Source organism: Dreissena polymorpha, chromosome 5 (genome assembly GCF_020536995.1).
Source record: "Dreissena polymorpha isolate Duluth1 chromosome 5, UMN_Dpol_1.0, whole genome shotgun sequence".
Taxonomy (NCBI): Eukaryota; Metazoa; Mollusca; class Bivalvia; order Myida; family Dreissenidae; genus Dreissena; species Dreissena polymorpha.
In genome coordinates this window covers 11,727,535-11,975,935 of record NC_068359.1, presented here as the reverse complement: position 1 = coordinate 11,975,935, position 248,401 = coordinate 11,727,535, and the positions used below count along the sequence as shown (strand labels likewise).

The 248,401-nt window shown below is 35.9% G+C and overlaps 7 protein-coding genes across 22 annotated transcripts; 3 read left to right on the top strand and 4 right to left on the bottom strand.

The window, feature by feature from the left end:
- Window positions 1–5,734: 5,734 nt before the first annotated feature.
- On the bottom strand, window positions 5,735–25,315 carry LOC127882229 (myeloid leukemia factor 1-like). Of its 3 annotated transcripts, none has more exons than XM_052430758.1 (7): window positions 25,115–25,315; window positions 21,678–21,888; window positions 17,888–18,028; window positions 13,658–13,817; window positions 12,022–12,181; window positions 8,125–8,273; window positions 5,735–7,767 (listed from the first exon to the last, which is right to left on the bottom strand). In XM_052430758.1, the coding sequence occupies exons 2-6, from the start codon at window positions 21,702–21,704 to the stop codon at window positions 8,135–8,137; spliced, it is 627 nt and encodes a 208-aa protein (XP_052286718.1). In that variant the 5' UTR covers window positions 21,705–21,888; window positions 25,115–25,315; the 3' UTR covers window positions 5,735–7,767; window positions 8,125–8,134. The 3 variants fall into 3 exon arrangements, with proteins under 3 accessions (XP_052286718.1, XP_052286719.1, XP_052286720.1); XM_052430759.1 differs by having other exon boundaries at window positions 21,678–21,879; XM_052430760.1 differs by lacking the exon at window positions 25,115–25,315 and adding an exon at window positions 24,841–24,887 and having other exon boundaries at window positions 21,678–21,879.
- A 12,839-nt stretch (window positions 25,316–38,154) lies between these two features.
- Window positions 38,155–104,972, bottom strand: LOC127882216 (zinc finger protein castor homolog 1-like). Of its 2 annotated transcripts, none has more exons than XM_052430726.1 (12): window positions 104,886–104,972; window positions 82,891–84,321; window positions 69,222–69,354; window positions 68,254–68,341; window positions 66,895–67,062; window positions 65,023–65,239; window positions 64,042–64,179; window positions 59,117–59,797; window positions 58,470–58,638; window positions 43,508–43,630; window positions 42,999–43,116; window positions 38,155–42,497 (listed from the first exon to the last, which is right to left on the bottom strand). In XM_052430726.1, exons 2-12 carry the CDS (start codon window positions 84,158–84,160, stop codon window positions 40,119–40,121), a joined length of 5,484 nt encoding a protein of 1,827 aa, XP_052286686.1. In that variant the 5' UTR covers window positions 84,161–84,321; window positions 104,886–104,972; the 3' UTR covers window positions 38,155–40,118. The 2 variants fall into 2 exon arrangements, with proteins under 2 accessions (XP_052286686.1, XP_052286687.1); XM_052430727.1 differs by lacking the exon at window positions 104,886–104,972 and adding an exon at window positions 104,605–104,753.
- LOC127882225 (leucine-rich repeat-containing protein 23-like) lies at window positions 104,943–134,618 on the top strand. Of its 13 annotated transcripts, none has more exons than XM_052430745.1 (11): window positions 104,943–105,009; window positions 105,160–105,389; window positions 107,531–107,643; window positions 108,316–108,569; window positions 109,524–109,654; window positions 110,469–110,605; window positions 117,122–117,198; window positions 121,446–121,600; window positions 126,067–126,145; window positions 128,528–128,572; window positions 134,274–134,618. In XM_052430745.1, the coding sequence occupies exons 2-11, from the start codon at window positions 105,234–105,236 to the stop codon at window positions 134,288–134,290; spliced, it is 1,164 nt and encodes a 387-aa protein (XP_052286705.1). In that variant the 5' UTR covers window positions 104,943–105,009; window positions 105,160–105,233; the 3' UTR covers window positions 134,291–134,618. The 13 variants fall into 13 exon arrangements, with proteins under 13 accessions (XP_052286705.1, XP_052286707.1, XP_052286706.1 ...); XM_052430747.1 differs by lacking the exon at window positions 104,943–105,009 and adding an exon at window positions 130,001–130,056 and having other exon boundaries at window positions 105,037–105,389; XM_052430746.1 differs by lacking the exon at window positions 104,943–105,009 and adding an exon at window positions 129,998–130,056 and having other exon boundaries at window positions 105,037–105,389.
- A 2,883-nt stretch (window positions 134,619–137,501) lies between these two features.
- LOC127882224 (integrator complex subunit 11-like) lies at window positions 137,502–169,559 on the bottom strand. Its single transcript, XM_052430743.1, has 16 exons — window positions 169,478–169,559; window positions 169,009–169,082; window positions 164,192–164,303; window positions 162,160–162,276; window positions 161,191–161,289; window positions 159,910–160,083; window positions 158,883–159,002; window positions 156,398–156,504; window positions 152,381–152,492; window positions 150,533–150,622; window positions 149,436–149,598; window positions 148,559–148,669; window positions 145,108–145,172; window positions 144,518–144,657; window positions 139,137–139,260; window positions 137,502–138,059 (listed from the first exon to the last, which is right to left on the bottom strand). The coding sequence occupies exons 1-16, from the start codon at window positions 169,514–169,516 to the stop codon at window positions 137,994–137,996; spliced, it is 1,713 nt and encodes a 570-aa protein (XP_052286703.1). The 5' UTR covers window positions 169,517–169,559; the 3' UTR covers window positions 137,502–137,993.
- Window positions 169,560–174,999: 5,440 nt separating this feature from the next.
- On the top strand, window positions 175,000–182,039 carry LOC127882234 (ceramide-1-phosphate transfer protein-like). The gene is made up of 2 exons (XM_052430764.1): window positions 175,000–175,121; window positions 181,426–182,039. The coding sequence occupies exons 1-2, from the start codon at window positions 175,000–175,002 to the stop codon at window positions 181,934–181,936; spliced, it is 633 nt and encodes a 210-aa protein (XP_052286724.1). The 3' UTR covers window positions 181,937–182,039.
- A 27,088-nt stretch (window positions 182,040–209,127) lies between these two features.
- LOC127880737 (protein LZIC-like) lies at window positions 209,128–218,755 on the bottom strand. The gene is made up of 5 exons (XM_052428106.1): window positions 218,655–218,755; window positions 216,491–216,626; window positions 214,807–214,905; window positions 210,130–210,307; window positions 209,128–209,186 (listed from the first exon to the last, which is right to left on the bottom strand). Exons 1-5 carry the CDS (start codon window positions 218,753–218,755, stop codon window positions 209,128–209,130), a joined length of 573 nt encoding a protein of 190 aa, XP_052284066.1.
- A 7,053-nt stretch (window positions 218,756–225,808) lies between these two features.
- On the top strand, window positions 225,809–228,202 carry LOC127881426 (prestalk protein-like). Its single transcript, XM_052429305.1, has 4 exons — window positions 225,809–225,835; window positions 226,202–227,054; window positions 227,109–227,756; window positions 227,802–228,202. Exons 1-4 carry the CDS (start codon window positions 225,809–225,811, stop codon window positions 228,200–228,202), a joined length of 1,929 nt encoding a protein of 642 aa, XP_052285265.1.
- The last annotated feature ends 20,199 nt before the right edge of the window (window positions 228,203–248,401 follow it).

The window sequence follows — 248,401 nt, the reverse complement described above, 5'->3', positions numbered from 1 at the left end:
TGCTGTCTGTGTACGGTGAACTCTGCAGTCAATGTACGGTGGACACTGCAGTCAATGTACGGTAGCCACTGCTGTCTGTGTACGGTGGACACTGCAGTCAATGTACGGTGGACACTGCAGTCAATGTACGGTAGCCACTGCTGTCTGTGTACGGTGGACACTGCAGTCAATGTACGGTGGACACTGCAGTCAATGTACGGTAGACACTGCAGTCAATGTACGGTAAACAATGCAGTCGATGTACGGTAGCCCCTGCTGTCGGTGTACGGTGGACACTGCAGTAAATGTACGGTGGACACTGCAGTCAATGTACGGTAGACACTACAGTCAATGTACGGTAGACACTGCAGTCAATGTACGGTAAACAATGCAGTCGATGTACGGTAGCCACTGCTGTCGGTGTACGGTGGACACTGCAGTAAATGTACGGTTGACACTGCAGTCAATGTACGGTAGCCACTGCTGTTGGTGTACGGTGGACACTGCAGTAAATGTACGGTTGACACTGCAGTCAATGTACGGTAGACACTGCAGTCAATGAACGGTAGACACTGCAGTCAATGTACGGTAAACAATGCAGTCGATGTACGGTTGACTCTGCAGTCAATGTACGGTAGACAATGCAGTCGATGTACGGTTGACACTGCAGTCAATGTACGGTTGACACTGCAGTCAATGAATGATTGACAATGCAGTCAATGTACGGTTGCCACTGTAGTCAATGAACGGTTGACACTGCAGTCAATGTACGGTTGACACTGCTGTCGGTGTACGGTAGACACTGCTTTCGGTGAACGATTGACACAGCGGTCAATGTACGGTTGGCACTGCAGTCAATGTACGATTGATACTGCAGTCGATGTACGGTAGACACTGCAGTCGGTGTACTGTAGACACTGCAGTCAATGAACGGTAGACACTGCTGTCGGTGTACGTTAGACACTGCAGTCAATGTACGGTAGACACTGCTGTCAATGTACGGTTGACACTGCAGTCAATATACGGTTGACACTGCAGTCAATCTACGGTTGACACTGCAGTCAATGTACGGTTGACACTGCAGTCAATGTACGGTTAACACTGCAGTCTATGTACGGTTGACACTGCAGTCAATGTACGGTTGACACTGCAGTCAATGTACGGTTGACACTGCATACAATGTACGGTAGACACTGCTGTCGGTGTACGGTAGACAATGCTTTCGGTGAACGGTTGACACTGCTGTTGGTGTACGGTGGACACAGAAGTCGGTTAAAGGTTGACACTGCAGTCAATTTGCGGTAGACACTGACGTCGTTGTACGGTGGTTGATTGACACTGCTGTCGGTGAACGGTTGACAATGCTGTTGGCGTACGGTAGACACTGCAGTCAATGTACGGTTGACACTGCAGTCAATGTAGCGTTGACACTGCAGTCAATGTACGGTAGACACTGCTGTCGGTGTACGGTAGACACTGCAGTCAATGTACGGTTGACACTGCTTTCGATGAACGGTTGACACTGCTGTCGGTGAACGGTTGACACTGCAGTCAATGTACGGTTAACACTGCTGTCGGTGAACGGTTGACACTGCAGTCAATGTACGGTTGACACTGTTGTCAATCCACGGTTGACACTGCAGTCAATGTACGGTTGACACTGCTGTCAATGAACGGTTGACACTGCAGTCAATATACAGTTGACACTGATGTCAATGTACGATTGACACTGCAGTCAATGTATGGTTGACAATGCAGTCAATGTACGGTTGACACTGTAGTCAATGAACGGTTGACACTGCAGTCAATGTACGGTTGACACTGCTGTCGGTGTACGGTAGACACTGCTTTCGGTGAACGATTGACACAGCGGTCAATGTACGGTTGGCACTGCAGTCAATGTACGATTGATACTGCAGTCGATGTACGGTAGACACTGCAGTCGGTGTACTGTAGACACTGCAGTCAATGAACGGTAGACACTGCTGTCGGTGTACGTTAGACACTGCAGTCAATGTACGGTAGACACTGCTGTCAATGTACGGTTGACACTGCAGTCAATATACGGTTGACACTGCAGTCAATCTACGGTTGACACTGCAGTCAATGTACGGTTGACACTGCAGTCAATGTACGGTTAACACTGCAGTCTATGTACGGTTGACACTGCAGTCAATGTACGGTTGACACTGCAGTCAATGTACGGTTGACACTGCATACAATGTACGGTAGACACTGCTGTCGGTGTACGGTAGACAATGCTTTCGGTGAACGGTTGACACTGCTGTTGGTGTACGGTGGACACAGAAGTCGGTTAAAGGTTGACACTGCAGTCAATTTACGGTAGACACTGACGTCGTTGTACGGTGTTTGATTGACACTGCTGTCGGTGAACGGTTGACAATGCTGTTGGCGTACGGTAGACACTGCAGTCAATGTACGGTTGACACTGCAGTCAATGTAGCGTTGACACTGCAGTCAATGTACGGTAGACACTGCTGTCGGTGTACGGTAGACACTGCAGTCAATGTACGGTTGACACTGCTTTCGATGAACGGTTGACACTGCTGTCGGTGAACGGTTGACACTGCAGTCAATGTACGGTTAACACTGCTGTCGGTGAACGGTTGACACTGCAGTCAATGTACGGTTGACACTGTTGTCAATCCACGGTTGACACTGCAGTCAATGTACGGTAGACACTGCTGTCAATGAACGGTTGACACTGCAGTCAATATACAGTTGACACTGATGTCAATGTACGATTGACACTGCAGTCAATGTACGGTTGACACTGCAGTCAATGTACGGTAGACACTGCGTTCAGTGTACGGTGGACAATTCTTTCGGTGAACGGTTGACACTGCTGTCGGTGTACGGTAGACTCTGCAGACAATGTACAGTATACACTGCAGTCGGTGTACGGTAGACACTGCCGTCAATGTACGGTTGACACTGCAGTCGCTATACGATAGACACTTCTGTCGGTGCACGGTAGACACTGCAGTCATAAACGGTAGACACTGCTGTCGGTGTACGGTAGACACTTCTGTCAGTGTACGGTTGACACTTCTGTTGGTGTACGGTAGACACTGCAGTCAATGTATGGTAGGCACTGCAGTCGGTGTATGGTATACACTGCAGTCAATGTACGGTTGACACTGCTGTCGGTGAACTGTATACACTGCAGTCGGTAAACAGTTGACACTGCTGTCGGTGTTCGGTAGACACAGCTGTCGGCTTATGGTAGACACTGCAGTCAATGTGCGGTTGACACTGCTGACGGTGTTCGGTAGAAACTGCTGTCGGTGTACGGTAGACACTGTTGTCGGTGTACGGTAGACACTGCTGTCGGTGTACGGTCTACACTGCTGTCGGTGAACAGTTGACACTGCTGTCGGTTTACGGTAGACACTTCTGTGTGTGTACGGTAGACACTGCTGTCGGTGTACGTTAGACACTGCTGTCAATGGACGGTGGAAACTGCAGTCAATATACGGTAGACACTGCTGTCGGTGTACGGTAGACACTGATGTAGGTGCACGGTTGACACTGCGGTCACTGTATGTTTGACACTGCAGTCGGTGCAGTTGCTGTACGGTAGACAATATATTCGGTTTACATTAGACACGGCATTGTTACGTAAAATCTATCCGGATTTTGAAGGATTCATAGTAACTTACTTTTTTTTTGTTATGCACATCCGTGATATTTATTCACAAACCTTAATGTTCATACACTGTAAATGTCATAAAAAAGAAGACTTTAAATCATATAACATAAACATTATATTTAAATCGATCGAAGGTGTGTAAAGCAAATAAGGATATGATCAAACTATAACTCGGTTCCAGCAATCTCTCTGCGCAGAGATCAACCGTTTTACACAGTCTTCTTATCTTTCTTACTATTTTTACGAATGCAAACATCTTGGCGTGTTACTTAATTCTGGGGAATTGGCGGTTTGAACTGCGCCAGTATGACAATATGGTGGTCCTTGTCAATGGAGTTCGATCTTTCATAGACATACAGTTTCATTTGTAAATTAAAGGGTCTACATTTTCTGGAACAAGTTCCTTTATTATTTCCACTTAATTATGAATAAATACCCGTGGATACGGTTACTTTTTAAAAGCTGAATAATTATATATACTTATCAAATGAAGTTTTTCAAAATAGAATATTGACAACAATCTAAATGTCTGTTAAATTTTGTTATTATTTTGGGCTAATATAAGACGTCTAATGTGAATGATCACGCAATTTAAAGGGTGCCGATTCGATGTAATGAAAACGCTTTAATTTTGTTAACACACGTATCACTAATACAAATAAAAATTTAAACATTTATTAAACAGTCAAGTTTTCAATTAAGTTGCTGGCCTCCTTTGTTACATCAGATGCTTTTTAATGACAGTTAGACAGAACCTCTAGAAGAATTCCTTAAAACGAGAGGGCCATAGCCCCTAAAGCTCTCACAAGGAACTCAACTTTCCTGGGCACGTGCTGTTCACAAGGTTTCACAATGCAAGTATAAGGAAAACTTCCCACCAGCAGGCCGCCGTTTTTTGAACAAACCACAATTATGTTTCAAACCCAGCCCAGTTATAAACATTTGAAATGTTCTGAGCAAGTTTCGGAGGGATGGGTAACAAAGAGTGGCTTCTTGTGTATTCAAATGGTTTTACTACAGCTACAACAGGAAAACTAAGTGCCGTCTATGTTTTGAGAAATCATGAACCATACATCACTCGTCGGAGAAAGAATTAGATAAAAAAATGCAGATCAAGTTTTATAAAGATTGTGCAAATAAATGTTACTTCTATAGTCTCCACAAGCTTTAACTTTACTTTGACCAATTGCCCTAGTGTTTTCCCCTACAAGACCCAGCTTCAATCTCATCCCAGATATGATTGGGAAACATGTTCTCAAATCTCTCTCAATGTTCCCAGATTCGTGAAGATTGGGACATAAACGAGGCCTCTAGAACGTTCACAAGCCTTTTCTTAAATTTTACAAAGTTAACTTGTTTTTTTAATCCACTTGCCCACGTTTCGAACTCAGCCGAGATATTATTGGGACAAATGTTCTGAGCAAGTTTAATCAAGATTGGGCAATACATGTTAACAACGTTTCAGTATGGTCATATAAGGCAAACTGTCAGCACCCTTGAAGGCATTAGATCAATGGACCAGAATAATTGTTTAACTCGACTGAGATATCATAAGAACACATATTCTGAGCAATGTTCCTAAAGATTGGGCAATAAATATGACCTCTAAACAGTTCATTAGGTCTTTTCTTTAGCCTTGTAAGTAAAAACTGCCCCACTCCACGGAAACAAAGTTGTTCAACGGACCGGAACCTTTTCCAAACTCGGCCCATATATGATAAGAGATTTATGTTATGTTTAAGATTTATTATGATGGAGCATACAATGCATGTTGTAAAATGCTCAATAGCTTTACTTGAAGTTGACCTTGTGACCTAGTTATTCTCCCCACGTGACCCAGTATTGAATTCGGCCGAGATATCATTGGGGCAAATGTTCTGACCAAGTTTCATGAAGATTGGACCATGAATGCGGCCGTTGCAGTGCTCACAAAGCATGACAAACAAAAGATGGTCACAAAATCTCGCGTTGAGCACGTTGTGGTTAGTTAGGATAAAAACATACCTGCAGCAGCACGCAATAAGCTACATCCATGTTATAATTTATTTTAATTTTATTTGTACAAAGACATATACAGTATACAGTTAAGAGTACATGAAAGTGTACAAACAAGTGCAGATCACACTATATCAAAACCATTACAGAGAAATATCAAGCAGTCAACAATAAAGTTGCAAGCCATATTTTCTGATACAGTTTAAATTTATTCGACATATGCGAAAAGCATGTAGAACTAATTTTACGTCATATATATAGAAGTTCTGGTGATTTACAATATAAACTTCGGACATTTAGGCAAAGTTAAGGAAGTTATGCCAAACTAGGCCAGATTTTGGCTTGATATTAAAGATTTCCGAAATAATATATATATTGTCATTTACAAAATTTAATTAAATACCCATTTTATAAAGAATATATTATAAGTTGCAAATCACAATGTCTAATGTTTATATAGGGAAACAATTATACGTTACACGTTTATGTTCCACACGAAAAAGCAAAAACACATTAATAACTCAATAGGCAAATGTACATACTGTTTATATTTATACATATATTTCTGTTGCATTTAGAAGAATTTTTTATCCTAAAAATATATTTATGCGTACGTAAATTACTTGTATAAAAACTTTGCCGAATTGTGACGGATTTCAAGTGATATTATGCTAAAAAGTGTTTTTATAATGAGCTTTAATAAATCGGAATATTTACCTAAACATAATATACAATAACATATTGTACAGCCCTGTTTATATAAAATATGCATTAAGTGTATAACGCTTTGGCCAAAATGAAATTTGAATCAAATTGCTGCAAAATATTTGTCCATATTGCTTAGCAGAAGTTATGAAAGTTTCGGTAGAAAATAGTGACAAAATTGTTGGTTGAAATAACAAAAATATGGTACAATAAGTCTAGACCACAACAACTTACAGAGAATAAAACTAGAAATTTAAAGCCTTCAAATATTCTGTCAATGCAGTAAAAAGGGACCTAATCCGAGATCAGCATGAACAGGTAAACAAAAAATATACCCACACCTCCCATTTTAATGCTATTACTGTTTTATTTTTGCATATTAAAGATACAGTAAAAAATGATCATACAAACACAATAACGGATTATCACAATACCATCCTCTGATTCTTTGAGATATCCTTATAATCAAGACTCAAAAACCAAACTGATCAACAATCAAAATATGGCAAAATATGGCTTGCAAATATAACTATAACAAGATCAACATAAAACAAGATATGATTAAACAAAAAAAATATATTGAAAAAAGAATGAGATAAACACAAAGTACCGGAAAACAACTAACAAAACATAGTGCTCTGTTGACAAGATGGAACTTTGCACAATTTCATTAAGTCCAGTGTAACGAACCCCATTTCACTATATGCCTCTCGTATAAAGATTCTGGTTCATAATCAACTACATGTATGATACAAACATAAAATGAATTCAAACACAGATATCACAGTTTTTAACAGGAATTGTCTTTTTCTGCACAGACTGTAGACACTGAAGATGTTTACACTTGAAATTGAATATCATAGTTAATTTTATAAGTCCCCATTAAAATTATGAACATAGGATTAATACACGTGAAAAAATATGTCCCATCAGTATATACCAGTACCAGTAAACAAATCAAGTGTAGTACAGAACTGTGCTAGAAGCATAACAACTAACAAAACAACTAATATTTTAATATAAATTCACAACCTGGTATATAACATAAACAACAATATTGATTAGCAAACAGTACTAACAATTGAATTACAACACATTTCACCAAACAATAACGCAATTAATACAACTCCAAATATATTTGAAGTTTTAAAGTTTACACATTATCCAAGCCAAAACAAACCCTTGGTTACTAAAAACAGAAATTATTTAGACAACTATGCTGAACATTTTATATTATGCTTTAAGTATTAAAAAAAATAACAATTAATAAAAACTCCAAACATACTTGAAGTTAACAACACATTATAGAAAAATAAAAATAAAAAGATTAGTAAAGAAAACCAAAAGTTGTTAATTTTTTCTGTGTTTTACAGTCCATAATTGTCATCGCTGCCAGTGTAGCCATATCATAAAACCTGTAAAACAAACATATAAAAATTAAATCTAAATATGAAACCAACATATATACGGCACATATAAGGGATAACATTTCTTTAAATTAACAATGAAAAATACATATTAAAATTATTGAAACAATAATAATACTTTATTTCTTCAATATTGCAATGATCCAGTCAAACAATCAGTGTGTATCCAATGACGAGCCATGAGTTAGGGTTCCTATATGCTTCACTTATCATTTTAAAATATAACATTTGCATTAATTCAGAAGACGCCAAGTATTGATTATCCAAGAAGATATTTACATGGCCACATAGATATATAAAGATAAAAGGGGCCAGACATTCACTAAAGACTCCAGCTATGCCTACCTGTGGCTGTTTAGCTCCTCTCACGGCCCTGAGAGCGTCCCCAGTGCTCTGACCCCCTCGCCTCACTTCCTGTTGGGGACCTGGCATCATTTCCTATTGGGGCCCTAGGGGCAGGGAGAGCCAGTTGTTTCTCTCCACCACGTTCTCGTCTAAAGAATACAAAGGGGCAGTGGTCTGGTAAAACAGGGCTTAATGCACGTGTGTAAAGTGTCGTCCCTGATGAGTCTGTGCAGTCTACAGTGTGTAAAGTGTCGTCCCTGATGAGTCTGTGCAGTCTACAGTGTGTAAAGTGTCGTCCCTGATGAGTCTGTGCAGTCTACAGTGTGTAAAGTGTCATCCCTGATGAGTCTGTGCAGTCTACAGTGTGTAAAGTGTCGTCCCTGATGAGTCTGTGCAGTCTACAGTGTGTAAAGTGTCGTCCCTGATGAGTCTGTGCAGTCTACAGTGTGTAAAGTGTCGTCCCTGATGAGTCTGTGCAGTCTACAGTGTGTAAAGTGTCATCTCTGATGAGTCTGTGCAGTCTACAGTGTGTAAAGTGTCGTCCCTGATGAGTCTGTGCAGTCTACAGTGTGTAAAGTGTCGTCCCTGATGAGTCTGTGCAGTCTACAGTGTGTAAAGTGTCGTCCCTGATGAGTCTGTGCAGTCTACAGTGTGTAAAGTGTTATCCCTGATGAGTCTGTGCAGTCTACAGTGTGTAAAGTGTCGTCCCTGATGAGTCTGTGCAGTCTACAGTGTGTAAAGTGTCGTCCCTGATGAGTCTGTGCAGTCTACAGTGTGTAAAGTGTTGTCCCTGATGAGTCTGTGCAGTCTACACAGGCTAATCAGGGATGACACTTTACACTTTTATTAGTTTTTTGTTTAAAAGATGTCTCTTCTTAGCAAAAAACCAATTTAGGGGGAAAGTGTCGTCCATTATTAGCCTGTCAAGACTGCAAAAGGTAATCTGGGAGGACACTCAAAACACAGGCATAAAGCCTTCCCCACTCATAAGCAAAGTGAAAATGGCTATGTGCAAACAGCATATAACCAGAACAGCCTGTGAGTAACTTGCAGTCTGTTCAGGTTTTATTACATTTGCTGCTCATCAGTATCTAAGAGTTGGAAATGAAGCCTTTAAAACTTAATTCTAGTAAGAAAGGTCTGTAATTACATAAACTTTCTAAGGGACTAAAAATGCGTCAAAATACGTATCTTAAAGGGAAAAGGTTATGCCAGGTTGACCCACATAGCCACTCAAATACAATCTGATCACAAAATGGAATTCTTCACAAAAGTGATAAGGAAAACCCAGACGATGCATGTAGTAATATATAGCAACATCTGAGTTGAAAAAGGGGAATGATTTTGTAATATCAAATAAGGATGACAAAATTTGCACAAGCAAAACTTCATATAAGGAAAATGCCTGCAACCAGGAATGTTGTCTGGTGAACAGTTAAGTGAAACAAGTTTTGTGGAATAGTTTGTGTCTACTACCAGACAGACAAACAGAGAGACCGATATGTAACTTTAAAATTAGGATAATTAAAATTGCACAAGCACAACTTAATATGCCAAGCAATAAAAGTCCCCTACCTCACATGAAGTAGTAATATAATTGGCTCCCTTTGTTTTAAAGGGACGTAATTCTTTTAAGTTTGCCTTGTAGATGGTAATAAAAATCCCCATTTTCAGCAATATTTCTAGTTTATTTGTTGCCATAGCAACAAGAATTCTTGATGTAGGAACAAAATGAAATAACATGCATAATCTCCATATTGCCAACTGTCCATGTCTCACGTTTCATGAAAAACTATGAAGAACTTTTATCTTAGGATCCAGAAAAGTGTGACAGACTGACTGACAGACACACAGACTCTCGGGCACACAAAGCGCAAACCATAAGTCCCCTCCGGTTTCAACGGTAGGGGACTAAAAAAGGAATGCAAGCTTAAATGATGAACATTGAAAAGTTAAACAGAACTACTGAGGGCAAGTTTGCGTCTTGATGGCAATAACTCAAATCATTCTTTAACTAGAGCTTTGTCACAGACGTGATGTATACCCCCTCATGCAGCATTGACACAGACTATTTTGCATGCTGTCCAATGATTGTGAACAAACGTACAGAGTAATTTTAAAATCTCACAATGAATGACAAAGTAATGGCCCGGACAAGATCATTTATGGCCATTTTTGAACTTTGAACTCAAAGTGTGACCTTGACCTTGGAGATATCGACGTAATTCTTTCGCATGACACACCGTCCAATGATTGTAAACAAATGTACAGAGTAATTTAAAAATCTCACAATGAATGACATAGTTATGGCCAGGACAAGATCATTTATGGCCATTTTTGACCTTTGAACTAAAAGTGTGACTTTGATGTTGCAGATATCGATGTAATTCTTTAGTATGACACACCTTGCAATGACGGTGAACAAATGTGCCAGATGGTTTTAAAATCTCACAATGAACGACATAGTTATGGCTCGGACAAGCTCATTTATGGCCATTTTTAAACTTTGAACTCAAAGTGTGACCTTGACCTTGGAGATATTGACGTAATTCTTTCACACGACACACCGTCCAATGATGGTGAACAAATGTGCCAAATGATTTTAAAATCTCACAATGAACTACATAGTTATTGCCAGGAAAAGCTCATTTATGGCCATTTTTGAACTTTGAACTCTAAGTGTGACCTTGACCTTGGAGATATCCACGTTATTCTTTTGCGCAACACACCGTCCAATGATAGTTAACAAATGTGCCGAATTATTTTAAATTCTAACAATAAAAGACATAGTTATGGCCCGGACAAGCTCCTTTTTGGCCATTTTTGACCTTTGAACTCAAAGTGTGACCTTGATCTTGGAGATATCAACATAATTTTTTCGCGTGACACACCGTCCCATGATGGTGAACAAATGTGCCAAATAATTTTAAAGTCTCAAAATAAACAACAAAATTCTGGCCTGGACAAGCATTTGACCTTTGAACTCAAAGTTTGACCTTGGAGATATCCACGTAATTCTTTCGTGTGACACACCGTCCAATGATAGTGAACAAATGTACCGGGTCATCTTAAAATCTAACGATAAATGACTTAGTTATGGTCTGGACAAACTTTCGGTTAAAAATGCACAAAGTGACCCCTTGACCTAGTTTTGGCCCGGCATGACCCATATTAAAACTTGACCTAGACATCATCTAGATACAACTTCTGATCAAGTTTGGTGAAGATCGGTTGAAATTTTTCGGGACAGACAGACCGACAGACAGACAAAGTGACTCCTATATAGCACCCATTACTAGTAATGGGGGTATAATTATTGCACGGAAACCATCTCTCAGAATGGCAACCTTAACCTCACCCATTGGAAATGCAATTCTAAGTGAGATTTAAATATCTCATTTCATTTCAGTACAGTTGCTTGATTTGTGAAAGAGAACGTAAGCACAAACAATATTTTATTTCAAATTATTGCAAGCTTGACCTCATCTATGCCCACAGACAGGCGTATTTTAAGGTAAATATATGCATTCCCACATGCAATTCCAAGTGAGGTCTTGATTTATAGTAAGTACACATGAATATAAATTTCTATTCAATAAGGACATCTTAATTCAATCTTGATTTCTTTAGCGAAAACGACAATTTTTCCATGCAGCCTAAAAATGACATGTCCCAATTTAATAACACATGTTGCAAGAAATATTCAGGGGAAGTCAAATCCTAAAAATGAGAACCCAAAGATGAAAAGTTGAAGGTCCCCTTCTGCCTCCCCCCATTTGCATAATCATTGTTTCTTTGGCAATATGCAACTCAGTGTGGAACTACAATTCATGACTATGAAACATGTGGCACTTATTAACCATCTACTGCCTTCTAGCCATTTTTAATTTCCCTCACCTGTCACTCTGACGCCTGTCCCTATCCGATGGATACTCATCTTCATATCTGCGGTCCCTGATCTCTCTCAGGTTACCTCCCCTGCGCTCAACGTCCTCCAGACCCTTGAAGGCGGTGCGTGTTTTGTTGCGCCATTCCTGATCAAATGCCTCTGCATCCTCTGTATTAAAAAAATAAATACAAAATTGTCATTGCAATCGTGCACTACAGATTGAGATAAGAGCTATCTAAATGAATGTCTTGACAGATTCCGGTCTTCATTATCAGGCTTGAAATTTGCTGATTCCAAATTTAATGTTCAACATCAATTAAAATATAAGCATTTAAACAAGCTAATGCATTGAATTGATATCCCCCGCCAGATAAATTGTGTTTATGGGTGGGAGCAAATCCCTTCATATACAGTAAACAATCCTCTGTAATCCTAAAAAAATGGGTTATTCATTGCAATTCTCCTCATTAATATCTGTACACCAATGAAGTTTCATGTTGAAATCTTGAATAATATCTGAGATATAGCCCTGAATATTTACATCATGCAAACAGCAAAGAAAAATAACTCTCATTTAAAAAGTTGTAGGGTTATGGTTCTTGTGCATGGCACATCTTCTCATCCATCTCTAAACACCAATGAAATTTCATGCTGAAATCTTTATCATCTGAGATATAGCCCTGAAAAGTTACATTATACAAAAAACAAAGGGCAATAACTCTTAGAAAGTGTAGGGTTATGGTTCTTATGCATGACACTTCTCGTTATTGATATCTATACACCCATGAAATTTCATGTTGATATCTTATATAGTTTCCGAGATAAAGTCCTGAAAAGTGTGTGCCAGACGGATGGACAGACAATGCCAATTCTATATCCCTGCGCCTTTGGAGGACGATACAAAAAAATGGGGATAAATAAATTTTATTTAGAATGCACATCTCACAATGGGATAAGATGAGCAGCGTTTTGTGAAAACTGGGCTTTATACAAGTGCTTAGTGTCATCCAAGATTAGCCTGTGCAAAGCGCAGAGGGAAAAATCAGGGACAGCACTTTCTGCCTAAACCGAATTTTCATTTACAAGAGAAATCCTTTAAAGGGACCTTTTCATGTTTTGGTAAATTGACTAAATTATACAAAAAGATACAGTTTCGCAAATTTTCGTAGCTATTATGATATTTGAGAGGAAACATTTACAATGAACATTTACCATGCGCTAAAATATCCATTATATGCATCTTTTGACGATTTAAAAAAACATCAAAATTATAAAACGTTGCAACAAAATTGAATAATTTGGAGGGCTCTGTTGTTGTCACTATATTGTGTGACTCTACGAGTATTGCTTATATGAAGTATAAAATAAAGCAGTCACAGTATGAGCACAGATGGCAAAGTGGTCTAAGCGATAGACTTTTACTCCAGGGGTTAGTGGTTCAAGCCCAGTTGAGGGTTACTTTTATTTCTATCTTTAATTGTATTCTTGTTTTTTGTTAGAGCTTTTTAGATCCAATGTTTACATTATCAATATAAAGCATTTAATGACAAACTTGTGTAAAGTGTCATTTCTGATGAGCCTTTGCCAGAACGTGGCTCGAAGAACGTTAAAAAGTATTCTAACATGCTAGAACTGCATGCCTACTTTCATCAAGGTTATGGTAGTTCTGCAGTTCCTCTGTGCGTCCAGACCGCGTGTTCCGGTGTTTCTCCACCTCATGACCTCGATCGTGGATGTGGTGACCGATGGACATCTTCTCCAGCTCACGCTCTGAGTCACGCAGGGACTTTCTTGTTTCACGAACCTGGAATAAAGGACTTAAATTATGTTCCAACAAAATGAAATGTAGCAATATTTTTCTATTTTTGCAAGATACCTGTTTGTTTGTTTTCATCAAAAAGTGTTGAGATTATGAAGGAATATGTACTTCTTATAAAGCCAATTTGGAGCAAAAATTTGGCCCCATTCCCAGTTCAAAAGTTGTTTTTTTTCACTTGTAATGGCATTAAAAGTTGTTCACAATGTACAATTCATTTCGAGAAGTTGGAGGCATTTTTGGATAAAATTTCAAAGAAATGGTACAAGCAAAATGCTTATTAACAGTACCTTACACTGAAGAAAACAAGCCAACTTGAGTAAATCATAATAATTTTATACATTTAATGTAATTGATTATCAAAAAAGTGCTTTCTTTCTGTAAAACAAAAAGAGACAATGTCAAGGAAAAGAACATCTTCAAATATTACTGAAAAGAATACATTGGAACACTATTGATGGTTTTCTATTGATTTCCGCAACAGTTTATTTTATTTATGACTAGAACAATTACAACCCTTTTACCGTAGTAACAAAGTTAAGGGAAAACATAGGTCTAGGTAGACTCACACACCAAAAATAAGGTAAGTATATCAAAGACTTATGGAAAAAAATCTGGAAAGGTGTTGATTTTAAGTCTGTAAGTCATGTAGATAGATTCACACACCAAAATCAGGTAACAAGGGCTGTTTGTAAAGCATGCATGCCCCCCTATATGGGTTATAAGTTGTAGTAGCAGCCATTGTGTGAATACGTTTTTTGTCACTGTGAACAACGGTGGTGGTGGTGGTGGTGGTGGTGGTGGAGGAGGAGGAGGAGGAGGAGGAGGAGGAGGAGGAGGAGGAGGAGGAGGAGGAGGAGAAGGAGGAGGAGGAGGAGGAGGAGGAGGAGGAGGAGTAGTAGTAGTAGTAGTAGTAGTAGTAGTAGTAGTAGTAGTAGTAGTAGTAGTAGTAGTAGTAGTAGTAGTAGTAGTAGCAGTAGTAGTAGTAGTAGCATTACAATAACAAACATACTTTAGAATGATCAAATGGGAAAAGGTAACCTAGCACTGGCAGTAAATATGGGGCTCATTTACAGGTCAGATTTGGAATCTCTGCTGTAAAATGAGATTATAAATGAATTTAAGGGAGGCAAATGCTGTAATAAAAAGAACATGCATAAACGGTAGTTGTTTCCCTTGTTTGAACCATGCTAAATCCTTAAAATGCCTATTTCCAGTAACTGTGAACTTCACCTGTGACCTTGACCTTTTTACCTAGTGACCTCAAAATCAATAGGGGTCATCTGCGAGTCATGATCAATGTACCTATGAAGTTTCATGATCCTAGCCCAAAGCGTTCTAGAGTTATCATCCGGAAACCACCTGGTGGACGTACCGACCGACCGACCAACATGAGCAAAGCAATTTACCCCCTCTTCTTCGAAGGGGGGCATAAATATCTTGATACCTCTATGAAAAAAGTATGTTAAAACTGTTCTTCTATAGTTAAAATTGATTTCAAGGCTCCCTAATTTGGTCAGAAAATCAATGGACCGAAACAAACTCAAACTTGATCTGTAGGTTATCCAAGTGGACTCACATGTGAAAAATCCGGTAAATATCTAAAACCATTAAAGAAAGAAGAGATGTGTTTGTCAGAAATACAATGCCCACTACTGCGCCGCTTTGATTTGTTTTTCATGTGGCAGGTACAGATAATTATCTCCCTTTCAATCTTACTACTTCCCTTGGATTTGTTTTTTACCTTTGGCCTTGAAGGATGACTTGATCTTGACATTTCACCACTCAAAATGTGCAGATCCATGAGATACACATGCATGCCAAATATCAAGTTTCTATCTTCAATATTGCAAGAGTTATCACACAACTTTAATCAAGGTTAATAGTTTTGGGACAGAATGACAGACAGGCCAAAAACATTATACCCCCGATCATTCGATCCGGGCCGGGATAAAAAACCTCAGACTGAAAGACAGACTGCTATATGCCATAGAAGCGTAATACAAAAATTTGCTGAACATGATGACATACCGGTAAATAAATTTTCAACTTAGACACGCATGCCATGACTAATCAGTACTTCTGAGTTTGAAGCGAGAAAAGCTTCCAATTTTTTTTTAGCATACACGTTCTTCATATACTGTTCAGATAATTTTTTTAGATGTATACTATCAGGTTTTATGATGTTTGCTGCTCATCAGTATCTAAGGTTTAGAGATGAACCCTTTACAACTTGAATCCCTTAAGAAAAGTCTTAAATTTAATTTGGAATCCCTTGAGAAAAGTCTTAAATTTAAACAGGTCAAAGCAGTGTTTGACACTAACTAATCTGAGTAAGGAGTCCAAGGACTCCTAACTTCTGAAATTTAAGAGTCCGGACGGATTTCAAGGAGTCCAACAATTAAGACACTTTGTAATATCATATTTTCAGATAATAACACATCTCAATCCATGAAATGTTAAATTTGTATTGTATATTTGTTCCAGATCGAAGTTATAAGTGACTGCTGTTCAATATTTGTTATATTACATTGTAAAATATTTAACCAGTTATATTTTAGTTAATAATTTACTAAATTATTGTAAGATTTCAACTTATACTGTTTTCTATTATGCATTATGATTGCTTCTTTAACCTCGACATTAGGGTTAAAAACAATCTCGGAGCCTTCTGTTTTGTAAGTGTCATAGTTAATAAATCACATCGTAAGGGTGTAACAACCCTATATTTCTGATTGCTTTATATATATTCTTTATAATATTTTTCCAAGAACGTGGAAATTGGGAAACGCAATATAATTCTAATTTAAGAAATAATTTGTGTACGTTATAGTTTGTTGTCGAATAACCCACGGCTGGAAGTTTTGATGCGTAGGGATTAAATCACGCGTGCAAAGCATGAGTGATTTGATACCACGCATCCAAACTTAGGCAACAAACTATAATGTGCACGGATTATTTCGTTTCAAACACGGTTTTTACTTAAGATTTATACAATGTATCTTATTTTCCTTGTGTACTATTTTATGTTAATATCCGCCCATAAAAAATAACTTTCGGTTCTTCTGTCGATCAGATCCACGATTTTCATTCATAAAATACCGGATTATTACGCTGGTGGAAAATGTATCGGCAGGTTTTGTTTAGTTACAGCGCGTGCTTTCAGTGTATAAGCTCCGCCCATAATTATTGCAGAATAACCCACAGACGATTTTTTATTTGTTCATATGAAATTTGGCACGTGCCGGTTAGAATTTAATTTCATCATTGGGTTTTTACACCATGAAAACATGTTTTGACAATAGTTTGCCTGCAAAGTACAATTTCCACGAGGATTACTGTACACCTTGTTGCCATCATTAGTCTCTTAAGTAACTTGCCACTATTTTATCGCGGAGGAGTACACGGTAGGAACCGATAATTGTAGCTGGTTTAACAATGTCTTCTAACTGCAATAAACCACTGAAATCATCGATTGATAGTGACACGAGTCATTCACGCTCAAATGATTCAATGCTGGTCCCATTTTCAGTACCTTGGGGCCATTAAACAATCCTTGTGTAAAAATTTTCGGGTATTAAGATGATTTTTTTTTATAGGAAAGTGAAAAACTGTTTGGCGAAGCTAGATTAGTACAGCGAAAATATCTGTGGAAAAAACCCCAGCCACGATCGTTTCCTAGTTTGCATGTTCCACTATAACTACACGCACGGACAGTGACTGGGAACCAAAATACCGGTTATTTAAATAAATAATTTCGGATTTTTTTGTTTTTGTCCATGTGTTCTAGCAGAATGAATTGTGGCACATTTTTCGGATCCACACAAGTTCGATCATTCTGATCGTGCGAAACCAATAAGGACATCAACTGATCATATTTTTCAAATTCAAAGATGATTTTAAAGGAGTCCGACGGACTCCCTTAACGCAAAAACAAGGAGTCCGAGTCTCATTTTAAGGAGTCTTGGACCCCCGGACTCCCGTTAGTGTCGAACACTGGTCAAAGTGTGTATCTGAAGCTGGTAAAGGATTACTATTGCAACAAGCAGCAAACATACCCCTCCTGGTCCAGCTTTGGTTGCTGTTGAAGCCTGGAACACCTTTGGAGGTCCCTGGCCGTCGTTCCTGTAAGACATGAAGGAAGCCTGGTGGAAGGCTGCCCCGTTTGCACCATTGCCAGCTCTTTGGACCGCCTCAGACTGGATAATAAACACCGTAATTTTACCATACTTGAACTGAGGTTATAAAACACAAAGGTCCTAAATTTAAAACTTAAAATACTGCCCTATAATACTGAACGGACTGGACTATAAATATTGAATGATAACATGCAGTTTATGTAGTGAAAGTCATACTTTGCGACTGCATCGTGTGGACTTGTCGTAGAATGTATGAAAATAAGTCACGTGCAAGTGAAAAAAGGTACATAAAATGAGGTTTCTCACATGACACATTTATGTTATTCCAGTCATAGCATGCAATTAATATACCATAGCATGACAAACTTTACAGTAGACATGGAAGAAAATCTATTTCCATACGTACAATTTATTATTTAAGAATGTGTAGATTATATTAACAAGAAGGCCATGATGGCCCTGAATCGCTCACCTGACTAACCTTGCTACATCAACTGAAATTCTATCAGACCCATATAAATCCCAAGCAGGATCTCATCAATTAATACATTCTGACAAAATTTCATTAAGACGTGATGAAAACTGTGACCTCTTTCATCTACACAAGGTTTTACTAGCATTGGCCTGGTGACCAATTTTGTCCCCAGACGATCCATATACGATCCAAAATCAGATATTATCAAGATAAATTATAGCAACCCCAGTTGTTAAATTTAAAAATTTGCCATACATTAGTTTTATTAATTAAGCTAGATATATATTTCAAAAAGCTTTCCAAAACAGTTTGAAATGTTAAAATATCACCACCGGAAGAGAAGTTACGACAATTTTTGTCATGGAAATTTTGTTGATTTATTGGAAAATATTGGTACTTATTACTACATAGTTAATGCCTTAAATCGCGGCACCGTCACCTTATTTTATTACAGAAAAATTGTCATAACTTTTGTTCTAAAGAAGATAGAGAGTTCAAATTTGGCAGGTATATGTATTTTTTCATGCTCTTTTTATTTCTTTACTTAGTTTTTGCATAGTATGAACTATAATGAAAATAATGACACATAAATATCACAAAAAATATATTTTTATTTTCGACTTTTTTTTGTCAAATAAAGACATCACAAACAAAACAACACAACATGTCAATAATGTAAACATTCAATGTAGTTGTTACAAGACCATTTGATAGTGCAAAATCAGGTTTTAATTTGCTAATGTTCTCATTCTGCAGATCAAACTTGGTTATGTTCTGCTGTTCACAGAATGGTCCGGGGAACTCGGCCATTGAGTAATATCCTCAGCTGATCCTGAAAAGAACAATGAAATTGTGCTAAATTATAGTTTTAGTTTTTCAATGTTTAATGTCATATAAATATAAAATAGAACAATTTGTTAAAAATAAAATCCTTCAATGTTAAGCATAATTTGTCTCAATCCTAACCCACAAATTATTAGTTACAAATACTTTGAACATAATAAACACTGTAATCATTACCGATTCTGAATGTATTAAAAAAAACACACAATTAAATTCAACTGTAACAAGACATTATTCATTATTTAAAATAACGATTAACGTTGTTTGTTTTTAATAATTTCTACAACAAATTAAACTAAAAAGACAAATAAATGAGATCAAAAACACAATGCCAGTCAATGGTACAAACGTACTGAGTTCTATATGAACAAAATAAATGAAGTATTTCATATGCATTAAACATTACAATTATTGGTCATTTGACATTTAATATATACTTAGAAACACATTAAAGTACTTCAGTTGTGTTTATTTGCATCTGGTTTTACGTATATTGCAACATAAATGCAATAAATAGAGGCATTTTGATAGCAGACTGTTAAAACTCGGTACGAATTTCCACACGACCAATCTGAATGAAATTTGATCGTCTGTCTTGTAATGAATAAAGGGAAATCAACATACAAAATAACATAATTAAAAAAAAAAAAAACTTACCATTTGATTGCTATCGTTTTTCTAGGCTTATATAAAGTAATTGTTGAAGAAATCACGGTTATCGATCACGCTCACAGCTTAATCAAATTTTCCTGCCGCTATTTCGACCTTGACTAGTTGAAAATTTCCAAACACGTACTTTTTAATGATAAATGCGACATACTTAATATCGTTTCCGCTTTATAATTCTGGTACCAAAAGAAAGATCAGAGCTTATATTTTGTGATTTTCTATGCGAAATAAAAGAAATAACATTATATTTTGAAGAAACTATCATAGACTTTTGCACTTCATGTCGTCCCGTAGAATTAACATAGCACAATTTTGCAAATATAATTGCAAACGTTTTTAATTGGTGAACATAAATATATCAACATCATTAATATTCAAATGACCTTGTCAGGTCGCAAATGTTTTATAAACAACCGGGTGTCAGCGCAGGTACTCGAAAATGCAGTAAACAAAGAAAATGAGACACAGACGTTGTACTTGAATCCAATATAGATTGTTGAGCAGCGAATATAAACTAAATACTATTAAAATTTATATCATATTAAAGAGAATTTATTTTTCTTTCAATGTGCATTTATATTATTTTGATTTTATTTAAGATATTTTATAAAAAAATAAGTTGTCATGGAACCACTATGCAGATTAGCTGATTTTCTTTGATCTTCCACTGATAAGATCTTCTGGGGTTGCTGAAAACATTCTGACCATATTTCATTAAGATCAGATGAAAACTATGACCTCTATTGACTACACAAAGTTTTTCTATGATTTGACCTAGTGACCTAGTTTTTGACCCCAGATGACCAAATACAATCCTTACCCAGGTTTCATCACGATTAACATTCTGGCCAAATTGTATTAAGTTTGGATGAAACTATGACCTCTACTGTCTACACAAGGTTTTTCTATAATTTGACCTAGTGACCTAGTTTTTGACCCCAGATGACCCAAATACAATCCCAACCCAGATTTCAACAAGATAAACATTCTGACCAAATTTCATAAAGATTGGATGAAAACTGTGACCTCTATTGTCTACACAAGGTTTTTCTATTATTTGACCTAGTGACCTAGTTTTTGACTCCAGATGACCCACATACAATCCCAACCCAGATTTCATCAAGATAAACATTCTTACCAAATTTCATACGGATTAGATGAAAACTGTAACCTCTGTTGTCTACACAAGGTTTTTCTATTATTTGACCTAGTGACCTAGTTTTTGACTCCAGATGACCCAAATACACTCCCAACCAAGATTTCATTAAGATAAACATTCTGACCAAATTTCATAAAGATTGGATGAAAACTGTGACCTCTACTGTCTACACAAATTGTTGACAGACGCACACACACGCCCACACACACGCACGCACAACGGACGCCGGACATCACAGGGTCACATAAGCTCACCATGTCACTTTGTGACAGGTGATCTAAAAAACAAGATGTGTTTGTGAAACACTATGTCTCCCATATATTTGACCTTGAACGATCACATTGACCTTTAACCACTCAAAATGTGCAGTTCCATGAGATACACATGCATGCCAAATATCAAGTTGCTATCTTCAATATTGCAAAAGTTTTGGCAAATGTTAAAGTTTGACGCAAACCAACAAACAGACAGGGCAAAAACAATATGTGCCCCAGTATAGACTGGGGGACATAAAAAACAATCATAGGCTGAGTGACAGTATGAAATAATGTAAATGAACATACAAAGCCTCTGTTCATATCTTCCATCATTTTTTAAACGTTTCCAAAAATGTTCCCGAATCCAAAGTCACTGAAAGGGGTGAGTTCATTAGACGCCCCAGCGGCCCCTCTGTCCCTGCCACCACGACGTCCTCCGCCATCTTCCAGGGCACCAAGACCCCTGAAAGGGCTCTGGAACATGTCTTCCATCTGCCTCAGGTGATCCCTGTGATCGCTGTGGGAGAGATTATATATACCAGCCTTACTCTGCACAACAAGACTTTAATGCACGTGCGCAGTTTTGTCCTAGATAAGCCTATGCAATCTGCAAAGAATAAACAAGGAGGACACTTTCCTTTTTTATTTATATTTTTTTCACAGGTCAGGGCCCTCAATCTATCAAATCTGCTGCTGAATTTTGGCGACAGTCCCCCAACTGAAAAGTATACTTTTTTCCCCTTTTCCCCCTAAAAAAAAAAAAAAAAATTATTTTTTATTATTATTTTTTTAATAGAAAGATGTGTCTCATGATTATTATATCTCAATTCTATTTCAATTTAATCTTTTCAAACATACTAAATTATGAAAAATGCAATGAATATAGTGCAAACCCGTACAAATGAAATAATGAGAGAGTAAGTAAAAAATTCATCCAAAAAGGGAAACGGCGCGAAAATTCCCACTCCTAAGGGCTGCGGACCCATTCCCCCAAAGTAGTGTGAGGGCCCTGGAGGTACTTGATACATTTTTTTGGTCCTTATATATATATATATATATAATAATGTAATAATAACCTTATTATATATATAAGACCAATTTTTTTTTTAAGGTACCTGTGTATTTTAAAGGGAGTCACTTTTTTGCAAAAATCCTGTTAAAGCATGAAGTGTCATTCTTGATAAGCATGTGTGGACTGGACAGAATAATCTGGAATGACACTTGCATGCAAATGTGAAAACCGACTTTAAAAAGGCCTTTATAGGTACCGTTCTTAAATGTTCTGCCTTAAAAAAATATTCTTACTTAACCTGTCTATATTACCCAATCATTAAGAAGGAGATCCCAGATATATGGAAGGCAGCCACAGAGTCAGCGATATCAAAGCAGGGAGGCAGGTATATAGCATGCAACTACTGCCCAGTGTCTGTCACTTGTACATCCTGCAACATGCTGGAGCACATCACATTCAGCAATGTCATGGGACACCTGGACAGAAACAACATCCTCAAGGACTGCCAATTGGGTTTAAGAAGGCAGCGGAGATGCGAAACAAAACTCCTAACCTTGTCAGATGAACTACTGTATTCCATCGGCAAAGGTAAAACAACACGACTTAGCCATCCTTGACTTCAGTAAAGCATTTGACAAGGTCCCCCACTAGTGTCTGTTTACAAAACTTCACCACTAGTATGGTATACTAGGCCAAACGTTGGAATGTATCCAAGCCTTGCTGACCGATAGAACGCTGAGAGCTGTGGAAGATGGAGCAATTTCTGATCCTTCCCCAGTAGTTAGTGAATTGCCTTAAGGGAGTGTGCTTGGACCGATCCTCTTTCTTGTCTTCATTAATGACCTTCCTGTTAAAGTTTCATCCAAGACAAGACTTTTTGCAGACAACTGTGTGGTCTACAGACAAACAGACTCTGAGCAACAGGAAGACCTCTATAGGTTGTGGCAATGGGAGAGGCTCTGGAAAATGTCTTTCTACCTTAAGAAGTGCAGCATCCTGCGAGCATGTAGAAGACAATCACCAATACTGAACAACTACACCCTAAAATGGCTTACACTCACAAGTGAAGAAACATCAAAGTACTTTCGGGTGGAACTGAAGAAGGACAAGCCTCACATCCAGAATATAATAAGGAAAGGGAACAGTACACTTGGATTCCTCCGCAAGAATCTAAGGATAGGAAACGGTATGTAAAAAGTGCTGCCTACTTTTCCCTTGTTCGTCCATATCTGGAATATTGTAGCATGGTCTGGAACACATACAAGATAGACCAGATTTACGACCTGGAGATGGTCCAGAGAAGGGCAGCCAGGTATGTGACAAACCACTACCATAACACCAGCAGCGTCACATCCATGCTGGAACACCTGCAGTGGGAAACCCTAGTCACAAAGGACCAAGGCCCAGATGACGATGATCTACAAGATTTACAATGACGTTACAGATATCTCAGCAACGAAAAACCTATCCCCTGGCTCAAGCAGGACCCAGTCAAACCATTCCATCAAGTTCATGCCTATCTGTACATTCACATCCTACTACAGGCATAGCTTTTCCCCCGGAAATATACATACCTGGAACAGCCTCCATCGCCAAATCCCTTGACTTGGTATCTTTCAGGCAGGGGCTAGCACCTTTAAATTAAGCTTCTAATCAAGTCGTCAGCTCCAGCTACAAAGTCACTCCCAATGACCCTTCATGGCTGTGCCGGTTGAGGTTCAATCCTTTTGGCGGCGACCACAGCCAGAGAGGCATGGAGAGGGATCAAATGAAGCTGGGGACGCATCTTTACTGTCCTTCTGACTTGCAAACTCTTCTCTCTATACTATTTTCTCACTCTTTACTTTATCTTCTCACCACATATCATGTAATTGTCAAGCTTGACGGCATATGTGAAATGGAGTTTTAAATAGGCCTTTATACATGTACATACCTTTCTTTTAATCTTTAGGCTTAAATGTTCCCCCTTACAAAATATTCTAACTTTACCTGTCTGTATTCTTCAATCATTTAGAAAATGATGGATTTCCAACAGTTGACATATTTGTATATTAATTGTCATACCTTGGTTTTCAAATCTTCAACAACATTTATCATTAAATGTGTAAACAAAATTATATAATTTAAATTTTATAAACAAAAACATATAAACTTATTTACTTTCAACAAAAGAAACCATATGTAAAACATTCACACTCTGCTATTTTCAATAATTTTGTCTGAGCATTGACACGCATCTATTTGAATGTTTGATCTAAGGTTTGAAGGAAACATAGATATACCCCAATGCACCTGGTATATTTTGGATTCTAAATTATGTAAGCAGTTCAATTTTGCTGTTCCATAAACGGCATAAGATGGAAATTGCAAATTATCTAACTTAAGAATTAGACGCTGACATGTGTAAAGAATACTGCAACAAATTTATGGAAATGAGAAGTGTTTGTTTGTACCCACATGTCCTTAATTTGGTGGTTGTATTCTACTTTCTTTTTCTATAAGAGAAATAGGTCATATGTATCATTGTAATTGTTACATTTTATTTCATAAATTACTGAATGAATGGGTATTCGCAATAGCTGCATGCATCCCTTCCAATAATTTTGTTTCAATGAACATATCAAATCAAATTAAAAACATGTCACTGCAATACCTTGAACAAGGAGTATGATACGTGAAAATAGAATATTGAGTAATAATTATGGATCAAAACAAGTTAAAATCAACTTACGCAAAAAACGGGTCCTCATCAAATTGCCTAAACATGGACCTTCCAGCCATTCACAACTTTAACTTTTTGTTGACACGGTAAATAATTGCCGAGTTTAAGCAAAAGCTTATGTGAAATTACCAGGAAGAACGTTAATTCGGACAAAGTTTCACGAAAGTTCTATGTAAACAAAATCCTGGGAAACCAACTGATCCGTTAAATGCCGATTTATTAAATCGACCAATCAAAATAGCAGAATATTTCCGCAAGATTCCGTAAACTGTACAATCAAATAATCGTTTGTTGTAAAACTTGCGTCATAAAACGGTCACATACGATCAAATTAAATTATACAAGGGACCTATTCTTTTGGGAGAATAGAAATCTTACACATTATGTCATAATTGAATGCTAGTTCTCAAACCAGTATATATACAAACTGACTCAGAAAAATATTAAAATCCTTGATGGGGTTCGAGTTTCGGAATTTCTTTTTCCTAAGTATGCAAAATGTAAAAGTTAAGCTGAACCAGCAAGGGAGAAAACGGTCCTTCACATATTATCACAAGGAACCAATCGCCATATTGTGTGTCACAAACCAAAAAACACAAATGTACATACCAAACAGTAAACATGAACAATATATGGTTCTGTCGCGTTTAAACTGTCATTGTAAAAGCTCTGGGCGTTAAAACTGGTTTTAAAAAGCCCCAAACCTAACACTTGGCCCAGAATTATTTATTGAAGATTTAAGCCAAACCTTTTGACCGGTTGATTTTAAATCTATGGAGCGATGTGATAAGATTATCCCTTATACAGCTGCAAGTATGTTGCCCAATTTCTAAACCGCGCCGTACCCCATCCATGTTTGAAATTCTTCCACGAATCGAGGCCTCATTGATATCTGCAGATATCTTGACCACCTCGGCTTTTAAAGTTCGGTTACAATTTAACCTAACACATGAACGCTGAAAATGTCAGAATGAGAGGGCCAGACGAACCTAGAGCCTCCAAGGCAATACGCTCTATGTAAAGATCGTGTCAGAATTTAAACTACCTCTTAGAGCCCGGCGGTAAACATTTTCCTTAAAAATTACAAAACAATATTTTAATTTAAGCATCATTATTTTCCATTAACGCATTAACGTGTGATTGATTGTATTAAAACGGCGACTACATATAAAGCACGTCCTTTCTCAATCTGTGCATAAGCCTTAGGATACATCTCAAAGTTTTATTTTTGATAATAATTCAATTAGCGGTAGTTTGATGGATAAGCTCTACAATATACAGCACGATATTGCTTTCTCTCATGCAGTGTAACATCAAAGCGCTGAAGGCACTGAAGATGTTCGCTATTGCATAATTTAACACGCAATTCATTTTTCAAAATCAATCGCAAGTTTGAAATGAACACACGCCATTCAACTTTATAAAGTGTGTGTCATAGCGCACGGGTCGAGTTTTGTGTGCACTTTTTATCATCCTTATTATTTCATAGAAATAACTTGGACAAAATAAAAACAACATGCTTTTTGGACGTTCTGAAAGCATAGAAATTATGATGAAAATGGTAATGAGACCTTAATATAAAGAAAATTTGCAGTCACCATCATATTAAAAGAATATTTTTTCTAATATCAAATAACTATCTCACCAAGAATATAAATTCATAATGAAAATTCCGTGTACAAAACTTTTGATTTTTGACACCATATACAAATTCAAAATATACAATTATCTTCGTATCTTATATATGGAGGAATAAAAGTATATAAACATTGCTGTTTATGCTTTACTTGTTACCCGAGCAGTTCACACGGTGTCAACAACGCTGACATAAACATAGTTATGGAGCACTAATGCGCTTTTAGGCATAGCTGTTTTACTCAGTTTTCATCTTAGTGACTTTTACATAACGTCAACAGACACGCATGAATATTTTCGAATATTTAATAAGCTGATTCGAGATACAACCTCTGAATTTTTGCTACATCACTGCGTATGTGCTCAATTCAAAGGATGTAGCACTGTTCAGTGTAAGGAATTCCGGACTACTCTCTGTATGCTCAAACGACACAAAGTGTGGCCCTGTTACAATTACGCGTTACAATCCATCTCGCAGAATTTCACTTTCACCTCCAAGATGAGAAAACAATCATAAGCGAAATAGTATAGTGTCAATATAAGAGAAAATCGTTTAATTATCACACCACAATGTTTGCCGTACTTGGTCAGCACGTCTGGAAATCATTCCTTAATGTGTGGATAGGCTGCCATTATTAACAAGTTTGCTATTTTGAATTCAATTTTGTATCAAAAAGCATTGTTCTTAAATGTGGCATTTTCAATTTGCAATGAGATTTGTAATGACCCTCGTCATGCGAAAATGGGTCTTATTCCATATGCACCCATCATATAAATAGCCCACTCAGCTATCTCTCCTTCTGGTAATGAGAAACATAACATATTGAGTGATTTTAATAGCGAACAGCATCGCCTATGGCCTGACTGCGCAAAAGCACATGTTGGGTTTAACAAACGCTTGCCGAAACGCATAAGACCCATTTTCGCATGACGGCGCTATTGACGTGTGATTTTAATGTGTCGAAAGAAAACTGCGTTTAAATCAAATATCAACATACGATATATTTCGATAGCGAAGAAAGATACTCATAACAAGGCATATGAGGACACATATGAAGTGCACTCCCGTAGTATATTTTTTATCCACTCACACTAATGTGTGGTTTGACAATGCTAACACACATTTCATGCGGTGAATATGCAACTTACAAGTGAAAAACACAACACAATAGTTTAACTTTTGTTTAATTGTATTTATTTATTAAGAAAAGTAAATTGCAAACTTTATTTCAAAGTCAGCGTATACGCCGACTACATTTTAAAAAGGTATTTATTGTTATAAATATATTTAATATAATATATTTAGTTGTTTTCGGTTTTAGCGATTATAAAGCATTTTCGAGGTTGCCGATAGTATGCCTGTAGTAATTGATGAACTCATATCCAACTGTCTATGTATTGAGAACTGGGAATATAAACAAGCTAAACCTTCTACTAACCTTCTACTATTGCGTTGCTAGCACCCGTAAATACAAAAGATCGCCGCTATCTGTTGAGAACCATAGAACGTTTTCCAGAAATACCCGCTGTAGTGGCATGAACGAGGTTAAGAAACAGGTCATTCGTATTATTATTTTGAATTGTTTGTTATATTCGGGTTTATCGATTATGAAACATTTATTTGTTTTTGTCTATCGTATCGCTGAAGTTATTGTTGAACTTATGTTCAACGTTTTATAAATTGAGAATATAAATAAGCGTTAACTTTTTCCCGAATCTATAAAAGGGGCCTTTTTACAGAATTGGGCATATTTTGAAGTTTGTCATTAAATGCTTTATATTGATAAATGTAAACATCGGATCATTAAAGCTCCAGTAAAAAATCAAGAATAAAATTAAAAAAAGGTTAAAAAAGTAGCCGGTATTAGGGCTCGAACCAGTGACCCCCGGAGTCCTGGAGTTAGTCTGAAGTAAAAACGCATTAGCCCTCTTGGCTATTCCGCCGGATATTTTATACCTTATAAAAGCAATCTTCGTAGTTTCGTAAATTTAAACGAAAACAACAGAACTCTCCAAATTATTCAATCGTTTCGCGTTGCAACGCTTTATAATTTTTAGGTTTTCAAATCGTCAAAAGATACATATAATGGCTTTATTGGACTATGGTAAATATTCAGTAGTACTATTTCCTCACAAATATCATAACTAAAACGAAAATTTGCGAATCTGAAACAACTTTTTTCAATTTTGTCAATTTACCAAACCGTGAACTGATCCCTTTAATAGCCTCAATTTACGATTGACCTGTACTACGTCATTGAGGTGTATGTGAGAGCGTAACCTATTGCGTTGTTATCGCCCGTGGACTTTCCTTTGTTTATCGACAGGCGCATCTATTAATAGCCTCATATTATGAATGGACTGAGCAAAAATACTACGTCATGAAGACGCTGCAGAAATTGGACTATTTTATTTATTCATAAACAATCTCCTCCGCGACACGTACAATACGATCATTGTTTATTGATTCTTTTCTATAAAAGCACCGTTCGAAACTATTGCATTTAACACGATATTAATATCATGTTTCCATTTGTGAATGAATATAATTGGAGAACTCAAACCTCTTGCATAAATTGACATGACGCCTTATCAGTGATCGCTCCGCCCACTTAATCACGTGGCTCAGCGGGAAGAAAACCTAGACAAGCTAACACCAAAATGGCTTCTTTGCCTATAGACTGCATATAGATTTACGCGATTTTCCGGATGATTTTATGGACTTGTTTAACACCATATTACACTTGTAAAGGGGTTGATGCCATTTAGTTATTCTGCAAATGCAAAAAATATACGATTTAAGAGAACATCAGCTATTTATAACGGGTAAATCGGTACATTAAACACGCTCTCAAACGCTTGCGCGCTTACCGAAATCGAACCCGTTATTACGTGTAATGGTGGTATTTGCAATAAATTAACACTTCACCGGTATTTACCCGTGTTATTAACAAAATTATTACCGAAACATTCCCCCCTACCCGTGTATTTGACACGAAATAGCGCTTTATAACTGGGAATTCGGTGAAGTTTTACGCGCTTTCTGACGCCGGGTGGGTACCTCAATCCCACATGTTATTGCGTTTAAAAGTGATATTAATCATATTAAACATTGCTTATGGGACATTTATCAATCACTTTAATTTAAAGCGCAAAAACAACACAGTAAGTTTGGACATTGTCTGATATAAAATTAGCGTTGTACGAAATGGAATACGGTCAGGCTATTATAAATTAATAAGGCTACCAATATCAGACGCTCGCGCAGGTACCGACTTCCCCGCAGTTACCGCATTTATTGGTTAACTAATATCAGTAATAATAACTCTTTTACAATAGCATTTATCGATACGTCTTTATCAAAATAATAACAAAATGGTTTTCACTTGTTTCTGACACACACAGAAACGCGATTTTTAACGAGGATTTCGTAAAGTTTCACAAATTGGGTACCAAAATTCTCAATCATTTTACATGCACACGTGACATAATACATACTTAATAATGCTTAGTTATTGCTTATATGACATTTCAAGTTTGTGAAATAAATTAATGTTCTATAAAGGGGATCTCGGTAATTCTTGAAGCTTCCACTCGCTCTTGTCAAGACCGCATTGCCGCGTTGGAAATGGTATAAATTGAATTCATCTAACTTATCTTTCTGGATACCAAATGTCAGAGTTGCATTAACCATTTTTACACCGTGTTTGCCATATTTCATTTCCGTTTTTTAATCCGAACAAAATAAACGAAACTCGTTTAAAAAATGAGATCTATGCATTCGAGCTCCTAGTGTGGATTAAAAGCGTTTATTGGTGACACCACATGAGTGCAAATGTGTAGATACCGTTAATAAGATAATATATTACATGTCACCTGCAAATAACATGTATGATGTCAATCAAGTGCATTACTATCAGAGTAATAAAACACAGCATGAATTAGGCTTCATGCTGGGTTTTATTTCTATTTAAGTAATGCAGATGAACCCCGCTTCTGACCTAGTAACTGACAAAACTATTTTAAAAAAAGTGAAATATTATTTGATAATCAGATCGATAACATTAACTATTTAAATCTGCTAGTATATCCGATAAAAATATATTATAATTGTCTTTGACAGTGTTGACGTTCAGTCGTTCGTGGTGACGATCGCATGTATTTATACATCTCTTACACTTCTCAAGATCTCTTTTCGGCTTTGGAAACGATATAAATTAAATGTCACCAACTAATTTTTCAGGATATCGATTGTCCGAGTTACATAATCCCCATTGACACCGTTTAACTATTTTTAATCGTTTTTTTAAAGAGGAAAACAAAAGAAACTCGTTGGAATAAAAATGTACCTAAACATGTAGCTTGTCTAGAAAATGGCGGACAGGTCGTTGTTAACGAGTGCGCCCGATTAATCGATCGCTGATTGGTGGATCAATTCTAGTGGGCGGAGCGATCATAGATAAGGCGTCATGTCAATTATACAACTCTTTCTCGCGCGGATACGCGTAGTAAGCGGGTATTGGGCTCCTAGTAGCAAAGGCGTATCGACCTGAATTTGAGACTAACCACCTTAGACGGTCGCTTAGCGACCATCTAAAAACGGAAAAGTGCCAAAGGTGCGAAGATAATTGTAACTGTCCAGTGAAAATAGTAGCGATCGGCTGTGAGCAACATAGGGGGATATCAAAAGGGACTGTGTGGTAGGTGTTACAATTTGCAGGCACTTACCGGTAATTGCAAGAGTACTTTTTTCACGCGGGATCATGTTATTATCTATAGGAACTTGCAGTACTACACATATTTGGTCGTTTCACTCACACAATCATCCTATTTCTTAATTAAGTCACTTGTGGAATATTGGCAATAAAATGTCTAAAGCAAAATGGACCTTATTTCACGAAAGGCTCAATCATCATCATCATCATCCTCATCGTCATCATCAATCCCTTTACTGGTTTGGCCATTGGGGGGAATGTGGGACGACGATACAGACATATTCCTTTAGGCAGGTCTGTTGTGTGCTGCTGAGAGTAAATTATCCATAGGAAAGGATGTCCATGACAGAGATTCGTACCTGGTGACTTGTCCCAACAAAGCCTGCTAATCGCGTATACTTACATGTACCCGGGGTACATATGTTAGTAGTACCCGAAACGACAATGACCAATCGAGTGTCACTTGTCTCACACGTGTGCTTGACTGTAATTGAACGTTGCTGAATGTTTGCGGCCACCGCAGGTTTGTCGAGAAATTGTTTATTTCGAAGATCCTAACCCTGCACATTATCATGAATCAATTTAAAAATAAAAAGTAAAAAAAAGGCGAGATAAACATCTATAAAGTCATGAAACGGTCGACGCGAAAATAAAATAGGAATGGTATCTTTATTGGTTACACAAAAAAATCAAATGCCTGAGTGTAGTGCGTCTGCGCGCGCGTTTGTGAATGTTGACATTTGTGCAAGGAAAAAACTCGAACAAAAAAAGAACATCAGTTACATCATATTAACTTCCCTTGGCATTTGAACAAATCAACAACACAGAGTTCACTTAACTCTGTTTATTTCATTCTGACAATCATTGATAAAAATTGACCCCATCCTTGACAATTACTGACTTCAAGCTTGACAAAAATTGACCACAAACTGGACAATAATTGACCTCAAACTTGACAATAAATGACCACAAACTTGACAAAAATTGACCACAAACTTGACAATAATTTACCTAAACTTAACAATTATTGACCCCAATTTGAAAAAATTTACCACAAAATTGACAAAAATTGACCAATACCTTGACAATCATGGACTTCAAACTTGACATGCATTGATACCAAAGTGGACAATAATTGACCCCAAACATGACAATAATTGACCACAAACTTTACAATAATTGACAGCAAACGTGACAATAATTGACCTCAAACTTGACAATAAATGACCACAAACTTGACAAAAATTGACCATAAACTTGACAATAATTGACCCAAACTTAACAATTATTGACCCCAATTTGAAAAAAATGACCACAAAATTGACAAAAATTGACCAATACCTTGACAATCATGGACTTCAAACTTGACATGCATTGATACCAAAGTGGACAATAATTGACCCCAAACATGACAATAATTGACCACAAACTTTACAATAATTGACAGCAAACATGACAATAATTGACCCCAAACTTGACATTAATTGACCACAAACTTCACAATAAGTGACAATAAACTTCATTTTTTATGACCATTGTAACAAAAGACTATGCCTTTCAGCACCATCTAATGCCATCATCTCTTTTTAAACAATCATCGTTAAACATCACACAAAAAAACCAACAACATCTTAGTGACCAACCATTATATTCATACTCTAAAAAATAAGCCATCAACATCACCATCACTATTGTGTTCATGCCTATGAGCAGATATCTGCCCAAGGACCGAAAATTTACACATTACAGTGGAAGTGACTCTTTTCATCGAAGTAGGGACAACCTGTCACTCGACAATCCTCTGCCAGCAACCCCTAATCAAAACCCTGCCCCACTAAATTTTTTTAATTCGTGAATGTGAAAAGAACCCATGAATGATGAAATTGCTGGCTACTATCTTGTTACCGTTGGGCCTATTGGGCATGTCATGCATGTGATAGGCATAAAATATTCAGTGCAGATATGTTCACGCAGTCTCAACCCATGCATAACAAATGAGTGACTATTGTTTTCAAATGTTTAGTAAATCTGCAGTAGTGCAGCTATACCCATGGGGGTTGCAAACCATAAAATAACTAATTAGTGAGCATTGCTAGTTAATCAATTTTCACTCAATAGATAGGTAGGTTTCAAAAAATTATGCAAAGTTAGACATAAACTTATCATGATAACTTATACATATAATCAAGCTCATATGACCTGCCTATGTTAACCCTTTGCATGCTGGGAAATTTGTTGTCTGCTAAAATGTCGTCTGCTGAATTTGTAAAATAAGCATTTTCTTCATTTTTTTTCCAAAGAATACTATCAGAATAGCAAACAGTTTGGATCCAGATGAGACGTCACGTTCTGTGGCGTCTCATCTCGATCCAAACTGTTTGCAAAGGCCTTTAAAATTCGGTTCCCGCACTGAAAGGTTTAACAGCATTTGTTGCCAGATTTCTCTGATGCGCCATTTATACCATAATGTGCGCCTGTGCCTGCATGTGTGCAAGTGTGTGTGCCAGGGATGAGGACTCTACTATAAGAAGAACATCTGTAACATCAAAGTTACTTACTTCAGCATAAGAAAAAACAAATCAGTGTCCACTTAAATCTGTTTATTTCAATCTTGAATGAGTAAATTACTGGCAAAACAGTCAGGAAAAATAACACTGCATACAATTGAGTCGTGTTCTGAGAAAACTGGGCAAAATGCATGTGCGTAAAGTGTCGTTCCAGATTAGCCTGTGCAGTCCACATAGGCTAATCAGGGAAGACACGATCCGCCTAAATTGGATTTTTGCTAAGATGAGACTTCATTTAAACGAAAAATTTCATAAAAGCGGAAAGTGTTGTCCCTGATAAGCCTGTGCAGACTGCACAGGCTAATCTGAGACGACACTTTACGCACATGCATTAAGCCCTGTTTTCTCAGAATACTACATACAATTGTAATATGATACATGTAATTTTTCCACATGCACATAATTATGCGTTCAATGTCAGAATCAATTAAGATTCTACAATACACAGGCATACACTATACAAATACCTTTTGAAGATTTTTTTTCTCGCAAAAACACTTAAGCCCTGGCCAGGCTGGCCATATTTGTTAATTTCAATATGCAAGTTTAATATAAACAATATACAATAAAGAAAACATTTAATTATTACCTTACAATTCTTCATCGTAAAAATAAGTTGATCATTGTAAGTGATCCTGTTGTCATTATTATCTTGAACTTATTATAATTACTCTTATTGTTATTATTATAATGATGATTTCATTATTAACATTATCACTTGCTTGATCTTTAAACCAATATTGCCAAGTTTGATCGGCTGCATTAACACACAAAAATCCACACATACCAAATAAATATTGACTTCTGTTCACAAATGGCATTAATCAACAATTGACATTTACACTTACTTTGATTCGGAAAGAAAAAAAGCATCATGATAAAATGATAAAAATGTGGTTGGAAGAGAATGGTGTATATTTAATTTGCAGTCCAATATACACGCAATCAGGCATTGTTTAAATTGTATACATGCATAATTTTGCATACGTCTCTCGCATAACTTACAATAAAATTAACTTAAACATCATCTCATAACAAAACTGGTGCAAGATTATATAATGTTAATTTCTCGTACACAAAGAATCATACAGACACATTTGAAATTATGTCATAAAATGGTAAAGTTTGGTTTCCTCTAAAAAAAATCAAACTTAAAGAAAATGCAAGATTAATTCAATAAAATACCAAGGCAACACCATTACAAAATGAACAAGTTTATTCATTATACATGAAATTCAATATTGATAAACTAATAAAAATGACTTAGGCACACAATACTTGTTTTTCGTTGATTAATGGGACGGTTGTGGAATAAACAATTGAAAATACCTTTTTCAACATATATACCATGTTTGTATTTTTAGAAAAATACCTTATTTCACATAAATATACATGTATATACATTATATTATCCACATCTGTGGATGCAAGCAAAATATATTGAGACATGTAATTATCCAACACAATCACACACTAAAAACTAAGAAAAACAAAATATGTATTATAATTCTATATAACAAAATAGAATAAATAATAATAATAAGCTTAAATATAAGGACTAGTTGGTCACTATATCACATGAATGGTGCATAAAACAGGGTCAACATTATGCATGGCGCATATAATGGCAAAATACTGCATAAATGCGATTATTGCTACTTTATAAAACTGTCTTTTTCTATTGTTGACATATATAGATTTGGTAAATTTCAATTTACTTAAACTATTACTAATATTTCTAATATCACTTTTGTTTGACTCTGGTTCAAGGAATGTCAATTACATGGTGGAATCTGTTTGTAAAATAAAATTTAAAATAAACATTCAATGCCAAAATACAGGAATGTAAAAAACATCATGTTTAAATGTTAAGGGAAAACACCTGATATTAAAACTATTATAAGTATCTCCAAACAATTCACATCAATGTGAATCACTTTTCATGTTAAGCATATAATAAACAGTCTTAAAGAGTCTTTCTGATAATAAGAAAATCTAAATACAGGTGCATAAATATTTAAAGTTTATTATTATCATTCGTAATGTCCATATGACATATACTACATGTAAGACTGTTGTTAAAATATGCGCAAACTTAATGATTTCTTAGTTACTTAGTTACAAACGGCAATATCACATTGTGTAAATATAAATAAATATACTGGAGCAAAATTCGAATGACTAGTCACCAAGGTTTGAGAAAGGCTCCTCTGGGTGGCAAAAGAGGGGCTGAAGTTGTGCATGTACATCTCACAAGTGTTAATAATACATATACATGATGTTTTTATTCAGGACGTAATAGATGGACAAGCTTTTTTAGCCAGTACAAAGAAAGATATCCACAATATTTACATAAATATATAAATTTTCAAATCACTACAGCAACTGGGTTATACATTTTATTTTGGTTTTAATTTGTAAAGTTTATAAACAATATTAATTCTGGAGCTTATTGGTGTTATCAAACTTTACCAGGCCCCTTGAATTTCCTTTTAATTGGTCAATACAGATACAAGATACCGTATTTTACCATGTATAACGCGCTACCATGTATAACGCGCATGCGATTTTTTAAAGCCAAAATGGAGAAAAAAAAGAATTCAAGACCAAAAACCCGAAAATTTGGCCGAAAATGGCCGCCATTTTTATATTGCGCAATCATTTAATCTGAGTTTTTCGGGCGCTTAATTTTTTGTTTTAAAGTAGGGAGCGTTTTTACGATCAGGAGCATGGGTTGCATAGCACTATATTTTTTGATAATTTTTAAGATTATTCTCTCGTGAACACCGATATGTCCTTATTGCTGCGCACTGCGCGTGTTTTTTCAAGACCCCTGCGCGTTAAATTCGAACCACCATTACCTATTACTCACATTTGAACAGTGTAACATTTTCATTACCTGCCGCTCACAACATCGTATGACATCTTCTTCTGCAGACCCGCAACATCGCAATGTCCAATTTTACGCAAATCGTCCGTGGATCCCATTTTATTTTTCATCGACTTAAATATTTCCCCATTAAGAGATGCTCCCCATTAAATCCAGTTTGACCCGGTATTTCGCGCCTTCACTGCGTCTAGTTGATATTATAGTGAGACAAACAATACACCCGAACGCTCAATTCCATACAGTTGGCGTTATTGGCGTAAAGCCATTTGACAAATATCATTTGTTTGTCTCTATTGAAAGAAAATAAAACGAGTCTATATCTCTATTGTTGGTTTGTAACCTACGTAGTATACTCGCACAGTAGCATATTTATGCAGAGATCGGAAAATGATTGATAAACGTATTCGTCGTTTCAATGCTTAGGGCCGAGTAATTTCGGCAAATCGGAACTCAACCTACGTAATACACTTGCTCAATTAACCGTTGAACTCCACCTCCGTTCTCTTCAAAAGGTTCGAAGGCGGAGCTTTGCACGTGCTATTATTTAATTTGACGATTGCCATTGAGGAACAAACACACATTTGGTTCGGCATGTTGATTGCTAGACAAAGGAAGCCAATTTTGTCGGCGAGAAACTTGTCGCTTTATTGCTTCAGACAGGAAGCGGCTTTCCTTTGATGACGTCAAACTGTCAATTCACATAGAGTGCAAATTTTCGGAATTGCTAACATTAAACTTTGGATTAAATTATCAAAATAAAGCAAAAGCGAAGTTGAAAAATATGATTGAAATAATTAGCCTCAGTTCAAATAAGACGTTTTGCGTTGTAAATCAACGAGTTTTCATGACAACAAAAACTTTAACAAACAATACCGCGACGCACGGGGATCGATATAGCTCGATTTTTTTAATGAACAATCAATGAAGAAGTGTGAAAACACCAACAAAGACATTTTTTTCATCTTTTAATTTTTGTCAAAACTGTTACTACCCCGTTCATTCCTAACCTTTCCCGCTATATGTTGTTTCGACAACGGCCCCTTCAGTCTATAACATTATAGGGTGTAGTTTTCTGCAATAACAAAAATGGCGGCAATTGTGAAGATTTACGATTACGAAATGGATTTTTTGCAATTTAGCAACCAGGAAAGCGTTGTGTCAATGTATTACGCGCACTGAATTTTTATTTTGAAATTTGAAGGTAAAAAACCGCGCGCTATGCATGGTAAAATACGGTAATGTTTCCTTTAATAAGAAAAGATGAATCAGTACCCATAGATTTTTCAAATAATTTAGAGATAACATGTCTGAGAACAAAACAAAACAACACATATTAAAATAAATAATTTCATAACTAAGCTAAATTAATGATATCACTTTTTGTGCATTTTTTCATTGGTTAAAGTTTAAGTGTTTGTAACACTTTACAACATCTTCATACAATATATTCATAATAAACATTTAATAGCACACACAAAAATAACTATTTTGTAATACAAAGTGGAATGTTTTGTATGAGATAACATCTGCATAATTTGCATAATTTGTAATAAACATATCATGATAATATGTATGTTTTACAACAATATACATTTATATTTACAAAAGGTGCAGAAGTCTGATAAAACATGTTCTGCCACAAATAATGTGACCTGTCTGAATTTCTTATGAAAATATGGTCTAGGCCTCTTGCATTTCTATGTACATGTATATCATTTTTATAACACACACTTGAGTGTCAACAGTATTCTACGAAACATGTTATTCTTGTTTATGCTCAAGTTAAAACAACAGTTATTGTCATCGTACAATGGAATGTAAACAATTCATGAAATGTCTTTTGAGATGTTGCAGTTTTCGGAATGTGAAGTATTTTAAATTAAACAACAAAACAATCGTTTAACATTAAAATATACATCTATGCATGATAATTTTCCCCAATGACACACAATTTATACAAATACACAGAATATTTTCAGCTAATCTAACCAAACATTCGTAATTCTGAGTACATGGAAACAAGCATTTTTTTATTTAAGAAACATTCCACAATTTTTTTATTTACACAGTAAATAAAAGTACACACTGATGTGGAGTGTCCTTATGTGTGACTCAACAATGATATGATTTAAGTTTGTGTACAGAAAAATCAGCCATTAGCATGTTAGCTTTGAAAATGACTAAAATGGGATATGAAAAGTCCATACTGATCTCGTTTCAGCAGTTCTTGGAATACACAAACATCAACGAAAATGATAAACTCAGCAGTGATATAACAAACACAGCAGCACTTTATATTTATCACAAAGTATAGAATTAAACCCCAAATGGTATATCTACTAAACATTTGTTTGTAAGTGTGTGTGCGTGTAAAAATATGCATTTACGTTACATTTTAGATCTCAACATTTGAGACAAACGATACATGGAACCATACATGTAACAATATTGATTCTTTATCACTCAATTTTTATAAAATCTTTTCTATTGTTTATTATGCACACAATTAGACACAATAAGTGAAAATATATTTACTTTTGAATATTTATAATAACAATGTTTCGATGAACAAAGCAGATTAAGAAAAAGAACATATTCGCCAAAGAATTTGTTAAAACAATTTGGAAAAAAATGACTACATATTAAAAAAACAAATCTTAATGATAAACATCAATGTGCAATGTTAGAACAGCAAAGTTGTGAAACAATGTGGAATTAAGTTTGAACTGAACATAATCCATCATTAAAAGAATTGTGTTTACAAATATTTGCAACATAAATCTTACACAAACTACCCACAACGCCCTGGTTGGGTTTATTGTTTTACTGCAAGATTTTCCTACAGAAAGACTTGACAGTCAACACTTCTAGCACATTAATCATAACTATTTCATCATTATCCATAAACTATTTCAACATTTACTATCAACTTTTGCTTCATTTGTCATGAATTTCATACTGACTAAACTTTTTCATCATCATAGCTGGTGCACATCACAATCATTGAAGCCAAACTTGACAATGATTGACCCCAATCTTTAAAATAATTTACCACAAACTTGACAATCATTGACGCTAAACTTCATTTTTAATCCCCTTCATAACAATAGACCATGCCTTTCAGAATCTTCTAATGACATCTTCTGCATTATAACAATCATCATACAACACCATCTAAAATATAAACATCACAATCACAAACACAATTAACCATCAACATCACCATCATTTGTGTGCCGGTGCCTATGAGCGGACATCTGTGTAGGCCCGAGAACCGGCAATTTACAGGTTGCAAGCTTACAGTGGAAGTGACTCTGTTTACCCAAGTAGGGACAACCAGTCACCTGACAATCCTCCGCCTGTGAGCACTTATCGAAACCCTGCCCAATAATCTTGTCCGCCTTGGCATGCTGCTTTCGATGTGTGAGGACCTTGCTGGAGTCAGTACAGCAATAGTTGCATCGTTTGCAGTGGAAGTGCGACATCTTCAGTTTGTGCTCGCACTCTGCGATCTCGCAGTCCTGATTGATCCTGAACTGTTGCAGCTCTCCCCCGGTGATACTGTCGATACGCTCGTGACGCAGCGTGTGCTGAATGAGTCGCGACCGGTCGCTGAACCCGTAGCCGCAGTCCTCGCGAATGCAGTGGAAATGTGTCACGCTGTGCTTGTATGCGCACTTTGGATACTTGCATTCTTCATTGTAGCGCCACCTTGAGTAACCGTCTGGTATCGAGTCATCACGCATAGATCTTGGGCCGGTAGGAACTACTTTGTTGCTTTCCGTGGCTGCATGCTGCGGTCTAGGTGTTGTTTTCTGTCCATTTTTAGATGCAGTCTGTGGTCTTGGTTTATCTAGACTCAGGTCATCACTGTTTATAAAGTCTTCATGCTTGGTTCTTGTTATTTTTCTACCTGACCTACTGGATTTATCATTTTCTTTTTCAATTGTTTCCCCCTGTGAGTCATCGATTTCGCTTCCTGTATCAATTTTCAGGGACGTTTCATCATAATCATCATCTTCACCATTCAATTCATCGTCTGACCCCATCTTACTCTGTCCCTGAGCTTTGAATATCATCTGTGAAAACATAGACGGATTGAGATTAAGTGATGACGACTTCACATCATCAGCATCCTCATCATCTGTATCTTTTGTTTCCATGTTTGCATCAGAAAGACATTTGGCTTCCTGTGAATCCATATCAACAGTGTTGCTAGGCACAGAGTGCTTTGACATTGGGGCTAATTGGGACTGAGATGAGAGGTTTGCAGGTTTAGGAGCTATGGGTGTGTGCTCAGTTATATCGCGATTTAATTTAATTCCGTGCTTTCCTACATGCGACCGCAACCTAGCTGGGTCTGAAAATGCCTGGTCGCATTCAGAGCAGTGATAATGGTCTTTTTTCTTCAATTTGCAGAAAGGTCTACCGCAAATCTGAGACAGCCCATAGTGCATTTTAGCCCTCAGTTCATTCCAGCTTGGCTGAGGAATTTGGTTCATTCCACCAGGCTTGAGCAAGACATTCAGTAAAACATTCTTTCTAATGGCTTCAATACTGTTTAAATCTATTGACATTCCATCCAAAGTGAATAATGAGTTGGGAAACCCAGGAAAAGTTTGATTTGCAGTCAATGGCAACGACTGAACAGCGCTTAAGGGAGCAGTGCCCTTTACTAGACTTGTTTCCATAGCCACGGAAGAGGAAGCTATCGCCATAGCAACCAGGTTTTGAGGAGTTGGAAGAATGACAGATTCCTGTGTCAGCCTTGGTATTTGGTTCCCAGACTGAGAGATGAACGTGGTTCTGTTGGATGTCCCGGATAGACCGGCAACAGGCATGAGGGAGGACAGCAACGGCTTCATACTGGACAGAGAAGCTTGAAGATGATTGGCTACGAGGCTGGGCTGAGTGACAGAAGCTCTAGAAGGGGACCTTTGCGAGTCAATACCCTCAATTGACGAACTCCGAGCGCCGAGATGCTTCTTCTCGTGTTGACTCATGGTGCTGTGACGAATGAAGGAGTAGTCGCATTTAGGACGCGTGCAGTGAAAGTGACGATTCGTCTGGTTGTTTGGACAGTGGAATCTGCGACAGCTTACAGATCTATCGAAGAATTCATAGCCTTCAAGAATGTTCACGAAACTATGGAAGTCTTTGGCGTGCAAATTAAGAACGTCGACTCGATCGGTGATAGTATTGCAGCGCGGTCTAGCACAGTGGTAGTGTAGTTTACCGATAAAGATGCACTTATCGTCCGGGCACGGATCTTCTGGGGAGAACACCCGGAAACCATTAAGGACTTTCATGTCTCCAGGACTTTCTACAGACTGGGTAATCTGAGATTGTTGTATCTCTTCATCAGTGAGTTCAACTTTCGGGATTTTCGGAAGTTCTATCTTGGGGTATTTTGGCGGTCTCCCTCGACGACGTATAGTGTTGTCATCGAAGATGTTGCCCAGCTTTGTGGAACCGCCCCGATTGTAGGACTTTCCGGCTGACGTTCGGGAATATTCATGTATTCGGTAGTGCTCAAGACGGCCAAACGTGGGTCCAATATAAGGTATAACGTGACTACATCCCGTCTGAAACACAAAGTGAGAACTGATGCCTTACTGTTTGTCTGTAACCCTTTTCCCGCTAAGATACCCATTTTTACTTGTTTGAAGTCTTTTAGAAAATCAAATTAAATTAAAGGCATTTCTTACCAAATTTAAAGCCTTCATTTCCAACCCTAAGATACTGATGAGAAGCAAACAGCATACAACCTGAAAGACTGTGAGTTACTCGCAGACTGTTCTGTTTTAATGCTGATTGCATACATGTAGTCATGTACACTTTACATTTCAGCGGGAAAGGGTTAATATATGAACATTAAAAACATGAAAAACTTGAATTGTCTCCTATATTAATGCTCGGTTTACTAGATGCATGTGTTTCATGCGTTTAAGTATAACATTACAGAATTATTGTGGGATATTTCTTTCCCTTCTTGACAGATTAAAATATTATAGCAAAAAGGTAATGAAGGTAAGTTAAATTGTAAGGCAAAATGTTGGCAATACAATTCAGGAAAGTGAACTTACCCATATACAATGAAAGTGCTTCTCCTTTTCACTATACTGACACTTCTCTGGGCAAGGGACAGCACTCTCATACGTCTGGTAGGCGATCGGAGTTATCCTGTCCTGGAGTTCATGAAACCTGGAAAACACAACATTTTGGTATAATTTTTGAGTATTTTTTAGTTTGATTACAATACATTTGCTTGATGTTTCAAGTGTACCAATACTATTTGCAATAAAGTAATATTCTGACTTCACACTAATAAATAGTTACAGTAATATGCAAATGAAATGTAGAACTAACTTTTCAATTCTTATAATTTCAACACGAATAGGATGTAAGCAGTAATTTCAACCCTCTAAAAGTTTGAATGGACTTCTTTGCTTTGGCAGTACTTTTCTGTGTGGTGTTTATTTGGTAATGGTACATCAATAACTTTGTTCTTTGAAGAGTATAATTTGACTAACAATTTCTCGGCCAAATTCATTAAACTTTGTTATGCACTGCCCTTCTAAGAACCTCAATGTACCTAGCGTGTTCTCGAACTCCGTCCTTGGACTTAAACAGTACGAGACAGCCCTCGATCTTGCAGTGGTAATGATCCTTGTATAAGTATTGACAGCGCGGATTGCAGGGGTCATTAGCAGTGTACCTGGAATTTGAAGGATTGAAAAACAGGGCTTAACTCATTCCATACTACAGCCTTATCTCTAGGCAGCCCCTATCAGTAGTAGCCTTATCTACCCCTAGCTAATCAGGACCCTCATCAGCTCTGAATGCCTGACAGATTATCTGATTATGATTGACAGATTGTAGGACATAAGCCCCCCAGGACAAAACCCCCCCAATGAAAAAATGAACATTTGGACAATTGCCCCCCAGTAGTAATAACAGGTAGGATATAAGCCCCCCAGTGCTTATTTTGCATCTGGATATTTGCCCCCCAGTGCTTATTTTAGGAGTGGACATTTGCCCCCCAGTGCTAATATCATATGTTGTTTCCATTAGACTAGTATATCTCTGTATTTGGATTCAGTATTATTTCATATCTCATAAATATATAATCATAGAAACTTGGATCATTATAATTCGAAATAAAAAAGGTCCAGAAACTCACTTTAATTGCTTAATCTTAGGTAAAACAAACATCTTAAAGAATTTGAATTGTTTTTTAATTAATCAATCAAAAGGATTATCAGCTTGTTAGTGGTGTTGCATGTGGCTTTGATCATATACTAGTTAATGAAAATTAAAGGCTTCTGTATTTAATCAATCAAAAGGATTAAAAGGTGGTGATAATTGGACATGATTATCTGCTCAATCAAGTAATGTCGTTTAAAATTAGGCACTGGGGGCAAATGTCCACTTCTAAAATAAGCACTGGGGGGCAAATGTCCAGATGCAAAATAAGCACTGGGGGGCTTATATCCTACCTGTCATTTCTTCTGGGGGGCAATTGTCCAAATGTTCATTTTTTCATTGGGGGGGTTTTGTCCTGGGGGGCTTATGTCAGGATCCCTTCTGATTATTGTTACTTTTAGTGGTGTGAAATGGTATATAGCGTTTTTAAGTATTGTTACTTTGTTGACGGTTTATGTGACAGATGTTTTATTATTATATTTCCAATTTAAAAATGAATAAAGTAATATATGAACATTTGGAAATCTTGCATAACTTATCAAATAAAAAAACATTGAATTATATCCAAATAATTTATCCAATACCATTATTATCTATGTATACACTTTTTACAAAAAGAAACTGTTATAATAAATTAAAACAATCTTTAAAAATTATTTTAAAATTAAACAAAATTATTAATTAAATGACATATAAACAATAATAAGATATTGCTAATAATAAAAATAAACATCAATAAGCACAGTTATGTTTCAATTGCAAGTAATTTTATGAAAAAAATTAATAAAATATGAGAACATCTTAATATGCTTATATTAAAACTTATTTAAAATGTAGAATAAAATAAAATACAAAAATAGAATACAAATAGCTATAAAAAAAAACACATGAGTTACTTAATTTATATATTTTTATAAAAAAAAATCACAGATTTTGACCAGAAATGGTAAAACAAAATAATTTTCCAAGTTAAAAAAGTATTTGTTACAAGAATGTTCTTAGGTTGAAAAACTTCCTGCAAATAAATAGCTGTTTCTTTAAATGCCAATTTGAACAGATGTATTTTTAAGTCATTAGGCATTATGAGCTACATCTAAGTTGTTGTATATTTACGACGCTAGAAATTCACACTGTAGATCATTGGACGCATATATACGACGCTAGGAACTCCACTGTAGATTATTTGGACGCATATATACAACGCTAGGAATTCCACTGTAGATAATTTGGACGCATATATACAATGCTAGGAATTCCACTGTAGATTATTTGGACTCATATATACAACGCTAGGAATTCCACTGTAGATTATTTGGACGCATATATACAATGCTAGGAATTCCACTGTAGATTATTTGGACGCATATATACGACACTAGGGCTGAATGAGTTAAAGCATGGCTAATCAGGGACAACGCTTTCTGTTTTGATTGAATTTTTCTTTTAAAGATAGTCTCTTTTTTACCAAAAATCAAAATAGCGAATTTGAGCTTGTCACAGAAGAGATGAGTAGATTAATACACCCACCCCCTATCTGACTCTCTGAAGCCGCATGTCTTAAAATAAGGGAAATTGTAATAATTATAAAATGAAAATTCAAAGATAAACAAGGGCTGTTTGTAAAACATGCATGCCCCCCATTTGGGCTGTTCGTTGTAGTGGCAGCCATTGTGTGAATACGTTTTTTGTCACTGTGACCTTGACCTTTGAACTAGTGACCTGAAAATCAATAGGGGTCATCTGTGAGTCACGATCAATGTACCTATGAAGTGTCATGATCCTAGGCAAAAGCGTTCTTGAGTTATCATCCGAAAATCATTTTACTATTTCGGGTCACCGTGACCTTGACCTTTGACCTTGTGACCTCAAAATCAATAGGGGTCATCTGCAAGTCATGATCAATCTACCTGTGAAGTTTCATGATCCTAGGCATATGCGTTCTTGAGTTATCATCCGTTAACCATTTTACTATTTCGGGTCACCGTGACCTTGACCTTTGACCTAGTGACCTCAAAATCAATAGGGGTCATCTGCGAGTCATGATCAATCTACCCATGAAGTTTCATGATCCTAGGCGTATGCATTCTTGAGTTATCATCCGGATACCATTTTACTATTTCAGGTCACCGTGACCTTGACCTTTGACCTAGTGACCTGAAAATCAATAGGGGTCATCTGCGAGTCATGATCAATGTACCCATGAAGTTTCATGATCCTAGGCGTATGCGTTCTTGAGTTATCATTCAAAAACCATTTTACTATTTCGGGTCACCGTGACCTTGACCTTTGACCTAGTGACCTAAAAATCAATAGGGGTCATCTGCGAGTCATGATCAATGTACCTATGAAGTTTCATGATCCTAGGCCTAAGCGTTCTTGAGTTATCGTCTGACAACCACCTGGTGGACGGACCGACAGACCGACCGACTTGAGCAAAGCAATATCAAGTTGCCTGAACCACGTGACTTTTTCTGCTATGTGTGGGACACCCGATAGTAAACAAACCATCGCTTCAGGTAACGTTTTTGATAATTTCTTTATTTGTTCAAAACTGTTTCCAAAAAAATAAAGACGAGTGCCCAGTCATTGTCGAATTACACAACTTTGTTAAGTTTGGGCAATATTAATTTAGTATTTTTTCCAAAAAGTGCAACCGCGTGATTGAAAACACGCGAAATGAAATGCTATGTGTGGTATTTTTTTCATACATTCAACAAAAAACGTTCATTATAATATTGTCGAATATGTAAAAAATAGGGCGGTAATTCTTCATAGAGAAGCTACATACATTGTATGTTTGCGCAAATACATCTGATTCGGAGTGTGTTTATAGAAATTTAATAATGCTATGTGTGGGACACATTTTTAAAATGCTATGTGTGGTATACAAGAATTTGCTCGTCAGTTCTGCAGCTTTATTTTACTTAAAAGGATTTTTATTTCCAATTATTATTACTTATGACAAGACAATGTGCAGCGCACAATATGCTCGACGAGATTTACATCAAAATTTAATTTCAAAGTTCATTAAGTTTGCGAGTATTATTCCACAATGGTACTCAGCTTCGCCCCGGCCCGCCCCCCCCCCCCCCTCCCCCTTACACACACAAACAACAATACGACCCAAAAATTATAAATCTTTAATTCAAAATAAACAGCTGAGAATAGCAACTATCATTAAAATGCGTCCCCCTTTTTGAAGACTAAGCTAATTTGATGGGACATACTCCGAATACACAACTCACATAGTTCAGCCTCGGGCGCGGAGGGACCTTATGAACAACGAAATACACAAGTTTTCCAGAGCACAATCAAAGGTCGCGGTGGTGTAGTGGTGTCTGCCTAGCGATTAGGAGATCGTTGGTTCAATCCCTGCTTGAGAGGCGTTCTATAGTTCTATAGACACCTAGTACTGGTTAATCACAGGAAATTATTTTGAGAGTGTGCAAAAAATGTAAGGCTTTCTATGCAAACGACCTGAATTTTAAAGGTTTAAGTCAAATATATTGTAAAACAAATAATTTTATATGATTTCAACTTGTAAAGTTATTGTGATTATTTTTTTAATCGATTTTATTTCATTTGCAATATTACGAAATCGGGATAGTGCCATCTTTAATATCGCCCTTCTTTTTTTCTTCTGTTTTCACGACACATGAAGCGATACATGATATTTTGCGCGACACAAGAAGCGACACGCGATATTTTTGCGCAATACACGAAGCGGCGCGCGAGTATGTACACCGAAATATCGCCATTGCGTAGGTAGCCCAAAAGGCGATATATCGTGGTAAATATCGCATGTCGCTTCGTGTATCGCGCAAAATATCCTGTGTCGCTTCGTGTATCGCGCAAAATATCGTGTGTCGCTTGAGTATCGCGCAAAATATCGTGTCTCGCGTTCAAAGGGCGACATACGAAACACGAAGCGACACATGATATTTTGCGCGACACACAAAGCGATACACGATATTTTATTATTCAAATACACCATCACCAATTTTATCCAAATCTCGTGTATCGCGTTGTTATGTCAGACCGCGTCACACGAAGCGATACTCGATATTTTGCGCGATACACGAAGCGTCACACAATATTTGTTCTGTTCAAATATCGCTGTAATAATATCGTCTGTCGACTCTCGCGTTTTTTAAACGGTGTTACAATAATTTTTAACCATTTATTATCAATATGGCTGATGCACATGCTTGATGACGTAAAAATATCCCCTTTTTGTCTCACCTGATTTTTTGGAAACGCGATACACGAAGCGACACACGATATTTTGCGTGATAGACGAAGCGACACGCAATATTTACTATGATATATCGCTTTGGGCTACCTACACAAGGGCGATATTTTGTGGTACATTTTTGCGCATTGCTTCGTGTATTGCAAAAAATATCGTGTTCGCTTTATGTGCCGCGCAAAATATCGTGAATCGCTTCTTGTGTCGTGTGTCGCTCTTGATGAAAATAGGGCGAGGATATAGATGACACTATCCGGATTCCGTACAATATTGATAATTATGCGTTTATATAGGCACATCGATGTCATTCTATTAATACAAGGTCCATACAAAAACAATCAGGGTACCGTTTTGCTAAGCTCCTTTCTCTAGACCAACGCGCATATTTTAAATTCAGTGCATGTTCTTACATATATCAAATCATTGATACATTTTTATTTAAATAGTGAGTTCATAACATAATATTTCATTCTAAGTATCTACTTATTTTTGACCATGTAAAAGAAATCAAATTCAATGAATTAAAAATGTATGCATTAGTCTAAGAATTGCGCAAGTAGTTTAGTTAAACGGTACCCGGTTTGCCAGATTCACTTATTGACATTGATTTAATCGTTATGAGAAAAATAGTCAGTGCAAAAATGTTCAGTGAAATTTTATTTTAGCAATATGCTGCATTAATTCAAAAAACCAATTTTTGTAATTCTTAGTTATGTTTTTTTGATTGATGTATTTAATATTGCATAAGCCGTCGTTGTACCGCTTAATAGTACTATAAATATTTTACAGTGACAACATAGAATGAGAAGTAGACGTTCTTCAACTCTGACCCTCAATGCGAATAGTCGGCGTTGAAAACGATTGAAAAAAGTGAAGCCAATAATTCCATTTTCAATATGTGAAGAAATTTTGCGCGGGGATGATGTTCGTGCTAGAAGATTAACAAGATTAACAACCCCAAAATCTGTGTTGTTAAAGCGCAAAGGACCCAGATCTCCGTTTCTGTCCTTGACCAGTCCACGAAGATATATTTCCAGTCCATTCAAACAATCGCCACTGGCCAAGAAAAGTAGAAAGTCTCTCTTTAGCGACCATGTTGCAAAGAACGATACAAGGGGAACGTTGAATATGAATGCGCCGATAATTCTGATATCAACGTTCTTTGGGCCGCTGCTGTGCATTCACTGAAAACAAAAGGTTATGATAATACGCTATTGAATTTTTTGCGATTGGTTGGTCTAAATAAGTTTCCACTGAATAATGTGGCCCTGGCATTGTTCGCGGATGCTGTTAATTGGTTTTCATGCGAAAGAACAAATGAAATGCGCTATTCGAAGGAAAGTAAGATGTTTTGGAAGCTGGGTTACAGACTTTTTGGAGGAAGGTTTTTACACTTCATGGGTGGTAATAAAAATCAAGGACAAATTGTGTTGGGATCAGGATCAAGTGGAAATCTAAATCCATTGGTATCAGATATAAATTTTGCTGTGCCACACGAGAATGTCCTTCCTTCTTTCGATCCATACAATTTAAACCATGTGTCAAAAGTTTTGTCTCCAGGAGTTCTGCATGGAATGATTTATACCTTAGGTAAAAATCTTGTGGGCACGTCGTGTTGCTTAACATTTGATGGAAAAAAACTTAAGCAAGGACCAACACCTTCCAGTGGCGACGTGGACTTGTTAGGATTCGAACCTAGATCCAGTCTTGAAAAAAAGCGACAAAGTTTAAAGGATGCAAAACAACCTTTCCAAACCCTTAAAGATACATTGAATGTGACTGAAAATGAAGACATTCATGACCTGAATCATGATGACACTGAATGTCTCAAGAAGCAATTGGAGTGTGCCTTGAAAACTGTATCAATCCATATTCTTGAAGTACTGGATCTGAAAAAAAAGAAAGAATACGCCAAACAGAAACTTATCGAAAGGTGCGGGGAGCCAGATTGGAAAAACAGCCGATACATTATGGCAATAAGCTGCATGATTGCTTATATTTATGACATTGATGAATATATCACCTTAGCCAAAGAGGTTCTAAATGAGATAATACATTGCATTGCCTGCATAAACGGGTCTGTTGAACATATGATTAAAGGGTCCAAAGCAAATTTGTATACCTGCAGTAATTTTTGTGAATTAAAAACCAACGGTGACAACACAAGGCACATAAGGCAGAGAACAGATGAATGGCATGAGCGAAGAAGAAAGGCCAAGGTAACTGGGAGCACCCTTTTTGAAGCTATTGGACTTGATGGCACAAAGAAGCAACAAACGTACTTTGATCAATTGTGTTGTGGTTTGGAATCGATGCTGTCAGCAAAAGTATCTGAATTTATGGAGTAGGGCACCAAAAACGAACCAAATGCAATGGTCACTTTAACGGGTAAAGTTCTCCCTACGATGTTCCCAAATTTGATTTGTTGCGAAGAAGGTTTTGTAGAGATAGGCAAAACGAAAGATAATAACCCATTTATGGTTGTATCTCCAGACGGAAGTATTCGCAGGGATACGACATTAGAGAGAACTGAACTATCTGTGGAACTGAAATGTCCAGTAATGGACATTCATAAAACTATCCCAACGAGATATTACTTGCAGTGCCAAGCTGAAATTATGGCCCTTGGTGTTGATTCACTTGTTTACCTGTGCTGGAAACCCGACTTTAGTAGTGTTTTTGTCGTACAACGAGATGACACTGTATTTGCAAGTGCTTATGGTTTTGCTGAAAAGTTCTATAAAAGCGAGACACCGATGCGTGTTAAATCCGTTAAACAAGACGTTAAACAATTGAAACAAGACATTGTCAAGACGTGTGGGGATGATACTAAAGTATGTTTAGTTGGTTTATTTCCGTCTCTTGAACACGACGAAAATATGATAAATCAGTTTGAAAGCCAATCATTTTCCAAGGCAAGAGTAGAATTAATGCTGAATCAAATCATAAAGGCTATTGAACGAAAATTCGAACTTTTTCGAGAGAAGGCAACCGAAGCCGTTGTTTTCTTGTGTAGTACACTTGACAGATCAATAAACACAAAATCTGTAACTGCTCCTGTCTGCTGGCTCACGAAGGGATATTCCTTGGATTCGAATACTATGAGGCGAATAGCGGAACACGTTTTGAACGTGTGCCACGACGCCGAAATACATACACCTGCAATTTCATTTGACGGACAATGGCATCTTTTAGCGGTGCGAGATGCAAATAACAAACCACTTAAAAAATTACAACTTCAGAAAGATATTTGGAAGGAGATAGAGGGCAAAAAGAAACAGGATGTATTAGCTGAATTAAAAGTTCTCAACAAACAACCAGATTGGGAAATACTCAAAAATGACCATGGTGATATAATCAGCATTGACGCATTCAGGAAAGTAAAAATCCCTTTGCCTAAAATTTCTGAAAGGGTAATCCGCCAAAGAATAATAGAAAACGAGCGCATTTAACAAAAATCCAAAAGGGATGACAAAGATGACAAGGCAGAACGGAAAATAGATGACGTTAGCCATACCGTTGACCAAGAAAATGACTTTGAAACTGTTGTCAACCTTACTTCTGGAGATCATGTACATCCCGAAAATACTACCACTGATGATCAGGCAACGATGCTTTCATTCAAGGGAAGTACACCAGAAACGACGACTATTGGACAAACAGAAGCGTCGATATTGCTGAATATGCTCAAGACAGATCAGAATAGTAACAAGAAAAGAGACTGGGATAATAAAAGTCCAGAAGACGTCGAAGAAATTGTGAAATCATCAGATAAAGTTCAACATTTGCGAGATGTTGATTTAAAGGTTATTGCTCGATATCTGAAGAAAAAAGGACATAAAGGGATCAGAGAAAGCGATAATAAAACGAATAAACTGGCAGCTATATATAAAGCGCTACGTTTGGAAGTGAACACAACCATACGAGAGAAATGCAGCGTACTCAAGAGAGACAATAAAACAAGCGTCAAGCCTTGAAAAGAATTCGCATTCATCGCATTATCGAAACTGAGGAAGTTTGATTTGAACATTATATATGCGGAATATGTATGGCCAGAAAGACTATCGACGTGGACACAAAATGCATACAAGACCAACACATGTCTCTATGAAGACATAGAAACTAACGGCGAACCCGATCATGCTGCACAAAACGTTTCATATGTTCATGGGGAAACCATAAATGACGACCATGATGATTACACCGAAGGGAAAACTTACAGTGAATATAAAAATCGAACACATCAAGAAGATTTAATGGATTTCTTCTATCTGCCTGCATATAGCGCACGAAGGCGACAATATGAAGTAAGCTGCATCGATTCTAGTCACCTTCTAACTAGAATGCGCCGAAAATGTTGCAAAGGCGGGTTAGATGGCTGTTCAAACACCGCCTGGTTGACAGTTGCCAAATCTGGTAGAACAAATTTGTCAGTCGCAATGACCGAGTGCATTATTGATCCAATGTCTGTGCCAACTGCTGTCACACATTTTAGTGAATCGGTTGAACTGGAATTGATTCGAAATGGATATGTTCGTGAAGCAGAGCTATGTAGGGATATTCGACAATGGTGGAAATCCGAAGATGACCCTGGAATATCAGCAAGAAATAGAATTCTAATGAGACTGCCAATGCGTAGAAGGTTATTACGCAACTTGAATTTAGGTCAGTTCCCTCCACCGGGAATGTTTGTGGCCGGTTGGCCTAATCAACTTTTGGAAGCAATTATTTCCAACATCGATGCAAAGACGTTTTTGTATGACTTGTGCAAAAAACATTCATACAACAGCAGGGCTTTTTCAAGTTTGGTTGGAGAAACGTTTTTCTCGGAGTTGACCCTGTATGACAGACGAGGACAGGGGACAGTATCTTGTGATGAGTTTCAGTCCTTTATTGGAACTGCGTCAGAAAAACTCCACATGCGTCTCGACAAAGACAGGTATTTTTAAAATTTCATATTTACTTAATAAAACCATATCTTCATGCTACACTGCTACAATTGCTACTCAATCACAAACGCTGCAACCTAAACTACCGTATATTTTAAACTTCTCCTATCATACTATTTTAACTACTTCTACGCTGCCGTTTAAACTTCATCTACCCTGCTATTTAATTAACTTCTACCCTACAATTTAAACTACCTCTTCCCTACCATTTAAACTACTTCTGCAACTCGATTTAAACAACTAATACCACACCATTTAAACTACTTCTACGCTACCTTTTAACTACATATACCCTAGCATTTAAACTACCTCTACACTGCCATGTAACCTACTATTTTGACCACTTCTTCAAAACAACCATTTACAATAATACATCAACAATATAACATATTGATGATGACGATGATGAATATTATTTTATTGTAGAAATTTTGTCTACAAGACCTGCAGAAAGACTGTTTATAAGCTCTTAGATGAAAAGGATTTCGTTGAAGTTGAAAATGAAGGTATCCCGGATGAGATATCAGTGAGGTATATAATGATTTATACTCACACTGCATTTCTGCTTAAACAATGTCTGTTTGTGAAGTGTATGCGGGTGTGCGGGTGTGTGTGAGCGCGCGTATGTCTGTGCATTTTACTTTTCTTTGTCACACGTTGAGTAGTATATTTATAGTAGCCGATCAAATTTCAGAGATCATTTCTTCGACACGGAAGCCCGTAAAAGGGTCAAAGGGCGAGGCAAAGAGGAACGTGTCTCTACAGATCGCAATGCTGTCTTGCGCGGGTCTCTTGGAGTGACTCCAAGAGACCCGCCCAAGACAGCATTGCGATCTGTAGAGACAGTCCGTTGGGAACGGTCAAGGCGGAATGATAGTAAACTTTTGCCCACAACAAGACTTGGGCTTGACATTTAAATAAGTGTTTCCCCATACGTTTGTGCGTTTTGGTGGAAGCAAGAAGGAAGACAACTATATATCTTCAAATCCAAAACAATTTAATAATGTATATTATTTCAGTAAAATAAATCACAGTTACAATCACAAAAGCGACCATCACTTATCGCGTAAAAGATATGTTTGATCTAAACCAAAAAATAAAAGGCATTATCAGCCAATATACCCCCTTGTTTGTTTAACTTGCTACCGTGCAATTATAAACATTGTGCTCATGTTCACTATTAAATAATGTTAAACAAAATTTGAACTTTACAAATACATTGATTGAAAATACGCAAAATGCTTTTAAATATTAGTCTGTTCCTTCTGTATTATAGCATGTAGATTTCAAAACGTTAGAACTTCAGATCTAGTTCTCACAAAACATACCAGTTTTATATGGATGATAAGTTAATACAGAGGTCTATTTACATTGAAGAATTCTAACAAATGCAATAAACGTAAAAATTTACATTATGGTAAATATAATCTCTTTATATATAATCACAGTTTGATAATGACTTGTATAATCACAAAAAAATCAACTCCATCAAAACCATTGATGTCTAAACGTAAATTATTGTATAAACAAGTGTCAGTAAAAATAAACACGCAACTTAAAGTTCACCCGCATATGATAGAATGACACAGTGGATATTTATTTTCCGAACAAATCGATGTCAAGGTCTCTTGTATTAATTTTGTAAAATGTTTGATTACATTTTTTTCGAGGCAGCCAAATGTGTACCCTTCAATCAACATTACAAACTTTAATGAATTACTAAGACTTTCGCGATTCCTGATAATATATATTTTACGCTTTGTTGTTATTAATAGAGCCTTGTTCTGAGAAAACTGGGCTTAAGGCATGTGCGTAAAGTGTCATCCCATATTAGCCTGTGCAGTCCGACACTTTCCGCCTAAACTAGATTTTCGGTAAGGAGGGACTTCCTTGAAACTAAAAATACCATTAAAGCGGAAAGTGTCGTCCCTGATTAGCCTGTGCGGACTGCACAGGCTAATCTAAGACGACACTTTACGCACATTCATTATGCCCAGTTTTCTCAGAACAAGGCTCAATATATGACATTTAGGATCTTTTGAAGGACGATGAGTATTTGGATTTTTAAGTACAACAGTCATTTAAACCCAAAAGATTAATTTGTTCGGATCATAAAAACCTTTGTGAAATGCACTTTTTTTATTTAATTACATCGTTTTTGATGCCGGCACAGGCTGCTTATATGCTTGTAGTGCTTGCCGCACTTGTTGCAAAGATTGTCCTTTTGATTGGAATGCGTGGCCATGTGCTCTCGCAAGCATGCGTCGTCTCTTAATTGTTTATTGCAAATGCTGCAAGTAACGTAGCCTTTTCGTGTCTCTGTTTTTTCATGTGCCCTTAGAAGGTACTTGTCTGCAAACGCCTTTCCACACATAGAGCAAACATAATTCTTTGGCCCATCATGTGCGCTGGCTCTATGTCGGCGAAGGTGGTAGGCATCCTAAAAACCGGCGAATAAAACTACTTATGTCTTTATTTGTTTAAAATCATGTACTTTCGAACAAGAAGAGTAAATGACCGACAGAGCTTAACGTACATTATATGGAAATGCAATTTGTTATTTATAAAATATTTTTATCGCGATCATTTAAACTAACGCGTATGTCATGCGTAATATATAAGATAGCTCAATAGGATTTACATACGAATACATGATTTTCCATAAAAAGTGTTATTGATCCTATTGTCTATAAATTTAAATAATGCTGTATTATCTATTTATGCTTATTTAATAACTATCGTTACGGTCTAATATGTTTACACATTCCTGCTAAAAATCACGCAACCAGCAGTTCAATAACACTTTTTATTTGTGTAACAATTATATTCACATGACACCTTGCACAAACAATCCTTACGATTTTGTGTATGAAACAAGTGCATTAGTTTGCATTAACAATTCAGTGAAAATTCTACATTTTGTAACACTGAATTCTATAAAAACTCACAACAAAAGGTTTTCCGCAACAGAAATATTTCCCCGTGCGTGCGTGGATTGCTTTGTGTTTTAAGATTCCCGACTTCGTTTTCACCTCCTTCCCACACTGCTCGCAAACAAATGGCATTCTACAAGTAAGCAAAATATGAACATAAATTATCGACAATCATGATAATTTGGAGTAACATGAACGTCGTGATAATCATATTTTAAGCGCGCAAAACAGTACCAACAATGTTTTATTGACCAACTTTTTCTTTTAGACACACTTAAAATATTATTGACGTTTATGTCAATCTTTCGATTTTCTAGTTTAATTTGTATACCACACATAGCATTTTAAAAATGTGTCCCACACATAGCATCTTTACATTTTAATAAACACAATTCGAATCGGATGTATTTGCGCAAAACTACAATGTATGTAGCTTCTCTACGAAGAATTACAATGTCCGCCCTATTTTTTAAACCTTCGATAATATTATCATGAACGTTTTGGTTGATTGAATAAAAAATATACCACACATAGCATTTCACTTCGTGCGTTTTTAAACACGCGGTTGCACTTTTTGGAAAAAATACTTAATTAATATTGCCCAAACTTAACAAAGTTGTGTAATTCGACAATGACTGGGCACTCGTCTTTGTTTTTTTGGAAACGGTTTTGAATTAATAAAGAAATTATCAAAAACGTTACCTGAAGCGATTGTTTGTTTACTATCGGGTGTCCCACACATAGCCGAAAAAGTCACGTGGTTCAGGCAACTTGATATTGCTTTGCTCTGTTATGTCGGTCGGTCACTCGGTCCGTCCACCAGGTGGTTGTCAGACGATAACTCAAGAACACTTAGGCCTAGGATCATGAAACTTCATAGGTACATTGATCATGACTCGCAGATGACCCCTATTGATTTTGAGGTCACTAGGTCAAAGGTCAAGGTCACGGTGACCCGAAATAGTAAAATGGTTTTTGAATGATAACTCAAGAACGCATACGCCTAGGATCATGAATCTTCATGGGTAGATTGATCATGACTCGCAGATGACCCCTATTGATTTTGAGGTCACTAGGTCAAAGGTCAAGGTCACGGTGACCCGAAATAGTAAAATGGTTTTCAGATGATAACTCAAGAACGCATATGCCTAGGATCATGAAACTTCACAGGTAGATTGATCATGACTCGCAGATGACCCCTATTGATTTTGAGGTCACAAGGTCAAAGGTCAAGGTCACGGTGACCCGAAATAGTAAAATGATTTTCGGATGATAACTCAAGAACGCATATGCCTAGGATCATGACACTTCATAGGTACATTGATCGTGACTCACAGATGACCCCTATTGATTTTCAGGTCACTAGGTCAAAGGTCAATCTTTCGATTTTCTAGTTTAATTTGTATACCACACATAGCATTTTAAAAATGTGTCCCACACATAGCATTATTAAATTTCTATAAACACACTCCGAATCAGATGTATTGCGCAAACATACAATGTATGTAGCTTCTCTATGAAGAATTACCGCCCTATTTTTTAAATCTTCGACAATATTATAATGAACGTTTTTTGTTGAATGTATGAAAAAAATACCACACATAGCTTTTCATTTCGCGTGTTTTCAATCACGCGGTTGCACTTTTTGGAAAAAATACTAAATTAATATTGCCCAAACTTAACAAAGTTGTGTAATTCGACAATGACTGGGCACTCGTCTTTGTTTTTTTGGAAACGGTTTTGAATTAATAAAGAAATTATCAAAAACGTTACCTGAAGCGATGGTTTGTTTACTATCGGGTGTCCCACACATAGCCGAAAAAGTCACGTGGTTCAGGAACCTTGAATATACCCCCTCTTCTTCGAAGGGGGGCATAAAAAGTGGCTTAACTTGAGATTAATCTTAGTTTATATCCTTATGCATTGAATAAACATTGATCTACATGAATGAAACATGTTACATGACAAAACTGGGTAAAACGCATTAATATTGTTCATGGTTACCTTATTTGAATGTTAACACAAAACAGGACAATGTCTTATCTGACAAAACTGAGTAAAACACACTATTTTGTTAATGGTTACATCATTGAATTGTTACACAAAATGGGACAATGTCTTACCTGACAAAAATGAGTAAAACGCATTAATATTGTTCATGGTTACATCAGTAGAACATTAACACAAAACAGGACAACAAAAAACAAGACAATGTCTCACCTAACTAGGTAGGTTTTCCAGGAGTCATCTTTCTCCCTTCTCTCAGTGTACACTGATTTTGGTGGCTGCAGGGCAATCGAGGCCCCTGCGTGGGTGGAAGGCACAGTAAGCAGGGTACCAGGATTCATAGCCATCAGGGAACCACCCCCTGGAGGGTTACTTAACATACCTGTCACATAATACACAAGATATATTGAAAACAATATTGTTAATTAATGTTAATTTTACATACCAATCAACACATAAGATTAAGTTGTCCATTCAATCAATGTATTATATATTGCTAATAGTTATTCGATTACAGTTTGGCTCATTGTTTATTTTACTGTTTAATAACAGAGGGCAAGTATCAGATACAGGTAAATGCCTGTCGAAACCAATAAAATAAATTGGTCTGACTAAATTAACGTGGACAACAGAGACCTAAATTTGTCCAGGTTTTGTATATATGTAGCTTAAAAACAAGGGGCAAACAGCCCAGGAGAGAACAGGACTTTTCTTATTACAAGTGTAGTTCAATATGTTGGTTCGTTGTTTTTATAGCATATTTACTGGACTTTAGAATATTTACTGGACTTAAGAATTTTAATTAATGAACAGTTTTTCAAGTAGTGTGCATCATTATTCCAACGCATTACGCTACATACCGGAAGAGGTCGCCTTCTCTGGGGTCATGGGCTTGAAAAGCTGGTCCGGTGTAGGGCTTGCAACAGACGCGCCAAGATGCAGACTGGTGGTAGCACTCTGCGAGACAGCTACAGACGCTGTTGGTGGCAATGATGACAATGACGTCAAACCAGTCTTTATATCGCCAAGTTTTGGAATAGGCAAATTCAGCGAACTGCTGAGACTGAGGTTTTCAGCTTCCATATTGGCCAGATGTCTTCTCTCCAGGAAACTATAGTCCCTAGAATCCTCGTTATTGCTTGTGTCATCACCGTCCATAGACTCAGACCGAGGCAACTTTGCTTGCCAGATTTTATCCCCGGGAGTTGATCTCCCGCTAGGCGTCGACGGAGCTGACATTTCCACGTCTGATCCAGACTCATGCCTTCGTCTCTTCAGCTCAAGAGGCTCAGACTGATCTAGCTCCAGCTGACGCTTCATCCCACTGCTGCCACCAAAACCGGCGGGTGTTACCGGACTGCTGTTCACACTGCTGGCAGAGGAGTTGCCCATGTCTGACATGGACAGGTTAGACAGGGGCGTCTGTGGGCCCAGGGAGCCGTGGTGACGGTATTTCTTGTACGCGCTCTCAAAGTCACGCTTCTCATGCTTGCGCTTGTGTGAGTAGAGCTGGGCAGTGGAGTGTAGAACATAGTCACAGCCTGGAATACAGGGAGACTGTTATCAATTAAAGAAATCAATGCACAGCACTCTTGGGAAAACAGCATTAAATGCATGTGAAGTATCAGCTCAGATGAGCCTGTGCAGTTTGCGTAGGATAATCAGTGACAACACTTTCACCTAAAGTAGATTCCACTAAGAACAGACTTCCTTGAAACAAAAAATGGCATAAAAGAATAATTTCATCCCTGATTAGCCTGCCCAGACTGCACATAATAATCTGAAGCAACACATGGATGCACAAAGATTAAGGGACAACACTTTCCCCAAGACTTCCTTTAAAAAAAAAATCCATCAAGCAAAAGGGGTCATCTGATTGCACAGGCTAATCTGGGATGGATCTTTACACACAGGCTAATCTGGAAGGGATCTTTACACACAGGCTAATCTGGGATGGATCTTTACACACAGGCTAATCTGGAAGGGATCTTTACACACAGGCTAATCTGGAAGGGATCTTTACACACAGGCTAATCTGGAAGGGATCTTCACACACAAGCTAATCTGGAAGGGATCTTTACACACAGGCTAATCTGGAAGGGATCTTTACACACAGGCTAATCTGGAAGGGATCTTTACTAACATTTATTAAGCGTTATTTTCCCAGAGCGAGGCTGATACTCAAAATTTTCCTTATCAAGCCTAATGTGAGCATATGATGTCACTTACTAGGCCTAGTGCAGTGTATATGATGTCACTTACCAGGCCCAATAGTGTATTTGATGTCACTTACCAAGCCTAATGTAGGACATATCGATGGTCACAATTCAAAATGCCGAACCTACATTTTTTGGCCTTCGCAATTTTGATACTGTGCAAAGCGGAAAAATCAATGCGCATATACCCCCACAATAACGAATTAGTTAACCAATCGCAACAGCTCAAAAAAGTCATGTGATGTAATGACGAACCGCAATTGGTTGAAGTCAAAAGGACGAAGCTGCAAAAAATGTAACTTCGGCATTTTGCGCGCTAATTAATACATAAAGTATCAATATAGCCATGTATTTTTAAGGTAAATTGACGAAACGTAAACTTTTGCTGATAGAATAATTCAATGATGTACATTGTATAGCATTAATGAACGCAAAAAGAGATCAAATTAGTATAAAATGTCGAGGCCTTAACTTAGTTACTTGTGGCCACAACTCATAGCTTGTTCCTACAACTTATTAAGTTGACGTCTCAACATAATAAGTTGTTCCTTCAACTTAATAACTTCTGGCCGCAAGTTACTAAGCTGAGACCACAACTTAATTAGTTGTGGAAACAACTTAACCAATCAGATAGGCCGTTTCATCTTTACCGTTTTTTCACTGTTAGTACCCTTATAATCGAACTATTGTGTGTTCGGGTTTAAGCGCCGGTTTGAGCACTATCCCTGTAAGCTATGGATCCCGGGATTGAACCCCTGTCTGAGCACTTGCCTTGTTAGCGACTGGGTTCAGGGTTTCATCCGCGGTCTGAGCACTAGCAACGTAAGCGTCGGATCCCGGTTTCGAGTCCCGAAGCATTCGCTTCATAAAAGAGTGGTCCATGGTTTCTGGATTCTAACCCTGGGCCCTTCTCGTAAAGGGCGATAGCTCTGACCGGGGCTTGATCCCGGAAACCATCGCTTACGAGGCGAGTGCTAGATGCCTTAGTTTTCGACGGTCCCTGGGTTCGAATCACGGTAAGAGAACTAGTCTTTAAAGCTAATTTGGAGTTTTCGACGGTCCTGGAGTCCGAATCACTGTACGAGTACTAGCCATGAAAGAAGCTTTGGGTCTCTAGATCGAGCCTCGGTTTGAGGACTTACCCTATAAGCGAAGGCTTGAATTCCGATGTGCGAACAGTGTCGGGTCCCGGAATCGAGCCCCAGTCTGAGTACTAGCCCTGAAAGCTATGGAACCCGGGTTCAAGCCTGTGTCTTACCACTTGCCCAGTAAGGGAAGGATCCCGGTTGCGACCCTCAGTCTGAGCGTTGGCACCGAAAGCTACGGGTTCTCACAGGAACTCGAACCAAACAGCCGTCGCTAACATACCATACTGAGCACTCGCCTTCTAAGCGACCGGTTGCCGAAATAAGCACTAGCTTCGTAAGCAACATTTCCTGGTTTCGAGTCCCGGAATGAGAGCTCGCCTCGCAAGCTATGGGTGTTCGGGTTCGAGCGCCGGTCTGAGCGCTATCCATGTAAGCTATAAATCCCGCTTATTTTGAAGAACATATTGATGTGTGCTTGGTTGTTTGGGTCTGGCGCTAAGACTAAGACTTAGATCAGGATCCGTTCGCTTAAATGGTAAGTACTTCAACCGGGATTTGAGCCCGGGGCCCATAGCATACAGGGTGAGTGCTCAGGCAGGGCCTCCTAATCGGGACCCGTTACGTAGGGTGCGAATGCTCAGACTGGGGTCCCATTAGCTAACAGGGCAAGTCCTTAGACTGGGGCTAAAACCCAAAGAACCATCGTTTTAAAAAAGAGCTATCAGGCCTTGATTCGAAACCGGAATCCGTCGCTTATGTGGCTAGTTTTCACACCAGGGTTCGAAACCTGAACCCAGTCGCTAACTTAGCGATTGCTCAGATAGGGGCTCAAATCTGGAATCAATGGCTTACATGGCAAGTGCTCAGACAGGGCTCGAACTGCGGATCTATAACTAACAGAGAGATAGTGCTCAGACCGGCGCTCGAACCCGAGTACCTAGTAGTATAAGAGGTACTAATTGTGATAAAACGGTAAAGATGAAACGGCCAATCTTATTGGTTAAACTTAAAGTAGTGACCGTAACTTAGTTAGTTGGTCCCACAGATTATTTAGTTGAGGCAACAACTAATAAGTTGTGGAACCAAGTTATGAAGTTGTCGCCACAAGTTTCTAAGCTGAAGCCTCAACTTAATAAGTTGTTCCCGCAAGTTATTAAGTTGAAGTAATAACTTAAATGAACAAATTACTAAGTTGAGGCCACAACTTAAAAAGTTTTGGGAACAAGTTATGAAATTGTAGTAGCCACACGTTACTAAGCTGAGGCCTCAATTTAATAAGTTGTGGGGACAACGTACTTAGTTGTTTCCACAAGTTATTAAGTTGAAGCCACAACTTATGAAGTTGTTCCCACAATTCTATAAGTTATTCCCACAAGTTACTATGTTGAGGCCACAATATAAATCAAGAATTGCGGTTGTCACCTCTGTGCCACCGTGTAAAACAGAAAAAAAACACGCATTGCTTTTCTATATATAATGGAAAACAGTGGAATATATCATTCTATTGAAACAAAATCCATTACAATAAGCTGTCCAATTTGCCGAAGTATCACATAAATGCAAGTCTAAATGACGAAGATACATTTTACAGCAGATTTATTAACTTAACGTCAAAATAATTTCATACGAACATGCTCCATCATGAGACACTTTCAAAAATGTTAAAAATAATATTTATTTGATTTTGTGTAAGAAATGTTTAACAAAAATACGTCTCCTGAAAACTTGCGTTTTTGTAGGTTCGGTATTTTAAATTGTGACCATCGATATGATGTCACTTACTAGGCCTAGTGCAGTGTATATGATGTCACTTACCATCCCCAATGCATTGTACATGATGTCACTTACCAGGCCTTATGCAATCAATATGATGTCACTTACCAGGCCTAATGCAGTGTATATCTTGTCACTTACTGGGCCTTATGGAGTATATATGATGTCACTTACAGGGCCTTAAGCAGTGTATATGATGTCACTTACACGGCCTTAGGCAGTGTATATGATGTCACTCACCAGGCCTAATACAGTGCATATGATGCCATTTACAGGGCCTTATGCAGTTTATTTGATGTCACTTACCAGGCCCAATAGTGTATTTGATGTCACTTACCAGGCCTTAGGCAGTGCATATGATGACTCTTACCGCGCCCAATGCCATGCATTTGATGTCGCTTACAGGCCAAAGGCAGTGTATGTCACTTACCAGGCCTAATGCAGTGAATATGATTTCCCTTTGTATATGATGTCACTTACCGGGCCTAATGCAGTGTTCATGATGTCACTTACTGGGCCTAATGCAGTGTTTATGATGTCACTTACCAGGCCTAATGCAGTGTATATGATGTTACTAATGGGGCCTAATGCAGTGTATATGATGTCACTTACCAGGCCTAATGCAGTATATATGTCACTAACTGGGCCTAATGCAGAGTTTATGATGTCACTTACTGGGCCTAATGCAGTGTTTATGATGTCACTTACCAGGCCTAATGCAGTGTATATGGTTGCTGAGTTTGGAGTAGCGACAGCTGGTGTACATGCAGTGCTCATACTTCATGAACTTCTTGAAGCCGTCCCTACCCAGCACCTCGTCCTTTTGGTGGTAGCTCTTGTGCTTCTCTGCAAACACCAACGGCACGTAAACATGAGAACATGCAATGAGTGATATAGAAAAAGAAATGGAGGAAGGTGGCTGGGTTGGATTGGGGGCTTTGGGGGTTGGGGGGCCTCTTTTTGATGAGGTATACAAATATATGAACCTAGCTCTGGGAAAACAAGGCTAAATGCACGTTTGTAAAGTGTTGTCCCAGATTGCAGTCCACACAGGTGAATCAGGTTGCAGTCCACACAGGGGAATCAGGTTGCAGTCCACACAGGTGAATCAGGTTGCAGTCCACACAGGTGAATCAGGTTGCAGTCCACACAGGTGAATCAGATTAATCAGGTTGACACTTTCTGCTTAAATGGTATTATTCATTTACAGGTAGTCTCTTCTCTTCTTAGCAAAAATTTATTTAAGGTAAAAGTGTGTCCATCATTAGCATGTGCTAACTGCACACACTAATCTGGGATGACACTTAACGCACATGCATAAAGGCACGTTTTGTTATAGTGGGACTCATACGTTTGCTTCACACAATTCACCAACAATATTTTGGTAGGTACATAAGGATTTCTTTGTTAATTGTTGTTGTCAGTTTCAGTAAATGGTCAAGAGCAAGCTTCTAAAAACTGAATGAATATTTAAACATATAAAAAAATGTCATGAATTTCTGTTGAAGTGAATACTATACAAAAACATCACTTATTTCACCAATAAATGTTTAATAGCAAACTGTACCACTTTGTGATGGAAAGTGTAATATTGTTTGCCAAAACTTAACTGTGATTCTTTTCTTAAATTAAAACTTTATATTAACAATAAAGTTCATTAAGACTTAAAATAATAGTGTTACATCTCACCCATATCAGCCTTGTTTTTGAATGTGAACTTGCAGTCAGGCCTCAGGCAGTGAAAGTGGGTTGTTCGTTGTCCGTAGAAAGAGCACGAAGGCGTCCCACAGTCCTCAGTGGCGCGGAACCTTTGGAAACCCTCTGACATTATCGCAGAGTCCTTGCGGTGATAGTTTGCATGCATCTGAACATCCGAGGTGCTAATGTACACCTTGTCACAACCCGCCTGAAAGAATGGAAGAATAAGGCAATGATAACGATCTGGAATTTTTTGTCATAACCAAGTATTCCTTAACAAACAGTCCCGACATATTCTGTGTTTGGGGAATAATTTTCATAAGATCCAGACTAACTAATGCCTTAATTCTGTACAATGTCAAAGAATCTTTTATGAAAAAGAGAAAGGGCTGTCAGAGTTTTTAGCACATACACTGATATTGTTCTCAAGGGACAAAGTAGTTCTTAATCTCAAGGGACAAAGTGGTTCTTGTTCTCAAGAGATAAAGTAGTTCTTGTTGTCAAGGGACAAAGTAGTTCTTGTTCTCAAGGGACAAAGTGGTTCTTGTTCTAAAGGGATAAAGTAGTTCTTGTTCTCAAGGGACAAAGTAGTTCTTGTTCTCAGGGGACAAAGTAGTTCTTGTTCTCAGGGGACAAAGTTGTTCTTGTTCTCAAGGGACAAAATAGTTGTTGTTCTCAAGGGACAAAGTGGTTCTTGTTCTCAAGGGACACAGTAGTTCTTGTTCTCAAGGGACAAAGTAGTTCTTGTTCTCAAGGGACAAAGTAGTTCTTGTTCAAATGGGACAAAGAAGTTCTTGTTCTCCAGTGACAAAGTAGTTTTTGTTCTATAGGGACGAAGTAGTTCCTGTTCTCAAGGGACAAAGTAATTCTTGTTCTCAAGGGAAAGAAGTAGTTCTTGTTCTCAAGGGACAACGTAGTTCTTGTTCTCAAGGGACAAAGTAGTTTTTGTTCTCAAAGGACAAAGAAGTTCTTGTTCTCAAGGGGCAAAGTAATTAATTTTCTCAAGGAACAAAGTATAGTTCTTGTTCTCAAGGGACAAAGTAATTCTTCTCAAGGGACAAGGTAGTTACTAAGTAAAGGTACATTATTAAATATTAAGAAATATTGGTCATTAGCATGTGATTAATTAATACTGAAATATCGCATACATGAATAAATAATATTAATGTTATTAAAAAAATATCAGCAACTGATAATGAACTTATTGAAAGACTTTCATTAGCTGTGTTCAACAATTTCTTAACAGAATCAAATAAGGTTATAAATTCCATTATTGGATTACTTCCCTTTATATGGAGAGAATGCATACTTCATGTCGAAGTATTAACAAGGGAAATAATCCATGCTGACAATGTCCACATTCCAACATGCATGCAAGCAACAGTTTTGGGTCTTTTTAACAGACACTTAAACAAAGAAGTATCAAGGCACACAAACTTCCATTTGATTATATATATGCATGTACACAGCTTATCCGAGGGACAACACTTTCTGCCTTAACTGGTGTTTTGTTTACAAGAGACTTTTTTTAAACAAAAATATTTATTTAAAGCGCTATGTGTCGTCCCTGATTAGCCTGTTCCCACTGCACAGGCTAATCTGGGACAAAACTTTTCACACATGGATAAAGCCACATTTTATAAGAATGATACTCAACTAAACCTCAAACCCCTTGATTTGCATGTACCTGCAGACAATGGTAGCACCGCTACTAGCTACCAAGTAAATGCGCACGTATTTGAAAGGGAAAACGAGGTGCCTACATTTGTGCTTACCTGCAGACAATGGCAATAAAGTTACTTGCTACCAAACAAATGCTCAAGTATAAGAAAAGGAAAACAAGGTGCCTACATGTGTGCATACCTGCAGGCAATGGTAGTGCGTCTGCTTGCTGTTGTGAGTGCACTGGCCAAACTTCTTGGAGCAGTTGTCCATGGGGGAGAAGCGCAAGAAGCCATGCTGGAGGGACTCCTCACGTTTACGGTGCCACTTGTAGTGACGGACCATCTCCTCCTTCTTAGCAAACACCTGCTAGCAGCAACAAGACAATTTGTATGCTGGGAAATTTGTCGTCTGCTAAAATGGCATCTGCTGAATTTCTGAATTTCTAAAATTAGCATTTTCTTCATTTTTTTTCAAAGAATACTATCAGAAAAGCAAACAGTTTTGATCCAGATGAGACACCACATACTGCGGCGTCTCATCTGGATCAAAACTGTTTGCAAAGGCCTTAAAATTCGGTTCCAGCACTGAAAGAGTTAAACAGTGTGAGAATCATACAAGGTTATATATGCCATTATTGGTTTACATTTCTTTATATGGAGATAAAATGCATACTTCATGTTGAAATATTAACAGGAGAGATAACTCGATCTCAAAATGTCCTATGCTTGCAAGATACAGTTTTAGGTCCTTATAACAGAAACTGAGAAGAAAAATGGCTAAGGCACACAAACTCACGAATAATGTGAAAAATGCCTGTTTAGTTGCGAATTGATTTGCATGATGTTATCCGTGCAACTGTGCGTTTTGTAAAGGTTAATCTAGGGGAGAAAAACAAGCCACCAACAAGAAATTTGAAATTCTATGATATCAATTTTTTTACCTTTTTGCAAACCTCTGGGGATCTCAATAAGAAGAATAATCATGAGATACTCTTTGGTTGCAAGCCAATTTGGTTAGAGGTCTCAACAGAACTTGAGATGTTTATTATGGGTACAACGGTTTTCATCAGAGCATGCAACCAATCCAAAACCAGGAGCATGAACAATTATATGAAAACCAAATGTTTCTAATTAAGTGCAAAACATTTTTGCTGCCTAAGGACCCAAATGGTATAAGCCTCCATCGTGAAAAACAAGCCTTGTGGGTTAAGTTTCTAACCAAATTAGCCCGTACATTCTACAGAGGCTACACTTTGCGCTTTTAAATAATTTTTCTCGTAAAAATAGTTTCTTGGAGTGTCGTCCCAGATTAGCTTGTGCAAACTGCATAGGCTTATCTGGGATGACACTTTAGGCACATGCATTAAGCCCAGTTTTTCCAAAACAATTCTTATATAATCATGGTATGTCAGTAATGACACATGGCTGGAGTCAAAATGTAATACATCTTTCAATGCTTCATCATACAGCAAACTCTACAGGAATCATTTGGTGCTTAAGGGAACGAAAACTTTGAAACTCAAGAATAATAAAATAACTTTGCAAAGTCCCTCAGTACCTGGAAGGAGCAGTCGATGCAGTGGTAATGTTCCCGGTACCCAAGTTCCTTGCAGTGGGAACCACCGCACTCGATCCCGCTGTTATACCTGAAACACACGATAATCCTTTACCACTCAGATAGCATTTTGACCTGTTTCTAGTCCTTTCAAAAATTGAATTGAATTCAAGAACTTTCTTAAAAGATTCAAGTTTTAAAGGCTTTATTTCCAACACTACGATACTGATGAGCAGCAAAAAGCATAAAACCTGAACAGACTGCGAGTTACTAATGCAGGCTGTTCTGGTTTTATGGTGGTTGCATTTAGTTATTTTCACTTTGCTTCCGAGCAAGTAAGGGTTAACTGGGTTGTCCAGTTGACGATTCTGCAGTTGTAATTTGGACCTCAGTAACAATTGGAATGGTACTTTTTGGATAGATTAGATTTGCATTTAGAAGGGACTTCCTTAAAACGAAAAATACCATAACAGCTGAGAGGATATAGGGTCATCTGGGACAACAATTCACTCACATGCATTAATCACAGTTTTCTCAGAACGAGGCTTATTAGTGTTACAGTTGATATTATTAATAATTTTGAAGATTTTGAACGTGTCACGTTGGTTTGTACTCCCGGATTAGTGGGGTCTTCAAGAATATAACAATTCCAGGGTGATTCTATTGTAAACCACAACAATGGGCCCAAGAAAGAATAACAAATTGTCCTATTGGTGCAAACAGGTACCATGTACTTTCCATGTCACATGGTACCTTTTTGCACCAAGGGGCGAAATATTCTTGAAATGCCTACAAATTACTGTGAATTTAAATCTTACTTAAACATTTTTTAAATATGATTTTTACAATCTTTCTTTAGAAATATTTGAAAGGGCAGAAGCAATATCGCTATGATCATTAAATAGATATACGTGGATGACAATTACTTCATTACTATTTTATTATTTATGATGTTCACCACACATATGTACCTTTTAAGGTACTTTGAGTAGTTGGGTAGGGCCGGTGATATCTGGCCCCCCACATTTGGTGTCCCAGGGGTCTTGCTGTAAACAGCGTTGATGAAGGACGAACTAGTGGTAAAGCGGTCATTCTGCAACTTTCCTGGAAAAGACAACCAATAAGGCATAATGACGTATGAGCCTTGATCTGAGAAAACTGGGCTTAATGCATGTGCGTAAGTGTTGTCCCAGAATAGCCCATGCAGTATGCTTAGGCTAATCAGGGAGGACACTTTCCGCTTTTATGGAATTTTTGCTTTAAAGGGTCTCTTCTTAACAAAAATCCAGTCCAGGAAAGTGTGATTCCAGATTAGCCTGTTCAGACTACACAGACTAATTTGAGCCAACACTTTACCCACATGCATGTCGCTCACTTTTCCGAGAGACCAGATCATAATGCAAAGCCCTACTTCATGTTTAGTTCTGTAGATTTTACTCCTACAAAGTCATGTTCCTGTGTTTCCATTTAAGTGTATAACAATGACCAATTTTGATCTCATACAAAATATTATTTGATTATTAAAAGAGCCATTAAATATTTAATTTTGAAACAATCCTAACATATTTAAAGGCATGGTGGATAGAGTAACCTGTATATTGCCTTACTTTTCGGTAAAATTTATTTTCATATTTATCATCATATACATAAGTGCAAAACAAAAATTATTTGCAAAATTTTAAACAACTATGCACCCAGTGCCTTCCTTGACGCAGCATACATATATTTTGACCTTTTACAGCAGTCCTATTTCTTTAACAATTTCCACTGTTACAAGTATTGAAGACAAAAGACATGAAATTCCTTGATTCATGTCAAATAAATGACTTCAGAAATATTCCCTGAACTTGAAAGCAAAAAACCTGTTTATATATCATTGAACATTTCTGCCATGCTTGGACGCAAAATATTTAGAATATATGACAATACTCTGCAAATACTTTTAAAGTCAAGTTAAACATGCAAGTCACAGTAATTTGACTTGCAAACACACAAATTTGAAAATAAACATTTAAAGAGACTTGTTTTCGAGTGATATTTGATCTAATGTTATCATGCTTGAGCATATTGACTTATGAACTGATACAAAAAGACACATATCCATAGGGCAAATATGTATTTTTATAACCCAATGTCATGGTACTTGGAGCTTTTGACCCTTTACCGCTTAGATACATATTTTAATTTAATTTAATTCATTTAAAGACCTTTCTGACTAGATTCAAGTTTTTAAGGCTTCATTTCCAACCCTTAGAAACTGAAGAGCAGCAAACAGCATAAAACCTGAACAGTCTAGTTAGTCACTTGCAGGCTGTTCTGGTTTTAAGCTGTTTGCACATACCCATTTTCACTTTGCTTTTGAGTGGGAAAAGGTTCAAATATCATTTATAATTTAAGATTGAAGATTTACTGTTTCAAATGCTTTGGTTCGTTGCAGACAATAAAAAAAAATTACAGCTTTAATCTGACAATTACCGGTTTTACAATACAAGCATATATTTCAGTGCTCCAGCTAGATCTAAATCGAAGGGCGCCGCACCCTGCCCTCCCGAAACCTCCGCCCTGCCCCCCCCCCGAACCCCCGCCCTGCCCCCCCTCTAAAAAAAACAACAACAAAAAACATATGATAATTCATCAATCTCTTATTTCATTGTAATTATTTTAATCCTCATTGTAGACATTATATTTGAATGGTTTAATAATAATGGGAATAATACAATTATTTATAATATATAAATTAACATGCAATAGGAAGCATTCCAGAAACACCCGCGCGCTCGAACGTGCCCTTTTCACAATATACTGCGCGTCGAAAGTGCCCTTTTGACAAAAAAGCCCCCCTGCCCTGTTCAAATCCTAGCTGGAGCACTGTATTTTTACAACTGATTTTAAATTAAATTTGTTGAATGTGATCACCACAAATCACTGTTTAATAAATATAAAGAATATTTGGTTTAAACCTATTTATTTAAGCTCGATTGCATAGAAAGCCTTAAGGCTTAATTGAAATGCTCTTGAGTCTATATCCTGGGACTCGAACCAGTTCTAGGTTTCTATGGGGGAAATCTAAAGAACGCTCCCACAATGGGGATCAAACCCGTGATGTCCCAATTGCTAGGCGGACACCATATTCACTACACCACTGCGACTCAAAAGAATTTTTGTTTCTTTTACCTCAAAAGGTCAATGCTAACCTACTTTTAGAGCCTCTGCAGATTTTAACAATTTCAAAATTCTATTTACTGTAAATCCTTATAATAAAGTCAGATTATATCAGATACCACCACAACTATCAACATTAAGCAATAAGCAATCGAATAAAATCGCTCAAATATTCTATATTGCTATTGCCAAAAAAGTATAAAATATCAAGATAATTTATCTGCAAAACAATATTGGCAGACTTTTTGCCTAGATACTTGTTCATGATCAAGTACAAAGTTTATCAAATAATTTATTTCTGGCTATATTTATAAAAATGTCGAACAAATAAATCAATGCTTTAAAATCAGTGCTGAATGTACACCTCAAACTATTTTGGAAATTCTCCAAATGAGAGAAAACGTAAACCAACAAAATATATTGACATTTGAATGGACAAAAGCCGAGTTTTATGATAATATTGTACAGTTTTTGTACAGTTTTGAGCATAAAATCAGGTCTTAAGAAGATTTACATAAAACTTGAGATTTTATAGTTAACAGTCAAATCCTATACTACAACCATAAAGAGGTATTGATTTTGGTAGATTAAAATATATGAACACTTCACAAAAATGATATAAGCTCTTTGTTCAGGGATTTTGAAGACATTTTCCTTCAGAAGACGAAACTGAATTAAATGTTGACAAAATTCAATGTTTGAAGTTGTCCAGGCACAAACATAAAAGACATAATAAAGAGAACACAAAACATAAATTTTTTTTTTTCTAAAACAGACACCATCTTTATCCAAACGCATTAAGCCCCGTTTTCCCAGAGCTTCGCTACATTTAATGTTTTTTGGTGGATATGGTTTTAAAAGTACAAAAGTCAGAATCAAAACCGTAACATCTAGGCAACTTATCTTTTCCACTCAATCAAAATGCCAAGAATAGGCTTTCAATGTCATGCATTTATATGAATAATTACAAGAAATAAAATGACCCATACGTTAATTTACCAGAAACTTCAAACCCCAATAAATTGTAACATTACTGGAAATTTATGTGCATATTAATTTTGTATTTTTTAATTAATTTGATTTCTTAGTATAAATTTTCTAAGTTTGACAGATGATTCAGAGTTGATTGGCAGTAAATTGACTAGAAAATGTAAGAATAAAGGTTAAATTTTAACATTTAGAATTATGCGGAAATGTTCATGAATTTGATTTAGACTCTTTAGTTGATGATGCAGGGATAAAATAAAATAAATAACCTTGTTACAAGATTTCAGTGTAATATTTACATTTGTACTAAAAAAATATATTGATGAATTGCTCTATCTCTTGAAATTAGAATAATACAATGATGGATGCCAATTTACTGATTTATGAAAACGATACAGTTAATACAATGCGTCTTTATGAAGATATTATTATGGTTAAATGAAGCTTTTGTGTGTTTGATTAGTTTGGTTTTTTGCTCTTTTAAACAATATTTCAGTAATATCGCAGCAATCATTTGACCAACATACACTTGTCCTGCGATAGCTGGGTAACGTGAGTATTAAGAGCACATAATTATTGAACGAAGTATTACATGCACATATTTTAACCAAGTATTAAGTGCACATATTCTAACCAAGTATTAAGTGCACATATTTTAACCAAGTATTAAGTGAACATATTTTAACCAAGTATTAAGTGCACATATTTTAACCAAGTATTAAGTGCACATATTTTAACCAAGTATTACATGCACATATTTTAACCAAGTATTAAGTGCACATATTTTAACCAAGTATTAAGTGCACATATTTTAACCAAGTATTAAGTGCACATATTTTATCCAAGTATTAAGTGAACATACTTTAACCAAGTATTAAGTGAACATATTTTAACCAAGTATTCATGCACAATTTCTAACCAAGTATTAAGTGCACATATTCTAACCAAGTATTAAGTGCACATATTCTAACCAAGTATTAAGTGCACATATTTTAACCAAGTATTAAGTGAACATATTTTAACCAAGTATTAAGTGAACATATTTTAACCAAGTATTAAGTGCACATATTTTAACCAAGTATTAAGTGCACATATTCTAACCAAGTATTAAGTGCACATATTTTAACCAAGTATTTAGTGCACATACTTTAACCAAGTATTAAGTGCACATACTTTAACCAAGTATTAAGTGAACATATTCTAACCAAGTATTTAGTGCACATATTTTAACCAAGTATTAAGTGCACATATTTTAACCAAGTATTAAGTGCACATACTTGAACCAAGTATTAAGTGCACATACTTTAACCAAGTATTAAGTGCACATATTCTAACCAAGTATTAAGTGCACATATTTTAACCAAGTTTTAAGTGCACATATTTTAACCAAGTATTAAGTGCACATATTTTAACCAAGTATTAAGTGCACATACTTGAACCAAGTATTAAGTGCACATATTTTAACCAAGTATTAAGTGCACATATTTTAACCAAGTATTAAGTGAACATATTTTAACCAAGTATTAAGTGCACATATTCTAACCAAGTATTAAGTGCACATATTCTAACCAAGTATTAAGTGCACATATTTTAACCAAGTATTAAGTGCACATATTTTAACCAAGTATTAAGTGCACATATTTTAACCAAGTATTATGTGCACATACTTATGCCAGTCACTGACAACTGTCCTACTTAAATCTGAGGTAGGGGAAACATGGCCGTAGAAAGGATTTCATGAGCAATCTGCATGCAATCTTTGTTGCTGGGCTAGAGATTGAACCGAGATCCTCTGATTTGTAATACAGCGCTCTTCCAACTGGCCCATCCAGTCGGAAATAATACATAGTTGTTGCAGTTGTTGCTGTATGAGTACACAACAATGCAGTTAGCTGAAGCAGTAGAGACAGCAAGAAAAGTATATTTCTGTTTCAACTGCTCCTACTTCTGCTGCCGCTGCTGCTGCTGCTGCCGCTGCTGCTGCTGCTGCCGCTGCTGCTGCTTACATTATATACAGCAGAAGAAGTGTCATCCCAGGTTAGCCTTACAGCTACTGACATATGATAAATATATAGCATTAGAAAAAGTAGCAGCAACTTCTACTGTGGCTGACCCTGCTGCTAGTGTCATTTGATATACATAGTTGTCATTAAGTAGTATCAGCAGGTCAATAAATATCTGCAGCAGCAATTGTATAAGTACTAGTATTAAAAGCAGCAACATTAGCTACAGCAACAGCAGTTGTAGTAGAAGTTATATTTTAAATATTCAATATTATTTAAGTTAGTAATTAAATATATGCATAGAAATTAGCGGCACTTGATCATTATTAACAACTCAACTAACAATTGTAGGATCTTTTACAGAAATTTTATTGACATAAATTTCATTTGAAGTATTCATTACAAACACCCAAACATCAAACGCTGGCCAAACAGTGCATGTTATTCACTCAGAAAACATAATACGGGAAATGTTCCCCGTAGATTTCTAACAAAAGCAAAAAATAAAACATGGGGAAAGTGTTGTTCGTAAAGCGAAATAAATTATAATTTTATTACAAAATGTGGACTTTTGACTGTTTACGATTCAGATGAAAGAAGCAACTGTCTTGTATTTCGTGTACTGGGAGTGATTTATTTTCATATACGCAAACTTTTGAACAAGTTTTGTACAACATGGAAATATCATGTTCTCAAAGACGTTTTGTGATTTGTAAATGCAAAATAATTAAATTGCTATTAAATAATTATGCTTCACTTAATTAACAATATTGATATATTTATAACATAGCTAATGTGTCTTGTAAAGGAGTAACGGAGTTTTGACAAATGATTTTACTGCAAAAATGAACAATACATGTATATAATACAATGATTTGAATTTTAATGACAACAAAAATAGCTTTATTGCAAACTTTTAGTAAGAACTTATTTTACTTATATTACAAAGGTGAGACCGCTTTTAGGTGCATATCAACAGCAACACGCAAACAACTTTAATTTAGTATATTGCAGTATTATGATAACTCCATAGTAATCACAAAATGCTGGCCCCTCATGAGGCAAGATCATTAGTCCACTTACTTCGAAGTTGAGAAAACTACTAAAATTTTATAAAATTCTACAGTTTTTTAACCATCCAGTAAAAACCTGACGATCAAGCACATTTACAATACCAGTTCACAAACTCCTTTACAAAAATATGGTACAATATTACAACTGATGTAAGATCCTAGCAGTGTGATTTTTCATCATTTTGGGAAAAGGGCCAGGGCCCTTTGGATAGGGAAAAATCATGTTGATTTGACTAAAATCTGGAAATATTTGATGTTGTTTTTTGCTTACAAATACTTTAAAAACCAAAATAAAAGTATTTTCAATATTATATTTACACAGGTTCAACTTATAGACCTTAATAGGGAAACAAATTCAATGTTGCAATTTATTTAAAAAAATTATTATTATTATTTTGTGGAATTTTAGTCAGTCATTTGGGACATATTCACACTTTTTGAGATTGGAAATGGGTTCAAATTTCAGCCAAAAATTTTCCCCAAAAAATAAGTATAAATTAAATAAAAACCCACTAGATAACACTTCACCTAATATAACTACTAAGATGACAATGTTCCTGTAATAACAAAAGATCTTCCACCTTTTAATTTACCAGACAACCATGCACCTTTGATAATTCAATGTCATCCTGAACCTTCAACACTTACAGTTCTATACCCAGGTTATGGGACTGCTTTCCCATTGATTGGGGCAGGTATTTTACTGCCAGGATCACCTATTCCCAATAATGCTGATTGACAGTTACCACGGAAACGGGACAAATTCGTTACCGTAAAGCGATCAAAGGCTCGTCTTTAATAATCATGGGGCAATTTATCAGGGAAAACTATTGACAATCACAACTGTTGAGAAACAGGTTTATTTCAATAAATGTTATAGACAGCAAATGAAGCGTGGCTTAAACATTGTTCAGATAATATTTCATCAATTAAGGAGCGAAATAGAAAATATCCTTTTCAATTAGAAACAGTCAATAAGGCTTATAGAACTGGTATGATTGACTTGTGATCAGGCAAAGAAGGGGGATATCAACTTCTTGTGGGACCCTGCTAAAGTAGACGAACATTGTGGACTGTTCAAGTTAATCAAATGACTTGTTATATAAAGTTGTATTATATAAATATTTTGCCATCATCATCATCATCATCATCATCATCACTATTACTATCCCTATCCCTATTATCATCATCATCATCATCATCATCATTATCATCATCATCATCATCATCATCATCATCATCATCATCATCATCATCATCATCATCAGCATCATCATCAACACTTTAATCATCATCAACATCATCATCACCACTATCACCATCATCACCACCACCATCATCATCATCATCATCGTCATCATCATCATCATCATCATCATCATCATCATCATGATTGTCATCATAATCCATCAATGTATTAAAATGTACAAAAAAATATATCTGACCCAAATACAACCATAAGTTTTAATAAATAATGTACCTATTACTACTGAAACTGCTTGCAAATAAAGACTATTATTGCTGTAATTGATCTATCTATATCACCCTAGCAACCAGAGCAGGTTGCTTATACCCAGCGGTCATGTTCAAAGATTCAAAATAAAATATTGACAGAGAAACAATTCAGGTACATTGATCCACCAAAATGCACTGAACTGAAATAATTATCAATAAAACTTTATTCTGGGACGCTACTGTAACCATAGCAGCTACGGATGGAACACCAAGTTTCTTTGAAACTCTTGTTAATAATTTATATATGGATCACAAAAATGGGATATCTAAACACGATAATCAATGTTCTCTTATGGACTGTTTTTCAGTGAGATTTCATTTATTATAATCATAATCAATGTTAATTGATTGCTGATAATTTTAAGCTAGCTTGTGAGTCTTTAAAATTTTGTTTTAATATTATGACAGCTATGGGTTTAACTCTAAGACCAATTAAATCTTTAGGATAGAAAGAAATTAATTACTTTTCAATTAAAGGAATTCTCTTCTTAGCAAAAAATCCAGTTTAGGCATAAAGTGTTGTGCCTGATTAGCCTGTGTGTACAGCACAGGCTAAACTGGGATGACACTTTATGCACAAGCATTAAGCCCCCTATTCCCACAGCAAGTTATGTCCACCTCATCCTCGTTAGACAACGCAGTGAGTGGGGGCAATATTTACTGTACTCCTCAACTGCTAATGATAATTATATAATAGACTATGAAAATGATCAAAATTTGTGATCACTTCATAAGGCAGAAAAGCAGTGTAATAGCATGTGATAAAGTGGATTGTACTTATGAAATGTTTGAAGATGACTATTATTATAACAAACAAAAAACAAAACACACCTATTTTACGTAATATTCAAACTGAAACTTATGCAAAAGTATTAAACTAATTGTAAAAAACAATTGCCAAGTGTTCTGAATTGGCCAATAAAAAGAGAAATTAAATCATCTCATTAATTCTGTTAACGTAAATTATTTTGATGTCACATAACAATATGCCACAATAAAGTAGCAACTTAGTCTTTTTTTTTCTTTTTAAAGGCAGATCAATCATTAATAAGATTCCATCATCTATCGCTATAGCATTTATTTAATAAATATTCAACAAGACCCACTTTCCACTGTCTCTCAATGTTTGGTAAATCTTAATTAATTCTGCAGCATGTCTGTTCAAATGGTTTTGGCCAAAATTAGTGAAGCTGAATTAAAAATTGACGTCCTATCAGCAAATTTTCTTTGTTCTAAATTATGCTCTTCTTTATACGTATAGACAAAGACATATAAAAATCTACACCGAGGACTTGATTGCTTGCCCATTTATATGCAAATTCGAACTCGAAATTCATGAAAACATCCCGAAAAGTTTATATTTACTGTAACCGTGCCTAACTCTTGTTTTGTTGGCTTGTTTTTATTTATTTACTTTGTTCAGACAACACGTTTAAACATGAAAGTCACAGCAATTTCACTTAGGCCTATATATATCATACAATTTTTCCAAAGAAAATCTAGAACTGAATAAATTTGTGATTAAAAAACAAATAGACTATCAAAACTTTGTATTAGAAAAACATTCTGTCAATTAAAACCAGTAATACTAATTTAAGATGGAATTTAACAACCTTTTTCATTTTAAACATAGTATATCTATTTATTATTATACATATTTTATTACAAACTTTGCGCCTTTAACTTTAACTTTTTTATCAGGGCCATAGTGAAGAACACAAATCAAATATTGTAAACACCATTGACTGTTGTACAGGATGAATTTGACATGAGAGATTAATTAAATTTCGAAAAACAATAAATGATTCTTTTTGCAACCACTGGGCAAGACATATGCACAGCAGAATTGTTGCTTCCCTTCAGTTGTAAGGGGCTACATTCAAACACATCATAATTTTATCTGAAAATATATGCACTTGCCTCAGCTGCATTATTGAAAGGGCAACATTTTATAACTCTATATTCATTCTATAATATCCCTTTAGGAACAATGAAGTTATTTACATTGATGATAATCAATTAACATTAAAGGGGCCTTTTCACGTTTGGGTAAATTGACAAAATTGAAAAAAGTTGTTCCAGATTTGCAAAATTTCGTTTTAGTTATGATATTTGTGAGGAAACAGTAATTCTGAACATTTACCATGCTCTTAAATAGCCATTATATGCATCTTTTTATGATTTAAAAACCTGAAAATTATAAAGCGTTGCAACGCGAAACGAACTAATAATTTGGAGAGTTCTGTAGTTGTCGTTATATTTTGTGAATCTACAAAGATTTCTTATATAAAGTATAAAATACTTCCCACGTTGTATACGGATGGATAGCTGAGTGGTCTAAGTCGTAGACTTTTTACTCCAGGACTCCAGGGGTCAGTGGTTCGAGCCATGCTGAGAGTTACCTTTTTTTTCTTTTTAATTTTTTTTTTTTCTTGGTTCTTGGTTTTTACTGGAGCTTTTAAGATGCAATGTTTACATTTATCAATATAAAGCATTTAATGACAAACTTCAAAACATGCCAAAATCTGTGAAAAGGCCCCTTTAAGCCTGTGAATATCATAATTTTGCCTGTACAGAATCAAGAAAGAATTTCAAGAAGTTCTCCATTCAAATTTTCACAATTTCAAGAAGTTCGCGACTAAAATTTTCAAAATTTTAGAAAGTTCGCGACTCATTTTTTCAAAATTTTGAACAGTTCGCAGGGGTTCTGAAATATGCTGTCCGAGTTGTCAATTTACCCTTCCGGGCAAGCAGTTTTTGAAAGCTAGCTTGTCCGGGGACAAGTAAAATTTCCGTGGTAAAATTTGTTTCGAGAAAGAAACTTCAATATTTTTCGAAAATAAAAAAACGAAGTTTATATAAATAGCTTATGATTAATCTGCGGACTAGCACACTTTTTTAACTGGAGGTATGTTATTTTCCGATAATAATTATTTAATGTGGTAAACCAGTCCACGAGTATATATAGCAACAGCCAATCACGCATAAGAAAACAATTTTAATCAGGGACCTATGTCCCTGTTTTAATAGAGAAACCAGCACACATGTGTATAGCAACAGCCAATCACGCATAAGAATTTTAAGATAACACTTTTCGTACATTGCAAATGGCCGCATACATGTTCTAACTACCTGCATTCGAATTTTATATAATAAAACCACTTCAACGTCTTGCCATGACACTAATCAGACCAATGATAAAATCAGTTCGGCGTCGAAAAAGAAGAGAAAAACCAAGTATGAATAGATAAACACACGACGCCAAGCGGAAACGAGAATTTTTTGAGCTTTGGCTTATTGATTTTCCTTGGCTTGAAACGTTGCCGATGTGTGTAAATGTAAACTTCGTAAGGAGTTTCCTTTATTAGCGGATAATTATATACTTATAATTAACGGAGATTATTTTTTTTTAATTGTATAGTCATGTTGAGATTATTAAATATCCGAGATGGTACATGTATCATGTTAGTCGAACTTGTTGACGCTCTCAAATATTAAGCTACTTTTTATATCGGTAATATTTGGAGTTCCAAAGAATTTAGTCCACATAAAAAGTATCTCAAATTCTTTGCGCGTCTTATAAATAAGACTAGTATCATGTGTGACTTAAACGTGATCTTATTATATGCACATCTTGCTTGTATTTTTTGTTCAATTTTCTAGTTAACTATGTTTATAATTTAAAATAGAAGTTAACAAAAGTGTATGCTTGTATTATTTGCTTAATTAGTAATGACCTTTTCCTTTATCTATCTTAAAAGTAGGGACAAGTACTTCTTTGGTACGGACAAGTGAATTTGTGGGTCCAACTTGTCCATGGACAATTCGACTCTTAAAATATTTCAGAACCCCTGGTTCGCGATACATTTTTTCACAAAATGGGGGGACCAAGGCCGCTTCACAAAAACAGAAAAAAAGGCCTTGTGTTGAAATGACTAAAATGACTGCACCATGGCCGCAGATTTGACTTTGAGCAGCGCTCTTAAACATGGTACAATGTTTGTGCGTAAAGTGGTGTCACAAATTACCCTGTGCAGTCCGTACAGGCTAATCAGACACACGATAAATTAATGGAAATTTTTGCTTGTGCAGACTGCACAGGCTAATCTGGGACTACATACTATGTACATGCATTAAGCCCTGTTTTCCCAGAAGGTGGTTCATATCTCCTTTAGTTTAACCCTTTGCATGCTGGGAAATATGTCGTCTGCTAACATGTTGTCTGCTGAATTTCTAAAATTAGCATTTTCTTATATATTTTTTTTAAAGAATACTATCAGAATAGCAAACAGTTTGGATCCTGATGAGACGCCAGGATCTGTGGCGTCTCATCTGGATTCAAACTGTTTGCAAAGGCTTTCAAAATTCGGTTCCAGCGCTTAAAGGGTTAAACCTATTTATTTTAGCTCAATTGCATGGAAAGCCTAAGGCCTAATGAAACACTCTCGATACCATTTCTTGGGCCTACATGTATAACCAGTACTTGGTTTCTTTAGGCTCTAGAGAACGCTCCCCGATTGGGGATCAAACCTGTGACCACTGGATCGCAAGGCGAACACCATATCAATTACGCCACTGTGAACTTTGTCTCTCCATATAAGACTGAGTAACTTACAATTGCAAACCATAACAGGAAGAAAATTTATATGTACGCCTAAATTTATAATCCTCTTAAACATGTTCAAACCATGTTGAGTTTGCAAAAAAATGTCAATATCAAAATCATTCTTTATAATCTGTTTTATTGATCAATTTTAGAATTTTTGCCAAGTTTTCGACCAGAGCATTAAAGAAAGATTTCTGCTCAAACCATTGAAATTGTTGTAAATACGACTGGGTTTTATTAAAAGATTAAATATATTATGCACACACTAAGGCTCAGTTTGTTTATGTATTTCTATAGAAACAGCCCATAGACAAGTATGCATTACTTAACAGTTGATCAGTTCAAATAGAATATTCAATATCCTGACAAGCCATGTGAACAAAATATATACTGCAAAAGACAACGTATGGAAAAATGATATTTTAACAAATTTGGCAAAATGTCTTATCAAGTCAACAATGTCATTATAATGTATTTATAGCAAAATAAAAGCCAATATGACAAAAATATTGTATGACAGAAAAAAATCTGATAACCACGGGTTAGTTAACATGAGGGTATTATATTAAATTATTGCTAACTATTGCAAAGCTTTTTTATTGATTTAAGCCTAAATCAATAATTAACACATTTGAATTAAAAGTTCTAATTGAATGAGCTTGTCTATACAATCATAAAAATGTAAACAGTAAACCTTGCGTTTTTTTATGTAGATTATTGTAAAAATGTGAGTAAAAATTTCATTATTTACTCACATTAGCCCAAAACTGAAGTATGTTAGAACCTGGAATGTGTCCCAACTCTCAAACCTAATTTGGCAATCAATGAAAATTATTTATGAAAGTTTGAACTGATGTTAAATTATAGCTGTGATTCCAGCTGTTTATTTTTTTACTGTTAGACATGGAATTGTGTGGTCTTGTTCTGCTGGGAAAACCAATGTCTGGCATGAAATCCCACCTGTACCGTCTGGTGACCACAAACCAAATAAAATAGTTCAGAGTGGGCATTGAGCCCGGGTCATCAAGGTGAGAAGTGCGTTTACCAACCACTGCGCAAACTGCAACATTTTCCTTTCATAATTTTCTTTGGGAAATCTTTTATAACTTTTTTGGTCGAATCCAAAATATATTGAAGCATTTCTTATTGGAGACTAGCATTTGGACAAAAAAATTGATTCTCTCAAGACAGTCAAAATAACTGAAAAAATACGTACTTGGCTGGGTTTTCTGGTTACAGGATCCTAGCCTTACATATTAAGCTCTCAGTGATCTTACGTAGATGTTCAGCTTACCTCCTCTACCGGAAGTTGAAGGCCCGGAAGACTTCACATAGTTGGCATAGATGCCCTTCACAGGTGTGGTCATGTTGTCATGTGATTCATCATCTTCGCTGCTCATGGGCTGATTCTGAGAGTATGCCACACCCTCTGATTTCGCTAACCCAAGAGAGTGCACGTTACTGGGGGAGCCCTGGGAATATGGTGGAATGTGCTTGAGACTTTTGAGAGGGATGTATTTCCCGGAATCCACAGCCCCTGGCCTCCCGTAATACATTGAGATCAATTCGTTCATCGTATTCTCTGCAAAGTCCTTAAGATGCAATGATGGGTCTGCCAAAGAGGATGTGTTAAGACTGGAAGTGGAAGAGCTAAGTGACGGGATACTTGGAGATGAAGATGGATTTTGTTTTTCTTTGTTTTGAACAAATTTTTTATCTGGTTTAAAGAAGTCTTCCTCATCTTCAATATCATCATCAGAGTCTGTAAAGTCTTCATCCTCTGTCATCACTTCTTTTTTGTCATTTTGAACCACACTAGGCTTGTTTCTGTTCAGACTGAGATCTAAAGGAATGGAAAGTTGATCGGACGACTCTTTCCTAGACTTTTCTGACTCTTTTGACTGTGTCGAGATTGTGGAGGATTTCGATTGGTTTAGCTCCAGCGAGTTGCGATCGTTGTATAGCGACCTACTTAAGGATTCTTGTCCTGAACCACTTAGATTATGATCACTTTCTTCTTCAGGAGGAAAATCAGTGTTCAGGTTATTGATTTCATATTCTTCCAGTTCGTCTTTCTCATCTTTTTCATCATAAAAGTCTTTCACCTGGCTTATGCTTCTTGGCACTGCAGATTTTCTCTTTCTCTTATTAGAACCTGCTTTAGACTCATTCTCTGTTGGATTAGAACGGTCAACAGAGGTTTTGTCATCTGAGGTCTTTTCATTATTCTCAGGAGCGTCTGTTAAATCCTTCTCATCATTATCAACAGAGTTTTCTCTAATAGATTTTTTAGTGTTACAACTAAAATCTAATGCAATTTCACCGTTTTCAATCAAAGATTCTGGTGAAGTGTTAAGGTCTTTCTTTCCAACTACATTGTTATTAATGTTACTGAATTCCTGATTTAGAATGGAGTTGCTTGGTACACTGGAGTTGTTAGAGACATTTGTTACAGGCAATGTCCAAAGTTCAGTGTCTTCAGCAGCCTTTGGAACTGTGTTCAACTTCAATTTTGCGCAGATGGCATCTAGTTTTCCTAAGCGTTTCTTAAATTTATGTGCCATTTTGTTGAAATTCGGCTTTTGTGCTAAATTGTTACAATCTCTGACATCTGATCAAGGATTGGTTCCCTTGGCTAATGAGTTAGTTCCCTTGTCCCTAGACGCCATTGGCAGGCAACTGCAGGTATTTTAGCTGTATATAACCTGCAGGCAGTTGATGTTTCCTGAAAAACATAAACCAAAAAGACCACATGAGAATTTGAGCCTCACTCTGGGAAAAAGGGGCTTAATGCATGAGCGAAAGGTTGTCCCAGTTTCGCCTGCTTTGTCTGCACCAGTCTCATTCAGGTAAAACTGGGCTTAATGCATGTGCATAGGGTGTTGTCCCTGATTGGCCTGTGCAGTCAGCATGGGCTTATCAGGGAGGACACTATCTGCTTTGACGGAATCGTTTCTGTAAAGGAAGTCTCTTGTAAATAAAAAAAGTTTTAGCGGAGAGTGTTGTCCTTGATTAGCCTGTGCCTACCACACTTTTAACACATGAATTACCCCCAGTATTCCCAGAACAATGCTTATTTAATAATGTTTGTATACTATTACTAGACATTGCCTCTACCCTACCTAGTAGGACCTTCTATAATGTCCTTTATGTCTCATAAGTCCACAGAATGATTGTGTGCAGGTGTTTTTCTTATAAAACTCCTTGTGAATAACTAAAAATTGGACAACAATAAATATTGTACATTTTTATAGAAATTCACATAGTTTTTGCCTAATTTGAAATGATAATTATTAGAACATCAAGTTTAAAGCCTTCAATCTGTGATGTATGAGATTTGGAAACTGTGTATAATAATTGAAAAAAAATCTGAAAATGTTTAATGCTGAAATTCTGCATGGTTGCTAGATCTGACATTTCTGAAATCTGAATTCTGACTTAATTTGACATTTCAAAAGTTTACTGGTATTCTCAAAACTGAGACAAGAATAACAAAATAAACACCTAAAAACAGCAAACATTTTCCAAAATGACTCCCCTCCTCCCCTTAAACTATAAATGAAAAAAAAACTGCCAAATCAATAATGCAAATTTATAAAATATAGTAGAAACTTTTACTTTTTTTTCAGAAGGCAATATGATATTTTGATTCTCTAAATGGGCCTTGCTCTGCGAAAATGGGGCTTATTGCATGTGCGTTAAGTGTCATCCCAATTATTAATCAGGGAAGACACTTTCCGCTTTTATTATATTTTTCATTTAAAGAAAGTCTGTTCTTATCAACAATCCAGTTTAGGTGGAAAGTGTTATCCCTGATTAGCCTGTGCTGACTGCACAGGCTGATCTCGGACAACACTTTACGCACATGCATTAAACCCCTTTTTCACAAATCAAGGCTCAACTATTACTTTGATAAAATAACTTCATAATATGACTCCTAATTACTTCTCAAACAAGTCAATCTGTAAAAGCGGGTATTTCATTCCCTAAAAATATTTATGTATTTTAAAAAGAAGTAAAACATTTAAAACTTATACAAATATTTATATACAAAAAAATAGCAACACCCTACTAAAGGCAAAAAATAACAACATTTTTACCTGATTTTTTTTTTAATAAATAATAATTGCATTAGACATTTAAACTTCCTCATAAGCACTTGAAAGTAGATAAAAACAACATGTGTCTACATACTTAAATAATGTTCCTTGAAAGCATAATTCACCATTTAATACTGGTTGCCTCTCAAAAAACAATTCTTATCAGCCATTAACAATTTTATGCTTTTTCATCAAAGAAGATTGGACAAAGAAAATTTGTTAAAACATCAAATAAACATTATGTAAAATTAGCCGAAAATGACATCTTTATTAGTCATGATGTGCTTAATAAATGTTGTAACAATATTTTTTACCTTTGAAATTTTGGTTGTTAATATATTTTACAAGACCATGTCAAAGTATCAGCATGGATGAATACAGACACGGTACAATCAATGATGATTTTAACCAAGGAAGATGAACAAAAAGGCAATTAAATCACGTAAACCTGTCGAAGTGCCTAATGTAGACTGTCTTGAGAGGATGAGAGGTCCCACAAATTATAGAGAAAAGTATGTTTCATACAAAACATGTATAAATTATAAGTCATTCCTTGTGACAAAATTTATGGCCAAACTTTAACAATACAAATAATGGTGTTTTTCTTGGTTTTTTTCAAATAATACTGTTATTGCTTAAGAATGTACTGATAAATTAATTTTTCATTAATTTATGAAAAACAATGTCATGAAAGAAAAATGTATAAAAGTACAATATTTAATGAAAAAGTCATTGAAATTAAATTCTTCTTAAAATAAACAATACTATCTTTTATGACTAATGTCCCTAAATTAATCATATCCATCTATTATATCAAGTATTGTAGTTTTACGCTGCAAAGTTCACCAATGAGAATCAAGAAATATGTTATCACCTGAAAAAAAGATAATGTTTATCATACAATGCTGGAGCGTGCCCTCTCTTGTTAGAAATCATTTGCTAAAAATCTTACAACTAATATTCAGAGATTTGCAAGCTAATCTAGACCATCAGTAAACAATACTTCAAAATGATTGGACAATAATTGGAAAGTTGAATAACAGAGATAATAGCGCAAATATTGTATTTCTGTGTCAGAAACTAACACATTAATTAAGATACTTTATTTTGTTCTCTTAGTCTTAGTATATGTTCTGTTTAAAAAAAATCTTTTTCAATGTTGAGCCCCTTGATTGTATATTTTCAAATAATTTTTGAATCTGGACAATAACAAAAATTAGAAAGATTCAAAATAATATATGTTACAATCATATGGAATATATTCTACAATTATTTTAATCCTATTTTATACAACATAAACATGTAGGTTTAAAACAAATCATCATCATCATCATCAGCAGCAGCAGCAGCAACAGCACAATAATTTTAAAATGGACTACTACCACAATCATTATTACATCCAACACTTTTGTCATCAGCATTATTAAAAAAAGATATCATCAACAACCACAATAAAAATGAAATGAATTAATGATGCTTAAAGAAAATAAAATAAACATACAAAATAGCATTAAATGTAAAACAATAAAAACTACAAAGAATGCTAACAGTTAAAAAAATAAAATAATAGAAAGTACTGTAGTAAATACCAATTAATTGGAAAGCCATCATACATCTTAAAAAACGCTCCAAGTTATTATTGCCACAAACTTAAACAACTCATGAAACACCACTTTCCTGACCTGTCACCCCAGAACACTTCTAGCATGGGACAGTCTGGGAACCGAGTCAAGACGTTACACCTTTACCTGGGAAAATTGGGTGGTGTTACTATGACAACTAGGGCAAGATTCCATGAAAAGCATGCATAAATAATACCCTGTTGCTATAACAATTGGTTAGGGCTGAACGGAATGAACAATGAAATTACCAGAAATCAATCCTTGCAGCCTATATTGGCCAGCCAGCCCAGATCAGTTTTATGTACAAAACTTTAAAACTCTAAATCAAGGCTTTGATACTTATTGGGAAAAGTTGTATTTAAGCAAAAATTCAATATCTACGGCAAATGATCACAAATAAAAGCTGCAATCGTTGCTGTGGTTAATGTAAAGGACAATTGGTAGAATATTGAACTGAGCCAATTAATAATGAAAAGGACTACAAGTTGAGCAAAAATATTTAAATAGATTGAGAAATACTCATAGTGAATTATCATTATCAGCAGCAACACTATTTTAGTTCTCTTATCATCATTAACATCATCATCATCATCATCATCATCATCATCATCATCATCATCATCATCATCATCATCATCATCATCATCATCATCATCATCCATCATCATCATCCATCATCATCCATCATCATCATCACCACCACCACCACCACCACCACCACCACCATAACCATTATCATCATCACCACCACCAGCACCACCAGCACCACCACCACCATCATCATCATCACCACCACCACCACCACCACCACCACCACCACCACCACCACCACCGTCATCATCATCATCATCATCATCATCATCATCATCATCTCCATTATAAAAACAGTATCATTGTAAAAAATTATAAACATCATCATCATGAAACAAATTTACACAATTAACAATTACAGCAAGTACTTCCATAACAGCAGCTGAGTATTGATAGTCACTTATCATCACATAATAATCAGCACAACATTATCATGACAATCATCATAACAACAGCAGGCAAAGCACAATTTAAATGTCACATGGGACATCGATAAAACAAGAAACTCATAAACAGTTTGCAACATAAAGGAGAATATTCAAGATATAAATAAAATGAGCAGTGTCATTTGCCATATAAGGCCAACATACCTCCTGACCAGTCTGCGCAATTGCACACTTAAGGCAGGAGCTTACCCGTCTGCAAACGAGACTATAAACCCTTCATAACTTTATAGCAGACAGGGAAGCTCCACACCAGATTGCGCAGTTGGCCAAGCTGGGCTGGAGCTACGCTGGTCATAATGGCATTAGACCCATTTTTGCATGATGCAGCTTAAATGACACAATCTATGTAAAGTATTACTAAATGCATAAAAATAAATGTGAATTTAACTGTGCGTCATAAAACATGTTATAAGTATATGTTAAAATGTCTCATGATATAAAAACTTAAAACCAGAACATTCTATTGTCACTAGAAAAACTACAAAAAATCTATAAGTTGACCAACTTACACATACTTGCATTGTCCTGTCACTCGAACAACTTAACATTTAAAATAGCTTAAATCACTTAAAACAAAATTGCCAAAGCAAAATTCATGTTACTTCTACCAACTACAAAATTCAACTCACAAACTCACGTTCCAAATGCAGCCCGAATATAATGCAAACATGGACAAAATTGTTTTACCACTTGTTATTTACAAGCCTACCTAAATCTTTGTTTTATGCTTGAGGTTGCTAGTAGATACCACTTGTAATATTTTAACAGATCACACTGTTTTACATATATTATAAATCACCAGTAGATATTGAATAGGGTTTAAATGGAACTGAAAATATTTAAAGTTGATATTTACCAATAAATCGAAGGTGTTATAACTTAAACCGCATTGGATTGATTTTTCTTTCAAAATCTTCAAAAATGGCTTTAAATTTAATTCTGTTTTTGTCCTTAACTGATATTTAGGCTTAAATACAGTATGCCTATTTGGTTAAAAGCATCATTTTTTGTAAGACTCATTTAGAGTTTTATTAGATCAGACATAACCACAGTGATTCAATAGTGGATAAAGAGGTAAATTAGTGTATCAATGTTATGAGGATGAAACCTGACCATCTTGATTATGGCATGATAAACTCACAACTACACAGTTCATGAACTTTTTTAGTTAACCCTTTACCACTTAGATACCTATTTTTATATGCATTTTTATTTCCTTAGAAAGTTAAATTTAATTAAAGACCTTTCTTACTGGATTCAAGTTTCAAAGGCTTCATTTCCAACCCTACTGATGAGCAGCAAACAGCATAAAACCTGAACGAAATCACAGGCTGTTCTGGTTTTATGCTGTTTGCCATTTTCACTTTGCTTTTGAGTGGGAAGGGACTAAATTAAATGCACAATATATTCATCAACAATTCGTGAATAGGAATAAGAAGTTAAAAATCTCAAATAGTTTATGAACTGTTCATTAACTCCAAAAATGGTTTACAAACCATAATACAAACCATTTTTAAATTTCATGAACAGTTCATCAACTCAATTAAACCCTTACCCAAGGGTTGTTTTGACACATGCTAAAATAATTCATGCTTTTTTTACAGATTTTAAATGCTTTTTAGCAATATGATAATCTTTAAAGTAAGTGTGTGCGTTTTTTAGGAGATAATATTTTTCTCTATTTTATGAAACTCTCATATAAAGTGAGTTATGACTTGTATATTAAGCCAGATGTGATTCTCACAACTTATAATTTTTGAGTTTTAAGAAATTAAAACAACCTACTTATGAATCATATCCAAATTTTTATGGTAAATTTGAACATGTGAATTCACAAAATGGACAAATACCTGTATGTTTCCAACAGAAAATGCAAAAGTTTCAAACTCGCTCCAATAATATTGATCCTAATGTCACCATTTTGATGGTAATTTTGGAATTGTCAGTTTCAAAACACACCAATTGTAACAAAATATTTTATAGCTAAATATAATATAAACATCTTGCATATGAACACAAATTTAATTCCCGTTTTGTCATAAATTACCAATCTTAAGGGCCCTGCCACCAATATCCCAAAGGTAAAAATCAAACAATGAATAGGCATAAACTTCTTTGAGAAAAAAGTCCTTTTCATAAAGATATTGTTTTTTAAATATAGCCCTTGTTAAAATATTTGTATCATAATACAATGACTGTGCATGGTAATTACTTCTTATAATGAATACATAACTGACAAGACCAAATATATTTAATAAACACTCTAAAGGAATTAATTAATTACTTACAATTTACACAGAAGACTTTTGTGGAATATGAAACTTCTCCAGAATACTTTAAATCAACCACAGAATAATAGATTTAAAAAATACCACTTCTAGGTATCTACACTTATTATTTTTTGTCTTTGTACACTAATAGCTTAAACCTCTTTATAAAGGTTAATGATCGGTACCCATTGCAAAATTAAAATACACTATTTTGTTTAAAATCATGAGCTGTAAAGCTTGGCAAATAAAATCAGACAGAAAACAAGGTAATCTTGTAATAAACGGAATATTTCAATATATCGAACAGTTAATCTCCGATTGAAATTTTAGCTGAAAAAGACTTGTTGAATTAAGTTTAAACACTTGTGGTATTATGGTTTGTTGCAATAGATCATGAGATGTTTGTCACAGAAATTGGTTTAATCAATTAGTAATAATTACAGCAAAAAATGATTAAAAAGGAAGTGTTCATGGATTAGGGAATTGACTTTGTTTCTGACTTGCCACAAATTACTTTTACTTTAAAGGAAAGATGAAAAAAAAAAGAAGCAAAATATAACTACACATATAAAGATATGCTTTAACCTTTTGCAAATATAAAGGACATTCGTTACATTTAAGGACATACTAAAATATTTATTTACCCTTGGAATACTTTGTTACCTTTATGATGTTTTCTTTAAGATTGTTTGACTATTTATATGAAGTAACAAGAGAGGTATTTGTCAGAAACACAATGCCCCCTATTGTGCCGCTTTGAAATATTTTTTTGACCTTTGACCTTGAAGGATGACCTTGTCCTTTCACCACTCAAAATGTGCAGCTCCATGAGATACACATGCATGCCAAATATCAAGTTGCTATCATCAATATTGCAAAAGTTATGAGCAAGGTTAAAGTTTTGGGACACACAATGAGTGACTGACTGACACAGTGACAGACAGACAGGCCAAAAACAATATACACCTGATCTTTTGATCCGGGGGCATAAAAATACAGCAACACTTACTGAATAAGGCACAATGGCCAAGTTGAAATGGTTTTAGAGTGGTGACCAAAAAATCCAGGTTTGAATTGAATTCCCATGATTACAATTTTTTTTGGTTCTTTTTGTCTTGCTTTTTATACGCCCGTATAAAATACGGGACGTATTATGTGAAACCCCTTGGCGGGCGGCGGGCGGGCGGCGGGCGGGCGGCGGGCGGCGGGCGGCGGGCGGAAGGCATCACTTTGTCCGGACTCTAATTCAAATTGTATTCATCCGATCTTCACCAAACTTGGTCAGCAGTTGCATCTAGTTGATATCTAGGCCAAGTTCGAATATGGGTCATGCCGGGTCAAAAACTAGGTCATAGGGTCAATAAGTGCATTTTCAAAGGGGCCACTTTGTCCGGACTCTATTTCAAATTGTATTCATCCGATCTTCACCAAACTTGGTCAGAAGTTGCATCTAGTTGATATCTAGGCCAAGTTCGAATATGGGTCATGCCGGGTCAAAAACTAGGTCATAGGGTCAATAAGTGCATTTTCAAAGGGGCCACTTTGTCCGGACTCTATTTCAAATTGTATTCATCCGATCTTCACCAAACTTGGTCAGCAGTTGCATCTAGTTGATATCTAGGCCAAGTTCGAATATGGGTCATGCCGGGTCAAAAACTAGGTCATAGGGTCAATAAGTGCATTTTCAAAGGGGCCACTTTGTCCGGACTCTATTTCAAATTGTATTCATCCGATCTTCACCAAACTTGGTCAGCAGTTGCATCTAGTTGATATCTAGGCCAAGTTCGAATATGGGTCATGCCGGGTCAAAAACTAGGTCATAGGGTCAATAAGTGCATTTTCAAAGGGGCCACTTTGTCCGGACTCTATTTCAAATTGTATTCATCCGATCTTCACCAAACTTGGTCAGCAGTTGCATCTAGTTGATATATAGGCCAAGTTCGAATATGGGTCATGCCGGGTCAAAAACTAGGTCATAGGGTCAATTAGTGCATTTTCAACGGCGCCACTTTGTCCGGACTCTAATTCAAATTGTATTCATCCGATCTTCACCAAATTTGGTCAGAAGTTGTGTCTAGATGATATGTAGGTCAAGTTCAAATATGGGTCATGCCGGGTCAAAAACTAGGTCACGAGGTTACTTAGTGCATTTCAAGCATTTAGCATGGTGTCCGCTCTCTAATTGAAGTAGTTTTCATCTGATCTTCACCTAATTTGGTCAGAAGTTGTGTCTAGATGATATGTAGGTCAAGTTCGAACATGGGTCATGCCGGGTCAAAAACGAGGTCACATAGTGCATTTCAAGCATTAAGCATGTTGTCCGCTCTTTAATTGAAGTAGTTTTCATCTGATCTTCACCAAATTTAGTCAGATGTTACATCTAAGTGATATCTAGGTCAAGTTCAAATATGGGTCATGCCGGGTCAATAACTAGGTCTTGAGGACACTTTCAAGCATTGAGCATGGTGTCCAAAACCTTCGAACGGGCGTATCTTGTGACAGTTTGGCACTCTTGTTAAATATTATTTTACTTAAGGTTTTAAGTCATAATAAGGCAGCCAACAATGTGACATGGCAATAGTGAACTGTACAAGCAATTAAATGCTACACATGGATTGTTTCCTATGTGGACAACCTCTTTTTTTCATGCATGTTTTGCACGAGTTTAATAAGACCATAACTATAATATCCGTAGTGAGGTATGATCGAATCAACTGAAATTGTTTCTTATACAAAAACTTAAATTTTTTAGTAGTAAAGGTACTTCAATATATGTTTCGTGTTCTGAGAAAACAGGGCTTAATGCATCATCATTGCATAAAGTGTCATCCCAGATTAGCCTGTGCAGTTCGTTGTTTAAAGGAAAATTACACGAAAATCCAGTTAAAGCGAAAAGTGTCATCTCTGATAAGCCTGTGCAGACTGCACAGGCTAATCTGGGACGACACTTCACACACATGCATTATGCCCAGTTTTCTAAGAACGCGACTCATATTCATGTATTAAAGTCAGTGCCTGGTTCATATTGGTGATGTATACATTTTATTTTTATTCAATACAGTCATTACATAAAAGCATTATACTTCAAAATAAGTCAAAATCTGTGTCTTAGCCCCTTAAAAAATATATTTAAATTATGCTTTGTTTTGGATCATACATCTACCTGTCTTCTTTTTTTTTGGGGGGGGGGGGACTTTTATCTGATTACATTTCATAACTCATAATCCACATATTGCATGCTTATCCAATATACAATTACAAGTGATTTCCCGAGTAACAATATACTTCCTGATGATCAGAAGATTTGTAATACATTTAAGATTTTAATATCACTTTGAAGTAGGGACAATTTTCATTCGATTCCTTAACAATTTTATAAGTTCAATCAGCCAATTTTTGCATTGCCCATGGATCTGTTAATGGCACCAATATTGTTGAATAGGTGAAACCAATCAACTGTATTGAATTCATTGAAATTAAACTTTGCATGAAATCATTATTTTAGAACTATAAGACCCCGGAAAAGTTTTAATAATTACTGAAAACGTCATTGCAAAAGCAAAATTGATGATCATAAGTTAAAGATTACAATTTCATTAATTTAATACAAAATTTACATTTTTCAAGCATTGTGTATGAATCAATTGAATTATACCATTTTTACAATCTGCTATTGTTTTAATTGGGAAATTAATACACTTTTATTTGTCAGTCAGGCGAAAATTATGATGAATCACAAGGCTTTTGTTCAAATTTGAAATAAATCTGTCAATTTCAGACAAAACGGGAATGATAGAGTAGCTTTATTTAAATGCTTATAGAATTTTTACTGATAAATTTATTATTCGAGATATTACTCATGTCATTAGAAAAAGAAGTTATGTTATTTTTCAATCGTTTAATGAATTTCTGAATATAAATATAAACTGGCGGAAATTGAATTCAAATAATAAAAAATGTGAAATCTTAACAAATGTTAATTATGGCAACTCATCAAATATTTTAAGATGCATATTATTTTTTGTTTATTCAAATGAATTTCATAAATTAATTATGAAAGAGCTGGTCGCATTTCACACTTGATTTATAGTAATTATTTTTACCCTATCAATTATTCATCAAAGCTTGATCGAACAAATCTTTTGTTTTACCATATTTAGGGTAATGTCAACCTCACGCAAACCTTTTTTGCTGTCAGGAGCTCTATCATTTTACTCAAAGTTTCTACCTATTTGTTGAAAGGGACATTTTAAGACATCTGGAATCTATAATGGCAATGTTGAAGCTGCAGACTTGATTCTACCAAACTTTGGTAAAAAGAAAATCAATTTACCCGCTATCAATAAAATCCCATGTTTTACCTGGGACATTTAATTATTTATTCAAATATTGATGATAACCCTTGCAGTAATTGTTGCTCGGGCAACCCAGATAACTATTGTCCCTATCAGTTACTACGGAAACTGAACATTGAATAACCAGAGCTGAAACTCTCAGTTTCCTGCCCATAATTAAAGCCCTTATACTTGTGAAGTATTTGCAACATGCTGTCTAACACGTTAATACTTTTAGTCTGAACCATGATAAAATTATATTTCTCCCTTTAAAGCTGTTATACCAAAGCATATGAATGTTCTTTTTTTCTTTGTGCGTGTTAATTTTGCTAATGTTTTGTTCGTACAATCTAACTATATCAGAATACATTTCTCTTTAAATGACCATGTTTATTTACTATAATATTGTTGTTTTTTTAGTTTTGACACATTTGCAGTCCCTCAGAAAGTTAAATTTATTTAAATTCTTACAAGATTCAAATTTTAAAGGCTTCATTTCCAACCTTAACTTATGACAAGCAGCAAACAGCATAAACCTGAACAGACTGCATGTAACTCGCAGGCTGTTATGGTTTTATGCTGTTTGCACATAGCCATTTTCACTTTTCCTCTGAGTGGGAAAGGGTTAACGTCCAGAGGCCCATCTAATCATACAACCTATTAACTTTGTAAACAATACAAATTTTTTACCAGAGCACCGCATAACGGGTGCCACGCTCGGCTGCGGGTGCAGTTTTGAATAAATGAAAGCTTGTCAGAGTATTTTTTTTAGAGGTCACAGTGACCTTGACCTTTGACCTAGTGACCCAAAAAATGGTGTGACAATTAGAACTCGTCAAGGTGCAGCTTCATACGAAGTTTCAAAGTTGTAGGTAGAAGCACTTTGATTTTAGAGCCAATGTTCAAAACCTTAACAAACACGGACACGGACGGCGGACACGACAAGCTGGCTATGACAATACCTCGATTTTTCTCCAAAAACAGCCAAGCTAAAAATCATAAACAATCTTCACCTAAATCTCTGCTTAGTCCTTTCAAGTATTTGAATTTTTTAATTCCTTGCAACCTTTTACATGACCATCATTTAATAAATATTGTAAATAAATATCCTTCTTATTTTTTCTGAAAACTACACAATTCAATCGTTACTTAAACTTGTCTTAAAAGCCTTCTCACACATAGGCGAAAGTCTCCAGACGCCAACTTGCATGTACTGGCGAATAAGACTTCAGCAAAATTCGTTCTCATTAGTATACGTACGTTGCACATTGTTGGTGGTGTTCGTATGGATGCGTTTGTGAGCTTTTGCGTCCGTTGCGATTAGTTCTGTTCATCGACAAAATTTTAAACATGTTGAAAAATTGTTGGCGAATAAAAGTTTCGTTTATCGTTCGTTAAAATATGTTTCAATATGTTAGCCGATCGGAAAGTCTTCGCATACCTCGTCAACTGGCGTAATAGGTCGCAGCTCTCAGCTAATTTCCATATTGTGATTACTTGATTTGCATATCAAGCGAAAGAGGACAATCCGAAAACGAATCTTTGCGATAGCTTGCGAACGTTTGCGAACTATAGCAAGGATTTGCGTATTGTTGCAAATTGAATACGATGCATTTAAGCGATTTATAACAATAAGTTAACGTTCAGAAAACGAACGGGATACGGTTGTATACAAAACAATCCGAAGGGTAACTACGATAAGCGAATCCATGCGAATCCATCCGAATAATAGCGCTCCTAATTGTTTTAGAAGTTGGTGAAGACATATGCCTATATTTCATATATAAAATGTTGAAGGTATCATTATTTCTTCGTCAAAATGGAAGATATACCGCGCCTGAAACTGCAGTATGTTGCTGCATGGCCAATCAAGAAGAAGTCCAGCAACATCTAAACATACACCGGTTTCTCAGAGGCAGACTAAGGTGGAGAAGAGGAGCCAAAGCACGTAATATCTGGAGAAGACCATGGCTGCATCCCGGGAGACGGAGCCAATTTTGCATCTATGATCAGCTCATGGTTGAGCTCAGAAGAGAAGATCCTGGAACATTTAAGAAATTCCTCTGCATGCCTACTGAAATGTACGATGACATTTTGGGAAGGGTTGGTCATCCCCTCTTGAAGCAACACAATCAGCACAGGGACCCCTTGGATCCAGGGCTTAAGTTAGCTGCCACACTACTCAGACATGCGGTATTCCTAGCGGGTCGCTGAGAATACCATCTATGTAGTGGTCAGAGACGTGTGTCATGCTATATGTGAAGAATATGTTGATGAGGTTATGACAGCCCCCTCCCAACCTGAGGAATGGAGACAACTGGCTGATGGTTTCCTCAAGAATTGGAAGTTTCCAAATTGCATTGCTGCTATTGATGGCAAGCACATAACTATTAGAAAGCCTGCCAGCTCTGGTTCCTTATATTATAATTATAAGGAATTCTTCAATATCATCTTACTGGCCATTGTCGACTCGGACTACAAGTTTGTATGGTGTGATCTGGGTGGTGAGTATGAGTCTACATAAATGTAACTGCATTATTTTGTAATTACATAAATTATATACATTTAGTGCTGTTTTCAATGTACAGTTGTATACTGACAATTTCTTATCCTTTTGTTTTTTTCAGGATATGGTTCAAGTGGAGATGCAACGATTTATAATGAATCAGAATTCCTGGAGATGGCGCAGGATGGTTCCATTGGATTCCAAGACCCACAGCCATTTCCAAATGACACCGTCGACATGCCCTATTTCTGCATCTGTTGTTGCTTAAGTTTCCGTGGCTCTACAGCAACAGCCTTCCTCGCTCTAGATCCTCTTACTTTCCCTCTTCCCATAGGCGGCATACTTTTGACTTACAGAATCAGTAGTCACAGCAATACTGTGGAGTCGGAAAAAAGTTATTCTATATCAAAACGCCCGGATGGAGAAACACCGTTTCGGAAATATTCGGCGGAATGTGCAAGTATGCGCAAGGATGCGCTTACATTCTTATCTTAACGCTCTAAATAGCTCCTGATCGCTAACCGAAAGAACGAATATCATTTGCGCGACCTAACGCTTTGTAGCGAATTGCAGTAAATGTTTGTCACACTTCGTAAATCATTCGCACCAAATAGTTCCTCTACGTTCACCTTTCTTTAAAATTACACAATGCAACAAATTTTCCAAAAATTTTGGCAAGAATTCGCTAGAATTCATAAATTTACCCTTTACACCAGGCTTCGTCATATGGATTCGTCTATATGTGACGAGGCCTTTAGATCTTTGATACTTCTTGGCCCAAGGGCTGATGAACAGTATTCACAAAATATTTCTTTAATATGCTTATATTGTTCATGAACAATTTTAATACTTGTTAACTCAATTCACCTATGAGTTATATGAAACACATCCCTTATAATTGGCAAAATATTTCAATACAAAAATCTCTTTAACAATTTTGTTATTCCACCTTATAGTAGTTCTGTCACAAATGATTCCCTATACATGTATATTTAAGCATTAAGATAGAAATCAACATTTAATCTGACGTTTGCAGTAACACTCTGCGACCATTTCATTTACGAACACTTTATTTTCATATTTTATTTCTAATAAATGAATCCAAAATATAAATTCTTGCCAATCAGAATAATTTTTCAATAATGAGATAATAAAAATATCAAAATTTATATAAACATTTGTTGAGCAGAATTTATCAATTACAGATAGTGCCCCAACAGCTTTAAAAGCTAAAACAATGTAAAGTGAAAACATAAATTCATTCCTAATAGCCTGAACTGTGACAATGCCATTTTAAGTTACAGGCCTATACAAGTGCAAATACAATAAGCAAAATCAGAATCAAGAAAATCATTTCATTTTACTAGATCCAAATTAACAGCAGTTGAACTAATTAAAAAAATTAATTTCATATAATGTGCAAAAAAAATATCATTACTAATTTAAATTACCTTTTGAACCGGTGTAAAAACCACAGAAATACATGCAAATCTCTTTATGAAATATGATAATACAGTTGCTCAATATCTACCATAATTGTTAAACTACTTAAACTGTAAATTTAACCTGATATTTAAACTATACCCCTTCAAATGTTGCATGTACACATTACAGATTTGAAAAGATCATATATACAGTTTGTTCATACAATTTAAAGATAAAATTAAATTGTTATCTACAAAAATTGACCTTTAATAACAAATTTACCAAGTTACTTACAAATCTCAAATCGGGACATTCCGCAAATAAATAGTGTTTAAACTATCTGGAGTTGGTCCAAATGTTGTAAAGAAGGTTAAACAGAAAATAGATTAATTGTAGAAAAAACAAAAACCATTTAGGACTGGTGTTAACGCTTTTGCCAAGACAAACTTAATGTTAAATTTAAGAAAACCCAATATTTGGCTATGTCAAAACCTGCTTCAGTTGCTAGGTACATAAATAAGCCTCAGAAGTAAAGTTAATATTGCGAGTCTCTACTTGTCAAGACTGCAAGCCCATAAGTATTGAAGTATCCGTAGCAACCCTATACCTCAACAGTCCCGGGCCGTTAAATCAATAATCTTTTATTGAGATCAGCCTGTAAAAATATACTTATCCATAGATTATTGAGCTTTATACTTATTGTGTTGAATTTATTGACAAACTTACAAATGTTGATCTCCAAATAAAATCTTGAATGATTTTTCGTGTTAGAATAAGAATTTTAAACCTAATCAAACTGCTTAAGCGGTCATATGGTCTAGGGATTAGGTGTAGGGTTTTAACATCCTTGAATTTGCAAATGCAAGAAAATATAGAAATCTTTAACTCCTCAAACCACAATGCACAAACAAAAAGTTTGTTACATTTTTTAAATTCAAATGCACAAACTCTGGAAACTATCAGGCAATATCAAAGTTTACTAATGGAGTGTCACAATTTTGAATGCTTAAAGGGGCATATTCACGTTTAAGATGATATTTTATTTTCATAAATTACACTGCCTTTTAAAAGTATGTATACGTGTTTTAATCATGTCACTGTTGCTTAAATCATGTAAAAATAATAAACAATCATAAATATGTTTATTTTTATTATTATAATTTGAATCAATATAGACGATTGTCCAAACTTTTAGCGTCCAAGAAAATGTGTATTTGTATTTAAAAATCGGTAAGAATGCACTATGGAAAACAGTACTTGGGTGTATTGATTTAAGGATTCAACTACCACTTGCCCAGAGGGCATTAGTTACTTTGAGCATCAACTTGCCTCCTGAGCAAAAAGGTTACTCCAAAATTCAATCTGTCTAAATGAGCTGTTCTTTGTGAAAAGGTTTTTTTATGCATAGGCCTAAAGTGTCATCCCACTGATCAGCCTTAGCCATCGGCACAGGCTAATCAAGGACAACACTTTCTCTTTAAACTGGATTTTTGCTAACAAAAATACACGAAAAAAACCATAAAAGCAAAAAGTGTCGTCCCTGAATAGCCTGTGCAGACTGCAAAGGCTAATCTGGGACGACACTTTTTGCACATGCATTAAATCCCTTTTTCACAGAGCACTGTCCATATATATTTGTTAAAAGCATGCATCACATGATGTTTTACAGGAAACAAGTGCATATAACAAGCTATATTATTTTTTAATGAATTTTTTTTATGAAATATGGTCAACTTGTTCAATTTTTCTGACAATCAGCTCCAAAACTTTGAATCCAAAGTTACAGTTTAGAAAAATAATAATTATAAATAATAACAACAAACTGCTTTAACATGCTTTAAATGATCTTTATATTCTATTTTTGTCCAACTATTTTTTGCTTTCAAAATGGAGCTTTTAAAAACTCACAGTCAATAGAGTAACCTTTTATTCTTCACCCATCATTGTTTTACAACATGAGGTTGGTCTGTGAGATTCCTGACTCGGATGTCACATTTTTTGGCTGTCTAAATATTGGGAAAACATTTGTACTGGGATTGTAAAATTAGGAACTTGGGAAAATATAATGTTTTTAGCATATTTAAAATATTACATTATTATATTTCAAAATACAAATACCAATGTTAAACTGCAAACATTTTCAAAATATAAAAGTAAAATTTTATGTATCTCCTTACTCAAGTAAATAATAATGTTTTGAGCCAATTCATTTGTTATCTGCCATTTTTGGGAAATGTATGTAGATTTTGGGGAAAATCGTTATTTTTTGCCATTGGGAAACAGCCCAATATCGAAGGTGATTTTTAGCAAAAAAACACTGACACAGCCACAATGTTTAACACATTTCCATTTTAATATTTATTTGGAAAAGAGAATGCAAATAATAACACTTAATCAGTTTACATATAACTGATAAAAGATGATATTACCACAATGGAGATAATTAACAAATGCAATAAAAGATACCATAGTTATTTCACTATGATAAATGACTTGCTAAATGGCCTAAAAAATTTCAAAATTCACATGCCCAAATTTTTTTGAACCAGTTATGAGCAATTAGACGTCCTCTTAAGTTAACTCCCCAAAAGGGATTTTGTATAGGCACGAGTTCAAATCCTACTTGAAGTATGTACCGAAAAAATATTTGTTGGCAATATTTATTTTCATACATTTTCTGAACTATTTTATCCATATAATATCTTTACTTAAAAATATCTGCCTTTATTTTATGCTTTCCGGTGGTTTATAGAGAAATATCAGTGAATTAAGACTGATAATTTCACTGTTTCAAACAGTGAAAATTATCAGTGAAAATTATCGATAATTTTCACTGTTTACTGTGAAATGACGTCATTTTTTTACGAAATGACGTCATTATTCCAGCGAAATTCTTTCGTTAAACTTTTTAACAATGTATATATAGAGAATACTAGGTCGGTGCCGAATAAAGCAAAGTTTATTTTGCGAGGCTTAGAAAATCTGAACCACGAGCCTTGGCGAGTGGTTCAGATTTTCGTGCCGAGCAAGATAAACTTTGCTTTATTCGGCACCGACCTAGTATTCAATTTATCCCATCAATTTTCTTAGTCGTAAATTATTTCTTTAAAAATAGTTAAGGAAAATCGAACTAGACGGAAAATCCCAAAGATATTTTAAGCAAACATTGTTTCATTTTTTTAATCGTGTCGAGCCTATTACATTACAAAAAGATCAGTGACTAACCTGTTTTTCTGTTTATCATACCTCTACGTCCCCGATTTTTAAGAAATAATGAAAAAAGACACTTAACAACTGCATCTTTAGCGTGAAACAACATGCATTGTGTCGTATGACGTGTTAATAATGACGTCACAAGTACGCTTACTTAATATTTATAAATAATGTTAATTTGCTTTTTGAGTTGCATTATGTGTTAAAAATATATTACATCTTGGTATCAAAATGTTTGTTTTGTTGAATCTGATTCGATTTTACTAAAAATGATAGCTTTATAGTTGATTCCGAGTAATATGAACATTCTTCGCCGCGCGTGACAGCTATATTTCAGCACTGCTGAAATACAGGTAAATTTATTCCACAGTGGTTTATTTCGACAATGCACGTCTGATGATGGGATAAAAACTGTTAAAAAGGCATAAAATAAAAAGAAAATTTGTTGGATTTGGTGGATTATCGATTTTAATTCACTCGTGATCATAGAAAAAATATATTTTCTATGATCACTTGTGAATAAAAATTGATAATCAACTGAATCCAACAAATATCCTCTATTTAATCAGCAAATACGCATTGTTTTAACAATATCCGAATTTAGGGGGAAATACCGTTGAAACATCCCATTAATTAAGAATTTTAATTTCTTAAAGAGGTATATCAATGATATAAATGATGTTCAATAACCAACCAAACGCTTAAATGACACCTTAACTCTATGAGGTTTAGTAATAAACATCCTTTCTTTGAGTTTGTTGAATGTTTTTCCTTATTTTATCAAAAATGGAAATGTAACTTTATTAAGTTGGTCAACCAGACAACATTTTAGTATCATGCAAAAAACTTAACTGTAAACAAATAATAGTTCTCTGACATGGCAGATTTTTAAAATTGAAAATGTGTATTGCTTTCAATTGCTACATATATAAATATGTAATTCCTTTTTGGTCTTAAAATTCTTAAGGGCCCCACTTCCTTTTTCCTTTAATGTGTAAAAAAAATGATTAATAGGTTGAAGTATTGTTGAAAAATACAATTCTGAACCAGCCTGAATGAAATGTTTATGCACAAAAGCCCAGTGTTTGTAGGAGAATCACGTGTTTCATGTGAGCTGCGCTGTGAGAAAAGGGGGTTTATTGCATGTGTGTAAAGTGTCGTTCCAGATTAGCCTGTGCAGTCTGCACAGGCTAATCAGGGACGACACTTTCCACCTAAACCTGATTTTTGCTAACAAGAGACTTTCTTTAAACGAAAAATATCATTTAAGCGGAAAGTGTCGTCCCTGACTGCGGACTGCACAGGCTAATCTGGGACACTTTACGCACATGCATTAAACCCCCTTTTCACAGAGCACAGCCCATATGTATTATTAAACTTATGATTTATACTAGCTAAGCAACTCTTATTGTGTTAAGCTTAACTCAAATCGTATAGAAATCCAAACAAATCTTTATGCAAATAAGATAGTAAACAATGACAGTATTAAAGACCAGAGTTAAGCCATAATATATTAAAAGAGTTATAGCCATTTGTCCAACTTTCTGTTCAGGAGTATAGGTCCATTATTATATAAGGACTTATGTAAGGACTGAGAAAAATGAGAAGAAGTGCAGAGTACAATAACAAAAATATTAGCAGAGTTATAGCCCTTTGTTTAATTTTCTTTACGCCCATAACTATTGAAGAACTTAAAATGAAAATTCGTATTCAAGATTAATTAACAAAATCTTGTTTTAAAATTGAATTTTAACATAACTTTTATTGTTATGTACATGCTTTTTATAGTAATTATCAGATTTGAAACCTTTCTAAGGAGAAAAATAAAGCAAAGAAAACACTATGAATTGAGTATTTTTAACACAAAATTGTACATGCAAGCCGTACAACAACTTAACACAAATACCATCACAAAACAATTGCTCTCATAATTTCATCATTTTTTTTTATTAACCAACAAATAAGAAACTGTGATGAAACTTAATTGAGTGTTTTAATGGAAATTAGTATATCTTATTCAAATTCAGTTTTAGCTGTTGAAAATAAGTGCTCTAAATGAAATTGAGTTTCTGGCGATAGACATAAGGAATCAGTTACACAAATTTACATTTTTCTACACAAATGAATGAATGAATGAATGATTAGAATGAATTAATAAAAAAATAGGAAATACATAAATAAAAAATAAATAAATGAATTAAGGAATGAAGGAAGGAAGGAATGAATGTATGAATGAATGAAAGAATGAATGAATAAAATAATATTTTTGTAATTAATTAATAAATGTCTACTTGTACTTCATATATATTATTTTGGACCATGTAATGTAAAATTGCACAAAACTTGAAGCAACACAAAAGAAAAGGTCAATATAGGATGAATACAGACTTTACATTGTGACCTGCAGAAAGTCATTCTTATCAATAGACAGATAAATTTATGTACAATACAGCAGTATCTTACAACAAAAGTTTACCATTATTTACATTAAATTAACTTACAATCTTTTATTTTAGTCCATGTCTCCATTTAACATTTCCTTTCAAAATAAGTTCAAAAATGATTACATTAGGTTACCATGTAAACAAGTTGTTGCAAGTCCCCCTAATAATGTTGAAACTTGCACGAATAGCAGCAATAAACATTTACAACACGCCCACTTTTGCAGACGATTTTTTTAGTCAGAATCTTTATGACAACTAAAACCGAAGTAACTGCGACGAAAAACAAAATCTTTTATGTACATTTTTAACAAAATTTCAAAAATATTGACATTCTTTACCTTCATTCCATTGCCTGAAAGTCATATCACGTTCTAAACTTTGTCACAGAACTTACAGTAACTTTTGTAACAGGTGCCCGTTTCAAAGCGAGAAAAAGCGAGAACACGTAAAACTCGAAATTGTGTAAATATTTGATAGAAATCATTGTTTACATCGCTTTAAACGGGCGTTTTTTGTTAATTGTTAAGTCTATGAAGCGTATATTGTATTAAAACAACCATATCAGTTTTATTTACTGAAATAAACATGTAGAATTTATTTCTGTCTCCCTAGCAACCGTCCGCCATATTTTGTAATCAACTGGTTGTGTACATCTCGCGTACAGCACACAGCATTCGGTTTTCATCATGTCTGACGCTGAAGGAGAGGATGTAATGGAGGAAACAGAAGCCGAAGAAGCTGAGGAACCCCCAACTGGTGGCGAGGAGGCAGAGGAAGCGGTTGGAGAGGAGGAAGGGGAGGAAGAACAGCAGGAAGAACAAGAGCCAGAAGAGGAAGAAGAGGTGGGTGGGGTAATGTGATAGCATAATAACAACATTGGGGTTTTCATGTTTACTTACGTGTGCTGATGTATGTGCATGTGCATGATTTTCTATTGTATTAAAAGAATTATATGGTGTGCTTCTACTCCTGTGAATTTGGTTAAGATTATTTAAACTATTGATGCATTCTTTGACCTAAAATTGATCACGAAAAGGGTCAAGCCAGTTGTGACTATAATTTCTTAAAGGGATCTTTTCACGGTTTGGTAATTTGACAAAATTGAAAAAAAGTTGTTTCAGATTTGCAAATTTTCGTTTTAGTTATGATATTTGTGAGGAAACAGTATTACTGAACATTCACCATAGTCCAATATAGCCATTAGCTATATGTATCTTTTGACGATTTGAAAACCTAAAAATGATAAAGCGTTGCAACGCGAAACGATTGAATAATTTGGAGAGTACTGTTGTTGTCCTTTAAATTTACGAAACTACGAAGATTGCTTATATAAGGTATAAAATACTTAACCTGTGTCTACCCAGCGGAATAGTCGAGAGGGCTTATGGGCATACATGCCATAATTTTTCAGACCAATTCCGGGACATAGAGTTAAATTGTCCGGGACTTTTGGGCGATTTTCCGGGACATGTATAAAATGTAGCTATATTTATAGACATATGCATTTTTGGTACTTTTTTTTGTTTCGCATCATTAATTGCAAAAGTTCGAAAGCCTATCCGAAATACACTTGATCTATTAACCTCAAATTAAACATTACTACTTCCGTTACTAGATACAAGCCGCGTGTTTTCAGTGTAAGCGTTCTAAACATAGATGGTGACGTCGCTGCGTTATTGTTATTAAGACCGGTGTGTAACGCGTAGTTGTTGATACGCCTTGATTCATTTATAACATTTATATAATAAAAAATACAACAATACAGTACCGTGAGATCGTCAAATCAAATCCATTCACAATACATACAACCAATCACAATAAAACAAATACAACAAAACAGTACCAGTAGATCGTCAACTTAAAATCCGGACAGTCACACATTAGTTACACACTTGTTTCGCTGCTACACACATTTCACTCGTGATCTTAGTGTCGAATGACGTAGTAGATTAAAGTCAATTAACAACCACATTAAACAATGCCGCCTTTTTGGTTTGACCGCGAACGTAAGACAATCGATATGATAACATGACCCCATGTTAATTGATCGATTTTGACACGTAGCGTAGTCTGCCTATTCGGGTAGGCATTGTCATGGAGACGCTGCAGATATACACAGATTCGAGGTGCAGTGAAGCCGAAGATAAGGTACATGTATATATGGATTTTGTAAATTCCGGGACATTTGACAGATTTCCGGGACAGCGGGACGAGTTCTTCATTTCCGGGACTGTCCCAGACAATCCGGACGTATGGCATGTATGCTTATGCGTTTTTACTTCAGACTAACTCCAGGACTCCGGGGGTCACTGGTTCGAGCCCTAGTACCGGCTACTTTTTTTTCCTTTTTTAAATTTTATTCTTGATATTTTACTGGAGCTTTTAAGATCCAATGTTTACATTTATCAATATAAAGCATTTAATGACAAACTTCAAAATATGCCAAAATCTGTGAAAAGGCCCCTTTAAAATCTAATACAAAAGTCTGACTGTATGTGACACACTTATCAATTCAGGAAAAGTTCCAAAGTTTCTTTAATTTTATGTTACATGTGATTGATATAAGTCATTTAAAAATAATAATTCGCCCTAGGTGTTTCAGATATTGAAAAAAAGTACAGAAATGTATTTAATTTGATGCTAATTTGTATAGCTGACATATATGTTTGATTGTTTTTTTACAGGGTACCGCAGTAAATCAAATATATTGTCAACAATACCAGTTTGAAATTTTATGAACTGACTTCATTATCTTCACACATAATGAAAAGAGCACTCATAAAAATATGAATTCTATGGTAACCTGTACATTCAAGTCGATAATATACCTTAGTGTCCTACAAATTTATGTCTTTTGTGAGTAAATATGGCTTTATCGCCTAAATAGCAAGTTAATTTATGCGTGACTATTCATATTGTGAAATGTATCCATATATCTGTCTATGCATAGAATCATTGAAATGTTTTATTTTCATATTTAAAGAAGTTACCAGAAGTACCACTTACTGAAGAAATGATGCCAGAATGTTTATCATTGCTGTGTAAAACAGGAGATGGTCTGGCTCACGCATATGTAAAGATTGACATCAAGGAAAGGTAAAAAATAAGATGCATAATTATTTTAAACGAAGTCAAATTGAAATATTGGTTTTTATGAAGTAATGTTGGTAGTCGTCTGACAATTCATCTGTTGAGCAAATCTTAAGTTTCACACAGTAATAAGATTCAAATTTAGGCAGATTATGCCAGAATTTTTATATGTTTGCTTAACACCAAGAAGATTGTAAAGGTCTGCATGCATGCAAATGAGAATCTGATCATGTTGGTTCACAATTGACGGATGCAGACATCAAGCGCATGTGTTTATAACAAAAACTGGTGTTGTGATGTTTGTTATTATGCACCCGAAGGAGGGCATATAGTGATCAGACTGCCCGTCCGTCTGTCCATCACACTTTGTGTTAAGGTTTCGAAAAATGCTCATAACTTCTATGTCGCTTCAGATAGCAATTACATATATGGCATGCATGTGTATATGGACAAGGCCTTTCCATATGCACACAAATTTTGACTCCTGTGACATTGACCTTGAACTTAGGGTCCGCATTTAGGTTTCGAAATCTGCGTTTAGGTTTCAAAAAAAGCTTATAACTTCTATCAAGCATTTATAGGGGGCATAAGTCATCATATGGCGACAGCTCTTGTTTTTGTTTTGAACTTTAAAGTGAAACCCATAGTCTATAACTAGCCCATACCTTCCTTTGCCAGAGAACTCACTAACATCAGTCTCCTCAAGTCTTTCATCCACCTCCGCTACGTGGACGTGAGCAAGAACAAGCTGAAAGATATCTCGCCGCTGAGCGCACTAACACACATGCTGACCTTGAAAGCAGATGAGAACCTTCTGACTAGTGCACGATTAGAGGAGATGCCGTTCCTACAGGTGGCCTCGTTCAACAGCAATAAAATCACAAGCACTGAGGGTGTCAATCATCCCATGTTGGAGCATCTGTCCATAAATAGTCAGTACTTTAAGTTGCATACGATATTTTTAATTCCCCTACAGACAAGGTTTGGGATTGAGGCAGGATAAATATGAAAAGCTTGTTGGTTTAATTGTTTGTTGTTTTTAATCATTTAACAATGATAACATAGGAAAAACTACACATTTACAAAGTAGTTTCGGTACACATGTAAATATAATAAAATATTTGGGCAAGTTTTAGATTTGAATTAAACACTCGAGTTGTCAGAGTTATGATTCCTTTTTGACAAAACAATTTTTTCTTAGGGCAACTCAAGAAAGAATTCAGATATTCAAATAATTTATGTTACACATAAGCTATATGATAAAATACATGTTCAGTTCAATTTTGGTGTGTTATTATTCCTTTGTTAGAACCTCTTTTAGGGCTTTTCCCGATCATTTATGGAATATGACCAATGCTGTGAACTTGGGAATTTTAAGCATCAATTTACTCTAAATTGAGATAACAAATTAATAGTTTGATGTATAAAATTTGAACTATTGGTGATACAACTTACGTAAAACATTAAATTCCAAACATGAATATGCCAGTAAAAGGGATATTTAAACTTAAAAACTCTTAATGTCTACAGCAATCATCTCTATTATAAGTTAACATCATAAATTCAAACAATCTATTGGGCATATTTGGATTAGCATAGGGGAACCAGATACTTTTTTCCATGGGTAATATGACCCAATAATATTTTTGGAACTGTTGTAATAGAGTTATGAACATTGTAAATTCCTTGAAGGAGCAGTGCTGTTTGTAAGTGTTTGTAATACATTCATGAATTTGATGAACTGAACAAATTATAGTCATATTTGACATGTCATTTCATGTCTGGTACAATCGGTAACAAACTGCATTAATATTTTGTGCTATTTTGACTTGATTAAAAATGCGAAAGACACTGTGCATGCAATGCTTGACTGTTTTCTTTTTCAGACAATGAAATCACTAAAATTACTGGCCTTGATACTCAGAAGTTGAGTCGGTTACACACGCTCGAATTGCGAGGAAATAAATTGACCACCACAGACGGCATTGTTCTTCCAAATTTGAAAAATCTTTTCCTAGTAAGTATTTGTTTGTAATTTTTTAAAGGAAGTTTTAAAAACAAATGGGGTTTTTGACCTTGCAGTTTCACAGAAGAAACTTTCTGGTTCTACCCAGGAAGCATACATAAGAGTGGCTCTATAGGTTAAGATAATAAGTTGAAACTAAATAGAAAGATTTTGTGAATTAGTCCTGTAAACATTTTACATGCAAATTTATTCATTTGTTAAATTAACAGTGGTTTAAGTTAAGAAACTTTTTTCTTCGAAAGCATATGCGTTGCAGCGAAGGCTAAATTTTGAAAAACTAGTACATGCCTTATGTGGCAATTGGTCATGACATTATTTCCATGACAAGCCTACCTCTGATTCAGCAGGGCTGTTGTTTAGCTACTGACATAAGAAAAGGGCAAGTAGGTTAATAATTATTGTATATCCCCTCTTCCTGCGCACATCAAAAAAACAACCCCATTTCTTATTCTAAACAAGCTATAATAAATCAGTTTCAATTACTGAAAAACATTTGAGGCCCCCTCTGGTAAAATGGGGCTTATTGCGTGTGCGTTAAGTGTCATTCCAGATGAGCTTGTAAAGTCCGCACAGGCTAATCAAGGATGCCATTTTCCACCTGAACAAGATTTTCCCTAAGAAAAAACTTTCTTTAAGCGAAAGAAACCGTAAAAGCGGAAAGTGCCGTACCTGGTAAGCCTTTGCGTCCCTACACAGGTTAATCTGGGACTCCACTCTACGTGCATGCATTTAGCCCCATTTTCCCACAGCAGGGCTAATGTAGTAACCAACCGCCTTTAACTCCTGGATTATGGTCGATTGCCAGGCAGCCAACATGATCAAGCATCTGGAAGGCATGCAGCATCTGACGGGCGTCCAGACCATCCACCTCAGGGAGAACCAGCTCTCACAGCTGGACGGCTTCCGAGAGGAGAACAAGATGCTGCAGTACATTAACATGAGGTAAACTTGCCGGCTCTTCTTCTATGAACGTTTTGGATCTCACAGTGTTTTGTTTGATTGGTAAAAATGTTGGCCCAAAATTCGGCCCTTTTTTCAATGTAAATTTCCAACTTTGCCCCTATTCATGAACAAGTTTGTGACATGACTACATGAGGGTACCCAAGACACTTTGACTAAATGCTTTCTTAATCTCAAACCCACAATTTTTGTTCTATTTGAATGCTTGTTTAACTTTGTTTGTCATTGGTTGGATGTTAAAATGTTCAGAATAAGATTAAACTTAAGATGGTTTACTGTTATGGGGCCCAGGCTTGTATTTGTGATCAGCAGTCACTGTTTCTCTGATGTTTGAACTCTCAACACTCCTAAAAGAACAGTCCATTTTCTCTGTATTTGAGAAATGCCATTCAAATTCAGGCTGCAGTGAGTTCTCAGGGCTTGAAATTAACACTCGCACACTCGCAAAATGCGAGTGAAAAATACTGATTGCAAGTTAAGTTTTAAGCCACTAGTATTTTTTGTGAGTAAAGAAATAGTGAAAAGAAACGAGTAATAATTCTAATTGCGCTTAACGTCGTGAACGCTAAACCTTAGGTCAATTTAAAGAACACCCGAATACTTGTATGTAGACAGGTATACTTATAGTACAGATACGCGGATGGTATTGCAGTGCTCCAGCTAGGATTTGAAAAGGGCAGGGGGGCTTTTTTGTCAAAAGGGCACTTTCGACGCGCAGTATTTTGTCTAAAGGGCACTTTCGACGCGCAGTATTTTGTCAAAAGGGCACGTACGAGCGCGCGTGTGTTTCTAGAATGCTTCCTATTGCATGTGAATTTATATGTTATAAATAATTGTATTATTCCCATTATTATTAAGCCATTCAAATATAATGTCTACAATGAGGATTAAAGTAATTACAATGTTAAAAGAGATTTATGAATAATCATATGATAAAAAAATTTTTTTTTTTTTTTTAGAGGGGGGGGGGGGGGGGGGGGGGGTGGGGGAAGGGGGCAGGACGGAGGTTTGTGGGGGGGGGGGGGCAGGGCGGAGGTTCGTGAGGGCAGGGCGCGGCGCCCTTCGATTTAGGCCTAGCTGGAGCACTGGTTTTGGTACAAATTATGTGAAACAGTCGACTATTCAAACGTGTTCATTGAACTGGAACAGACATGGCGTCGAAGCAAACATTAACTTGTTTCTTTTTTCCCACAGACTGAAATAACAATACGAAAGATAAAGCAAACTTAACAGTTGAGTTAGAAAAAAAAACGGAAATTAAATCCTTCTACAAAAACAGTAAAAAGGTGGGAAAAAAATTAATATAAAACTAAAACTTGATGTCGATGAAGATGATCATGTCAATCAACCTGATGTTGGCCCGTATGGTTCAAGGAACTGATATTTTTGTATGATTGCAGAAATAAAATGTGTATGTTAAGTACTTTTTATTTTGTTTTAATAGTACTAAACTAATGTCCAAACTTGCTTTTTTATGTTTCCAGCAAAATTTGTGAGAAAGTTTTTGATTTTGCGAGTTGGAATTAAAGCTGCTCGCAATTTTTTGCAAGTAGAAAAAAAAGTTAACCCATTTATGCCTAGCGTCCTGAAAAAAGGACATTGCAAACAGCGTAAACTCAGATGAGACGCCGCATGATGCGGCGTCTCATCTGGGTCTACGCTGTTTGCTTAAAGGAATTTCTGTAAGAATTGTTCTAAATATAGAAATAATTATACTAGATATCCCTAATTCTGGAAATAAATTGATCCAACTTAGAAGGATGGGAGAGTCCACTAGGCATAAATGGGTTAAATTTGAGCCCTGAGTTCTTATTGGTAGTTGAAAGCTCATAAACAACAAAAATAATTGTCTGTACTTCATATAAAGAAGTGTTCATATGGTCATAATTAACAGACAACAATAACATGCTTTTGATAGTTTTTCTGTGACTTGTGATTGCTTTGCTGTTTACAATATAGAAACTGTTAAATGTAATAAAGTTTTCATAAAATCTTAGGTGATTTTACAATTTCCATTTTCAGTTAAAAGCCAATTTCCTTTTTGAACTTCGCTTGTTGCTGTTGACCCTTTCAAGATCTCTTTCACAAAAGGATATTGTTTTTTATTGTTATCATCAGTTTTTCACATCATCTTAACAAAATAATCTACATTTGCCAGCTTTCATATCAAGTGCTTGCATTCAATTTATTTCCTTTTTTTCAACAAAAATCTAGATTTCGAGTTCATACTATTTGGACCATTTCCGGACCCTTATGCTCATACTAATGCTTTTAGGTTGTTTATCTCCATTTCTCCATATTTATAAGTGCTGATTTATCAAGTGTTGAAAAGCAAAGTTTAACAACATTAAAGAGTCTAAATGAATGACTCAGACATCTTGTTTCAGATTTGAGTAGGGTAATACTCTATAAATGTAAGGTGTCTTTGCACTCTTCTTTTCATGGTCACAAAAACAGTTTAAAAAATGTATTTCTTTAGTAGGGGCTTGAGGGAGGGAGGGGTCCACTTGTTATATAATAATACACATTTGAATGTTTATTTGCTGAAGTCTTTTAGCTGTAAATAAAAATGAACCAAGCTCTGGAAAAACTGTGCTGACTGCACATGGGTAAAATATCCTTAGGCTAATCAGGAATGATGCTTTCCGCGTTTATGAATTTTTTCCTTTAAAGGAATTCTCTTTTAGATTTCTCCCTGATTAGCCTGTGAGGACACTTAACCCTTTGCATGATGGGAAATTTGTCGTCTGCTAAAATGTTGTCTGCTAAATTTCTAAAATTAGCATTTTCTTTGATTTTTTTCAAAGAATACTATCAGAATAGCAAACAGTTTGGATCCTGATGAGACGCCACGTTCTGTGGCGTCTCATCTGGATCCAAACTGTTTGCACAGGCCTTCAAAATTCGGTTCCCGCACTGAAAGAGTTAATCCATTTATGCCTAGCGTCTACAACACCGCATGATGCGGCGTCTCATCAGGGTCTGCTTAAAGGAATTTCTGTAAGAAATATTCTAAATATAGAAATAAATATACTAGACATCACTAATTTTGGAAATAAATTGATCGTATTAAGGATGGGAGAGTCCACTAGGCCTAAATGGGTTAACATGCATGCATTAAGCCCTGCTTTCACAGACCACTGCCCAAGTGTATACATGTAATATCTTGTTAACACATCTTTCTTATAGTGGCCTTGTAGCAAAAATTTGTGACAAAAGCTGTTAGTCTGTCTACGTTTTTATTGGTCCTTAATCTGAAGATAAGTGTGTCTATTTATACTTTAACTGATTTATTATCCAAACTCTAGCTTTTTTTATGACACTATATTTAGTTGAAATTAATTTGATAGTAGGATTCCTCTAGGAAAAAATCAACAAAAATATATGCACATAGGCTTAAATATTTACGTGTCTCGACTTGTTGTTTAATTTTCATTGAGGTATGCAATTTTAATGGGCGTAGATTTGAATCCCACTAAAAGCATGTTTCAAATAAGTTTTTAGCAATAAATAATTTTTTTTCCAGAAATATTACATCAATATAACATTGTAAGTTGATAAATAAATTCTTAAACAGAGGAAATAGGGATTATTATAATAAACGTCTGTATTTATTGGAAATAATAATACTTGATATTCCCCTTTGACCCTTTACCTTGTTAGATACGTATTTTTACACATTTGTAGTCCCTTAAAAAGTTATATTTAATTTAAGACCTTTCTTACTAGATTCAAGTTTTTAAGGCTTCATCTCCAAACCTTAGATACTGATGAGCAGCAAACATCATTAAACCTGAACAGAATGTTACTCGCAGGCTGTTCTGGTTTTATGCTGTTTGCACATAGCCATTTCCACTTTGGCTCTGAGTGGGAAAAGGTTAAATGTTTTAGTAAGGCAAAGCTGCTTTGTTTGGATGTCGTGGGGAAATACATTTGAGGAAAGGGTAATTTTACTCCACAATGGTCTGTGAACAGTGGGATATGTTGCAGCTTACTGCAACAAAATCTTTTCACAATAAATATGAAATGGTGTCTCAACTGTGAAGTGTGGAAAAGATCTTTTACATGTTTTTACTTTACATGAAACATATATTTGTGAAATCATGCAAAACGTTAAGATTCAGCCTGATTTCCCCTGGAATATTATTAAATAAATAAGTAGAAAATTGCTGATAGTGTTATACCTGTTTAAGCTGCGTTCTAGGAAAACTGGGCTTAATGCATGTTTGGAAAGTATCATCCCAGATGAGCCTGTGTGGTTTGCAAACCAGACATGTTAATCAAGAATGACACTTTTTGCTTTTATGGAAATTTTGGTTAAGGGTACGTCTCTTCTCACAGTAAATCCAGATCAGATGGAGAGTGTTGTCATTGATTAGCATGTGCAGACAACACAGGCTAATTTTAGAAGACACTGTCTGCTCATGCTTTAACAATTGTTTAACTAGAGGGAAGCTCAAATACAAATAATAAATATAGGATCTGGCACGAGTTGTCATATAATACCATATTTTATAAAACGAGTTCAGGAATTGTGTTAGTGAGCGAGCTTTTGGCGAGCTTTTGTTTTTTATGATCACGAGTGCATTAAAATCGATATTCCATCGAATCCAACAAATTTTCTTTTTATTTTATGCCTTTTTTAACAGTTTATATACATTGTTAAAGAGTTTAACTAAAGAATTTCGCTGGGATAATGACGTCATTTCGTCAAAGAAATGACATCATTTCACAGTAAACAGTGAAAATTATCGATAATTTTCACTGATAATTTTCATTGTTTGAACAGTGAAATTATCAGTTTTAATTCACTGATATTTCCCTATAAACCTCCGGAAAGCATAAAATAAATGCTTTTAAATGAGCAAATTACATAAATATTTACAAAAACATAATGATAAATCCGGAATGTTGTTTACATTATGTGACGTCATTTGACGTTACAACGTCATTTCAGCAAAATAAAAAAAATGCGATAGGTCAATAAACGAACACTAAGCCAATGAAAACGCTTAAAAATGTTGTATTACACATGTGTAATATAAAAAAATATGTAATGGTTGTATTACATGGGGAAACAGGGTATAGCATGTGATATAGAGAATAACAGGTTACTGTCCCATCGTTGTGTAATATATCAGGCGAGGCTTAGAATAATATAACAGCTAAATTCTTCACATCTTAGATTGAAAGAGTGGCTATTGGCAAGTTTTAATGGAAGAGAATGACAAAGAGAAAACTGCCTTTTGTACACACAGAGGCTTGTTTGAGTTTAACAAAATGCCTTTCGGACTCTCCAATGCTCCTAAAGTGTAATCATAATGATTGTGACCATGAGGACAAAATGAAAAACAAACAAGTGAAAAGTGTTTTAAAACAGTTTATTAGCTTTATTGAAGTTCGTGAGTTAACAGTTCTATATGAAAACCAATAGAAAATTACAATAAAACACATTTGTTACTGATTTATTGCAGTTTTTTAATAAATTGCAGGGCAATTACATATTTCAGCAGGGCAAGTGAAAATTCTTAGCTACTTGCCCTGCAGGGCAAGTTGCTGAAAACAATTTTGTTGACCCCTGTTGTAGATGAAAAAGAATCACAAATATTTAAAAGTCTTTCTTTGACAGTCCTTCAATAATGTAACTATAGAAACAACCACCTTGAACAAACAACCACCTTGAAAGTTAAATATGTTTGTTCAAGGATAACAACATCATAGAATCTGACATGAACATGAAACACCTCTAAGGTAGTAACTTAAAACAGAAATTTATCCTATTACCAGATGAAAATCAATAGTATAACAACGATAGTATAAACTTTAGCTTTATATTATCGCTATTTTTAGATCAGATTTGGGTTTTTCCAAAATTGCAGAATATGTATTTGTCAACTACTGAAAGATAAAATCGTCAAAAAAAGCGATATTTGATAAGTATTAATGGAAAAAGGAAGGAAATAATAGGATAAATAATATATTATGTGAGTTTTGGATAAAGATCAAGTTTATCATGCTCGGCTCAGCAAGCCTGCACTACATCGGTTCTAAGTCTCGCATGATAAACTTGATCATTATCCAAAACTCACATCATTTTGACTATGTCTGTTTTTTAAATGTGGAATGAGTGGGTCTCAAAGGCAATAGCATTCTATAAACTTAATCTTATATGAATTAATACAGGCCAAAACAAAAGTATCAACAATGTGGGAAAATGGGGTTTAATGCATGAATGTCAATTGTCGTCCAAGATTAACCTGTTCAGTCTGCATAGGTTAATCAGGGACAACACTTTTTGCTTTTATGTAAAAAAATATCATTTTTAGGAAGTCTCTTCTAAATTAAAATTCCTTTTCAGGCGAAAGTGTTTCCGTGAGTAGCCTGCGTGGACTGCACCTGCAGCTAATCTGGGACGAAACTTTAAGCACTTGCATTAAATCCCATTTTCCCAAAGCGAGGCTCAACACATATGGTTGACTGTATTTTCAATATTTTCAGGGGCAACAATGTGACAGACGTGAAGGAGATAAAGAAGTTGGCAGTGGTCCCCATGTTAAGAGCTCTAGTCTTATCAGGTAAGTGATGTCTTAGACAAACATTGGGCCTTGTTCTTGGAAATCTTGGCTTAACTCTTCCAGTGCTGGAACCAAATTTTTAAGGCCTTTGCAAACAGTTTGGATCCAGATGAGACGCCACAGAACGTGGCGTCTCATCAGGATCCAAACTGTTTGCTATTCTGATAGTATTTTTTGAAAAAAATGGAAGAAAATGCGAATTATAGAAATTCAGCTGACCACATTTTAACAGACGACAAATTTCCCAGCATGCAAAGGGTTAACCCTTTACCACTTACCCTAGATACGTATGTTGATGCATTTGTAGTCCCGTAGAAAGTTACATTTAATTAAATACATTTCTTACTATATTTAAGTTTAAATGGCTTCAGTTCCAAGCCTTAGACACTGATGAGCAGCAAACAGCATAAAACTTGCACAGACTGCGAGTTACTCGCATGCTGTTCTGGTTTTATGCTGTTTGCAATGATAGCCATTTTCACTTTGCTTCTGAGTGGAAATGGTTAATGCATGTGTGTAAAGCGTCATCCCTGACAAGCCTGTGCAGCGTACACAGGCTTATCACAGTCTAATCAGGGACGACACTTCCGGTCAAATCTGTGTGTTTTGCTCAGATGAGACTTGCTTCGAATGAGAAATACCAGCAGAAAGTGTCATCCCTGATTAGCTATCGGGAACTGCAACAATATACAACCCTTCACGACTGACCGACAACCGTAAATAACCGACAGACACCTCCTCTTCCGCTCCAGACAAATGCACAACAATCACATACCACACACTATACACAACCATACACAGATCACCACCAAGGAACCCAGAACACACGGGCGTGGCGCTCTCATACGCGCCACCCGTAATGAGTGGGGGTGTGAGAGCGATACGTGTGTGTGTTCCGGGTCTTACGTACCGGGTGGTGTTGGGATGTGGGTCGCGTTGAGTGTCTTGTACATTAGTAATGTGCGGGACACTCGGCGGGATCCGCACCTCATCACCACCTTTAGGTAGATAGCACATTAAGGTCTCATTGGCCAACGTGCAACAAACTCTTTTAAAAATTTAAGTATTTGGCGAATACCCGGGAAGCCGGGGTAAATTTGACCTACTTTGGCTCTAAAATTAATCTTTTTCCCCTGAGAGGTCACAGGGGCAGGTCGGGCTACCGTAACCTCGTGAAGAGGCCAGTAGGACCTGTAAATAAACTCTGAAACACACACACACACACCCTGATTAGCTATTGCAGTCTGCACAAGCTAATCTAGTGGGACAATACTTTACGCTCATGCATAAAGCCCTGTTTTCATAGAGTGTTACGTCATAGATGAATCCACTTTTACTGTCAAAAGATATCCAAAAGGCTGATTGAATTAATTTAGATTCATTTATTTTTGTTGACATGAAATTTCCTGGATTCATAAAATCTGGCATTTTTGTTTTATCTTAAAAGTTTTGAATTTTTTATAATGTCTGGTATATGACTTCTGACTTGAACATTTGTTGGACATTTTGTGAAAAAAGTGTCCAAAAAATAATATTGGTTGCTCTGTTTTTAATAAAGAACATCTAAATTAACCCTTTTATGCCTACCATCTAGAAAAAAGGCCTTGGCAAACAGCGTGGACACAGATGAGACGCCGCATGATGCGGCGTCTCATCAGGGTCTGCGCTGTTTGCTTAAATGAATTTATGTAAGAAATATTCTAAATATAGAAATAAAAATACTAGACATCCCTAATGTTGGAAATAAATTGATGCAATTTAGAAGGATGGGAGAGTTCACTAGGCATAAATGGGTTAATGCACTGGTAGATAGATCCTCCTTTTATTCATGTATTAGGGTGAGACGGATTGGACTATTGGATTGGATAACAATGTTAGTTGTGCATCTAATCTTTTACAACAGAAAATTAGGGTTTAACACAGCGATTTTTTTCCTTCTTTATAAAGTACCGGTAAACGGCACTTTCCCAATTCTGAGAAAAGTACAAATTTTCCAATTGCTGGCCAAAAAATTCCCATTTTTTTTTTTTTTTTTTTTTTTTTGAAAATGCAACATTTTGTTTGTTTCCCTGTGCAGCTCTATGGTTTGAACCTAGGTAAATATAATATTTACAGCTTGAAAACACTTAGTTATCAATTTTAAAGTATTTGGGAGCATAAAATCAAATACACCAATATCCCAATTTGAGGGTTTCACGACTCGATTTTTCCCAATTTGAGGGTTTTCACGACTCAATTTTTCCCAATTGGACCAGTACGGTTACTTTTTCCAATAGGACAAAAAAAATCGCTGTAACATCAGCAAAATATAACCAGTATTTATAATTGCATATTATGAACTGTTATAGATTAGAGAACCCAGGGGTTTTTTTTAGAAAAAGGGGAAGACGCTGGACGCTGGGTAAAAGGGGAAAATCGAGCGCGAAAGAGACACATTTGAGGAAAAAATAAAAACTGTTCATTTCAATGTCTATAACTCGCCTACAGACTTCAGGGTTTTTTTAAGAAAAAGAGGCATGTCTCTGACCTTTTTGTTCTTAAACACATGAACAAGTATGATATTAAAGTCAAAGTCCTAAATAAAGTTGCAGGGGTAGATCTAATAATGGGAAATGTTTTCAACTGGGGCCGGGGAACAATTTCAATATTGTGATTTCAATTTCATGATGAATGGGTTGACGATCTAGATCTGCTACAGTATTGGAAGGGAAAGGTGCGGCAGCTGCCGATTGTCTACTTTCACTTTCACAATAATCCGACAGTATTAATCGATGTTGATTACATGTACCTCCGAATCCTGCTGGGTTTCAACGGTTTTTTGATGATTCATTCTTAAAAAATGCGTCAATGCAATTAATATTTTCCTAGTCGGAACGTTTTATTTTGTTTGTGTATGAACGCCAATTGTGAGACTTTTTTCTGTTTTAACGTTTATATCTTGGCTTTCACATAACCCGGATGAAAATTTGACTGGTTTCCGGTAATTAATTGACGAAACACCCTTCTCGCGCAAGACCGGAATCCAGTAAAATAGTCACATGATTAATACGATAAGTTGCCCGGTTTCCATGACGTAATTTAAGAGCTATATATAGAATCACTGGGATTCCCAGATTTGAGTGTTTGCCGGGAGAAAGAGAGAGAGAGCGAGATCGTTGTACATGGTACAAATTGGATAAGTGTCGACTTCCCAAAAGAAAAAAAACATTTCTTTGAGGGTAAAATATTATATTTTGGTGAAAAATTATATTTTTGGAGGGGAAATGGTAGTTTTAGGGGAAAAATTCTGGTAGGGGAAGACGCTGAATATCGGCGTCACTTTCTTAGTAAAAAAAACCCCTGGAACCATAGAGAATGATCTTGTATTCTTGTGCAGAAAGTATATAGATGAAGGGGTAGCCTATCTACCAGTGAATATCAGATCATATGCACTTGCCCCCTGGTCATAATTGAATAATGTACAACAGTCATGTAATATTTCATGTTATTATACCTCATTTTTATTCACAATGCTAAACTCCCATAGGCCATCTTGACATAGAAATACTGTCAGACCCAGCGGGAAAAAATTTACTGTCAAAAAATACTGTCGCCTGCTAAAAAAATACTGTCGCCCGCAACCTTAGCAATCACATACAGAATGGTAAAAAATAATACTGTCCCATTCACGCATGCGCAGTACGCAGTTTTGCATTTCCGTTGTACACAGACGACCAAATTTGTCAATCATTGCTGAAATTAAATACAATTATTGAATATTAAAATTGTTCATGGTTCATATAAATTTGTCATGTTTGAATAGTTTTTTCGGTATCATAAAATAAATATTACATGTCTGACAGGGTGACAGTAAATTTTTCAACTTTCGTTAAAATACTGTCAACCTCGGCTTTGCCTTGGTTGACAGTATTTCCTCAAATTGACAAATTTACTGTCAATCTGTCAGACATGTAATATTTTTATAATATGATCCTTGTTCTAGGAAAACTGGACTTAATGCATGTGCTTGAAGTATTGTTCAGATTAGCCTCTGAAGTATGCACAGGCTAACCAGGTATAACACTTTCTGCTTTTACGGTATTTTTTTGTGAAAAGAAAGTCCCTTCTAGCAAAGATTAAATAAAGGCGGAAAGTGTCATCCCTGATTAGCGTTTGTGTTCTGCACAGGCTAGTTTGGGACGGCACGTGACGCACATGCACTTAGCCCAGTATTCCCAGAACCATGCTCATTAGATGATATACAACAGAGAACCCAGCGGCGGAAGAAGATGACTATCGCGTGGAGGTCCTTATAGCGCTTCGTAAACTTGAGCGTCTCGACAAGGCAGAGTACACAGAGGATGAAAGGAATGATGCTGAAGAGATGGCTGAGGCAAGAAAACTAGAGGAGGCGAATGCAGAGGTGGGTGGTGAACTTTGTTACAGTAACTGTTGAGTTTTGGGTGTTGTGAGACACTGTGTGGGAACTTTGTCACCATAAGCTAAAATGTTGTGTTGGATTTATTTGATTGGGAAGGGGAGTTTTATGTTGTATTTTAATACCCCTACGGAGTGGGCGGCATTTAGCGATGCACTTGTCTGTCAGTGTGTCCCTTAGCTTGTATTTGGAACTTCTATTTAAATATTGGGTGGATCTCACTGAAACACAAACAGTTTAATGACCTAAAGGACTGTGTAGATGATTATAAAATAGATACAATTTTGAGCTGCAATAAGTTAGGCAGAATTGGGGCCCTTCATCCGTTTTACCACTATACAATATATAGTTCCTAAATTGTGTGTGTTCATCGCCTATTACTGCTAGGTGGACTTTACTGACACTTTCACGGCTGAATGTGTAGATGATTGTCATGGAAGGCATTGACTCCTACTATTTTTGACTCTTTGTTTTTCTGTCCACTTTAGAATTAATATATTGTGGATAAGTCAGTGTGTCGAAGAATTCGTTTTGGGGACATCCATGTCAGTGACACCTTTTTGCTTATATTGTCAAATGGAATTGGGAACCGAATTTTAATAAATGTATGACAGAATCATGAAACATTTGTAAGATTTCTAGCTCAACTACATAGAATATAATAGCTAATTTTAATTTGAAAAAAAAATCTTAAAAAAGATTCTTAATATTGTTAATAAAAAGTGGTACATAATGTTAATAACATAACTGAGCATACAATCTAGCCTTTCTTGGCACTTAAGTCCCTTATATACTGATTTGTATTCATTTTTTTTACTTTTTTATGTAATTCTTACTGACATTAAAACTTGCTGTCCACAAATGTTAGAAATTATTTGGAAAAATGTTACTCAAAGCAGCATACTATGTAAAGGGAAACTACTCTTAAATCAGAAATAACTGCTTCTAACTTTACCATTGCCAATTTTGTAAACTAATCAACTATAAGAATTTAAGTCACAGTGGTATTAATTCACCTGTTGCTGTGGAGTGTACTCTTGATAAAAAAATTGTTGTAAAACCTTTTTGTTTACAAATCTTTTCTCATATTTTGTTATGGATTCTACAATTATTGTGCACATAATGTGTCTGATCGCGCAATATGCACCAATGATTTATTTATTTCTATTTATGACAATTTTAAAAGTATATTACCACAATTGTATTTTGCTATAATATAAGGCATTTTTTTATGATCCTTGTACAATAAGGCAACATATGCTTTTTGGAGGAAATGGCTACTCTTAAAAAGTTTAATGCTTGATTGAGGAAAATAAAATAAAGAACACAAGAAATCCAATTAACTGTCAATTGGCTTTGTTAATGTAAAAGCCAGCATGCACCATTTATTTCTGATGTGTAACTCCCTTGTACACAGAGCTCCAGATAAGAGGCGTATCTGCGTATTTACGCATTGAAAAAATAAAAAAACGCATTAAAAATCATCCCATTACATAACAAAACGCAATACAAATCTTGGTACGTATTTTAATTTACATCGATTTAAGTGCTTAACCGGTTTAACCAATACTCCAGTTGAGTTTTTAGTGTAAGTTAACCTTTGAATAAAAAGTAAGTCAATCAAAATAAGCTTGTAATTTTTAGCATAGGTGCAACGCACCTATGCTTTAGGTATATATGACATTGCGAAAACCCACATCAAATGGTTGACCATTATGAAGCCTTACCTGATAAAAAATCAGACGAAATATCTATTTAATTAAGTATATGGTAATTCTTACAATTTTTTTTTGAAATGTTTTTCTAACGTTTTCTTCCAAGACTATTGCTGACACTGTTTTTAGTGAATTTTTCTAAGACTGTTTTACGTGAAAAAACCTTCTAAGAAACTAAAACAAATTTCGTTCGTAAAATAATTCTGTTCTTGTTGATAGTGACCTCACACCTAATTTCTATTTCCTTTGTTTACTGTTCTGTGTCTGTGAGAGGTCAAATGTTTACATAACTGAATTCATAAGGCCCTGGTTTAAGAATATGTAACATTTCATCGGTTAATTATAAATAGAAATTAAAACATATTCTCAGCAGGAAGTGGGGCATAAAGCACTTTTATTCTTTGAAAATGTGTAAAAAATGGCGTAGTACGATGAATGTTTTCTGATTTATGACATGGATTCTGACCTGCCTATGGAATTGATGAATTAGAGTTTGAAAGTAATAGAGATGTGTTAATTGAAGTTAAAATGATTTACTTTGAGCCAGAAAATAACGTTACGAGTAGAGCTAACGGTTTAAATGTGGCATCGGATTTAATGGATTCGCGCGAATTCTGGACGAGTGTTGTGTCTGTAAAATATTTAATGGAAAGCTGTAAATGTATCAAGTCGGAAAGAAAACGGATGGTTGCATAATGGTATGCGTGAAATAATGTAATTCTACGTATTTATTTTCATAGTTATGTCATTTGTAACCATTTACATTTGTTGCTATTTGGAATTCCCGTTTCTCAAAATAGAACATTTCGGTAACAAGGGGGGCCACTCGTGATGTCAGCAATCGTTAAGGTTACAATATACTAAATAATCGAGTCATGAAGGGCTGTTCTCTCCTTACAAATCATCATATTTTCCTCGAAGGCATGTTATACACTTTAGACTGTTGTTCTGGTTTTATCATTTGGAGATATTGATAGGGTAAGCATAGGTGTTCACTACTAAATCCCTGAAATAGGATAAAGTTGGAGATTAAAGTAAAAAATGGCACTGCAAAAGGTTACAATCCACTAGAAAACGGCCGAAAAAAGGCGCAAAAACAGTCGATTTTGATTTGAGTCGAATTCTTTTTTGGTTGAACATGACATATCTTTTTTATTGCTTAAATCGATTCAGCTAAGAATGCCCGTCAAGAAAAGGTATGGTTATGGGGGTCTCTATGTGCAAAATGTTGTATTTATTTTCGCTCAAAGTTGTCGCTTTTACATCGAAACATATAAGGAAACTATTTAGTATATTTTGACCTAAACATTTACTTCAGCAGCAACTTCCCTGTATCTTGCAACTATGCTTTCAGCGCCATCGGCGCTCTCGTTTTAAATTGCGGCCCGTAATGTTTGTGGATCAAAAAAGGCGCGCTTTAAGCGACCAGCGGCTCCTGCGGGAATATTTTTAAAGAAATTCTGTTCATATCTTCATTTTAAATTCATTCTGTTTGCATTTAATGATATAAATAACAAGTAATAATATTTCTAGATTAAACACGCATTTTACTTTGTCAGTTTTCTATAGAAATGGAAAATACCCCTTAATATTCCTATATACTCTTTATGGCTGAAACAAAGGAGTAAAATACGCTTTAACAATAATATCTGGGGGTGAAATACCCTTTAGACTAAATCCTTATCTGGAGCTCTGCTTGTACAGCATGCAGTCTTAAGATTGCTATTGTTTTGAGGCCTACACTTGCTATAATATCTCTTGTATTATGTATTAAACCCAGACGTCCTGCCTAAAGACATTTGTCCCAGACACTGCATGGTTCCTACATTATTGTGACATTCCAGGCCTTTGTTCCTAAATTATTTTAAAATCCTGGCAAGTTGTTTTGTCAATACATGTATTAAAAAAATCCTGCAGTGTAAAAATAGTGTTACACAGGACGTCAATCTGATGTCAATCAATGGCCACCTTTGTCATAAATAGTTTAGGAACTCAAGTCTGTGGGAACCAATGTCCAGATACTATTTGATATTGTAACACTGTTGTTTGGTTGTTACTGCATCACTCATATAGATCAGATTAAGTGAAGCAGTTTTGTGTGTATCAAACCCAGATGTCTGAATAATAGTTTTGAATGAGGCTTTTAAGTAAAATTGTTATCAATGTCTGTGAACCATGATGCACTTACTCACTTACCTCAGCAGATAAATCACTCCAAATTAAATTTGTCTTTAAGTGCTTTCTTCTGGTAAAACTGAATAGGATCCTTCATTGTCCCTATTGAAACTTAGTGGTGAACAGTCATTGTTTTCGTCTTAATCTGCTTTTTTCTAAGGCTTGCTCCACAAAAACCATTCAGCTGTGCTCTGGGAAAATGGGGCTAAATGCATGTGCGTTATTAAGGGTCCTCCCAGATTAGCCAGTGTAGTATGCACAGACTAAGCAGAGATGACACCTCCCACTTTTAAGTTATGTTTCTTTTAAAACAAGTTTAGGCAAAAAGTGTCACCCCTGATTAGCCTGTACTGACTGCACAGGCTAATTTGGGATGACACTTTACGCACATGCATGAAGCCCAGTTTTTCAAAGGGAGGCTAATATTTGTTCAGAATATATCACTTTGAAGTATGTGTTTGCAGAAATCAATTTATAATAGTGGTAGAAAGGGTTTGTTTTTAAAGTTTATCACGTCAATTCGTCTTTTTATGTTATTTCATTTTGTATTGTTGTTATTAGCTTAGAGATTTAGCAGCTGTGCATGTGGGGCCTACAAGATATCATATAACTTTTCGCGATGATGATGAGTTGGAAAATGGTGAGGTTATTCGACCCCTGTAATCAAAATTGCTTTCCAATATTTGCACTTAGCCATGAATGTGCATCCTTTGGCTTTACTGGAACCACTTTGGGTTAGTTAGAGCCTCTTTTGGTTCAATTGCTGCTTGTTAAGGTACAGGGGCCATTCTTATTAAATGTTTTAGGATAGTTTTATATTATGCTACAATTTTTTAAGATATCAGTTATTAAATAATTTTTAGTTATTCTATGCATTTTATTATTTGGTATTTTTTTACATGTCTTATTTTAGATTTTAAACATCTTCTACCTAAATCTGCAAAAAATCAATCACATTAAAAATTTGCCTTTAAGATATTTAATAAGACTAAGGCCTGATATGGAAGTTGTTGATATTTGCTAAAGAAAAAGATGCTTTAACTTCAACAAATTTAGGCAATTACGCGGATTGTAATTACAAACTTTGATTTTTTAGCATTTACCTTCATAATACCCTTTATTCAATAAAGAAGACACAACAGACAGTTACTTCAACAAAGAAACAAAACTGGTATTCATGATCTATCATTCATTTACTGTCCATTCCATTTAAAATTGCTCATTTCTTCAGCAGATATCAAACATATGTTGCATGAATATTGCTACATTGTATGGTTATGATATAGGGTTTATACATAAGTGTTAAGTATTGGCCAGTCATTATAATTGTCCATGAACATCCGGGGCTTGGACACCATTGCATGTGCTATGCATGTTACACATGAACTTGTCTATGTTTTGCTTAACCGTGATGAAATGGAGCCGACAAAATGCTCACACAAATTCCCTTAAAGCTGGAAAATCCTGTGTTATCATACTATATGTACAAATTTAGCAAGGTAAAATATTTTTCAGTATGGTTTTACCATTTTGCAGCCTAATTGGCAAAACATATATACCCTTGTGTGCTTTTAAAGTTGCCATTCATTACGGTAAAGCATTGTACAGATAAATCAACCCTTGTTTTACACGTTTCATTTACCTGGATATTTATATGTGTGTGACAGTGTATATTGCATGCTTCTCCTTGAAACCAGATTTGTTAGGAAATTAGCAATACCCTTGTCAGTGATGGAAACTAACTTCAAATGGTTGGTTGCCAAAATGGACAAACGTATGAAGTATGGTGGTTGCCCTGCCCAACAGTAAGAAGCCCGAGACCAATTAAGTCATATTTAAATAAATCTTTAGAAATCTTAGGTACTGTTAAGTGCTTTGATTGGTTAAATCTTTGAAAATTAGTTCTGTATGCAGTAAATTGGTTTAGCAGAAAGAGGTACATGCTGAATTGTGTTAATTTCGCTTTCTTTAAAAAGCTAGTTGCCTTATTGGACTAGCAAATTTTAAAGTTGACTTGCCCTGATATAAATTAATTTGTCTCGGCAAATGGGCTACCACTTATTTCAATGGCTGCTTAAGATTATAATCTTTAGATTAACTTATTTTTAATTTATTGTTTTTATTTGTCTGATTTGATTTTTTTTGTTTTATTTATTAAATTTTATTTGTGTTTAATCCCCGCACTGTGACTTCTATACGCCCGTGAAAAAAAATCGGGTTTTGTTTTATTTGCACATTTCTCAAAATTGTGTTCTTTATATTTGGCAGCCAGTTGTAGAATGATATGCTTTCTATAGTTTGATTTTGATCAGTCCCCCTTCACATGTTGATGCTATGCAATTGTACTTAGAGCCAAAATAAGTTGGTCATGTTTGTGGAAAAAGTACACACTTGCACTTGTTTATGTCGAGTCATTTGTGTATTTTCATGTACTTCTCACGTACTGTGCACATATTGACCTGAACAGAAAAGATCAAACACTAGCCTCTATTTATTGACAATAAGCAAAGTTATTTACCTCTAATTTGTGTATTTGTAATACATAATACTTATGTTTCCTGTATGTTGCTGAACATTGTATAGGCTTATGGTCCCTTAAATGCTACTTGTTTATGTCTGCATGTTATTTCTATGTTGTTTGCCCCAAATATTATTTTACAAAGGAGGATTAGATGCAAGAGGGAAGTCACCTATCCCAGAAAAATAAATCTTCAAATAACAATACATTCTATACAGGCCGTTTTCTTGGAAAACCTGGCTTTATAATGTGCATGGTTTCTTTCCAGATAAGCCTGTGCAGTCTGCACACGTGAATCAGGGATGACACTTTTTGCCCAAACTGGATTTTCGCTAAGAAGAGAATTCCTTTACACGAAAAATACCATAAGAGTTGAATGTGTCTTCCCTGATAAGCCTATATAATGAGGACTTGCCATGCTAATCTGGGAGGAAATGTAACTTACATGCATTAAGCCCAGTTTTTCCAGAACACTGCTTATATAACTATGTTGTTTTTTCTTAGCCGGAGGATGCTCAGATAGTTTCCATCAGCCAGGCCGGACAGCAAGTATGAGCGATACGCTTATCTCTCCACTTCTCATTACACAGTTATCTTAACAAGACCTCTAATACAGCTTTCCAGAAATCTTTCAACTAAGAAATAATACATGTCTCATGACTAAGCCCACAACAGTGCTATATAACACATATACGGTATGGTGTAATGTATTTTATCCTATCATTACAATCAAATCAACAAATCGGTAATGTAAAAACACATTTTATAAACTCTTTTTTTTTCTATCGCTATTTTTTTAATGTTTTTAATGTTAATGTTTTGTCATCTAAGTGCAGTAAACATAAATTAGATTGCTGAACTCGGAAACATTTTTTTTAAACAGATTTTTATGCCGTTTACATGATCCATGAGGATAGAATAAAACAATAAATAAAATATTATGTGCATGAGTATTGGATAAAGAGTTTAATTATGCTATGCATAAAAGAACAAGGGCTTAGCAAGCCTCGTGCTCATCTATTTCAAGCATCGTTCTCAAATACAGACCTTTTGTTGTCTACATATTAAGTTAATTGTGCAGTGACCCATGCACAAAATACTTTGAAACAATTGCATAAAGTTCCCTGTTACTTAAGGATTGTTGTTGTTTAAAAAAATCTGAATGCTGAGATGCTGGTGGTAATTTAGTTATTTTATCTTTATGGGTAGATGTTTGCTTATCATTTTTTGTACCTGTGCATTTTTTTATAGATGTGACCAGATGCCTCAACAGCATTTTTTAAAATTAAAATTTCAGTTTTTATATTTTAAAATAAGAAGTTTAGACTGTGACTTAAATGTTCCAAATGTTAGATATTAAGCTGCCAAAATATTCATTGCTGAAAGCAAAATGCTTTTGAAAAAATAAATAAATAATCAAAAGCATTTTTTTTTAACACGTTCTCATTAATACTAATGATTGGTAACATATTAAGGTGTAATCTTGTATAACTTTGTCTATATATATATATATATATATATATATATATATATATATATATATACTCATTTAGATGTATACTATGTCTTCGAGCAATAATATTGTAAAAAGTTTTGCTTGTATCAAATTTTTAGCATCTTGCTCATCAATAATATTAATACAAATACATTTGAAATATTAGAAAATTATAAAATGACATCTACCATTTTTCTAAGTCTTTTAATGCTTATCAAATCAAACGTTTTTCATGTTCACATGCTTTGCATATAAAAATGATAATACCGTTCATACTTAACTGTTTAATATGTTGTTCTTTTGTTTTTGTGAAAATTAAAATACAACATATGTTTGAACTGCCCTTAGTATGGGCCCTGAACTAAACCCTGGTTATTCAAACAACTCCTTTCTCTTAGGAGTCTATGTCTATAACTCTTTCATCTCCTTTTTCTGAGCGGGATACCGTTTGTGATTCTAACATGTCTTTTATCCCACAGCAGGAAAATGAAGAACCTACGCCGGAAGACTAACCCCTGTGTTAACCAGCATGTTGCATGTAAGGCTGGTATTAGGGACCCTGTAGATTGACCTTTGAGGACCTTTGAGGAAGTTACCCATGTTTGGGCGTTAGTTTTCCGTAGCTTTAACTCGGTGACTGAGGGCTTCTAACATCTGTGTTTTCTTTGCTGTTCTAATGTATAATACTTTCCGTTTTTAGCTATGAGTGATGTTGAAGTGTTATGCATCAAGTGAACTTAAACTTTGTAAGTCCAATAAGAAACAATATAAATGCATCCCACATTAGCATTTTCAAGTAGCAAATAATTATCAGATAAGACTAGATGCAATATAATAGTAGAGCAAAATAACATTAAACAATCTTACATTAGTTCACAAGTTATAAGTTTTTTCTGTAAACTGATTCAGGCTGTCTACTGATTCCTATATTTTTATAAATTTCATATCTTTTAGATTGAAATCTTATATTTTGAAATGCCTCCTTATAACGTTGTGCTCAGGTGACCTAAAAAGTATTCTCTATTTTGAACATAGAATTGTATTAACATGCAGCGTTGGGCAGTATTGGACACTAGTGTGACAGCCTCTAGTTATAATTTACATAGAATTATATATTATCACTTAATGGATGCAACATGATTAAGTACATATATTTCACTGCTAGAGTTGAGAAGCAAGATTCAAAGTCCTTGTAGATAACCAAGACAGTATTATCCACTTTAGAGCACAGTTACAACTCCTGCCCCATGTAAGTAAACTTCACAAACCTTGCAGTGTGGAGTATAAAAACAATGTTCCATAGACTTACTATTACGCGCTACTAGGGCGACTATCGTACTTTTGTACAATTGGTGTGCATTTGGTCCACTGCGTCGTCTCACAAAGGTTAAGCCTAAAATTTGTCATCTAATTGAGCCACACTCTGGGACAAGCGGGCAAAATGTATGGGTGTAAAGTGTTGTTCCAGAGAGCCTGTGCAGTCCACATAGGGCAAAATGTATGGGTGTAAAGTGTTGTTCCAGAGAGCCTGTGCAGTCCGCATGGGGCAAAATGTATGGGTGTAAAGTGTTGTTCCAGACAGCCTGTGCAGTCCGCATGGGGCAAAATGTATATGTGTAAAGTGTTGTTCCAGAGAGCCTGTGCAGTCCGCATGGGGCAAAATGTATGGGTGTAAAGTGTTGTTCCAGAGAGCCTGTGCAGTCCGCATGGGGTAAAATGTATGGGTGTCAAGTGTTGTTCCAGAGAGCCTGTGCAGTCCGCATGGGGCAAAATGTATGGGTGTAAAGTGTTGTTCCAGAGAGCCTGTGCAGTCTGCATGGGGCAAAATGTATGGGTTAAAGTGTTGTTCCAGAGAGCCTGTGCAGTCCGCATGGGGCAAAATGTATGGGTGTAAAGTGTTGTTCCAGAGAACCTGTGCAGTCCGCATGGGGCAAAATGTATGGGTGTAAAGTGTTGTTCCAGAGAGCCTGTGCAGTCCGCATGGGGCAAAATGTATGGGTGTAAAGTGTTGTTCCAGAGAGCCTGTGCAGTCCGCATGGGGCAAATTGTATGGGTGTAAAGTGTTGTTCCAGAGAGCCTGTGCAGTCCGCATGGGGAAAAATGTATGGGTGTAAAGTGTTGTTCCAGAGAGCCTGTGCAGTCCGCATGGGGTAAAATGTATGGGTGTCAAGTGTTGTTCCAGAAAGCCTGTGCAGTCCGCATGGGGCAAAATGTATGGGTGTAAAGTGTTGTTCCAGAGAGCCTGTGCAGTCCGCATGGGGCAAAATGTATGGGTTAAAGTGTTGTTCCAGAGAGCCTGTGCAGTCCGCATGGGGCAAAATGTATGGGTGTAAAGTGTTGTTCCAGAGAGCCTGTGCAGTCCGCATGGGGCAATATGTATGGGTGTAAAGTGTTGTTCCAGAGAGCCTGTGCAGTCTGCATGGGGCAAAATGTATGGATGTAAAGTGTTGTTCCAGTGAGCCTGTGCAGTCCGCATGGGGCAAAATGTATGTGTGTAAAGTGTTGTTCTAGAGAGCCTGTGCAGTCCGCATGGTGCAAAATGTATGGGTGTAAAGTGTTGTTCCAGAGAGCCTGTGCAGTCCGCATGGGGCAAAATGTATGGGTGTAAAGTGTTGTTCCAAAGAGCCCGTGCAGTCCGCATTGGGCAAAACGTATGGGTGTAAAGTGTTGTTCCAGAGAGCCCGTGCAGTCCGCATGGGGCAAAATGTATGGGTGTAAAGTGTTGTTCCAGAGAGCCTGTGCAGTCCGCATGGGGCAAAATGTATGGGTGTAAAGTGTTGTTCCAGAGAGCCTGTGCAGTCCGCATGGGGCAAAATGTATGGGTGTAAAGTGTTGTTCCAGAGAGCCTGTGCAGTCCGCATGGGGCAAAATGTATGGGTGTAAAGTGTTGTTCCAGAAAGCCTGTGCAGTCTGCATGGGGCAAAATGTATGTGTGTTAAGTGTTGTTCCAGAAAGCCTGTGCAGTCAGCAAAATGTATGTGTGTAAAGTGTTGTCCCAGAGAGCTTGTGCAGTCAGCACAGGCTATCAGGGACAACAGGGTTAATGGATATTGGTTAAGAACAGACTTCCTTTAAATGAACAAATCCTGTATTTAAGGTAAAAAGTATCTTCCCTGTATAACCTAAGTAGACAGCACAGGCTTATCATGACAACCCTTTTTACATATTAATTGATATTGGTTTAGGATAGACATTCTTTAATGAACAAATCCATTAAGGTTAAAAGTATCGTCCCTGATTAACCGAAGCAGACAGCACAGGCTAATCAGGGACAACACTTTTTACATAATGGATATTTGTTTAGATCAGACTTCCTTTAAATGAACAAATCCATTAAGGTAAAAAGTATTGTCCCTGATTATTATAATCTAAGCAGACAGCGCAGGCCAAACTGGGACGACACTTAACGTTAATGCATTAAGCCCAGTTTTCCCACAGCCTGGCTTAATTGTTTTTTTATCAGATACATGTGTGTCATCTAAAATTCATGTAACTCAATAAATGTCTTTCCAGCACTCAGAATTGGCTCTGAAGCCTAATATTTATATAAATACAATATGAAATGTATTGAGAAATTTTAGTCCCAACACTTTGCAATAACCATTTAGTATTAAATTACTTGTGTCTTTCATTTGAAATCTTAGAAATATCAGAATCTTATAATTGTATATAAAAATTGATTCCAAACATTTGTGAGGGTATTTTCAAATAATTATGTAAAAATACATTATATCCTTGAAAAAATGTAACGATTTTAGCACTACATATATCTTAATCAATAGACGGTAAAATACTTCATTAACATTTGTTTGCTTGGAATGATTTCACATAGATTCAGGTGCATGCACAAAAACACTTGCCTTGCTTATTTCCACAGCTTATTTAACTTTAGACTATGTTTAATATTCATAAACATGCCATCTACTTAACAGTTTCAGAAAAAAATGTTTTCTTGAAAACACAGTTATATTAATAACTTAAGACAATTAAAAATATAAAATATTAATTCAGGCATGTGTTTTCATGTTAACAGAGTAATGGAACATTATATATTGTATACAAATAAATATTTTCTCATGGCAGCACTTTTTCTTTACATCTGGGTTGATTTTCAAAAGTTTTTTACCAACATGATTTTTTAACATGAATGAAATCGGGGTTTTCTGATGTTGTTATTAAGATATACACATGTATCTGAAGTTAATTTACAAGGCATAGAAAAAAAACTTGTACAATGCATGTTGTATTTAATTGTTGTAATGTAACAAACTGTTGTTCTTGAAGCATAAAAATGAAAATGAAACATCTTCTTTGTGCTTGTAACATGGTGTTGGGTTCACTTTGTTTCACAAACAACACTCCGAATTGACAGGAAGCCGGTCTTGATAATATTTATTTATTGTTATATTTTCTTTTTTCTTCATTGGTAATTTCAGTAAAATATAAGTGCATTTACATCACTTGAGAAATCACAACACCTACAGTGTACTATGAACTTTAGTTATTACAATTCCAAAAGTTATTAAAAACTTAAGCTATCAATATATATTATTTGTTCCAGGATGTTTAATGCTTTTATTTATTTCATCAGCAAAGCATATAGTAGAAGTATTAACATGACTATAATGTTGGCAATGTGTGAATGTTGTAATGATTAACAGTTTGTTTTAAAAGTTTATATTAATTATAATTGTCTCCCTCTTTTACATTTTGGATTGTCTCCCTTTGTTAAGAGTAGCTTGGTTTTATTTTCAGGAGAAGGAGGAAAATGAAGATGATTTTCATGAGAGTGAGCCCGAGTAAACCAGACAAATACTATAAAATAAGATTAAGAAAGGGGACTGAATGTGCACAAATTTATTTTGAAACTTTGAAGTTTAGTGCACAACAACCAGTTAATTTATTATCTCTAAATAAACTTTTTTTGTCTTCTTCCTTTATTGATTTCCAAATAAACTATTGTTGAATAGTAACTGCCATGTGGATTCATGAAATACATAATTTATTACATGGAAACAATTGTTTTAAAAGGAACTGTGATAAAATTGCATTATATGAATTTTGTTGATGTAATAAATGAATTTGTACAAAATTAAAAAATATCTGTGTTTGTGAAACACAATGCCCCCTACTGCACTTTGAAGATGCACCATAGCTATATTAGAGAAAATTGTTAAGTCCAAGGCCCATAACTTTGCCCAAAATTAATGGACCAGAACAAAACTCACTCTTAATTTGTAGGCCATGTAGGTAGACTCGCATAAAAAAATCAGCTCAATTGAAAATCATTGCTTAATTTTTTTTCCAGAATATGGAATGCCGGACAGACTGACAGACAGTCCGACTGCTATATGCCAACCTACCGGGGGCATGAAAAAAAAAGAACACATAGATTCTTAAGTTTGTACAAAGAAAACAACACCTTTTGACTGTAAGAGATTGATGAAAAACACTTTTTAAAGAATATGGATATTTAGGTGCGCACATTTTTTTAAGCCTGTTTTCAAAACGGGACATATTATAAGATTACCCTTGTCGGGTGGGCGGTGATGGCGACGTCCACAGCAGTGTCCGCTCTCTAATATAAATAGTTTTCACCCAATCTTCACCAAACTTGGTCGGAAGTTGTATCTTGACAATATCTAGGTCAAGTTAGAATATGGGTCATGCCGGGTCAAAAACTAGGTCACTGAGTCATTTAGTGCATTTCAAGGATTAAGCATGGTGCCAGCTATCTAATTGAAGTAGTTTTCATCAGATCTTCTCCAAACTTGGTCAGAAGTTGTATATAGACAATATCTAGGTCAAGTTCAAATATGGGACATGCTGGGTCAAAAACTAGGTCATAGGGTCACTTACAGCATTTCAAGGATTTAGCATGGTGTCCGCTTTCTAATTGGATTAGTTTTTATCCCATCTTTACAAAACTTGGTCAGAAGTTGTATCTAGACAATATCTAGGTCATGTTCGAATATGGGTCATGCCGGGTCAAAAACTAGGTCAAGGGTTTACGTAGTGCATTTAAAGGAGTTAGCATGGTGTGCGCTTTTGTTATTGAAGTAGTTTTCATCAAATCTTCACCAAACTTGGTCAGAAGTTGTATCTAGACAATATCTAGGTCAAGTTCGAATATGGGTCATGCCGGGTCAAAAACTAGGTCACAGGGTCACCCAGTGCATTTCAAGGATTTAGCATGGTGTCTGCTCTATAATTGAAGTAGTTTACAGACGATCTTCACCAAATTCGGTCAGAAGTTGTGTCTTAATGATATCTAGGTCAAGTTTAAATATGGGTCATGCCGGTCAAAAACTAGGTCACAATATCACTTAGTGCATTTCAAGCATTAATATGGTGTCCGCTCTCTAATTGAAGTTGTTTTCATCCGATCTTCACCAAATTTGGTCAGAAGTTGTGTCTAGATGATATCTAGGTCATGTTCAAATATGGGTCATGCCGTTTAAAAAATTAGGTCACTTTGCCTCTCAAATGGTTAGTTATGACATACAAATATATCATTTTGCCACTCAAATGATTAAGTTGTCAAGTTGTCCAAAAATTGCAAACGGGCGTATCTTCAGACAGTTTGGCACTCTTGTTTAATATACTTCAATCGATAGATATCCATGCTCTATGTCCACAAAAGTCGTAGACCTTACTCGCCTGGCTGGTACCTAAATCTAGTTCGGTCGAAGGGAACATTTTATTTTCTTAAATACAGACCTAAGTCCTAGAAATCAACCTTACAATCTCACAACTCCCATAAGTGTCTAAGAGCAACACAAAGTTTTTGTTATGGCTCAAAATGACTGTCTGGAGATAAGAAACATTCATCAATGCGATTGACGCATTACCACACATGCAGATTGCACCGCAGCTATATTATAGAGAAAATTGTTAAGTCCAAGCCCATAACTTCGGCAAAAATAATTGGACCAGAACAAAACTCGCTCTTCATCTGTAGGTCATGTCACTCGCATAAAAAAATCAGCTCAATATCGGAAAGCGTTGCTTACAAAAATCCAGAAAATGGAATGCCGGACAGACTAACGGACGGACAAACAGTCCGACTGCTATATGCCAACCTACTGGGGAAATAAAAACAACAACACAAAAACACATAGATTGTTAAGTTTGAACAAAGAAAACAACACCTTTTTCACTGAACATAGATTGTTAAGTTTGAACAAAGAAAACAATACTTTTTGACTGAACATAGATTGCTAAGTTTGAACAAAGAAAACAACAACTTTTGACTGAAAAAGATTTATGAAAACCACTTTTCAAAGTATATGGATATTTAGATGCACACATTTTTTCTGAAATTCAAGTTCACAAGCAACACTGAGACTCCTTTTCATAATGGATTAACTATAGGATCAAAATTGTAGATATCTTTCACACCCAAAGTTTGTTATCTAATTTTTTTGTCTCTCTAGATACAATGTTCCTGTCAAAATTAACAAGAGATGTTTTTAAAACATGTGAGCCTAGCTCCATCCTTTAAGAAGTAAGATCAGCATGCCACACAAATCAATGTGTGCAATAAAACTTTTTGGAACAGATTTGTAAATACCCTGTTAATGAAGATTAAATGCTTTAATGCATTTACATATGCCAGTACCATAATATTTATTCAATTTTAATGGAATTCAGTGCCCAATGTTAAGATACTGATTTTATAACAATTAAAAGTCTTCTTAATGGATGTTTTTCATGGGTATGAACAGTACTTAGCATGATATAGTACCTATTTTAATTTCAGGTAACAAATCACTGTGACCTTGAACTTTGACCTCAATTGGCTTCTTTCTTTCCACACAAGTAGCCAACAAACCATTTAAATGATCCAAAGTGTTCTCTTAGTAGATATCATGCGGAATCTAAATGGACTGACAAACCAATGAACTGACTGCAAAGCGATATACCCCGGCTTCTTTGAAGAATGGTATATTTATAACACTTCCAAGTATTGAACAAAGAAAACAACAAAGTTTTTTTTTGTTGGTTTAAAAAGTATTTTATTATTAGGATGCTTTAAACATCACATGTGAATTACATTAATACAATAATGGATAAGAAAACAAGTTACTAAAAACTTATAAGAATTCTTCTCCACAAGTTAACATGCTAACAAAGCTATCTTAACCCTTAAAATATTCTATACTTCTTTAATTAAACTCTACAGTTCATTTCTTTCATGATTTACGGCCTTAAAAAATAATGAGATAAATAAAACTTTTAGTCCTAACAAGTTGAAAACCATCCCTATGTTTCAGTTTCACCAAGAACTCTGTGCAAGTTTTTTTCAAACCAGCAGTATTGCAGTAGTTCATGTGAACCCCAAATTTTCACCATCATAGTTGATGATAAGAAACTTAAGCACCATAGCTTCCTCGGAGAATTCTTTCCCTCCAACATGACTTGTGATACACAGCAAGACCTAACTGGTGTTCTTGCATATCTAATAATCGGGTCTCAGTCTGTCACGATTGGTAGCTCACTTCTGAGAATGTTCATTAACATACTGCCAAGCTCTTCATCCTGCAAAAAAGAAAAGTAGTTAAGTCACTTAGTGGAGTTCAGTCCCATAGTGGAGTTCAGTCCCTTAGTGGATTCATTCTCTAAGTGGAGTTCATTCCCTTAGTAAAGTTCAGTCCCTTAGTAGAGTTCAGTCCTTTAGTCGAGTTCAGTCCCTAAGTAGAGTTCAGTCCCTTAGTAGAGTTCAGTCCTTTAGTCGAGTTCAGTCCCTTTGTGAAGTTCAGTCCCTTTGTGAAGTTTAGTCCCTTAGTGGAGTTCAGTCCCTTTGTGGAGTTCAGTCTCTTGGTGAGTTCAGTCCCTTAGTGGAGTTCAGTTCCATAGTAGAGTTCAGTCCCTTAGTGAAGTTCCGTCCCTTAATAAAGTTCAGTCCCTTAGTAGAGTTCAGTCCTTTAGTGGAGTTGAGTCCTTGTGAGTTCAGTCCCTTGTTGGAGTTAAGTTCCTTTGTGGACTTCAGTCCCTTAGAGCAGTTCAGTACCTTAGTAAAGTTCAGTCCCTTGGTGGACTTCAGTCCCTTACTTTACACATTTTATGTTCGATATTGTTGTACCGAAGGCTTTGTTAATATAGGCCCTATTATAGACATAATTCATCAGCAATTATAATACAGTTTTAAAAGAAGCTTTCATTCTAAGCAAAAACTTAAATACCAGTACTTAATTTCACTAATAACTTATATACAGGTGGTTTTGCCCAATTTTGAGAATACATATATCACCTTAACCTCGTAAATTAAGAATTTTAGCATCAATTTACTTTTAATAGCTTAAAGGTACAATTACTTGATTAATAACATTTCAATGATATAAATTACAGATGTGACTGGAAAAAAGAACATCTTCAACAACAAAATATCAATAAAATGTTTATTTACAAATTCAATTCTTTGTATTTCTACCATGAAGAACTATATTTCTAAACATCTTAAAGTGAAACCATTGGTTATTTTAGAATTCAATTGTGAAAACATAATCCCTGTCATTCCTGATAAGCCTGTGACAACACTACGCAAATGCATTAAGCCCTGTTGTCCCAGACTGTGGATACATTTCATTGATACTAGAACCAAGCCTCTGCACCCACCTGATGGGACCATGTGACCAGGACGGACTTGGGGTCATCATCTTCCCCAGAGGTCGTTACCATGACATCCGACACAGAGATGGAACCATCTGACCCAATCTGCGTCTGTTGATCAGTCATGTGGCTGCAAGTGTACGGAAGAGAGGATTGGTCTAGACAAAATTCAAACATGATTGCAGATAATTAATATAAAAAAAAGTGGAAATTAAAGCCAATATTTCAAAGAAGAGTTATCAAAATAACCGAAGGAAAACCTTTTTTTTTATATAGACAAATTGCTTTCAAATCCTATGACAGGCTTGAAGAGTTCTCAGTATTTTGATCAAACCAAGGAGCTTCTGATCACCAGGTTGACATGATACCCAGTACAAAACCATTAGAAATAGGTGATAAAGTTTTAATGAACTCCTTTAAGACTTTCCTGAGAAACTGTGATCATAATGCTTCTATTCTTCAAATGAGCCGTGTTCTTTTAAACATGAGCTTAATGCATAAACATGATCTTAATGCATAAAGAACTGTCCAAGATTAGCCTGTGTAGTCTACACTGAACTGTCCAAGATTAGCCTGTGTAGTCTACACTGAACTGTCCAAGATTAGCCTGTGTAGTCTGCACTGAACTGTCCAAGATTAGCCTGTGTAGTCTAAACTGAACTGTCCAAGATTAGCCTGTGTCGTCTACACTGAACTGTCCAAGATTAGCCTGTGTAGTCTACACTGAACTGTCCAAGATTAGCCTGTGTAGTCTACACTGAACTGTTCAAGATTAGCCTGTGTTGTCTACACTGAACTGTCCAAGATTAGCCTGTGTAGTCTACATAAAGAACTGTCCAAGAGTAGCCTGTGTAGTCTACACTGAACTGTCCAAGAGTAGCCTGTGTAGTCTACACTGAACTGTCCAAGATAAGCCTGTGTAGTCTGCACTGAACTGTCCAAGATTAGCCTGTGTAGTCTACACTGAACTGTCCAAGATTAGCCTGTGTAGTCTACACTGAACTGTCCAAGATTAGCCTGTGTAGTCTACACTGAACTGTCCAAGATAAGCCTGTGTAGTCTACACTGAACTGTCCAAGATTAGCCTGTGTAGTCTGCACTGAACTGTCCAAGATTAGCCTGTGTCGTCTTCACTGAACTGTCCAAGATTAGCCTGTGTAGTCTACACTGAACTGTCCAAGAGTAGCCTGTGTAGTCTGCACTGAACTGTCCAAGATTAGCCTGTGTAGTCTACATAAAGAACTGTCCAAGAGTAGCCTGTGTAGTCTGCACTGAACTGTCCAAGATTAGCCTGTGTCGTCTACACTGAACTGTCCAAGATTAGCCTGTGTAGTCTACACTGAACTGTCCAAGAGTAGCCTGTGTAGTCTGCACTGAACTGTCCAAGATTAGCCTTTGTAGTCTACACTGAACTGTCCAAGATAAGCCTGTGTAGTCTACACTGAACTGTCCAAGATTAGCCTGTGTAGTCTACACTGAACTGTCCAAGAGTAGCCTGTGTAGCCTACACTGAACTGTCCAAGATAAGCCTGTGTAGTCTACACTGAACTGTCCAAGATTAGCCTGTGTAGTCTACACTGAACTGTCCAAGATTAGCCTGTGTAGTCTACACTGAACTGTCCAAGATTAGACTGTGTAGTCTACACTGAACTGTCCAAGATTAGCCTGTGTCGTCTACACTGAACTGTCCAAGATATGCCTGTGTAGTCTACACTGAACTGTCCAAGATTAGCCTGTGTAGTCTGCACTGAACTGTCCAAGATTAGCCTGTGTCGTCTACACTGAACTGTCCAAGAGTAGCCTGTGTAGTTTACACTGAACTGTCCAAGATTAGCCTGTGTAGTCTGCACTGAACTGTCCAAGATTAGCCTGTGTCGTCTACACTGAACTGTCCAAGAGTAGCCTGTGTAGTCTTCACTGAACTGTCCAAGATTAGCCTGTGTCGTCTACACTGAACTGTCCAAGAGTAGCCTGTGTAGTCTACACTGAACTGTCCAAGAGTAGCCTGTGTAGTCTACACTGAACTGTCCAAGAGTAGCCTGTGTAGTCTACACTGAACTGTCCAAGATTAGCCTGTGTAGTCTGCACTGAATTGTCCAAGATTAGCCTGTGTCGTCTACACTGAACTGTCCAAGAGTAGCCTGTGTAGTCTACACTGAACTGTCCAAGATTAGCCTGTGTAGTCTACACTGAACTGTCCAAGATTAGCCTGTGTAGTCTACACTGAACTGTCTAAGATTAGCCTGTGTAGTCTACACTGAACTGTCCAAGAGTAGCCTGTGTAGTCTACACTGAACTGTCCAAGATAAGCCTGTGTAGTCTACACTGAACTGTCTAAGATTAGCCTGTGTAGTCTACACTGAACTGTCCAAGATAAGCCTGTGTAGTCTACACTGAACTGTCCAAGATTAGCCTGTGTAGTCTACACTGAACTGTCCAAGATTAGCCTGTGTAGTCTACACTGAACTGTCCAAGATTAGCCTGTGTAGTCTACACTGAACTGTCCAAGAGTAGCCTGTGTAGTCTACACTGAACTGTCCAAGATAAGCCTGTGTAGTCTACACTGAACTGTCCAAGATTAGCCTGTGTAGTCTACACTGAACTGTCCAAGATTAGCCTGTGTAGTCTACACTGAACTGTCCAAGATTAGCCTGTGTAGTCTACACTGAACTGTCCAAGATTAGCCTGTGTAGTCTACACTGAACTGTCCAAGATTAGCCTGTGTAGTCTACACTGAACTGTCCAAGATTAGCCTGTGTCGTCTACACTGAACTGTCCAAGATTAGCCTGTGTAGTCTGCACTGAACTGTCCAAGATTAGCCTGTGTAGTCTACACTGAACTGTCTAAGATTAGCCTGTGTAGTCTACACTGAACTGTCCAAGATAAGCCTGTGTAGTCTACACTGAACTGTCCAAGATAAGCCTTTGTAGTCTACACTGAACTGTCCAAGATTAGCCTGTGTAGTCTACACTGAACTGTCCAAGATTAGCCTGTGTAGTCTACACTGAACTGTCCAAGATTAGCCTGTGTAGTCTACACTGAACTGTCCAAGATTAGCCTGTGTCGTCTACACTGAACTGTCCAAGATTAGCCTGTGTCGTCTACACTGAACTGTCCAAGATTAGCCTGTGTCGTCTACACTGAACTGTCCAAGATTAGCCTGTGTAGTCTACACTGAACTGTCCAAGATTAGCCTGTGTAGTCTACATAAAGAACTGTCCAAGATTAGCCTGTGTCGTCTGCACTGAACTGTCCAAGATTAGCCTGTGTAGTCTGCACTGAACTGTCCAAGATAAGCCTGTGTAGTCTACACTGAACTGTCCAAGAGTAGCCTGTGTAGTCTACACTGAACTGTCCAAGATAAGCCTGTGTAGTCTACACTGAACTGTCCAAGATTAGCCTGTGTAGTCTACACTGAACTGTCCAAGATAAGCCTGTGTAGTCTACACTGAACTGTCCAAGATTAGCCTGTGTAGTCTACATAAAGAACTGTCCAAGATTAGCCTGTGTAGTCTACACTGAACTGTCTAAGATTAGCCTGTGTAGTCTGCACTGAACTGTCCAAGATAAGCCTGTGTAGTCTACACTGAACTGTCCAAGATTAGCCTGTGTAGTCTACACTGAACTGTCCAAGAGTAGCCTGTGTAGTCTACACTGAACTGTCCAAGATAAGCCTGTGTAGTCTACACTGAACTGTCCAAGAGTAGCCTGTGTAGTCTACACTGAACTGTCCAAGATTAGCCTGTGTAGTCTACACTGAACTGTCCAAGATTAGCCTGTGTAGTCTACACTGAACTTTCCAAGAGTAGCCTGTGTAGTCTACACTGAACTGTCCAAGATAAGCCTGTGTAGTCTACACTGAACTGTCCAAGATAAGCCTGTGTAGTCTACACTGAACTGTCCAAGATAAGCCTGTGTAGTCTACACTGGCTAATCAGGTGCTACACTATTCGCTTTTATTGCTTTTTTTTCTTTAAAGAAGTCCATTTTAAACAAAACTCCAGTTCAGGTGGAGAGTGTTACCCTGATTATCCTGATGAAACTGCACAGGCTTGTCTGGGCCTGATTATCCTGATGAAACTGCACAGGCTTGTCTGGGACGATACTTGATGCATATGCATTAATTACGGGTTTCAGAATGCTGCTAAAATGCTGCACTGGGTTATTTGACAACAAACTGCAAATGGGGCTCACATATATTGAAGCTTTCGATAGAATCTTAAGGTAAAAACAACGGGTGCCAACGCTTGGCTGCAGGTGCAGTTTTGAATAAATGAAAGCTTGCCAGATTTTTTGATTTTTTTAGAGGTCACAGTAACCTTGACTTTTGACCTAGTGACCCAAAAATGGGTGTGGTGTGTAGAACTCATCAAGGTGCAACTACATATGAAGTTTCAATGTTGTAGGTGGAAGCACTTTCATTTTTGAACCCAATGTTGTAGGTGGAAGCACTTTCATTTTAGAACCAATGCACAAAAGGTTAACAAAATGTTAAGGTTTTAGCACAGCGCGGACAGCCGACGACACGACGAGCTGGCTATGACAATACCTCGGGTTTTCTCCAACAACAGGCAAGCTAATAATGTGGAATGTTGTTTGCTTATAAAAGCATGAACTATTAATTAACTAACAAATGTTCACTAGCTGAAATCATTTCAATGTACCAGTAGAAAGACCTTTACACAATCTAGCAGAGACTTGTATGAGGAATTTTTTATATACTTTTTTTGAGATACTGTAAAAACCTTCATTTATATTGGCATGAAATTTCTTGATTTAATCAAAAAGGAGTTTTGTGAAGGCATAAAGTTGTGGAGATCTGAATTTAAAAAAAAAGAGGAATTTGTATTTGTCATTTTCCAATAAGTTTGTGTTAAATACTTGTAACAGTCCTCCCATGAAATCAACGAAAATTAATGTTACAGTAATACCTAAGTTTTCCATACATAGGATTTGGCACAAGTTGTCATATCATACCATATTTGATTTAACGAGTTCAGGAATTTTGTTAGTAAGCAAGCCTTTGGCAAGCTTACTAACGAATTTCCTCGACAAGTTTAATAAAATATGGTATGAAATGACAACGAGTGTCAGATCTTTTTCATCACATGCTTTTAAATGAGCAAATTAAATAAATATTTACACAAACATAATGATAAATTCCAAATGTTGTTTACATTTCATGATGTCATTTGACGTTGCAACGTCATTTCAGCAAAATAACAAAATGTGATTGGTCAATTGAACAAAACTAAGCCAATGAAAAGGCTTAAAAAGTATATTACACCTGTGTAAAATTTAAAATATTCGTTTATTTTTATATTACATGGGAAACAGGGTATGGCATGTGATAAGATTAGCTTTGTTAATACTGGACCTTGCCTACTTTTTACAGAGCATGTATATTTTCTCTGTGAGTTTCTGGGCAGGTCCGGCCTCGTCAATGCACAGTGTGGAGGTGAACCTGAGATTGTGCTCCTTGATACCCAGGTCCCTCAGCGCCTCGTCTGGGTCAACTAGTTGGAGCTGTGGGCAAACACAGACAGGTTTGAGCCTCGTTCTGGGATATCAGGGCTTAATGCATGTACGTAGTGTCCTCCAAGATAAGCATGTGCAGTCTGCACAGGCTAAGCATCAAAGAGTACACAATCTAAATTAATAGAGTTTTGAGTTTTAAGACAGTCTTTTCTACGCAATGACCCTGTTTAGGCGGAAAGTGTCATCCCTTATGTTTAAATTTGATATTACATATTAAATTATAAAAATGCTTGTCTGCTAATTAAATAAATAAGATATTTTACGGTGACAATAATTTAATAGTATAATTTTGACTCGGTATATAAGATGTGAGCCAGTCAATTAAAGGTCAGTAAATTAGTATTTAATTAAGACATGTATTAAAACGACAGGCATAAATTTGAATGATACCTGTCTATACCCTGATGTGTGCTACAAATTAAGACAACTATCACTTACATTTCCCCTCATTACAAGGGCTCCTTGTAAAATCCTGGCCTTCTTTGGATCTGGTACATCAAGACCTGAATATGATAAAGGTTTAAAGGAAACATTTACTGGTAATAAGTTATATATTATAAGTGCATTTCATGAAATCCACTGCCTAAATACTTCCACAACAGGGCAGCAGGCCCTGAGCCTCTCCTGTGACCTATGGGAGTTTTTGTGATATTTCGAAAACCATTTTTCGAATTTGGGCAAGATATCTTAAGAACAAATAAGCTGATCCAGTTTCATGACGATTGAAATAAACAGGAATTTACACAAAATGTTACTATTGTAACACATCAAAACAGTGGCCATTTTCAATATCATTTGAACAAGTAACCGCCAAGTTGGAACCAATTATGCACCAAGGATCATGATTTGAAAATATTTGGTGTAAGACCAACATTTGATATTACATGCCACAAACCAAAACTCTCATCCAGGGATTGAGCAACTGGGCAAAGTGGGCGATTAGATCGCCGCGGCTTCCCTTTCATCGCCCGAATCAAAAGCACAGGCGATAATCACTTCCCCCTAAAATCTGGAAATTATCACATCCACAGCGCTATCAAAGTGGCTTCTGTTTATTGCCGAATACACGCCAATGTCAATCAACTGACCGAATCGACGAAACTCCTCCCCCTGGCGTAGTAAATTACCTATTGAAAATTGATAAGCAACCATTCACAGCGCTTGTCATATGGGTATTTGGCAGGAATCTCTCTTGACCAATCAGAGCGTGGGTTACAAACGCCATGTCGGCTACGGGTAATAGAAAACACGACGACACCGGGCGAGAAACTTTGTTAATTGATATCAATTATTGCATTCAGTGTCCCCAAAACAATGTGGATTAAAAGAATGTCGGTCTCTATGTATTAATTGGTATCTCTTTTTGGTAGACAGGTATGTAAATTTTATGCACCACACCTGTATTGTCCGTTTTTCAAACCTTGAAAACTTGCTTTTCGCGAGTAATAAATGCCATAAAATGGGAAAAGATGAGTTGATGCCAACGAAAACTGCTAACAATTAATGTATATCCCCAATTATGATGATTCTTAATATATATCATCTTGGTCATGATCATTCTGTATCGAGAACTCTGACTGTAAAGACACAATTGCATCTGCTTAAGCTTCAATGTCTCTAATGAGTTGGTGATTCGCACAAACCAAGTTCTATGAAACATAAATTGTCTGAGATTGACTCTGAATCTAATTTGTCTGACAAACCTGACTGAGAAAGAACTGATAAATGAGTGCTTATAGAACTGCTTTTTCAAAATTATTTTCTTTTGATTTGATGCTTATATTTTTGTCAGTTATAAATTTATTAAAAGGAATGATCTTATTACATGAGTTCAAATACATTTACAGGTCATGATTCACAATGGTCCATTTTAAAATAGACTATATGCAAGCCAATATACCGAAAAACCTCAGGCCATCATTAAAACATTGTTTGTTTGCTGTAACCCTACCCAAGATTTTTAAGATGTGTAGGTAAGTTGATTCTAATTTTATTTTGTAAAAATATCCTGTAAAAAGGAAACAAGCTGAAAAACATCTACATGTTAAGTAGGGACGATTTTGATGGGTATTTAGCGTAACTGCAAACATTTTTCTTAACTAGATACAACTTCTGACCAAGTGTGGTGAAGATTAGATGAAAACTACATGAATTAGAGAGTGGACACCATGCCGAATGTGTAAAATGTACTAAGTGAACCTCTGACCTAGTTTTTGATCTGGTATGGCCCATGTTCAAACTTGGCCTTAAGATCATCTAGATAAAAATTCTAAGTTAAACCAAGTTTGATGAAGATCGGATGAAAACTACTTGAATTAGAGAGCAGACACCATGCTCAATGTTTAAAAATGCACTAAGTGACCCCGTGACCTAGCTTTTGACCAACCATGACCCATGTTCGAACTTGGCCTAAACATCATCTAGATACAACTTCTGACCAAGTTTGGTAAAGCTCGGATGAAAACTACTTGAATTTGAGAGCGGACATCATGCTCCATGTTTAAAACGCACTAAGTGACCCTGTGACCTAGTTTTTGACCCGGCATGACCCATATTAGAACTTGACCTAGACATCATTTAGATACAACATCTGACCAAGTTTGGTGACGATCGGATGAAAACAACTTGAATTAGAGAGCGGTCACTTAATACGGACCGACAGACAGACCTACAAGCTCACTCCAATATATCCCCCTAAACATCGTTTGTGGGGGTATAATGAATGACCTGACAGTATGGTGATGGCAAATGATCCACTTCTCCCTAAAACAGTCTCAATTCTCCCTCTCCAGAGCCTAGGGAGTAATGACTTCTCCCAAAAATTGGAGTCTAGCTTGATCCCTGTCGTCCTTGTGATTTTAAACAAGAAGAATTTAGAAGGTTTTCACGCTATGCACGTAGAAGAAAAACATGTTAATCCAAGGGTGGATCCAATTTTGACCCCAGGAGTATAAGTTGAACAAATTTGGTAGGAAACCACATTCGGTGCTTCATGCCAAAGTCCAAACCTCTAAGACTTGCCATAACACTAAATCTATTAACAGCTCTTGTGACCTACACATACAATAATGCATTGACCTGATTGTAAAACAAACAAGCAATGTGTTTGTGAAACACAATGTCCCCATATATTTGACCTTTGACCTTGAAGGATGATCTTGACATTGACCTTTTACCACTCCAAATGTGCAGCTCCATGAGATACACATGCATGCCAAGTATCAAGGTGCTTTCTTCAATTTTGCAAAAGTGTACATTAAATGAGCGATTTTGACCCATATATTTTACCTTGAAGGATGACCTTGACCATGACCTTTCACCACTCAAAATGTGCAGCTCCATGAGATACACATACATGCCAAATATCAAGTTGCTATCTTCAATATTACAAAAGTTATGTCAAATGTTAAAGTTTGCACAAACAAACAAACAAACACAGCAACAGACAGGGCAAAAACAATATGTCCCCGACTATAGTGGTGGGGGACATAAAAATAACTAATGTATTTCCTAACAATCAAATAGTTAAAAAAACACATTTATTACATTAAAACTGATGACATTTCAACATGCATTGAATTATTTATGGTGGATAAGGGCTTTAAATAATTATTGTTCACATTTTAAAGTAATGTTCAATGTTTTTTAAACATGAGACCTTAGGTAAAAGGTTCGATAATACTACACAATTTAATATATCAACGGGCATTAGAATTTCTTTAAATAAGAAATTGACATTAAGAACAATTTGCCACCTTTTTCGATTTCTAAAGTTAAACTAAAGCTAGCAGTGATAATGATTATGTTATACATCATCACGAAGTATTGGTATGATTTTACATCAAGAATAACTGACCAGAAATGTCATAAGTCAAGATAATTGTTCTACCTTTTAATGATGCTTCCCTCTTCAATAGATTGAGTGATATATCCACGGGAATATTGTGCTGAGTCTCTATGGTAACTGTCTCCCCATTGGCTGGTTTGAAGCATTCAATGCCTGACAAAAATCAAGCGACAAATGGAACCATGGACAAGGAAATCCCAATCTAGCATCAAGATGTTGTAGGCATATATAACCCTCTTTTTCTTTACTATTTCCCTACAGCACAGATGATATGCTGGTTGTTGCAGGGGTACTTTAAATAATTCAAAATAGATCCTTTAAATTCTTACATAATGTTACAAAGTAAAATGTTTGATTATGCAGAGACCAACTTATTTTGGAAAAATTGTGAGTTATGAGTTACATTATTTACTTCCTATTAAGACACACTGTGGAAGGCAAACTTTAGCCCAACTTGCCCAACAGTCGTTTCCACCAAACCTGTAAACTATAATTGCTGACATGTCAACCAAAACTGTAAACTATACATTGCAGAGTACAGACATGTCTACCAAAACTGTAAACTATACATTGCAGATATGTCTACAAAAAACAACAACTGTAAACTATACATTACAGACATGTTTACCCAAACTGTAAACTATACATTGCAGCAATGCCTACCAAAACTGTAAACACAAGATTGAAGACATGTCTACCAAAACTGTAAACTATACATTCAGGACATGTCTAACAAAACTTTAAATTAATGATTGCAGACATGTCGACCCAAACTGTAAACTATACATTGCAGACATGTCTACAAAAACATAATAAACATTTCTACGAAAACTGTTTAACATTAGAAACATGTTTACCAAAACTAATAAACATTACACACATGCCTGCTAAAACTGTTAAACAATGCAAACATGCCTACCAAATTCTTGCTGTATTTTGGTCTTTAAGAAGTCCATCTTTGCCGCCTCTCCATGTACAAGGAGCACATTCTTGGGTTCACACCATGAGATCAGCTGCATGATGCCCTTGGCATCCGCATGGGCGCTGAATGACATGTACTCTACCTTCAGTTTCACTTCCACCTGTCAGAGAATACAAGTATGATATAGCATTTCACTCATTCTAATTATGATCTTTCATTTCATTCATTCTAATTATGATATGTCATTTCACTGATTCAAATAATGATATTTCATTTCACTCATTCTAATTATAATCTTTCATTTCACACAATCTAATCATGATCTATCATTTCACTTATTCTTATTATGATCTTTCATTTTGCTCATTTTAATTATGACATTTCATTTCACTCATTCTAATTATGATCTTTAATTTCAATCATTCTCATTATGATATTATATTTCACTCATTCTTATAATGATATTTTATTTCACTCATTTGTATTATGATATTTCATATTATTCATTCTAATTATGATCTTTCATTTCACTAATTCTAATTATGATCTTTCATTTCACTCATTCTAGTTATGATCTTTCATTTCACTCATTCGTATTATATTTCATTTCACTCATTCTAATTATGATCTTTCATTTGACTCATTCTAATTATGATCTTTCATTTGACTCATTCTTATTATGATATTTTACTTCACTCATTCTTTTTATGAATTTCATGTTACTCATTCAAATTATGATCTTTCTTTTCACTCATTTTAATTATGATTTTTTTTCACTCATTCAAATAAAAGCTGACAAAAAAACAACTTTCAATGATTGACAAAAACAACACTTTTATAGAATAAAAAAAAACATAACCAAAAAAAAAACAAGAACAATTATAGCATCATGTTTTTGTATTTTTAGATGTTGTTTCCGTAACCTCGACCAACCATCAAATAATTATATTCAAAACATATAGTTTTGTGTAACCACAAGCAGCCTTAATGTCAATACAATCACACATTTTTATTGTTTTCTTTTACCGTTCTTATATAAGTTGCAAAGACAAAAACCTTTCTAGTGGAAGAAACAAAATTTCAACCAAACTTACAAATTGCTTGTTTTCAATCTCAATTTTCTTTGCCCCATTGAGCACTTTGTGTCCAACAGTCCCAGCCACACAGTAGCCTGGCATGATCACCTGAAAAATACTTGACCTGAATTTACTATCAATATAACTAATTAAAAGACTAGTCTTTTGAGCCGTCTTTAGATTGTTTTCAAGTGGAACAAACACCTTACGTGAATGTTCTGAGTGCATTTCACTTCAAGAAACAACAATATAATAAATACAACATACAAATAATGTTTGGAGCACAGGTGCAAAAGGATTGTAATATTATCATTTTCCAACTGGGAAAAATACTGTAATATTAACCCATTTATGCCTGGAGTCTCCCATCCTTATAAATTGGATCAATTTATTTCCAAAATTAGGGATGTCTAGTATATTTATTTCTAAATTAAGAATATTTCTAACAGAAATTCCTTAATGCCTCAGTCACACTGTCACGAATCAGAGCTACGAACGAGCTCCGAATACTTTTCGGCATGGTTCGTAGCTATCCTTACTGGACCGTGGCTCTCCGTACTTGATCCGTGATCAGTCGTAGTACTAGACCGTAGCGGATCCGTAGTATACTGATTCCCGAAGCATCGTACTTAATCGTACCAGACCGAAGCCGATTCGTAGTTTGATTGTACCGATTCGTGGCGCTCCGTACTCAATCGCATTGATCCGTAGCAGTCCGTACCTTTCCTTGTTCGTTTTCCAACATTTTGATGGTAAATTCGTTTTGTTTCGTACTGAAATCTTAGCAGCCTACAAATTTTGACAATGTTGTAGTCATTCGTAGCCGATTGAATCGTAGCTCATTCGTAGCTCTGATTCGTGACAGTGTGACCGAGGCATTAAGCAAACAGTGCAGACCCTGATGAGACGCCACATCATGCAGAGTCTCATCTGGGTCTACGCTGTTTGCCAAGGCCTTTTTTCTAGACGCTAGGCATAAATGGGTTAATAGTTTTAGTTGATTGAACTAAATTATGACTTGGACAGATATTTGACAGAAGTGCCATAGTTCATTTTCCACTTTGTGTATGTGTGTATGTAAGAGGGAGAAGTCATAAACCTGGATAATGCTTTCCACTTATAAAATATTTATGGTAACAAGATTTCAACTAAAACAAGCAAATTCGTTGAATATGCTTCTGGACACAAAAATGTTATATTTGACACTCAAAAAAGCATTTTTTCAAGATACAAAGGGCCATAACTCTGTTATTAACAGATGGTGTATAATGCCATTTGGCATGCATCATCCTCTTATACATGTATACTCATACAAGTTTCAATGAAATCCGCCAAAGCACTTCCAAGATATGGCTCCAGACACACACCAAAAGCATTTTTTCAAGATACAAAGGGCCATTACTCCGTTATTAACAGATGGTGTACAATGCCATTTGGCATGCATCATCCTCTTATCCATATATATACTCATACCAAGTTTCAATGAAATCTGCCAAAGCACTTCTAAGATATGGCTCCAGACGGATGGAAAGACTGACGGAAGACGGACTGGCGGACAACGCCAAAACAATATCCCTCTGCCAGACGGATGGACAGACGGACGGACAAACAACACCAAAACAATATCCCTCCGCCTATTTTTGGGGATAACAAAACATAGCAGCACAATGAATCAGTCTGGGTAGGCCTATGTAAACTGCACACTTTCTGCATGTGAATAAATATGAGCTTACTTTCCCCACAGTCATGTAGCTTTATATATTATGGATCAAAACCTTATTTATATCTGTTTTTTATTTCTTATAAACATGTTTTCCTTACTTCTACATGTTTTATTTCTTAAATACCAATACCACCAGTTCTCACCATGTTTTGTTCTGATGGTGCCCATTTCTTGAAGACCTGTAGAGACAGCCCAGCATGCAACATCCCTGGCGTCGCAAATACAACCATGGGACCAGGATTCTCAATGTAAGACCTAAATGGAGCAAGCGATGTTTGTGAAAGAGTTAGGCATCCTTTTATATGAAACATGCAAGAAATAATGTTATGAAACCAGGTTTGTGAAACATGTATCCATCATTTTATATAAGTCTGACTCATGGGAAATGGGGTTTTGGCATGTGCTTAAAGAGTTGTCCCAGATTAGCCTGTGCAGTTCACACAGGCTAATCAGGTAAGACAGATTTTTGCTGAGCAACTTCCTTTACACAAAAAATACAAAAAAAACCCGGAAAAAAGCCGCCTAATCTGAGATACTCTTTACGCACATGCATTATGCCAGGTTTTCCCGGAGCAAGATTCAAAAGATGTGTGTAAAAGCGGTTATGCAAACTTTTAAATTAAAGAATAAAGAAATTTGGCAAGGAAAGGAACCCTACTAGTTTAGCTTATGTTCCAATCATATAAACTTAACACCTTCTGGAATAAATATGTTTAAACCAAGAAATATCACAAAACTAGAAATGGCGCGGCAGAGGCCGACGCGTATCCCGACGCCGAATGTTTGACCTAGGTGTGCCCAAGGGTTGGTAATGGGGCCATGCATAGCTGAGATTGACCGTATTGTCATAAGAGAAGTTCATCATCAATTAGAAGTGAATTGGTGTAAAAATGAAGAAGTTATAGTAAAAGGCAATTTTGGGTGGGTGTGACATATGTGGGCAGGGCGCCCCAGGGTTGGTAATTGTGCCATGCATAGTTGAGATTGACCGTATTGTCATAAGAGAAGTTCAGTATCAATTTGAAGTGAATCGGTGTAGAAATGAAGAAATTATAGTAAAAGGCAATTTTGGGTGGGTGTGGTCTATGTGGGTGGGGCCCCAGGGTTGGTAATGGGGCCAATCATAGTTGAGATTGACCGTATTGTCATAAGAGAGGTTCAGTATCAATTTGAAGTGAATCGGTGTAGAAATGAAGAAATTATAGTAAAAGGCAATTTTGGGTGGGTGTGGTCTATGTGGGCGGGGCGCCCCAGGGTTGGTAATGGGGCCATGCATAGTTGAGATTGACTGTATTGTCATAAAAGAAGTTCAATCTCAATTTGAAGTGAATCGGTGTAGAAATGAAGAAATTATAGTAAAGGCAATTTTGGGTGGGTGTGGTCTATGTGGGCGGGGCCCCAGGGTTGGTTATGGGGCCATGCATATTTGAGATTGACCCTAATGTCATAAGAGAAGTTCAGTATCAATTTGAAGTGAATCCGTGTAGAAATGAAAAAATTATAGTAAATGGAATTTTTTGGTGGGTGTGGCCTATGTGGGCGGGCGCCCCAGGGTTGGGATTGGGGCCATGCATAGTTGAGATTGACCCTAATGGCATAACAAAAGTTCAGTATCAATTTGAAGTGAATCCGTGTAGAAATGAAAAAATTATAGTAAATGGAAATTTTTGGTGGGTGTGGCCTATGTGGGCGGGGCGCCCCAGGGTTGGGAATGGAGCCATGCATGGTTGAGATTGACCGTATTGTCATAAGAGAGGTCCAGTATCAATTTGAAGTGAATCGGTGTAGAAATAAAGAAGTAAATGTAAAATAACCTAAAAAAATGAGTGATAATTTCTGACGCGGCCCCACCCCAACCGCTATAACTTTTGACCCAGGGGTCAGATCAAAATTCCAAATAGTGCAGGGTCGCACATATGCTCATAGCTACCATGTGTGTAAGTTTCAAGGTTCTAGTGCTTTTAGTGTAGGAGGAGATAGTGGCCAGGACGGACGGACAGACAGACAGACAGACAGACGGACGGACGGACGGACGGCGGAGATAACCACAATATCCCCACCTTTTTTTCAAAAAGCGTGGGGATAACAAGACCTTCCACATTTGTCCACTCACTTGCTGGGTCTGCACGTATGAAAAGCTTACTACACACAATTTCAGTATAATACCTCTAACCTTAAGTAATTGAGCAGAAATGAATTTTCAATTTTAGATGAAGGTGACCATTATCTTGTTCCAAATGGCTCAAAACGTAATCCAAATCCAGGGCTACGTGTAAAACACTAAAGCTTTTAAATAAGCACAATACCATTATCAAAGTAAAATAATTGATTGATTGAATGGACCCAATATTTGTTTTTCAGTAATAGTGACCTTGACCTGAACCTGACCAACCCCAAATGCAAACTGTGTCCATATGTCAGCAAAGTGCAACATCAAAGTCCAGACTCAAGTTTTTTTACAGGATCCAGTTGTTCTATTTTAAGTGACATTTACTTTAACCAGACTGGGCCAAAGTGCAGTCCCAAGTTTGGTCTCCATTCAGGCTTTCTATGTTAAAGTTTTTTTCAGGATTGAAAACTGTAACTGTATTTGTTGACTGTGAAACACCAGGTTCATGCAAACTGCATATCCCTATTTGATAACAGGATTTCCGACTGTATTGAAAAAGCTTGTAGAAAGTACTAATTTTATTTGTTGACTTTGCACCACCAGGTTCATGCAACCGCATACCCCTATCTAATAACAGATTTCCAACTTTATTGAAAAAGCTGTTTGAAAGTACCAATTTTGAGAAAGAACAGGTGAAAACTTTCTCTAGAGAATGGAAACTGCTAAAAGGCGTATTTTATGTGAATGTTAGATTATTCAAGGGCACTCAACTATTCCTTGGGTGGTTTGACTCATTACCAAAGTTTGTGTTTGCAGCATAACTCTTACCAGATTATCCTTTCAGAATACCGGGTAATTGTTAGACAAACACACATGCCACTGGTTAATGCTGGGTAGGCCATTTCTAAGATGAGATCAGGGTAAAAGTAAATGCTGGGTGATTTGGGTATACTATAACAACTGCATAATATACAGAGCCTATCTCAAGGCTTGAAATGTTTAAAGTAATTGTCTCCAGGCTTAATATGTTAAATGAACCTGTTTACTAAAGGCTTGATATGCTTACAGTGCCTGTATACTTAAGGCTTGATATGTTAAATGTACCTGTGTACTAAAGGCTTGATATGTTACAGTGCCTGTATACTAAAGGGTTGATATGTTTACAGTGCCTGCATACTAAAGGCTTGATATGTTTACAGTGCCTGCATACTAAAGGCTTGATGTGTTCACTTTACCTGTATACTAAATGCTTGATATTTTCACTGTATCTGTATACTAAAGGCTTGATATGTTTACAGTACCTGTATACTAAAGGCTTGATATGTTCACTGTACCTGTATACTAAAGGCTTGATGTGTTAATTTTACCTGTATACTAAAGGCTGGATATGTTTACAGTACCTGTTTACTAAATGCTTGCTATGTTTACATACATGTATACTAAAGGCTTGATGTGTTCACTGTACCTGTATACTGAAGGCTTGATATTTTCACTGTACCTGTATACTAACGGCTTGATATGTCCACTTTACCTCTATACTAAAAGCTTGATATGTTTACAGTACCTGTATACTAAAGGCATGATATGTTCACAGTACCTGCATACTAAAGGCTTGATATATTTACAGTACCTATATACTTAAGACTTGATATGTTCACAGTACATGTATACTAAAATTTGATATGTGTACAGTACCTGTATACTAAAGGCTTGATATGCTTACAGTACCTGTATATGAAAGGCTTGATATGTTTACAGTACATATAAACTAAAGGCTTGATATAATTACAGTAACTATATAAACACTTGAACCTGTAAACAGTTTGATATTTTTACAGAACCTGTAAAAAGTTTGATATCTTTACAAAACATGCCTGAAGGCTATATATATTTACAGAACTCTTCAAAAAGTCTGATATGTTCACATGACCTGTCAAAAGGCTTGCTATGTTTACACTATATTTTGAAATGCTTAATTTGCTTAAATTACGTGTCAAAAAGCATGATATGTTTATATTAGCTGTCAAAAGGCTTGATATGTTAACATTACCTGTCAAAAGGCTTAATGTGCTTAAACTCAAACATGTTCCTTTGTACGAATGTTTGTTTAATCTTCTGGCTGGTCCATGAGATGAACAACTTGTAGTAGTGGTTTGCCTGTACAGGACAAAGCATAACATTAGCAGATCTTACATCATTAGAACAAAGCTGGTAAATTGAGACTTTAAAACAAGAGTCCGTATAAAATATAATTTTTTAATTTTTTTTTTTTAAATTGCATTATTTCTACATGAACAATAATGATGTTTATTTCACTTTAAATTATTTGCATTTCAATACTGTTTCAGACAAGGGCTGTTTGTAAAACATGCATGCCCCCCATATGGGCTGTCAGTTGTAGTGGCAGCCATTGTGTGAATACGTTTTTTGTTACTGTGACCTTGACCTTGGACCTAGTGACCTGAAAATCAATAGGGGTCATCTGCCAGTCATGACCAATGTTCTTATGAAGTTTCATGATCCTAGGGGTAAGCACTCTTGAGTTATCATCCGGAAACCATTTTACTATTTCGAGTCACTGTGACCTTGACCTTTGACCTAGTGACCTGAAAATCAATAGGGGTCATCTGCCAGTTATGATCAATGTACCTATGAAGTTTCATCATCCTAGGCATAAGCATTCTTGAGTTTCATTCAGAAACCATTTTACTGTTTGAGTCACTGTGACCTTGACCTTTGACCTAGTGACCTGAAAATCAATAGGGGTCATCTGCCAGTCATGACCAATGTTCCTATGAAGTTTCATGATCCTATGCGTAAGCATTCTTGAGTTATCATCCGGAAACCATTTTACTATTTCGAGTCACTGTAACCTTGACCTTTGACCTAGTGACCTAAAAATCAATAGGGGTCATCTGCCAGTCATGATCAATGTACCTATGAAGTTTCATGATCCTAGGCCTAAGCATTCTTGAGTTATCATCCGGAAACCATTTTACTATTTTGAGTCACTGTGACCTTGACCTTTGACCTAGTGACCTAAATATCAATAGGGGTCATCTGCCAGTCATGATCAATGTACCTATGAAGTTTCATGATCCTAGGGCTAAGCGTTCTTGAGTTATCATCCAGAAACCATCTGGTGGACGGACCAACCGACCGACCGACATGTGCAAAACAATATACCCCCTCTTCTTCAAAGGGCTGCATAACAAATTATTTGCATTTAAATACTGTTTCAGAATTTACTTTTGCAGAGGCTTGTTTCTAGCTAAGAACAGAGCAATTGCCAGCTATTAAAGTATTATCTAACTCATAAATGTTTACCAATTTCAATGAACTTTATTTCTTTGTTTTTGTAATTTAGCATTTCCGTCAGAAACAATATCTTAAAACTTTGAACATGTTCTCACTGGGACTTTAATTGTTAACGATTTCAAGAAAAAATGTTTGCAAGGGGATCCTTTCAACATTTTTTTAAGAATGATGCAATTTGAAGTGTGTCAATTATAAATTGGCCTTAGTTGTGTTTGTTTTTACCCAATAAATGTACCCAAGAAATAAGAAAATTGCTTGGGTTAATGAAAATGAAATTTAAAATGCAGATGATCTATGTTCTGTTACCATTAACAATAAGACTTATAGATATAACAAGAGGGCCATGATGGGCATTCACTTGAGTTCAAGGACACTAATTAACCCTTTGCATGCTGGGAAATTTGTCGTCTGCTCAAATGTCATCTGCTAAATTTCTAAAATTAGCATTTTCTTCGATTTTTTTCAAAGAATACTATCAGAATAGCAAACAGTTTGTATCCTGATGAGACGCCACGTTCTGTGGCGTCACATCTGGATCCAAACTGTTTGCAAAGGCCTTCAAAATTCGGTTCCAGCACTGAAAGAGTTAATGAAGACTTGACCAGGTTACCTAGTAGGTGACCACACTTGACCCAGATTAACAACTTGGCCTTCATAATTTCAAAGATTCTGACCAAGTTTCATGAAGAATGAGTCATAAATATGGCTCTGGAGTGATAACAAGTTATTTTCTCCTGATTTAACCTAGTGACCGAGTAATTAGGATTTTTCTAAAATTTTACCTGGTGACCTAGTTTTAAGATGCACATGACCCAGATTGGAACTCAGCCTTTGTCAAGATAAACATCCTTACTACATTTTATCAAGATTGAGTAATCAATGTGTTTCTAGTGTGGCAACAAGGTTTTCTAAAATTGTAAATGGTGACATATAGACCAATATTTGAAATCACTTTAAATATTGAAAGAAATTTCATCAAGATTGGGTCATAAATGTGACCTCTACAGTGAAAACAAGGATTTTCAGAGATGTGACCTATTTTTGTGACGCATGTGACCCAGATTTGAATTCGGTTTAGAAAATCTAAATATAAACTATCTGACTAAGTTTTATCAAGATCAAGTCATAACTATGGCCAAACGCACAGGCTAATATGGAACAAAACTTTGAGCCAATGCATTAAGCCCTGTTTTCCCGTGGACCGGCTCATATGATACCTTCTCTGTGAGTCCCAGACTGAAGTAGATGGGAATGTTGAGGTTCATCCTCTCCCAGTACGTCTCCAGGAGAATACACAGCTCCTGGGCACGGCCCAGCGCAAACACTGGAATCAGAACCTGCAGAGCAGCAGTATGCCATGTTGACAGCATTTCAGTCATTTGATTCGTATTCTGAGAAAACTGGACATAATGCATGTGCGTAAAGTGTTGTCCCAGATAAGCCTGTGCACAGGCTAATCAGGGACGACACTTTCCGCCTTAATTGGATTTTTGCTAAGAAGAGATTTCATTTAAACGAAAAATGTCATAAAAGCGGAAAGTGTCCTCCCTGATTAGCCTGTGCAGTCCGCACAGGCTAATCTGGGACGACACTTTTCCCACATGTATTATGCCCAGTTTTCTCAGAACTCAACTCATTTCATGGCATATCACATAGGGACAATTTTCTTTGCATTCTTGGCAAATATAGACAGTTTACCACTACCAGTGCACAGTTATGACAGTACCTGACAACTGCCCTATATGGTAAAACAATCATTCCCCTCTAGTTTTACAATGTTTGCAATTTTCATAAAAGATCTGTGCAAAGTGTTTCACTACTAAATTGCTTCACGTTTATCTACAGAGGAGCATCAGTATTGCCTAAATAAGAATCATTAAATATTTAATGAAACAAATAATAAACATATTAATATTTTAGCTGAAATGTGTTGAAAGCCTTGAGCTTATATAGACACTCTCACTGCTATTTTCTGAGACATAACAGTGCTTAGCATCCTTTGAAAAATTGCATACCCAGGACATACTGATGTCAATATCACCGAATTCATAATGCCATTGCCAACTTATTTGATTCTTGTTCTAGGAAACTTGGCTTAATGAATGTGCATAAAGTGTCGCCCCAGATCTGCACATGCTAATCTTGAACTACACTTAACGCACATGCCTTAAGCCCAGTATTCCCGGACAAGGCTCATTGATTGAACATGACAGGAGAACAAACAGCAAATACTTTGACACTGACCTTTCCTCCGTTTTCCACACAGTCATGAACCTTTTTCAGGAAGTCCCGTTCACGGCACCGTTTGGACTCGCGTATTGTCGTCGCGTACGTCGACTCAGTGATGAGGAGGTCGGGACGGCACTTGTCAATCCACGCAGCCCCGAGATGGCGGTCTGGCGTCATGTTGTAGTCACCCTTTTATACAATATTAGTCGTGTTCTGAGAAAACTGGGCATAATGCATAAGCGTAAAGAGTCCACACAGGCTAATCAGGGACGACACTTACAGCTTTTATTGCATTTTTCGTTTAAAGGATGTCTCTTCTACACAAAAATCCTGTTAAGACGTAAAGTGTCGTCCCTGATTAGCCTGTGTGGACTGCACAGGCTAATCTGGGACGACGCTTTATGCACATGCATTAAACCCAGTTTTCTCAGAATGCGACTGGTATAATAATTATTTATAAATACATGTAGTGTGGTATTATATTTTTTTCCAAAACATACTTTTGAAATTTATGATTAGTCAGATAGCAAATGCATAAGAACAGAAACTTGTTGGGATGAAACAAAGGGTATTATTATTCTGTAGTCATGTTATAGACACAATGGCAAACATACATATCATAAATTTGAAATTTATCAAACAGTTAATGTTTAAGAACACGACCCAACTAAAATGTGTTTGTTTGGATGGTGTTGTATTGAGTTAAAAACGATGGTGTCCAGACAGTTAAGAGTCTCCAAACACTTTAAACTAATTACAGGGGTTTAATCTAAAAAGTGTGTGTCTAAAGTGTGTGACTAAAAATACCCCTGCACTGTTTGGTGCCGGAATCCACCATTACATTGCTAGGTTCAAGGGTACATTACTCAGTACTGTGTGGTTCATCCACCATTACATTGCTATAAGCAACCAGGTTAACTTCAATATAACCCCTGTAAAACTTCTTTTGTCAAACTTCTGTGATATAACAAACCCACCAAAACAAAAACGGATGGCGATGTCCTAAAATTAAGAATGTCCAATCAGTTTTCCAATTTAAATAATAGTTGCTTTACCTGGATATTCTGTTTAATCCTGTTATGCTCCAAATCAAAGTGATGATGGCTATATGCAACCAGCATAAAACCAGAAAAGCATTGGAAACTCGCAGGCTGTTCAGGAGTTTTGCTGTTTGATGCTTATCCATATCTTACGGCCAAAGGTCATAAACTTAATTTGAGTTCCTTATGGACTACAAATGGGTCAGAGTTGGTATTGGAGACGTAAAAGGTTAATATCAAACAAACCACCCAATACCGTGTAGACGAGGGACTGTTGACCAACCCGGATGTGAAACATGGCCGCCCCAAGGACGTGTCCCGCATAGTAGGCCTTGATCTCAAGCTCATCATCCACCTAGCAAATGGGAACGGTATAAAACATGAACCACATAGCAACGGAACGGTATAAAATACGAGTCTTATGTCATCCACCTAGCAACTTAAATGGTATAAAACATGAGCCCTAGCAATGAGAACAGTATAAAACATGAACCTATTCATATCATTATGATTGTTCATGATTATTGTGGACATCATCATCATGCTCATCAGAAAAGATGTGGAGATATAATCATCAGTAACATCAGCAGCAGCATATTTATCGCTATTAATTAATTAAGATGTCATATCAGAAAATTAGGAAATATGACATTTATAAGATTGTCGAATTATGTAAATTTTTAGTCTCAACAAGACATATTCACTCTTTACATTCATTTTAAGATGAATTGATAATTCCCCTGGTTACTAGTTAGTGACTCGAACATAAACCTGGTACAGAACCCTGCTTTAAACTCTGGATGATTACTTAAGAAGATTGGATGGGGGGTATTACCCAAATGACTTTGCTTCATTTTTTCATCACTATTTCTGCAGATGTTTCTGGGATACTTTGGGAATGGTACCAGCACTGGTCAAATCATGAAAATCATTATTTTTTTCCATTCATATTGGAAATTGTACCTCTTTCTCAACAAACTGTACAAAAAACACACAATAAAGAATAAAATATGTATGGTATAGAATAAAATAACCTTTTTCATGAGATTAAAATGAATTAAATTAAAGGTGTAAATTTCATAAATGTTGCGAATGCTTTACGGTACACCTGACACTGTTGCTGCTATATGAGATTTTGAAACTTCAAATAAAGAAAAAAATAAAAAGGATTGAAAAAATACATTTTTGGGGGTAGCAAGGCTACATATTAAGATAATAAATGTACCTGTATAACTTCATGAAGATTGACAGCTTTCACTTTTTTCATGCATGTCTTGATCATTTCTGAGGTAAAAAAGTTTGTCTCCCCTTTTTTATCCACTGTGATCTTCCGAAAGTCTTCCTGTAAAAGAGTTCAGCTACAATGAAATGATAACAAATAATGATATATGATCAAATTAATGTTCCCGTCATTCTACCCAATAATTCTGATGTTCGCATAGTCTGATCTGCTTTGTCAATGTGTGCAATATTCCAATCTATTTGAACAATGTTTAAAGGGTAAATTACTCAAAAAGAGCTGTCAGAGGACAGAGCGCTCGACTATTTGAGTGCTTGACAGTATAACGTAAGCCATCATGGGGATATTGTTCAAATTATTCAATAGGGTCAAAGTAATAGTTCAGGTATATTTTCCACAATCTATTGAACATTTGTAAAGACATAAAACAAACTAATAAGATTTTATTTCAAGTTTGATAGCAATAGCTTGGGTGGGAAGTTTGGACGGTCCTTCAAAAATAAAGTAAATAAATATTAATTTTTTTTTTAACCATTTTTTTAAAGAATAAAATATTCGTTTTGGATTGGGTAGGGGGGGAGGAATGAGAGGGGGGTATAATGTGGGCTGTGGTCATTTATTAGACGATCTTTCAAAAATAAAAAAAGGGACAAAATAAAATGAATATAAAATAATTTTTTTTTGGGGGGGGGGGGGCGTGGGGTATTGTTTGGTGGAATCCATTGTGGTATTCAGGTAAGTGTTGTATTGTCAAAGTATTAATAAAATCTGATCATAAATTAAGAAGTTATGGCAATGTAACTAAAGTAATATGCATATTATAAGTGAAAAAAGGGCCATAATTCTTACAAAATGCTTGATACAGTTGTCTGCTCTTGTATATAGGTTGGGGTCATGTTGGTAAAGAGGTATGCAAAATATTAAAGCAATATGTCAAAGAACAATGAAAATATTTGGGGTGGTATGCAAACTTTAACATCTGCACGCTAACACTAACGGGAACGCCGACCCTGGGGTAAGTAGGATAGCTCCACTACATGTATATATATTTCATATATAATAGTCGAGCTAAAAACTACACTTAAAAAATGTGTCTTGCACATCTGCATTTAATTTGATGATATATTTTTAGTTTCATAACAATAGCTTGCAAATATAGAAATGATTGTCTTCATTATCTTATAACATTTAATGCAGAGTCTGACCAAACAACCGACAACAGGACTCCAATATACCGCATTTGCAGGGGTACAACACCGATGCACTATGGGATTTATTCCAACAAACACCAGTAACAAAAGAAATGTTTAAGATACATAAAACATGAAATTCCAAGCTTTCAGAATGGTTTAATTAACCCTTTACCACTTAGATACGTATTTTGACACATGTGTGATCCCTTGGAAAGTTAAATTAAATTAAAGACCTTTCTTACTAGATTCAAGTTTTAAAGGCTTAATTTCAAACCCTTAGATACTGATGAGCAGCAAACAGCATACAACCTGAACAAGCTGTTCTGGTTTTATGCTGGTTGCAAAAGTCATTTTCACTTCCCTTCTTTGGAGGAAAGGGTTAACAAATTAAATATCAATTAAATCCTGTGGCAAGAGTAATAACCATACATATTTTACTTTAACTACATTTCAATGTTATTAATAGAAAAAAAGTACCGTTATTATAAATTGAAAGCATGACACCAACATAAATGTTTACTTAACAGACAGTCATTAGCCCATTAGCGTTTAACCCTTTTCCACTTGCAAAGTGAAAATGTGTATGTGCAAACAGCACAAAACCAGAACAGCCTGCAAGTAACTTGCAGTCTGTTCAGGTTTTATGCTGTATGCTGCTCATCAGTATCTAAGGTTTGGAGATGAAGCCTTAAAAACTCGAATCTAGTATGAAAGTTCTTAAATTAAATGTAACTGTCTAAGGGACTACAAATGCGTCAAAATATGTATCTAAGTGGTACAGGTTTAACAGACAGTCATAAGCCTTTAAGCTCACCACCCCTCACCAGCAGTATGGGACAGATGGCCTTGGTTGGATGAGTCATGTAGATGGGGCCATCATATCCCACCATCTCCGACATGTAGGGCAGGGCTCCACAGTGGTCCAGGTGGAAATGACTGGCAAACAGAACATGTGCACCTTATTTACCTTTATATTAGCCTCGTCTGGAAAAAAACTGGTCTTAATTCAATTGCGTCAAGTCGTCACAGGTTAGCCTGTGCAGTCCAAACAGGCTAGTCAGGGACAACATTTTCTGCTTTAAGGGTATCTTTTGTTTAAAGGAAGTCTCTTCTTATAAAAAAATCTAGTTGAGGTGGAAAGTGTTGTCCTCGATTAGCATGTGCTAATAAGCCCAGGCTTATCTGGGACAACACTTTACACACATGCATTAAGCCCAGTTTTCCCAGACTGATGATCAAACATGTGAACATAAACAGGATTAAATCAGAATATTTTTGCAGTTAAAAATTGGGCATATGTATAAATTTTATTTAGACAAGTGAAATAAAGAGGACTGAATATGTTTAATTTCTTTACAGACTTGACATTTTGTATTTTCTCATTTGCCTTTTTACATATATGTGAATATAAACAGGTACATATTTATTTAAAAGAAGAACAGTTTGATGCCCATTTGCAATTCATCAAAAACAGAATACAATACTGTCAACATATATAAAGGGACCGTAAACTGCGATTGACAAAAAAGAAACAAGAGGGCCAAGATCGCCCTGAATCGCTCACCTGACTAACATTGCTACATCAACTTAAATTCTATCAGACCCATACACAATCCCAAGCCAGATTTCATTAATTAATACATTCTGACAAAATTTCATTAAGACGCGATGAAAACTGTGACCTCTTTCATCTACACAAGATTTTACTAGAATTTGCCTGGTGACCTAATTTTTGACCCCAGATGACCCATATACGATCCAAAATCAGATATTATCAAGATAAACATTCTGACCATATTTCATGAAGATCAGATGAAAACTATGACTTCTATTGTCTACACTAGTTTTTTTTTTCTATGATTTGACCTAGTGACCTAGTTTTTAACCTTAGATGACCCAAATACAATCCCAACCCAGATTTCATCAAGATTAACATTCTGGCCAAATTTTTATTTAGTTTGGATGAATACTGTGACCTCTACTGTCTACAATTTTTTTTTAACTTTGACCTAGTGATCTTGTTTCTGACCCTTGATGACCCAAATTCAATCCCTACCCAAATTTTAACAAGACAAACATTCTGACCATATTTCATTAAGATCTGATGAAAACTGTGACATCTATTGTCTACACTAGGTTTTTCTATGATATGACCTAGTGACCTAGTTTCTGACCCCAGATGACCCAAATACAATCAAAATCCATATTTTATCAAGATAAACATTTTGACCAAATTTCATAAAGATTGGATGAAAACTGTGACCTCTATTGTCTACACAAGGTTTTTCTATTATTTGACCTAGTGACCTAGTTTTTGACCCCAGATGACCCAAATACTATCCCAACCCAGATTTCATCAAGATAAACATTTTGACCAAGTTTCATTAAGATTGGATGAAAACTGTGACCTCTATTGTCTACACAAACAAATTGTTGACAGACGCACGCACACACGCACAACGGACATCACACGGTCACATAAGCTCACCATCCATGTCACTTCGTGACAGGTGAGCTAAAAAGTTAAATAATTCCGTATTTTTTTACAATTATTAGTTTACATTGATTAAAATATCACAACTGGTATAATACATTACTTGAAAAGAAGTTCATATTTTCAGTATATTCAGTTATAAAATTTTGCGATTGTGAAATCGTAAGTACACCGGGAAAATAGGTGACATAACAATATACACACAATGAATAACGCAAGAAGATTGATCATTTTATATATAAAATATATACAATTCACTACGCATGCACAATTTGCATTCCTGGGTTTACCAAGTGACGATCATGATCAATCTACTTGTGTTATTTATTGTTAACTGGTAGTACCTGGTACCTGTACCCAGTAAAATGTATTACCGAATATACTGAAAATATGAAAACAAGTAATGTAATATACCAGTCGTGATATTTTAATCAATTTAAAGTAATAATTGTAAAAAAAATACGGCATTTTAGAACTTTTCTTTTTTCGTCAATGGCGGTTGACGGTCCCTTTAATGTTCATACAAATACATCATTATTTCAAAGTTCAAAAGAGGTGTCAGAAAACTTAACTGTTCTTAAACTTAAGAAAATTTCCAAACCTTAGAGAAAATATAGTTGTATACTATACAAGAGGGCCAAGATGGCCCTAGTTTGATCACCTAAGAGGAGTCGGTTCATTCAATCTTTACCAAATGTCAAACTTGACCTAGATATTGTCCAGACAAACATCCTGGTCAAGTTTCATCATTATTTCATCTGCGAGTCATGATCAATGTACCTTTGAAGTTTCATGATCCTAGACGAAAGCATTCTTGAGTTATCATCTGGAAACCATTTTTCTAAGTTGAGTCACCGTGACCTTGACAGCCATTGTGTGAATACGTTTTTTGGCACTGTGACCTTGACCTTTGACCTAGTAACCTGATAATCAATAGGGGTCATCTGCGAGTCATGATCAATATACCTATGAAGTTTCATGAATCTAGGCATAAGCGTTCTTGAGTTATCATCCAGACACCATTTTACTATTTCAGGTCACCGTGACCTCAACCTTTGACATAGTGACCTGAAAATCAATAGGGGTCATCTGCCAGTCATGATCATTGTACATATGAAGTTTCATGATCCTAGGCATAAGCGTTCTTGAGTCATATTCCAGAAACCATTTTACTATTTCAGGTCACCGTGACCTTGACCTTTCACCTAGTGACCTGAAAATCAATAGGGGTCATCTTCAAGTCATGATCAATGTACCTATGAAGTTTCAGCGTTCTTGAGTCATCATCCAGAAACCATTTTACTATTTCAGGTCACCTTGACCTTGACCTTTGACCTAGTGACCTGAAAATCAAAAGGGGTAATCTTCGAGTTATGATCAATGTACCTATGAAGTTTCATGATCCTAGGCATAAGCGTTCTTGAGTTATTATCTGGAAACCATTTTACTATTTCGGGTCACCATGACCTTGACCTTTGACCTAGTGACCTGAAAATCAATAGGGGTCATCTACGAGTCATGATCAATGTATCTATGAAGTTTCATGATCCTAGGCCTAAGCGTTCTTGAGTTATCATCCAGAAACCATTTTACTATTTCGGGTCATCGTGACCTTGACCTTTGACCTAGTGACCTGAAAATCAATAAGGGTCATCTACGAGTTATGATCAATGCACCTATGAAGTTACATGTTCCTAGGCCTAAGCGTTCTTGAGTTATCATCCGGAAACCATTTTACTTTTTCGGTCATCATGAACTTGACCTTTGACCTAGTGACCTGAAAATCAATAGGGGTTATCTGCGAGTCATAATCAATAAACCTATGAAGTTTCATGATCCTAGGCATAAGTGTTCTTGAGTTATCATCCGTAAACCATTTTACTGCTTTGGGTCACCATGACCTTGATCTTTCACCTAGTAACCTGAAAATCAATAGGGGTCATCTGCCAGTCATGATCAATGTATCTATGAAGTTTCATGATCCTAGGCATAAGTTATCCTGAGTTATCATCCGGAAACCATTCAACTTTTTCTGGTCATCATGACCTTGACCTTTGACCTAGTGACCTGAAAATCAATAGGAGTCATCTGCGAGTCATGATCAATGTACCTATGAAGTTTCATGATCCTTTGCATAAGCCCTCATGAGTTATCATCCGGAAACCATCTGGTGGACAGACGGACCGACATGAGCAAAACAATATACCCCCTCTTCTTTCTAATAATATGAAAACTGCCCCCCTCACAGAGGCCATGTTATTCAACTGACCGGAACCATTTTTTAACTCAACTCTCGTATCAAAGAAAAAAATGTTCTGAGCAAATTTCATGAAAATTGGGCCAAAATTGTGACTTCTACTGTGTTCACATGTTTTCACTATATACATATAGAGAAAAATGCCCCGCCCACTGGCGGTCATGTTTTTTCACCGATCCTGACCATTTTCATACTCGTCCGAGATATCAATAAAACCAATGTTTTGACCAACTTTTATGATGATTGGGAATAAAATTGTGACTTCTAGAGTGTTTACAAGGTTTCTCTATAGCCAAATAGGGAAAACTGCCACTAAATACATATAGAGAAAAATGCCCCGCCCACTGGCGGCCATGTTTTTTCACCGATCTCGACCATTTTCAAACTCATCTGAGACATCAATTGAACCAATGTTTTGACCAACTTTCATGATGATTGGGCAAAAATTGAGACTTCTAGAGTGTTTACAAGGTTTCTCTATAACCAAACAAGGAAAACTGCCCCGCCCACTGGCGGCCATGTTTTTCAACGGATCGGAACCACTTTTGAACTCAACCAAGATATCATTAAGACAAACATTTTGACAAAGTTACACGAAGATTGGGCATGACATGTGACTTCTACAGTGTTTACAAGGTTTTTCTTTTTTTTTTGACCTAGTGACCTAGTTTTTGACCTGGCACAAACCAGTTTCGAACTCGGCCGAGATTTCATTGGGACAAAGCTTCTGACCGAGTTTCATGAAGATGGGACAAAAAATGTGGCCTCTAGAGTGTTTACGAGCAAATGTTAACGGACGGACTGACATACGATGGACAAAGAACGGTCACAAAAGCTCACCTGAGCAATCAGGTGAACTTAAAAAAAAAAAACAATACTGAAACCCCCACCTGATTATGACACAGTCTAGATGTTCAGTAAGACGACCTTCCCTGGTGATAAATGTGAAATCTGGGAACCTTCTCTAAAAGGTTAAAATCAAAACAACTGAAATAATTGAGAGCATACATGTTTCTGTTGTAATTGTTTATCATGCAAATTGTACGATTGGATATAACCAAGGAATTCACTGTTAAAATGTCATTAGCTGAAATTAAGATACATTTTCCTGTTATAAGTGTTTGACTGATTGTATATTACTACAAAATTTACTGTTAAAAAGACAACATCTGAAATTAGGCACGTACATTTTCCTGATGTTATTTTTTGTCAGGCCGTTTGACTTATTGCATTTAAGTACAAAATTCACTGTTAAAATCCCAACAACTGAAATTAAGCACATACATTTTTCTGTTGTAATTGTTCCTAAGGCAAATGGACTCATAGGATATAAGGAACAAATTGACTGTAAAAACTCACATCATCGTTGAAGCCCATGTGCATCCCGCAATCAAGCATGAGGTTCTTGCCTCCAATCGTGACCAGTATGCAGCTGCGACCAACATCTGTTAGTGTCATAAGTCAATTTCATAAAAAAAGCTAATCATGGCGAGTAATGAAAGAAAGAAAAACAAGGGCTGTTTGTAAAACATGCATGCCCCCCATATGGGCTGTCAGTTGTAGTGGCAGTCATTGTGTAAATACGTTTTTTGGCACTGTGACCTTGACCTTTGACCTAGTGACCTGAAAATCAATAGGGGTCATCTGCGAGTCATGATCAATGTACCTATGAAGTTTCATGATCATAGGCCTAAGCTTTCTTGAGTTATCATCACAAAACCATTTTAATGTGTCAAGTCACAGTGACCTTGACCTTTGACCTAGTGACCTGAAAGTCAATAGGGGTCATCTGCGAGACATGATCAATGTACCTTTGAAGTTTCATGATCCTAGGCGTAAGTGTTCTTGAGTTATCATCCGGAAACCATTTTTCTTAGTTGAGTCACTGTGACCTTGACCTTTGACATCGTGACCTGAAGATCAATAGGGGTCATCTGCAAGTATTGATCAATGTACCTATGAAGTTTCATGATCCTAGGCATAAGCCTTCTTGAGTTATCATCCAGAAACCATTTTACTATTTTGAGTCACTGTGACCTTGACCTTTGACCTAGTGACCTGAAAATCAATAGGGGTCATCTGCGAGTCATGATCAATGTACCTATGAAGTTTCATGATCCTAGGCATAAGCGTTCTTGAGTTATCATCCGGAAACCATTTTACTATTTCGGGTCACCGTGACCTTGACCTTTGACCTAGTGACCTCAAAATCAATAGGGGTCATCTGCGAGTCATGATCAATGTACCTAGGAAGTTTCATGATCCTAGGCCTAAGTGTTCTTGAGTTATCATCCGGAAACCATCTGGTGGACGGACGGACATATGGACAGACCGACATGTGCAAAACAATATACCCCCTCTTCTTCGAACGGGGGCATAAAAATAACTGGATAGTCAGAGTTATGGACTAGTAAAAAAATTGGAGCAACATACATGTATTTATGTAGAAAGAACTGATACAAAAATTATTGTGCAATAAGATAACATACCAGATATCAAACAAGAGATGTGTTTGTCAGAAACACAATGCCCCCTACTGGGCCGCTTTGATTTTTTTTTTACCTTTGACTTTGAAGAATGACCTTGACCTTTCACCACTCAAAATGTGCAGCTCCCTGAGATACACATGCATGCCAAATATCAAGTTAGTGAAGTTGCTATCTTCAATATTGCAAAAGTTATGACCAATGTTAAAGTTTTCGGATGGACGCACAGACGGACAGTTCAACTGCTATATGCCACCCTACCGGGGGCATAAAATGAACTAAGTTATACCATTGCTTATGTGTATATACCAGTAATATTGTAAATGTCAGCCACAATCCAATTCAAATTAAGAAAACATATTGCTTGATTTAAAACTTTTGAATAATTATTTATACAACTAACATTAAACAGAATATAAGAAACTAAAGGTATCAGTTAAATGAATATTACAACACTCAATTTATATACTGAACAGTGACATTTCCAAATATGAAAGTCAAGCCATCAATTGGGAATAATGTAACTTTCTATGGGAGAAAAATAGCTACACAACCAGCAAAAAACACCCTGTATATGTGTGCGTGTGTTTGGAATGTTTATCGGGGTCTCCAGCGCCTGAGGCTGCATTATGTGAAGACCGGGATTGTGTCCCAGCACTTCTACCTAATTAATTATTTGACTAGCAAAAGTTGGGAAGAATTTTGAATCATAGCTGCAATATCCGACCATTTGTGTTTTTTTAATGAAAGATATTGGTAATTTTGGTGAGGTTCTTTAGTTGTAGGGGGAAGCCAGAGTTCCAGGAGGAAACCCAATCAGTCTTGTTTGGTGACCATTAACCAAACTCACATGCTATGTGGGACAAGCTTTGAACCCAGTTAACCTCAAGAAGCACAATTATCTTTGCTAGCCATATTTATGTGTGTGAACTTAGCAGTTTATGAGGTCCTTCTGCGCCTGAGGCCACATTGTGTGGATGGTGTCCTAGCACTCCTACCTAATTTGCTGACTAGACGTACACAGGTAAGGACCCAATTTTGAATTAAATCTGCAGTGTTCAGTTATTTAGCTGTTTCTGAAAGATTTTGAATACAGATAGTGAACCAGTTCCGAACCATGACCAGTTCCGGCACACTTTGAAATTATAAGGCTGGTATGAAGAAAGTGTTTGCAGAAATTGTGCATGTAAACTATGTTGTAAATAAAAATAATCATAATATTTGTCCCTCGTTATAAATGTAAATAAATGAACTGACCGAGGAAAGACGAACTGGGCACATTTCAACTTATATGTACTGTAAACTCCTTCCTTTGGCTTTGCATACAAATCTGATTTTGTGTTTATTCAAATGCGTCATGGATCTCGACAATAAACTTTTTTGATTACCCCTGTACTGTACTGTATGCTGTATTCAGAACATTTTTATAGAATATAAATCCCAAATGAAATTATTAGGAAGATAAAATTAGAAAGTACATGAAAATTCAAATAAATTGTCATATATCTATATTCATAAAATATGTGGTTAAACTATTAGTATATCATTTGTATGTGCACATGAAATAGCCATTCATGGGAAAAGCGAAGTGAAAGACAAACGGATCATAACACATTGTAGTACTGATGTAAAGAACGCAAAGTCTGTAGAGCGGGTAATTAATAACAACATGTAAATAATTACACATTAAAGCTGTGTTTATGTATAATGTTTGCATATAAGTATACGCATAATCATTTTTCTATAAATTCTATTACATAGTTATTCTGTCTGTATCCTAATAAAGAACTTTATTAAACCAGTTTCGAATTATTTGACTACATAGAATATTTTGATACATAACTAAACTATGGATTTAAATGTATGTTATACTCATGGCTATACTGTATAAATATACTCGATATCATGGGCAAAATTTTGCCTATATTTTTTTAAATATACCATATTATTTAAAACATTAACTGTAATAAAACAAAATATACTACATGTGGTTTTAGCTCACATGATCAAATTGTGCTACACGATGAGTTTTTTTTATAGAGTGTTTACATTTTTATCCCAGATATTTTTATATTGGGGTTATATTTGATTCACAAGGGTTGGTTGGTCTGTCTGTCAGTCTAGCGTCTGTGGGCACAAGTTCAATTCGTTTTATCTATTTGGCCTTTCAACAGGGTGGATATGAAATTTAATTCTTACATGCAATATCATTCTCTGCATTTGCCTTTCAGTTTGTTTGAGTATTCACTTCACAATGCAATGGTGGCCATTGTTCCTTTTGATTGAAATTCAAATGGCCAATATATCTGACTATTTACAATGTTTCTATGACAAGTTGCTATATGGTGGTAGTATTCACATTCAGTGATAGCTCTAGTTTAGAGTTTGACAAAAGCATCATCTCTACATTTCAGAACAACGACAGTATTTCCCATGGGCAGTTCTTTTGAGTCAGACATAAAGGAAAGTAAAACCTCCATCAGACAAGCTGCCCAGAACAGTTGTGTTTCTGTTAGTTTTCTAAGACGTCTGTCTGGTGGAGTAGCTCTGGACAGCACAAATGGTCAACAGCCTATTTTAGCTAAAAAGAAGAGGTTATGGCAACATTGCTTCAAGAATTGTCTCTTGTATGTCATTATCTAGTGTGTGCGAGTTAAGTCATTTATGATGTGCAGTTAGCTCTTTTGTGGTATTTGAAGAGGTTAAAAATCATTGTATTTAGCAATAAAATTTAATGTCTGCTATTTTCAGAAAGATTTTGGAAAGTCATCGGCTTCAAAATGCAAGCTGGTGTCAGGTTGTAAGGAGTTAAGTGTATCTGCACCATTTTATTCTATGCAGGGGTACTGCTGCTTTGTGAAATATATTTACATGTTATTTCATGTTATGCTGTCTTTTGCGACATGTAGTTCATATGCAGAGGTACTGCTGTTTTGAAGATTATACTTAAATTTAATTTAATATTATGATATGTTTTACACCATGTTATACTTATGCAGAGGTGCTGCTTTTGTGTGCATGATATTTACATGCTCGATTTTCATGTCTCTTAACTTTATAATTTTTTATATTTTTATTTTGTTATTGTTTTTTTTAACCTTTCTATGCTACACTTTATATTTAGAATATTGTTTCTATGGACTGGACTTAAAGAAATAAAACGAAAAAAGGCAGTTGACTTATTAGAAATAAAACTGTACCAGTATATGTCTATCATGTGTTTTATTTGCATCCCCCATCTTGTAACAATGTCTCTATACATTCTTCTCTGTAAGAATGTATAGAGACATTGTTACAAGATATCAATTCTTTATAAACACATTTTCATTTTCTCTGTACACAAACTGTCAAATTGACAGTAAAACATCCCATTGAGATGACCCCCATTGCACATATCTATTAATAGATATGCGTGTCGGAACTGCTCTACTTGGATCGGAATCGGTTACGTTGGGTGCTATGTTTACATGCGTAATTTAAATACTTATACTTGCTCCATTTCCTTCAAAGTGGACTTAAATTGTAGATAAAAGAATTATCTTTCACCCCACGAAGATAGAGAAATGGACCTCATGCAGCTGTGAAATTTGCAGCGAAATTTCAAAAGGTGGACCGGTCCACAGATAGTAATGGTGTGGTCTGAGACGACCCGACCTGTCTGGTATGGTGACCGCCGACCAAACTCACGTATCCTGAGAGGTCCTACTCAGTACATTTGTATTTATACTGTATAAAAAATAAAAATAAATTGCCTGATGCATGTTTGATTGTTACCTTGGCCAGCTCCTGTAATGAAAGATAGAGAGACTGATAAGTTGTTTTGAAAATATTTTTCAAATCATAAAGACATAACATCAATAAAATATGCAAGAATTATCAATTTAGTATTTAAATTGAGCATTAACAGTGTTTTTTAATGTGGTCAAAACTGTTTTAATGTGACAAAGGAAATATTTGCCTTACATTGAAACTGCTGAACGTGATTTAAGTTTTAACTTCAATTTTAAGTGTTTTTGTAACGACACATTTTGACAAAATAATAAACAATACATAAATCAAATTAGGAAATAAATGAAGGATATATAGATACCAGATATTATAACCTACCTAAGGGTGTGATGGTTATTTCTGACATTTCGTATTTAATACTATAACATCAGTCAAACATTGCACAGTGTTGTCAATGTTTACAACCACTGAAGGCTGACATGTTTTAGTTATGCAGTGAATAAATTCGATTTAATATTATTGTAATCTTTAATATTACAAATGTAATTAATAGCTTTAGGTTATTCCTCAGTTCATTTTAAAGTACACAATTTACGTTTTATATATTTCTCTATACTTGACCTAGTTTAAACCGAAAGAAGTCGAACGCTAGTCATTCGCTTCAAAATGGCAGCCGAATCAGACCACTTCGATCTCCAGCGACTTCATGATTTATTTTACACCTGTCACGCTGAAGACGGCACGATCTGCTTAGATAACTATGTAAATGCATATGAAGAAATATCAAGGTATAAGCATTGTTGCACACTATGATATATTTAAAGAGTTGTGATGATTATTATAGAGTTTTTGATTAATCAAAGCACTGACAGCACTTATTAACTTGAAATATCTGTATCTGTGTGGTACTCGAAACTAGCTCACTTATGAGCACAACTTATCGAGGGTGTGGTGTGTGCCCTTTGATGTTAAACTATTACTAGCACGATTTAATAAGAACACTTTTGAATTGATCACTTTTTGTACAAGTCACTACACTTTCTGGTAACGAGTTCCAGTCCAGAATAGTACGCGGAATAAAAAAGTATTTATAAATGTCAGTGTTACTTGTTGCCAGTTTGATGGATTTAGAATTAGAGTTGCGTCGTGAGCGTTTGTTGACTTCTAGAAGATTGTCAGCGGGGACGGCCATCAGGTCGTAGATGATCTTGTGGAAGAAGACCAATAGTTGGTCTCTACGTCGGTCCTTCAATGGTTGCCATTTTAGTTCTTTGAGCATTTCTGTTACACTGCTCTTGCTTTTGTAGTTGTTACAGACAAAACGGGCTGCACGCCGTTGTACTCCTTCCAGTTTATCAATGTCTTTTTGAAGATATGGATCCCAAACAATGCTTGCATAGTCCAAAATTGAACGTACTAGTGATATGTATGCCTGCCCTTTGAAGTTTTTGTTGCTGTGTCTTAAATTTCTCCTGATGAATCCTAGAATACTGCTTGCTTTGTTACAGACTTTATTAACATGTGTTGACCACTTTAAGTTTTCACTGATCTGGACTCCTAGATATGGATTATCTTCAACTTTTTGTAAGAAATGGTTGTTCAGAGAATTGTTAAATGTTGATGGTACACGTTGTCTATGCATTGTCATGAGATAACACTTTGTTTCGTTAAACCTCATTCCCCAGTTTTTTGATCATTTTTTAAGTGAATGTAAGTCCTTTTGTAGGTTGATATGACCTTCAAAAGAGTTTATTGGTTGATACAAAAGACAATCGTCAGCGAAGAGAGGTACTTGTGATGTTATACTTTTTGGGAGGTCATTGATATGGCACAAAAATAGTAGAGGACCGAGCACTGTAACCTGGGGCACTCCTGAGTCTACTGTGCATGTAGAAGAGGATTCACCTTCAACAATAAGTTTTTGGCTTCTTTCCATTAAGAACGATTGGATCCATTTTAAGATGTTACCCTTTATTCCATAATTTTCAAGTTTGTATAGTAGTTTCCGATGCAGGGCTCGCGCTGTCGTTCGCCATTTTAGCCATTTGCGAAAATATTGAGAATATCGCTCAAGAAAAATCTGATTTGCGAAAATGCTTAAATCTCGTAAAATTTCATTGAAAACATCCACCATTTAAATACAGACTGGTTATGCCCCCCTTCGAAGAAGAGGGGGTATATTGCTTTGCTCCGGTCGGTCGGTCTGTCTGTCTGTCGGTCGGTCCGTCCACCAGGTGGTTGTCAGACGATAACTCGAGAACCCTTGGGCCTAGGATCATGAAACTTCATAGGTACATTGATCATGACTCGCAGATGACCCCTATTGATTTTGAGGTCACTAGGTCAAAGGTCAAGGTCACGGTGACCAGAAATAGTAAAATGGTTTTTGAATGATAACTCAAGAACGCATACGCCTAGGATCATGAAACTTCATGGGTAGATTGATCATGACTTGCAGATGACCCCTATTGATTTTGAGGTCACTAGGTCAAAGGTCAAGGTCACGGTGACCTGAAATAGTAAAATGGTTTCCGGATGATGACTCAAGAACGCATACGCCTAGGATCATGAAACTTCATGGGTAGATTGATCATGACTCGCAGATGACCCCTATTGATTTTGAGGTCACTAGGTCAAAGGTCAAGGTCACGGTGACCCGAAATAGTAAAATGGTTTTCGGATGATAACCTAAGAACGTTTACGCCTAGGATCATGAAACTTCATAGGTAGATTGATCATGACTTGCAGATGACCCCTATTGATTTTGAGGTCACAAGGTCAAAGGTCAAGGTCACGGTGACCCGAAATAGTAAAATGATTTTCGGATGATAACTCAAGAACGCTTTTGCCTAGGATCATGACACTTCATAGGTACATTAATCGTGACCCGCAGATGACCCCTTTTGATTTTCAGGTCACTAGGTCAAAGGTCAAGGTCACAGTGACAAAAATCGTATTCACACAATGGCTGCCACTACAACGGAAAGCCCGTATGAGGGGCATGCATGTTTTACAAACAGCCCTTGTTTTCTATAGTGTTCTCTTTGTTTCAATGAAAGTGTTCACAATTGAACAATAAACGAAAACCGGTCTGCACCAGAACATGAGCCATCGCTTGACCTTATTGGTATTGAAGCGCACGTGGTAGCTGGCCAATCAACATTGAGTTCGCTCACATATAATATTGGGTCATTCATGCGCAGACACTGGACACTTGAAATACACAGTTTATATTGTCGTCTGCCAACAATATAGCGGCCGATGGCAAACGTCGTATTTAAAGATAAACAAATGAAAAGGAAGCGTAATAATAAATAATTAACTTTTATGCTTATCACTTTACACCTTTCTACCGACTATTGATCTGAATTTAAGGATGATAGACCTAATTAAATCATTAGTTCTATGTCGATGCTGTTACTGTAACACTTCTCATTTTTTGCCGATTATCGCTTGAAATTAAAAGGTGATAATTCAGTTGTTTTTTACCCACAAACTGTGCTATTGTTCAGCAATATGTCAATCAAATTGTATAATAATAACGTTTTTGCTAGGTTACTGGTTTTCATTGTCTGCAGTCAAACGATATTCACATTTATTTCAAGTGCAAAACGCACACACTTTTTCGGACGGTCGTTTTCGGATACATTATTTTTTGTCAATAATAATTTATTTTCGAAGTTCTTTATAGAAGAAATAGAATGAAGAATACACGTGCGGTGATACGGACGGTGAAGTTTATAATATATCGAATTGTATTCACCTAAAATTGCAATTGGAAAGACTATAAAAAAGAATAATTAGTAAGGGCTCTGGGTGGGGTGGAGGCTCTGCCCTTTATTCCTTTAGGGTTCAACGGTGCCTACGGCTGCGGTTCCAAGACCCCCGGCCTAATTTTCAGGATTTCAAATTTGGGACAATCGACACCGATGTTTAATGTGCATGTATAAAATAACTTTTGTTTGTTCTTTGACAAGTACCATAATCATTATTTCTATATTGAAAACTGTATGTTATATTATGATATGTGATATGCCCTTGTTGTCATTAAAAGAAATGTAAGCAAGTTGATTTTTAGCTCATCTATTTTTTGAAAAAAATTATGAGCTATTGTCATCACCTTGGCGTTGGCGTTGGCGTCGGCGTCCAGTTAAGTTTTGCGTTTAGGTCCACTTATCTCAGAAAGTATCAATGCTATTGCATTTAAACTTGGTACACTTACTAACTATCATGAGGGGACTGGGCAGGCAAAGTTAGATAACTCTGGCGTGCATTTTGACAGAATTATGTGCCCTTTTTATGCTTAGAAAATTGAAAATTTTGGTTAAGTTTTGTGTGTAGGTCCATTTTATTCCTTAAGTATCAAAGCTATTGCTTTCATACTTGCAACACTTACTAACTATCATAAGGGGACTGTGCAGGCAAAGTTATGTAACTCTGACTGGCATTTTGACAGAATTATGTGCCCTTTTTATACTTAGAAAATTAAAAATTTGGTTAAGTTTTGTGTTTAGGTCCACTTTATTCCTACAGTATCAAAGCTATTGCTTTCATACTTGCAACACTTATTAACTATCATAAGGGGGCTGTGCAGGCAAAGTTATGTAACTCTGACTAGCATTTGGACGGAATTATGGGCCCTTTATACTTAGAAAATTGAAAATTTGATTAAGTTTTGTGTTTTGGTCCACTTTACCCCTAAAGTATCATAGATATTGCTTTCATACTTGGAACACTCGCAAACTATCATAAGGGTACAGTAAAAGGACAAGTTGCATAACTCTGGTTGTCATTTTTACGGAATTATGGCCCCATTTTTGACTTAGTAACTTTGAATATATGGTTAAATTTTGTGTTTCGATCCACTTTACTTCTAAAGTATCAAGGCTATTGCTTTCAAACTTCAAAAACTTTCATGCTATCATGAGGTTACTGTACCTGGCAAGTTGAATTTTACCTTGACCTTTGAATGACCTTGACTTTCAAGGTCAAATAATTAAATTTTGCTAAAATTGCCATAACTTCTTTATTTATGATTAGATTTGATTGATACTTTGACAAAACTACTCTTACCTGACATACCACAATAGACTCCACCCAAACCATCCCCTGTGCCCTTCCCCCCCTCCCCCCCCCCTCCCCCCCGAATCCCCCCCCCCCCCCTAAAATTTTTTTTTTAAGATCATCTCACAAATGACCACCACACCCTCACACTATACCCCCCCCCCCACCCCACCCCCCAATTTTTTTTTTGAAACGGTTAAAAAACACAAATATTTATTTTTATTATTTTATTTTTTTAATACCGTCCAACCATCGCACCCAAGAATCCCCTTCGCATTTTTGGAAGATAATGTAATAAATGTCCATACCCCCACACTATACACCCCTCTTCACTCCACCCCTCCCTCCTTTGTGATTGAAATTGAGAGTTCCTTCACCTTTAAAAAGAAAATAGATGAGCGGTCTGCACCAGCAAGGCGGTGCTCTTGTTATATATTATTTTTTCAAAAACAGTTTTCGCACGCCGAAAAAACGAAAACTGGTTGGCTCAAAGAAATTTTTGGCCAGCGCCAGCGCAGCGTTTGATACAGTACCACCGAGTGTTATATTTAATTCTGTTATTTCAGGGTAACAAGGTTCACTTAACTCAGGGTTTCTTTCTTTTGGGTTTTCCTTGGTAAATACTGATTTGAATTGGTTGTTTAGAATTTCAGCGTTCGATTGACTGTCCTGATATAATGTTCCGTTACTTTTAAGTCCTGATAAACCCACATTGTCTATGCGTTTTGATTTTTATATATTTCCAAAAAGACTTATTGTTCCCATCTTCCATGGACTTTGATAGGGATTCATTCACGTAAGACCAGTGTGCATTCCTTAGTTCTTTCTGTAGTTTACTATTATAAAGTTTAAATTGGTCCCAGTCTTCTGATGCCTGTGTTTGTTTAGCTTTTTGGTGTAGTTTATGTTTTTTCTTGATTTTATTTTTCATACTTGATGTAATCCAAGGATGACTGTGTTTTTTAGAAGTTAGTTTTGATGGTACATTCTTATCAAGTGCACTGTTAATACCTTTTTTTAAAGATCAATACTAAACATGAATCCATTCTAACTCATGTGAATGCGGTATCTAAAAAAATGCATAAGCTCGATTGCTTAAACTAGTTATTTACAGAGAGGGTCACATGGTTAATATGCATCTATTTAAGTTTTTAGTCGGACAAAAACTGCTGTTGCTATGGTTACATGAACAATAAAAACTAAAATTTGGATCCTGCAATTAACTAAAAGATGTCAGGCATGGTAATGAACTTTTTTAAAGGGATAGAGGGTAATATGAGGAATATGCACATTATTTTTTTAGTTAGACAAAATTGTGACTTCTATGGTTACAGATGCTATTGCAACACAAATAATTTTTAACCAAACTTTGGAGCCTGTTACAACTAAACAAAATAATGCTTGGGTGATAAAACTTAGTATGTGCTGCACACAGTGCATAGAAGGACATGTGGTTAATACGCATATTATTTCAGTTTTGTTAGTCTGTCTGTAAGTCCATCACTCTGAAAAAAATGGATTCAGAGTTAAATCTAAAAGTATATCAGCTAGGTAAATAACTCTTCAACTTTCTGGTCCAAAAATGTGTTGTGGGGGCATCAAGGCCTGTGATATAAGTTTATATTCACCTTTCATGCTTTATATATGGTAAAACACCATTGATTGATTTCGAGGAATACACATATTTCAGCAATTCTGAAACATCTGTTCCTATAGTTACCAAAGTTTCCTATTTCATGTTTTTAAACAGTCATGTACACTCCAAATGCTGTGTTTTGGCAAAACAGGGTATAATGTATGTGGGAAATGTGTTGTCCATGATAAGCCTGTGCATAATGCACAGGCTAGTCAGGGGCAACCATTTCCTCTTTTAAATGAAAATCCTCAAGGTGGAAAGTGTTATACCGGATTAGCCCATGTGGACTGTTGAGGCTAATCTTGTACAGTACAACACTTTACCCACATGCAAAGGTCTGGTTTTTCCAGAGCAAGCCTAAAACTAATAGCATGTTGATTTGATAATTACAGGATGCTGAAGTTGATGGGCACAGTGTTCGGTTTCGTCAACTCTGACGTCATAGAAAAGATCGGAATTTTGAGAGATTATCGGAAGTCCAACATTGGAGACCATTACAAGACTATACAGATGATGATTCAGTATGAAGTGGATAACAAGTTAACTAACTGCAAGAAAAAAGCATCAGGGGCCAGAACTCTTCTCAGGTTACACAGAGCTTTACAGTTTGTTGTGGATTTGTTACAGACCCTGAAAGATTCCGACGAACACGACAAAATGTCCAAGCTTACATCAGAGAGCTACTATCGCACACTGTCGAAGCATCATCCATGGATTATTCGTAAAGGTGTGGATGTGGCCGTCTACACCCTGCCGTCCCGTAAGCATTTCATTGAGAAACTGAAAATTTCTAACTTGGAGACCACTGACAAGCTGTTGGAAGCGACTGCCTCAATGGGTCACAGGATCTTCGAAGTCGTTGAGAAGATTTACTCAGACTTTGACCTGCATCAACTACCATAGGATATTAATTAGGAAAAACGTAGATCTGTATTGTGATTTTTCAAATGAACATTTTTATGTTTCAAATTGTGACATTCCTTGTCATACTTCTTTCTTCTATAATTATGGCCATAAATTTAATTACTGGCGTCACCTCTTTTTGTGGATGCCTTTATCTCTTAAAATAGGTGATGCCAATGATTAATGGTTGTGAATATGCTTTGACACATAAACTTTGCCAAGAATCTTAACAAATTCAGTAATAGTATTCATTAAATATGTCTAAATCTTTTAAAGCTTTTACCAGAATGTTTTTGCTGGAATTGCTGTAACAATGTGTATTAATTTTTTAAATCACTGACCATGGTCAAGCACTTATGCAGTTGAATTGTGTGTTATTGTACAAGTCTTGCCAATACCCGTAGATTAAAATGACATTTTTGCATCTTCCTCACACAGAATTTCCACGGTTGAAAAATTTGCTTTAAATGTGTACACATATTACAGTAGTGTAGTTAATATTGTATAAAGGTTTTTTTTATTGTATTGTGTTTATTCGGGGACTGTGATACTATTTATTCAGAGAAGCATTTCACAAAATGTCACTCAGCCAATATGATTGCATGTGTCCTACTATAAACAAGTTTATCTGATGAGCTATTTTGTGTTACGCCTTATGGAACAATTCAGTTAATACCTATCAAGTATCGACTTTCCAGTATGTAGTTAAAATTAACATTTAACATTCAAAGATTTATGTACTTCTTTGCGAATGGCACATGTCAAATTTGGAAGAAATGGATTCTTCAAAGTCAAATTTTCCTAGCTTTGGCAGTCTTTTTTATTTGGCTCGGTTTAAATATTTTTCCAAGTTTTTCAGATATGATATTTTTATCTTCAGTTAGGGAGTTTTTTGGGTAAGTTAGTTTGGAGAGATACATGTATCCCTTTTGGGTACCAAGTTTATACAGAGGAAAAACAGAGACATTTATTTATATTCAACATGTTTAATTTTTTGTAATGTTTCTTTTTTGTCAAGTCTCATTTTGTCTTACATTTAACTAACTGTTATTTTGAACATTTGCTTAGAAAATATTTGTTTGATTTTATCTTGTTTGTTCTAAAACTTATGTCAGTGAAGTTTTAAAGTTTCAGCCAATATCCAATTCCATGGGCTTCTGAGTACATTTATCAAGCACCCTGGGGATATGCAGATGCTTGTTTTTATACGCCCGTCTATGACGGGACGTATTATGGTATACCCCGCGTCTGTCCGTCCGTCCGTCCGTCTGTCCGTCCGTCCGTCTGTCCGTCCGTCTGTTTATGTCGTACGCTACGTCAAATATCCTTTGACAGATTTTCTTCAAATTTTAACACAATCTTAATATTGATAAACCCTGATCCCCTTTCGTTTTTGACGGAATTCTGAATTGTCGTTCCAGAGTTATGGGACTTTGTTCGTCAAAATTTCGTGATTTCATTGAATGTCCTACTGTAGCTCAAATATCCTTCGATGGATTTTTTTCAAATTTCAACACAATCTTAATATTGATAAACCCTGATCCCCTTTCGTTTTTGACGGAATTCTGAATTGTCGTTCCAGAGTTATGGGACTTTGTTCGTCAAAATTTCGTGATTTCATTGAATGTCCTACCGTAGCCGTCCATCCGTCCGTCTGTTAATGTCGTACGCTACGTCAAATATCCTTTGACAGATTTTCTTCAAATTTTACTTAATATTGATAAACCCTGATCCCCTTTCGTTTTTGACGGAATTCTAAATTGTCGTTCCAGAGTTATGGGACTTTGTTCGTCAAAATTTCGTGATTTCATTGAATGTCCTACTGTAGCTCAAATATCCTTCGATGGATTTTTTTTTTTTTTTTTTTTAGTATCCCTGAAAAATTGAACAAGGTGAGCTTTTTTCTATTCCGATTGTACACTACCACTTACCCATCTACATTTCTCTTTTATTATTGGTCAAAATATCTATAACAGGTTTACTTCAACTCCATATCCTCTAAAGAAATGCATACATATACTCAAAAAAAGATATGGTATGAATGTCAAGGAGACGGCGCTCCATGCTCATGTACTTATAAAATAAACCATGTATTCAAATACAAATAAACTGAAGTAAAAAAATGATTCAAAGGGTTATTTATTACCTTACTACTTCATTGGCGAACGACGGGCGTATCATGCGCTCATGGCGCAGCTCCTCAGTTGCAAATTACATGGACTAACGTGTTCAAATGCAAACGATTCAGGTTCTCTTGACTTGCATAAAGTTTTCTCGAGTCAAATTTACCATGATATAATCTTTTTTCTAAATTTAGATATTTCTTACGATATTATGGGAAAAAATGTAGCCTAAGCTGCCAATAAGAATTTTCTTAAGTAAAAAATGTGGTCATATATAGACGTGGACTATTATAGTTTACGGAAGAGTTACGCTATGAAAACATAAAAAAGGTTACATTAACTAGAAAATATTTACCTACATAGAATAAAGTCTAAAGATGTCTAAACATTTGTTTTTAACCAGGTTTTCCGAAGGAAAAAACTGGTTATTAGATTGGCGAATGCGGGCGGGCTGGCGGGCTGGCTGGCTGGCTGGCGGGCTGGCGGAATAAGCTTGTCCGGGCCATAACTATGTCGTTCATTGTCAGATTTTAAAATCATTTGGCACATTTGTTCACCATCATTGGACGGTGTGTCGCGCGAAATAATTACGTCGATATCTCCAAGGTCAAGGTCACACTTTGAGTTCAAAGGTCAAAAATGGCCATAAATGAGCTTGTCCGAGCCATAACTATGTCGTTCATCGTCAGATTTTAAAATCATTTGGCACATTTGTTCACCATCATTGGACGGTGTGTCGCGCGAAATAATTACGTCCATATCTCCAAGGTCAAGGTCACACTTTGAGTTCAAAGGTCAAAAATGGCCATAAATGAGCTTGTCCTGGCCATAACTATGTCATTCATTGTGAGATTTTAAAATCATTTGGCACATTTGTTCACCATCATGGGACGGTGTGTCCCACGAAAGAATCACGTCAATATCTCCAATGTCAAGGTCGCCACGACTAAAAATAGATTTAAAAAAAAAAAAAAAACTTACAAAGGGGGTTAATTTTTTTTGGTCATTTCAAAAGTTCAGTTTGAGTTTTCTCCCTTTATCAGATTTTTTTTTCACAATGAAAACCTGGTTTTGTGACAATTTTGTCCCTTGTTTTTAATTGCTTGCAGTAAGCTTTAACAGTCATGATAAAGAGCAAATGGGAATCATCTAAGTTATTAATAATGTAATTTTATGAATACAAGAAATGTTCTGTGCAATGAACCGAGCTTTATTTTACTGATATGCATCTATTTTCCTGTTCACTGTGTTTTCTATGTTGATTATCGTGCACGTGTTTTATTGTTTATACAAATGTATATGTAATATGATACCATTTTTGGTTTATTTTCCACGTTATAAAATATCTTAACACTTGATATGTGTTTTATATTTCTGACAACTAAAAACTGCAAAGCTCTTGTTCTTACACAATAGACATGTAATAGAATTTGGAGTGCCACTACTGACAATTCATTAGCATGATATCTTACAATTATTGATTTCAGTGCTCCAGGTACAATTTGAAAAAAGCAGTGTGCCGATTTGTCAAAAGGATCTTTAAGCATGCTGTCATATAATCAGTCTGGCATATTTTCAATATAGCATGTTTTATTAACCAGGTTTTCCGAAGGAAAAAACTGGTTATTAGATTGGCGAATGCGGGTGGGCTGGCTGGCTGGCTGGCGGGCGGGCGGAACAAGCTTGTCCGGGCCATAACTATGTCGTTCATTGTCAGATTTTAAAATCATTTGGCACATTTGTTCACCATCATTGGACGGTGTGTCGCGCGAAATAATTACGTCGATATCTCCAAGGTCAAGGTCACACTTTGAGTTCAAAGGTCAAAAATGGCCATAAATGAGCTTGTCCTGGCCATAACTATGTCATTCATTGTGAGATTTTAAAATCATTCGGCACATTTGTTCACTATCATGGGACGGTGTGTCGCACGAAAGAATCACGTCAATATCTTCAATGTCAAGGTCGCAACGACTAAAAATAGATTTAAAAAAAAAACCAACTTACAAAGGGGGTTAATTTTGTTTGTTCATTTCAAAAGTTCAGTTTGAGTTTTCTCCCTTTATCAGATTTTTTTTTCACAATGAAAACCTGGTTTTGTGACAATTTTATCCCTTGTTAAAGTATGTTTCTCAGATTACATGTAGTTTCTTTCAAACAATTTTTATGCCCCCCTTCGAAGAAGAGGGGGTATATTGCTTTGCTCATGTCGGTCGGTCGGTGGGTTGGTCCGTAGGTCGGTCGGTCCGTCCGTCCGTCCACCAGGTGGTTGTCAGACGATAACTCAAGAACGCTTGGGCCTAGGATCATGAAACTTCATAGGTACATTGATCATGACTTGCAGATGACCCCTATAGATTTTGAGGTCACTAGGTCAAAGGTCAAGGTCACGGTGACCCGAAATAGTAAAATGGTTTCTGGATGATAACTCAAGAACGCATACGCCTAGGATCATGAAACTTCATGGGTAGATTGATCATGACTCGCAGATGACCCCTAATGATTTTGAGGTCACTAGGTCAAAGGTCAAGGTCACGGTGACCCAAAATAGTAAAATGGTTTCCGGATGATAACTCAAGAACGCATACGCCTAGGATCATGAAATTTCATGGGTAGATTGATCATGACTTGCAGATGACCCCTATTGATTTTGAGGTCACTAGGTGAAAGGTCAAGGTCACGGTGACCCGAAATAGTAAAATGATTTTCGGATGATAACTCAAGAACCCATACGCCTAGGATCATGAAACTTCATGGGTAGTTTGATCATGACACGCAGATGACCCCTATTGATTTTGAGGTCACTAGGTCAAAGGTCAAGGTCACGGTGACCCGAAATAGTAAAACGATTTTCGGATGATAACTCAAGAACGCATGTGCCTAGGATCATGAAACTTCATAGGTAGATTGATCATGACTGGCAGATGACCCCTAATGATTTTGAGGTCACAAGGTCAAAGGTCAAGGTCACGGTGACCCGAAATAGTAAAATGATTTTCGGATGATAACTCAAGAACGCTTTTGCCTAGGATCATGACACTTCATAGGTACATTGATCGTGACTCGCACATGACCCCTATTGATTTTCAGGTCACTAGGTCAAAGGTCAAGGTCACAGTGACAAAAGTCGTATTCACACAATGGCTGCCAGTACAACGGACAGCCCATATGGGGGGCATGCATGTTTTACAAACAGACCTTGTTTCAATTATCAAGTAACTAGTTTCACTGTGAAAATGTTATTTATAAAAACTTTAAATACAGTTGTCATGTATAATGTGATCAGATAATAAAGGGCAGGATGGGGATCCAATCTTGGGACAACAGGGTACTGCATCCCTCCATTTAGGCCTAGCTGGAGCACTTGATTCGTCTGATTTTCTTAGCATTCAAAGTATTGTTTTCCAGTACACTATTTATAGAGAGGTATATACTATTTTGATGGTACCCGTGGTAAGGGCGTTCACTTTCAGGGCGTGAAGTAAAAGGATTTCTGTCTTGCACAAGGCTTGTTCAATGACAACCTGTTGCCTATCTATTAGCTACTGGAATCAAACAGACCAACCAATTACATACCTTATATTGCTGTCACATGGTTTGACAAATAAAGAGTGTTGGCGAAACAAAATGAGCGTTTTTTTTTTAAGAAAACTAAGTTGATGGAGTGACTGCTTATTTGGGAAATCTTTCATTGCCTTCATTATAAAGAAGCGAAACTCCAGCTGCTGTAGCAGTATTGAATTCTTATTATATACAATAAGTTGGTCCTTTATTTAAGGCAAGTGACCTATTGCCTAAACAGTACAAAACAGCACAATACAAGACAACATGAACACATATAAGAATAAAGCTGGGGTCACCGCCTTGGAACGGTCAATGCAAAGCATTGGGGGTTTAAACCGGTTTTAGAGCGCTCAACCTCACACTTGGCCCAGCAATATTCATAATACATTTAAGTGTAAATAAAATTTAACTTCGTAGAATTGTAACTCAAATTAAACAATAACAAGAGGGCCTGAAAGGCCCAAGGTATCCCCCGCAACATATGCTTTGTTTGAGGATGGGTGCAAATTGGACGGATGAACATAATGATAGATGGACGGACGGAGGACAATAACACAAAACTAAGACAAAGGAAGGTTCTTAAGCCTTAACAATTTATTTAGGTGAATTAATAAGTCGTGCGTTTTCCACAAAAACATTCAAAATTTACACATACCAAGTTTCAAAGAAATCCGCCAAAGCGCTTCCAAGATATGGCTTCGGACACAAAAATGCCTATAGTAAAAAGCATTTTTTCAAGATACAAAGGGCCATAAGTCTGTTTTTAACAGATGGTGTACAATGCCATTTGGCGTGCATCATCGTCTTATGCATATAATATACTCATACCAAGTTTAAATGAAATCCGCCAAAGCACTTCCAAGATATGGCTCCGGACAAAAAAGTGCCTATAGTAAAAAGCATTTTTTCAAGATACAAAGGGCCATAAGTCTGTTTTTAACAGATGGTGTACAATGTCATTTGGCGTGCATTATCCTCTTATGCATAAATATATACTCATACCAAGTTTCAATGAAATCCGCCAAAGAACTTCCAAGATATGGCTCCGGACACTAAAAAGCATTTTTTCAAGATACAAAGGGCCATAAGTCTGTTTTTAACAGGTGGTGTACAATGCCATTTGGCGTGCATCATCCTCTTATGCATATATATACTCATACCAAGTTTAAATGAAATCCACCAAAGAACTTCCAAGATATGGCTCCGGACACAAAAGTGCCGGACGGACAGCAGGACGGATGGACAACGCCAAAACAATATCCCTCCGCCTCTGGCGGGGGATAATAAAAGGGAATTAAAACGTATTCAATTTAATTACTCAATGGTAGGAGAGATACCAGAGCAAGAGAGTTACAACTTTTTGAGGAACGATGAAATATATCTACGAACAAGTGTCGACTACATTCCTTCTTTATAGAAAAAGATTTAAGAATATAGCGTCATGAAGTTAATATTTCAGATCATCATCGCGCAAATACAGGAAGAAGCAGCTATAATGGATGTAAAAGGTCCATATTACATAGCTTGGTTGTTTATGTGACTGCTAAAAAATAAATCAAACAAGAAACGCCTGTCAGAGAGAAAACACAATCAAAATTGAACGCTTTAAACTCAATGACCTATGCATGTAGATTACAATAATGAAAGTATGAAGCGATGACGTCACAAAAATCTATGTAGGCGGGAAAAGAGAAAGAATATTGTATGACGTAATTGACAAGCGAAGACACGATGACGTGAGCAAAATACAGGGGCAGTGCTGTAACATAAAAATATTAAAGGGACGGTACTGTAAAATTTTATTACTAATAAAACCAGCTTAGATAATTATCTCATGCCTTAGGACCAGAATATACATAAGGAATTGGGAGTCAAGGTGTCTGACGATGTTATAAGTCCAAACTGGCTGGGGAACAAATATATTTACATTATAATGAACAAACATTCATCTTCTTATTTCAGATAATTTCTTATAACAAGTGAGCCTAAAGGCCTTATGTCGCTTACTTGAGACGTGAAGCAACTATAACCTGTGATGTTTGTGTTATAACTGTGGCAAGGTTTTAAACACAGTGTGCCACAAACTTAATGTGGTCTGAAACAGTACTGGTAATAGATCAAATGAAAGTTTAAACTATCAATATAACAAGAGGGCCAAGATGGCCCTAGTTCGCTCACCTTTTTTTACAAGGCCTTGTACATTGCTTACTTGAAAATTCAGTACTCTAGAGCATATTAGATTGGTTCTTTTCTGTTTACTTTTGCAGTGCGAGCATATGATTAATTCTGATTTAGTACTGTCCACTTGCATGGGTTTTTTGCAATGCAAACATTTGCAAGTAATGCTTATTCTACATGTGTTTACAAGGTTTTTGTAAGATTTGCACCTCGTGACCAAGATTTTGACAGACCCCACATGACCCAAGGTTAAACTTTGCCTAGATATCATCAAGGAAAACATCCTGGTCAAGTATCATCATTATTGAACTATGGCCTCTAGTGTGTTTACAAGGTTTTTGTAGATTAGACCCCATGACCTAGATTTTGTCCCCACATATCCAAACGTCAAACTTGACCTACATGTAGATATTGTCCAGACAAACATTCTGGTCAAGTTTCATCCTTATTGAACCAAAACTCTGGCGTATGGAGTGTTTACGAGGTTTTTGTAAGATTTGACCTGGTGACCTATATTTTGACCCCTCATGACCAAACATCAAACTTTGCTTACAAAAATAAATATGATAAATAAATCTGAAACAAAAGTGTGACCTCTAGAGTGTTTACAAGGATTTTGTATAATATCATGAAAATTTTGACAATCTAAGGGCAATAATTCTGGCATTTATTATCCGATTTTGCTCATTATCAAACTTGACTGAGATCTTGTGGCAATATAGCTTCTCAGCAAGTTTGATAAAGAATGCTTGAGAAATGTGAATGCTAGAGTGTTTACAAACAAAATGTGGACGGACGGACGATTGACAAAGACAGATCCTAAACCTCACCTGAGCAATCAGGTGAGCTAAAAAGTGTGTTTTTTCACCGATCTGAGCAATTTTCCAACTTGTCCGAGATATCAATAAAACCAATGTCTTGACTAAGTTTCACGATGATTAGGCAAAAAATGTGACTTCTAGAGTGTTCACAAGGTTTCTCTATAGTCGTACATGGAAAACTGCCCCCCCCCCCCCCCCTGGCGGCCATGTTTTTAAACCGATTGGGACCATTTTCATACTCATCTGAGATATAAATAAAACCAATGTTTTCACCAAGTTTCATGATGACTGGGCAAAAAATGAGACTTCTAGAGTGTTCACAAGCTTTTTTTACTATGTAAATATAAGGAAAATGCGCCACCACCCCCTGGCGGCCATGTTTTTCAACGGACCTGAACCATTTTTGAACTCAACTCTCGTATTTTCTTGATTTTTCACATGTTTTCACTATAAACATATAGAGAAAACTGCCCCACCCACTGGCAGCCACGTTTTTTTCACCGATCTGAACCATTTTCAAACTCGAGATATTAATAAAACCAATGTTTTGACCAAGTTTCATGATGATTGGGCAAAAATTGTGACTTCTCGAGTGTTCACAAGGTATCTCTATAGACGAGTTAACGCGTGACGTCACGCGCACCTGCAAAGTTTAGACTCCGCCCACTGGTTGGCAAAAAGAGATGGAATTCATATAAGCGCATATAGAGACGGTGAACATAATCATCGATGTTATTGATAACCATGCACTATATCAAATATAATTTTATAAATAATATCTGAATAAAACATTAGCATGCAAGAAAATGCATTTTAGGAACGATTATATTAATATATTGTTGTTATTTGTTTTTACTAAAAACGAACTCGGGAGTTGAACACAATCTACGAGCTCGGTATGTGGTTACCACAAAGATCTCTCTACTAAGCAAATCATTTTAGAATAAAAAAATCTCAGAAATGTTAATTCTTAAAGAATAAATTAAATTTAATGAAAGAACACAATTAAAACAACAAATAGATCGATTTTATGTACGCAACATATAGTTCTGATTCGAACCTTAATATGTCTGTAAAAACTTACCATGTTACACATTAAATAAATTCTCTCTATAAATAAAATTGTTTTTATTTAATTGTTCACACCAATTTTGACACTGTTTGTTTCATCATTTTTAACCCGGTGTTTAATTGCATCTTTGTTCATCGCAATCAGATTATCTTGTTATGATCGGATACTGTCCAGACAATTACAAATTAAACAATGGTGTCATAAACCCAGTGACCTATACTTTGGGTGCCTGCGTAAACCAAATGTGGCAGAAGATTTTATGGTCATTAAACACAATTTATGATACCTCCTTGTCATCTCTTGGCATATTGCCCAGTCATTTCAGCCAAATTTTAAAGCCAACATACGTAGCAGTTGCTTTAATAAAATATGTTGACATATTTTAAAAAAATGAAGATATCAGTCCGAAATAGATTAGCAGGATTAAGTGTATATATAATAGCCAGTTTAATCATAATATACAGTGTTTAATGTCTATAAATTTAAAATTGTGTGTAATTTTGCTTCAACACAATTAATGTATTTAACGATTACCGGCAAATATAAAATCGGCAATTACCGTAAACATTGTACATTACAGCAGTGCATGAAACATCATCATGAAAACAAGCAATCACAAATACTTGCATAAACTTAATTAAATATATAGTGTTATTTATCATAAAATGCTTGATTGTTACATGTATCACTCCTTATCACAAAGTAAAGAGATTTCAATATACATGCAAAGACAGTTCAATTGGCACATTGTGCAGGTTTTTTTCCATTTGTATGCTTTAAATTATTAATAATAATTATTGTCATTCAATGGAAACGAAATGAAAATTCATTCAATGGAAAAGAAAATTACAAAATTTAACAATTGTTATGTATTCCGCTTTTTAGGGCTTTGTTTTATTATTGATTAAATGCCCCTCTTACACATTCGACCGCTGATGAACAATAACAATATCCACACCACTTAGAATTATGATCAATAAATATCTGTTTCATTATTTGTATATATCATTTATAAAAGTCTTACTATAAGAAAGAATACGGCTTATTTATTTGTTCTGTTTTGTGGAATTTTCAGTATTTAGTCTTTCGATCACTTTTACTCTGATGCTAATAACTAATTCGTATTTTTATAACGACGAAAATATATTTATGAATAAAAATTTATTGGTATTAAATATGATTTATTTGCGCTATTATTTAAGAGATTTGATGTTTATTTCGGATTATTTTATCGTTTTATTGACTAAACAAAAGTCCTTTATACATGTTTTACATTACTGTAACCAGTGTTTTTGCCAACCAGTCAGTGCGCATGCGCTGAAAATCCCGAATGTAAACAATAACAATTAACTCGTCTATAGCCAAATGCCCCGCCCCCTGGCGGCCATGTTTTTCAACAGACCTGTACCACTTTTGAACTCAACCAACTTATCATTAAGACAAACATTTTGACAAAGTTACATGAAGATTGGGCATGAAATGTGACTTCTACAGTGTTTACAAGGTTTTTCTTTTTTTTTACCTAGTGACCTAGTTTTTGATCCAGCATGACCCAGTTTCAAACTCAATCGAGGTATGATTGGGACAAATCTTCTGACCAAGTTTCATAAAGATCGGACAAGAAATGTGGCCTCTAGAGTTTTTACAAGGTTTCTCTATAGCCAAATAAGGAAAACTGCCCCGCCCACTGGCGGCCATGTTTTTCAACGGACCGCAACCACTTTTGAACTCAACCAACATATCATTAAGACAAACATTTTGACAAAGTTACATGAATATTGGGCATGAAATGTGACTTCTACAGGGTTTACAAGGTTGTTCTTTTTTTACCTAGTGACCTAGTTTTTGATCCAGCATGACCCAGTTTCAAACTCAATCGAGATTTCATTGGGACAAATCTTCTGACCAAGATTTATGAAGATCGGACAAGAAATGTGGCCTCTAGAGTGTTTACAAGGTTTCTCTATAGCCAAATCAGGAAAACTGCCCCGTCTACTGGCGGCCATGTTTTTCAACGGACCGGAACCACTTTTTTAACTCCACCAACATATCATTAAGAGAAACATTTTGACATAGTATCATTAGGATTGGGCATGAAATGTGACTTCTACAGTGTTTGCAAGGTTTTTCTTTTTTTTGACCTAGTGACCTAGTTTTTGACCGGGCATAACCCAGTTTCGAACTCGACCGAGGTATCATTGGAACAAAGCTTCTGACCAAGTTTCATGAAGATCGGACACGAAATGTGGCCTCTAGAGTGTTTACAAACAAATGTGGACGACGGACGGACAGACGACGGACAAAGACCGATCACAAAAACTCACCTGAGCCATCAGGCCAGCAATACTCAGGTAGATAGATAAATAACTTTTATTGTCCCCTACCAGTTTCACCGGACGGGACTTATGTTTTGCGCTCTGTCTGTCAGTCAGTCACACTTTTCTGGATCCTGCGATAACTTTAAAAGTTGTTAATATTTTTTCATGAGACTTGAAACATGGATAGATGGCAATATGGACATTATGCACGTTCATTTTGTTCCTACGTCGAAAATTCTGGTTGCTATGGCAACAAAAAAAAATTAAATCTGAAAATGGTGGAATTTCTGACAATGGTGGAGCCGGTAGGGGACATATATTGCTTGGCAATAGTCTTGTTTTACCTGCACTCCATAAATAACAAGAGATGTGTTTGTCAGAAACACAATGCCCCCTATTGCGCCGCTTTGAAATAAAATTTCAATATATCATTTGGCAGGTTTAGAAATTATCTCACTTTTAAAGCTTATTACTTTCCTTGGATTGTATTTTTTGACTTTTGACCTTGAAGGATGACCTTGACCTTTCACCACTCAAAATGTGCAGCTTCATTAGATACACATGCATGCCAAATATCAAGTTGCTATCTTCAATATTGCAAAAGTTATGGCCAATGTTAAAGTTTTCGGACGGACTGACGGACCGTTCAACTGCTATATGCCACCCTACCGGACCGAACTTTGACTGTTTGTTTTCTCCCGTATTGGCCGTTTGGGTCTATTTTGAAGAATAAGTCCAAAGATGTAAAATTACCGGGAACACCGTAAAATCAACTTTCGTTTTCTACTAAATAATGTTATATAATACATATCTTCAATATAATTTATTGTTTATATGACAAAATAAGTCAAAGCGAGTTGTAAATACATTTGGGTTGAGTTGTCTTTCGATTGGGGCGAGTTGTCCAATAAATTTGGGGCGACTTTTCTTATTTTTGGGGTGAGTTGACTTGGGGCGAGCTGGCAATGGGGCGAGTTGTCTGGCAGCCAAATCATGTGACCCCTGTGGCGTGGTTAGTTTTGACCCTATGTCCATGATTCAAACAAACTAAGCTAAACAATTTTACACACCAAATATAACAAGAGGGCCATATGGCCCTGTATCGCTCCACTGTTTTTTCTTTGCGAAAAAAACGTGCAATGCGCATGGGTTGAAATGTACTCAATCAAGTGACTTTCTCTTTCTATCCCTCGTCCCACTGGGCGTTTAAAGTTGGAAGGGTGAGCATTTTTATATATGGAAAAAGTTACTACCGTGTTAACTAAACAGACTTAAAAGCCCGGGAATTGTTGCACAGGTCCTTTGCTTATAACGTAGGTACATTTATCTCTCTAAAAGATATTGTCGTTGTTTCTATTTCATATATTTTTAGATGCTGAAGATCAAATCTACGCATTTGATTTGAAACAGATTCACAAGACCCGTAGGAATCAAAATGCCTTAACCCTTTACCAAACGACACATTTTGGACTTTCCCAATTCGAAAGAGGTTGCAGACGTCAATTAAATTAAAATGGAATATGAAGGAAATTATCAGGTAGGGTAGAAATAATTGTGATAAAAGGAGAAATTGCTCATCAACCCACACATCCCTAAGACCAACAGGCCTGAGAATATTATGATAATCTAAAGATTATTTCTTTATATTTATAAATGTATTTAATTAAGTAATACATTTGACTTCTAAGATCAATTCATAACTTATATTAAGAAAATTATAAAATGGTCAGAAATATATATAAATTGTTAAGCAATTGACAATCATATCCACAATTAATGAGTCAAGATTCACAAATGGAACAATGAATCATTAGTTATTTAAAAGCAGCATATACGATAGTTAAGAACATTGCACTTCATCAATTTCAACACCTTCTCTTGGCTACAAAGTTTGTTTACCGTGCAGTATCATATATTGACTTTTCGTGAAATAATTATGTTCATGGAAGTTGTGTTTTTAAAATCAATAATATATTATTAAACTGGTTTAAACAATACAAAAAAAGACATGCAATTAACATGTCATCCAAAATATTTTCATCCGGATATATGGTCACTTTCGACATTTAAATAAAACCCGACTTTTTTCAGTTTATAAGAAAAACATTCATAACACATGTTCTTACTTCAATGCCTTTGTAAGCAGTCACCATCTGACCTAAAATGGCACTAAATGACAGGGTTTTATCTCATGTTTACAAGATGTTGATGTTGTTGATGGTCACAGCCAAACGGCCGCAGTAATCTCCACTGGTAAACTTCATATGTTCAGTTTTGTGACCCCCGGGGCCGGGTCAAATTTGAGCCCAGGGGAATAATTTGAACAAATTTGGTAGAGGACTATTAGATATCACTACATACCAAATTTAGTAGCCCTATGCTCTATAATTGAGAACAAGAAGATTTTTAAAGTTTGCACAAAATAGGCCTTATTTAAGCATATGTTCATTTTTGTGACACCTGGGGCAAAATCAAATTTGTTCCCAGTGGCATAATTTGAACAAACTATGTAGAGAACTATTAGATGTCACTACCTACCGAATTTGGTAGAAATAGGCCACATGGTTATGGACAAAAAGATTTTTATAGTTTGCACAAAATGGGCCCAATATAAGCATATGTTCAATTTTGTGACTCCTTGGGAACGTTCAAATTGATCCTAGGGGCATAATTTGAACAAACTTGGTAGAGGACTATAAGATGTCATTACATACCAAATTTGGTAGCCCTATGCCATACGGTTATGGACAAGAAGATTTTTAAAGTTTGCACAAAATAGGCCTTATATAAGCAAACTTTCGATTTTTTGACCCCCCGGGCAGGGTCAAATTTGACCCAAGGGGCATAATTTAAACAAACTTGGTAGAGGACTATTAGATGTCACTACATACCAAATTTGGTAGCCCTAGGCCCAATGGTTATGGACGAGAAGATTTTTAAAGTTTTCACAAAATAGGCCTTATATAAGCAAATTTTCTATTTTTTGACCCCCCCCCCCCGGGCAGGGTCAAATTTGACCCCAGGGGCATAATTTGAACAAACTTGGTAGAGGACTATTAGATGTCACTACATACCAAATTTGGTAGCCCTAGGCCCAATGGTTATGGACGAGAAGATTTATAAAGTTTGCACAAAGTAGGCCTTATATAAGCAAATTTTCAATTTTTTGACCCCCGGGGCAGGGTCAAATTTGACCCCAGGGGCATAATTTGAACAAATTTGAAAGAGGTTCACCACAGGAACATCCTGAGAAATTTCATCAGAATTGGACCAGTAGTTTAGGAGATGAAGATGTTTAAAGAAAAAGTTGAAGCACGGACGCACACACGACAGACACAGGACCATGACATAAGCCCCGCTGGCCTTTGGCCAGTGGAGCTAAAAATTGAACACACCAAAAATAAAGCCCTTACCCTTGTACAATTGACTTTCGACATTTGAACAACTTTTAAAGAGGGTCACCTTAGAATCATTTCTGTGAAGTGTAATTTTTTTAAAGAAAAAAGTGATGGGTGAAACTACAAGTTTTCCTAAAAGCTTCTCATCAGCACTATGTCCAAAGGTGTGTGATCAGTGGTTATAAAAACCAAGAGGGCCAAGATGGCCCTAGTTCGCTCACCTGAGAGGAGTCGGTTCATTCAATCTTTACCAAATGTCAATCTTGACCTAGATATTGTCCAGACAAAAATCCTAGTCAAGTTTCATCATTATTGAACCAAAACTCTGGCATATGGAGTGTTTTTGTTTTTGTAAGATTTGACCTGGTGACCTATATTTTGAGTTGACCCCCCTTACCAAACATCAAACTTTGCTTACAAAAATAAATATCATGACCAAGATTAATAAAATCTGAAACAAAATCGTGACCTCTTGAGTTTTTACAAGGATTTTGTATAATATAATGAACATTTGGACAATCTAAGGGCAATAATTATGGCATTAATTATGTGATATATATAAAACCAATCTTTTCACCAAGTTTCATGATGATCGGGCAAAAAATGTGACTTCTAGAGTGTTCACAAGCTTTTTTTACTATATAAATATAAGAAAACTGCCCCACCCCCCGGCAGCCATGTTATTCAACTGACCGGAACCATTTTCGAACTCAACTCTCATATCAAGGAAACAAATGTTCTGACCAAATTTCATGAACATTGGGCCAAAAATGTGACTTCTAGAGTGTTCACATGTTTTCACTATATACATATAGAGAAAAATGCCCCGTCCACTGGCGGCCATGTTTTTTCACTGAACTGAACTATTTTCGAACTCGTCCGAGATATCAATAAAACCAATGTTTTGACCAACTTTCATGATGATTGGGCAAAAAATGTGACTTCTAGAGTGATTACAAGGTTTCTCTAAAGCCAAATAAGGAAAACTGCGCCCCCCCAGGCAGCCATGTTATTCAACTGACCGGAACCATTTTCAAACTCAACTCTCATATCAAGGAAACAAATGTTCTGACCAAATTTCATGAAAATTGGGCCAAAAATGTGACTTCTAGATTGTTCACATGTTTTCACTATATACATATAGAAAAAAATGCCCCGCCCACTGGCGGCCATGTTTTTTCACCGATCTGGAACATTTTCGAACTCATCAGAGATATCAATAAAACCAATGTTTTGACCAACTTTCATGATGATTGGGCAAAAATTGTGACTTCTAGAGTGTTTACAAGGTTTCTCTATAGCCAAATAAGAAAAACTGCCCCCCACCCCGGCAGCCATGTTATTCAACTGACCGTAACCATTTTTAAACTCACCTCTCATATCAAGGAAACAAATGTTCTGACCAAATTTCATGAAAATTGGGCCAAAAAATGTGACTTCTAGAGTGTTCACATGTTTTCACTATATACATATAGAGAAAAATGCCCCGCCCACTGGCGGCCATGTTTATTCACCGATCTGGACCATTTTCCAACTCGTCCGAGATATCAATAAAACCAATGTTTTGACCATCTTTCATGATGATTGGGCAAAAATTGTGACTTCTAGTGTTTACAAGGTTTCTCTATAGCCAAATAAGGAAAACTGCTCCGCCCACTGGCGGCCATATTTTTCAACGGATCGGAACCACTTTTGAACTCAACCAACATATCATTAAGACAAACATTTTGACAAAGTTACATGAAGATTGGGCATGAAATGTGACTTCTACAGTGTTTACAAGTTTTTTCTTTTTTTTGACCTAGTGACCTATTTTTTGACCCGGCACGACCCAGTTTCGAACTCGACCGAGATTTCATTGGGACAAAGCTTCTGACCAAGTTTCATGAAGATCAGACAATAAATGTGGCCTCTAGAGTGTTTATGAACTAATGTGGACGGACAGTCGGACGGACAAACAGACGACGGACAAAGGCCGGTCACAAAAGCTCACCTGCGCAATCAGGTGAGCTAAAAATATAAATTAGAAAATTATTCGCTCTTTTTGACTAAGAATTTAGATAGTTGTTCCCAAATATTTGACAAAATTACAAGAGGTGGAATTAAAGAATTTACAACAAAATGTATAAAACAATCAAATTATTATAAGTGCTTATAATTGAAATTTTAGAAAATATAGGTGTAAACAAATATTATTTACCACATAATGATTCCTGAAATGAAAGTGACAATATATAATCACAACTGAACAAATCAAGAAAAACTATTTGTTTTACATTTTGACTTTATTTGTTATAACAATACAATGCTACAATTTACACATGCTTATAAAGCAATTATTGCACACTATTCCAAACTTATTTACTGTTGGACTAAATTGACAAAATGTTGCTCTGCATTATAAATGCCACATACAGTATACCTTGCTCTGTCCAGCATGACCCAGTTTCAAACTCAATCGAGGTTTCATTGGGACAAATTTTCTGACCAAGTTTCATGAAGATCGGACAAGAAATGTGGCCTCTAGAGTGTTTACAAGATTTCTCTATAGCCAAATCAGGAAAACTGCCCCGTATTCTGGCGGCCATGTTTTTCAACGGACCGGAACCACTTTTTAACTCCACCAACATATCATTAAGAGAAACATTTTGACATAGTATCATTAGGATTGGGCATGAAATGTGACTTCTACAGTGTTTGCAAGGTTTTTCTTTTTTTTGACCTAGTGACCTAGTTTTTGACCGGGCATAACCCAGTTTCGAACTCGACCGAGGTATCATAGGAACAAAGCTTCTGACCAAGTTTCATGAAGATCGGACAAGAAATGTGGCCTCTAGAGTGTTTACAAACAAATGTGGACGACGGACGGACAGACGACGGACAAAGACCGATCACAAAAACTCACCTGAGCAATCAGGCCAGCAATACTCAGGTAGATAGATAAATAACTTTTATTGTCCCCTACCAGTTTCACCGGAGGGGACTTATGGTTTGCGCTCTGTCTGTCAGTCAGTCACACTTTTCTGGATCCTGCGATAACTTTAAAAGTTGTTAATATTTTTTCATGAAACTTGAAACATGGATAGATGGCAATATGGACATTATGCACGTCATTTCATTTTGTTCCTACGTCAAAAATTCTGGTTGCTATGGCAACAATTTTTTTTTAAATCTGAAAATGGTGGAATTTCTGACAATGGTGGAGCCGGTAGGGGAAATATATTGCTTGGCAATAGTCTTGTTTTACCTGCACTCCATAAATAACAAGAGATGTGTTTGTCAGAAACACAATGCCCCCTATTGCGCCGCTTTGAAATAAAATTTCCATATATCATTTGGCAGGTTTAGAAATTATCTCACTTTTAAAGCTTATTACTTTCCTTGGATTGTATTTTTTGACTTTTGACCTTGAAGGATGACCTTGACCTTTCACCACTCAAAATGTGCAGCTTCATGAGATACACATGCATGCCAAATATCAAGTTGCTATCTTCAATATTGCAAAAGTTATGGCCAATGTTAAAGTTTTCGGACGGACTGACGGACAGTTCAACTGCTATATGCCACCCTACCGGGGGCATAAAAATATGTACAATTAACACTTTTAACAATAATGTGATATTATACATTAATTATGTGATAAATTATGAATATGAACTTTGAATGTTTGTTTTCTCCCGTATTGGTCGTTTGGGTCTATTTTGAAGAATAAGTCCAAAGATGTAAAATTACCGGGAACACCGTAAAATCAACTTTCGTTTTCTACTAAATATTGTTATATAATACATATCTTCAATATAATTTATTGTTTATATGACAAAATAAGTCAAAGCGAGTTGTAAATACATTTGGGTTGAGTTGTCTTTCGATTGGGGCGAGTTGTCCAATAAATTTGGGGCGACATGTCTTATTTTTGAGGTGAGTTGACTTGGGGCGAGCTGGCAATGGGGCGAGTTGTCTGGCAGCCAAATCATGTGACCCCTGTGGCGTGGTTAGTTTTGACCCTATGTCCATGATTCAAACAAACTAAGCTAAACAATTTTACACACCAAATATAACAAGAGGGCCATATGGCCCTGTATCGCTCCACTGTTTTTTCTTTGCGAAAAAAACGTGCAATGCGCATGTGTTGAAATGTACTCAAGCATGTGACTTTCTCTTTCTATCCCTCGTCCCACTGGGCGTTTAAAGTTGGAAGGGTGAGCATTTTTATATATGGAAAAAGTTACTACCGTGTTAACTAAACAGACTTAAAAGCCCGGGAATTGTTGCACAGGTCCTTTGCTTATAACGTAGGTACATTTATCTCTCTAAAAGATATTGTCGTTCTTTCTATTTCACATATTTTTAGATGCTGAAGATCAAATCTACGCATTTGATTTGAAACAGATTCACAAGACCCGTAGGAATCAAAATGCCTTAACCCTTTACCAAACGACACATTTTGGACTTTCCCAATTTGAAAGAGGTTGCAGACGTCAGTTAAATTAAAATGGAATATGAAGGAAATGATCAGGTAGGGTAGAAATAATTGTGATAAAAGGAGAAATTGCTCATCAACCCACACATCCCTAAGACCAACAGGCCTGAGAATATTATGATAATCTAAAGATTATTTCTTTATATTTATAAATGTATTTAATTAAGTAATACATTTGACTTCTAAGATCAATTCATAACTTATATTAAGAAAATTATAAAATGGTCAGAAATATATATGGATTGTTGAGCAATTGACAATCATATCCACAATTAATGAGTCACGATTCACAAATGGAACAATGAATCATTAGTTATTTAAAAGCAGCATATACGATAGTTAAGAACATTGCACTTCATTAATTTCATCACCTTCTCTTGGATACAAAGTTTGAGTTTACCGTGCAGTATCATAGATTGACTTTTCGTGAAATAATTATGTTCATGGAAGTTGTGTTTTTAAAATCAATAATATATTATTAAACTGGTTTAAACAATACAAAAAAGACATGCAATTAACATGTCATCCAAAATATTTTCATCCGGATATATGGTCACTTTCGACATTTAAATAAAACCCGACTTTTTTCAGTTTATAAGAAAAACATTCATAACACATGTTCTTACTTCAATGCCATTGTAAGCAGTCACCATCTGACCTAAAATGGCACTAAATGACAGGGTTTTATCTCATGTTTACAAGATGTTGATGTTGTTGATGGTCACAGCCAAACGGCCGCAGTAATCTCCACTGGTAAACTTCATATGTTCAGTTTTGTGACCCCCGGGGCCGGGTCAAATTTGAGCCCAGGGGAATAATTTGAACAAATTTGGTAGAGGACTATTAGATATCACTACATACCAAATTTAGTAGCCCTAGGCTCTATAATTAAGAACAAGAAGATTTTTAAAGTTTGCACAAAATAGGCCTTATTTAAGCATATGTTCATTTTTGTGACCCCTGGGGCAAATTTGTTCCCAGTGGCATAATTTGAACAAACTAAGTAGAGAACTATTAGATGTCACTACCTACCGAATTTCGTAGAAATAGGCCACATGGTTATGGACAAAAAGATTTTTATAGTTTTCACAAAATGGGCCCAATATAAGCATATGTTCAATTGTGTGACCCCTGGGGAACGTTCAAATTGATCCTAGGGGCATAATTTGAACAAACTTGGTAGAGGACTATAAGATGCCATTCCATACCAAATTTGGTAGCCCTATGCCATACGGTTATGGACAAGAAGATTTTTAAAGTTTGCACAAAATAGGCCTTATATAAGCAAACTTTCGATTTTTTTACCCCCCCCCCCTCCCCCGGGCAGGGTCAAATTTGACCCCAGGGGCATAATTTGAACAAACTTGGTAGAGGACTATTAGATGTCACTACATACCAAATTTGGTAGCCCTAGGCCCAATGGTTATGGACGAGAAGATTTTTAAAGTTTTCACAAAATAGGCCTTATATAAGCAAATTTTCTATTTTTTGACCCCCCGGGCAGGGTCAAATTTGACCCCAGGGGCATAATTTGAACAAACTTGGTAGAGGACTATTAGATGTCACTACATACCAAATTTGGTAGCCCTAGGCCCAATGGTTATGGACGAGAAGATTTATAAAGTTTGCACAAAGTAGGCCTTATATAAGCAAATTTTCAATTTTTTGACCCCCGGGGCAGGGTCAAATTTGACCCCAGGGGCATAATTTGAACAAATTTGAAAGAGGTTCACCACAGGAACATCCTGAGAAATTTCATCAGAATTGGACCAGTAGTTTAGGAGATGAAGATGTTTAAAGAAAAAGTTAACGCACGGACGCACACACGACAGACACAGGATCATGACATAAGCCCCGCTGGCCTTTGGCCAGTGGTGCTAAAAATTGAACACACCAAAAATAAAGCCCTTACCCTTGTACAATTGACTTTCGACATTTGAACAACTTTTAAAGAGGGTCACCTTAGAATCATTTCTGTGAAGTGTAATTTTTTTAAAGAAAAAAGTGATGGGTGAAACTACAAGGTTACTTAAAAGCTCCTCATCATACTATGTCCACAGGTGTGTGATCAGTGGTTATTAAAACCAAGAGGGCCAAGATGGCCCTAGTTCGCTCACCTGAGAGGAGTCGGTTCATTCAATCTTTACCAAATGTCAATCTTGACCTAGATATTGTCCAGACAAAAATCCTAGTCAAGTTTCATCATTATTGAACCAAAACTCTGGCATATGGAGTGTTTTTGTTTTTGTAAGATTTGACCTGGTGACCTATATTTTGAGTTGACCCCCCTTACCAAACATCAAACTTTGCTTACAAAAATAAATATTATGACCAAGATTCATAAAATCTGAAACAAAATCGTGACCTCTTGAGTGTTTACAAGGATTTTGTATAATATAATGAACATTTGGACAATCTAAGGGCAATAATTATGGCATTAATTATGTGATATATATAAAACCAATCTTTTCACCAAGTTTCATGATGATCGGGCAAAAAATGTGACTTCTAGAGTGTTCACAAGCTTTTTTTACTATATAAATATAAGAAAACTGCCCCACCCCCCTGGCAGCCATGTTATTCAACTGACCAGAACCATTTTCGAACTCAACTCTCATATCAAGGAAACAAATGTTCTGACCAAATTTCATGAAAATTGGGCCAAAAATGTGACTTCTAGAGTGTTCACATGATTTCACTATATACATATAGAGAAAAATGCCCCGCCCACTGGCGGCCATGTTTTTTCACCGATCTGGACCATTTTCGAACTCGTCCGAGATATCAATAAAACCAATGTTTTGACCAACTTTCATGATGATTGGGCAAAAATTGTGACTTCTAGAGTGTTTACAAGGTTTCTCTTTTAAGCCAAATAAGGAAAACTGCCCCCCCCCCTAGCAGCCATGTTATTCAACTGACCGGAACCATTTTCGAACTCAACTCTTATATCAAGGAAACAAATGTTCTGACCAAATTTCATGAAATTGGGCCAAAAATGTGACTTCTAGAGTGTTCACATGTTTTCACTATATACATATAGAGAAAAATGCCCCGCCTACTGGCGGCCATGTTTTTTCACAGATCTGGACCATTTTCGAACTCAACTCTCATATCAAGGAAACAAATGTTCTGACCAAATTTCATGAACATTGGGCCAAAAATGTGACTTCTAGAGTGTTCACATGTTTTCACTATATACATATAGAGAAAAATGCCCCGCCCACTGGCGGCCATGTTTTTTCACTGAACTGAACCATTTTCGAACTCGTCCGAGATATCAATAAAATAAAACCAATGTTTTGACCAACTTTCATGATGATTGGGCAAAAATTGTGACTTCTAGAGTGTTTACAAGGTTTCTCTAAAGCCAAATAAGGAAAACTGCCCCCCCCCCCCTCCCAGGCAGCCATGTTATTCAACTGACCGGAACCATTTTCAAACTCAACTCTCATATCAAGGAAACAAATGTTCTGACCAAATTTCATGAAAATTGGGCCAAAAATGTGACTTCTAGATTGTTCACATGTTTTCACTATATACATATAGAGAAAAATGCCCCGCCCACTGGCGGCCATGTTTTTTCACCGATCTGGACCATTTTCGAACTCATCAGAGATATCAATAAAACCAATGTTTTGACCAACTTTCATGATGGTTGGGCAAAAATTGTGACTTCTAGAGTGTTTGCAAGGTTTCTCTATAGCCAAATAAGGAAAACTGCCCCCCCCCCCCGGCAGCCATGTTATTCAACTGACCGTAACCATTTTTGAACTCAACTCTCATATCAAGGAAACAAATGTTCTGACCAAATTTCATGAAAATTGGGCCAAAAATGTGACTTCTAGAGTGTTCACATGTTTTCACTATATACGTATAGAGAAAAATGCCCTGCCCACTGGCGGCCATGTTTATTCACGGATCTGGACCATTTTCCAACTCGTCCGAGATATCAATAAAACCAATGTTTTGACCATCTTTCATGATGATTGGGCAAAAATTGTGACTTCTAGTGTTTACAAGGTTTCTCTATAGCCAAATAAGGAAAACTGCTCCGCCCACTGGCGGCCATATTTTTCAACGGACCGGAACCACTTTTGAACTCAACCAACATATCATTAAGACAAACATTTGACAAAGTTACATGAAGATTGGACATGAAATGTGACTTCTACAGTGTTTACAAGTTTTTTCTTTTTTTTGACCTAGTGACCTTTTTTTTTTGACCCGGCACGACCCAGTTTCGAACTCGACCGAGATTTCATTGGGACAAAGCTTCTGACCAAGTTTCATGAAGATCAGACAATAAATGTGGCCTCTAGAGTGTTTATGAACAAATGTGGACGGACAGTCGGACGGACGAACAGACGACGGACAAAGGCCGGTCACAAAAGCTCACCTGCGCAATCAGGTGAGCTAAAAATATAAATTAGAAAATTATTCGCTCTTTTTGACTAAGAATTTAGATAGTTGTTCCCAAATATTTGACAAAATTACAAGAGGTGGAATTAAAGAATTTACAACAAAATGTATAAAACAATCAAATTATTTTAAGTGCTTATAATTGAAATTTTAGAGAATATAGGTGTAAACAAATATTATTTACCACATAATGATTCCTGAAATGAAAGTGACAATATATAATCACAACTGAACAAATCAAGAAAAACAATTTGTTTCACATTTTGACTTTATTTGTTATAACAATACAATGCTACAATTTACACATGCTTATAAAGCAATTATTGCACACTATTCCAAACTTATTTACAGTTGGACTAAATTGACAAAATGTTGCTCTGCATTATAAATGCCACATACAGTATACCTTGCTCTGTCCAGAGGTATGCAGTTGAATAATCTTATTGTGGGAATTTTTTCTTACATACAATGTATTGTCTTAATTGTTAATTGTATGTAATTTTAAACAAGGTTAGAGACATTTCTATGACATTTCACCAATATCCATGAAATATAAGCAAAATTCAACAATGCAAATATGGTTGTTAAGAAGTTTTATTTTATTAGACAGACAATAATACTTCATACTTCTTAGAAACAAGAGATGTGTTTGTCAGAAACACAATGCCCCCTATTGCGCTGCTTTGAAGCCATAAATTTGACCTTTGACCTTAAAGGATGACCTTGACCTTTCACCACTCAAAATGTGCAGCTCCATGAGATACACATGCATGCCAAATATAAAGTTGCTATCTTCAATATTGCAAAAGTTATGACCAAAGTTAAAGTTTTGATGCCGCTTTAAAGCCTTATATTTGACCTTTGACCTTGAAGGATGACCTTGACCTTTCACCACTCCAAATGTGCAGCTCCATGAGATACAAATGCATGCCAAATATCAAGTTGCTATCTTCAATATTGCAAGTTATTTAATATTGCAAAACTTTAACCAAGGTTAAAGTTTTCCACAGAATGACAGATAGACAGGCCAAAAACAATATACCCCCGATCATTCGATCCGGGGGCATAAAATATGTCACATAACAGTTAATAAACTACTAAACTAATTATAAACTGGCATGACCTTGAGCGAAAGAAGGACATTACTTGATCTGGAAGACATAAATCAGCCATTTGTAAGCTCAAATGTCTGTGTGAGATTTAATTCACACTGCCCTTGGGCAAGTATTTGTAAAGCTCATAAAGGAAATCTTAAATTAAGTTTTACTAAAGAGAAAATAGCTCATTTTTTTACATTTTAATATTAGAAAAAAATACATGTATACTAATGCAGTGCATGAAATATCCAGAGACAAGGAATTGTATTGATGTATGGTGTCGCCTTAAGTTTTCCCAATGATGCTTAATGAATACTGTCCTTGGGGCTTAACAATATTTTGTCAGCTCTCTTAACATGTATATGTTTTAAAATAGCACGATACAGTAAATCTGCAATAATACCAGTAAAAGTACAAAACCAACAGTTTGAAATCCGTTCACAATCCACTCTCCGTATGTCCGACAAATATCAAAGCTTTTGAACAAAATATAATTTGGAATAAAACATACATATAATTCTAGTATAAACTGAAATTCTACAAACAAACTTGTATGTTGCACTGGAATATATCATATAGAATAAACTGTAATTCTAAATTAATCAATGCAATACACACAATTTGTAAAATAAAGCAAGATAAGTAAAAATGTTCGTTTTTCTATAGACATTAATATTGATATTCAAGATATCAAACTGAATGTGATACTTTTGTCCAAAAAATCTAGTTTATCAATACCATCTGGACCATAATTTATTTCCCTTCCATTATCAAAAGACAAGAGAATTTGGACATGTATTTATACATTTAAATTTTAAAAACTTTTTAATTAGGCAAAGTCTTTTGAACCCCAGTCTCAATGCATGTGTGTAATGAGTTGTTCCAGAGTAGATTTGACGTCATTTTGTCCATGCAATAATAACTACAGGTTACCCCTAAAACAAGTCTCATTCCTGTCCAGGTTATATTAACAAATCGAATTCACAAAGATTAGTATTTTAGTTGTTATTTTCAAGAAATGTTTACTCGTACAATCTATCTATATACCAACACTGACTCTAGATACGCTCCGTGATACCAACAACAATATAAACAACAAAAGAATAAATAACAACATCACTAACCTAATTTTCATGAATACAATACATTTGATTTATTGTACTTTAATGACAATCTCACTAGCATTATGGTTTTTACCTATTATTCAACTTCAAATCATTTTAATAGTGGAATATTTTATTTCTTTCGAAAAGCAGTTTAAGGGCACTTTAAAATGAAAATATGTATATAAGTAAATTTGTAATGATTTATGCAGGACAAACATGTGAATCAGTTATATAAATCCTAGAATAGAGAAGAAAATAAAAGCAATTGTCAACAAAAAAAATTAATGCATAAATGGGTCAATATTATATTTATTAGGGCTAAAGTCTATTCTGAATATTTTCCATCTTAGACAAAGTTGATAACCAATTTATTACATGAATTACATTAAGAAAGCGGTAAGAAAGCATGCATCAATATACTTTCATAGAAAAGTATTCTAAAAATACTAGTAAGTTCCTGTGTGTGATTTATTGCATAATTGTCAGAATATTGTTATGGCAATTATCAAACCTGAATAATTTGATTTCACCGATGATGATGTAAAACATCAATAACTAAGTCCCTAGTATCTAACCAATGCTGCTACAGAAGCTTGCATATTAAAATCTTGATCACTTGTTTGCTTGCTGCACCTGACTTCCTGCGACCGCCAACACTTTGTCTCCAGAAGCTAAAAGAAACACACATCTAGGTCTTAATACTGTTAATTATGATGTGTACATGGTATACCAATTTTGAATTAATTTGCAATGCAGTATACATGTATCTGAAACATTGAATGATAAATGCATAATTTATCTTAGCACTATCAAAATAAAATATTGTCTTCAGATGTTGGCCCTCAATATGGCAAATATGGGGTAATTTTTTACCTCGTGTTTGGCTAATAAAAATCTTAACTCTACGCCATAACAAACAGGAAATTAAAGAATTTGAAAGCCAAAACACTAACCTCAATTCAGCTGCAATTTCATATCATTAAGGTGCTTATTAAAAATATCAGATATCTTTGAGTTTATTTCCTTATTGTCCTTGACTAGTTAAGCAGAAAAATTAACACTGCAGCAATATAAAACACTACAAACACCATTATATAAATGACCTTAACATCACTGTCATATCCCGTTCATTACGTACCAAAGATCTCCGATACTTGCTCAAACTGCCTTATCCCATTTATTGCATACATAACCCCATTGTCCTACCCCTGTTCCCTGAGACTTCTGCAAACAGCCTTGTCACATAAATACATGACCAAGTTCCTAGACACTAGTTCAAATGACTTCATCCAAGAATCCCTTTACCACTCAAAAACGTATTTTGACACATTTGTAGGCCCCTAGGATGTTACATTTAATTAGACCTTTTTTCATAGATTCAAATTTTAAAGGCTTCACTTCCAACCCTTCGATACTGATAAGCAGCAAACAGCATAAAAAAACCTGAGCACACTGCGAGTTACTTGCAGGCTGTTCTGGTTTAATGCTGGTTGCAATGTCCGTTTTTACTTTGCTTTTGAGACAGAAAGGGTTAAACACATACATAATCCTATGCAAAGTGTACCCAATCTTCCTAAGTTTATCACATACTGCCTTATCCTATTAACCACATACCCAGGTTGCCGGAGACTTGTTCAAACTGCCTGAGACTGGTGCTGGAGTTGGCCTGTAGATACGCCTCCTCCTCGGGTGTGAGGGTCTCTCCCAGCTTCTTGAGCGCCGTCAGGATCTCCACCGACTGACCCACCGCCTGGCTGTGCGGGATCTTGCCTATCTTCTCATCTCTACTGATCTGTGAGACAAGACATTGGTGGGTGATAGAGTGACTTGCTACCCTGCGGGGAATCACATTATCACAAAAGTACATCGTACGCACAAAATTGCGGAAAAAGCTCTCACTTAATGACGAAAATCAAGGTATTCTCATATTTTATAATATCAAAATAAATGATAACTATGCGCACAGTACCCCGCCTAGTCGCCTTATGTACTCTGGTAATTGTCATTTTTCTTCGATTTCTGTAGTTTTCTTAAACATTTAGGAACAATAAGCAATGAAAATTGTACATCGCCTGAACATACTTTATTTTGACGTGTTTGCTATTCAAGACGACAAAGAACGAAATAAATATAACATGTTTTGCTTGATAACATGCTTAGAATATTTCGTACAAAGTTTTGCACATAGTTTAAGCTTTTTTAGATCTGTGGCGAGGAACTTGGAAGATAGTACATCGTCTGAACACGTTTTTTGTTTGAGTACATCGTCTGAACGGTTTTGAGTACATCATCGGAACTGCTTCTGTTTTTACTTCTAATGCGATGTTAATCATAATAAAATTGTAATAACATCTGTGAACAGCCAATAACTTTATTTATGACGCTAGTATTCTTTCAAATTTTACTACAAACATTAATAGACAAAGAAATCCTTCATGCGCATCTGTGAATGTGTGTTTATTCAATGTGTTAAAAATGTATTTGCTGTTATATTGTCAACTGTATGCTATTATATCTTTAAATTTTAGAACTGAGATCAGATTGTACTACACAAGGTCCAAGAAGACTTTACCATATATGCCAACAGCAAATCAAATCCGGTTATGTTCTCTCTACATATCGAAATTATCGATGGGCAAATAAATTAAGCCATCAATATGAAGTGGACAAATTACACTGGATTGCTTTTGATTGTTTCATATTGAGAAATAAACAACAGTGAACGGAATGAAACAAGCTTCAGTAAGAGCAATTTTATAACTGAACTACCATGACCACGAATATGTGTGCTAAGGTACAGCTGGCTTGGTTTGGACACGTCACAAGGCACGACTCTCTGTGCAAGACTGTTCTCCATGGCACGCTAGAGGGAGGTCGACGCTGAGGCCGTCAGAAGAAAAGCTGGATAAATCATGTAAGAGTGCACAACCCTTTCCATGGATGAATTACTCTAAGCTGCACACAACAGACTTGCCTGGAGGAGGATTTCTGTATTGTTGTCCCTCATTATCTAACAGCCGAACCGGTCAAGGGATTGATGAGAAAATTATCACCGTGATATGACTTTAATAAATCTTGAGAATGACTGTGATAAAGAATTTATTTAAACTAAGTCATATATTTGAATTTGTGAACATGCCAATCTATGTACTGTATATGTGCATAATATTTACCTCTCTGACTATGACATAACCAATATAAATTACTGGAAATTTAGTTTAGTGCAAATAAAAATCACATTTGTTTCATAAAACATATAACGTTAAGTTTCTTATTTTAAGCTCACCTGAGCACAAGGTGCTCATGTTGTGTTTTTAGGATCACCATTGTCCTTAATGCGTCGTCAACATTTTACCTTGATAAACTCTAAAGGTAACATTTATTGCTTGATTGTCATGACACTTGGTGAGACAAGTTGTCCCAATGATATCTTTGTCGTGTTCGAAACTGGGTCACACCAGGTCAAAACCTAGGTCACTTGGCCAAAATAAAGAAAAAGATTGTTAACACTAGAATTCACATTTATAGTTCAATCTTCTTGAAACTTGGTCATAACTTGTTGTTATGATACCTTGCCTGAATTCGAAAATTGTTATTCGGTCCGTTAAAAAACATGGCCACTAGGGAGCGGGGCAGTTTGCCGTGTATGGCTATAGCAAAACCTTGTTAACACTACCGTTAATAAAAAAAAAATCTTGCTGCACTGATGTTGTCTATAGGAACTTGTATCTGACAATATAGACAATACACCAAGCATTAAGTTGTAATGCACCACATGCTGAAGTGTACAAATGAATAATTTCAACATTGCGCTAGGCTATTAACAGCAGTATATTCTGATAGGAAGACATTCATGAACCGGGTATAATAGATATAAAATAGATAATTGATATAAAAGTCCTCAAAATGCTTTAATCCAGTAAATTCCTCTTGAAGCATCATATCTTGTGTAAAGTGCATTTGCTGTTTTTGCTAATGTCTTATATCTGCCCCCACCCGCCATCAAATTGGGCTTATGTCCTGTAGAAGTTATTTTATCAGTTATTCAGCTATTCGAGTCAATAAAATATTTTATTTCCTGCTTGTGGCCACTTCTGACCCCAGTCAAGATTAAATAACACATACATGTATTCAAGGGCCTCTATATGATGTTTAATATAAATATAACACTAGGTCATAATGACTTCTTTATTAACATTAAATTTTATTTCATGACATAACATTAACATAATTTGTATTTGGCATAAAATAGCACAAAGCATTAGGAAAATCTATAACAATTCATAAAATTGGTATTAAAAGGAGGTGGTATAATCTGAGAAGAGTTAATATATGAGATGTAGATATACAACTATTTCATATCTTAGAAACATTAGTACAAACTATTTTATGAATATGCATCTCGTTAAATTGTCTGCTTGTGTTGTAGTATTCTCATAGATTTGAGATTCACACGATATCGATTCCACTTAACTGTTCGTTTTCGTTTTGACTGATCCATTGTTAATGTACAGAAGATAATCTGATTCAGTAGCGTCATGAATGCCACGGCATATTTTTTCACAAGATGGCTGCGGTGCAAAAAGAGCTCTTGCAGAAATGCTTTTCTTTGCTCGCTTTTTGGGTGAAGATACTATATACTCTAATGAATGAAATGGTGACTTAATGGGCGTTAGCACAGGTGTAATTTGTTGCAGACAATCTCCAGTGTGACATGCAGTTGACGAAATGCATTTTGGTGTTAATCGTTTTGTTTGCGATGTTTTCAAGCGCTTTCTCTTCAAACGATGAAGCGATCGACTTGACTTTTTGCGCATTTTGAAATAAAAAAACAGCTATATATAACAGACATCTCATTATATCAACTTATTTGATGATATCAATATTTGATATTCACAAAAATAATTATATATCGATTACCACATATATGTAAATCAGACTACATATATTATTGAAGCTTGACAAAAATCACCGCAAGCTCAGAGCTGCCACTGTTTCGAGCCGAGCATTATATTTTTAATAAGCACTCACATGTGCCAAGTATGTAAAAAGAAATGTTAAGTTCAGTTTAGTTTTACATTTGGTCTTTTTAAATATAAATATGTGAAAAGCCAAGGATCTTTCGTCCAAATGACATACCTCGCATTACATTATTGTCATGCCTTTATATATATATAAATAACAACCTTTTTCGAGCCTGACTTGTATTTAATTTAATAAATTTAATTTAATAAAATTAAACACTAAGTAAACATGTAAAATAACACAGGATTTTGTGTTTTCTGATCATAGAATGGAAATCATTTGGACAAAAAATCGCTTGGCTGATCACAATTTTATTATGATAAACTTTGCATTAAAAGTAAAAACAGAAGCAGTTCAGATGATGTACTCAAAACCGTTCAGACGGTGTACTCAAACAAAAAACGTTCAGACGATGAACTATTTTCCAAATTCCTCGCCACAGATCTAAAAAAGCTTAAACTATGTGCAAAACCTTGTACGAAATATTCTAATCATGTTATCAAGCAAAAAATGTTGTATTTATTTCATTGTTTGTCGTCTTGAATAGCATACACGTCAAAATAAAGTATGTTCAGACGATGTACAATTTTCATTGTTTATTGTTCCTGAATGTTTAAGAAAACTACAGAAATCTAAGAAAAACGACAATTACCAGAGTACATAAGGCGACTAAGCGGGTATTCTGCGCATAGTTATAATTTATTTTGATATTATAAAATATTAGAATACCTTGATTTTCGTCAATAAGAGAGATCTTTTTCCGCCATTTTGTGCGTACGATGTACTTTTGTGATCACGTGATTCCCCGCAGTGTTGCTAGCAATGATGATTAATTTTCCATTTGCGGTTGAAGAAAGGTCATACTTTCCTAACCTCTTGTTTATTTTTACTCAGGCAAATTATAACTTAGTAATTTACATATTTCATTTTGATTCTCGTAAATTATTAAGGCAAACTTCTGTTGTCACCAGGTGTTGATGCTTGTATTGTACCAAACAGTTTTTCGTCTCACATGTGTCTTGAGAATTATCTTTGAAGCTTATAAAATATCCCCCTCCTCCTGAAATGTTTATTTTTTATCTTTTTGTTTGCATGCTTAGACATTTGAAATATTATTTCAACACAAATGTGAGCACTTGATTCTTGTCTTGGGAAATATGGGCTAAATGCATGTGCTTGAAGTGTGCGTGAGGAGCCTGTGCAGACTGCACATTAAGCCCAGTTTTCCCAGAAAGAGGCATAAGCAGGCCCCTGTTTATCCCTTACCTCAGAGAGTCTCTGTCTCAGCTGCCCTGGCTGCTTCTTGGCAAACATTCGGATCACCTCAGGGGTCTTGAATGCCTCCGAAATGGCTGCTTGTATGGCCTAAAATGCACAGAGAAATGGCTGCTTGTATGGCCAAAAATGCATAGAGGAATGGCTGCTTGTATGGCCTACAATGCACAGAGAAATGGCTGCTTGTATGACAAACAATGCACAGATAAACGGCTGCTTGTATGGCCTACAATGCCCAGAGAAATGTCTGCTTGTATGGTCTACAATGCACATAGAAATGGCTACTTGTATGGTCGACAATGCACAGAGAATGTTAGGGCAGTGGAAACATTGAAATAAGCAGGAGCCCAAAAGCCTTGGGCCCGAATAATTTATTTTAGAAATCTATTGCCTCGAACACAAGAAGGCCGAATACTCTAGGCCTCTCCCCTGAGATCCAAAAGAACTAAATTGTTCTTAGCAGATAGTGTATCACCATAGAGATGGAAGGAAAACTGCCACCCACCTTTCCTGTAACCAATTTTTTTCAGAGAACTAGAAACATCTTCGCACACTCTGCCAAAATATCATTAGAGCAAATATTCTGAGCAATTTGATGATTCTCCAACAAATGTGACAATCAAAGTGTTAACAAGGTTTCTCTATAACCTTATTTGAGAATTTGACCACCTCCCTGGCAATAATGTTCTAGAAAGGACTGGAACCATTTTCAAACTTGGCCAACATATTATTAGAAAAAAATGTCTCAAGGATGATTCTCCAAAAACTGTGACTTAAAAGTGTTCACACGTGTTCACATGGTTTTATTATAGCTATCTGGGGAAACTGCCATTTCCTGTGGCATCAATATCTTAAACAGACCGAAACCATTTTTTAACTTGGCCAAGATATCAAAAGAACATATTTCTGAGCAAGTTTAATGATGAAAGGACAGAACATCTGATTTCTGGAGAGTTCAAATTTGTTATTCGATTTTACCAAGTGACCTTGCATTTGACCCAACATGACCCAGTTTTGAAATTAGCCAATATATTTTTCGGACATATGTTATTATTTAGTTTAATGAAGATTGGAGTATAATGTGGCTGCTATTTAGTTCCCAAGATAGATGTTCACAGCAGACAGACAACAAAGGCAACACAAAAGGCATTCCAAAAGCTCACCTTGAGTATGTTTTGCTCATTTGAGCTAAAATGTACAGAAAAAAAATTAGGTCCATTGTAGCCAAATTTGTTTATAACGCTGTAGGCTCTGGCTTGTAACCCTGACTGCCTTAAAATCAAGTCTGTTATTGACCATATTTTTGGCAAAAAATGAGGGCTTACAGTCAACCCAAGATGATTTATAAAACTTCCTGCAACCATAAAAGCTGCATGCTGTTCATCTCATTCAGACAATTTAAAGGAGAATTTGATCAGAGAAACTTTCTTAGATCAGATCTGTGGTCTAGTGGTGACATGCAAGCACCAGAACATTGAGATGGCAGGTTCGAAATTTGCATCGCCAAATTCTGAAAATACCATTACCAGCCCCATTTGCTGAAGTTTGTGAAAAAACCCAAACTGAAATCAATTATTAAAGTTGTGTTTTACGGTACATTGAGTTCTTTATAAAGCACAAAAGAATTCTCTGTAGCAGTACCCAAAGCAATGTAAAAACCGCCCTGACACCGTACCAGCTGCATGCTGTTGAGCTCGTCCACCAGACTGATGTCTCCTCCCACCATCCTGTCCAGGGACTCCTTGAACTCCTTCAGCTGCTCTATCGTGTCGCGTTTCGTGTCCTCGTATTCATCCGCATCCAGGTCCTCCCTGAATTAGTAAAATACCCGCATCATGATCAGCCTCGTCCTGGGAAACGGTTTTCATGCATGTGTGTTGTCCCAGATTACAGTGTGTAGTCACTATGGCTTATCAGAAACAACACTTTCTGCTTTTATGGTATTTTTTGTTTAAAGGAAGTCTCTTCTTAGCCAAAATTTCAGTTAAGGTGGAAAGTGTCCTCTCTGAAACTTTGTGGAGTGCACAGGCTAATCTGGTAAGACACTTTACCCAATAAAGTCCATTGTCCCGAAAATGTGGATAATGATGGTTTGAGACTTAAACATAGTAACTGTCTCTAGATTAATTTTAATGTGAACATTCATGGGAAATCACCACATGATGTCAGCAGGCAGCACACAAGTATTGCACCTAGAAGTTTTATCCCCACGTTCCGTAGGGTTTATAGCAGCAGCCTGACAAATGGGAAATTAAAACAAATTGTGTGTGTTGGGGGGGGGGTCTGCTGTACCATCTTCACAGTAGAGTCACAATATACCACAATCTGGATGGAAAGGATAGGGCTGAAAAGAGTAGTTTAACACACACACCCTTTTATCTGCGGTGATCACTACATTGATGAAGAAGAAACAATGACATAAACATTTGAACCTCTCATTAGAAAGCTGAGTGAAAAGAGTATATAGATACTTTATGGCAAATCAGTAAGTTGACTGCAATACCCCATGGAGGGACAAGATATTCCCTAAACTAGTCCTTACTAAGTTAGAACTGTTAGATTAGTCTGTCAGTCACGCTAGCCTCAGAATTCAGAGATGGCATGTTCAATTCTCAGCTCAGCTTAATCTTCTAACTATGCATAATTAGTTCAAACTAAAAAAACAACGCAATACATGATCTAACTACCGGGTGTTTGGGCAACTAAAAAGACCCAGGCTTGTCTCTGGAATTTGTCTCTTGTATTCTGCACTATACCCTGTAACTTAATAAAAAAGTTTTTTTGGAGCCAATGGCCTTATGGGAAAATACCAGAGCACTAACACAACAAATTGCAGACTATTACTTACTTGTGTTTCTCAAGATCAAATTCTCACTCACTTGAGTTCCTCAAGTTCAGACTATCACTTACTTGGGTTCCTCAAGGTCAAACTCTCACTTACTTGAGTTACTCAAGGTCAGACTCTTGCTAACTTGAGTTCCTCAATGTCAGACTATCACTTACTTTAGTTCCTCAAGGTCAAACTATCACTCACTTGAGTTCCTCAAGGTCAGACTATCACCTGAGTTCCTCAATGTCAGACTATCACTAACTTGAGTTCCTCAAGGTCAAACTATCACTCACTTGAGTTCCTCAAAATCAGACTATCACTCACTTGAGTGCCTCAAGGTCAGACTATCACTTACTTGAGTTCCTCAAGGTCAAACTATCACTCACTTGAGTTCCTCAAGGTCAGACTCTCTCACTTACTTGAGCTCCACAAGATCAGACTCTCACTTACTCCAGTTCCTCAAGGTCAGATTCTCACTTACTTGAGTTCCTCAAGGTCAGACTCTCACTTACTTGTGTTCCTCAATGTCAAACTCTCACTTACTTGAGGTCCTCAAGGTCAGGCTCTCACTTACTTGAGCTCCTCAAGATCAGACTCTCACTTACTCCAGTTCCTCAAGGTCAGACTCTCATTTACTTGAGTTCCTCAAGTTCAGACTATCACTTACTTGTGTTCCTCAAGGTCAAACTCTCACTTACTTGAGTTCCTCAAGGTCAGACTCTCCCTTACTTGAATTTCTCAAGGTCAGACTCTAACTTACTTGAGTTCCTCAAGGTCAGACTCTCACTTACTTGAGTTTCTCAAGGTCAGACTCTCACTTACTTGAGTTCCTCAAGGTCGGACTCTCACTTACTTGAGTTTCTCAAGGTCAGACTCTCACTTACTTGAGTTTCTCAAGGTGCAGACTCTCACTTGATTGAGTTCCTCAAGGTAAGACTCTCACTTATTTGTGTTCCTCAATGTCAAACTCACACTTAATTGAGTTCCTAAAGGTCAAACTCTCACTTACTTAAGTTCCTCAAGGTCAGTGAGCTGACACATGAGTCTGTCCATCTGCTCCTCCAAGTTCCCAATCAACTTAGAAGTCTCCTGCCGGCCCCGTGACGCCATATCTCCAACGCTGAACTTGTGTGTTGCAATTAAATGACTGTGTGGAATTCAGGTAGATTGTTTATTTCTATGTTTACATTATTTTCAGTGGTTTCTACTGTCTTAGGTTTGGTTTAGCAATCTGAAATTCAAAGATGATTAATATTAAATGTGTTAATTTCATACTAGAAGGGTAATTATGAAAATAAATGCAAAATAAAGTTAATAAAAGCAAAAAGAGAATAAGCTCTTGTAAGACAACTTATAGTGTGTGACTTTGGTGGTGTACCAGATCTGTACAATATGAAATATGACTACTTATGCTTACAAGATTAGGGCATATTAAATGGTACTGAAGTCAATTTACACTAAATGTACATGTAATTACTTACATGTTTTATAAAAAAAAACGCCCTTATTTAATCTCATTAGGACAAAATGCATTCCAAAATAAAGACCATTCAACAACTAAAATAAAATTTGTATAATTCCAAAAACAAAGTTACTGACAGGAGTTTTCCTGCTATGTGTAGTTTCATTTAGAAAGAATGGACAATCATTGCTTTAAGGAGTTGTCTTACTTGCCCTCAGTTGGGTAGGACCTTTAGGTAACAAACAGTACATATGACATACATCATTAGGAGGAGCTTAATCTGAGTAATAATTTGTCATACTGTATTATTGCCTGTCAACAAAAAGTTTTAACTTAAATTTTTACGTTGAAGGCTAAACATTTTACAACATGTTGACATATAACAAATGTTTAAAAATCTATAACCTCTTTAAACAAATATGTATTTTTTCAGAGTGCCAGAATATTGATGCTTTCATCTGCAATTAAGTAATTTGGTCTTAACGTACAACAGGTGACCCCCTGTGGATGGGAGGCGGTAAGGTTGGAAGGGGCACGTCTTCTGGCCAACTTTGTTTCACAAAAAACACTTATAAGAAAAAAATAAGCCCCCCTCCCCCCCGGTAAATCCGTGCCTGCCATAGAAATTAAATTAGCAGGCAAAGTCAAAATGACATTGAATAAGTGACATAACCAAAAGTTTCTTAGTATGTTCAGTGAGATATTCATGTTTCCTATATAGAAATTTTAACCTAGAGTTTGCCTTTTTAATTACACCAAGATAATTAACAGAAGAGGTTGGCTCAATAACCTGCCCATTACATGATACATTTAGATAAGGATTTAACCGCAGTTTGGGCTTGGAACCAAAACTAATGGACTGTTTTTCTTAAGGGAACCATGTCAGACAAGGTACCTCCCGATCGCTAGGCGGACACCAAATTCACAACGCCACGACATCAATATTTAAAAATGCAGTAAGCATTATGGATAAAAAAAATGATAGTGTTATCTTCCTTAACTTGATACTGAAAGTTCTTAATAATTATGTTTAATAATCTATGTTAGCGTTTCCGATCGCCAAAATCGCCAAAGGCGATTGAATCTTTCAGCTGGCGATTAAAGTTTAAAATGTGAATGAAAATGGCGATTGCAAAAAACCTTGATATTTCTCTATAAGTATATAATATTCCCTACTTTTAAAGAGAACTCGGTACTGATTTCCACATGTAATCGCCATAAAAGTTCCAGGTGGTAATAGATAGTCCACTGATAATAGATAACCGGATGCCCTTATCGTATATTCAAGCCACATAAAACAGTCATGTATGCTGACAGATGCATCACAGGAAATTATCGGGTAACTTTCAAGTCGCAAAACTGTGATTTTTAACGTCCAATCGGTTACGATAATGTTTATGGAGGCGGAGTTATATAGCGATTATTATTTTTGATTGATGTCGGTCACAGAGTAAGCGTTTATCGCAGGTTTATTAACAATGAATCACAGTTGTAGCATTAATACGTGATATAAAACCGGTAAATAAAGCAGTACATTATAGGCTGTCTTGGGCATCATCATCACACCTATTTACCGTACTGTAAACAATAATTAATTATGAGAAGTTAATTGCAATTGGTGAGCAGTGTAAAATTACTTACGGCGAGTAAGTTGTGAAAAACAAAACCCGTAAATAATTTGATGCGGTAACAAATTAAATTCAGTGCATGTATATTTTTTCATGTCTATTTGTAGAACTGATTTACACCGTTTTTCTACAGCCACGTGATAATAACTATTCACTATGCATTAATACCCGTATGCCATGTAGAACCCGTGTTATAAGAAAGAGCGCGAAATTTTTGCTGTCGTCTGCAATGCCAAGTTCTACGCATGCAAAGCATGCTTTTTTAAAAACAGGCGATGTTTTACTAAATATAGCCTAGCCGCTCAGTACATGCAGTATTTAAGACTTACAAATTTACCGATACGTTTGAATAAATTATGCAGTAAATGTATTTTTCAGGAATCAAGAAGCACCAGACTACTGTATGGCAAAAATTATTGGGAAAAGGGGGGGGGGGCAAATAGGAGTTAGGCAAGACCCACCCAATCAAAGACCGGGACATATCTGAAAGTTCTAACATTGTATACCGTTTATGCCAGTGCATGAAAATAAATATAAATGAAAAATAAAATAAAACATGTAATTATTTGATTTCACGTCACAAATAATTTATTTAAATGTGACTTCATTGATAATTTAATACAGTCATTATTGATACCTATAGATTCATGATAATGATTATGTCGTTCATTGAGCAAATAACGTTATAATGTGGGTCGTCATCGTAGTGCTGAAATTTGGCTACTAATTTTTTTTCCTTAGCGCCAACCTAGATAATCGTATAATTATAAATTTCAGGGACCTATACAAACAAATTGTTTGTATAGGTCCCCGTAAATATCTATGGTAGTCCGTACTAAAAAGCTTTTTTCAAATATTTGTTGCATGTCCCGAGTGCCATGGAATTAATTACTAGCGGCAACTTAACAATTTATGTAAATCAGAAACAAGATAGGCCCTGAGGGATTTGGGAGGTTACAGGTACCTTGTCTGACATGGTTCCCTTAAGAAAAACAGTCTTGGTTCTATTTGTCAGGAAGTCAGATATCCAGAAGAAAGCATTTTAATTAATTCCATAGTATTGTAGTTGGTATTAGAGGTGCTTGTGGGGTACTTTATCCAATTATTTAGAAACACCCATAATGATGATGTCAGTTTGCGTACCTTGCTTATTTGATTCGGTTAGGTTCCAGAGGAATGTGTTTTGCAAGAATGGGAAAGTCTAAAGCCGTGTTGGAGGTCATATAAAACATTATTTATAACAAGGTGGAACCTGTTTCAGCTAGTAATAACATGTTCAAGAATTAAGCAGCAAATGCATGTTAGTGTCATTGACCAGTAATTTATTGTGTTGTGTTTAATTCCATTTTTATTGACAGGACATGTTTCCCATCAGGTGTGATTTTTCCAAGAGACGGGGACTTTTAAAAGATTGAAGTCAGGATTGGGGATATTTAAAATTTTAATAACAAATCACTATATACTTGTAAAGTAACTTTGATTAAGGGAAAACAAACAATTTCTTTTTAAGACAAAAAACACTAACTGGTTGAGATAAGGATATTTAGACTATAGTTCTGGCTACCATAACTTTAAATGTCACTTTTTATGATTTTTGACTGGCGCGACAGGTCTGTCATTACTATATAAACTGTGCGCTGAAGTTTTTATAGCTATTTAGACTATAGTTCTGGCTACCATAACTTTAAATGTCGCTTTTTATGAGTTTTTACTGGCGCGACTTTATACAGGTATGTCAATACTATATAAACTGTACGTTGAAGTTTCTTTAGCTATTAAGACTACAGCCCCACCCACTTCAGCCAAATCATTTGACATGTAATATATTTCGTCACTGTCACCCAGTTCTCTTGTATGAAACAGTTTAGTTCTTTTATAGCTCATTTATATCCAAAGAATGATTACTCACATTCAAAGAGAATCTATAAAATTCACTAACATGCGACAACTCTGTGTTAAAACTGAAAGTGAATTTTGTTCTTAGCAGCTTACGTGCACGAAAAGTATTATTAGAGTAAGTGTATTCTCCGGAACCGTTCGAAAACACAGGTGGTTAGCGTGTGGCTATGATATTAATTAGTAAAAACATCATTTTGAATGAGACCTAATCAAATTATAATGCAAAATCAACTTCTCTTTAAAAATCAGTAGCAAATATTTATATAACAAGGCATTCAACTCAAAATGACCAGAAAACAGGGTGCATCGCTTTGAACAGCCATAACTTCGTCAATTGTACAGCAATTTCCATGAACTCCGTCTTATTCAACGCAGAAATGAATTTCCTTTCTGGAAATGTACATATATTGTAATAGTATTTCATAATCTGGTTCAAAATTTAAGAAATAACATGATACACATGAAGCCTCGTGTGATTTTATACGCTGACCGAAACGCCATATAACCCCTTTCGCATGACGCGGCTCTGACAGTGTGATTTGAATGTGTCAATAGAAAACTGCATGATATTCAAATATAAACATACCATATATTTCGGTGGCGAAAAAATAAACTCAAAATAAGCAATTTGAGTACATATATGATGTGGTCTCCCGTAGTATAATATTTATCTACGAACACTATTGCGTTGTTTGAATATGCATGTATTTAATAACACGCGTTTCATGCGATTGATATGCGACTAACAAGTGAAAAAACACTTTGGGTTCAGTTCAATTATTTAGAAACGCACATTTTCCAACTTTATTTCAAAGTCAGGATATACACAAAACGTCTTTTTATACATATTTCTTGTTAATTCTATAAAACATGAAATCAGCATCGTAGCTATGCTGAGTAACGACGAGTCACAATTTTTGTCAATAATATATGCCAACGTCGGCAATTGTTTAAATTTAATCATGTTATTCTAATTGCGTATGTAAGCAAAGATGGCTTATGGCGTTTAACACTTCCTCGAGTTTTAACATAGCGAGAAGAAGTTTCCGGCAACGTGATAACTAGTAACTTATAAAAATACATTTAAATTTTGAATTTGTTTGAAAAAATGTCCGTGTTTTTGTAAATTGCGAACAAGGCTTAATTTCTCGTCGAAAATCTTCGACTTATTTGCAACACAGTCCATTTGATGACGGAAATATTTCAGTTTTTCGCAACAATTACTAAATAAATGGATTCCAAAACCGTTCCATAGCACGAAGAATTATGTCCGTACTGTTTCTGAAACAGTCATATAATTATTTGGGGCGGTGGCATAGGCATGTCAGAGATGTTTTAGTTTTAATTCCAAACTTTTGAAATCCTTCACACATATGTAGTGTCTGAGGTCTGGTACCGGAGTATCGGGTGTGTGTGGTGGGAGGGGGGGGGGGTACCTTTTCCGGTATGGCGATCACAAACCAAGTTCGCATGCTACACAACGGTGCGGAAAAAAACCTCAGTTAAACTTTACACACAGAAAATAAAACATGACGTTAAACATGCATTCATTTTAATGCAAATTGGAAATGCTTCATCATGAAATCTTTTGTAATCCTTACTCAGCCAGCGTATCAAAAACTTCTGTATGAATCAGTACGAATTAACGGTTAACTTGTATAAAAAAGAGATGCATGACCTCGATATCATCTTACATTGCATGAATGAGGTTATCATTAATATTTTAATTTTTTTAATAATAAGATACATTAATTAAAAAGTTTGGTATTAATGAGCATGACGTTAAGCAATCTGCAGCCATTTTGAAAATTAATATTTTTGTAAGTGTACCTTATCCGACAATAGCCTGCTAAAACAAAGCATTTTGAATACGTCGTAATTGTAACAATAAAACAGTATCATAGTTTCTGACGAAAATAATTCCCCACAATGTTATAACATAATATACGGACATGTACATTACCGTGCTGACCAAACAGAGCATAATTTTATTCAACTTGAACATGGTTCTGATATATTCACCGAGATGATTCGTATCAACGCTTTACCCGTGTATTCGCGATAACGTTTGAATGTCCAATTAATTGGCTTTTTATATTTACGGAAAACTCCAAACGGACCACGGCAATTATGTTAGCTTATGTACGATTGGACGATTTTGCAACGTTACGACGTCATTGACGTTACTGCCGTTAGAAACGCAGTTAGCAATACAAGAGAACAGACACAACGAAACATCTAGAAATATTTCAATCAACGAAAAAATGTACGACATCGCATTGAATCAAGAGACGCGCAATTTATTCCAGCTTACCCCAGTTGGAAGGTATTTCGTATCCTAAGGGGGCTATCCAGCTTTTATGAACGACGTGATTATGCCCATGATTGCGAAACTTGCAGTCGAAGTTCACGAAGCAGGAGTATCATGCAGTGAGATGTACCTAATAGTAAGACGGCGAGTGCAGAACTACGTCCTCGAAGAGGCTACAAAAGAAGGATGTCTATGCGCCAGGCCGCGTCGCAGAATACGGCGTACGTTTTATCGTAGATCTTTGAATAAATATAAAATAAGTCCGCGTTAACACTTCAATACATTGCAAATGTATCGTCTTAATCGATGTTCATTTGATATCATTATAATTTGTATTGTAAAAGATATATTATATCTTGTATTTTTTAAATAAATATCCTTATTTCATGCCTCGATGAGGCACAGCAAATCATCTTTAGTTCTTATAATTCTTAATTGTATTCCACTGCTGCAACTTTGTTCGTGTCCTCCTTACAAGATAATTTTCAGAATGGGAAGTAACGGCTAACTCCCCGTTCGTTAAAAACTTAAAACTTCAGTTTATCGTTGTTATTTAGAAAACCGTTAATCCGGTTTTCTGATTATTTCGAAGTATTGCGTTTTCAATTTGTTCGTTCGTTAGTTAATTAGAAAAAAAAAAATTTAAGTCAAAATCCAGTATTCCTTATTAACGCTGTTTAAAACCCGGTCCTATCTCGATGCATCATGGCTCGATTGCTAATTGTCGGCAAAGGTATTTCTTAAAAACTACCCCGGGATACTCATAAACATTCTACAAAGATCCCAGTGTATGGAACATGTACTAAAATATACTCCGGAGTATGCCCGGGTGCTTTTAAACGTATTTTTCAGACGCGGCGTTCATGGATGCAGATTTAAGAGAACCAGAGGTACTTTTAAGAGTGTGCCTGAGTCGACAACAACCAATGGGGAGTTAAAACGCTTATTTATCAAATGATAAATCGACATCTAATCGTCTAAGTTCCAACTCAATTTTCACACCTATTGATACAAACAAACGCTTTCCTCTTGATATAACAGAACAGAACAGAACCGAAGAGAACAAAAAGTGCTGCACAAATGACAAGGGCTGTATTGATGACAATGGCTGCACTGATGATGACAAGGGCAGCACAGATTACAAGGGCTGCATTGATGGCAAGGGCTCCGCAGATGACAACGACTGCAATGATGATTTCAAAAGCCACCAATATGACAAGGGCTGAAGAGATGGCAAGTTCTGCATTGATGACAAGGGCTGCAATGATGATAATAAGGGCTTCACAGATTACAAGGGCTACATTGATAACAAGGGCTGCACTGATGACAAGGGCTTCATCAATGACAAGGGCTGCCCTTATGAAAAGGCCTGCACTTATGACAAAGAATGCACTGATGACACGGGCTGCAATGACGATGACAAGGGCTGCACTGCTGATGACAAGGGCAGCACAGATGACAAGGGCTGCAATGATGATGCCACCAGCCGCATAGATGGCAAGGGCTGCGCAGATGACAAGGGCTGCATTGATGAAAAGGGCTGCAATGATAATGGTATGGGCTGTACAGATGATGACACGGGCTGCAATGATGATGACAAGGGCTGCACTGATTATTACAAGGGATGCACAGCTGACAAGGGCTGCTCTGACGAAAAGGGCTGCGCAGATTACAAAGGCTGCGCAGATGCCAAGGGCTGCGCAGATGACAAAGGCTTCGCAGATGATAAGGGATTCACAGATGACATGGGCTGCGAAGATGACAAAGGCTTCGCAGATGATAAGGGATTTACAGATGACATGGGCTGCGAAGATGACAAAGTCTGCACAGATGACAAAGGCTGCGCAGATGACAACAGTCTCACAACTGACAAGGGATGCACAGATGCCACGGGCTGTGCAGATGACAAAGGCTGCGCAGATGACATAGGCTGTGTAGATGACAAAGGCTGCGCAGATGACAAGAGTCTCGCATATGCTAAGGGATGCACAGATGACAACGGCTGCGCATATGACAAGGGCCTCACATATGACAAAGGCTGCACAGATGACAAAGGCTGTGCAGATGACAAAGACTGCGCAGATGACAATGAATGCCCAGATGACAAGGGCTGCGCTGATTACAAAGGCTGCGCAGATGACAAAGGCTGCACAGATGACAAAGGCTGCGCAGATGACAAGAGTCTCACATATGACAAGGGATGCACTGATGACAATAGCTGCGCAGATGACAAAGGCTGCACAGATGACAAAGGCTGCGCAGTTTACAAAGGCTGTTCAGATAACAAAGGCTGCGCAGATGGCAAGGGATGCTCAGATGATACGGGCTGTGCAGATGACAAAGGCTACGCAGATGAAAAATTCTGCGCAGATAACAAAGGCTGCGCAGATGACAAGAGTCTCACTGATGACAAGGGATGCCATGATGACACGGGCTTCGCAGATGACAAAAGCTGCGTAGATGACAAAGGCTGCGCAGAAGACAAAGGTTGCGCAGATGACAGGAATCTCACAGATGACAAGGGATGCACAGATGACAAAGGTTGCGCAGATGACAAAGGCTGTGCATATGACAAAGGCTGTGTAGATGGCAAGGGATGCGCAGATGGCACGGGCTGCGCAGATGAGAAAGGCTGCGCAGATGACAAGGGTCTCACAGATGACAAGGGATGCACAGATGACAAGGGCTACGCAGATTTCAAAGGCTGCGCAGATGACAATTGCTATACAGATGACAAGGGCCTAACTTATGACAAGGTCTGCGCAGATGACACGAGCTGCACTGATGACATTGTGTGCACAGATGACAAGGGCAACACTGACGACAATTAATGCACAAATGACAAGGGCTGTGCAGATGACAAAGGCTGCAATCACGACGAGGGCTGCAATCATGACAAGAACCTCACTGATGAAAATGGCTGCACTGATGACAAGGGCTGCACACATGATAAAGGCCGCACCGATGACAAGGGCCTAACGTATGACAAGGTATGTGTTGATGACAAGGGCTGCAATGATGATGACAAGGTCATAACTGATGACACTGGCTGCAATGATGATGACAACGAGCTTGAGGATTGCGTGATACTGGGTGATGACAAGAACCGCTCTGATGAAAAGAACATGCAGCCATTTCAGGAAGACGCCAATTGTGGCTTTACAAAGAAGAAGGCGTCGGGCACAGGATGGCAACTCCTAAAAAGAATCCGTGTAGTATTAAGACGATTATGTTGCATTCAGAACATCAAAGACTAAGACGAAAAAATTGTTTGTGCACGTTTGTTATTGAATTTAAATAAAGTTTGATAAACATAATGTTCTTCATAATCTTTCTGATGTTATTTAATTAAATATTTAACCAAATATGAATTATATACAACCTCGTAAGTGAATTTGCATGAACCACAGAAACACAGGTTTGTGCCTACGGAATGTAATTGAGGTTATAAGTCTGCGATGTTAAAATACAAAGATTTGCAAAACATTATCAACCGCCTATTGCCGTCGTAATAAAACCGACTGTAATTAATTTGAAATTTAATTACCTTATAAATACATCTTGTCCAGTTAATGGAAGTCTTAGTATACTTTTATATAGTATGATAAATCCAACAAAAACACATATTTTTCTTCCCTTTTTATCAACGTTTTGGCTTACGCATTCTTCGGGATAACACAAATAATAACATAAAGCGGATGCTACGTCATTGACTTAACGTACATTAAATAGAGGAAAATAATTATTATATTAATGTTATTATTATTTATAATAACATACAGTGTCACACTAATTCACAAATAAAGTGGTTCAACACTCGGTCACAATAATTAACTTGCAAAGTGTCTTAACACTTTTACCAAGATCTTTATTCTTTACTTATTGCTTTTCAAAATTCGACTTACCATAAACATCAAACATTGTTAGAGATTGTAGTGTCTGAAATATCTCGCGGTGATGCATCAGGTAAATTTTAACTAAGAAACATATATATGGAGATCACGCTAAGGAACTTATACATTTAATCGTGGGAAACAAATGAATAGAATCAATAATCCAAGTTTATAAAAAAAAACACACACAGCATAACCTGTGGTAAACGTACCCGCAAAAGATCATGGCAATATGATGAACCATACATGAACAAATCCCGAACCGTCGCTTCTCTGACAAACTCACAATTCGTATTTTCATTTATGACAAATCATACCTATTAACAATAAATGAACTCTTACGATATTAAATACATATTAACTTTAAGTTCTATTTTATTGTCATACTTAATGAAATAAAACAACAAACATGAAATGAAATGACAACCATGCATAAATGTTCTGAAAACAAGGCTTAGAAACATTGTTTGTGTGTCAGTTTTGCTTAGTACGCAATACATACATATTATCAACACTGAAGTCTAAAACGATACACTCAGTTAAGTTTCCTGTATAACAATTGAAGGTTCCCTACATGCGCTCCTTCAGTCTGTCCATTTAAGCGAAAGTAGCCTTTCGTTTTTGACATTTTGATTGCTCTGAACCTGGTTGCTTTGACTCGACTGCCATATTTCCATCTTGTTGTTTACAATGTACTTAAATTGCCACAAAGCGCTAAAGGATATACAATATTATCGATCTTTTTATTAAGTTCCTGACGGTTGTCTCACAACGTGTCAATCCAGCATCACTCCACTGTAGCTGCTCTATCGTCACCATTTTCCAATGTCCCCTTGTCAAATCGTCATTCATTAGTCACAATAGTCTTGTTTTGGAATTTGATGGTCACTTCTTTTTTCTTTTTAAGTCATTTGAACGAGATTGATTGCTGTTGTGTATGCAAGGTTAAATGTATCACAGATATACACATTAGTTTTTCACATTTTCTGAAGATACTTTTACAGCTAGGTATCTGTCAACACTAAACATGTGCAGATTTTTAAAGTCTGATACTTCTTTCTTACTTTGTGTTTGATCCCTGACAAAAACCGGTATGCTTTGAGATGGTTTTCGTCAACAATAGACTTTTTTTCCAGTCTTAAAACTTGAAAAGCTAGTTACATCTCTGTCCAATATGTGTAAACCGACATGATGAATTGCATGTCCGCAATGACCCCAATTTTATGAAGCCGAAATCTCAGCAGTGTACCACATAAATCTTTCAGTAGCACACGTCCACAAACGAGGCAATTATTGAGGGGTTTCAAAATCGTTTTTGCAGATGAATCGTAGACAGCTCGAAGCGTAGATGTTGTTTTTTTTAAAGGTAATTACAATATGATGTGGAAGGTAGTGTTTTCGACACTCACTGTGATTGCTTTCTACCATTTGTATAATTCCCTTGATTGGAAAGTGTTCATCCTTCAAAATTATCTCATATATTTTCATCAGTTCAGGTAACTGCAAAACTTCGTTTTTAGTGAAATCAGTCTACAAATAAGCATACATTGGTTTTCTAATACTCCATGAATTTCATCTTTGAACGGTCATGTGACACTATAGCGCCCGTCTTTAAACGTTATATTGATTGGAAATTGTTCATTGCAGTTCAATCTTTTGATCTTAAATCAGGATCTATTATGCCAACTGTGTCCTCGTGCCAAAAGTCTTCAAAATCAGTTTCTTTTGCTGAGATCTAACAACTTCACTTAAAGTAAATGAATCGTTGGAATTATTTCATTAATGATAATATCGAAATAAAATAAATTTGCAATCAATCGATTCTGATTCCGATTGTATTGGTACTTGATCGGCTAATTTTAGATGCCTCAACACAGATTTGAACACACTTTTTTCCGAATTGACAATGCATTTTTCCAGTTGTTCCTGTAAAGGTAGGCACAACGTTTGCAGTAATAAGCATTTGAATGCTATCATTAAATTTGAGTTTCATGTTTGATATCTTGGCTTCAACACTTCGCTCTTGCTACTACAAAAACTTATCATTGTTGATCCTTTGTTCTCCAGCATATCACATAACAAGCTCCGCTGTCTTGTTTTTCGCTGTGACCCACAGTCTAGTAGTATTCGTACTTCTTTTTCCATGATAGTCTTTGATAACAAGTAGTTGATTTTGCCGTTTGCATGACGACGATCTATCATGAAGCTTAAAAACACATTTTATCATTAACTTACTGTTTTTCATTTATTCTTATATCATTTTCTAAGTCTTGTGTTCTCACGAGCGTCTGTGCGTTGGCCCATTGGATAACATCGTTTATATTCAGGTATTATTTCATCAGTTTGATTTTAAATAAATAATGGTAACTTAACTATTGATAATAGAAAGATATACTTAATCGCACACAATCTGAAGAAACAAATAAACTAGTTGTGTGTTATTGTAAACAATCAGGTTTTCCAGCACTGACTGGTTGGCAAAACCGCTGGTTAAAGTAACACATGCATATAGACATGTGTTAAGTCAATAAAACGAAATTACGAAATAAACATTAAAAAATCTATAATATAATTTACAGGCATAATCAAATGTACCAATATTGATGGAGAGTAAGTTGATTCCTTTTTCCCAGTTCCTCATTTTTACTCGAATAAGGAATATAAGGAACAGTTCCTCATTCCTCATTCAAGCTTAACACATTTGATATAGGGGTTTACAAAAAATGATGCATACAATTCTAAATTAAATAAAAACAAAATAACTCGAATACATTTACTAATGTACATTGTATTATGTTCGTTACATATTCACGTTTCTTCTTCGAGCTTGCATAGGACTTCTTGTTAAAACCGAACTGGCTTTTACTACTTCGAATACTAACTTTACATAAAAAAAACCTAAAACATATAATATTATATTATGATATTAGTGACCACATTTAATATTAAACAAATATTTCGCAAGAATATTTATTACATGTGTAATATTCAAGTGTGTTTTACAATACATTTACAGGTTCAAGTTAGATATCAAGTGCGGTAAGCATGAGATCGAGCTTTTTGTTGTTTTATTTTTATTTTTTGAATAAATTAGTGTGTTGGTCTATTTCTTGTAAAAAAGGCCGCGAAGATATGCAACTTCGAGAGACCTTAGTTTTAATTTACATAATTACAAAGAGCATTGTTTTTAGTACTTAATTCATTACCAGTAAAAATGCACACCTAAAACAAGAACATAAACTTCTCAAATTGCAATTTATTGCGAATTAATATCTTATTTTGACATCAATTAACGGCACGTTTTTTTTTTATATATTTATTATTGTGAATGTACACTTTGATTTTGTCAACATTTTCTAAATGCGCTTATATATGATACTACCATCTTTTGGCAACAAAACTGGTCTATAAGATGTTAAAGGGTTTTTATTCGATTTCACGTTGAATCTTTTGTTGTCAAATGTTATAATATGACATGATGTTAACTGATGAAGTACGGTAATAAAAACCATCCTTGCTGCTTAATTTAATCGAAATACACGCAACATCACAATCAGCTTGTTAACTTACGAAGTAGGTGTTGAAAGGAGAATTTACGATGCATAAGCATTTACATACACGTCATTACCCATCATTGCTTTGATAGTACGGTATGAATGGCGAGATAGAATGTGGTAGTTAACGTTGTTTCTGAAAGTACACACTAGTCATAGTGTTATGTGGTTAATAATATTAACATAACTAATGCAGTTTTTGATAGGGATACAAAAGTACACATCTTCAATGCCTCTTGAGTTGAAACGTAGAATCTACATACCGGGTAGTCAATACATTAGTAAGAAAGGAACACTCCTTAATTGGTTTAATATTCGCGGTTTCCCCAAGTCATTCCTGGGAAACCGCGAATATTAAACCAATGTTCATTTCTTACTAATGTATTGACTACCCGGTATGTAGAATCTTAGCACATAATGCTATAAAGGAAAACCGACATATTTGTACTTCTTTCAAATTTAACTGCTACACATTACGCAAAGTAACTATGAGTGAAGGCGAACAGCATATCTTTAAAACCGACTTTGACAATGCTCATACTACGCTATATATGTTACACAACCTGTTCGGCCACATTAAAGGGGCCTTTTCACGTTTTGGTTAATACACAAAATAAAAAAAAATGTTTCAGATTCGCACATTTTCGTTATAGTCGAAAGAACATGCATTTGCAATCAATCGATTCCGATTGTATTGATACTTTATCGGCTAATTTTAGATGCCTAAATACAGACTTGAACACATCTTTTTTTCCAAAATGCTTATGCATTTTTCCAGTTGTTCCTGTAATGGTAGGCACACCGTTTGCAGAAATTAGCATTTGAATGCTATCATTAAATTTGTGTTTCATGTTTGATATCTTGGCTTCAACACTTCGCTCTTGACATTCAACTCAAATGAGAAGAATATTTAAAGTATGATATTTTCGTGATATGTTTGTAATTCGTCTTGAATCGTGTGCTTCACACATCATATGTACATTATTTGGAATTCACATATTGTGCATGGAACAGTCATGCTTTTTCCCCAACTTTGACGTAAATAATGAAGTTTAAATGCTTAACTGGCGCACGTGAATGATAGCTTTATTCACAAAACAGTACTTTGATGGTAATGATTAACAATCATTCCAATTGGGATTCTTGTTGGTAATTGCGGGAATTCCATTAAGGTGTGATACTGGAAACGATATAAAACATGCTCAGTATTTATACACGTTCAATCAATTTTAAAATCATTGAAACCTTTGAACGACAACTGGAAATGTCTCTGTTAGGCACCTCCGAATATCTTGTACCGAGTGATGCATATGATCAGCAAAAAAGATCCAATTCAACGTGTTTATTTTTAAAACGATTTCTAAAAGTGTTGGCCTACATCACTCTGAGCTTTGTAGTAGCCATGTTTGTGAGATTGTGTTTAGACCGAAACGGTGTTTTGGGAATAGTATCAAACGTCACAACAAAATCAGTAAACGAAACAGTAAGTAGTATATTGTATATTTTATATATTTTTTGCCCATAGTATTGTTATATTATAATATTATGCCTATGTTAGCACGCATTATTTTTGTTGAACATACATTTGATATTTTGAAATGTTATAACACTTAATTGTTACACAAAAACCATTATTGTATCAAAAATGACATAATAAATAAGAATCAGTGCCTTAAAATGCTTTATTTTACATTCCAACATCAGAGAAATCAAACGGAAAACATTCCGATGTTCCAGTTTCTCACAGGTAAATAAGGACACGTGTTTTATCGGTATGATAAGCCTTCGTAGTACTTGTATTTTGGAATACACACCACACAATTTAATATACCTGTTGGTTGAATAATTAAAACTGTTTGCTGGCTTTCAGGCAATGAACCGGATTCCATTAGCCAGGAAACCGTTTACGCTGCGTTTACCATCGACCAGGATACTTTGAAGGGTGAGTTCTATATTTAATTTTAGTTTTAAAACTGTGACATGGAATTGTACTTTTACATTTGTAAGCATGTGAACATGAACAACCGACGAATATTTAAGGCATCATGACCATTCAAAAACTGAATCTATCAAGCGTTATTTATTTTCAATTATTCATAGCAGTGGGATAATATTAACACCATTTTAACACATGCTATTAGTATAATTCGAATAAGGAAATTAAAAAATATATATTCTAAAATAAAAATAAGTGTACCATTCGTTATATGAACGGTCAATATAACTTATTTTAAAACGTTAATTACTAGAAAGGTCTACATAAAACTGTGTGGTTAATAAGTAATAATCCCGTCTTTATGGAGGTCTTTATATAATATTACATTTAAAAAATAGTTATATGTGACATGTTGTGTAATTATGCCCGTCATCCCATATTTGTCGAACAAATATTCTTTCCAGAATCTCATATATTTCGATGGAAGAAGTCAGAGGGATCTAATTCGGTTCTTCAAAGTAATAATGACCCTTGTATCGTATTAAAACAACCGGGATTGTACGCAATGTTTTCACAAATAACGTTCAAGTTCAGTCCATCGTCACTGGATCGTGTCGGGCACTCTCTCTACGTCATAAGCAATGTAACTGGAAACGAAACCGAAACCATGATCACGAAGAGGACCCTTGATAAACCCCAACTCACTCCGAATACCTACGTGTATTTGCTGCCAAGCAATATCAACGCGTTCGTCAGTATTGGTCCAGGCGATAAGGTGTGCGTTAGCCCTTCGACATCGGATATGGTTTACATATCGGCAGTGGACAATACTCTGACGGCTGTAAGATTTAAATCCTAATGTATGCACTTACACAACTGTCGATAGGATTTTCCACAACTACCTCGATCTGTAAAAGATCTCAGGACATCCATCAATCATTATTTATTATATATTTATATTAGACATTTTCACAGAGTTATGTACTATTTTATATAATAATGAATCTCAATTATTGCCAACAGTGCACTCATTCTATATCGATGTCATACACGTATTACCGGTAAATATCACACCATACATAACGAAGCTTGCTGTTTTACTATTAAACAGAGGTTTGCGATATTTAACGATTCATTTTTCAACTTAAGTCTACCTAAGTATTTGTTGGATAGATAAGGTCATAAATGATTCACAATAAAACACACACACACAATTCTAAATAATTTAACAAGAAGCACGGTACGTCTATCAAAACAAACGACATATTTATTACCTTTTTGGTTAATGAATCTCGTGATGCGTCAGTATATATTTATACGAGCACTATTTTTAGATATGAGCATTCTTTGTCTAGAGTGAAACAATAAAGGAAAGCCAAACATACAATTTACTATATTAATTCTACAATTTCATGTGATATTTTGTAATCAGTTTAGTCTACTTAAAATACACCATAAATACAACACTTTAGTGGTTATGTATGGTAGCGTATATGGTACACCCCAATAATATGGTCATGCCGGATTAGTTTATATCGACTTACTGTGAAATAACATGGCATGTCGTCATAGTTTTGTAGGTGTTTCCTCTTAATTTGACTCGCCATAACAACATTAAGTTGAAGGCTCGACGTAAATGTTTCCGGCATGACGGCATGATATGAAAAGGTGTCATAGCGTAAAAAAATAACTCATCTTCTCGACTAAAACTATGATTGCAAGTCATTTTCACAAGAGCATGACGCCAAAAATTATGTTGATTTGTCGACTTAGATCATGTCGACCAAATATTGTTTCGGGAAAAGCCGGAAACATCTACGTCGAGACTACAAAACTATGGCGACATACCATGTTATTTAACAGTAAGTCGATATAAACTAATCCGGCATGACCATATTATTGGGGTGTACCATATACGCTTGCGTAGAAAAACCTACAAAACTATGACTACATACCATGTTTTTTTCACAGTAAGTCGATATAAAATAATCTGGCATGACCATATTATTGGGGTTTACCATACACGCTTCCGTACATATACGCTACCGTAATTAACATTTAAACATTTTTACTATAACGGTATACGGATTGATATTGAATGTAAATTAAAATGTAAGGTATACCGGTATTGTTTTTTTACGCCAGGTGGTAGCACACACTACGCTTTCAGGACAAGCATTAACCGTTATTTTCAAAATGAATACATATTTACGTACATTTATTGATGAGTCACAGTCACATAAAATCTTTTTGATGGACTTATAATGCCAATTTTTGAACTATTGGCAGTGAAGTTTGGGGCTTTGCTATGGGTATCGCTATTGAACGTCGCCCTATGAAATTTTGCAAACAGATCATCGGTGTTAAAAGATGTACACAAAATGATTTTGTATATTGTGAACTTGGTTGTCTTCATTGTCAATCTGCTAGATATGTAAACATTATTAAATATATGATTAATTTAATTACAACATCAGAAAGCTGTTTTCTTAACAACAGTTCACTTAATGTTTGTTAAATAACTTTACAAAAATTAAGTTCTGAACGGTGTGATTATAGTCTGCCCAGCCCGTGTGCAAACCCCTAAAAACACGTTGATTCTGCACCCTTATCCTAAGCATAGTTCGGTGAACGCATCTTTCAAATCTTAGTTATGAACATACATTTTCATCGAGTGCTTCAGACTAGTAATTTACTAATTTAGGTACAGCACGACTTTTACATAAACAATCAATTGCAATTAATGTCTATGTAATAAATATATTGTAATAAAATAATACATGTGTTATATATTGTAATTCATAACATGTTTGAAGCCTTTTTTTCACAGGGACACTTTTACAAATTGTGTAGTTATTAAAAAATTAAATGACATCTAAAGCTGTTTAGATTTTCAATATTTTTTATTTTTTTATTTTTAGCATCATCGTTCAATTTTGGTTTTAAAACTGTGACATAGAATTTTACTTTTACATTTGTAAGCATGTGAATATGAACAACCGACGAATATTTAAGGCATCATGACCATTCTAAAACTGAATCTATGAAGCGTTTTTTTATTTTCAATTATTCATAGCAGTGGGATGATATTAACACCATTTTAACACATACTATTAGTATAATAAGAATAAGGAAATTCAAAAAAAAATTTGGAAAATAATAAGTGTACCCTTCGTTATATGAACGGTCAATATAACTTATTTTAAAACGTTAATTACTAGAAAGGCCTAAATAAAATTTTGTGATTACTAAGTAATAATCCCGTCTTTTATGGAGATATTTATATAATATTACATTAAAGACAAGGTTATATGTTATATTTTGTGTAAGTATCTCTGTAATCCCATATTTGTCGAACACATATTCTTTCCAGAATCTTATATATTTCGATGGAAGAAGTTATAGGGATCTCATTCAGTTCTCCAAAGTAATACTGACCCTTGTATCGTATTAAAACAACCGGGATTATACGGAACGTTTTCTCAAATCACGTTCAAGTTCAGTCCATCGTCACTGGATCGTGTCTAACTAATAATTAAAACAAATACGATATTTTAGAACTTTTATTTTTTCGTCATTCGTGGTTGACGGTTCCTTTAAAACTTTGATCTTTCCGTGTGTTATTATTGACGTTATTAATTATGTAATAATTATTTTTGTATTTCATTATGAATTATAACGTGTAGCCATTTTTGTTTACTAGTTTTAGCAAAAGATACGGAAGATTGTTAAAGCGACACTTTCATTTAAAGGTTGAATGTAAACAATATGAAATGAAACTTTTATTTTTGGTATTAATACATTTTATTGACATGTTTAATTCGATACTTGTGATTGTGTTTAGTCCTGTACAAGATGTTTAAGATCATGCTGTAATTTTAACCAGCAATAAATCAAACACAAAATCGAAAGGTCAAAGTTTAATTTTGATTGAACTGATAAAGAACGAGATCAACGACCAAAAAACGAAACAATCGTTTGCACACAGCCACAAATGCACGCATATACACACACATTAACGCACGCATGGGCAGTCGCAGACACGCACATTTTGTGCAATGGTTAGTGACAATCAAGGATTACATTATTTATTTCGCCTCTTTTATTTCTGGTGGAAAATCAAAAGGGAGCATTAAGTGATTGGAAATTTTCACGCGCTAAAATTGGCGCGGATACAAGCGAAGATATGCTGAATGGTTTGTATTAAAAAAAAAGTCATTACTTGTTGATTATTAGCGATACTAATTAAAACATTCGTTATAAAACTATTATTAAACTTTTCATATGAATGTTTCAATTTCAGTATTGAGTAAGTAAAACTGATTATTTGGTGACGCAACCGTCACTGGATTCCAACCCCGTCAGAAATAACGAGTTGTTGCCACTCAACGCATGACTTTTCTTAGCCCGGGACATAATCGACAGGCGGCAGTTGCGATCGGACGTTTGAAATGTACTTTTAGACTGTTGGCACGATAACGCTGGTGTTCTGATTTTTGTTTGTGAGAACAATATTGTTTCAATGCCGAAAGTAAATCGGAAAATTGCCGACCGATATGAACTCTTCGTCGTGGAATTGATGGGCGGTTATTCAGGCAACGGGCCTCTTTGTTTTGATATGTGCGGCTCGGTAGATTTACATAACGTTGTTGCCCTTTTCTATGCAATTAATGTTATTTTCGCCTAATATTCTGCACGGCGATCACATAGTTTTTTCACGGAGCCGTCCGGTACTCCGGCTGCTTTTGTTACATGTATTTAAGCAGCAACAACCGGCGATCACTTTGAAACCGATATATAGAATCTATATTCATGTATTTACTTTGTCCCTGTATCATTGACCGTCTTCAGAAATCCTCTAATGCTAAGGAACAAACATCGATATCGAAAAAAAATCAGTTTTTTATTGAATACCGAAAAACAACTATTAAAAGGCGACAAAAGAAGAACTTTAAGATCGAACGGCACTCGTTGTAATCAGCATAAAGTCTTCTTCGAGTATATTTGCGCTTATATGGCTACATCAAGAAAATATGAACACTTTCGCATGATTTGTTTTGGCTTAAAATAAACTATAAATGTATATATTGATTAAAAAAAGATTAATAATAATAATAAATATACAATTTTTGTTCATTTTATTATCTGTGTACATTATAGTATAGTTGTTTTAATGCTTATTTCGTAATTCGCAACAATTTATTGACTAAACACATGCCTATATGCATTTGTTTCTTTTTTAGCTTCAGGTAAAATGGTCGTCATGCAAACGGCAAAATCAACCATTCTTAATGCAAAGGCTAACATGGAAAAAGAAGTTCACATATTACTGCAATGTGAGTCACAGGCAAGTTATATTACCAAAAGGAAAACAAAGGAGGTTGTTCTTCGATATGAAGGAGAACAAAAAATAAAAAGGTTAAGTTTTGGTAATATCAAGAGCGAAGTGTTGAAAATCAAGATAGCAAAAATGATACTCAAAGTTAATGATAGCTTTGAAATGCGTATTACTGCAAACGTTGTGCCTACCTTTACAGGAGCAACTGGAAGAAGTCTGTGTTCAAGTCTGTGTCGAAGCCTTTATAATCAGCCAATCAAATACCAATAAAATCTGAATCCGAATCGATTAACTGATTGATGGAACATTATCAATAATGAAAGAAGTAAAATAAAACTCTTTTCTTTCATTTAAACGTGGGTGGATAGTAACTGGAAGAACTGATGGAAATTGGAAAAGTGATATTTATAGTGGATGATACAAATGATTAATTTAAACCTACAACTGATAAAAGAACAACCTTTTAGGCACGATGAAAATTTAACTGTAATAACATTCAATCTATTTTCTAGTGGTCATGCGTCATAATCATTTATCATGTTTTATCATTCACTGTCTTTATTTTTCGTAAATATTATTAAACCCATAACGGCCATATGCACTTGCTTATTTAAGTTATAATTTTACGTTTCCGTAATGTACGATTTTTATAATCAGTGGGTAAATGATTGAGTTTTAATTTACCCGCCAAATACGTTTAATGTTTAACATCAATTTACATGAAGACTTGTGATTTACTTGCTACAATCTATAAGGTTTAAGGTTTCTGGTTATCTTCTTTGAAACATGACTTATGATTATATAATTCTTATAATACGTTGGACCTGCATGTAAAAAACAGTTCGGTATGTTTGTTTTAATTGCATGTACATAAAACGACTGCTCAATACTACTACGAAGACAAGATATTCATATGCCATCTGTGGTTTATGAAACCATATTGTTAGTTCGTAACTGCATTGACAGTGTATGATCATAATGAGATAATGGAGTTATTCTCCACAAAGGGCCAATTACAATCCAGAGTATACATGCTTAAACGAAGAGTGTAAATATTGGTGGGGTCCACATTTAACAATAAACAAATATTTTGCAAGAATATTGATAAAATGTGTAATATTCAAGTGTTTTATAATACATTTACAGGTTAAGGTTAGATATTAAGTGTGGTGTGCATGTGGCCGATCTATTTATTGTTGTATATCATCCGTTTTTAAGAACATAAACTTAATTGTTTTTAAAACAAATTTGATTTTGGGTGTATTTCTTTAAAAAGGTCGCGAAGACATACCACTTAGAGATTTCTTTGTTGTTATTACATAATTACAGAGAACATTGTTTTCAGTACCTAATTTATTACCACTAAACAGGCACAACTAAACCAAGAACATAAACGTCTCAAATTGCAATGTATTACCAATTAATGTTTTAATTCTGACATCATTTAAAGCAACAATTTTTAATAGATTGATTATTGTGAATGTACACTATGTTGTCAATATTTTCTATTTGCGCTTATATATGATACTTCCATATTTTGCCAACAAAACTGGCCTATACGATGTTAAAGGGTTATCCGATTTCACTTTAAATCTTTTGTTGTCAAATGGTATACTATGACATGATGTTAGGTGATGAAGTGCGGATATAAACACCATCATTGCTACCTTATTAAATCGAAACTCATGCAACAACAAAGTCAGCTTGTTAACTTACGTAGAAGGTGTTGAAAGTAGCATTTACGAGGTATTAACATTTACACATAGCCATTACCCATCAGTGACTTGACATATGAAAGGCGAGATAGATTGCGGAAGGTAATGTTGTTTCTGAAAGTGCACACGAGTTCACAGTGCAATGTGAATATGAATCTTTAAAACCGACTATGATTGATAATGCTTTTACTATGCTATATGTTACACAATATGTTCATCCAAACTAATCTGAAATATGAAATTACTGCGATGCAATCTTTTTCTTAATCAGTGAATACTTTTTATGCACCAACTACATGATCAAGATATTTCTTAAATGATCTTGACATTCAACTCAAATGAGAAGAATATTCAAAGTATGATATTTTCGTGATATGTTGTAATTTTGACTCGTGTGCTTCACACATCATATGTACATTATTTGGAATTCACATATTGTGCATGGAACAGTCATGTTTTTCCCCAACTTTGACGTAAATAATAAAGTTTAAATGCTTAACTGGCGCACGTGAATGGTAGCTTTATTCACAAAACAGTACTTTAATGGTCATGATTAACAATCATTCCAAATGGGATTCTTGTTGGTAATTGCGGGAATTCCATTAAGGTGTGATACTGGAAACGATATTTACGGTAAGTCCGAACATACAGCCAAGTAATGTGACTGTAAATATGCCCATTTCCATTATGACAAGTTGTAATGAAAACACGATAAACATGATCAGTATTTATACACGTTCAATCAATTTTAAAATAATTGAAACCTTTGAGCGACAACTTGAAATGTCTCTGTTAGGCACCTCCGAATATCTTGTACCGAGTGATGCATATGATCAGCAAAGGAGGTCCAATTCAACGTGTTTATTTTTAAAACGATTTCTAAAAGTTATGGCCTACATCACTATGAGTTTTGTAGTAACCATGTTTGTGAGATTGTGTTTAGACCGAAACGGTGTTTTTGGAATAGTATCAAACGTCACAACAAAATCAGTAAACGAAACAGTAAGTAGTATATTGTATATTATATATTTTTTGCCCATAGTATTGTTATTTTTATAATATTATGCCTATGTCCGGACGCATTATTTTTGTTGAACATACATTTGATAATTTGAAATGTTATAACACTAATTGTTACACATAAACCATTATTGTATAAAAAATGACATAATGAATAAGAATCAGTGCCTTAAAATGCTTTATTTTACATTCCATCATCAGAGAAATCAAACGGAAAACATGCCGATGTTCCAGTTCCTCACAGGTAAATAAGGACACGTGTTTAATCGGTATGATAAGCCTTCGTAGTACTCGTATTTTGGAATACACACCACACAATTTAATATACCTGTTGGTTGAATAATTAAAACTGTTTGCTGGATTTCAGGCAATGAACCGGATTCCATTAGCCAGGAAACCGTTTACGCTGCGTTTACCATCGACCAGGATACTTTGAAGGGTGAGTTCTATATTTAATTTTAGTTTTAAAACTGTGACATGGAATTTTACTTTTACATTTGTAAGCATGTGAACATGAACAACCGACGAATATTTAAGGCATCGTGACCATTCAAAAACTGAATCTATCAAGCGTTATTTATTTTCAATTATTCATAGCAGTGGGATGATATTAACACCATTTTAACACATGCTATTAGTATAATTAGAATAAGGAAATTAAAAAAATATATATTGGAAAATAAAAATAGGTGTACCCTTCGTTATATGAACGGTATTATAACTTATTTTAAAACGTTAATTACTAGAAAGGTCTATATAAAACTGTGTGATTAATAAATAATAATTCCGTCTTTTATGGAGGTCTTTATATAATATTACATTTAAAAAATGGTTATATGTGACATGTTGTGTAAGTATCCTCGTCATCCCATATTTGTCGAACAAATATTCTTTCTAGAATCTCATATATTTCGATGGAAGAAGTCAGAGGGATCCAATTCGGTTCTCCAAAGTTATAATGACCCTTGTATCGTATTAATACAACCGGGATTGTACGGAACGTTTTCACAAATCACGTTCAAGTTCAGTCCATCGTCACTGGATCGTGTCGGACACTCTCTCTACGTCATAAGCAACGTGACTGGAAACGAAACCGAAATCATGATCACGAAGAGGACCCTTGATAAACCCCAACTCACTCCGAATACCTACGTGTTTTTGCTGCCAAGCAATATCAACGCGTTCGTCCGTATTGGGCCAGGCGATAAGGTGTGCGTTAGCCCCTCGACACCGGATATGGTTTACATATCTGCAGTCAATCTCCACGCAGAGTTGTCGTTCCTTGCTCTCACATACAACTCTGCGAAAGGCTCAGCCCTCCATTTTGTCTATAAAATAGATAAAACCGAACAAACGCATTCAACGTATATTTGATTGGATATTTAAGATCGCATGCATTAAATTAAGAAATATGACTTTAAAATGTACGATAAATCGTGCAAAAACTTGCGAGTTTTAATGCAACTCTTTGGAACTAATTTATTGCCCATTTACGCAGATGGAATCATTCCACACACTTCACAAATGTAAACAATTGAACATATTTTTTTTTGAGTGACGTTAGGAATTGCTTCGACGTGTGTATGTATGTTGGTTTCTTAACATAAAAAAACATATCAATTTTATAATAATGAATTAAGACTGATATAATATATCAGATATGAGATGGTTTTCTTTAATGCAGTGAATGCAATGTAACCGTCGTGCAAGAGATTGTTTAGTCAATCGTGATACATCGGCTATCTCGGATAAATCGTCTGCTGATCCAGAGTGATTGTTTAGTATTCTGTAACCTCAATGATGAACGCTTGGAATGGTCATGACATAAATGAGACGCTTTCATAACAATAGTCCGTTCTGAGCCCAACACCATTGTGTCACACCGGTCTTACTGACAATAACGTAGTGACGTCACCATCTATGTATAGAATGAGCCCAACACAGAGGTGAATGTAATGTAACCGTCGTGCAAGAGATTGATCTGCAGTGGACAATACTCTAACGGTTGTAAGATTTAAATCCGAATGTATCCACTAACATCTTTTCGTTCGAAAAAAGCATTCAAATAAATTTATTGTTGCTCACCTAAACATAAATAGTCTAAAATCAAAATTCTTGGAAATATATGATGTGTTAAATGAAAAGCTTGTTGATCTTTTATATATATCAGAAACTAAAATAGATAACTCCTACCGCAGTGCCATTTTTGAAATCCCAGGATATAAATTTGAACGCAGAGATAGAGACACAAATGGGGGAGGGTTAGCAGCCTACATTCGATCAGACATTCCATCCAGGAGACGTATAGATCTTGAGTCGGAAAATCTAGAAAACATTATTTATGAAGTTAATTTAAATAAATCTAAATGGTGTTTTTTCTGTGTATATAGACCTCCAAGCATGAACAACAAACATTTCTCAGAAAACTTTTGTAAAACTTTAGATAAATGTATTAGTGTTTTTGACTACTATGCTGTCATTGGAGACCTAAATTATGATCTTCTCTGTGAAACCAAAAGCAAATTTTTAACAGATATCTTAGAATTTTTTAACCTGACCAATATTATTAAGAATCCTACATGTTTTAAAAAGGGTTGTACTCCATCCCTATTAGATGTCTTTTTTACAAACAGTAAAAAGCTATGTATTAAAACTCTCAATTTTTCAACTGGTATTAGTGACTGTCATAATATGATAAGTACTGTAATTAACAATACTGTTCCTAGGAATGAAAAACATAAAATCACATACAGGAGTTTCAAAACTTTTAATATTGAATCATACAATGAAGACCTTTGTAATTTAAATATTGGCGGCTACACATGTAATTCAGAAAACTTAGATTCAGTGTACAACAAGTTTGAAAATGACGTTGTTGAAGTTATGAATAAACATGCTCCTTTTAAACAAGCATACAGAAAACCTGTTCAGCTACCTTACATGAATAAGGAATTAAAGAAATCTATCTTCAATAAAAAGATGTCTTTTAATAAATATACTAAAGATAAAAGTTCAAAATATTGGGAACAGTATCGTAAAAACAGAAATCTTGTAAACAAATTGAAACGTAAATCTATAAAGAACTATTTTCAAGAAAGGTGTACTGGTGGCTGCAAATCTAAGGATTTTTGGGATACAATCAAGCCTTATATGTCTAATAAGTCAAAGAATAACCAGAGTAAAATAATATTGAATGAAAACCAAATAACTTTGTCAGATAATAATGAAGTAGCTGATATTTTCAACGATTTTTACGTAAATGTTGCTAAAGATATCGGAAAAGATTTTACTTTTGATGAAAAAAACCATCCTAGTATAGAAAAAATTCTAGAGCAGAATATCTCTCAAGATTGTTTTAACTTTTCACATGTTGAACAATCCACAGTTTCAAATATTTTAAATAAATTTAATGCTACAAAAGCTACAGGCATTGATAAAATATCTGTAAAACTACTCAAATTAGGTTCGCAGTCACTGGTCCCTTTCTATACACATTTTATAAATAAATCTATTGATACCGGAATTTTTTCGGATAGACTAAAGCAGGCACAGGTAACCCCAGTATACAAGAAAAACGACCCCCCTAGAAAAATCAAACTACAGACCTGTTAGCATACTACCAGCTCCATCAAAAATCTTTGAAATAGTACTTGCAAACTTACATTACATTTTGATAAAATTTTCAATAATTTCTTATGTGCCTTCAGAAAAGGACATGGATGCCAAACAACTCTATTGAAACTTGTCGAGGATTAGAAAACTGCATTAGACTCTAACCAATATGTCGCTGCTGTCCTTATGGACCTATCTAAGGCCTTCGATTGCCTACCTCATGATATTCTTTTATGTAAATTAAAATGTTACGGCCTCTCTAAAACCTCAATCGACCTCTTAACATCTTACCTTTCCCATAGGAAACAACAAATTAAAGTTGGCAGCTCAGTAAGTTCATGGGCACACATTATCAAGGGCGTGCCACAGGGCTCTATACTCGGTCCTCTCCTATTTAATGTATTTATAAATGATATATTTTACTTCATTCATAAGGGTACACTCTATAACTATGCTGACGACAACACATTATCGTACTGTACCTCAAATTTTGATGAGTTAGTAAATGTTCTACAAGAAGAGAGCAATATTCTAATAGACTGGTTTACTTTTAATTGTATGCAAGCCAATCCCGACAAGTTTCAAGCAATCGCTGTAGGAAAAAGAACTTCTTCAAGAAATCCCTCTTTTGATATAAGAAATGCTAACATAAAATGTGATGATGTAGTTAAACTCCTTGGTGTAAACCTGGACTCAAACTTAAATTTTAATAGTCATATTAGTAGTATATGCAGTAAGGCAGCTCAGCAACTTAATATCTTGAAGAGAATAGGGAAAAACCTCTGTCGCTTAAGTAGACTGACCATTTTTCATTCATTTATTTTATCAAATTTCAGTGTTTGCCCTTTAACTTGGCATTTCTGCGGTAAAAGTAATACAGATAAAATTGAAAAAATACAGGCAAGAGCACTCCGTTTTGTATATGATGATTACTGTAGTTCCTATGATCAATTACTTAGTAAAGCAAATCTACCTAGCCTGTATATCAGAAGAATCAGATCTATGGCACTTGAAACTTTCAAAATTATAAATAACATGGCACCACCTGTTTTAAATGACCTAGTGTTTAAACGTGACTCTTGTTACAATTTCAGGTACACCAACTTATTAGAGATTCCCCAGGTTAAGTCATCAAAGTACGGTAGTAGCAGTTTCCGGCATGCGGCTCCAGTTCTGTGGAATTCCTTTCCAGAAAGCTTCAGAAAAGCGAGCAATTTTAATCAATTTAAGAGCTTAATTGTGCACTGGAATGGTAAAGAATGTAAATGCTCAGCATGCAATGTCACATAGGCTCGCATAGCTGGCACACAGATCTGGAGCGGCATGCCACACTGCTTCCTTTGTTTTGTTCTTCGGCTGCTTGTGCTGTCCTTATTTCTGCTTTTGTATTTTATTTTTGCTTTTGTACTTTATGTTGCTGTAATATATTAGTTTGCCTGTGCCTGCTCATAGTTGTGTTGCTCATAGTTGTGCTGCTTTTCGCAATGTTACTAGTTTTATTGTGAGAAAGCTGCTGATCAGTTCAACCCAAATCTGATTTGAGATGATATTCGTTCTTAGATAAGTTTTATCCGGTCGCACTTTTGTGTTTCTTTTTGTGTTCAGTTTTTTATTTCCTTTTCTCTTATTGCAGTTTTTAGTCCTATCCACAGGAATAGATCAGCAGCTTCCTACACAGCTTTTAAACTCTCATATTGTTTTATTTGTGGTTGCAAATGTACGATTAATTTTGCTTTATATTGCTTTTGGTTTCCATCGATGCTTTATTACTACCTGGTCATTTTAAATAACTTCTTGCACTGACTCTGCTGCTGGTCCAGCTAATCTACATCCTTACATTGATTTGTTTGTTTTAAACATATTTTACCCCGTGCGTGCCACGATGATGATAATATCATGACTTAAATTGCCCCTCCTAGTGCAACACCAGCAGGAAAGTAAGGAATATGTCTACCGTAGATTAATTTGTGTTGTATGCCTTAAATTGTATCGACCTTTTGTGTATTTGTAGTTCTTATGATTATGTATTTGTATTTTAATACCCATGTAATTTTCTTTCTTTTAACTAGCTTCTTTACTCTTGTTTTACTGTTTACATTTGTTGTATAGTCGGTTCAAAAGCTTCACAGCTTATGTTATTTGTTATTGTCTTGCCGACTCAAAATAAAATTTATTTGATTTGATTTGAACACAACTGTCGATAGGATTTTCCACAACTACCTCGGTCTGTAAAAGATCTCAGGACACACATCAATCATTATTTATTATATATTTATATCACATTTTCACCGAGTTTTATGTACTATTTTATTAAAAAATGAATCTCAGGTACAGCCAATAGTGCACTCATGCTATACCGGTATATATGTCATACACGTATTACCGGTA

Coding starts and splice junctions, on each gene's coding strand:
- LOC127882224 (XM_052430743.1), bottom strand. CDS start 169,516: ATGCTTGATTGCGGGATGCACATGGGCTTCAACGATGAT. Junction 162,277..164,191: donor CCATCTGTCCCATACTGCTG/GTGAGGGGTGGT, acceptor ACTCTTTTACAG/GAAGACTTTCGGAAGATCAC. Junction 139,261..144,517: donor ATATACATGCTCTGTAAAAA/GTAGGCAAGGTC, acceptor GTACACTTGCAG/CCACATGACTGATCAACAGA.
- LOC127882216 (XM_052430726.1), bottom strand. CDS start 84,160: ATGGCACATAAATTTAAGAAACGCTTAGGAAAACTAGATGCCATCTGC. Junction 68,342..69,221: donor TACTCAAAGTACCTTAAAAG/GTACATATGTGT, acceptor CGTGTGTTTCAG/GTATAACAGCGGGATCGAGT. Junction 43,117..43,507: donor GGAGTTCGAGAACACGCTAG/GTACATTGAGGT, acceptor TGTGTTTTCCAG/GTTTCATGAACTCCAGGACA.
- LOC127880737 (XM_052428106.1), bottom strand. CDS start 218,755: ATGGCGTCACGGGGCCGGCAGGAGACTTCTAAGTTGATTGGGAACTTG. Junction 216,627..218,654: donor ACTGACCTTGAGGAACTTAA/GTAAGTGAGAGT, acceptor TTACTAATTCAG/GGAGGACCTGGATGCGGATG. Junction 209,187..210,129: donor ACAAGTCTCCGGCAACCTGG/GTATGTGGTTAA, acceptor TGTTTCTTTTAG/CTTCTGGAGACAAAGTGTTG.
- LOC127882225 (XM_052430745.1), top strand. CDS start 105,234: ATGTCTGACGCTGAAGGAGAGGATGTAATGGAGGAAACAGAAGCCGAA. Junction 108,570..109,523: donor GGAGCATCTGTCCATAAATA/GTCAGTACTTTA, acceptor TTTCTTTTTCAG/ACAATGAAATCACTAAAATT. Junction 126,146..128,527: donor TGATGATGAGTTGGAAAATG/GTGAGGTTATTC, acceptor GTTTTTTCTTAG/CCGGAGGATGCTCAGATAGT.
- LOC127881426 (XM_052429305.1), top strand. CDS start 225,809: ATGGATGCAGATTTAAGAGAACCAGAG. Junction 225,836..226,201: donor CAGATTTAAGAGAACCAGAG/GTACTTTTAAGA, acceptor ATTGATGACAAG/GGCTGCAATGATGATAATAA. Junction 227,757..227,801: donor TGTGTGCACAGATGACAAGG/GCAACACTGACG, acceptor AGGGCTGTGCAG/ATGACAAAGGCTGCAATCAC.
- LOC127882234 (XM_052430764.1), top strand. CDS start 175,000: ATGGCAGCCGAATCAGACCACTTCGATCTCCAGCGACTTCATGATTTA. Junction 175,122..181,425: donor GCATATGAAGAAATATCAAG/GTATAAGCATTG, acceptor TGATAATTACAG/GATGCTGAAGTTGATGGGCA.
- LOC127882229 (XM_052430758.1), bottom strand. CDS start 21,704: ATGATGGAAGATATGAACAGAGGCTTT. Junction 13,818..17,887: donor CCAAAGCTGGACCAGGAGGG/GTATGTTTGCTG, acceptor CCTTTATTCCAG/GTTCGTGAAACAAGAAAGTC. Junction 8,274..12,021: donor GACAGGCGTCAGAGTGACAG/GTGAGGGAAATT, acceptor TGTATTCTTTAG/ACGAGAACGTGGTGGAGAGA.